The 288,358-nt window shown below is 38.4% G+C and overlaps 1 protein-coding gene and 1 long non-coding RNA gene across 2 annotated transcripts; one reads left to right on the forward strand and one right to left on the reverse strand.

The window, feature by feature from the left end:
• Positions 1-105,680: 105,680 nt before the first annotated feature.
• Positions 105,681-106,425, forward strand: LOC149174923 (transcription factor MYB12-like). The gene is made up of 3 exons (XM_089422714.1): positions 105,681-105,932; positions 106,033-106,138; positions 106,232-106,425. The coding sequence occupies exons 1-3, from the start codon at positions 105,815-105,817 to the stop codon at positions 106,332-106,334; spliced, it is 327 nt and encodes a 108-aa protein (XP_089278840.1). The 5' UTR covers positions 105,681-105,814; the 3' UTR covers positions 106,335-106,425.
• Positions 106,426-241,884: 135,459 nt separating this feature from the next.
• LOC149174924 (uncharacterized) lies at positions 241,885-242,581 on the reverse strand. The gene is made up of 2 exons (XR_016258523.1): positions 242,444-242,581; positions 241,885-242,340 (listed from the first exon to the last, which is right to left on the reverse strand). It is a non-coding gene; the product is annotated as an uncharacterized LOC149174924 (long non-coding RNA).
• Between the last annotated feature and the right edge of the window lie 45,777 nt (positions 242,582-288,358).

Raw genomic sequence — 288,358 nt, forward strand, 5'->3', positions numbered from 1 at the left:
AAATGGCTGTTGCAGATAGGTGGACCATTTCTGATGATGATCGTTCTGCAACTTCCCTTGTGTATGTATGAACTGTAGAGGCCAGTGGTCTATGTGGATGACCATTTCCTTCCTCAGAATGTAATGCTTCCATTGATGATAGGCTTGCACAATGGAATACAATTCTTTTTCGTAGGTGGGGTACTTTCGAACTGTGTCTGAAAGTGTCTTGTTGGCCGGATAAATCGATCTTGCGGACAAGGCCGATCTCCCTAGTATCAGAAGATAGTCTAGCAACAAATAGACAAACAAACCTATCTTTCTCTAGACATACGCGATTTATAAATAAATACTACAAAGGTGTTAAGATCCTACCTTAGATCCAATGCTTGTTCATAGTAGTCATCCTCCAATCGTTCGAAAGAGTTACCCTCCAATCGTTCGAAAGAGTTACCTTTAAAGATCTGCAATCATAAACAAGAAAACATTAAATAGCACCTGTATAGCAAATATTATAAATCATGTCTATTATGGTGATCAAGGAATCCATAAAATAAACCATGAATTAACAACAGCTTATTGAGAAAAACAAATTTATTTGTATTTACTTTGAATAGTAGAGGAACCTTACAACCTCTTCAGCCTTGATGTTGAACAAGCTCTTCCCGGGGTCCGAAACAGGAGTTTCCTTTACTTTGACAAGTCTTGCACTCTTCCAAATGAGATCTTAGAGGTATGTAATCTCTCCTCATAAAAACTCAATTAAAGAAGACTAAGTTCCAGCAAAATTTCATGTCAAAAATATTAAGCTTCTAACTTCCAAGTAACCAGCCCAATTTCTCTTTTTATAGTGTAGAGGAGGAGGTTACAGGTCCACCTATGAAGGGATAGAATCCTCCTTCAAAGGAATTAGCTCCTCACATCAAGGGGTTAGCTCCTTAAGGTATGAGATACATGAACCTTAAAAGAGCGAACTTGCCACCTCAAGATTCCTTCCAGAAGCTTCTAGAAATGACTGAAAGTGAGTTTTTCAGAGTATACTTGCGCCTTTTTAACTTTTATAGGGGTCCGCACCTTTAACACAGAGACAGTGCAGTCAGGTGCATAGGAGACATGACCATTAGGTGCGGGACCGCAGGTAAGACAAAGAGAAAGTGCAGAACCAGAGTTTTAAAGACTTTGAGAGCTTTTCTCTTATTTTTAAGACTTGATATGAGGAACTGATGTTTTAGACTTGCAGAGGAGGAAAGTATGAGTGGTAATGAACTCACACAGATAGCAGAATGTCAAGGTGACAATTTTTAGTGCAACATGTCTCACAGTGGTAAGCCATTGGATGCCCATGTTGAGTAAGAACTACACCAATATCATAGTCAGAGGCATTTGTCTCAATCTCAAATGGTTGTTGCAGGTCTGGTAATGTGAGCACTGGTGCAGAACATAGGCGATTCTTCAACTCTGAGAACGTCTGCCGCTGGGTTTCCAACCAAAAGAAATTGGCTTTCGCTTCACCCTTGGTGACTTGAATTAAAGGCCAAGCGATTTGAAAGATCCAAGACCTGCTGCTGTAACAGCTGCAATTGTTCGTCCTTTTTCTTCATGGCTTCCTTATGTCTCCATGCTTCCCATTCTCTCTCCCATTCTTCCTTTAACCACTTTTCCCCGAGGGAATCCATCATCCTTTTGTTTGCCTTGAGCGAGATCACCCCCTCTTGTAGAGAGAGCATCTGCTGCTTCCATTTCTGTAGCTCTGGTAACAACAACATCTTTTCAGAACACCATCCTTCATCAGGACCTGGTGTTCTCCCACATGCACTAACAATCAAGGGCGTAACAACCTCCCGAGGGTGAAACTGCTCCATTTAAGCTGCTGGTTCTTATGTAATAGCAACATCATCAATGGATATTTTGTGTAGAAATTTCCTTCTCTCCCTGATCAGCTTCCATTCCCATAGCTGGTTCTTGTGTAAAAACAGTGTCATCCACAGGTTTTTGTGTATCATTTTTCCCTTGGTAGGCTTCTGTCTCCACTGCTGGTTCTTGTGTAATAGCAGTGTCAATCATAGGCTCATGGATATCAGCTTCTTCTTCCTTTCCTTGGTTGGCTTCTGTCTCCACTATTGGTTCTTGTGTAACAGCAGTGTCAACCAAGGGCTCCTGCGTATCCACTACCAAATTACTTTCTGTGGACTACGTTGTCTTAGTTGCTAGTTCTTGTGTAACAACAGTGTCAACCAAGGGCTCCTGTGTATCCACTACCAAATTAATTTATGTGGACTACGCCGTCTCAATTGCTGATTCTTGTGTAAAAACAATGTCTTCAATAGGTTTTTGTGTGTCAGCCTCTCAGGATTCGGTTTGTGTTTCCCTTGAGATGGTGTCCGTTGCACAGACTCTAAACCCCGCTATCACTAGCTTCTCATCGTAGGCCGTGCATACAGTACTCGAGACATCTCCCTTCCTGGCCTTGTCTATGGCCTCGACCAAAGTGTCTAACCCCAGGGCTCTTGCCTCTACCTTCCCCTCTGCTAGTTTTTCCTTTAGCTCTCTATTCTCTTTTTCTAAATTTTTCAATTTTTAACAACAAGGATTGAATTTCGCTCTTACCAGGTGAGGAAGGTTCCTCCGGCTGATCCTGCTCCTCATCCTTCTGCTATACTGACTCCTCGTTCTTCTTGGACATGGATGGGGACTTTGGGTGCCCACTAACCCTTATTCTATGCTTTATCCGCCTATCACCAATTGGATTATCGACTGGCCTCTTACCAACGTTTACTTTCGAAGGCTGGGGCTGCTCCTTTGTCACTGTTGGAGCTTCCTCAGACATCCCAGTTTTTTTCCTGTGGGTAGTTCTGGCCTTCTTCCTCATGAATTCCTCCCAACTCCTGCCCATATGCGAAACTATTCTTACGGCCGTGACCATATGCTTGATTTTTCCCAACAAGAAGTAGGGAAGATTTATCAGGTTTCGATGTGAAGGTGGTTTAGAAACAGAAAGTGGTAATTGAACACGATTCTTGCCCTTCCTTCACAGGTGATGTACTTGATGAGGTAAAGGGCAACATCGACCCATGGATGGGGGAGTTACAACCTGTCAATCCCCCTCCCTTTCTTAACTAGTTGTTCCTCCTCTTCGAGGAAATCCTCCTTCAAGGAGGGGTCATTAACTTTCCTGTTAAACCACCTTTTTCCTTCCACTAGTAATCCCCTAACCTCCCACTGATTTATCTCTAAATTCTTCGCGAATTCCATGAAAAATCCCCCGTCTAATCCCTCCAGCCTCTGGAAGAAGTCAAACCAACTTGCATCCTTAAAAATATGACATGCTTAGGGGCAATTCTCCAAAGCCTCTATTGACCCTGACTCATGCTGACTTGCTGCTCCACCCATCGCTACACAAATTCAATGTTGTTCTCCTTCCTTTTTCTCTCCTTTAGAAGTTCCAAAGCAGTCGACACATTACTTAGCTGTTTCAGCTTACAATTGTTCTTTTTCACTTCTTTGAGCACTCTGAATGGGGATGCAATGCTCCTGCAAGGGTAAATGGTAGGGTGGCGCAGGTGAGAATTTCAAATTAATATTTTCAATCATGGTTCGTATTGTGCAGTAATGTTACCTTATTAATGCTAGGTTATGGGAGGTTTGGTATGATCAGTCGTTAAGTGACAATGATTACCAGATCAACATGGTTTAATTGTGATCTTTTAAATATTCATAGGTCATGCAAAGGTCATGTCGCAATATAATTTGCCCACCTCGGCTTAAATGTGACAACCGACCTCAGCGGTCAAAAGGGATATCGTGTTAAATTGCTATATTACTGAATAAAAGCAGATAACGATATTACCTTTGTATGACATACTTGGGTTACGTGGGGAGAATTCATTGGTGGCAACGTGTGTGAACTTAACTCCGATGGTCACAACAACTATTTTCTGAACCACGATGATGCCTGTTGTCTGTTGCAAAAAATAACTTACTTGAATTATCTCTAGAAGTCGTCGGCTCTTACAGATGTAACAACCAAGACGACTATTATGTATTATTAATTTTTACAAAAGATAAAAACAAAGAAAAAGGCAATGTAATGACATTATTGTAAAGTATGCTTGAAATAACAAATGTTGTTACAGAGTGTGTAATAGCCACCACAAAGTGGTTTTCAAATGCTACAAAATTGTCTGTCTGTTCCTGAAAAAAAGTTTTCACAGCCATATTTTTTTATTTATTTTTATAATTTTGAAGGTGTAACAACTGCCAACAGTGGTTGATTTTCAATTGTTACACTTATTGAAAATTAGAATTATGGTAGCACAGGGGGGCTTTCCCCTATTCTTGTAATCTGAAGATGCGAATTTGTGTCAATGTTGATGAATGAATCCCTTGAAGCAGGTTTGTGATATAACCGAAGACAGTGCCCATTTGCAAGCAATGGTGTCCTCGCACTGTCAATGATAACCAAATTTACAGTCCCATTGTCAAAGACTGCATCTACCTCATAGGGACCTAGCCATTTGGTGCAAAGCTTACCCTTGAAGTCTTTGAATCTTGAGTCATATAAGAGAGCCCAATCTCCTTTCTGGAACTTCTTCTTCTTGATGAATATTTCATGCCACTTAGCTCTCTGCTGTTGGATAATAGCTAGCCATTTCTCCTCCAATTCATTAAGCTGGTTCAATCTCTACTTTTGTGTTGTAGACATATCCAAATTTACCTGCAATGTTGTTCTAAATGTCTTGATTTCGAACTCAATAGGGAATAAGGGAATTTTACCATACACAAGTTCATATGGTGAGAATCTCGAGGTATTCCTCCATGTAGTCCTGTATGCCCACAACACTTCTGGAAGTTTTTCGGTCCAATTTCTTTAGTTATTGGCCATGGTATTGGTAAGGATCCCCTCAATGACTTTATTAGTGCTTTCCCCTTGGCCATTTTCTTGTGGATGATAAGGTGATGTGATGATATGATGGCTTTTATATTTTTCAACCAACTTCTGGATCATATGGGATGTAAACTGGGGCCCTCCATCTGTGACTATCTCCCTGGGTATACCAAATCGGACAAAGATGTCTTCAAACATAAAGTCTAAAACAACCTGCTTCGTGGCTTTGGTTAGTGCCTTTGCCTCAACCCATTTTGTGACATAGTCAGTGCAGACCAAAATGTAAGATTTATGTCTAGATGAAGGATTAATTGGTCCCACAAAATCTAGGGCCCATTTCTCAAAAGGTTCTAAGATGATTTGGGGTTGTAATGAAATCTCATCTAATTGCAGTGGTTGGCCCATCCTTTGGCAACTATCACATCCTTTCATAAACTTCTTGGCATCCTAAAATATTGTTGACCAATAATACCCTATCGAAAGGACTTTGTACCCTATCTGCTTGTCTGTGAAGTGCCCTCCACAAGGTTCCTCATGACAGGCCTTAAGGATGTCAAAGATCTCATCTTCTCTAACACAACGTCTGATTTGGAAATCTGGTCCAATGTGATAGAGATTCCCATCTATCCAGGTATAGGTAGCACTTTGTTGTATGATCTTTCTTTTCTCCTTAGAGAACAAATACTGTGGAAACTCCCTTGCAACAAGATAATTGGCTATATCTACATACCAAGGTGAGTAAGTAGAAATAGCAAAGAGATATTCATCAGGGAAAGAATCCTCAGTAGGAATGAAATTGTCATCAATAGTTAACCTAGAAAGGAAATCAACTACTACATTATCTTTTCCAGGTTTATCGACGACTGTGATATCAAATTCTTGTAACAACAATAACTAGCGTGTAATTCTACCATTGGTAATTAGCTTATTCATTAAGAAACTAATGATAGAGTGGTCAGTGTGTACAAATAATTGATACCTAGTGATATAAAGTCATAATTTATTGATGGCGTGCACAACTGCTAAGAATTCCTTCTCGGTCACTGTGTAGTTGAGCTCAGTCGGAGTTAGATTTTTGCTTATGTAGTAAATAGCATAAGGTATCCAATCCTCCAGTTGGACCAAAACAACATCTATAACAATATCAAATGCATCTGTAGCTATGTGAAAGGGCAGTTCCCAATTAGGTCCTCATAAAACCGGAGTTGCTGATAAACAACATTTCATCTTAAAAAAGGCCTGCTCACACTTTCCTGTCCACAAAAAGTCGACATCCTTCACAAGCAAAGAAAATAATGGCGATGCAATTTTTGAATTTTTTTATATAAATCTCCTATAATACCCTGTATGCCCCAAGAAACTACGTACCTCTTTTTGCATCTTGGGAGTTGGAATTTTCAGAATTACCTCTATTTTTGCAGGGTCTACCTTGATCCCATCAGCAGAAATGTAGTGTCCTTGCACAATCCCTTCAGTTATCACCATGTGACATTTTTCAGTGCTCAAAGAAACATTAGTCTATACTCAACGTTCCAACACTTTTTCCATATTAGCTAATGCTGTTTCAAAAGCGTCTCCATAAGGTGTAAAATCGTCCATGAAGATTTCAAGGCAGTCATTCAACAAATCAGAAAAAATTCCCAGTATTTCCCTCTTAAAGGTTGCTGGTGCATTGCAGAGTCCAAAAGGGAGTACTCTATATGTGAAAGTTCCCCAAGGGAAACTAAAGGTCGTTTTATCTTGATACTTCGGGGCAATGTGTATCTATTTGTAGCCACTAAAATCGTCTAGAAATGAAAATAATTTTTTTCCAGAAAGGGTGTCAAGAACCTTATCTATAAATGGTAAAGGAAAATGGTCCTTTTGAGTGGCCTTATTGAGTTCCCTGTAATCCACACAAACTCTCCACTTGCCATTCTTCTTAGGAATGATGACAAGTGGAGACACCCACTGATTTTTATATATTAGATAAATAAAATTAGCACTCAGGATTTTTTGTAATTCTTCCTTCACGACCTCCTTCAGTGTAGGGTTCATGCAGTGCTGCGGTTTCCTGACTAGTTTGTAGCCATCCTTCAAATAAATACGATGAGTGTTGTGGTGAAGTAAGATTATAAGTGCATACACAAACAAATTCCTCTAGCCCGATAATGGGTCTAGCCACAACAAATAAATTCTATGGAAGATTTCCTTAGGTTAGAACCAATTAAGAGGGCCTACCTCTTAGTACACTTATCCCGTTTGATGATGTCCTTACTTTCTCACTCCAGCTATCTCTCACTTCCTTCTTCAAGCACCTGAAACAAGTAAACAACAACAGACAACAAACGTGATAATAAACAAATTGTAATTCAGCCTACTTAACAAGTCAAGAAACATTAAGCCATGAATATGTAAGATGACAAATCATGTAGGAAATCAATCGTTAGCTGCATATATTAATATCAAAGAGATATTACAACCATTGTCTTGACGTTGCAGTTCTCCTGTAACAAGACCAGGTTCCCACACACTTCTACTAGCATTCCATGATGGCCTCAATCCACAATAGTTTTAAGGCTCTTCCCTTTGGGCTTCACTCCAAACCAAATCACACTTCTCACTCACACAACTAGATAGCTACAACTATGAATAGCTTGCTATTTACTCCAAACCAAAATAGCACTAGCACACTAACATTAACACTAACTTGTGCTTGGGAAGAAGGGAGGTTTATATAGGATGAATGGATGGAAGATGGATCCTCTTCTCATGGGAGAAGGTCTTATCCCTTGAGGTAGTTCCATCATTATAGGGGAAAGGAGCCCAAACTGACATCATGAAACCCATCCGACCAAAACCATTTACCAGAATTTCATTACGAAGCTTCTACAACTGGAAGCTTCGGATCCTAATTTAAAAAAAATTCCATAACAGGACTGACGCGACTGGAACACAAATCAGTCACTCCAGTCGGCGCTAGGGATATTCCTAATCTCTGCACATCAGCGCGGGGGAGATAAAGGTCATTAGCGTCGGTCTTGTAAACTGGAAAAATTGAAGTTTCAGGGGAAATGGTGCAAAAGGGAATTGATCTGCTCATGGAGAGGGACACAATGGGGGTTTCTTCATGAAGGGAAAGCATATGTGGGTTTCATTGTAGAGGGAGTACAAGGACAATGACAAAATTCTATGTAATAGTGCACAGGTTAGGGTGGATCCCTTTCATATCCGTATAGTCCCATGCAAATGCATTTTTGTATTTTTGTAACAGTTGTAGCAACAATTGGCTTTGCTCAGTATTCAGGTTAGGGTTAATGTTCATAAAATTTCTTGGTTCTATTTCAATTGGATTACTGTCAGTATTCAGAATAGTTCTCATTTGTTCAAAATCTATATCTTCTACCTCCTCTTCCTCATTCGAATTTTTAATGGAAGCAACAAAAAGTATGTTACTAATGAAACCATTAATGATGTCATCCTTTGTCTCATCCTTGAAGTACCGGGCTTTCCTCAGAGTGAGAAGCGGTAGGGAAAGATCTGATTCGGGCTCAAACTCATCCCACAAAGGGTTATATAAATCCACATTTGTTTTTGGGGGGTAAAGATTAAGGTTCTTTGTAGCTTGGCCATCCGAGATCACCATATATCTAGACCTACAACCTATAAATGCATCTGAAGTGGCCAGCCAAGTTCTCCCTAAGATCAAAGGATGTCCCCCCAAGTTGGATTTGGGCTGTAAGATAAGAAAGCTAGCTAGATATCTCCAGGAAGCTATTGTAATTATTATGTCCTCTAACACCCCCTTGGGTTTAACATAGGATCTGTCTGCTAATTCAAGTACAATAGGAGTATCTCTAAGCCCCTGTAGGCCTAGGGTGGTAAAGAGGTCCTTTTTCATCACATTAATGGCAGCCCCAAGATCGATCAATGTGTTAGTAATGGGCTAATCATTAATGTAGACAGTAACTGTAGGGTTTCCTGGATCATTATACTTAGTTAGAAGAGGCTGAGTAGACATTAATTCGGATAATTTCCCCATCACATGTATGGTAGCAGGGTCTTTAGGCTTCCTCCTAGGTTTCTTGATGCACAAGTCTCGTACTATTTTAGCATAAATAGGTACTTCTTTAAGGGCTTGCAGCAGAGGAATTCATACATGCAAATTTTGCAACTCCCTAAGAAAATCAGATTCGGGCTATGAGGTCATTCCAGGCTCAGTCAATCTCTGAGGATACAGAGGATTTTGAGTTATAGTAGTCAAGTCAGTTGTTATAGGTGTATCAACCTTTCCCGAGTTGGCTGTTACAGGAGTAATAGTCCTTCGTGGGTTGGTTGTTATAGACGTAACAATTTTCTCTATATCGACTGTTATATGTGCAACAACTGCCTTAAAGCCTACGATATCTCCTCTTGAAGGTTCACATTCCTCCTCAGTAATGATAGGGGAGTGATTTGGTTTAATTACCTTACTCGATCGCAATTGAATTTCATTAAGCCACATGAGGGTAATAAGGTAGGTCTGGAAGGTAGTCGGAGCCTCTATGCCCTGAGCTGTGTTATTGTTCGGGTTTGGGTTAGGTTACACAGGCAGTGTAGAAGTAGGAGTTTGGAAAGGAGGTAATTGTAGCTATTTCTGCATTGGTAATCTAGGTAAAGTTGTATTTTGGTCATTTCCTCTCCAGTTTTGGTTCCAAGGGTATGGTTGAGATGGAGGATATTGGATAGAGGGAGATGGAGACCACTGGTTCTAGGGTGAAGGAAACTGTGCTAAAGAAGGAGCAAGATATTGCCATGGATATTCCTGAGTATTATATGCATTGTTCCACAAATTGAAAGAGGAAAAATATTGACACATACCTAGAGGTCGTGGCTGACATGGCCTTCGTGGTGCGATGAAATAAGAGGATTGCACCTCCTTGCTTGACTCTCCAAGTACTACCTTCAGTCTAGGAAGCTCTAGACATTGACTTGTCGAATGTTCCATCTCATAAATATTGCACAAGCTGATGCTGTTCAATTCGCATTCCCTCAAGGTATGTTTCTTCCAATAATTCAGATAGAACACAACCAGAGGTGTATCAGCTTCTGCTTGTTTCTTCTTGATCTGTGATGTCGTTATCTGGGCAGAAAGAGTACTGAGGATATCGATCTTGAAAATTTTGAACAAATTATCGATCTCTGCTCTAGTTACTCCTCTTCCTGTAGATTTTTGTATTCGGCCAGAGGCATCTCGAATTGTGCTTCTCCCTTTAGATGATCCTCTAGAACATCTTAGACAGAGCTTTACAATTTCAACGAATGGTTCTTACGATATATCCCCTTTCCCTAGTAGGTTCAAGGTGTCAAGGAAATCGTCCCTCATTCCTCTGATAAATATGGTCTTCAAGATCTCTTGGTCTAAATTGTTGTGTTTAGACCTCTACAAAATATAGTGGAGCCGCTCTATATAGTCTTCCAGGCTCTCATCCTCCTTCTGTGTCATTCTGAATACTTCCTCCCTTAAGTCCCTGGTTCTGCAATAGTCTTGGTACTTTGATAAGAATGTCTCCTTCATATCGATCTATGTTTGAATAGAAGCAGAGCCCAATCCCATGAACCATCTCAAGGCTACACATTTCAAAGTAGTAGGAAATAATTTCAGTTTCTGAGCATCTGAGATATAGTCATAACTCATGCATAAGACATCAAATTCAAATAAGAAGGTGTTTGGGTATTCCACAGTCATCCCTTGGAAGGATGGTAAGGATGATAGAGGAATATTTTTCATAGGAGCTTTGTCTATGATATCACTGATTGGGAACCCAAAGGTGGTAACAGTAGCATATTTTTAGCGTTGTTGTCATTGTTGTCCCCCATGGCTAATCCTTATAACCCTTGTTGTAACAGACGTTCTTCAAACTGCTCTTGTGATGGTCTTGTAGGTGTAATTGATGGCTCAGGTAACTCCAGGGCTGGTTGTTTCACTGCACTACCTAAATCTGGATATTGATAAACCAATAGGTGCTCTCCCGTCTCAGGTGTTTGATGTCCCCCCTCAGTTTCCCCCTGCCCCTCGGTTCTAAAGTTCTGGCTACTAGCTTCCCCTGTTGTTCCTACATTGGATGCTTAATCTTGGGAGTGTGGCTGCTAGCTTTAGAATGATATGGCCCCAAGATAGAGAAATGAGAGGTTTCTTCCCTTGTTATGGGAGTGACAACCTCTTGTGGCCCTGTTTTCCTTGCATCCCTTTGAGAGCTTGATTGTTCTTTTTCTGCCTTAGAGATTAATTCCTAGATAAATGTTTTCCTTCCCAAATCTACATTCTTCCTTTCCTTTTTACAACCATTTTTCCTATGACTAATCAGAGTGGGGGTAGTTTTGGTATTTCTATAGTTCCTACAGTTGCACACATGGACCCTATGTGTATTGATTCACACTCTAAGTGTCTCAGTCTTCGACAGTGGTGAGCCCGCTTAGGTATGTTAGAGCAATGCGCAGGTTCTTACCTCTCGTCTTACCACCTAGCAACTGAAGAGTTGAAGACACACTAAACAAAACACCAAAATTCCACACCCTAAGTGCCCTAGTGATCACAATGGTGAGCCCGCCGAGGTATGTTAGAGCGATGTGCAGGTTCTTACCTCTCGTCTTACCGCCCAACGATTGTGGACTAGGAACACTGTACTATGAAAGAAACAACTTGGCTGACTGTATCATCAACTGCGATCCCTAGCAATGACACCAAAATGTAGTGTTGTTTTAATCGATCCTAATTGACCAAGACTACAATATTTAATTGTTAACCCACGGTAGATCTTGATGTTTCAATGGAGTTCGACTATTTGTGCCAATACACTACATCTAAGAATGAAAAATAGAAAGAACAATAAAGATGTTGCTGAATCAATTGCAAAAATCAAATTATTCATGTAGAAATTAAAACACTCTATAGAGTTGAAATCACACTTCACAATTACCAGAGTAAAGGCATGCCACACAGTAAACTAATGACTACACCAACTGGTCACTATCATTCTATTTAATCAAACCAGTGTAACAACATAATATAATCTGGAACAAAAGAGGATGCATTTCACAATTTTTACAACAACAATAGAAAACCATATGACAATAAAAGAAACAATAATGTACACTACTTCTACTGTTGCAGTCCCTGCTAAAGAGGAGGGCCCTTCCTCCCTAGCAGGGGCGCAGGAATAACACAATATTAGTTAACGAATCAAATGAAGAGCAGTAACAACATCACCGTAGTGATTTTAATATTAAAAATAATTTAGAGTTACAAGAGCAGAGTAACAATGCTTTTCTATATGTCATCCTTGTACATAGGAAATCAAGTTTCTTTTATAATTATTACATTCTCGAAATTAGGAATAGATCAGTCATGAGAATCTCATAATTCTCATGCTAATAAAAAATAAAAGTAGTTACAACCTATTTCTAAATACAAATACTTCTTAGATACATTGGTTAATATTGCAACCACTTGGGTCTGTTGCTTCTAAAATAAACAATTCCTAACACCCGACAACTGTTATGTGGAATAGTACCCACAACTTGCCAACTCCAGTGCAACAACATCCTGTGAGTGAATAGCGGTTCGGGATGTAACGACAATCACTGGCGACAACACCCTTGGTGTAACAACGATCCTTTGTATCATCACGTAGTGTAACAGTAGCTTGTAACAACATTCAATGTGTAACAACAACCTGTAACAACATGTAGGGTGTAACAACGAACTGCTCTACCCTGCTCTGAAATCGATTAGCGCTGCCTGTTTACTCCATAACCTTGTTCCAACGAGAAACACTTGAAAAAGGGAAGAGCTTCCAAAATACTCCTCCAATGCTCAACCCAGTTAGCCACAAAAAGGAATATAGTATCGTATTGTTGAGAAAAACATGGCAAAATAACATGACAGTGGAACAGGTTATATAAATGAGAAAAAGGGTGATTAACCATGTAAAGCTTCATGGGCCTGGAGGATAAGAGGATCAAAACTGGGGAAAGAAGGTGCAGAAAACAGGTAAAAAGTCACACCCAACACACTTGATGGCAGAACAACATAGATAATCTAGGACACATGAACAACATACTTCCCTTAGTGCGACAACTTTCAGATGATTATGACAAGTGCGACACTAAAGATACACTTTGCGACGACCATGACGACAGTTGTGCAACAATGCTTAAAACTTTGGGAATGAGTGTAATGGATGTTTACATGGTAAGATCAACTCATTTTCACAAATATAACCCCTTGAAACCACAAAAACAATCTTATATACATTGTGCGACACTTAACATGTGAAAAGATGACATTTTGCTTTTCTCGCAAAAGGGACCAAAACACTTAGAGAAAACACATGGAATGGATTTCCATGTTTGCGATGACAATATGCAAGTCCAAGATAAGCTCCAAAATTTGGTGTAGGCCAAAATTTTGGAGGGTGTTGTAGCAATGACAACACTTACTCAAGTTAGTCAAAGATGTCCTTCATGATATATAAAAAAAGACTCGATATATCTCCCCAAAATAGCAACAACAACAACAAAAGGAGTGATAAATTGATAGAGAGAGAAAACATGTTTATAAAAATAGAAGTATTAGTTGAATGAGAATGATTGATAGTAGTGCTAGATAAAGCATGACAAAGAGCATGAAAGATCAACTAGCAAAGAAGGATACCTGACCATGTAGCACATAAATTGAGAATTTTCCAATAGCATTGATAAAACATCCAAGATGAGTAACATAAACTATTTGAAAAAAATACTTTTAGTAGAGAAATAAATCAAGAACGAGAGATCAAATGTGATGAAAACATACACAAAGAGATGAATGGACAAGATGAAAAAATAAAATATTGCATTGATTGAGCCCCCTAGTATGAGAATAAAAAATGATTACTTGGGTTATGACAATGGAAAATAGTAGGTTGGTTGATGTCGCAAACCCTTACTGATATTATCTATAATGAAACCCCAAACATCTATTTTTCATTGATGTTTTCCACTCAAAAGTTGTAGTCCTCGGATATATATTTTTAACAAGGTATTGGGTCGTCAAACGTAGATCGTATGCCAAATTTATGACCCCAGGCAGTTGATGTACCAATTTACCCAAATGGGGCCCATAGTTCTGGCACTTCATCTCCTAGGGTTAGGTTTTTGGATGTTTAGGGTTTTTCATTGTTTCTCAATAATAAATAGGCCTTATAGCCTCATTGTAACACAGTTCAGAGGCATGTAGCCACCACATCTCTTCTCAAATATAAGCTACCATTGCCCAAGCTAGTTTTTTTTTCCATTTTGTTTGTAGGCATATTTTAGTATTTGATATTAATGAAATGAAGTGTTATTTCTACTGCATCTCTATATTTATGGTTATATCTGTGATTTGTTGCATTCCTATTTAAGTTTGGATTAGTGGTATCAGAGGGGTCTGTTCTTTCTCTATTTTTCTTTGCATGTCCCCAACAAGGTCGGGATATAAGGAGTTAGGGCTTAAATTGGTCGAACCTTTGCAAGACCAACCTCTCAAATCTCGACGACCTCCCATGGCAGAAGAGAAGAAAGATGAGGGGGTAGGAGATCCTTCAAAATCTTGCTTGAAGAAACCCTCGAGCGACAGAGGAACGCGATGATGGGTAACTTTGCCTAGATCCTTTAGTGGCTACCCAAAGGCGACACATCTTCTTCCAACAACTACTCTAGACGCGCCATGCCCTTTAAGGTACAAGTTAACTTTGAAATCCCCATATTTGAAGGTTAGATAGATGCATACATCGTAAATAAATGGTTAAATATGCTAGAAGGATATTTTTCTAGCTGGGAAAAAATTACTTTTTCACTTCTCAACGCTGCCCCCCATGTCAAGGATTAGTGGGAAACCTATTGTGAGAAGAATGATGAATGTACACCCTCACTATTTTCAGCCACACCCACTTGGAATTTGTTCCATGATGCCATCAAGGAGTAGTACTACCATATTGGGAGCTATGAGGATAAATAAATGAAGTGGAATGCACTGCGGCAGAGAAGGGACCAAGATGTCCCATAGTTTACCAATGTTTTTCATACCCTTTGCACGAAGTTGGGTATCAAGGATTCTGAGCAAAATTTGGTACTCAAGTATCGTGACTGTCCACAAAGGTACATCTAGGATGAGATGGAATTCTTGGACATCTCCTCGCTTGGCACAACGTACCGATACGCTGTCAATATTGAGCATAAGTTTAAACAGAAGAAGTGAGACTTTGGATCTGCGAATCTAAAGCAAGGGAAAGGCGCCCCCAAACCATAGAGAAAAGGACAAAGCTAAGGTGGGGAAATCAGGACAACCCACCGAAGCTACAAGCAAATAACAACACCCTGAAGAAAAAGAAGGACACGAGTAAATGGTGTGATTTACATAAGAGCTCCACTCACAACACAAGTGAGAGTCAGGCCAAGCAGTCACTAGTGGCTGAGCTGAAGGCTTTCGAGTCAGATGCATGTTTTGACTCTGAGTCAAAACTTGACAAGGGGAATGAAAAAGGGAAGCAAATCATTGGCGCATAGCCTAGCGCTATCATGGCCACCACCAAGATCCAGAAGAATGAGCATGAAGATCCAGAGGAGGGAGAATGCCTTTTCCACTCACAAATGTGGGTGAAGGGTTCTCCGTTGCAATTCATTGTCGACAACGAGAGCCAAAAGAACCTCATTTCAACAGAGGTCATGAAGCGGTTGAGTCTACCAACTACAACACATCTGCAATCATACACCATCAGGTGGCTTCACCAAGGACGAGATCTCCGCATCAGCCAATAGTGCCACCTTCCCTACAACATCAAGGCCTTCACGAATGAGGTACTGTGTGATGTTGCTCCTCTTGAAGTTTGTGATGTATTATGAGGACAACCATACTTGTGGAAGTGACATGTTGTATATGAGTCTAGACCTCGCTCTGTGATTATTAGTTTAGGCAATAAGTTGTACAAGATACCAGAGGTAGCCTCGCTTACGACCATCTCTTTGATCTCTGCAAAGAAATGCAGTAAGATCATTTCAAAAACCATGATTTTTTTTTTCTTTATGCTTTGCCCTTAGGGAAAGAATAAGATTGTGGCCATGAATTCCAAACAGGGTTCCTCCACACAACACCAACAAATGGATATGGTCGTGGAGGAGTACAGGCACATTTTCACCTCACCTGCGGGGGTACCTCTGCACTATCAGGTCAAGCACTCCATTGATCTAATCTTGGGCGTGCCACCACCCAATGGAATAATCTATCGACACTTTGTCCTAGAGGATGATGAGATAAAGAGGCAGATTCAGGAGCTATTGCAGAAAGGGCACATCAGGACAATCTCATCACCCTGTGGGATTCCGATTGTATTGGTATAGAAGAAGGATGGGATCTGGAGACTCTATATTGACTATCGGGCACTAAAAAAGATCATTATTCAGAATAGGTACCCAATACCATGGATTGATGACCTTCTGGAACAACTCAAGGGTGCCAAATATCTCAGCAAGATTGACTTGAAGGCCGATTATCACTAGGTGCCTATTGAACCCTCCAATGTGTGGAAGATTGCCTTCAAATCTAAGGAGGCTTTTTCAAATGGTTGGTCATGCCTTTTAGGTTGATGAATGCCCTCGTAACCTTCATGAGATTGATGGATGACATCTTACGACCCTTCACTAATGCATTCATGGTGGTTTATTTAGATGACATATTGATCTTCATCCAGAAATGGGAAGAGCACCTCCACCATATTCGACAGGTCCTCCAAACCCTGCAACAACACAAGTTGTGTGCCAATATGGAGAAATGCAGTTTTGGCATGACCCAGGTTTAATATCTTGGGTACATCTTTGATGAGTAGGGTGTGCATGTGGACCCAACCAAGATACAAGTCATTCGGGATTGGCAAGCCCCAACCACTCTAACAGAGCTCTGTATCTTTTTGGGCCTTGCAATTTCTACCGCAGGTTCGTGTTGGGGTTCTCTCATATCACTTGGCCTTTAAGTTGAGTCACTAAGGGTGGAGAAAAAGCAAAGTTCTTTTGGTACGAAATCCAACAAAAGGAATTTTCCAAGTTGAAGCAACGCCTCTGCTCCACACCAGTGCTCACATTACCATACTTGCAACAACCATTTGAGATTGATACAAATGCCTCTGACTAATCTATTGGTACAGTTATTACTCAACAAGGACATCCAATGGCTTACCATAGTGAGACACTTTTAGACATAGTCCATAAGTATCCCACTTATGACAAAGAAATTTATTCCATTGTGCATGTCCATTGTCAATGGAAGCATTACATTTTGGGGAAGGAAATGGTCATCCACATAGATCACCGACCCCTACAGTTCATATAGACGTAAGGGAAGTTGGAGAATGATCTCCATCAGAAATGGTCCACATACCTGCAACAATTCCATTTGAATATTAAGTACAAGAAGAGAAACACCAATAATGTTGCAGATTGCCTCAGCGGACCACCAGTCATGGCGCTGATCATTATGCTCGACTTATGTGGGCATGAGACTTTAGTGTGGTCACATCTTTATGAGAGTGATCCAGAATTCAACAACACATACCAGGCACTCCTCGAAGGTAAGCAAGTTCCAAATTTTCACCTCCAGGATGCACTATTATTCCACTTGGGACACATCTGTGTTCCTTCAAGCAAGTATGCCAATATGATTTGGGAGGTGCACTACAGTCGACTCGTTGAACATTTCGGAGTAGAGAAAATAGTGGCAGTACTACAGAAATATTTTTATTGGTTGAAACTTCGTCAGGATGTGGGAGGTATATCAAATCCTACACTGCATGTGCAATTGGCAAACCAACCAACAAGAAGCAAGGCCTATATACTCCTCTACTTACTCCTAGTCGACCTTGGGAATCCATCTCCGTGGATTACATGTCAGGCCTTCCTTCTACTAAGCATGACAATGACTGCGTTTTCACGGTCGTCGAAACATTCTCTAAGATGGCAATTATGGCGACCTGCAACAAGAGTATCACAACAAAGGCCACTACTAAGTTCTTCTTTGAGCGAGTGTGGGTACACTTTGAGATCCCATAGTCTTAGATCGGGACAACATATTCTTAACTTCATTTTGGTCAAGTCTTTGGTCAATGCTGGATACCAAACTCACTAAGTCCATAACTTTCCATCCCCAAACTGATGACCAAACACAGGTTGTCAATAGGATGATCGTACACAGTCTGCGCATGTACAACTCGAAGCATCCATACACATGGGATGAAATCCTCCCCTATGTCCAATACAACCACAACAGAGCTATCCACAACTCAAAGAGCCACAACCCATTTTAGGTAGGGCTAGGATTTCAACCATTATGTCCCATTGATGTAGCCATACCATTTGCAACTACTCAGGAAGATTAGGCTCATGTCTAGTCTGAATCCGACATAGCTAACAACTTCATTGGGCACATTCAACACATTTGCCAACAAGTCCATGATATATTGGATAGAGCCAATTCTAAGTACAAGCAACACCATGATCAACATCAAGTGTCGTACAAGTTCCAGGTGGGCGACAAATTTTGGCTACGTTTGCAGAAGGAGTGCCTATCTAGACCCCACCGCAAGCTTTGCTCGTTTCGATATGGGTTGTACACAATCACCAAGGCTGTAGGGGACAATTCCTTCGAAATCAGCATTCCACTGTTCCTTGGTTTGCACCTAGTGTTCAATGTAGATCGCCTACGACCATACTTTCCACCTTTGCTGGACACATCCGACATTGCAGAACAACTCACACCAATAGAGCTAAACGCAGACTGCATGGAACAAGTCACAACTTATCAGATCATGGACACATAGATTAAGAACACTCTCCAACAAAATATCCAACTATATCGGGTTGTCAAAGCTAGCCAACTCCTCCACGGTCCAAGGCAAGTGGCTCACTAAGGAGCAAGTTTAGCAAAAGTTTCCCCATATCATGGAGGCACTCAACACAATGGGGAATTGTTGACGGTGCTGGACCCACCAACATTCAAGGGATCACCCCGGTATGAAGTACCAACTAGACCTCACACCATTTGGTGTAGGAGTCCCATCTGGTATGATGACCCAGTTGCCATTGTCTTAAGGATCTGCCTCAACTCTTGCTTGTCAGCATATGAGAGTGGTTCACTTTGTTTTTGAGAAGTGAGGTTTGCGTGCTTGGTGAGTTCCAGGTTGAAAGGGATCAGTCCGAACTTGGCTAGGAACACATAACACAAAGGACATACACACCTTCTAATGGAGCAGTCCACTTGGATGCGGCAGTCACAACATACAAGGTAAGATAACATGTATAGTACTCATGGATCAGTGCGAGACGAGAAACGGTTGTTACAGCAAGGTTCATGTGAAAGGCTTTTCTGATATCCGACAGAGCAGCCGACACAGATGGGACAACATTAACAACATATACAACACATTTCCATTAATAGATTATACATTACAACAAATGAATTAGTTCAGATGTGAACACATGGTTAAAGAAACATGCCTTACAAGTGTTAAAGATCAGTCTTACAACAAATACAATACATGTGTGAAACGTCTTGGCTTGTTGATAGGCTTCTAAATTAAGTGAAAGTTCCAAGACACATCGTTACACCATACATCACTAACCCTATCAGCGATGTGTTGGAGCCACTACTTACTCCTCAAAGAAAATATTACAGACTCTCTTGGCTATGTGGGAGGAGCTAAGGTGAAAAGTCCTCTCATGTAAAAATGAGGGGGGTATTTATAGCCAAGGGTGAAACTAACCCTTGTGGCTGTTCGACTACCCTCATGACCGTTCGACTTCCATGACTTTCCAACTTACATGACTCTATGTTCAACAAGTGGGTCTCTTGGACTTCCAAATTACATCACATTGATTGAAAACAAGCCCATAGTAGAGATGTGGGCAACATGACTCATGACTTGAATCGACATGACTTGACATGACAATGCTAGTACATTCGAGCTTCTGTTGGAGTGCATGTTGAGCTAGAGTGTTGCTGAGTGATGGATGTCTTCATGGTGTATCATAGCTTCACCTCCACATGGAGAAGTGCGCGGAGTCTTCGATGGTCCTTGGTTCGCTTGATGAAGCTTTAGCATGTTGTTCCTTGCTTTCATGCTGGAAGGCTTGACAGGATCACTTGTTTGCGAAGGTGCATGTTCGTCACGTTCGTCCGCTTTGCATGCTTCGTTCATTCGTTTGTTGGTGAACCTGTCCATCTACATGTGCTCCCTTTGTTCATCCCGTTTGTCATCTTGACATGTTTGTTGGTGTACCTGTACCTGCAGTCACTCATGACGAGACGACATCAAATCAAAAACCTCCTAGTTATCATGACACATGATCATTCACATGCGGGTGACCAGGAGAGGCAGCAAGGCTGTGATGCGGGATGATGGCTCCAGGCAACTATTGATGAAAACTACGCAAGAGTCATTGAAGGGTGGAGACAGACAATCTGAGTCGACAGTGATTGTCTGCAAGGTCTAGCATCGGATGGGAGGAAAAATTGCGCAAATTTTTGGAGGGATAGTCTGGGTTGTAGGAGGGTAGGGCATGCATACTCTACGCATTTTTTGGAATGAACAGTCAGCCAAGGCTGGACAGCCAAATTTGCGCAATTTTCTAGAGGAATGGGTCAGGCTACGTGGAGGGTCAACAGGAAGGGATTGCGCAATTTTTATGGGGAACTGCCTAGGAGACTGGTAACCAAAACTGTTTAATTCCCAGAGGGAACTACTAGTTGGCTGCTGGGGTCAATGGTAGCCAGAACTGTGCAATTCCTAGAGGGAACTGCTAGTTGGCTGCTGGGGTCACTAGTAGCCAGAACTGCGCAATTCCCAGAGGGAACTGCCAGTTGGTTGTTGGGGTCACTAGCAGCCAGAACTGCGCAATTCCCAGAGGGAACTGCAAGTTGGCTGCTAGGGTCATTGGCAGCCAAAATTACGCAATTCCCAGAGGGAATTTCCAGTTGGCTGCTCAGTCACTGGCAGTAGAAACTGGGCAATTCTTGGCGAAAACAGGCAGTCTGCTGTTGGGAGCTGCTGTGTGGAAAAACTGCACTAAGGCTGGGAGGCCGGCCTGCTGATCATCTATGGAAATTTCTGAGCTGAGATGACTGATGGGCATCGGGAGACCTACTCATGAGCACTACACAATTTATGAGATGAACAACCGATTGACTGTTTGGGTGGTCAGCATGAGTGTTGTTTGAGTTGCTTGTGGGCAGCGCAGCTTGAAAGAACTAGCTTGGTGCTTCTGCGTTGTTCTGGTTGACAACCGATCAAGTCAAAAGCAGGGTGATGATCTAGTTGTTAGTGAGGAGTTTGGTCGTTAGAACTTCAAAAAAATGACTAAGTGTGTGAACAGTCAAAAGATGCATAGGTGATCATATGAACACACACTTGTATGACTTGACAACGAAACGACCAAACCATCCAGACACACATGTTCAACATGACTAACCGACGGTGCAAGTGACAAGCGCAACACTCGTGATTGATCATTCATGATCGAGACGATGCTTGCGCAACAACAAATGTGACTCCATGTGTGAGTGCGACATATGCCTTCATGGCGAACACAACAAACACATACGAAGCAAAGGCTTTGAGCATAACCAGAACACGGTCACAAGCAATACTTAGATATCAACATGTAGAGACTTGAGTGCAATAAACAAGCAAGGAGAATATCGTAGTGAACCCAGGTGTGTGCAGTGATCAAGTGAAACTCTTCAAGGGAGGCTCCGAAATTGATGCAGGCCAAAATTTTGTAGGGTGGTTGTAGCTGCTACAACACTTGGTGACACATTGGTAGGACTCCAGCTTCTCTATTTTGGTTCATTGCTAGCACAGGGCCTTAGTCTTTTGGGGAGTATTGAATCGCTATGCAAGTTACTTCAGTTTCCCCACTTACCCCATGGACATACATGGTCCATCCTTTGCCAACTCAGTAAAACACAATCAAAAGTTCAGCTTAGATCTCAGTGTTTCGAATCCGAGAAGGGTAGTTTAGTTCACGAGTTGAATATTTTCAGAGTACAAATTTTCATCTATGGTGTTGTTTCGCTGCCAGCAGACCTGGAAAGTGCCTCGACAAAGTCACGTAGGAACACACACATTGCTCCATTATCAGCCAACCTGGTTAGTACCCCAGTGGAGTTGCATTCTTCACCTCTCTGTGTAGGAAGCCTTTCTCTTCTTTCGCCTTCGTATTTTTAAAGAGAACTGTGCATAGGCACTTATTTATTTTTAGGGCGGAAGAGGGATCCTGAGTTATTGAGAGCATAAGAGGTTGTTCCTTCAGAGAAGCATGTAAGACCAGTGACATGGGTTTTCTAGTTTAGATTTTTCACCTTCTCCATACTAATTAGAGTAGCTTCAACACATAGAGCAGAAGGCTGAGTATAGGCATGGGGTTTCCTAGTGTGGACACAAGTTCACGGTTGGACCAAAGGTTCCATTACAGATGGTTCGTATTTTCCTTTAAGACTTTGTCGGCTGAAGATTGTAACCAAGCACAGAGAAAATGGACACAAGACTGGCCAAGTGCTATAGTGTCACAAGTCTCTTCAAATTTCAGCCACATACTCTATTCAAAATCTAGAACGTAGTAGTTGGAAACACTTATTTCCGGAAACAAAAATAGTAATATATCAAACAAACAAAATGAACGTTAACAAAAATAGTAAGCAAAATAAAACAAAGCAAAAGCAAAGATAATAAGCAGACTATGTACAAGGCATAAGCGCGACCCGAACTACTAAACTAATGTTTGAGGACTTGGCCATTTGACAAAAAATATTATTGATCCTTCTGTCAAGTGATTGCAAATGATATGTGTGTAAGCCAAGTTTTTCATGGACCAGTGTCGGTCCACCAGGCTCCGCTACCGGAACCTGGTGGCATTCTAGAAAATCTTCAAGTGAAAACAACACTACTGTCTTAGGAACTGTGCGCAACATGGGCTCGAATGATGGCACAGGGTAGTTGTTTTTATTCCGGGAAGGGTTTAAGTTTCTGAAATCAATGCGTAAGCGGATCTTCCTAGATTTCTTATGTGCAGGATTTAAATCAGAACACCAAGTATGATGACGAACTTTGCAAGCAATCCAACCACTTAAAATATTAGTCAATCTATTCGGTGAAAGGAGTGCAAACAACATATATGTGTTACCTGTTCTTTACTATAATGGCTTGTCTTCTCCTTTACTTGAAACCTCATGTTGGATTGTTTGCATGTAGTGGGTACTCAGGTCATCATCTACTCGTGTAAGCCCATCTTGGTACTGTTTGATCAAGCGGTCAATGATTGGTCACTGCTGCAATGTGAAACTTGTACCGAGATTAGCCATCTTCGGATCATGGTGGATTCCCAAGTTGCTCTATTCATTCATAGTGTTGGTTCTCTATGTTTTCAACATGAGTGCTTGAACATCATTGTTTGTGACTCCAAACTTCAAACAACTTGAAATCATGCATTGTTCATTGTTTTGGATGATTGAGATGCACTCGGTCCTTGAGTCATCATGTGTTCCTGATTTATCAAGACTCATGGTCCACAACTTGTCTGTACATGGACCGTTTGGCGTGCTGGTACTGCTGATATCACTGTTGTTTCTACTATTTCTATTATCATAAAAACAAACTGTACAAGTTTCATTATCATCAGTTGGGCGAGGAAGGAGTCCCAACTACTTCTCTGATGATGTTGAAGTAGGTCGTACAGGATAACACTCCAATGTTATTTCCAGGAGGCAGATGCCAAACATGAGTTTTGCGAAGGCCAATGGTTCATTGTCACCGTCAAGGGGAGTGACATTATGTTTCATGTACCTCTCGGATAACACCCAGATTTGGTTGCACCTGCCCTTGCACGGAAGCCATAGGTGAGACCTATCTGTAGAAAAGTATCCATCTAGCTTGCTGGACCAGTCTCTACTAAGCAGCAGACCATATGCTTCCGGTATGTCCATGAAAACTATGTTGATGCATTGCTGGACTCAACTGTCATGAGAAAGTTGGATGATTACGTCTCGTAGTTCACCAATGGCTGGTACTGATGTTCTATCAAGTTGGATGATTCTCGCAAATGTTTCTCTCCATCGTGCATTGATCTTTTAGAAAAGGAGAGCGACATGACATTGGCTGCCGCGCTAGAATCAACCAAACAGTTGTGGACATCGTAGTTGAAAATTTTGAATGAAAGCAGGAATGGGCGGTAACCTGAGTTTGCTTCTTCCATCTAGAGTGTATTGAGCATAGTGGATAGTGATTCGGGAGGTGTGCATGCTCCCTTGCTAGTAGAGGTCACGTTATCTGTTTTTGTTGTCCCAATGCGCGTAGTAAGATATCTCGCCAGCTCTGGAGTTTGGCTAACTCAAACAAACTGATGTTCGCTCGAGTTTTCTTCATGTCATCGACTATGTCATAATCTATAGGTGGTAGACTCACCGAGGTGTCCGAGGTGGAACAGATGCTCGTGTTGTCTAGCAGATTGTTCTACAACTTGCTGCTCACGGATGAGTTCTTATATACCTCTGTCTTCCTAGACTTGCTTTGTGTTTGTTACTTTGAGGTAGCTGGTGGATTGACCTTCTTTATTAGCCGTCTCACTTTCTCTTACATCTCCTCAAGTGTCAGGGGAGCCCCTTTACTCCTAAGATTGTAATGATCATTTTTCTTTTAGGGCTACTTCTCGGTGTTCATCTTCGAGACTACTTGTGAGCACTGATATGCGTTCACCACATGCCCAGAACTTGGTCCTTCATCAGGTGTAACCTCTTCATTGTCATCAGTGTCTTTCAGCTGCTCTTGTATGTTGCCATCTGCATCGAGTGTATGAGTACAGACAGAGGCAACAACTCACCTCCAATTTGAACAAGAGTTCTTGGGGTGAAATTATTCATGGAAGGAATAGTACTTAGGATTACCACATTGATCGAGTTGGAACATAGGCTTCTGTGCAAATTTGGAACCGAACCGGCTGTTGCTTGATGAGACGTTGATGAACTGATTGCTTATCTCTGTCTTGATGGATGACTATTCGTGAATGTGTTCGTCTTCCGTTGCTTGAGTCCGGAAATTTTGGTGGTCAAGTTCTTGACAAGGCAAGTGAGGGTCTCAATGTCAGTTGCTTCCTTGTCTCTGCCTTTGCTCGTCATTGCTTGGGGCTTTCTACTCGCATCCTTGGAGTCTTTTGTTGATTCGTCATCCTTGATGACTCCAATCGCACGCACGTCTTTCTCAACAGCAATGGCCTCTTCACAACTTTCTAACAGTGTTGGCTTCGCAACTCGTTTGACGAACTGCGCAATGGTGGTTGGTAGTGCAGACATGTAATAGTCGACAGTGATGGAGTCATGAGGTTTGGTGTCTACTGAAATTTTTTTCAAAATATGCATAAACCTCTGATTGAAATCTTTCACTTTCTCTTTTCCCTCCATCCCGAGGCTTCCCAATTCTTTGAGTAGCATGGCTGGGGTCTTATCATCATAAATTTTTCAAGGAACATATGTTTAAAGGAACCCCCATTCTATATGGAGTTGGGTGGAAGGCTGTGATACCAAGAAATTGCTTGCCATCCAAGGTACATGGAAACAATCTGCATGCCATGTCATCATAACGTACCTCAAGGGTCTGCAGCTGTAGGTAGAATTTGTCTAAATTGTCTTCCTCCTTCACCACGTTGTCAGGGTTAAACTTGATGTTCATTCTCTTTGCTAGCTTCGACATCTTGTGCAGAACATTCGGGAGAGACAATGGTCCTTGAGTCATCCATTCAATATTTGGGTCATCCATCTCTTTGTCCTCTTCGTCTTCTTCCTCTCCTTCAGAATGTGATGGTTTTGGATCTGATTCTGTCGGTTCGTCTCCACCTCCACTTCCTCCACTGCCTTCCCCTTCACCTCCTATACCGAAGTTTGATCCCAATACCACAAGAGTGCCTTGTTCATATTCAAAGAAGATTGGAGGTTCCTCTCCGTCTTCAATAGCTTCTTCCAAACCTTCAAGAGTAGCAAGGATTGCTTCTTCCACCGATGATAGAAAAACCCTGTGGGGGTAGCTTTTGGCTTCTTCAATGCGTGTGGAAGATACTGTACACCTAGGATTAGTCCGACCGCTTTCGTGAACTGGCAAGTGATGGGACGTATGGAGTGAAGGTGTTGATATGAAATCTCATGCTCAATTCTGGGAGGTGAGGAGTAACCAACTGCTGAGTCATGAGAGAGGGAGTGCAAGTTACTGCCTTGACCAGATGGTTGATGAGTTAGTGTGAGGGCAATTTCAGCCATGTATAACTGGATTCCCTTCTTCTAGAGCCAAAAATGTTGATGGTGTTGGACCCGCTAACATTCATGGGATCACCCCGGTATGAAGTCCCAACTAGACCACACATCGTTTGGTGTGGGGGTTGTTATCACTCAGGTTGTTCCCTGCCTCCTGAAGGGAATACGGCCGAGGTAACCACTAACCAATCTTGTAGCTGCAGATTCTAGCCAATCTGCAACCAGAGAGGGTTCTCTCTTTGTAATTTAGCTTTGTTTTGGAGTATTTTAGGCTAGTTATGATGCACAGAGTTTGGTTTTAAGTTTGTTGGATGGTGATATCAAATAGAGCTAGGATGCAAGTCAAAAACAGTTTATACCATTGGGCAATGGGATCAATGATGGTGTACTGCTGAAGGTGTTTCTTTGGTAAAGGGAAATGCTACAGAGCAAGATAATCAGTCTTGAAACAATTCTGAAATCTGGAGATTAATGGGATGTAAGCTAGTGGATGAAGGGCAGTCAAGAATCCTTGATCATGCTGGCAGACGGAAGGTGCTTGAATATTATCCAGGAGCAATCAAGAATTCCTAAATAGTACTCAAAATGAAAGAATTAGTGCAAACATGAGCAGCTAAGAATTCATATTTATGACTAATTCTGAAGAAAACATAATTAATAGCAGAGATTGAACACAGGGTGCATTTAAACAAATCCTGGGCTATTCTTTTCTCTGTTACTAAGACTATGAAACATATATGATATTTGCAAACACAGAAGACATAAACACAGGTTAGAGCAACTTATTGATCCATAGAAAGACACAAGAATTCTGTAGCGGTTCCCAGAACATTAAATCCACATTCAGACGGTGCAGCAACAGTGAACTTGAATGGCCATTTGTATTAGACAGTCTCAAAATTTACAGCGCAGTCCAGAGAGAAAATCACCAACCCCAAATACATATTATGGGGAGGTATTTATACAAACAGGGAGATACAAAATATCATGAAGATAAGTTCTAAAGCCATAACTTCGTTTACCAACTCTTTAGAAGAAGTAAATGAGGGAAATAAATGCTGCAATAAATGTGAATGTGCTGGCTGTCTAATTTGTCAGAGATATTTGACTTTCTGGACAGAGTGAGTCGGCTGGTAGCTGCGTCTTTACTCTACGTCTGCTGCCTTGATGTTGCTATGTTGCTGTGTCGCTGTCCTGGCCTTGTCATCAGTGCTTGATTTTTTTCATTTAATGAGTTGCAGTCACAATTTGGCTTCTTCTTTTTGCTGTTTTCACTTTTGGACAGGTGGCCGTATTTGCTGACCTGTAGCTGACCAAAAGGAAGAAACAAAATCACTTGAGTAAAATCTCCAGCATTCCTTGCCACCAGTCCTCTGTAGGCAACTGATGTCTTTGTATTTTTATCAGTGTTTCATCAGCTTCAGTGTATCTATAAAAGTTGGGTTGGACTTCAAAAAGATGGTTTATCTCATATTCAATGTAGAACAAATTTTCTAATTTGTCATAAAGACTCTATCCAAAGGGAGGCCTTGTTTCTTCTGAGGTGCTTGAGGATGCTGTAATTTGATTGGAGGCATAATTATTTACCCTGTTGGCATACTGCTCATGTGATAGCAGTCTTCCAGCGCTGGTTAATAAACTGGGTAGCCCTTTGCTCTGTAATGTTGCAAACTTTATTTTGAAGTCATTTATTTCTGCCTGCATTTCTTGGCATTTTCTTTCCAGAGTCTGCACAAAATTCCTTAGGGTCAGCACCTTTTTCACTAGCAAGATGGTATCTGTCCTGTTCCTGATACCTAGTGCTGCCAACTGCTCTTTGGTATGAGTGTTCAAAAATTGAATCATTCTATTGGCTTGCTCAGGCATATTTCCCAATGATGCTCTAGCCTTTTGAGTCTCGAATTGAGCTAAGCCTATCAATTCCATTTGCTCATGTATGGTTTGAATTGATTGCCATTGGTCAGTAATGGATTGGCCAATTTTGGCCCACAAAATTTTCTTGATTTCAGCTAGAGTTTTACCTAAAGTAAGGTCCTTTTCCAACTCCTTTATTCTTTTCTCCAATGTTTTTACTTCCCTTATCTTCTCAACTACATCCATATTTGATTTGTCATATCTTACCTCAATTTTGGCCAGCTTTTCTTTGGCCTCTTTTAATTCTGCCATTTGCAGCTCCAGAGCCTTTATTTCTTTCATCATCTCCTCCATACTTAGGCTGGCCTCTTGCTCTGCTGCTACTGTAGTTGTTGCTGAAACTGTTGCTGAAGTTGAGGCTGGAGTTGAGGTACCTGCTGTTGATGCTGGATCAGTAGGAGGGACTGTTGTGGTGACTGTAGGAGGAGCAGTCTCAAGAGTTAGAGCTGTTTGAGCTAGCTGAGAGGCCAACTCTCCCTGTCTTCCTTGCAGTGATGCCTCCAAGGCACTCTCTATTTCTATCAGTCTTTTATGCATCCTCATAAGCAAACTTACTACATCCTCCTCTTCTTTTTGTTGTGCTACTTCTATGGTTTGAGGATGAATCGTAGGTGGCAGCATGAGTTGTTTTCTGAGGGCCGCGATATCTTCTTCTTTCTTCTTAATTAAAGCCCGCACACCCTTGGGATCATTGGGGTCATGTCCCAGCTCCATAATAATCTCCTCCAACGATTTGATTCTATTGTCCTTGGCTTGTGATGAAGCTTTCTCCAATTCCAATTGGGCAGAAGTGTTGTGAAGTGAATTCTGCAGTCTGTGGGCCAATATTGCCTTATCTTCCAGGGTGGAGTACACCATTTCTCCAGTTTGTTTGTGTAACTCAATCTGGTCCATTGGGTGGATGTCTTTAGCAAGGACTTCCAGATTGGTTCTGATATAATCAGCAGCTGACTGGGGCTGCTGTACTGTAGGCCTGAAATGACTGAGGGTCATTTTCCCTTCTTGGATATCATAGGCTGCCATTAGCCTCTGCTGATTAGTGGGAGCCATTCTTAGTAACTGGTTGTAGAGCTGGAATCTTACCGGCTCATTTCTGGCCTTGATTTCTGTGAATGCCTTCTTTATGTCAGAGCCTTGCTTGCTCTGCTGCTTGGTGGAGGTTGAGGTAACCTCCACACCTTGTTGTCTCTCTTGCTCCTGCTGAAAGGAGCTAGCTGATGTTTCCATGCTTGGAGGAATCCGCTGTTCGGTTGTTTCCTCACCCCTTTGATTGCCTGCTGTCTCCTCTGTAAATTCTTCCTCAGAATAGGGGTTTAGCCTCTGCCTTTTCTCTCCTTGCTGTTCTGTGGATGCCCCTGTAGGTGTCTCTTCCTGCCTGTCCCTTTTCCTGGATCTTTCCTCATTGAGAGGAGTTTGTAAGACAGGGACTTCAGGTGAATTTTCTTGTGTTGAAGGGGCTTGCCCTTGACTTTGTTCTTTTGCTGCATCTGGTCGGTCTACCATTGTCTCCTGCTGCTCTGAATGTTGCACCTCTTTTCCTTTAGATGTCCCTGCAGGTGGATCACTTCCTTGTGCAGGCTGTTGTGAGGTTGTGGCAGATGATGTGCCTGCTCCAAGGTGTCGAGGAGATGTGAAAAACACCTGTCCAACAGAGTCTAGGTCAAGTGTCTTTTCAAACTCTTTCATTTCTTTTTCTAATCTTTCTTCTTCATTAAGTTCCTCAACTAGTGTGCCTTCTATCCATTCCTGTTGATTAGCATATTGTTCAATTTGAGGGATACTATAGTGCACATATCCTGTAAGCTTATGTTTGACTCTCCTAAAGCTTATGAAATGTTCAGGGTCATATGGTAACCAAAGAAAACTTTGTTTCAGCTTGAGTTTGTCTCTCAGAATAGTGTCAGCCTCTTTCCATGCTTCTTCCCTTTTATTAAAAATAAAAGGGCCCAGTTGGTGCCTTATCTTGAGCTGTGCCTTTTTCCTAGCACCATAGAAATGGGTCAAATATGAACTACTGAATTGCCGGTAGTATTCCAGGGCAAAGAGTCTCATGGGGACATACTTTGGCAGCTTGTAGGGAGCCATTTGACAGCCATAGATCCTGATCACTGTATGGTTTTGGTAAAAATACCAATCACCAATGCTATATTCCTTTGAGAGGTGTAATATTTTCTGCATTTCAGCAGAGAGCCTGACAAGAGGAGTTATTGTTAATAAACAGGTGCTTGGATATATGAAGAGGTCAATAAACTCACAATATGTATATGGGGAGCTACTAACATGATGGAACACTGAGGACCAGAATATTACAGACCTTTGCTCCCCCTTAGCATCCAATTTTTTAAGGGGAACTGGGAAACTATCAGGCTGGTAGTATAGCATCAAATGGTATATATATGCAGTGTATTTGAATACTCTCTCTCTTTCTAAATTCATGAACTGCTCATGAATTTTGTTGGCTATGTAGGTGGCATAGTCATACTTGACAGCAGGGGGCTGTCCTGGGGCAAATATGGACATCAAAGCAAATACAGTTTCATCCACAATCTCACTTGTTCTGAATCCCAGGATGTAGGAAATCATGTCTATGAGCATTTTTCCAGCCTCATTAAACCAGGCATGGTGATAGGGAATTTTGTATCTGGAGTGGCAATTTGGTGGCATAAACAACTTGGCAATTCGGTCAACTTCTGCAGAGGACAACTTGGAGGCTTGGTCCAACAAATTTTTCATAGTGAGAGGGACCAAAGGCTGAGCTGGCTGGAAGTGCAGCATCTCATTTATAGACTGAGGGGTAATATAAAAGAGGACATTTCTAGCAGGGTCCATTACTGCCCTTTGAGAAGGCTCATAATTAGCACAACATTGATGGATGAGGTCAGGGAAGACATTGACTGAAGGGAGGTAGTATATAGGCATATTAGACTCCCAGATTCCAAGTAGGTCAGTTTTGTTCCTGTGGCTATTCCTTATTTCACAGAAAGCTTGCAGGTGAGGCTTTTCACCCTCCATGTCATCAATCTGAAAATCCCTATCAGCTAGAGGTAACCACTCCAACTGCCTATGAGGTGCATTCAAGGGTGCAATGTTTAGGGCCACTGGAGCATCCATGATTCACTGTGCTTATAATTGGATTTGAGTCTGTGTCTCAAATAGGAAATAGACTAGTGACAGTGGGTTTTTAGCATGAATTCTTGCAACTTGAGTTTTATATGAAAATGGGCTTACTGAGTTAAACTCAAAAGGAATACAGAGTCTGCAGGGTTCTTTAACGAGGAAGCTTAAAAACAGTGGAAAGAGCACGGATTTTGCAGGTGTTTCAATGTTTTGCAGGCGGACAGGAGCTCGACTTTGAGTTTTAATGGACAATTTATCAGAGGCTCACGGTATTAGCAGGTTTTGACCAAAAATACGGTTACACTGTGAGGTAGAGCGCAGGAGCTTGCGGGCAATAGTGTCTTTGAGTTGAATTTAGCTGTCTTGGTAATCTTTCACAGAGAAATTATGTAAAAACAGGGTTTATGGGTGATTGACGGGTAAATACCTGTTTTACGAGACTTTGCTGCGGAATGCAGTTGCAGAGTGAGCTGGGGGAGTCAGGTTTGCAATATCAACGCGCCTGGGTGGCCAGCTGGGACATTAATGGTGAATTCAATGTAGTTCTCATGCAGGGTCTCCACTATTGGTCGCATAAAACAAAAACAAAAAACATCACTTTCGTGACTTTTAACGAAAATTTGGGTTTTTTCGGACTTTTTGGCGCTTTTTGTGCTTACGTCAGCATGACGTAGATTTTGTCGCGTAGCGGGTACAGAGGGTGATGTGGCAGCTGATGTGGATGGGTGACGGGGTAGACATGGTGGACGGAATAGTGGTGGGGGCGCTGACGCAGATGTAGACGTGGGGATGACGTGTGCGGCGGGGAGAATAGGCATTAAATGGTTTGCATCAGACCGCTTTTGGTACGGGGGCGGTTTCTGTCAGAGCGGGCCCGATGCAATAGGAATGGGACACGCATCCCTGTGTACGATGACAAAACCACTTTCCATCGGGAGCTAACGTGCGTACACCGGGGCAGCTCCGATATCAATGCACGCCATTGGATCTGGCGGGCGCGATCCAACGGTTGACGGGAAGTGCAGGTGCTGGTACGATACGGCGCGGGGACCCACCCACATATTTAATCTTTTATAATGTTTGTGTGGGGGGTTATGAACTTTGGGTTTGAAGTTTATGCGGAAGCCACGGTTATTTGTTTAACCAACTGTTTAAACAAATCCCAAATACATAGTGCGTGAAGGGTTATGATGTATGGTTTATGTGGGGTTTTTAATACGGTTATTTATTTAACCTGGAGTTAAATAAATCCCGATGGATTACGAACGCGGAAGGGTTAATACTAAGGTCCCGAATGGACTTAATATTTCCCCAAAACTGTATTGTATGGCTAAAATTGCCAAGGGTAGGGATATTTATATTTTTTGGGTTTTTTTATATAGTTTTTGTAAAATAGGGGTGGGGAAATAATTAAAGGAGCTATACAATAAGTTAGGATGTCAATATGAATGTATGGAATGAAACTGCATGAATAAATGCTAAGTTTATAGAGGGAAAACTTAGGCATAGGGAAATGAAAGAAGTATGGAATGATCATTTTTACAAAAGAAATGTGGCTTCTTTTCACTAAGTAAACTTAGAGTTCAACTTAGCATTTCTCATAAAATGAAGTGAAGTAGGACTATTGGGTAGATCCCAAGGTCCTTGAGGGGATGTTAGCAAATGATTTCAGGGGGAATGATAGGGGAAATTAGTCATGCTTCCACTGTCCTGTAGTTACTTTGCCATGGTATTTGTGTCAGTGATGATAAGAATCTTTCTTGATAAGACAAAAATGATCACCAACTTGCTTCTGCAACCTCAAACTACCTACCCAGCCTAATACACCTAGCATTTTTTTCTTCCTTTTGATTGTGTGCACTTGAACCTGCAAACCCTGATTTAACTCTTTTCTTTTGACTGCCCTCCTATCTAGGTCTACCCTTATTTCCTCCAAGGGCTCAGAGTAAGCAGTTGAGACCCTTTGCTTCTCTATTTAGCTAATGATCTGCCAAGCTTGAACTGTTTGGACAGACCTTCATTCTCTATTCTATAGCAGGAAATTTAAACATGGAATGGCCCAGATTGAACTGTTGGTCCATCCATTAAATGTGATGAATCACTGCTTGCACTTTTTGAACTTACTTTGCACAAATAAGATAGTAGTGGCATTTTGACTGGCCACTTTGCTGGTCTTTCTTTGGGGTTCATTTTCTTTTTCTTTTATTGACCAATTCATTCTTCTTGCCCTTTGATTTTTCTTTTAGGGCATACCCTCTTTACATTTTTTAATTTTCTTTGTCTGTATACAAAATATGGAACCCTTGCAGCATGGAAAGGATGACCATTTTTGGCACTTCCATAGTCAATCATGAAAAATGAAACCTATTGGTATAGGAACCTAACAGTGGCTCCACTTGGGGATGGCTTTTCCTGGTGAAAAGCCAAGAACAGCAGGTCAGATGGCCTTATTCTTAGTTGGTTGCTGTAATCTGAAACTTCCTTCTCCTGGAAACCAATAATCTGAACCTTTGTAGCATGTGTGCACTTGTCATGAGCTGATCTGTACAAAATTACTACTCTGTTCTTGCTGGTTTGTCTGAGTATTTATCATCATCTTTATAATTCCCAAGTTTTCTTCTTGATCTCTTCTGGTAAATTCAAAATATACACAAAAGGTGGTGTAATTCCTTGACTTTTTCCTCAAAATCTGCTGCATCTTGTTCCTTATCTAATTGCTGTAAATGAAAACTGCTGGAAAGACAACTATTTATGTACAATATACAGTTGTGTTATGTTGATCAAAGAGAATCAAAATAATGCTTGAGCATTCGCCCATTGACTGGGCCCTCCTCAGCATCTGTGCCATCCAAACTCTTCAAAAAGTAGGTGTTGTTACCTTGTACAGCCTGAATAATATAAGGTCCCTTCCACAGGAAATCAAATTTTCCATGCTTTCCTTTGTCTTCCCTCCTAGAGTCCCACCTCAGCACTTTGTTTCCTATGAAGAAATCTTCAGCTTTTGTTCTTTTGTCAAAGATCTTCTTGAGTTTATCTTGTAGAACCTGGGTTCTCTGATATACTTCCTCTCTTGTCTGCTGCAAGTGAATAGTTTGATTGATCCTTCTCTGAATATCATTAGGCTCTGCTTGTATTTCTTGCAGTAACTTGATCACAGGGATTCCTAAGGAGGAGGGGAACACAGCCTCCAGGCCATATACCAACTCATATGGGCTGGTACCAATAGATCTTTTGGTGGTCAATCTATCTGCCCATAGTGCATTTACAAGCTTCTTATGCCAATTCTTTTTATTCTCCTCCAAGACCTTTTTGATGATGTTGATGAGGCTCTTGTTGGATGACTCAGCTAGGCCATTACCTTGAGGGTAATAGGCTGTGGAGTGGCCCAAGGTAATATGGTACTTGTGGCAAAAGTTGATCATTCTTTTGGATTTGAAAGCAGCAGCATTGTCTGTAATAATCTTTTCCGGACAGCCAAATCTAGACAAGATGTTGGTTTCTAAGAATTGCATGATGATTGAGTCATTGGCTTGCCTACAAGGGATGGCTTCTATCCATTTGGTAAAATAGTCTGTGGCAGTCAAAATCCACTTGTGTTGGCCAGAAGAGGAAGGATGAATTTCTCCAATGAAGTCTAAACCCCATTGTTGAAATGGTCTTTCAGTTGAAATGGGCCTGAGGGGTAAAGGCAACAGCTTTCTCTTGCCTTCAAAGATCTGGCATTTATGGCATGAAACTACAAATTTTTTCACATCAGCAAACAGGGAGGGCCAATAGAAACCAGCTCTTAGAATCTTATCAGCCGTTGACTTCCAATACAAGTGTCCTCCACAGTCTCCTGCATGAAATTCCTTGAGTATTTTGTCAGTTTCATCCTGAACTAGGCAATTTAGCAAAATACCTTCATGATTTTTCCAAAATAAAGCATTGTCTAGAATACAAAACTTTGATGCCTTCATTTTCAAGAATCTCTTTTTAGTCCTGGATAACCCTGGAGGAGCTTGCAGGTTTAACAATGTAAAACATATATCAGCATACCAAGGTGATTGTAAAAAGGCTTGATTGATCTGTGGAGTCGCCATCTCCTGTTCGTTATCCAGTTCATTGATGTCAAGGGCTTGGAAATTGGTCTCAGTCATTAATTTAGCTAACCCTTGTCCTTTTATGAGTTTTGTAGGCTTGATTTCAATGTCATACTCTAGAATGTTAGCTATCCATTTACCCCTTTTACCTTCAATTCCCTCTTGAGTTAGAATGTCCTTAACCACAACATTAGGGACATAGGCTACCACATGTGAGTACAAGATATAAACTCTGAAATCCTTGATGGCTTTTACAAGGGCATAAGCTTGCTTTTCCATGATCCGATATTTTAGGGGAGCATCTCTAAGGGCTTTGCTGAAGAAAGCAATGGGCTTCTCACACCCTTGATCATCTTTTTGCAATAAGACAGCAACAATAGTATGCTCAGATGCAAAAGAAAAGATCATGAAATCTCTATCAAACTTGGGGCTGGTGAGGACTGGTGTTTTTGTTAGGGCTGTTTTGATGTCCTCAAAGGCTTGTTTAGCTTCCATTGTCCATTTGACCTTAGAATCTTTCTTCAGCATATTATTCAACAGTCTTATTAGCTCGGCCAAATTGGGAATGAACCGCCTTAGGAAATTGATCTTCCCTAAAAAAGCTTGCAGTTCCTTGATGTTTCTTGGATGAGGCACTTGGAGAATAGCTTGAATTCTATCCTGGTCAATTCTAATGCCATCTTTTGAAATTATATGACCTAAGAGTTTGCCTTCTTCCAGGCCAAACAATGATTTCTTTGGGTTCAATGATATGCCATATTTTCTGCAAATCAGGAATACTTGCCTCAAATGTTCTAAATGTTCTTGGTCTGATTTTGAAAAAGCAGTGAGATCATCAAGGTATATGACTAAGAAATCATGGATCTCTTTGGCAAAGGCTATGTCCATTGCTCTTTGAAAAGTGGCCCCAACATTTTTGAGTCCAAAAGGCATTTTCACATATTTGAAGGTTCCCCAAGGCGTTGTGAAGGCAGTTTTGTCTTGATCATCCGGGTGGACTAAAATCTGATTGAATCCTGAAAATCCATCTAGCAGTGATATCCTAGTGGCTCCTACTACCCTTTGTAGGATATGATCCATTTTTGGTAAGGGGTAATGGTCTTTGAGAGAGACTTTGTTCAAATTTCTCAAGTCAACACATAGTCTTATCTCTCCAGTTTTCTTCCTAGTAGGCACTAGATTTGAAATCCATTCTGAGAATCTAATAGGTGCAATGATTCCAGCTTCATACATTCGTTTAACTTCCTTTTCAATCAGGGGTAGGAGGACAGGATTCACCCTTCTAAGCTTTTGTTTAAAAGGTTTTTGATTCTCTTTCAAAGGTATAGTGTGTTGGATGACAGAAGTATCATAGGACTTGAGGTCCTCATAACTCCAGGCAAAGACATCTTGGAACTCCTTAAACAACTCAATGTATTTTAGCTTTTGATCAGCAGGCAATGTTTTGGATAGTTTTATCATTTTGGGATTTTCTGTGGTTCCAATGTTGCAGTCCTCAATTTCTGCATTGAGAGGTTGCATCTTTGGCTTTCTAGGAATGTCATTTGAATCAAATATGTCCTCCAAAGGAGTTAAGCCCGTGGGCAGAAAATTATCCTTTAGTTCAATTACTTCAGATTCTACCTCAGCTATTTCATCAAGGTCTGTTTGCTTCAGTTCTTGTAAATTCTTGTCATCAAAAGTTGTTGGGTGCAAAATCAGATTTGCTGTTTCCACTGATATTCTTTGCTCAATTTTGTCTGTTTGTTGTTGATCATCCATGGTGCTTGTGTCAATGTTTATACTTGAGAATTCCTCTTTCAAAGTGAGGAAATTATTTATCTGTGTATCATTTTCAAAGACCTGCCAATTTTTGACATTATCTGGGACAGCAGGTCTGTGTTTGATTTCAGCAGTGAAGTGGTGGTTGGGCTCAAATGGTAGCTTGCAAGTGCTGGCAAAAGTTGCCAAGCTATGTGCATGTAAATTGTGCTTTCTAGGAATTTTGGTGAGTTGAGATTCTGAGAAGGTGTTAAGTATTTCAATGGTTGCCCCTCTGTAAGCCCTCAACCTAAGATCATTTGTAACAAAGTTTCCCTTCATCTGCTGTATAATCAAATCTGAATCCCCTAGAATTGAAATCCTAGCTGCCCCAAGACTTTTGATGAGTTTGAGACCCAGTAGAAGGGCCTCATATTCGGCCATATTGTTTGTACATCTGAAATTTAACCTATATGCATGACCTTCAGCATGGTCATTTTGCATGTTGTGTGTCCAAACCCCTGCCCCTACTAATTTGTTTACCGAGCCATCGAACTCCAAGTACCATAAGATTTCTTGGTTATGACTAGCCTTAAGAGTTTTGGAAGCTTGTTCAGTGGGCAGATTTGGCTCTTGTAACTCATATGATATGTCATTTTCCTTTATTGCATCAATCACATCAACAATTTTTTGATCTTGGGCACTAGATTGTTCATTCATGCTTTCTGTTTGTGCTGTTTCTAGGAGTTTGACATCAGTTTTGGGACACATCCCAGCATTATATAAAATGAATGAATCCATATCGGAATGCATATAATAGATGGGGAAGTTTGGGGTTTTTTCTTGACTGCTAACCACATATTTCATTAGTGTTTCCCGGTATAATCTCTTTGGCTATCCAAAGATTGAAATAGCGGCACAGGACATGTCTAGCTGCAAAGATCCTTGGAGTTTTGCACCCCAAGATCTGGACAAAAGCATACCATACTTAGGTGGAATATCAGCTACCACCACATCCATCAAGATTGTTTTCGCTGGATATTGGACCAAAGATACACAAAGATCTTTAATTAGGCCTAGACACCTGACCTGACTGGAATCAAATGAGAACAAGTCTTTGTATGGCCTTGTGATATCTAGGTCTAGTCTTTCCATCACAGATTTAGGCATTAGGTTATGGGAAGCTCCTGAATCAAACATTGCATTATGTAGCACTTTGTCATGAATGTTTAAGCTCACATAGAATGGAGGAACCCCTCCATCTACTGTTTTACCATTGACTTCAGGACCGAAAATCAATTCTGGTTGATCATCTAGAACATTGACTGCATCCCTATTCTCTGGTATTTGTAGTGACCTATTGATTTGTTGTCTGTAAACTTCATGTTTAGCCAATTCAGACAGAGGAATAGCTATTTTCAGCTTGCCAATTTCTGTTTCTAAGTTAAAAGGTTTTTCCACTTGTATTCTTGTGTTGTAACCAGCAAAGTTTTCCTTCTTTGCTGTATTTTCAGTGCCCTTCTCTTCATTGTGAATGTTGTTTTGAGGTAAATCTGTTTTGAAATTATTTTTAGGAGGACAGTTTAGATATTCTTTAGGGGGGGGATGTAGATGACTGGTTTTTTGAAGGCTGTAAGTTTGATATGTCTTCCACAGTGACTTCCTTTGAGTCTGAGTCTGTTTTAGTAGAGGGTTCTATCAAGACAACTTTATCCTTTGTTTTCTTTGGCTGCTTGGTATCCTTCAGCTTGGCAAGTTCAGGAACATCTTGGTTCTGTGTCTTAATTTGTACTGTTTATGAACCTCATAGACCACTGCATCATAGCCTTCCCTAAAATCAAATGACTCTCCAGATTTGGTTTGAAATTGATTGATATTATGAGCTTCTTGGTCATCTTGTGTTAGGAAAATTTGTTGCTCACTGTTTAACCCCATTAGATTGATTTGGGTGTCCTCGGTTGGTTCACTAGATGTTGAGGCTTCGGCATAGTTCTCTTGAAATGGAGGTCTGATGTTCTGGTCAGGGGCAGCCCTTCCAACATTTGGATTTTGATTTTTTCTAAAGTTTGGGTTTCTTGCAGTATTACTTGGTTGACCTTCCCAAGATGATTTCCTTTCGATAGTTTCCACTCTATCTCCAAGTCTATCCATACCTTTGATGATTGCATCCAGTTTTTGTTCAAATGTTGAGGGCTCTTCTTTGAAAGTTGTTCTTCTTTCAGCTCTTGCCCTATTACGTTTAGCAATCAGGTTTGCCTCCACACTAACATCTATATTTTGCATGTCTTCTAAGCTTGGAGGGGCTCTTTCCCTCAGCTGATATGCCATATCAGAATCAAATCCATCTGGAAATTTGATCAAGGCCAAATCAAGTGGAGGTCTAGGGTTTTGAGGAATAGCATTATAGACATTTTTGAATCTAGCACAATAGTCTTGGACGGTTTCTTGTGGACCTCTTTTCAAGTTGTCATATCCTGTTAAGATGTGTAAAGGGTCTTTCTTCTTTTCCCATCTATTTAAGAAGGATTGATAAAGAGCTTCTGAATCAGCTATAGAGTTTGCAGCAAGTGCTCTAAACCAAATCCTTACATCACCAGTTAGACTTTGGACAAAGATCTTCATTCTCACATCATCGTCATCAATTTCATAATTCTCAAAATAATCTTGCATTTTCTTAGTGTGTTGTTGGGTTGTATAGGAGCCAGTACCATCAAAATATGTGATTTTACTCTGATAATCCTGAGGCATAGCCCTTGGATTTCCAGGTAACTGTAGAGGAGCATAACGGTTTGCCATATTTACAGGGATAAATGGGACAACTGGAAGAAATAAAACAGTTGGAACAGCAGGGACAGGAGTGGAAATATGTGCAGTGGATGGGGGAGTGGAGAGTATGCTTTGAGGTGTGGATGAGGAACTAAGAGAGGCTATAGGAAGGACTGCTGCTCTCCCAGGGGTGAGCTCAGATTTTGTAGGGTTTTGCTGAAGTATGTCAAGGTCTAAATCAACAGATTTTTCTAGTTTTTCTTGTTTTCTAAGGGTCTTAGAGATCAAGTTGGGATTTTCAAAAATAGTTGGAGGATCCGGGTCAGGGTTTGACCTGGTGTAACGAATTTTCTTCTTTGGAGCCATCTTCTAAATTTGTTTTTTGGTATTTTCTGGGAATGTTTTAAGATCACAGTTTTTTACAATATTCTATAGGAAATTCTTTGAAATATAGGAGGGCTTGGGCTTTCCTTTGAATATGTTGAAACAGGAAAACTGATCAAATATTTGGGACAACTGTTTAAAGCCTAAAGCTAGATTGGAGATTGACTGAAGCAGCTTTTACTTACTCCTGTAAATGCACAACAAGAACAGTTTCAGAGGTTACCTGGCTAACTTCAGGCTCCAACTGTAGCTTTAGAAAATAGACAGCAGTTACAAAAGTCTTTCAGGTCCTCAGTGGAGTTGCCAATGATGTTATCACTCAGGTTGTTCCCTGCCTCCTGAAGGGAATACGGCCGAGGTAACCACTAACCAATCTTGTAGCTGCAGATTCTAGCCAATCTACAACCATAGAGGGCTCTCTCTTTGTAATTTAGCTTTGTTTTGGAGTATTTTAGGCTAGTTATGATGCACAGAGTTTGGTTTTAAATTTGTTGGATGGTGATGTCAAATAGAGCTAGGATGCAAGTCAAAAACAGTTTATACCATTGGGCAATGGGGTCAATGATGGTGTACTGCTGAAGGTGTTTCTTTGGTAAAGGGAAATGCTACAGAGCAAGATAATCAGTCTTGAAACAATTCTGAAATCTGGAGATTAATGGAATGTAAGCCAGTGGATGAAGGGCAGTCAAGAATCCTTGATCATGCTGGCAGAGGGAAGGTGCTTGAATATTATCCAGGAGCAATTAAGAATTCCTAAATAGTATTCAAAATGAAAGAATTAGTGCAAACATGAGCAACTAAGAATTCATATTTATGACTAATTCTGAAGAAAACATAATTAATAGCAGAGATTGAACACAGAGTGCATTTAAACAAATCCTGGGCTATTCTTTTTCTCTGTTACTAAGACTATGAAACATATATGATATTTGCAAACACATAAGACATAAACACAGGTTAGAGCAACTTATTGATCCATAGAAAGACACAGGAATTCTGTAGCGGTTCCCAGAACATTAAATCCACATTCAGACGGTGCAGCAACAATGAACTTGAACGGCCTTTGTATTAGATAGTCTCAAAATTTACAGCGCAGTCCAGAGAGAAAATCACCAACCCCAAATACATATTATGGGGAGGTATTTATATAAACAGGGAGATACAAAATATCATGAAGATAAGTTCTGAAGCCATAACTTCCTTTACCAACTCTTTAGAAGAAGTAAATGAGGGAAATAAATGCTGCAGTAAATGTGAATGTGCTGGCTGTCCAATTTGTCAGAGATATTTGACTTTCTGGACTGAGTGAGTCGGCTGGTAGCTGCGTCTTTACTCTGCGTTTGCTGCCTTGATGTTGCTATGTTGCTGTGTTGCTGTCCTGGCCTTGTCATCAGTGCTTGATTTTTTTCATTTAATGAGCTACAGTCACAATTTGGCTTCTTCTTTCTGCTGTTTTCACTTTTGGACAGGTGGCCGTATTTGTTGACCTGTAGCTGACCAAAAGGAAGAAACAAAATTACCTGAGTAAAATCTCCAACATTCCTTGCCACCAGTCCTCTGTAGGCAACTGATGTCTTTGTATTTTTATCAGGGTTTCATCAGCTTCAGTGTATCTATAAAAGTTGGGTTGGACTTCAAAAAGATGGTTTATCTCATGTTCAATGTAGAACAGACTTTCTAATTTGTCATAAAGACTCTATCCAGAGGGAGGCCCTGTTTCTTCTGAGGTGCTTGAGGATGCTGTAATTTGATTGGAGGCATAATTATTTACCCTGTTGGCATACTGCTCATGTGATAGCAATCTTCCAGCGCTAGTTAATAAACTAGGTAGCCCTTTGCTCTGTAATGTTGCAAACTTTATTTTGAAGTCATTTATTTCTGCTTGCATTTCTTGGCATTTTCTTTCCAGATTCTGCAAAAAATTCCTTAGGGTCAGCACCTTTTTCACTAGCAAGATGGTATCTGTCCTATTCCTGATACCTAGTGCTGCCAACTGCTCTTTGGTATGAGTGTTCAAAAATTGAATCATTCTATTGGCTTGCTCAGGCATATTTCCAAATGATGCTCTAGCCTTTTGAGTCTCGAATTGAGCTAAGCCTATCAATTCCATTTGCTCATGTATGGTTTGAATTGATTGCCATTGGTCAATAATGGATTGGCCAATTTTGGCCCAAATTTTTTTCTTGATTTCAGCTAGAGTTTTACCTAAAGTAAGGTCCTTTTCCAGTTCCTTTATTCTTTTCTCCAAGGATTTTACTTCCCTTATCTTCTCAGCTACATCCATCTTTGATTTGTCATATCTTACCTCAATTTTGGCCAACTTTTCTTTGGCCTCTTTTAATTCTGCCATTTGCAGCTCCAGAGCCTTTATTTTTTTCATCATCTCCTCCACACTTAGGCTGGCCTCTTGCTCTGCTGCTACTGTAGTTGTTGCTGAAACTATTGCGGAAGTTGAGGCTGGAATTGAGGTACCTGTTGTTGATGCTGGATCAGTAGGAGGGACTATTGTGGTGACTGCAGGAGGAGCAGTCTCAAGAGTTAGAGCTGTTTGAGCTGGCTGAGAGGCCAACTCTCCCTGTCTTCCTTGCAGTGATGCCTCCAAGGCACTCTCTGTTTCTATCAGTCTTTCATGCATCCTCATAAGCAAACTTACTACATCCTCCTCTTCTTTTTGTTGTGCTACTTCTATGGTTTGAGGATGAATCGTAGGTGGCAGCCTGAGTTGTTTTCTGAGGGCTGCTATATCTTCTTCTTTCTTCTTAATTAAAGCCTGCACACCCTTGGGATCGTTGGGGTCATGTCCCAACTCCATAATGATCTCCTCCAACGATTTGATTCTATTGTCCTTGGCTTGTGATGAAGCTTTCTCCAATTCTAATTGGGCAGAAGTGTTGTGAAGTGAATTCTGCAGTCTGTGGGCCAATATTGCCTTATCTGCCAGGGTGGAGTACACCATTTCTCCAGTTTGTTTGTGTAACTCAATTTGGTCCATTGGGTGGATGTCTTTAGCAAGGACTTCCAGATTGGTTCTGATATAGTCAGCAGCTGACTGGGGTTGTTGTACTGTAGGCCTGAAATGACTGAGGGTCATTTTCCCTTCTTGGATATCATAGGCTGCCATTAGCCTCTGCTGATTAGTGGGAGCCATCCTTAGTAACTGGTTGTAGAGCTGGAATCTTACCGGCTCATTTCTGGCCTTGATTTCTGTGAATGCCTTCTTTATGTCAGAGCCTTGCTTGCTCTGCTGCTTGGTGGAGGTTGAGGTAACCTCCACACCTTGTTGTCTCTCTTGCTCCTACTGAAAGGAGCTAGCTGATGTTTCCATGCTTGGAGGAATCCGCTATTCAGTTGTTTCCTCACCCCTTTGATTGCCTACTGTCTCCTCTGTAAATTCTTCCTCAGAATAGGGGTTTAGCCTCTGCCTTTTCTCTCCTTTCTATTCTGTGGATGCCCCTGTAGGTGTCTCTTCCTGCCTGTCCCTTTTCCTGGATCTTTCTTCATTGCGAGGAGTTTGTAAGACAGGGACTTCAGGTGCATTTGCTTGTGTTGAAGGGGCTTGCCCTTGACTTTGTTCTTTTGCTGCATCTGGTCGGTCTGCCATTGTCTCCTGCTACTCTGAATGCTGCACCTTTTTTCCTTTGGATGTCCCTGCAGGTGGATCACTTCCTTGTGCAGGTTGTTGTGAGGTTGTGGCAGATGATGTGCCTGCTCCAAGGTGTCGAAGAGATGTGAAAAACACCTGTCCAACAGAGTCTAGGTCAAGTGTCTTTTCAAACTCTTTCATTTCTTTTTCTAATCTTTATTCTTCAGTAAGTTCCTCAACTAGTGTGCCTTCTATCCACTCTTGTTGATTAGCATATTGTTCAATTTGAGGGATACTATAGTTCACATATCCTGTAAGCTTGTGTTTGACTCTTCTGAAACTTATGAAATGTTCAGGGTCGTATGGTGACCAAAGGAAACTTTGTTTCAGCTTGAGTTTGTCTCTCAGGATAGTGTCAGCCTCTTTCCATGCTTCTTCCCTTTTATTAAAAATAAAAGGGCCCAGTTGGTGCCTTATCTTGAGCTGTGCCTTTTTCCTAGCACCATAGAAATGGGTCAAATCTGAACTACTGAATTGCCGGTAGTATTCTAGGGCAAAGAGTCTCATGGGGACATGCTTTGGCAGCTTGTAGGGAGCCATTTGAGCCATAAATCCTGATCACTATATGGTTTTGGTAAAAATACCAATCACCAATGCTATATTCCTTTGAGAGGTGTAATATTTTCTGCATTTCAGCAGAGAGCCTGGCAGGAGGAGTTATTGATAATAAACAGGTGGCTGGATATATGAAGAGGTCAATAAACTCACAATATGTATATGGGGAGCTACTAACATGATGGAACACTGAGGACCAAAATATTACAGACCTTCGCTCCCCCTTAGCATCCAATTTTTTAATGGGAACTGGAAAACTATCAGGCTGGTAGTATAGCATCAAATGGTATATATATGCAATGTATTTGAATACTCTCTCTTTCTAAATTCATGAACTGCTCATGAATTTTGTTGGCTATGTAGGTGGCATAGTCATACTTGACAGCAGGGGGCTGTCCTAGAGCAAATATGGAGATCAAAGCAAATACAGTTTCATCCACAATCTCACTTGTTCTGAATCCGAGGATGTAGGAAATCATGTCTATGAGCATTTTTCCAGCCTCATTAAACCAGGCATGGTGATAGGGAATTTTGTATCTGGAGTGGCAATTTGGTGGCATAAACAACTTGGCAATTCAGTCAACTTCTGTAGAGGACAACTTGGAGGCTTGGTCCATCAAATTTTTCATAGTGAGAGGGACCAAAGGTTGAGCTGGCTGGAACTGCAGCATCTCATTTATAGACCGAGGGGTGATATTAAAGAGGACATTTCCAGTAGGGTCCATTACTGCCCTTTGAGAAGGCTCATAATTAGCACAGATGGATGAGGTCAGGGAAGACTTTGACTGAAGGGAGGTAGTATATAGGCATATTAGACTCCCAGATTCCAAGTAGGTCAGTTTTGTTCCTATGGCTATTCCTTATTTCACAGAAAGCTTGCAGGTGAGGCTTTTCACCCTCCATGTCATCAATTTGAAAATCCCTATCAGCTAGAGGTAACCACTCCAACTGCCTATGAGGTGCATTCAAGGGTGCAATGTTTAGGGCCACTGGAGCATCCATGATTCACTGTGCTTATAATTGGATTTGAGTTTGTGTCTCAAATAGGAAATAGAGTAGTGACAGTGGGTTTTTAGCAGGAATTCTTGCAACTTGAGTTTTATATGAAAATGGGCTTACTGAGTAAAACTCAAAGGGAATACAGAGTCTGCAGGGTTCTTTAACGAGGAAGCTTAAAAACAGTGGAAAGAGCGCGGATTTTGCAGGTGTTTCAATGGTTTTGTAGGTGGACGGGAGCTCAACTTTGAGTTTTAATGGACAATTTATCAGAGGGTCACGGTATTAGCAGGTTTTGCCTGAAAATATGGTTACACAGTGAGGCAAAGCATAGGAGCTTGCGGGCAATAGTGTCTTTGAGTTGAATTTAGCTGTCTTGGTAATCCTTCATAGAGAAATTATGTAAGAAACAGGGTTTATGGGTGTTTGACGGGTAAATACCTGTTTTACGAGACTTTGATGCGGAATGCAGTTGCAGAGTGAGCTGGGGGAGTCAGGTTTGCAGTATCAACGCGCCTAGGTGGCCGGCTGGGACGTTAGTGGTGAATTCAACGTAGTTCTCATGCAGGGTCTCCACTATTGGTCGCATAAAACAAAAACAAAAAACATCACTTTCATGACTTTTAATGAAAATTTGGGTTTTTTCGGACTTTTTGGCGCTTTTTGTGCTTATGTCAGCATGACGTAGATTTTGTCGCGTAGCGGGTACGAAGGGTGATGTGGCAGCTGATGTGGATGGGTGACGGGGCAGACACGATGGACGGAATAGTGGTGGGGGCGCTGATGCAGACGCAGACGTGGGGATGACGTGCGCGGTAGGGAGAACAGGCGGTAAATGGTTTGCATCGGACCGCTTTTGGTACGGGGGCGGTTTCTGTCAGAGCGGGCCCGATGCAATAGGAATGGGACACGCGTCCCTGTGTACGATGACAAAACCACTTTCCATCGGGAGCTAACGTGCGTACACCGGGGCGGCTCCGATATCAATGCAGGCCGTTGGATCTGGCGGGCGCGATCCAATGGTTGACGGGAAGCGCAGGTGCTGGTACGATACAGCGCGGGGACCCGCCCACATATTTAATCTTTTATAATGTTTGTGCGGGGGGTTATGAACTTTGGGTTTGAAGTTTATGCGGGCGCCACGGTTATTTGTTTAACCAACTGTTTAAACAAATCCCAAATACATAGTGCGCGAAGGGTTATGATGTATGGTTTATGTGGGGTTTTTAATACGGTTATTTATTTAACCTGGAGTTAAATAAATCCCAATGGATTACGAATGCGGAAGGGTTGATACTAAGGTCCCGAATGGACTTAATATTTCCCCAAAACTGTATTGTATGGCTAGAATTGCCAAGGGTAGGGATATTTATATTTTTTGGGTTTTTTATATAGTTTTTGTAAAATAGGGGTGGGGAAATAATTAAAGGAGCTATACAATAAGTTAGGATGTCAATATGAATGTATGGAATGAAACTGCATGAATAAATGCTAAGTTTATAGAGGGAAAACTTAGGCATAGGGAAATGAAAGGAGTATGGAATGATCATTTTTACACAAGAAATGTGGCTTCTTTTCACTAAGTAAACTCAGAGTTCAACTTAGCATTTCTCATAAAATGAAGTGAAGTAGGACTATTGGGCAGATCCCAAGGTCCTTGAGGGGATGTTAGCAAATGATTTCAGGGGGAATGATAGGGGAAATTAGTCATGCTTCCACTATCCTGTAGTTACTTTTCCATGGTATTTGTGTCAGTGATGATAAGAATCTTTCTTGATAAGACAAAAATGATCACCAACTTGCTTCTGCAACCTCAAACTACCTACCCAGCCTAATACACCTAGCATTTTTTCTTCCTTTTGATTGGGTACACTTGAACCTGCAAACCCTGATTTAACTCTTTTCTTTTGACTGCCCTCCTATCTAGGTCTACCCTTATTTCCTCCAAGAGCTCAGATTAAGAAGTTGAGACCCTTTGCTTCTCTATTTAGCTAATGATCTGCCAAGCTTGAACTGTTTGGACAGACCTTCATTCTCTATTCTATAGCAGGAAATTTAAACATGGAATGGCCCAGATTGAACTGTTGGGCCATCCATTAAATGTGATGAAACACTGCTTGCACTTTTTGAACTTACTTTGCACAAATAAGATAGTAGTGGCATTTTGACTGGCCACTTTGCTGGTCTTTCTTTGGGGTTCATTTTCTTTTTCTTTTATTGACCAATTCATTCTTCTTGCCCTTTGATTTTTCTTTTAGGGCATACCCTCTTTACATTTTTTAATTTTTTTCGTCTGAAATACAAAATATGGAACCCTTGCAGCATGGAAAGGATGACCATATTTGGCACTTCCATAGTCAATCATGAAAAATGAAACCTATTGGTATAGGAACCTAACAGGGGTCCCATTCGGTATGATGGCCCAGTTGCCATTGTCTTAAAGATTTGCCTCAACTCTTGCTTGTCAACACAAGAGAGTGGTTTTATTTATCTTCGAGAAGTGAGGTTTGCATGCCTGGTGAGTGTAAGTTTACTTGTGTCAATAGTTCTTTCACTATGAGGGGAAAAAGGTGAAGGTGAGTTCCAGGTTGAAAGGGATCAGTCCCACTCGGCTACGAACACACAACACAAAGGACATACACAACTTCCAATGGAGCAGTCCACTCGAATGCGATAGTCACAACATACAAGGTAAGATAACACGTACAACAATCATGAATCAGTCCGAGATGAGTGCAAAGATTGTTACAACAAGGTTCATGTGAAAGGTTTGTCTGATGTCCAGCAGAGTAGTCGACACGAACGGGAAAACATTAACAACATATACAACACATTTCCATTAATAGATTATGCATTACAACAAATGAATCAATTCAGATTTAGAACACATGGTTAAAGCAACATGCATTACAGTGTTAAAGATCAGTCTTACAACAAATACAATACATGTGTGAAATGTGTTGGCCTGTTGAAAGGATTCTGAATTAAGTGAAAATTCCAAGACACATTGTTACACCATACATCACTAACCCCATCAATGAGGCATTGGAGCCACCACTTACTCCTCAAAGAAAAGATTACAGACTCTCTTGGCTATGTGGGAGGAGCTGAGGTGAAAAGTCCTCTCATGTACAAATGGGGGGGGGGGGGGGTATTTATAGCCAAGGGTGAAATTGACCCTTGTGGCTGTTCGACTACCCTCATGACCATTTGACTTCCGTGACTTTCTGACTTACATGACTCTATGTTCAACAAGTGGTTTTCTTGGACTTCCACGTTACATCACATTGATTGACAACAAGCCCATAGTACAGATGTGGGCAACATGACTCATGACTTGACTCGACATGACTTGACATGACAATGTTGGTACGTTTGAGCTGCTGCTGGAGTGCATGTCGAGCTAGAGTGCTGCTGAGTGATGGATGTCTTCATGGTGTATCATAGCTTCACCTCCGCATGGCGAAGTGCGCAGAGTCTTCGATGGTCCTTGGTCCACTTGATGAAGCTTTAAAATGTTGTTCCTTGCTTTCATGCTAGAAGGATTGATAGGATCACTTGTTCGCGAAGGTGCATGTTCATCACGCTCATCCACTTTTCATGCTTCATTCGTTCATCCCTTGGTGAACCTGTCCATCTACATGTGCTCCCTTTGTTCATCTTGTTTGTCATCTTGACATGTTTGTTGGTGTGCGTGTACTTGCAGTCACTCATGACGAGACAACATCAAATCCAAAACCTCCTAGTATACCATGACACATGATCATAAAGATGCAGGTGATAGGGAGAGGGAGCAGGGCTGTGATGCGGGATGATGGCTCCGGGAAACTGCTGATGAAAACTATGCAAGAGTCACTAAGGGGTGGAGACAGACAATCTGAGTCGACAATGACTGTCTCCAAGGTCTAGCATTGGCTGGGAGGAAAAATTACGCAAATTTTGGGAGGGATAGTTCGGGCTGCACGAGGGCAGGGCAAGCATGCTCTGCACATTTTCTGGAACGAACAGTCAGTTGGGGCTGGACAACCAAATTTGCGCAGTTTTCCAGAGGAACGAGCCTGACTGCATGAAGGGTCAGCAGGCAGGGATTGCATAATTTTTTTGGGGAACTGCTCGGGAGACTGGCAGCCAGAACTGCGCAATTCCTAGAGGGAATTTCTAGTTGGTTGTTGGGGTCACTGGCAGCCAGAACTGAGCAATTCCTAGAGGGAACTACTAGTTGGCTGCTGGGGCACTAGCAGCCAGAACTGCGGAATTCCCAGAGGGAACTGCAAGTTGGCTGTTGGGGTCACCGGCAGCCAGAATTACGCAATTCCTAGAGGGATCTGCCAATTAGCTGCTCAGTCATTGGTAGTAGAAACTTCACAATTCCTGGAGGGAACAAGCAATCTGCTGTTGGGAATTACTGGCTGGGAAAAATGCACTAAGGCTGGGAGGCTGGGAGGCTAGCCTGCTGATCATCTCTACGCAATTTATGAGTTGAGCTGACTGATGGGCATTGGGAGACCTACTCATGAACACTACACAATTTATGAGATGAACAACTGGTTGACTGTCTGGGTGGTCAGCATGAATGTTGTTTGAGTTGCTTGTGGGCAGCGTAGCTTGAAAGAACTAGCTTGGTGCTTCTACGCTATTCTAGTTGACAATCGATCAAGTCAAAAGCAGGGTGATGGTCTGGCTATTAGTGAGGAGTCTGGTCGTTAGAACTTCAACAAAAATGACTAAGTGTGTGAACAGTCAAAAGATGCATAGGTGATCATACGAACACACACTTGCATGACTTGATGACGAAATGACCAAACCATCCAGACACACATGTTCAACATGACTAACCGACGGTGCAAGTGACAAGCACAACACTCGTGATTGATCATTCATGATCAAGACGATGCTTGAACAACAACGAATGTGACTCCATGTGTGAATGCGACATATGCCTTCATGGTGAACACAACAAACACATACGAAGCGAAGGCTTTGAGCATAACCAGAACACGGTCACAAGCAAGACTTAGATATCAACATGTAGAGACTTGAGTGCAATAAACAAGAAAGGCGAATTTAAATACTCACATGGGCTCATGGAGTGAACCCAGGTGTGTGCAGTCATCAAGTGAAACTCTTCGAGGGAGGCTCTGATATTAATGCAGGCCAAAATTTTGGAGGGTGGTTGTAGCTGCTACAACAGGAACATTGATTCCTAAGGGGGGAGGAATGATCCAAGTGGATGTTGGTGGCCACCCGCCTATTCCACTTGGACCCCCACATCTGTCTCTTTCATTTTTTTCAGTTTCCTTAATTGTAGCACAATTTACTATTTTTGGTAGTTTTTTGGGTCCTGAAATTCTGGAGCTGTTTTGAGGCCCATAAACAATGTTTTTTTTGGGTAAAATGGTGCAAACATGTGTATTTAATCGATTTTTTCCACTCAAAAGTTGTAGTCCTCGGATAGATATTTCTAGTGATGTATTTTTCACGTCAAACAGAGATCGTATGCCAAAGTTACGACCCCGAGAAGTTGATATACCAATTTACCCAAATGGGGCCCATAGTTTTGGAGATTCATCTCCTAGGGCTAGGTTTTTGGATGTTTAGGGGTTTACATTGTTTCTCAATAATAAATAGGCCTTCGAGCCTCATTGTAACACAATTCAGAGGCATGCAACCACCACATCTCTTCTCAGAGAGAAGCTACCATCGCCCGAGCTAGTTTATTTCCATTTTGTTTTTAAGCATATTTAAGTATTTGATATTAATGAAATAAGTTTTATTTCTGCTACATATCTATATTTATGGTTATACCTATGATTTTTTGCGTTCCTGTTTAAGTTCAGATCAGTATAAATGCATATAAAGTTTGAATACAAAGACAAATGGAGCTTGTTCCCAATACTTCTCTTCACATGTATGTGTGTGTTCCTTTGTAACACAATGTCGCGTGTTCCCAAATTCTTGTTGGACTTCTAAGAGTGACTAAATTCATGCATATAATCTCATATAATCTTCAATTCAAATCTTCATATAATGTTCAATTCCAATTCCTAGGAATAAGGGGATTTCTGAAATTCATATGTAAATAAACATATAGGATATCTCTGTGATATGAAGTCCCAATTAGACCTCACACCATTTGGTATAGGAGTCCCATCCGGAAGTATGGCCTGACTGCCATTTACTTAAATATTTTCCTTGGCTGCAGTCATTAGCACAAGAGAGCAATGTACATGTAATTTTGAATGAGCAAGAAAGTATGCCTTGTGAAATGTTCAATTGTAATATGTATCAAGGTTGTTTGAGTGGAAGGGAACAAAAGTGAGCCTTATTTAGTGAATTTAGTGTCCTATATTTCTTGCATAAATTATCAACAGAGGTTTGTAAGCTGATGAAGTGTGGTGCACTATATGTGCTTAGTTAACCTTTTTCTTACTTCTTTGTTTTGTATTTTATTTTGTTTTTGGGGGATTTCTGTTCTTTGATGTCTAAGAATGTACAACCTGAAACTATCAGAAAATTTAAGTGAATCTAGTGAATTTTAAAGGAAAGGAAATGTTCGTAAGTTAATCTAATTTCCTAAAAATGGACCAAGAACTATTGGCTAGTTAGAACCTAAATAAAAAAAACAGAGCATCTATCTTATCTTATCATTAGTCCTAATCCATGGATCTAATTCTTAAAACCAAGAATGAAATTGATGCAGAAGGTAACTCAGTAATTGCATTCATTAAACATTCAACCATTCAATTTTGGAATATGATTAAATCGATCTCCTTGAAATGATTATTGGGAATATTAGTGATGCAACTAAGTGAGGATCTGAAAGCAAAAAGGTAAAAGCATGTAAAACTAACTGTAAACAACTAATGTATTTTTGAATTTTTCCAACATTCAAATGTGAAGCATTACCCTCTTGAAGTGCTATGAAAGAAATCAATTATACCTTAGTTCCTAAGTTCCTAGGAAAATAACAATGTACTGAGTTAATTAAATCACTATATGAATTAAACATTTAAATATTTGTTGGAAATAATACTGAGAGGGGGGGTGAATCAGTATTATCAAATTTATACTTTGAATTATTCTTCAGATATTGTATGTCAGTACCATAAAATAATGAGCATGAACAAGAAAAACAGATAGTCACACCAAAGAGCACCAGATATAAGGTGGAAACCCAATGTGGGTGAAAACCACCTGCTGCAATATGTCTCTATCTTCTTTCAATTAGAAACTCCTTTTACAATGATTTTGTACTGGTGCAGTCCTTTACCAGTACGCAGGCTGCAACCTGCAGAGAACTACAACTCTCTCTCGTTTTCCAGTCTCTCCTGGAAGGGAGCTACAACCCCCTACTTCTTTTCTTTCAAGGACCACTATTCATTAATTTTCAGACTGGATCCAAGAACATCAAATAAACATCAAGTACATGTGAATCAACCAATCTCCTTATACAATCAATCCAATGAGCCACCCAAGCTTCTCAGAATGCTGTAAACAGAAAACCAACACCAGTAACCTAAACCCAAAACACAGCAGCAAATAGAAAACAGGTAGCCAACAAATATTTCAAAACAGGTCTGCAACTTCACCAATATAATCCTGCGGATACCCACACTTCACCTTCAGCTGCGATGCGTATACCCACACTTCGTCTTCTTCTGTACTGCGTACCCCACACTGTGCCTTCAGCTATGCTGTGTATACCCACACTGCGCCTTCTTCTGTACTGTGTACCACGCATTGTGCCTTCAGCTGCGCTGCGTATACCCGCACTGCGCCTTCTTCTGTACTGCGTACCCCCGCACTCACACTGTAGATCGCCTGCGAACCTCTGATTAGGGCCAAATTAACAGTCCTCCAATGTACCACAGACAGTCAGATCCACAGATCTGATCATGCGCCCGAGAGATCACAACTTAGCAATAGATTCGCCTTTAAATTTTACCTTGATTTAGATCTAGCTTTTAAAACTGATAACCCAAAATTCAGATCTTAAGATATTCAAATTTCAAAGATGTCTCAGCCAAGTGATCTCCTTCCCTATTTATAGTCAAGCCCTTATTCACACCATGGGACAAAACCATCGATAACCAATACAAGGGATCCAAACCGGGGCTAAATTAGATCCTATACCACGGGCCAAAACCATAGGATCATGAACGACGGGCTAAATACCACGGGCCAAACATAAGAAACCCCACGTGAGCGCACTTCTCTGCCTTGAAGTGAGTGAACTGGGGGACCGCACTTTCTGAACGGGTAACCTGCGGGTATGACCGCACTTCATGAACGACGAGCCTGCGGGTCCGCACCTTTTGAACCATTCACCTGCGAACCTCTTAATTTCCATCATTTTGAGAGCCTGAACAGAGTTTTGCCACTTGAGTGAGTTGCCATCAAGTACAACACCTATATCATAGAGCCATACCAGAATCATAATGCCAACAATATTTAGTTTAGGATCATCATCATCTTGAATTGACTTTTGAAAACATCCATTAACACAGCTAATTGACAATTTTGTTCTAAGAAAATGAATGACAAAACAGTAAGAAAACTAAGCAATTGTGTATTCTTATTACTTCAATCTTAATTCAGTTTGGAAACAGAGTCGTTTTTCTCCACGAAATATCTTAGAAGAACAAGGCTGCACAGTTGTGATTTATCATTATGCTATTGATTAAAAACTGATATGAAATATCATCCTAATTTAGAAAATAGATTTGTTGAAAACAGAGTAATGTAAATTGAACTAAAAACAACAAATGAAAAACCCCCTTTAGTGTAGGGGCCCTCTGCAACTGACGTGGCTGGAATGCTAGCTAGTTAAGCATGCACTTTAAACGATCATTGGCAACACAAAATTTGTATTATGAAGAAAACAAAGTCTAAATACAGAGTATCAACAAAAAGCCTAAACTTAGCATGTAATTCCTTCAAAGTTCTAACTTTCTCTCTCGGTTCCATGCAACTGATATTTAAAGGAAAATAACATAATTGTTTATGGGATAAGCTTGCTACAGGTGGCTAATTCAAATTAAATTTAACATGACTTTTTATGAGATAAACTTGCTACAGGTGGCTAATTCGAATTGCAATAGGACTATTTAATCTTTTGATTAGCTACAGGTGGCTAATTCGAATTAGATTTGCAACAGAACTATTAGACTCTTTATTAGTTATGAAAGAGAAAATAAAGAGTCCTACTACTTTCGGATATCGTACTTTTACTCCATCATTGACCATGACCTTAGGCTTGCTTTTCCGTCGATTTAGATCGAGTTAATAGGATAGAATCCATGTGGAGATGATTCTAGAAATGCCCATGTGGCCCAATTATTCATTTGACACCTGGAACCTGCCAAACCATGACAGTAGCTACGGAATCCACAGTTAGCTGCAGAATAGGCTGTGTTCTGTAGCTAATTTGAAAAAATCTATTCAAATAGCAAGAACATAAAAATATAATATGGCGATCATTTTAATGATTTCCTTAAGACAAAACTTAGAATTTATCATTGATTGGGTCTGTAATCTTATGAGAAAGTGAGGGAAAAGGGTGAGAAAAAATGTCAAGGAGAGGGTAATTCTGAGGTTCAACAAGCCTTTTGAAGAGAATTATTAATACTAATCTAATAAAGATACACACTCACACACACATTATAAGGAAGGATCGTTAGTCATCAAGCAAAATAGTTCACCTAAGATGCAATGATCATTAAAACAAATACAACACATATTCAATTAGATAAGCACCAAAGCCACCGAAATAGTTCAATGTCTTTAGCACATGTGAATACAAACATATACCAAAAACATCCAAAGAATTGACTCAAAAAATTCACGATATATGCATGAAAATGTGTTCCCTCAAAATATCTTCAAATATTAGGCAAACGTTCCAAGATACATTAATACAATGAACACCACTAGCTCCAATAGTGGAGCGCTAAGCCACTTCTTGCTCTCCAAAATAACTATCTTCTTCTCTAATGCTTGGATGGAGAAGCCAAGGTTAAAAGTCCTCTCTTAGAGTAATGAGGCCTCTTTTATAACAAAAGGAATGGCCTTTCATGTCCTCATGACTTTTGAACTTCCTCATGACTCTTAGACTTCTAATATGACCTTTGGACTTCTATATGACTTTTGAACTTCTAGGTGATCTTTGGACTTCTATGAGACTTTTGGACTTCTCCATGTGGTTTTTTTGTCCATATATGACTCTTAGACTTCCATATATTTACATTTACAATAATGATCAAAATTACATCATGATTTCCACATCATCATGTGATGACAATATGACAAGTCAACAATATTGATGACTTGGACTCATGGTGACTTGTACACAAAGTTCTTTGATCAGTGATGACACTGCTACTATGTCTTCAATACTTGTAACATATCTTGCATTTTTGTAGACATCTACCCTCCAAAGGGTTTTGAAAGATATTGGAGTTTTCACGAGTCACTATGGTCATCGGGATCTATTGTTCTTTTAATTGCCGCAACATGGTTCCTTTGCCTTCAAGACGATTCCTCGGGAAAAAATTCCTAGCATATCTTCTTGTATATCTTTTCCATGCTTCATTAACACTTGCATATGTATATCACTCATGGAAAGAAAACATTAGCCCAAAAAATATCCTATCCTATTATGCTTCATACAAATTTTATGTCTGTGGATAGTGCACCAAGGGGAGAGAGAGAAGCTTTCTAGGCCTAGGGTGTACTTGCAAGAGGCAAGGAGGTGCTTCACTGATCATTGATGATGCATTGTGTCCTCAACTAGAGGAGGAGAAGGCCTGATGGAGGGCATAAGGTGCAACAATAAGAGACAAGGTGCATGGTTTTTCATTAAGACTTTGTTGTGTCCTTGGAAGGGAAGGTAGGGACACAAGGAGGGAATAGGGTGTAGAAACAAGGCACAAGGAAGGCTTTACTACCCACTGATATTTCACAGTGTGCTCAACTGGGAGGCATAGGCCAAGGCTAGGCGCAGGGCACAAGAACAAGCAACAAGAAACAAGGGATGTTGACTGAGTGTGTTGTGCACTGGAGAAAAGATTTCTAGGCACTAGGTGCAGTCGCACTGACAAGAGGGCTCCACTAAGCCTTGAGAGTGCACAATGCACTCTCTTATCCTAGAGGGCAGGATTGTAAAGTCAAAAAATTGTCTAAGTCTGAGAGGGTGCAACCTTGAAAAACACATTGAGTTAGGAGAAAAATCAAGTGTGACACATATCAACTCATCAATATAACTTAGAAAAGACCCAAAACCAAGAAATATACATCAAAACACAAGTTCACAAACACTCACCAAGTATAACAAAGTGAGTATATATAGTTATGACCAAAAAGTGTCATTTTGTGACCATAAAGTGTACTATGACCCTAAAGTTCATTATTATTATTCTTGATGATGTGACGACACTTAGAAAGGAACATGGACACTTATCATATGTGAAGAAACATAAAACAACACTTGAAGACCAAAAGCGACACTTCACATGACAAATGATAGGCTCCAAAATTTGAATACAACAAAATTTTGGAGGGTGTTGTAGCAACGACAAGAAGTTAGAATAAAGCCACATAACTTTTCTTTGGGTGCTTCATCTGCTACCTTAGACATCCATGGCTGAGTCTATGATCGAGGGTTTTTAATCATGGACAAGAGAAAGTAGACTTGTTATGGAGAGTTGGGAACTACAAGCGTGAATTCTTTCTTATCTGTTAGTGAGGGGTTCCTTCATACACTCGAGTAAGAATGTCGTGACTCAAGGATTAAAATTCGGGTTGCAAGGTTTATTGTTGAAAAAAATTGAACTTGAAATATTCTTCAAACCCTAGTTTCAATGGAGTTGTAATCTTCTTTTATACCAATTTATCTAGATGGTAAGAGGAATAAAGCTCAATATCATCATGGTATATAAAAGAAGAAATAATAATAAGGAAAAAACACTGTTGTTTTTTAAATGGCAAGAAGATGGAGAATAAAATATAGAGAAATAAAACTCTTTATTAAATGGATAGGGAAAATACTTTTACATCTACATCCTAAAGGAAGAATCTCTCCTTTAGAAAGGTGAAGGCCTAATATTTCTAATATTTATGGCACCTCCTTATTTTGAGTCACATCCTTTTATTAAATATCGTGGGTGAATAACATGGGTGGATAACATGGATAAACATGATGATTAATGCCATGGGGAATTTGCAGGGTGAATACCATGAATAGTAAAGATCTAAGATTAAATAGATCACTTTCCACTCGGATCACCTCCCCTCTTAGTGCTTACTCTCTAACCTAGTCATCATCAAATTTGTATCCCCATTCTCCCCAATTCAAGTTTGTGTCTTCCTGTCTCGAATTAACAATCAAATTTAGGAGTCAATATGCCAAACCACTAAATAATGGTCCCAATTTTGATTCAGCACCATTTGGGCATGAATTTTGGGATGCCCTAGGAATTTATGTTTGCTCAAAATTTCCCACAAAAATTCCACTCACTAATCTATTCATTTTTTACATGTAGGTGCTCTTTGCTCTATGGAAACTCTTATTTTGCACTTCCAAAACCTTCAACACCCTCACTACACTTAGTGAAATTTCCCACTCAACCCCACATACATTCCCCCTACTCCAACCAAGGAAGAGATGTGGTTTTTGGCCTTTAACAAAGGATTTTATGGAGCAGATTATAGAACTCAAGATGGGTAATTCTTGTTCCCTTATCTGACCATTTTTCACTACCCACTCCATTTCCATTACCACAAAAGTGTGAGTGGTTTACTACCCAACTACCCAACTCCATTCAATAACCAATTTTGGGGAAGTGGGAAAGAAGGAAAATGATTTTTCAAATTCAAATTTAGCATTTTAGCAATATGGGTTTTTGGCTATGGCTCTTATCTTAACATATTAGGCAATTTATGAACCCCCTCACTAATTTTTACTTTGATATCATGGTTAGTACTAATGCTCCATGCTTTAGTCAGCTGGTTGCCAATTTTTCATTAATTAATGAAATATCTATACATAATTTAAAATTGGTCCATCATACTGCAAAAATCACCAAACTGCATATGCCATGATTTCATAGTGACATTGTTGATAATTGTAGCAAGAAAGGCTCAATTTGAGTTTGCCTTGGTCAAATTGACAAAATTTGAATTTCCACATCAATAGACAACTTGGAGGTAGTTAACTGAGGTGGAATGGCTCTTGTCACTCAGTTAACTCATTAAATTCGAGTTAGAGGGCTTGGAGTTCAGTTAAGCATGTGTGATTGCTAAATTTTAGTAATCTAGTTCAGTTTTTCCCGTTGTATTTAGTTAAAAATAGTTCCAAATGTTTATAGAACTAGTGGAAAGTCACTTGTGCAGTGGGACAACAATCTAACTCAGTGATAATCCAATTAATTGATCAATCAACTCAAATAGCTAGTGCATGCAAGAAATTCGAGTTCCTCAACTATGGTGGAGATTCCAAGGCAATGCAATTAGTAGATGTAAACTAGTTTGAGTGTACAAGTTTTGAATGCAGTAAGATGATCAATCCTTGGGAATTGCACAATAAATTGGAGGAAAATTCCTGAAAAAATAGGGGCTAATAACTGAGGATTTGCGCAAGGAAATAGGGGCTCAAGTAGAGGAAGAAATTGACTAAGTCTGGGTCAGAGCCTCTCATTGAGTAGAGAGATAGGTTATTCACATGCAAGTTGTGCTTAGAGTGGGAAAGATATTGTAATACATTCTCTATTCATATGATTAATGCAAAGAGGCTTGAGGGGTTTTTCCCATTTGGGTTCCCCTAGAAAGATACTATGCATGTGTGGTTTTTATTATTACATGTTTGCAAATGTTGTTCTAAATTGTGAATTAAATTTCGCAGATCAGTAGAATAGAATTGTGTCTCTTGGTTTTAGATTAAATTTCTTGAGTAGTTGCAATTATATCACCATATTTCTACATGGTATCAAGGAAGGAATCCCATTAGAACAAGAATTTTGAAGTTGTTCCTCAGGAGGTTTGAATTTGCAGCTTTAGTGTAGCATGATTTCTTTAGAGTTGGGAGAATGACCTTCAACGGGCTTAGATTAGAGTATGCCTTGGAAGGAAACTCAAATTTCATTGCATGGAAGGATCACATGGAGGGAATTCTTAATGACAAAAAATTGCTAGAATATGTCGACACAAACATTCCAAAACCAGTATCATCTTATGCACAAAACCTAGCCCAATGGAAGAAATATGTAATCAAGGCGAGGAGAATAATTTTTGAGGGAGTGCAAGATCACATTGTCTCAAATATCCATGGGAAAGAAACTCCTTTCGCAATGTGGAAGGCATTGATGGAGCTATTCAAGAATAACAATGACCATAGAAAATTGACGCTCAAAAACAAACTTCAAAACATTAAGATGTAGAAGAATGACACTATTCTGCATTATCTCACCAAATCTACACAAGTTAGAGACAAGATTGGAGGGGTTGGTATGAATGTTGTAAAAGATGACTTGGTGAGCCTAGCTCTTTTAGGCCTTCCCAAAAGTTGGCATAGCTACCAGGACTCGATGAATGAGAGGGAGAAATTACCAAATTGGGAATGCTTATGGTATGATTTGGTACAAGAAGAGATCAGGTGAAATACTAGAGATGGAACCTCATCCAAGGGAGAGGATGAAGAAATTTTTGCATTGGTTGGAAAGGGAAAGAAGGGAAAAGGGAAGAAATCTCAATCCAAATTAGAATCCAACCAAAGGGGAAATAAGAAATACTTTGTCCAAAATAAAATACTTCAATTTTCATGAATTTGGTAACTATGCTATAAAGTATCCAGACAAAAAGTCTAGCAAGAAGAACCCAGAAGGAGCAACAGGTGAAGCATTGGCTTCATAATTTGAGCTAGAATTCACCCTTATCGCATGTGTGGCCAATGCTGTGATGGGGAGTGTGTGGTACTTGGACTCAGGTGCCTCGTTCCACATGACAATATGTAGAGAGTTTTTTAGTGACTTGGAGGAGAAATATCTCAAGATGCATATTGAGCTTGGGGACGATAGAAGTTACAATGATACCAGGATTGGTATAGTAGATGGAGTCGGGATCCCCTCTTTGCCTCAAATATGTCATGTTTGTGCCAAGCCTAAAGAAGAATATCATCTCTGTAGCAGTTTTGGAAGACTGTGGTTATGATGTGATCTTCATTAAATGTAAATCCTTTCTGAGGCACATAGCTACCGAGGCACATAACTATTGGGTAGGTGAAGTAGATCAGGGTTTGTGTGAAGAAACTATATAAAGTTGATGTGGAAGATTGTGTTGCATTAAGCAGTATGAAAGAGAAAGTGTAGAGTCGCGATGTCGGTGAACTTTGACATAGGATATTGGGCCATTTTCATCATGGCTCCCAGAAAATTATGCAACAAATAACCACTAGCGTCCCTAAAGGAGCATTTGAGCAACATGACGCTTTCAAGGGTTGTACCTTGGGGAAGTATGTAGAAGACACATTCCTTGATTGAGATAGAAAAGAAAATATAATCCTGGAGAGAGTCCACTCTAATGTTTGTGGACCCTTCTCGACATCCTCGACTACCAGAAATAAATACTTTGTTATTTTTATTGATGATTTCTGAAGAAAGTGTTGGGTATTCTTCATGCAGAAGAAGGATGAGATATTCTAAAAGTTTGTAGAATTCAAGGCACTAGTTGAGAAAGAAACCAACAACAAGGTGAAGGCTCTCAGGAGCGACAATGGAGGTGAGTATGCTTCGAATGACTTCAAATATTTCTATGCAAAAGAAGGCATTCGAAAAGAGATGACAACACCCCACAACCTGCAACAAACTGGGGTAGCTAAGAGAAAGAACTAGGGAATTTTTAGAGCTACTAGAACTATGCTACATGAACAAGGCTTACCACTGCATTTTTGGGTAGAGGAATGTAACACATCAGCCTACTTGCAAAAACAAAGACCTCATCCGATTCTTGGTATGATTACACCAGAGGAGGTTTTCTCGGGGATAAAGAAGGATGTTTCTCATTTCATAATTTCTGGAGCCTTTGTTTACTTCCATGTATCTAAATATTTGAGGAAGAAACTTGAGCCGACAAAAGAATTGGGAGTTTTTATGGGTTACACCAAAACTCCACACAATTACCGGGTTGTTGTAGCGGCTACAACCACCCTCCAATTTTGCCTTAGCTTTGTTTTGGAGCCTCCCTACCAACCTTTCAACACCTTGTCTTACTTCGTCAAGTACACAAGCTTCAATGTTTTTCTTGCACAAAGATAGCCTGTCGATCAAAGGTTCATGCGGTCCCCTCACAGGTTGTTCATCTGGACTTGGTCCAACTGCAGGCTGAGCAACTTCCCCAAGAAATTGTGCAATTTTGCAGGGCAACTAGCCTTCCCTCCAGAAATTGCGGAATTCTGTCTGGCAGCCTGATGGGCCCCATAATTGCGCAATCCTGCCAGTCAGACTTCACCCATAAAACTGCGTAATCCTTCCTAGTAGGGCTGCTTAGCCCAGGAATTTCACAATCTTGGGAAACAGTTAGCTGCTCTACCTAGAAATTACACAAATTTCCTGGGCAGCCGACCCAAATCCCATCCAGAAATGAGCATTTTCTCCCAGCAGTTGAGCAGCCTCATGCATGAGCAATTGGGTTGACTAGTTCCACCCAAGACCAAGGAAACATGACTTGCATGCATGGCTTGATTTTTCCCAAAATAACAAAAGGAAACATGCAAAAAGCATCCCTTGATTCAGGGAGATATTTTTCATAGCTAGAGGTTATATACAAAGTTTGTTTTAGAAACTTTCCTCCAAGTGTCACTTTTTCCTAGATTTGTGGCATGCACGTCATTAGCTCAAACTTATTTATTTGACGCAACAGATCTCATCCTTTCACATCGATCTTGGAGCTCTGACATCCCATAACACATCCATGACTCTTTGACACATCCGGCTCAGCTATTCATGGGTAAGTGGTCTCAACTTGTCTTTTTCAGCATTTCTGTCACTTTTTTGTGTTTTTGCTTGTGTGAGTGTTGTTTGCTTGATTTATTTGAATAGTTGTTGTCGTTTACATGCATACTAGCTTTTACTAGCACTGTTTCAGTTTTTGTTGCTATCTCACTACTATCGCATGCATGAAACAGTTTTGCATGAACGGTCATCGATTCAGCAACTTGCTTCACCACATGCATGTTGATCTATTTGCCGAATCTTTCATTCAATGTTTGCATGCATGATCAATCACTTATGCTTTCACTTAGTGTCGCCATGCATTCACTTTCACATTTGCTGTTAGTTTCCTGTCGATGAGTCTAACCAGGCTTGGCCCAGACTATGCCTCACTGAGACAACATCGCATAATCCGGGGAGGGAAGGCTCTATCTTCCTCTCCAAAAATATGCATTTCTGCCTAGGAACTATCCTCTAGGACTGCTTTGCGCATTTCTGAGGGACAGTGACTGTTAGCCCAGAAAATTGTGCAATGCAGTCCCTGAGCCTGCAGTCATTACCAGTTGGAATTGCGCATTGCATAATCCCAGCAGTCAGCATTCAACCTAGATTGCACATTGCACAAATCCAGTAGCCAGTCAGCCTCCCCAGATTACTTTTTGTGCAGCTCTAGTAGCCAGTCACCTAGCCTCCCAGAGGAAACTGCGCAATCTTTTCCTATCATTCCCCAGGTATAGGTTATGTCATTCCCCGAATTTGCTCTGGTTTTCACTGACAGATTTCTTGCCATGAATGTTTCTTTGTCTCCAAATATTTCACGTGTTCATCTGCCTCTTAGCAGTATAGGATCAATGGCCTCCAACAGAGCAGGATCAAAGGACACTGACGAAAGTGAAATTGGAGCAGCAGTTGAACAGATGTCTGCATGTCTACTGATCTATGAAGATACCAAGATGTTTCTCGACAAGGAAATCAAGCTAAAATGGCAAGCGGTCAATGAAGCATTTGTAGGGACTTTTAGGGAAGACCTCGAAGGCCGCCAAGTATATGTGAACATTCACAAGTCCAAGTTGTACTGGATTGCATGAAGATAACCTGCGTTCCCATGCGCGGACATGATACACTGGATGTCTCAGACACTGATCCCGAGATGATGACTTTGAGCAGTGTTAGCGGGACGAAGATTGCAACCTTCTGGGTAAAGGATTATGATGAGATGTATCAGATGTCAGAGCTTGTGACTATCATGGAGACTTCTTTCAGCTTACCCAGTAGCAGTGCGAACTCTAGAGACATTCTAAAGAACTGGGTAAAGGAGCCAGCTAGATTCAAGATGACACCCAACCAAATCTACAAGACGAAGATACTGCAGAAGGCATATCAATACCTTGTCATATTTGCATGTCGACTATATGGCCAAGAAAGCACGAAAACCTTCCCACAGAGTTGGGTGATCGTGTTGGACCAACTGGCCAGAGATGGAAAACCATGTAACTGGTCCAGCATGTTGGCTCATCAGCTAAAGGAACATGTATCAAAAGCTTGAAAGTCACCCAGAGTTATGCAAGCAGAGATCTACATGTCCGCCTACATCTTAGATGCAATCTATGCTCGACAGGAGTTCTAAGGCTTGGAGTGGGCATGGTCACCGGTGGAGACTGCTGTGAACACATATTGTAAGTTGTTTTCCAAATGCGGCTTCATAGGAGTTATCAAATAGTTGTTCGATCATTTTGTCACCCCAGTTTACAAGATGATATTCGAACAAGATCCACCCTGCATGTCGAGGGCAGCAATGGAGGCACTGATAGACATTGTTGATTGGTATGCCTCACCGTCTGGCACCTTCATATGAATGTTACAACGTGGAGAAGCCTCTGCATGTTCTACCGAATTTTTCCTTGGACATACTCATCATGCAAGAAGTAGCATATCACATCTCGGCAGGATTGACAACTAGACTGCAACGGAAGAAGAAGGAACCTTGGCCCTCTCTTCCGCTGCGGACTGGGTTATACGAGATTCAGAGTTTCAAGCAAGCAGATGTCGAAGCATAATAGATAAATAAGTATCCATTCAACCTTCGAAGTTACAATCTGTATGACCCACATTGTATTGTGAAAGATCACTACACGAGAGTACAATTCAATTGGATCCACGGGGCATTTCATTGGGCCAAGGAGGACCCATGGAGATATTGCTATAGTTTCTCCAGACCCAATGAATAGGTCGGCTTCGCTGTGGAGTGGTTAGTGAAGCAACATGAAGCAACATCCCAGAGAGCACCAACAGTAGAGGCAAGAATACCAGTGTGCGACAAGGGCAAGAGAAAGATTGTCGATTGCATGGAGGAAGAGAAAAGTTGCAAGTTCTGAGCAGATCCATTGGTAGAGAAAGCAACTATGGCTATAGAGGTGAAGAGGCAATAACGCGAGAAGCAAATCACACAAAGGTAGAGGGAGAAGATAAGAATGGAGGAAACAGAGAAGGAGTTGCATGAGCTGAAGGAGCAACTCCAGAAGGAACTGGAGATGTGCAAACAAGAGAGGGGAAGTGTGACAACGTCCATACATGTAGTGGATTCATCAGAACAACTTGCATCAGGCAGACATGGTGAACCATCATAGGAAAAGGACTTCGCTCATGAGATAGAGAAAGCACTTCAACAGTTGGATACGAATATGGAGCAATAGGAATTGGAACAAGACATCGACCTTATGCCTCACCACCAAGAGGTCAACTTACCTGCTTCACTGCATCCAGATGATGAGTAAGTCTCAAGTGACTGAGGAGGCACTGATATCCTTGGAGATCAGTTGGAAGGAGAGATGCACAACATCTCATTTGACGAGTCTCAACATAGAGTTGTGCAGTCTCGTACAGTTTCGACTCCGGGTGATCATACATCTCCTGCGCAAGTTGAGGAATGAGTGATCATGTCTGACGTGCAAAAATATCCTGTCGGCATTATGATACAGGTGTTGTCCTTGATGGCAACTCACTTAGATGACAGATCATAGTGCAGCAGGTCAAGAGCAAAGAATTAATGATCAGAGAGAGGTATACGCAGGTTCACCTTGTCAAAGCAGCGTATACACGCAGGTTAACAGACCAAAGAAGTGTATAACGTACACATGCAGTTTCACAAGAGAAAAGGCACGTACATGTTGGAAAACTAAGTTTTGGTTCGTGGGATTTGGTCCATGGTATTTTGATCCATGGTATTGGTCCATGGTATTTGGTCCGAGGTATTGACCCCAGGTATTGGGTCCAAGGTATTGGTCCTACGTGGTTTTGGACCATGGTATTGAGAGAGGCCTAAACCTATATAAGGAGGAGAAGATCATTAGGCCAAGGTGTGCAAGTGTGCAAGTGATGAAAATTTGATGAAGTGTGAGATCTAGTATGTTGGTTATGGGTTTGTGATGCTTTGCTTGATCTGAACCAAGGATGCACCTATGCAGTTGATGATGGATGATGGATCGGGATCATAAGGCTTGGAATGTGGTTTGATCATGGATAGACTAGATCTGAATTATTGACACATGTTTTATTGTATAAATGTTATGATCTGGGTATGGCTGATGTCTGGAATAGCTGCAAAGTTATGAGTAAATATTTGCAGATCTATACGCGGGTTCCCTTTGGTAAAAGCGCATATACATGTTGGTTTGGCTCATCAGAGTAGCGTATACAATATGAAGTATGATATTTGAAGCTGCAGTTGGATCTGGTTGTTGTTGCAGAATTCTGTGGTCTGCTCTGTGTTCTAGTGGCTGTGTTTTGTTGACAAGGTTTCAGTGTTTCAGTGTTGGGTGATTCAGAGATTGATGATGCAGGTGTAGTTGATGGGTGTATTGTAGTGGTGATTAATTTTACGCTTCAATGTTGTTGATGGGTCCAGTATGAAAATTGTATGAAACATGACCTTCAGATTATGGTGTTGTGCTTCAGGAGTATCCAGTCTAAAAATTTATGAAACGTGGTCCCTGGAGGAAGAGAGAAGGTAGTAGCCTTTTGTAGGCCGGTGCCTACGTACTAGTAAACATATCGGCCAGTACAAGAGCCAGGGGGTTGGAGCTCCCTTCCAGTAGCAGCTGGAAAACGAGTGAAGGTTGGAGCCTTCAGTAGTTCGGCGTCTACGTACTAGTAAACATATCGGCTAGTACAAGAGCTAGGTGGTTGTAGCTCCCTTCCAGTAGTAGCTGGAGAACGAGAGAAGGTTGTAGCCTTCCGCAGGTGGGTGCTTGCGTACTGGTATGAATCTACTCCAGTAAAAGATTGTAAACAGGTTTTTCTTATATTAAAGGAAGACGATGGTAGGTGGTTTTTGTCCTGCATTGGGTTTCCACCTTATATCATGGTGTTCATGTGTGTTTCTTATGTGTGATGATCTGTTCTGTTTTATTGCACCTGTTTACTTTTTATATTGTTAATGAAGTTCTGATGCATTTATTAAAGATCAACATATAATGGATTAACTTTATCATAAGTTTACTAGATATACACTAGTTGCACAATATGGAAATGAAAAAGTTAGTGATTTGCTAATATATATTCACCCCCCCCTCTTAGTATTATTTCCAACAATTGGTATCAGAGCAGGTCCTTTGGTAGAATCTTGATCGCTTGAAGGAGATCCGTAGAACAATGGGAAAGAAAGCGCGTCAGAAGAGGAAGACAACTCAAAGGAACAATGACAACTTGCTGTTAGGTGGAAGCAAGTATTCAAATTCTGAATCACCTCAGATTGAAGATGAACCAGCAAATGAAGCATCAGATAAAATCATAGATCAACAAGATCTATTTAACAAAAGAGAGAGTGCCCTCAAAGAAGAAGTTATCAGTTTAAAAGCTCAGCTGGAGTGTGCCTTCAGAGTACGTCAAATGCTGCAGGAGCAGAATGAAGAACAAGAAAATGAGATTCTCAAACTAAGGCAACAAGTGGAAGAAGGAAGAAAGTCTGAAGAAATCTTGAAGAAGCAATATCTGGAAAAGGAAGAACAACATCAGGTTGAGGTAAATATCTTGAAAGGTAAATTAGAAGAAAAGGATAAACTATTATGATTTCAAGACAGTACTAAGATTTTGGATGATATTATTAGTAGTCAAAGGTCGCCTGCTATCAAAACTGGTCTTGGTTTCTATGAATCTGTTGAAGGTGAATTTAGCCCACAAGGTGAGGCAAGGAACTCTAATGCAAAATCTGAAATGTTCAATAAGGAGATGAGAGGTCAACCCCATCAACACAAGGAAAGAAAATCTTTTGCTCCTAACTGTGGAAGTGATAGACGGTTATTTCCTCTGATAAATAATGTTGAATGTTATGTATGTCATAATCTTGGACATGTTGCAGCAAGATGTAGAAGTAGAATGGTTCAAGACTGTCACACAGAAAGAGCATCACATTCCAGGTACTTTAAGGGGTATTGTTTTTCTTGCAATATGTTTGGTCACAAAGCTGTTGACTGCTATAGAAGGAATATGAAATATGTAAGATGTTGTGCATGTAAAAATCTTGGACATATAGCAAAGGAATGCATGAGAAGATTTTTGGCACCATACCAAAAGTAGAAAACATCATCACAGTTGAAGATATGGAAGAAAAAGGAAGTACAATCCAAAAGATGTGGCATAACAGAGTATACAGACATGACAGACTCAGAGGGAGCTGAAAGTGTGGAACCTCAGTGTTCTAAATCTCATACGCAAGTTTCATAAAGATAAGCTGCATGTATACGCGAGTTCGAAGCTGCACAGTTGTGTATATGTTGGTTTGAGGAAAAGCAGTGGGTCAGACTCAGGAAAAAGGGTCTGATATGGTTCAATCAATTATTTGCTCTGTTTGATTATGGTTACAATCTGCTGATGATGAGTATGTGACGTTATTTAGAAGTGCTTGATGTATATCTGATTGATGATGATGCCTTGATACTTCTTGCTGATATATGCATGATCAAATCTGACAGTGAACAGATAGAACAGGTTCAGGGGAGCATATGCTTCGAATAATGCATTGTTTGCATTAGGGTTAGAAGTATTTGGTAATGATGCTTATGTGGCTAAATGATACATCTTGCTACTTATTGTTGGTTGGTCAATAAGATGGTATTGCAAGTCTGGATGATGTTGACAGATGCTTATGGTGCAGATCATATATGGTGTATGATAGTTGCTGATGACTATCATGGTCTTGTTTAGATTGTTGGTCTTTGTTATAAAAGTCATGTATATCATTTGATGTAAAGGTCATGCAAAGACCTAATTTGTACCCTCACTATGCATGGGAGGATGATGTAATAATGTCTATTTTAGTCATGTATAAACATTTGGTATATCCCCACTTGGTTGGGTGGATGAGTCAAAAATGGTGTATCCCCACATGGTTGGGAGATTGATGTATGTATGAGTCATTGGTGATAGGAAGGTCATACTCACTTAGTTGAGTTGTAGAGTCATGTTATTCTTTTGAAAAATATTTTTGCAGACTCTGCATGTGCTCAGGGGGAGCATGGATGGATTGGTACATCTTGGCATGTACAAAGGGGGAGTTCGATCAGAGAATTCTACATGTGCTCATGGGGAGCATGGACAGATTGGTACATCTTGGCATGTACAAAGGGGGAGTTCGATCAAGAAAATTCTACATGTGCTCAGGGGGAGCATGGACGGATTGGTACATCTCAGCATGTACAAAGGGAGAGCTCAATCAGAGATTTCAGCATGTACTCAGGGGGAGTATGGATAACATAATTAATATAAAAGGGAGAGAATATCGTGGTTCACCCTTTTTCCCTTGATGTCAAAGGGGGAGAGTGACTTGGTGTGGTTGTTGCTATCAAGTCCAAAGGGGGAGATTGTTGGCATTATGATACAAGTATGATACAGGTGTTGTCCTTGATGGCAACTCACTCAGATGATAGATCATAGTGCAGCAGGTCAAGAGCAAAGAATTAATGATCAAAGAGAGGTATACGCAGGTTCACCTTGTCAAAGCAGCATATACATGTAGGTTAATAGACCAAAAAAAGCGTATAACGTACACACGCAATTTCACAAAACAAAAGGTGTGTACATGTTGGAAAACTAAGTTTTTGTCCATGGTATTTGGTCCATGGTATTTGGTCCGAGGTATTGACACTAGGTATTCGGTCCAAGGTATTGGTCCTACATGGTTTTGGACCATGGTATTGAGAGAGGCCTAAACCTATATAAGGAGCAGAAGATCATTAGGCCAAGGTGTGCAAGTGTGCAAGTGATGAAGATCTAATGAAGTGTGAGATCTAGTATGCTGGTTATGGGTTTGTGATGCTTTGCTTGATCTGAACCAAGTATGCACCTATGCAGTTGATGATGGATGATGGATCGAGATTATAAGGCTTGGAATGTATTATAATTATGTGGTTTGATCATGGATAGACTAGATCTGAATTATTGACGCATGTTTTATTGTATAAATGTTATGATCTGCGTATGATTGATGTATGGAATAGATGCAAAGTTATGAGTAAATATTTGCAGATCTGTACGTGGGTTCCCTTTGGTAAAAGCACATATACACACTGGTTCGGCTCATCAGAGTAGTGTATACAGTATGAAGTATGATATTTGAAGTTGCAGTTGGATCTGGTTGTTGTTGCAGAATTCTGTGGTCTGCTCTGTGTTCTAGTGACTGTGTTTTGTTGACAGGGTTTCAGTGTTTCAGTGTTGGGTGATTCAGAGATTGATGATGTAGGTGTAGTTGATGGGTGTATTGCAGTGGTGATTAATTTTGTGCTTCAATGTTGTTGATGGGTCCAGTATGAAAATTGGATGAAACGTGGCCTTCAGATTATGGTGTTGTGCTTCAGGAGTATCCAGTATGAAAATTTATGAAACGTGGTCCCTGGAGGAAGAGAGAAGGTCGTAGCCTTCTGTAGGCCGGCACCTACATACTAGTAAACATATCGGCCAGTACAAGAGCCAGGGGGTTGGAGCTCCCTTCTAGTAGCAGCTGGAAAATGAGTGAAGGTTGGAGCCTTCAGTAGGCTAGCGCCTACGTACTAGTAAACATATTAGCTAGTACAAGAGCCAGGGGGTTGTAGCTCCCTTCCAGTAGTAGCTGGAGAACGAGAGAAGGTTGTAGCCTTCTGCAAGTGGGTGCCTACATACTGGTATGATTTTGTGCCAGTACAAGATTGTAAACATGTTTTTATTATATTAAAGGAAGACAACAGCAGGTGGTTTTTGTCCCGCATTGGGTTTCCACCTTATATCATGGTGTTCATGTGTGTTTCTTATGTGTGATGATCTGTTATGTTTTACTACACATGTTTACTGTTTATATGGTTAATGAAGTTCTGATGCACTGATTAATGATCAACATATAATGGATTAACTGAATCATAAGTTTACTGGATATACGCTAGTTGCACAGTATGGAAATGAAAAAGTTAGTGATTTGCTAATACTGATTCACCCCCCCCTCTCAGTATTATTTCCAACACATCCAACAGCCTTGGCCGATGCAACCAGAGTGTATGCTGAAGCCACTAGCTCAAGTGTTCGCTTTCTAATAGCTGAGAATGAGCGAATGACTAAGGAACTATAGATGGCCAAGCAAGGAGGAGAGTTGGTGGCAGTGTCCGCCCGAGCTGAACTAAAGAAGGGAATACTAAATGAAGTATTGTCCCTTGACACAGTTATGTGATCAATATACTCCAAGTTTGGCACCATGCATAAGGCAGTTGTCCATCTCAACGGATGGTAGCAGTGATGTGCTAGAAGAGCACGTACCATGACGAACTTACATGATGTTGTTGATTACATGCTGACATGGAAGATGAGATACAAGGGAGCCCCACTTCACTTTCCTAAGATGATGAAGGCCAATGCGGTCAATTTGAAGGCACGTTTCCGGAGTCAGATCTGGAACTATGAAGAGCTCCCACAACTCATCACTAGTATACAAGATTCCCATGCACGTGTATTCAAGAGTATGGATGTTGTGGTGCGCACACATGCAATCCCATCTATTGGGACTCTCACCCAGGCGAAGACAAAGGCACAGGTTTGACTAGAGCTTGACTCGTACTTCAACGAGTTGATGTGCATTTCCACCAGCCCAGACTTTCCCATCAGTGCAGACATCATGCACAAGTATGTTGCTGGTCCAGCCGCATTGAAGATAATGATGCACATGCTTACAGACGAGTTGGAAAGAGGAGCCCGAGCAGTGTACCTGGATGCTATGGAGGCAAGAGTCAGGTTCCAGAAATATGTCACCTTAGAGCACACAAACACCATTGCGGACTACCTATCTTGGCATCAGTATGTTACTGTATATCAGTGCGAGGATGTTGAGGAGTTGGACTTCCATGGTTGTCTAAGTCATAATGATGTCTAGCATGGCTTGCTCAAGCCATTTCTCTCACATGGGTACATGTGCATTGTAATGTAATGTCTTGTCAAGTGTAAGTCAAGTGTAGATAGTTGGATGTAACAATCATAGAGTAGATGAAGAGTCATGAGGGTAGTTAAACTGTCACAAAGGGGAATGTAAAGGGCCACCCCACCCTTTGCTATAAATAGTCCCTCATAACTCATTGTATAGGCTTTTTGTCAGCTAAGCTTCCAATAAGACTATTTTGGAGAGAGCTTGGACAATATTGTAACATGCCTTGGCTTCTCCACTATGCAAAGCTAGTACATCTCTTTGTAGGAGCAGGTGGTTGTGGCTGTAACGTTCTACTATCAGAACTAGTGGTTGGACATGGATGTATTGTATGACTGGAACTTACACTTCTTAATATAATAAGATCCAGCACATTTCATGCATATGTTGTATTGCATTCTCTGCTAGCTAGTTTACTCTAAATGATATATGTATATGTTTACTTACGCATGCATGTATAGCTATCTGTGTATGTATGTATGAATATTTCTGAAATGTGTTGTTGGTTTAACCATCACTTTGGATTTCTAGCTAACTTTCCTTCCATGTTGTGATGTATCTTTGCTTGTGTGTTCCCTTCTTAACTGCGTGCTATCACAGGTTTCCAAGGGACGCACTCATCTCAACCGCCATGTGTTAGAACCTCTCATGCACCTTCCTTGACTCACCGCAATTGTCACAACCTTGCTACCAACAGAGTTATCTTACTTTCCTCTATGAGAAATCATGTTCAAGGCATTACTATACGACCCACTACTGGGACTCCTACACCAAACAATCTGAGGTCTAATTGGGACTTCTTACTGGGGAGATCCCCTAACATGTTGGTAGGTCCAGCATCGTCAACATTTTTGGCACTAGAAGGAGGGTCAAATGACAAGTTGTGTCCTCTCATCCTGTTTTGAACCTTTGCATATCTATCATGGATTCGTGCACTCTTCTCCCTCCGCGATGTTTTTCAAATCATGAAGATGTCACCATCACGAGGGAGTTTTTCGATCACTTGTCCACTTACACATATGATGGTGAAGGAAAAGTGGCCTGGCCTGAGTTCTTACATGACTTTATTTCCATGCTTTATGAGGAATATGGATGTTCTGACGAACAAGCCAGTTTGCTGCTTGCATACATACTTCGTGAATCCCCACATCAGTGGTTGTGCAGCCTACCTACTGACGGTGTGCACTCACTTGAGCACTTTTGTGATCTCATTGAAGACACTTTCTATCATTTTGATCCAGACCATCTTGACCAAAAACTGTTACAACAACGGAAGGCTCCGCATGAATCAACTATGGATTTTTGGCAGCACTTCTGTGACTTGCAGTTTCAAGTTCCGAAGAGCCAGGTAAAGTTTTTCTATCTTTGGGACCGATTCGAGTATTCTGTTAAGAAATCTGCTTGTCCCAAGAAGAATTTTGAAATCAAGCCTCACTCAGTATTCTTCAGTGATGGAGCTGCGCAATCACAGGCAGATGCGGTCACTATCACAAGTGACTGTCCGCCATCCCCTCATGAAACAACTCCACCACTGCAAAGTGATGTTGAGGATCATGCTCACACACCAGTTCAACTATCATGTCCTCCCAACATCACTTCGCTTAATTCTCGCACAGATTTGGTTGTGATTCCATCTAGTTGTCATATGCATTTTGTTTCACAACCTCTATCTTGGCACTCGGTTGTCCCTCCGGATGATACTGTCTTGTGTTCTTCCATTCCAGACTCTACACTTGTTGTGAATGAGGAACAAGACACTTACAGAGTTGGTGTTGCACAACCAACATGCGCTGTCATTCATGAAGAGTATGAGTGGGATCTTGAGCATCAACACTTGGCGAAGGATGACTCCCTTTTGTCTGAGCCTCCTCAGTTCTTTCCTGACATCTTTGGTGAACCTTCCATCCATGATTTCACCTATGTATCTTCATCCACAAATGCACCCATTTTTGATCACTTGCCGAACACACCGAATGTTAGTCCATCATTTGACGATGGAGAGGATAAGTTATTCATTGAAAATCCACTTGATCTTTCATCTGCCCCTCTGTTTGATTCATTTGATCATGAGGATGCCGATGAAATCATTGATTTTTCTGATCATGCCAGTCATGATCCATTTACTCCTATATTCGATCACGATCATGATCTTATCGCAGTTAATTTTTCGAAGCCATCAGTCTATGATGATATATTTGACAATGAAGTTGAAACACCCAAGAATGTAGAGCCACTTCAGCCTAAGCTGGTGGTTATGTCAGGCCCTCGCTCTCTTGGGGTTAGTCTCACCTCCGATCAGGAAACTGTTCAATCACCCAAGGCTCCTCGTTACTCATCTCTATGCATTGAAGATCAATCTCACACACAGATCATGCTTCCTCCACTTGAACGACACGATCTTATCGCTCATGCATTGGAGGAATCTTACATTGCAAGCACATGTGTAGGACGCAAGTTATCTTTCTTTCTTTCGTTTGCTTTCATGTCACAGGAAAGGGTGTGCATATGCTTTAAAGCTGCACGCAGTGTCGCACAACACCATGATAAGTCCATGGACTACTTGTCATGCACTTCCACTTACTTATGTCCTGCTGGCACTTTGAAACACGAAGTGTGGTTGTATTAATTCTTATATCTTTCTTGCTTGCTAGTTCGCACAACCGGATTGCTCGCGGACCAAGCCTTCACCAACATGGGTCAACCAATGCACGGTGGCTGCATTGGAAATATCACTTCATGTGACCAGGCCCATGCACCATTAGTTTAGGAGTAGGAGTAGTGTTTGCTTTCAGTGAGTTTGCTTGCATGCTTGTTTGCTTACTTTGTTTGTTTGTTTGTTTGTTTGCTCGCTTGTTTGCTTACTTAATTTGCTCTCGATTTTGCTTCTGCTTCTGCTTTGATTTGTTGTTTGTTAGTTTGCTTGTTTTGTTCGTAGGTTAGTTTCACATGAAATGATGTATGACTCTTGAAACAAGCTGGGTAAAGTACAGGAGGCCTTGTGTAGCTATCACTACTTGGTTATCTGTCATCTTGCCTCTGTATGAAGAACTTGTTACTTTTAGTCCATGATATGTCAAAGGAAAATACATACTGTTCAATGTGAACCTTGGTGAAAACACAACGCTTGCGCGCTATCTAATGTCACCTACTCTAGTCGTTTGTTTTTGGGTTAACCCTTGTCAGCTCAGTCAAGTAGAATAAGGTGAGGGGGGAACCTTAACATGCATGTCAGAGATATAATAAACTACTTCTCTGCTGGAACAACCTCTTCTGCTCTCAATAAGTTGGGATCCCTCTTCCGCCTTTAAAATGAATAAGTGATATGCACAATTATGAAAAAAAATGAAAGTAAAAAAAATTAGAAATGAAAAATGAATAAGGCGAAAGAAGAGAAAGGCTTCCTGCGCAAAGAGGTGATGCAAGTAACTCCGCCAGGGTACTGACTAGGTTCGCTGGTAGTGGATCCATGCTTGTGTTTCTATGTGACTCCACTGGGGTACTGTCTAGGCCTGCTGGCAGCAAAGCAACACCAGAGATGAAACTAAGACTGACGACTATACTGCTTGCGCACCAATATACCCCTCAACCCAAATCGAAACAACTATGTTGCCTTGGATTGGAATGTGTGTCAATCGACCAATATCCTGGCAGATGCTACATCTTACAATCAAGCTAGTGTGAAACCAAGATGAGCTGAGAATTGAACAATAATTCTGGAGGTGTTAGACTTTCTTTTCACGAACAAGGTCCATTCAAAGAGTTAGAGTTCTACCAGTGTGTCGCCAAGTGTTGTAGCAGCTACAACCACCCTCCAAATTTTTCCTTAGCTTCATTTTGGAGCCTCCCTACCAACCTTTCACAACACCTTGTCTTGCTTCGTCAAGTACACAAGCTTCTGTGTTTTTCTTGCACAAAGACAGCTTGTCAATCAAAGATTGATGTAGTCCCCTCACAGGATATTCATCCAAACTTGGTCCAGCTACAGGCTATGAAGCTCCCCCAAGAAATTGCGAAATTCTGGAGGGAAACCATCCTTCCCTCAAGAAATTGCGCAATTCTGTCTGGCAGCCTACTGGGCCCCAAAATTGCACAATCCTGCTAGTCAAGCTTCACCCAGAAAACTATGCAATCCTTCCCAGTAGGGTTGCTCAGCCCATGAATTGCACAATCCTGGGCATAAGTTAGCTTCTCTACCCAGAAATTACGCAAATCTCCTGGGCAACTAGCCCAACTCCCATCAAGAAATGCACATTTTCTCCTAGCAGTTGAGTAGCCTCATGCATGAGAAGTTTGGTTGACCAGTTCCACCCGGGACCAAGGAAACTTGACTTGCATGAATGACTTGCTTTTTCCAAGAATAGAAAAAGGAAACATGCAAAAAGCATCCCTTCATTCAGGGAGCTATTTTTAGTAGCTGGAGGTTACATGAAAAGTTTGTTTTAGAAATTTTCCTCCAAGTGTCGTTTTTTCCTAGATTTGTGGCATGCACGTCATGAGCTCAAACTTATTTATTCGACGCATAAGAGCTCATTCTTTCACATCGATCTTAGATCTCTGACATCCCATGACACATCCAAGACTCTTTGATACATCCGGCTCAGCTATTCACGGGTAAGTGGTCTCAACTTGTCTTTTTCAACATTTCTGTCGTTTTTTATGTTTTTGATTGTGTGAGTGTTGTTGCTTGATTTCTTTGAACGCTTGTTGTCGTTTACATGCATACTAGCTTGTACTAGCACCGTATCAGTTTTCATTTCCATCTCACTACTGTCACATGCATGAAACTATTTTGCATGAACGGTCACCAATTCGACGATTCCCTTCACCACATGCATGTTGATCTGTTTGCCGAATATTTCATTCAATGTTTGCATGCATGATCAATTAATTTTGCTTTCACTTAGTGTCGCCATGCATTTACTTTCACATTTGCTGTCAGTTTCCCGTCGGTGAGTTTGGCCAGCCTTTTCCCGGACTCTGCCTCACCGAGACAACATTGCGCAATCCGGGGAAGGAAGGCTCTGTCTTCCTCTCCAGAAATGCGCATTTTTGCCCAGGAACTGTCCTCCAAGATTGCTTTGCACATTTTTGAGGGACAGTGACTGCTAGCCTAGAAAATTATGCAATGCAGTCCCTAAACCTATAGTCATTGCCAACTGGAATTGCGCATTATGCAATCCCAACAGTCAACAATCAGCTTTCCCAACAGTTAACAGTCAGCCTGGATTGCACATTGTTCAAATCCAGCAGCTAGTCAGCCTCCCCAGACTGTCCATACTGCTTTTTGCGCAGTTTTGGCTGCCAGTCACCTAGCCTCCTAGAAGAAATTGCGCAATCTTTGCCTATCATTCCCCAGGTATGGGTTATGTCATTCCCCAAATTTTCTTTGGTTTTCGCTGACATATTTCTTGCCATGCATGTTGCTTTGTCTCCAGATATTTCAGGTGTTCATTTGCCTCTTAGTAGTACGGGATCAATGGCCTCCAAGAGAGTAGGATCAAAGGAAACTTACGGAAGTGCAATTAGAGCAGTAGTTGAAAGGATGTCCGCATGTCTACTTATCTATGAAGATACCAAGATCTTTTTAGACAAGGACATCAAGCTGAAATGGAAAGAGGTCAATGAAGCATTTGCAGGCACTTTTAGGGAAGACCTCGAAGATCGGCAGGTGTGTGAACATTCACAAGTCCGGTTTGTACCAGATTGCATGAAGATACCCCGTGTTCCCATGCACGGACATGATACACTGGATCATCTCGCACACTGATCCCGAGACTATGACTTTGAGCAGTGTCAGTGGGATGAATATTGCAACCTTCTAGGCACAGGATTATGATGAGATGTATCAGATGTCGAAGCCCATGGCTATCATGGAGACTCCTTTCAGCTTACCCATCAGTATTGCTACTCTAAAGACATTCTTAAGAATTGGGTAAAGGAGCCAACTAGATTCAGGATGACACCCAACCAGATCTACAAGACGAAGATACTGCGGAAGGCGTATCAATACTTGGTCATATTTGCATGTCGTCTGTATGTCCAAGAAAACACAGAAACCTTCCCACAGAGTTGGGTGATCGTGCTGGACCAACTAGCCAAAGAAGGAAAACCATGTAATTGGTCCAACATGTTGGCTCATCAACTGAAGGAACAGGTAGCAAAGGCTCGAAAGTCACCCAGAGGTATGCAAGCAGAGATCTACATGTCCACCTACATCTTAGATGCAATCTGTGCCCAACAGGAGTTCCTGGGCTTGGAGTCGGCATGGTCACCGGCAGAGACTGCTATGAACACATATTGTAAGTAGTTGTCCGAATGAAGCTTCGTAGAAGTTATCACATGGCTGTCTGATCATTTTTTCACCCTAGTTTACAAGATGATATTCGAACATGATCCACCTTGCATGTCAAGGGCAACAATGGAGGCACTGATAGACATTGCGATTGGTATGCCTCATCATCCGACACCTTCATATGAATGTTCAGTGCGGAGAAGCTTCTACATGTTCTATCAAAGTTTGCCTTGGACATAATCGTCATGCAAGAAGTAGCATATTACATCTCAATAGGATTGACAGCTAGACTGCACCGGAAGTTTCATGAGATTCAAAGTTTCAAGCAAGTAGATGTCAAAGCAGAACAGATGAAGAAGTATCCATTCAACCTCTGAAGTTACAATCTGTACGACCCACATTGTATTGTGAAAGATCACTACACTAGAGTGTAGTTCAGTTGGATCCACGGGGCATTTCATTGGGTCGAGTAGGACCCATGGAGATATTGCTACAGTTTCTCCAGACCCAATGAACAGGTTGACTTTGATATGGAGTGGTTAGCGAAGCAACATGAAGCAACATCTCGGAGAGCACCAACACCAACAGTAGTAGCAGCAGAGGTAAGCATACCTGTGTGCGACAAGGGCAAGAGGAAGATTATTGATCACATGGAGGAAGAGAAAAGCTGCAAGTTCTGAGCATATTCATTGGTAGAGAAAGCAATAATGGCTATAGAGGCGAAGAGGCAACAACGCAACAAGCGAATCACGCAAAGGCAGAGGGAGAAGAGAAGAATGGAGGAAACAGAGAAGAAGTTGCATGAGCTGAAGGAGAAACTTCGGAAGGAACAAGAGCTGCACAAAAAAGAGAGGGAAGTGCAACAACAATAGGTACAACAAGGGGGCGTAACATGTGCAAACAGATGAAACAATGCCCGTACAGGTAGTGGATTCATTAGAACAATTGGCATCAGGTAGACAGGGCGAACCATCGTAGGAGCAAGACTTCACTTGTGAGATAGAGCAAGCACTTCAACAATTGGATATGGATATGGAGCTACGGGAATTGGAACAGGACATCGACCTTATGCCTCACCACCAAGAGGTCGACTTAACTGCTTCACCGCATCTAGATGATGAGCAACTCTCAAGTGATCGAGGAGGCACTGATATCCTTTGAGATTAGCCAGAAGAAGAGATGCACAACATCTCATTCGATGAGTCTCAACATAGAGTTATGCAGTCTTGTAGAGTGTCGATTCCGGATGATCATACATCTCCCGTGCAAGTTGAAGAAGAAGTGATTGTTTCTGACGTGTGCAAACATCCGGCAGCCTTGGCCGATGATCGCTGAGAATGAGCAAATGGCTAAGGAACTACATGTTAGATGATCCAAAAATAAAATATTATCATAGGTTATAAAGTTGGAATAAAATATCATTAATTTAAGATATTAAATTAATAATTATTATTCTAGAATGTTTAAATATTTAATGAAGACATTTAGGATTAGTATATTGTTGTAACAAGATATGACTCTCCAAATGTGTCGTATCTTAGGCTCTATTTTAGGAGATTAGTTAGCTAGTTGTTTTGAATAGAATTTATTGTAAATGGACACTTGTTATTTAATAAGCAATCCATAATTAGAGGTAGTTAGGACATTGAGCTTATAAATAGCTCATTGCAAGAGTGTTTGGTTGTTCGGGTGTAAACTCTTGCAAAATCAAATATGTAATTGTTTTTTCTGATTAATAAAATTATGTGTTTGAGGACACTTCTGCCATTATTGTGGTATCAGAGCTTCAGTAATGTTGCAGTTGATGTGAGGAGGAGATTCTAGCTCTACAAGTTTTTGGAAAACACCGTTGAATTGTTCAGCGAATGATTGGTGGAAAAGTGAATCAATCGCTTGATGTTTTCTAAGCCGTAGCGAACCACTGGAAGAGCATCTATGAAATTGTTGTATATGGTATTAAGAGGTCGTGTGTTGTAGTCTGCAGGTGTACAAATGGCAGCTAGATAGATTGTTAGATCTGCCTGTTACACGGTTTCGCCAGAGGTGTTTCAACCTGTTCTACGCTAATGCCTGCGCTTGGCATTTCTACATGGAGGATTTTGATAGTGCTGCAAAGAAATCCCACCAAGCTAATCATAATTGCCTCACTTTTGAAAAACCTGTATAGATATACAATTAAATGCGGAAATGTATTCCCTCAATATAGACCGAATTATTGGACCATTGGGGGCATTTGCTTAAATGAATGAAATTTGCGGAGTCATACAATTGTGGATCTTTGTATGGATACACGGCTTGCCATCCATTTTTTGAGTGGCAAATACATTTTATTTCATTTTTTTATACATGTTTTCGCTACATATATTTGTGTTTCACTGCAAGCATTCTGCTGAGTATATCTTCAAAATTATAAATTGGAATATTGTAGTGTTTTTTTTGTTTGCTATCAAATAGTCAAAATAGATGGAATATGGGAAAATTTGTGATTCTTGACTTTGATGCCTTGGAATGTGATAAAGAAAATTTCTCCTTATTTTCATAATTAGCAGATGCTGATAAGAAAATTTCGTGAATTTTCAAGCCATACTCCATTCGAAGGTCTCGTGCAGAGGTTACATGGAAGATAATTTTCCTAGCCAACTACAGTTCTGTTGGGGAATCAGGACTGTAACAGGGGTTTCATTTACATAGTACATGGATTTTTCCATTTAAATTTGTGGAAATAGGAATTTTGGGATACAAGGTATATATTTTTATGTAATATTTTATTATTGGAGTAATAAGGATTTTGTAATATTTGTGGAGTAATAAGGTCATTTGTAAATCTTTGGAGTAATAAGGAGATTTTAATTGTAATTTTTATTTGGAGGGATAAGTGTGACATTGTAACTCAAAGTAATTTTACTTTGGGGGGGGTAATTTTTTTTTTTTTTTTTTTAACCAAGTTTTGCAAGACAATCGTCGTAAAAATCAAAATTTGAAAGTTACCTTGTAATTTTTGAGAAATTGACTAGATCCAAGTGCAAAGCTCAGTCATTTTTCTCCTGCTTCAACGACTATACGAAGGTCAAGGCCAAGCCCTGATAGATCGTTTTTTATTGTGTGGTGTGTTGCATGTTGTTTTGCCCATCTTGACATTTTTGTTCTGATTCTTGGTGCGAAGCTTCAACACTACAATGTCCAAGTTAATTAATTTGTTCTCTGATTCTGACAAACTTGAAGGTACAAAATCCTATAAAACATGGCACCTCCTCATTGAAAGCACTCTCATTTATAATGAATTATGGCAGGGTATATGTGATGGTGATATTAAGCTGAATAAACCCACAGATGCAGCTGCACTAGCCAAATGGGAAGTTAAGAATGCCAAAGACTTTGCTATCATTAAATCTTCTCTCAATGATAAAATGTATGTCCATATAGAAAATGCTACAGATGCCTGGTTTGCTTTGAAGACTTTTGAAGACCTCTTTGGTACTCAACGTGAATCAAAGAAAGTTGATCTACAATTAAAATTATTGCAACAAAAATTGACTAAAGGAGGTGATGTTCTTGAATATATCTCAAGACTTAAGAATATTAGGCAGGAAATCATTAATGTTGGTTTTCCAGCAATAGATGATAGCTTTATGGTCACAATTGTAATTGATGGACTTCCTTCTTCCTAAATGCATTTTTTAGAGGCTCTAAAATTAACTGGGAAATTAGAGAAACTAAAGTTTGATGAGCTCTGTGAAATGTTGACCCAACATGATAAAACCTTTGGGAAGAAGAAGAAAGTTGGTGAAGATGTTTTTTTCACAGAGGCTAGCACTAGTAAATCATCAGCTGACAGTTCTCGAGGTAGAGGAAGAGGGAATTTCAATCAGAGTCAAGTAGCACATAATATACAAAGTCGAGGTCGAAGCCAAAGCAGAGGAAACAACTTTAATAGAGGCAACAGTTCAGGAAGGAGTAATTTTCAAGGTAGAGGAAACAACCAAGGTAGAGGCAATTTTCAAGGACAAGGAAATAATAATCAAGGTAGAGGACAATCTCAAAATACAAGTCAAAACAGAGGCAGAGGACAATCTTCAGGAAGAGGAAGAGACTTAAGTCAAATTGTGTGTCGAAGATGTAACAAAGTTGGACATTATGATGAAGATTGTCGCAGTTCTCTTAATAAAATTCCCAAGTTTCATCAGCACTCAGCACAATTTGCAAATGATCAAGATGATGATAACTCAGAATATGTTTTTACTTCCTTGCCGGCATTACAACTTTCATCCCATCTTAGAAGTGATTATGAAGATGCCTGGATCTTGGATTCAGGGGCAACTCAGCACATGACTTGTCGACGTGATTTTTTTTGGAATTTTCAAGATTGCCAACTTAATTCCATTTTTCTTGTAGATGATACAAAACATACTCCTTAGGGAAAAGGAGTAGTTAAAGTTTTTCTCCCTGGCATTGGAGAAAAAATGATTTCAAATGTATGGTATGTACCAACTTTTAAGAAAAATTTGCTCTCTTTAGTCACGATTCGACAAGCAGGACATTAGGTGATTATGGAAGATGGTTTAGTCAAGATTATTTTAGTCAAACAGAGCTTGAAAACTGTCGTTACAAGTTATGAAGATGGAAAACTGTTAAGGATGAAAGGGATAGTTATTCCAAGGCATTCTGATTTTGCAGGGGCAGTGACTACAGGTATTTCACCTATAAGACTATGGCATGTAAGATATGGACATTTAAATTTTGAGAGTCTTTCTCAATTGCAGAAATAAGGGATGGTTAAGGGACTGCCAACTTTCAAAAAGGAAAATGAAAAATGTGAAGCTTGCATTTATGGCAAACAAAGTCGAGAAAGTTTTCCAACAAGTTCATGGCGTGCAAACAGGCAGCTACAACTAGTTCACAGTGATGTTTGTGGACCATTACAAACTTCATTTGGTGGTTGCAAATATTTCTTACTATTCATTGACGATTTCAGTAGAATGACTTGGGTTTACTTCTTGAAGAACAAATCAGAAGCATTTGAGAAGTTTAAATTTTTTTGCCAACTTGTTGAAAATGAAGTCAAAGAAAAGATAGGTACTCTCAGGATAGATAATGGGGGAGAATTCACTTCAAATGAATTCAAAACTTATTGCATTGAAAATGGCATAAAATGACATCTTATAAATGTTTACACTCCACAGCAAAATGGAGTAGCTGAAAGAATGAATTGCACCTTGTTAGGAATGGCGAGATCCATGTTACCTTTCAAGAAGTTAAGTCCAACATATTGGGCAGAAGCAATACATACAGCTGTCTACTTAAGAAACAGATCTCCAACTACTTCTTTAGACAGAATCACACCTTATGAAGCTTGGTTTGGTTTCAAACCTCGAGTTAAACATCTACGAGTTTTTGGATCAGTATGTTATGCCTTAGTTCTGAAAGAAAAACGAACTAAGCTTGACTCAAGAAGTTTAAAATGTACAATTATTGGCTATTTTGATGAGAATAAAAGGTACTGTCTTTTGACCAATGGAAAATTTATTGTGAGCAGGGATGTAATCTTTGATGAAACAGAAAGTAAGAGTGCTGAAGAAATGGAAAGTCTTCTTCAAAAGTTAGAAACTAAGGGAAGTAAAAGAAAAGGAAAAATGCGAAGTCAACCAACTTCACCAAATTGGTATGAACTTGATTTTCCTTCCTCTGAAGATGAGTAATCCAGTCCATCTACTTCAACAACATCATCTGGGTCTTCTAGCAGTTCATCCGCATCTCCAAGCAGCAACAGTTCTTCTGACAATGATTCTCCAAACTCTTCACCTGAACAAAGAACATCAGTTTATATTAATCCTCTTTACAATGATGGAGACTTTTCAGAATCGCAAACAAGTGAGCACCAACTACCGAAATGGGCAGTTCAACTTTTGAAAGATGTAAAGCCTGATGAGCAGAATAAAACAGGCACCAAAAGGGCACATAGAAGTGAAGGCAATTTTGCCTTGATAGCAAATGATTTTACTGAACCTTCCACATACAAAGAAGCAGTAAAACATAAAGAATGACAACAAGCTATGGTTGAAGAATATCAAGCAGTAATTGATAACAACACTTGGAAACTTGTTGATTGTCCATCAAATGTTAAACCCATAGGATGCAAATGGGTTTATAGAATTAAGTATAATCAGAAGGGAGAACTTGAAAAGTATAAAGCACGACTTGTCGCAAAAGGTTTTTTGCAGCAGGAAGGCATTGATTATGAGGAAACTTTTGCTCCTACAACTAAATGGAACACCATCTGATTAACACTTGCATTGGCCGCTCAGAAAGGATGGAAAGTTCATCAAATGGATGTGAAAAGTGCTTTTCTCAATGGGGATTTACAGGAAGAAGTGTATATGACACAACCACCAGGTTTTGAAATTGAAGGGCAAGAACATAAACTCTGCAAATTGATCAAGGCTTTATATGGGTTAAAACAAGCTCCTCGAGCTTGGTATGCAAAGATGGATGAATACCTTAAGAAAGTTGGTTTTCAACGAAGTGAATCTAATGATACTTTGTATGTGCGACAACAGGGAAAGAATCTGGTAATTCTTGTTATGTATGTAGATGATTTGATCATTACTGGCAACCATGATGATCATATTGCACAGGTGAAAAAGGAGTTACATGCAGGTTTTAAGATGACAGATTTGGGATTACTTCACTACTATCTTGGAGTTGAAGTCTTCCAACGTCCACATCATATTTTCATTTCTCAAAGTAAGTATGCAGCAGAGGTTCTTCAATGATTTGGCATGCAGGATTGCAAGCCCGTTCTTATCCCCATGGAGAAAAACTTGAAAATTTTAAAATTTGAAGGGGGGGAAGGTGGACAGTACAACTTACAGACAATTGATTGGTAGCTTGATTTATTTGACAAATACTCGCCCTGATCTATCTTATGCAGTCAATATTCTTTCACATTTTATGCAGGAACCACGAGACAGCCACTGGAATGCAGCCAAAAGAGTTATTCGATATATCCAAGGAACAAAATATTTTGGTCTTCTTTACACAAAGACTAAAAAATTTGTACTTGGTGGATATTCCGATGCTGACTTTGTTGGAAGTATTGATGATCGAGCATCAACATTAGGTTATTTAATGAACATGGGGTCAACAGCAGTATCTTGGAGTTGTAAGAAACAAGCTACAATGGTCACTTCTTCAGTAGAAGCAGAGTACATTTCAACATGGGAAGAAGCATGTGAAATTGTTTAGTTGCGCAAAATTTTGCAGGACTTGGGCATTTCTCAGGCAAAAGCTACATCATTATTCATTGACAGCCAGTCAACCATCAAACTTGCCATGAACCTAGTTTTTCATTCAAAGACAAATCATGTGGACACCAAGTATCATCATATCAGATCTCTCATTGCCATAGATGTCCTCAAGCCAGTTTATTGTCCTTCTGAAGATCAGATCTCCGACATTTTCACGAAACCACCTGGCAGAATAAAATTTACTAAGTTCAGGGATGAACTTGGTATCTGTTGTAATGTATCTTTGAATCATAGTGGGGAATGTTAGATGATCCAAAAATAAAATATTATCATAGGTTATAAAGTTGGAATAAAATAATTATTAATTTAAGATATTAAATTAATAATTATTATTCTAGAATTTTTAAATATTTAATGGAGACATTTAGGATTAGTATATTGTTGTAACAAGATATGACTCTCCAAATGTGTCGTATCTTAGGCTCTATTTTAGGAGATTAGCTAGCTAGTTGTTTTTAATAGCATTTATTGTAAATGGACACTTGTTATTTAATAAATGATCCATAATTAGAGGTAGTTAGGACATTGAGCTTATAAATAGCTCATCGCAAGAGTGTTTGGTTGTTCGGGTGTAAACTCTTGCAAAATCAAATATGTAATTGTTTTTTTTTATTAATAAAATTATGTGTTTGAGGACGCTTCTCCCATTACTACAGACGACCAAGAAAGGAGGAGAGTTGGTGACAGTGTCCACTCGAGATGAACTGAAGAAGGCAATACTAGATGAAGTATTGTCCCTTGACACAGTTATGTGAGAGTTGTACTCCAAGTTTGGCACCCTGCATAAGGCAGTGGTCCATCTCAATGGATGGCAGCAACGATGTGTTAGAAGAGCACGTATCTTGACGAACTTACATGCTGTTGTTGATTACATGAAAACATGGACGATAAGATACAAGGGAGCCCCACTTCACTTGCCTAAGATGATGAAGGCCAATATGGTCGAGTTGAAAGCGCATATCCGGAGTCAGATCTAGAACTGTGAAGAGCTCCCGCACCTCATCACTAGTATACAGGCTTCCCATGCAAGTGTATTCAAGAGTATGGATGTTGTGGTGTGTGCACATGTGATCCCGTCTATTGGGACTCTCACCCAGGCGAAGACAAAGGCACAGGTCTGACTAGAGCTTGACTCATACTTCGACAAGTTGATGCGCATTGCCAACATGACAGACTTTCCCATCATTGCAGACATACGCACAAGTATGTTGTTGGTCCAGCCGCATTGAATACAATGATGCGCATGCTTACAAATGAGTTGGACAGAGGAGCCCGAGTAGTGTACCCGGATGATATGGAGGCAAGAGTCAGGTTCCAGAAAGATGTCACCTTAGAGCCCATGGACACCATCGTGAACTACCGATCTTGGTATCAGTATGTTACTGTTGATCAACGTGAGAATGTTGAGGAGTTGGACTTCCATGGTTGTCTAAGTCATAGTGATGTCTAGCATGGCTTGCTCAAGCTATTTCTATCACATGGGTACATGTGCATTGTAATGTAATGTCTTGTCAAGTGTAAGTCAAGTGTCGATAGTTGGATGTAACAGTCATAGAGTAGTCATGAGGGTAGTCGAATTATCACAAAGGGGAATGTCAAGGGCCACCCCACCCTTTGCTATAAATAGTCCCTCATAATTCATTGTATAGGATTTTGGTCAGCCAAGCTTCTGATAAGACTATCTTGGAGAGAGCTTGGATAGTATTGTAACGAGCCTTAGCTTCTCCACTGTGCAGAGCTAGTACATCTCTTTGGAGGAGTAGGCGGTTGTGGCTATAACATTCCGCTATCGGAACTAGTGGTTGGACATGGATGTATTGTATGACTGGAACTTACACTTCTTAATATAATAAGAGCCAAAACGTGTCATGCATTTGTTATATTGTATTCTATGCTACCTAGTTTATTCTAAATGATATATGTATCTATTTACTTATGCATGCATGTATAGCTATTTGTGTATGTATGTATGAATATTTCTGAAATGTGCTGTTGGTTTAACCATCACTTTGGATTGCTAGCTAACTTGCCTTCCATGTTGTGATGTATCCCTGCTTGTGTGTTCCCTTCTTAACTGCATGCTATCACATGTTTCCAAGTGGTGCACTCATCTCAACCCCCTTGTGTTAGAATCTCTCATGCGCCTTCCTTGAATGACCGCAACTGTCACACCCTTTCTACCAACAGAGTTATCTTACTTGCCTCTGTGTGAAATCGCGGTCAAGGCATTACCGTACGACCCACTGCTGGGAGTCCTACACCAAACGATCTGAGGTATAATTGGGACTTCTTACCGAGGAGATCCCCTGACATGTTAGCGGGTCCAACACCATCAACTCGGGTGTACTTACCTTCTCTCAAAATGACAGTTGTGCGAAAGGATGTAAAGTTTGATGAGGAGAAAGTGATGTAATGCTCTCTTGAGAGGGAGCTTTAGATCCCACTAGAAGAGGAGCTTTTAGCTCCAAAGGAGGAGCCTGAGGAAGTTGTGGAGCAACCAAAAATGGAGGATCAAGGAGGAGGTAGACTGGAGACATCCACTCAAGCAGGACCATCCAGAGAATGGAGAAAAACCATGGACGAAGCATTGGATGGTTGTAAAGGGAATTTTCAAGTATTTCCACGGCACTATTTATTATGCAATTCTCTACCAAGGAAGACCTAGACTAGATAGAGTGTTAGATGTACATGACTTTGATGATGCTAAATAGGTTAGAGAATTGGATCGTAGAATATCTACAAGTGGTTATGTCATTAACCTATTTGGAGGAGCAATCAATTAGATGAGCAAGAGGTAGTCTGTAGTTGCACTCTCAACTACAAGAGTTGAATACATGGAAACCACTCATGCAAGAAAAGATGTTGTATGGTTACAAATATTGTGTTAAGCTATTGGATTTGTACAACAAGTTGTAAGGTTAGATTTGACGGTTAGAGCACAATATTTCTGGCAAAGAACCTAGCTTATCAATCTAAGATGCAATATAATGATGTCTAATATGGTTGCAGACAAGAAGGTGTTTCTAATGAAGGTTAACACTTGAAGAATGTTGCAAACTCATTTATAAAGTTTGTTAGTACTAAGAAGTTTTATTGGTGTAGAGAAGCAAAGAAATAACGAGTGACAAGATGTTGGGTATGTGCTATAGTCTTTACATGGTGTTGGGGGGGGAGGGGGGCTCCCAAGAGAGTCAGGGGAGGAGACATCAAGTTTTTTTTTTGGAGGGTTGTTTTTGGTCTACTTTAAACTTATTTTTTGGTGTTTTTAACCAATGGTATTTCATTCCGTTATAATCTAATTTTAGTTAAGGAATGTAATCTAGGTAAATGAACAAGGGTCTTAATTCCACAAGATCATATATATTGCATTACAAATGGTTGAGTTAATAAAATGACAGTAAGAGATGCAACTCTAAATATTTGTTGGTTTTCTCAGTTAAGGGCTTTCGAGATAAATATCTAAGTAATATGTGTGAATGTTGTTGCTTAGGTTTCTACTTTATAAAGAATATATACTTGCATTTCTCTACTTTAAGTGGTTTAAAACTTAAAAATATCACACATTTGGGTTGAATAAGGGTTGGGAGCATAAGAGTGAAATAGGGAATAAATCAAGCAGATGGGAAACACGAAGGATTCTAAGTTGATCATTTGATTGGTTGGTTGGGTAGAAAAATATAGTTGAATAGAAAATGTGGTACTCACACTAGAACATGATTGGGTTTTATTTGTAATTGAGAGAGAATATAGGATTTTCTGTTGGGTGTGTTATATTATTTCCACGACTAGCCCCACGCGCAATGCCAGGGGGTTAGAGGGGGGAAGCCAGCTCCCCCTTCGTTGCTCTGGGTGCAGTAGGAGGATCACGGTTTGAGGGGGGTAGTAGTACCCCTCTATGGGGTCCAGGCAATGCCTCGAGATTTTTTGTTAGGACCCTATATTGGGTGGGCGGACCTACTTATGGTTTTGTGCATGGGTTTCACACATGGTTTTGGGCATGATGGTTTTCTACCAATGGTATCTTTTAGATTCGGTCAAGAGAACTACAATTATGTTCTAATCCAGGGTTAATGGATTGGGGTTTATGAATGATTCGACATGTATATATATATATGTATTGTAACATTGAAAAATGAAAAATCAATCTGGCAGTCCCGAATTTGGGATCCAAAGGAAAATATCTATGTATTTGTTTTGTGTTTCTCGCCATTATATATTTTCTGTGTTTTAAGAATTCATTTGTAGGTAATTTTTGTATAGGGTTAAAACCTATATTTGGTATCAGAGCTGTTTCAACTTCAAGGGGGCGCCTTTGCTGCTGAGGGGTTTTGCTCGGGCCTGTGGAAGACCCTGTTTAGTGGGAGATCTGCAGGATCGATTCTTGTGGTGAAAGAAGATGGGAGCAGTGGAAAGATAGAGATTAAGAAATTTAATGGTCAGAGTTTTGAGTTTTGGAAACTCAAGATGGAGGATCTGCTGGTGGATAAAGATCAGTGGATCACGGTAGATCTGGGTACTAAACCAACGACAACGTCAGATGAAGACTGGGCGAAGTCGGATCAGAAATGAAAGAGAACAATACGGTTGCGTATCTCAGATTCAATATTATTGAATGTATCAGGGGAAGCTACAACAAAGGCTTTGTGGGACAAGTTAGGGACTTTATACCAATCTAAGTCTCTGGTGAAAAAACTGTTCCTACAGAAAAATCTATATAACTCGAGGATGAAGGATGGAGACTAGGTGATAGAGCATCTAAATGCCTTTAATACTGTGCTAAGCCAGTTGTTATATGTTGATATTAAACTTTCAGATGAAGATAAGTGCATCAGTGTGCTGTGTTCTCTACCAGATCTGTGGGATAGTCTGGTTGTTGTAATAGGTAGCAATACAACTACCTTGAACTTTGATGAAATCCTCTCATCCTTGCTGTCAGAGGAGATGAGATGGAAAAATATGGAGGGACAAAATAGAGATGCCTTATCTGTACAAGGATGGTACCAGAACAAAAATAAAAAAAAATCCTCGAGTGGGAGATCTAAATCTCCAAGAAAACCTGTAAAGGTGTGCTAGAAATGCAGAAAGGAAGGACTCTTCAAAAAGGACTGTAGATCTAAAGATCCTGAGAAAGGAAAGGGATATAATTGTGCTCCTTCTGCAGAGGAAAAAACCATCTCAGATGAAGGAGGAGTTGTGTACTTGGTTTCTTTTTCAAGTACACATGTAGATCATGAGGCATGGTTGATTGACTTAGGTGCAACCTTTCACTTCACTCCCCATAGGGATTGGTTCCGTGAATATGAGAAATATGATGGTGGTGATGTCTTCTTAGGGGATGACAGGAAGGATAAAATCATCAATCGCAGAAAATCCAAATTGAAGTTTCAAGGTGGAAGGATTAGAACACTTCCGGGTGTTATGCATATTCCTACATTGGCTAGAAATCTGATTTCTGTAAGCAAGATGGATGATGCAAGTGTAAAAACAATGTTCAAGAAATATACCTGCAAGATGGTTCAAGGAGCACTGGTATTGATGTGGGGAATTCAAATTGGAACTCTGTACAAGCTTCTCGGTAACACTGTTATTCATGGGTGCAACAGTTTTGTGGTTCCTGAAAGTGGGGTAGAAAACCTTGTGGTCTTTGGAGAAAAGCCCATGTTATGGCATCAAAGGCTTGGACATATTGGAGAGAAGGGCCTTCGAATACTTCATGGTAATGGTATGGTAGAAGGTATGTCTATTTTCTCTCTGGATTTTGATTTATGTGAACATTGTATATATGGGAAGAAAAACCGGGTAAGTTTCCCCTTTGGTGCTAAGAAGGCGAAAGGGATATTAGAGCTTATGCACAGTGATGTGTTTGGACCTGTGTCAATTACATCATTGGGTAAGTCTGTGTACTATATGTATCATTTATAGATGACTTCTCAAGGAATACATGGATATATTTCTTTAGAAATAAATCTGAAGTCTTTGACAGGTTTAAAGAATTTAAGGCTTTGGTGGAAAACTAGACAGAGAAGAAGATAAAGGTGCTGAGGACGAATAACTGTGGAGAGTTATGTAAGAAGGAATGTGAAGAGTTCTATAAGAAGTGTGGTATATCACAAAAAAAGAACACTCCATACACACCTCAACAAAACAAAGTTGCAGAAAGAATGAACAAGACGTTGATGTAAAAGGCAAGAAGCATGCTCAGTGGTGCTAGGTTAGGACAAGAATTCTGTGAATAGGTGGTGGAGATTGCATGTTACCTAGTTAATAGATCACCTTCATTAGCATTGGAGGACAAGTCTCCACAAGAGGTATGGACTAGTAAGAAACCCTCTCTTTCACATCAGAGGGTATTTAGCTGTGATGCATATGTACATGTTACAAAGGAGAAAAAAACCAAGCTGGAGAGTAAATATGGAAGGTGCATCTTTATTGGGTATAAGGATGGTTTAAAATGTTATAAGATTTGGAACCCAAAAACAAGGAAGGTTGTGTATATTCGAGATGTGGTGTTTAGAGAGGTGAAATATGTTATTAAACATGAACTCTTGCCAAAGGAACCTGAGAAGATAGAGTTTGAGCTAATGGAGGAAGAATCATAATCTACAACAGAGGAGGAATCAGAAGATGAAGAGCCACAAACTCTAGCTGTGAGAAGGTCAGTTCAAGAAAGAAGGTAGCCAAAAAGGTATAGTCCATCTGTTTTTTGTTCAAAATTTTCTTTATCTATTACTGATGATGATCGCATAATTGTCAGGGAGGCAATAGATTTAGAGGATGGTAAACTCTGGAAGGAGGCTATGTTTGATGAAATGACATATTTGAAAAAAAATGAGGCTTGGGATCTGGTGGAGTTTCTGGCTGGAAGGAAACCCATTGGAAGCAAATGGGTGTTTAAGAAGAAGATGAATGGATAAGGCAAGGTGGAGAAATACAAAGCTCGGTTGGTAGCAAAAGGTTATTCCCAAGTGTTGGGAATTGCTTTTGGTGATATTTTTTCTTGCTAAGGTAGATTCTATTAGATTACTTTTATCTGTTGATGTTACTTTTGATTTTGAGGTAGAACAGATGGATGTGAAGACAACATTTCTTCACGGGGATCTGGAAGAAGAGATCTACATGAAACAACCTGAAGGCTTTGCGGTGAAGGGTAAGAAAGAACTGGTATGCAGGTTAGAAAAGCCTTTGTATGGGTTAAAACAATCACCAGGGATGTGGTATCAGAAATTTGATACATATATATGGGGACTTGGTTTCACCAGAAGCAAAGAAGATCACTAAATTGAAGACCCTATTGTCCTCCAAATTCAACATGAAAGATATTGGTGCTGCAAACTATATTTTGGGCATGGAAATTAAACAAGATCAGGAAAAGAGGAAGCTATGGTTAAACCAGAGGAAGTATGTTGAGACAATACTGCAGAGGTTTAATATGTAGGATAATAAACTAGTGAAGGTTCCTATTCCTGTAGGTGTAAAATTATTTGCTGAATAATGCCCCAAGACATAAGAAGAGGAAGCAGACATGTCTCGTGTTCCATACGTAAGAGCAGTTGGTAGCTTGATGTATGCAATGGTCTGTACTAGAAGAGACATTGCACATGCAATGGGAGTATTGAGCAGGTTTATGTCAAAACTAGGGAAGGAGCATTGGACAATAGTGAAGCAAGTTTTCATGTATTTGTGTGGCACTAGTGATTATGGTCCGTGCTACCAAGGAAGACCAAGATTGGATAGAGTTTTGGAAATCTGTGGCTTTGTTGATGCAGGATGGGCTGGAGATCTAGATCAGAGAAGATCTACAAGTGGGTATGTGTTTAATCTATTTTGAGGTGCTAATAGTTGCATGAGTAAGAGACAGTCTGTAGTGATACTTTCAACTACAGAGGCAGAATACATGGAAGTCACTCATGCAAGCAAGGAAGCAGTTTGGTTGCAGATATTGTGTTCAAGTATAAGGTTAGTACATCGAGCTATAAGGATAGACTGTGACAACCAAAGTGCAATTTTCTTGGAAAAGAACCCTGTTATCATTCAAATACAAAGCACATTGATGTTCAGTATCACTTTGTGATGGATATGGTTGAGGGAAAAAAGGTGTTGCTTGTAAAGGTGGAAACTTTGAAGAATGTTATAGATGAATTGACAAAGTCTGTGAGCACTGAAAAGTTTTCTTGGTGTAGAGAAACGAGGGGCATTGCAGGACTGGACCAATGACTAAGCTCTCCTGTGACCCCCTGTGTGGAAAGAAAAAAACAAGTGGAAGAATGTTGGGTGTGCGTTATATTCTTTCCACGACTAGCCCCACGTACGATGCTAGGGGGTTATATGGGGGTGGTATCCCCCCTCTACAGGGTCTGGGGTAGTGCCCCGAGATATTTTTTTTGGACCCTATATTGGGTGGGCGGACCTACCTATGGTTTTGTGCATGGGTTTCGCACATGGTTTTGGGCATGATAGTTTTCTACCCATGGTATCTTGTAGATCTAGTCAAGGGAACTCCGATTATGTTCTAATCCAGGGTTAATGGATTGGGTTTTATGAATGCTTCGACATGTATATATATGTATTGTAACATTGAAAAGAATATAATGAAAAATCAATCTGGTAGTCCCGGTTTTGGGATCCAGGGGAAAATCTCTATGTATTTGTTTTGTGTTTCTCGCCATTGTATATTTTCTATGTTTTAAGAATTCATTTGCAGGTAATTTCTGTACAGGGTTAAAACCTACAGTTTCAACCAGTAAAAGTGAAGAAATCCCACCTTCTTTTTAAAATGCCTTTATCTTATTGAGTTCAGTGTTAGAAAATTATATATTACGGAGCAATGGAACACATAAAATATTGAAGAAATATAAACACAGAAAACACATAAAACAAGAGAGACACAGATATACGTGGTTCACCCAGTTTGGGCTATGTCCACGGAGAAATAACCAGTCCTTCCTTTTATATTATCCAGCAAACTGAAGAGATACAACCTATAGCAGATCCGCTGTAACACCCTCTTCACTCTCAATCTCCTCTCTCTTCCTCACCCAGAATCCAAATATGCATAGACACAATACAATTCCCTCATATATAGTGAGGGGTTGCCTTCTAGGGAAAAAAACCCTAAATTAAACATAACTTTTACCGTCAGATCATCTGCCTAATGAACGACCTAGATTGACTAGAAATTACTAGACTTTTACAAGGAAATTTTACATCTATTTTTAGCTTCGAGGGCGCTGCCCCCGAACCCCCTAGCCGGGGGGGATTTACCCCCCTAGACCCCTGCAAGGGGGACAAGTCCCCCTTGCAGCCCCCCGTGTGGAAGGGTGTACAGTGTTCCTAGGGTATACATCCGGCTGAAACCTTTGAATACATAAGATAATCAGGCTCCACACCCAACATTCAGTAACTACGTGGAAAGGGAGAAATGGTGGAAGATTCTTTGATAGATAATGGGTGAACTTGAAAAGCAAAAAGAAACCAATTTTGTACAAGGTGTGTATGGTGCTTACCTTAATGGTAACAAATGGTAGTTTAAGGGAGGATGTTCACGTGATTCATGAACTCCTTCAAGGTTGATGTGCTCAAAGAGAAAGTAACATGCTAAATAAAATGACCCAATGTGCTTTTATAAAACAAGTTTGATATTTTTGACACCTTTTTGGTCTTTTAGAAGGGTCAAAATTACCTTTGCTTTGTGCTCAAAGAGTTTATTTTAGCACGATTTATAGTTATTGTTGTGCTTAGAAAAGTTAACATATTTGTGGTATGTCATGCCTTGGGAAAGTTTCTCTTCATGTGACAAAGGACTTTCATCACACCATTGGAGCTTTCCCTCAAGTGCAATAAAGTAAGGCATTGCGAAAATTTAAAGTTTGATTCTTTTAAGGCTTGATAATGCCTTTGAAGAGTGTTAAGAACATATTTAAACCAAGGCAGGATGGTATGACTTATGTGGATTGTGGTTTCCTTAGCAATATTCAAGTTCTTTAGGAACTCCTTTGAGGTTGATGCACTCAAGGAGAAACTAAAGATTCAAATGAAAATGAGTCAATGTGATTTTTTAATAAAAGTTTTACCTTTGTTGACCTTTTAAAAGGGTCAAAATAACCTTTTGTCATACAATCATAAAGTTTATTCTGATGCTATACAAGGTTACTGGCACACTTATAAAAATTAATTATTCCGTAGTATGTTATACTTGGGAAAGTTCCTCTTTGTGTGAAAAAGGATTTTCATCACATCATTGGAAGTTTATCTCTAGTGCGATCATGGAAAATGTGGCAAAAATTCAAAGTTTGATGCTTTGTGATGTATTGCAAGAGAAAGTGTATCAAGTTGCATTGTATCACATATGTAGAAAGTTCTAGAGGTATGATATGGCATGATGCAAATCACTTTCTTTATGATGTATTGTGACTTTGGAAAATTTTCAATGATGCGATGCATTGCATTAGTGGAAAACTTTGAAGTCCATGATACTCTAGAAGAGGTGAAAGGTTTTTGAGCTACACAATGACAATTTTTTTGAAACTCATCAAATCTTTTTATGTCACAAGAAAGCAAGTTTTCATGCCTTGCACCAAAATAAGCTTTCTAGATTCTTGATAAAGCACGATTTCACAAGTTTTTTTGATGCTATAACTAGATGAATTTTCTCAAAGGGGTGGAATAAATAATCCAAAGAAATTTTAAGGTTGGGTAAAATCTTTGAAGAGTGTCAAGAACTTATTCAACTTTAAAAATTATTTTGAGTCATTTACCTAGCTCAAGGGTAAGTTATTGAGGTTTAAAATCCTAAAAATGGAAGGAGGGGCTCTAATCCTTTTTCCTCCTTTTAATGACAAAGACAAAAGGATATGCGGAAGTAGTTGCTTGCTCAACTATTGGTGACACACTATATGAAACCATGAATTTTTGTAACTAAGCTTTTAGATAGTCAAAAGCTTTATTAATATAATAATTACTTTTGGTAGAGCACCTATGCTTTAGCTTAATGGATGTCGACTATACCATGCACTTTAGCTTAGTTGAATGAGTATTCACTTCTAATCTAAGCAACGTATTGGCCATATTTGTAAGGCTAAAGGAGTTCTTTCCTAACTCTAGTAAGGAGTAAGGCTTGTGTAATGCTACAAGATTATTACAGACAAGGAATGTCAAAGATCTAGGACGAGGAAAATTTTAGGGGATAATATTCATAGGTGGGATAATTTTCCATGGTTTTATCAAATTTATATTATAAAATTATTTTTACCTTAAAATAACCAAAATTTTATAGAAACTATATAAAATAATTAGAATTTTGAATATTATAACAAAAATATTACCTAATCTTTTATAGTTTATATATTAAGGACTAGTAAGGTTCACCAAGGTTTCTAAACTATAAGTTAAATTTGGATCCTTAATTTTTTTCCTGATCTAGGATGATTTATTCATGTTCTATTAGAGTCACTCCACTACCAGTGAGCATCCGTAGCCTCTACACCACCCCAACATCACAGGCCTTGCTCCCCTTCAAGTGAACATCCATTCCCCTAGAGGAGATATTTGCATGTCCCATGTGATCTTAAATGCCTTTCCCATGTCTTTACCTTTTTATTCCATTTCTAGAGAGATATGGATGGGGGATCTTAGTTTCCATTTAAGTGCATGTGGAATGATACTTGTTATATGATAACTATTTCAGGCATACCTATCTTAATGATAAGCACCTTCCTTATATGTAAAACTTTGGGGCATTCATAGCTTTCAAGTAAAACATCTGTCACTATTATGTATGGGTGGAGTCTTGGAGGTAACCAATAATCCATCTAGAGCTAGCCTTGAGGTGCTCATAGTTATCCACTATTTAAGTAGTGTCCCACCATAGAACACACATCTTAGATACTAGACTGAGGTAATGATCAAAGAAATTGTGAACTGGTTTCTTGTACATTGGACCTAGAGTGTCTTTCCATAATTATAATTAGTTTCACTCAAGGATTGTAAAGAAATTAGAACATTTGCAATGTACAACCAATCCATTTTTGGGAGAGGATTGAAAAGGAAAAAGTATTTTAAAATAGAAAAGCTAAGTAAAGTAATGATCAAAGCAAAGAAATAAATGAGCAGTTTAAATCAAACAGAGAAAGTTAGTAAAATTCAAATGCAAACAAAATAAATCGACTTATTTCCAAGCTAACTTCCGCTAAAGAGGTCTACTTCTCCTTCTAGGTTTTGCAATCTATATGTTTATAGGACAAGTTTTTCAACCACTAAGGACCAAGTTGCAATTGTTGGAATTTAGTATGTTTACCCTTCTCTTCATGTGGCTTGTCCCACTTAAAATCAAGGTCTTCCACCTAAAACTCATTTTCTCTTGCAATTTTTTCGCCAAACCATCCATTAATTATTTATTGATGTACAACAAATTTCTTGTTTTCCTTTTCCCTTTCTTCTTCCAATTTGAGTAGGGTGTTGACCCTTTTCTAGATGATAGGGCAACTCCACCTGCGTGAAGGCCTATGATAATTAAAGAGATGGAAATAATATGTTTAGGGGAAGGATGGCTTCTTTTCTATAGACCATAAAATTGTGAGGTTCACTCTATTATACCACAGATTTCTTGGGAAATCCTTATGCCAATTTCTCTAGTGGTTGACTATGGTACATTTTAGAATTAGTTGATTCAACTGCGCTATTGCCTTAGGCATGATAGTTAATTTAACATCATAAAATAATTCCCTTATCTAAAGCATACTCCGTTAACTTCAAAGAAGACAAAAAAATGTGGAAATATAATAAACAAGATTATTTGGCATGCCAAATTTTGTAACTAGATGATGCTTTAGAAATTGAATCATGACCTTTTCATTTACCTTAGTTAATCATATAACCTTGGTCCATCACGTAAAATATTTTTTGTGGTTAGGATATATTTATGTTGTTAGTAGGAATTTGGATTGATATCACTAATGACAACCAAACTCCACTACTCAAAAGGATCTTCAATTGTGACAAGATGTAAAGAAATTGCTAGTTTCTTCTCCCTACGAACACACCTTTTTCATGTTTTGCATTTTTAACATATACCTAAGCATATTTGAACATTATCGGCTAGTAATATCCATCTCTAAAAATATTTTGAGATGTTGTCTCTCTAACAAAATCTCCTCCAGTAGATCCATCATGTAACTTTGTAAGGACTTTATCAACATCTTGTTTCTCAAGAAACTTGAGAAATATACCATGATAGTTTTGTATGAATAAGAAAACATTGAGGAAAATTTTAAGAACCCCCCCCAAATTTACATGTATAATAAATGGGCGAATCTCCATGGTATATAGGAAAAATGGAAGGCGATTTTATCAATAATATGATATGTATATATAATTTTTTGGCGAATCTCTCACCAGGCATGGCGAATATTTTACTCAATTATAAAATCTTGTGTTTATTGAATACACAAATGAAATCATTGCATTTCTTTAAAATATCTTTTGAAATCAAAATTACCGAACTTACGTATCGATAACCTAGTGGGTGTAGCATAAAATTCACCCATGCCATTCACAGAAAGCATGAGAAAAAACCTAATACTATATATAAAACCAAGAAAAAATCAAATTCATCACTTCTAGGGACCTTGTAACCACCCTGCCAATACACAAGTATGTCCCTGTTTGCAATTAGAAAAATTACCCAAATTACAATCTGTTTACTCCAGCATATGTTAGAAAGTTATAGAAGGATGACTAGTGCAATCAATCATTTCCTTTTAGCCCTGGATTTGTTTCAGTTTAAAACAGAAGTATACAAATATACTTGTCCAATGTCTATGCTTTAACCATTCACCTTAAGATGTTTTTACAATATAATTTCCTAAGTCTATTTAATATCTTCATTATCATAAAAACCAACCTATATCCATCTTAACTCCACATCTACCACTCTTAGGGGGATGAAATCTATTTATCCCTCTGAGCACTTGGTAGACCCAGAATTAAGATGGATCTAAGATGATAGAATTTCCCCTTTAAATAGTCTATGCTCACATGAATACCATGGTATTACCATGGGTAAATACCATGGATTATCATAAACCTGGAGCTTAAAAATTACTATTAGTAATTTATAAAAATTAATAAAATTAATAGTTGATTTTTATTTTATTTTTTACTTTAACTAAGCTAAAATGTTTAACATACATGAAATTACGACATCCATTTTTACTCTTGATCGGATCAAATATTTTTTCACTCTATGCTAGTTTGCATATCACAATATTTGATACCTCTCGGGGGTTAGTAGATCCAGAGTAAAGATGGATCTATGCTGGTTTAATTCCCCCATTTAAATAGGCTACATTCCAGGTGAATACCATGGGTCAATACCATGTGCCATTTTGGTGAATACCATGGGTCAATCCATGTGCCATTTTTATTTTTATTAATACTAATATTAGGGTTAATAATGTTTTTTTGCATGGTATTAATAACAATCTAGTCCATGGTATTTGTCCCATAGTATTTTGCCCATAGGTTTCACCTAAATATAAGGCATTTTTTGAGTGTTCGTAAATATAAGGTGACTTATGGAGTAAATATAAAAAAAATGTTTTATTTGTTTACCATATCTCTCGTTTATTTATATTTTTGTTAATTTACCATACCTCTTTTACAAATATGGTATTTGGCCCATAGGATTCACTTAAATAAAACCTCTTTCTTGAGCCTTCACAAATAGAACGAGGGTTATGGACTAAATATAAAAAGAGGTTTTATATATTTACCATGCGTCTAGTTTATTTATATTTTTATTTATTTACCATACCTTTTGAGTAAGTATAAAAAGACATTTTATTTATTTACCATACCTCTACTTTACTTATATTTTTATTTGTTTACACCCTTGTGACTTATGGAGTAAATATAAAAAATGTTTTATTTATTTACCATACCTCTCATTTATTTATATTTTTATTAATTTACCATACCTCTTTTATAAATATGGTATTTGGGCCTTTGGCCCATAGGATTCACTTAAATAAAACCTATTCTTGAAAATAGGCGAATGGATTCACTTAAATAGAACCTATTCTTGAAAATGGGCAAATGGAAGGTTGTAACTCCTAATTTCAAGGGCTAAATTTACCTTTTTTACCCTCTCCCTTAAAATAAGGTGGGCTATTTGAGGTGATTTGTAAAAATGTACTATGATACAAAATATTCGCCCACTAAAAATTTAAAACCCCTAAATTTCCCCAAAGGGCGAACATTCGCCCCTAAAATTTTATATGATAAGTTGGTAATGAGATGATCGAGGCCTTAATATTCTTCTTTATTTGGCTTTCAAACGAGTGGGAGGAGTGTCATGTTGCATATATTGCTTCAATTCATTATACTAAGAATTATTGGAGCAATAACATGTAGAACTTCATATGTGTAGAGTGATATTTCATTTTTTTAGATTTCTACTAATGAACTAGTTAGGTCTAGAGCTTTTGATACTCATCTACACATAAGATGACCTCTAACTATGCTTGTCGGTTAGAACTCTATATCATACTCTTGGATGGTTGTCATCTAGTTTCCTCTTCTGTCACTGAGATGTTTCTATACATGAAGAGTGACCTCATGACTAGGAGGGGCATTATCACCTTAGTGTGGTTTTATAAAATGTATGGTTTGAACTATTTAACTACTTTATAAAACATGAAGGCTTGTTGATTGATTTCTAGGTAATTCAATTTATGTATCTTGGTGCTCATAAAACAAAATTGGGCACTCATGCCCTTGTTGATCCTCTTATGTGAGATTGTTGCAAGAGAATGATCAAAAGCGAATGTGTATAGTGAAAAGTCTTTATGACAATCTAGACTATGTAATGTTTCTATTGTGGCTATGGTAGCATTGACTTTGTCAAAAACCTCTTTTTTAATAGAAGTCCATTTGAATTATGTGTCCTTTTTCCTCATTTGCTAAAGAGGTTTGACAATTTTGGTGAAATTGGCTACAAAATTACATACAAAATTTATCTTTTCAAAGAAATACTAAAAAGACTTCTTGTTTTTAGGCATGTGAATTTGAATTATGGATTTGGTTCACTCTAGATCTTAAAAAATCCTATCCTTGGAGATAATGTGCCAAAGAAGTTTTCCTTTTAAAACATTGGAGATGCTTTTTTTGGGATATAGAGATATACCATACTTCTATTATATTTTGAGAATTCACCATAGTGACGAAGGTGATTTTACCTCCTCTTGGAAGAGATGGTAACATTGTCAAAGTAGACCATGCCATTTTGACCAATTAATCCTTTGAAAGCTATATCCATGACATATTGGAACGTCATACCTGTGTTCATTGATCCATAAGTCATCCTTTAGTATCCATACATCCCCACTTTGTGTGGAAGGTGGTTTTGAGCCTATCTAATTCACTTCCTATAACTTGATTTTAGCTAGAAAACCCATCTAATAATGAGAACATGTAAAAACTAGAAACATGATATAAGATTTGTTCCACTGAAGGAACATGGTAGTTATCCTTGTCAAATGCTTGATTAAAGTTGTGAAAGTCCACAAAGTTTGATCTCCCCAATTTTTTTTAGAAGGTACTAGATTTTCCACCTAGGCTAAGTGGTGAACCTTAAAGGTGAGTTTAACATCCAATAATTTCTTTAGCTTCTTTTGTATTAGTGGCTCCAAAGTTAGATGGACATTTTTTGTAACTTGTGTTGAAATTGTTTTGCATATTCTTTGTGAGAAATTATATGATGTATGAATTTTGTGTCATACATCTTCAAATCCTTACGTGTCAATGTGAAGACGTCTTTGTATTTTATGAATCACTGGATATAGGCTCACTTCTTGACATCTCAGCAACATGTTTCCAAATTGATGCATCTAGGTTTATCCTGGGTACCAAAGTTGATTGATTCATGACCAATGGAGGAATTTTTCATCCTCACAATAACTATTGATTGAAACCTTGTTTGTAGATCAAACCATTTTTCTAGAGTCAAAACCCCTTTGGGTATTAAGTTACTTTTGAAATTATTCAAGTTTTCTTTGCAAATCTGTATAGACCTTTTGTGTTCCTTATTATCCATGTCATCATCCTTAAAGGTGTATGAAATGGCAAGGAATTCAGATATCTATTCATCATTGTTGTATACCTTGCAACCAATAATATTGTCTAATTTAAAGGCCTAAAAATTAGTTGAATAAAGAAACCACTAGTCAAAGAAGCAAATCTCGAAGTTGCATTAGCTAAAGTATTGGCAGTGACATTCTTTGAATAAGGAATATGATTGACATTAAATGCATTAAAATCATCAATGAACTTCCGAAACATCTTTTTAATAACCTTCTAAGTGAGGGGACATCTAATGTATGGAATTGTTACGTGTTTGGTAATGATTTCTAAGTCATCAAAAACCTTTAAACATTTTACCTTGAGGCCAATAGCCTTTCTCAGACCTTGAATCAAAGCCTCATACTCAATTGTATTGTTGGTGCACTCAAATTCTAATAAACAAATAGGCAAATTCCTTTATTTGTGTGTCAATGAGAATGTAAACCATCGTAGCTCCTTCTTTGGATCTAGAGCCATAAAAGAACAAAATACAAATGTTGGTATTTATATCTAAGTCAAATGAAATAGTACTAGCTAAATCTACTACTATACAATCATTTATGTCATTATAAGTGAAATGACAATGTGTTTCATGCGAGATTCCTTGTCTACCCTAATTTGATTTGTATTCATTTTATATGGAAACTACATGCGAGACTAGTTGTAGCAAAATAGTTGTGTAACTTACATGACCAATATCTACTTACCAATAAGCCATAAGCTTTGGGAATGTCAACAAGAAAATTCCAAATAAATTGGAAAACTCGAGGATTTGACATGTTTAAGTCCACCCATAACTTTTATGTCAAACCTATCTAACTGAATAATTCACCTAGACTGAACAATGCTTATCCTTTGACATATAGAATATGACATTACATTAGATGTCACTCTTGAATTTACTAGATAGTAATGACCATTAAAATTGTAGCTTTCAAAAGTCAATAAAAAAAAGGAAGTTTGTGATTTTGAATGCGTGCTTTTGCTCAGTTGTATTCACGGTATCTATCTATATTGTTTCATTCTCTTATCTAGTTTGAATTTTTAGTTTGCTTTCAATGGGTATGTGATGAATTTCATAGGTGGTAGTGGTTTTCTACCTTGAGCTGGTGAGAGATAGAAGGGTATTCAAAATAAAATTCCTCTACTAAGGTAGGCTACAAATGTCATACATAAAAAAATTGGCTTTGGTTTTCCCCATATCCTCAATGACACTATGCTCCATAGGTTGCATGATTGGATCATCCACTTTGGTCTTGCTGGTTTGGGCATCATTGATAAAAGTCTTAGGTTGAAAGAGAGAAGTGTTACCTTGAGTTTGAGTAGAGAGTATGGTTTTCCTTAATGTTAAGGTTGGTCTAACGAGAAGAGTAACAATAGACATATGCCTTTTACTCCTTAAATTATAATTCTTTGGTGTAGTTTGGGTACCTTGTAGTTCCACCTATCAATAATTCTCCTACTACAATGTTATCAAAATCTAGAGCTCAATCCCAAAGGAACATGGTTGCTTCTCCTATGGTTCCCCTTGCTATATAATTTCCTTAGCTTCTTGAGCTATTTTATTAGAAAGTGGCTACTACTCAATAAGATGGTTTATAACTAGGATCATGGAGTTAATCCACCGAGGGTTGGTCTTCTTGGAATGATTGGCATGGTGGTAGGTACACAAGTTATCCATCCCCACCTCCTTTAGATTTATATTTAGATTGGAATGTTCAAAGGGATTTTGTGGATTATTAGCTCTTTTGTGGAAAGGTTTAAATGTTTTATGGTTTGATGTTCCTTCCCAAAAATTCCTTTTTAGCAGACTGCGCTCTTCCATATATTGTCCTTTCTTCCTCATTCTCTGTTACTTAAAATATCGCACAGCTAGTCTGGCTACTCTGCTCCTCCATATGTTACGCCGGAGACTCCGCTCTTCCATATATTGTCCTCCTTCATTCTCCGTTAAAATTTCCCACAGCTTGTCAGGCTACTCTGCTCCTCCATATATTGCGCCGCTTCCATCATTCTCCCCTTAGATATTTCGCAACATTATTTACGGCTTAACATTATTATTTATAATTCTGTCAACTTTATACGATCCTCGATCCGCACCCACCAGACAATCCCTATCTACCTACGTCTACGCATTACGTACTAAAATTTATGAATTAAATGAAGGCGGTGCAATTTGATATAATTTGTTTTCATGTTTGGAATTTCAAAAAATATAATATTTAAAAATTCGGAAAACTTTACCTACATTTATGTTAGGTCTACATCTTATTTGACAAGTGGAATTTTGAGATCATTTGTTCTTAAAAAATACTATATTTAAAAAGTCGAAAAACTTATAACTTTATTTATATTTAAGATAAGTCTCCATCTTACCTGACCAGTCATTAATATCTGACAAATCGTATACACAAACGTTATTTATCATATATATATAATAATGAGTTTTCTTAATTAAAAATGGGTTTAAAATAAAACCCTAATTTTTTGAAGAAAATTTTCAAAAAGATTGATTGTTAAAATGTTTGAATTGCTTTTTTTCATGGCTGAAATGGATTAAGCAGAGAATCTTTAGGCTCTCAAAAAAAATCCTAAAATTTGGCAGTTGTAATCTAGATTTCCAAAAATTTCAATGGGATTTTGACTATTCTAAATAAAAATGACTTTGCCTATTAAAGTCACAATTTCAAAGCAATTTTCTTGCAAGAAATCCAATTATTAAAATGTTAAATGGATGAATGAAGAGATTTTACTGACATCCACCAAACCAAAGGTCTAAAAGACCTAAAACTAGTACCATAAAAAATCCCAAAACACCCAAAATCCAAACTATATAAAAGACCTGAGACTCTACTATTGTAAGTAAAAAAAAAAAAAAAAACCCAAAAAAAAATCCAAAGACACCCATAATCCAAACCATCTTAAAAAAACCTAAAACTCTATTACCATCAAAAATCTTAAAAAACCGAAAATCCTGAAACTTGATCACTATAATTTAGATTTCTAAAATTTCCTACCAGTCAAAATAAAAATTCCACCTACACGTCTTTTGAAAAACTTTATAAAAAGTAAATACTAAGTACCGTCTATTCGCAGAACTCTGCGTACAGTGTGCCGCTCTGTGCGCATATACCTGCCACTGAGTCATTCACTTCAACTACTTCATGACAATCCATTCCTCGTGTAGTCGTGTCTAAGAAGCTTCCCCGCAGCACTTTCTGCTGTTGCCCAGTGATCGTTTTTCGCCTATAAGACTCCCCAATTCATTCATTTCCTTTACACAATTCCTTCTCATATTTTTTTGATTTTCAATGATCAATCTCAATCATCATATAGCTATGAATGTGGATGGCACCAAAGGCGTCTCCCTGCCAAGTGCAGAAGGAGACTGCAATGTCGCTTGGCCAGGAGAAGGAATAATATCATTATGTGTGTTGAATCTGAATCTATTCTTTATCTTCATTCTTTCATGAAATTAATTAATTATACCTAGTCTGTTGGTTGATTGTTTGAATCTGAGTTATTGCAGGTGGAAGCAATGTGGAATACTCCAAGAAAAGTGCCTGTGCTGCTCATGATATCTCTGCTGAAGAAGAAGATTTGATAAATAGGCTTTACAGGCTTCTGGGTGACAGGTATATATATATATATATATATAGGTGTTCATTTATACAACACATTTCTTCGTTGTTACTTATTGGTTGATATATTTGTATATGTTATGCCAGGTGGTCATTGATTGCTGGGCGCCTTCCATGGAGGAGAGTGGAGGAAATTGAGAATTTCTGTAAAAGGAAATACATAGACACCACCTCTTCCTCACGCTCTTGAATCAGAATACACAGTGACAGTATATGTACAGAAATGTGTGGAGGTTTATCTATTAATGGTAAATTATTTGGTTTGGTTTGTGTACTGTTTAGTTTTTCTTGGAAATTTGAATCATAGAGTGGTTGATCTGGTTTGAGTAGAGTTTAACTTTTATCGGATTTTAATTTCAAATATTATGGAGTGGTATTGTAAGAATAAAATGGTCTTAAAAGACATCCAGATTAAATTTAGTATATTCATTACAATATTTGGATTATTACAATATTTGATAACTGAGTACATCTTACTTCCATCCTATGTGTGGACACTCAACTTGAAAATATTGAAATTTTGGAAACTGATTGTAATATGTCTATTCAGGTTTTAGTCTCTTCTTGCCACTGGGAATATTAGGTTTGTCTTGCTCATGGCAATTAAAGAGCAACTTCTGTGTTTTGGTTTCTTTTCATTAGGTTTATTTTTTATGTTTTGGTATTTTTTGGTTTATATTTCATTTTTTTAATTTTGTTTTTATTTTATTTATTTTTCATAATTTTATTTTTGTTTATTTTACATACTCATTACCATTTAATGGCGAGCTTAATGATTACATGCTCATTCCAGTTTAGATTTAATTAAAAAAGGTTGATTTTTTTTTCTTTTGCTATTTAGAATTTTTTTTATTAATTTTATATTCAATTAAAAAAGGCTGATTTTTTTTATTAATTTTATGACCATGATCTTAAAATTATATTATTCATAAATTGTACCAATTCTATGATTACTATCTGGAAAATTATATTAATACTCTTATTTTTATTTTATAAATATTTATTTATAATTTATTATCCATGAAACACAACTTTTTCATATTTTATTATTTAGAAAATAATTGGTTTGAAACAAAATAAAAATTATTAAAATATTTTTCCTGTTTATTTTTATTAGAAAATTTTTAACACCTTAAATTACATTACAGATTTCTTGCCTTTTGCAATTAATTTTTTACTGATCCAGTTTTTGATGATACAACATACCTGAAAAAACATGTTTTTTTTACCAATCCAGTAGATTGATAATACAATATACTTTTTTACCAACCCAGTTTTGATAATACAATAGACTTCGTAATCTGCTTTTTTCTGTATATTTTCAATAAATGGATTATCCATTGCCATGACATAATCTCTGGGTCATTGGTAGTCATTCCATAGGTGGCCTTCAGTCTTGCACAACATGGACCAAATTTTCCTTTTGTGCTCATCTTAGCCTTTCTCTTATGATGATTCTAGGAAAGACCTTGCAGGAATGATGGCAGGAGAGAAATGGTAAAACATCATGTAAAGGAAATCAGATATGGTGTTATGCTTGTAGGTAAAGTAGGAGAGGGATGTATTGTAGGGAGAGTTGGATGGCATGAGGGCCAAGCAATAGTATTTAAAGGATATTATGAGGACAACTATTAGTAGACCACTTTTTTCCTGCAGTGTCTTTTCTTCCGAGAATGGCCACTCTACCTTAACAGTAGGCTGTTAGAATGGTTTCTTGTCCATGCAACTAGAGGACATCAGATTCATTGAGAGCTTATAGGTCTCAATACCAATTTTGGTGATGACCAAGTATCCAAATGATGGGACAACACGGATCATTAATATCCTGCCCTATAGAGCCATAAAACATGCTGAGATAGACTCAGCAGTCAAAAGTGTTACCCTGACTATGAGAGACAGAATCAGCCGGCAATTCCTATTTCCAACCCCATTGAAACATAAATGCAGCCTGACATGCAAGGGATATAGCAGTTGCTTTGTTGCTAAAATGCCAAAGTCAACCCCATTGAAACATAAATACAAGAGAACTGCTATATCCCTTGCATGTCAGGCTGCATTTATGTTTCAATGGGGTTGGAAATAGGAATTGCCCAAGCCAGGGTGAGGGCTAATCTAGGATAATATGCTTTCCAGCCTTGCCACACTCTTCAATGGTGGCAACAGAGGGAGCAATTATAAATGCAACAAACTGTAGGTCCTTGACTAGGAATGGGGTTTTGCCTGGGAGCAATTATAAATGCAACAAACTGTAGATCCTTGACTAGGAATGGGCTTTTGCCTGGGAGCAATTATAAATGCAACAAACTGTAAGTCCTTGACTAGGAATGGGCTTTTGCCTGTCAATTATTAAAGTAGTTAATAAATAAGTTCGAATATAGGATCGAGGCATTTTGGTTAGGTGTTGTCTAGCCAGGCTATAATTTTGTTTGGATAGTGAATTTTTTTTGTTGGGAAGATAACTGTGAGAATGTTTAAATAGCCTAGCAACAATTTTGTTTGAATAGTGAATTTTTTTGTTAATTGTAATTTGGCTAATTTTTTTTCAAAAAACTATGAGAATGTTTAAATTAAATATTTTTTTATTGATAATCTAAATAAATTTAATACTATTAAAAATATCTAAAACAGCTAAATTCCTGAAACTATCTTACAACTGTAATCCAAATTTTCAAAAATATTTGTAATTTTTTCAAAATCATACCGCAAAGCGAAATTGTAACCTATTTAGATTAAGCGTTTTCATTCCTTTAATTTTTTGATTATGAAAAACACTTAATTCTCGCTCTCTATTATTCCTCTCCCAATGGTCGAGCCACATCTTCACCTATCTTACCACTGTAACCCAAATTCTCAAAAATATTTGTAATTTTTTCAAAATCATACTGCAAAGCGAAATTGTAAACCTATTTAGATTAAGCGTTTTCATTCCTTTAATTTTTTGATTATGAAAAACACTTAATTCTCGCTCTCTATTATTCCTCTCCCAGTGGTCGAGCCACATCTTCACCCCACTTCACTTCATTAGGGTGAGCCATCCTTTCTCTATTATCAAAGTTTATTAAGTTGCTGGGTTACTTTACTAATTAATAATTAGAGGCCAGCGAAAACTTAGTAATTTTGGTTTTAGAAGTGTATTTTATCTATTTTAATTGGATACTATTTGTTAATATAATTAATTTCAGTAAAAATTAACATATTTTGAATATTTTGAATTCGCTAAATTGTAAAGAGATTTAAAATATTGTTTGTAATTATTTTTATTAGAAAATTCACACTATATTAAGATCTCATTTGTTTTGCAATTAACTTTTTCCCAACCAAGTTTTGATGATACAATATGATTAAAAAAATAATATGATGGAAAGTCTGTGATAACTTGTTCATTTTGGTTTTATAAGTATTTTAATGAATTCATAAATCTTAATGGGATGCCATTTATTTATAGAAATAATTTTAGGTGAAAGTTAATATAATTAATAAAATATATTTTTTAAATGGTTAATATTACGGAGTTGATATCATAATAATTTTATTAATATTTTAAAATATTTTATTATTATTAAAAAATGTTTATTATTATTTAAATAATTGTTGTTGTTATTTTAAAAAATTGAAATCTAAGTAAATTAACGACAAGAAGATTAGTGATGAGAAAATAAATTTAGATTTTTTCATTTTTTATTTTTTATTTATTTATATTTTTAAATTTATTTTATTGTATGATTGATTTGATTATGTAAACTAGATTTAATAGGCTTTTATAACACATTTAAATGAAATTACAAAAATTGATGAGATTGAGATATATTTTTTTTTCTCGGTAAAACTATTCTATTATTTACATTAACAGAGAACAATTACAACATTACTTGACAAAAAGAACCAGCTGCCTGGAGGTAATGGCAGCATGGAACAACAGAGTTCGCAGTCTGAGAGGACGAACCAAACCATTAGGCTATCCCACGCAGGGGTGCCAGAGGAGCCAAAAAACCAATCCTGCGCAGGGGAGCCAAAATAATTCCCCAACCACATAGAAAAAGTCCCAAAGCCTAAACACAGATGATTACTCAACAGCATTGACACAGAGAATTACACAACAGCTTTGACACAATTACATAGCCAAAAACATCAGAAGTGGCCAAAAGCCCTTACTATCGGGCCATAAAACCTGATAAGATGCCGCAGTGAGTTTTCAGGGGCCGCCTCCATAATCCTGCACCACCCGAAATCCGCCAAGTCCTGAGCTTGGACCTCCTCCGTAGCAGTCGGGACAGGCTCCATCTTGACATCCTCATTCTGGTTGATCAGCGTCTCCCTAGCGCTCGTGGAACCAGCAATTGGCCTTTCCGTTACATTCACGGGGTCTGCAGAGGGTGTCTCCATGGCTCTCGTGGAGCCAACAATTGGCATCGTCTCCCGTTGAGCACTGGATTTGCCCTCATCTTGGGCTGACTCAATGAAAAGCATCGAAACATGGGCACTGATTCGGGGACGGTTCAGAGAACTGTTGAAAGTGAATATTGCTGAGCCAAAGGAGGGCGAGGAAGAGGACCCAGGAGCGCTGGCATCTAGAAATTGGCTGGGCCGAAGGAAGCTTGCTCCTTCAGTGCGGGGGCAATGGCAATGGCGGTGATGGGAAGTGTCTTCGGCGATTGAAGGGCGCGAGGACCCACCTCGGGAGGTGCCTCGACGGCTGAGCATTCGCTGTCGAGGCCGGGGCATGATTGCAGGGCTGAACAGAGCGTCTTTGCCTAAAGCCGAATTGGAACTCAAAGCAGACTTGGAGCCCAGAACAGCCAAGGGGAGACCAGACACAGGTGGGGGAATAGACCAAACAGACGGGCGAGGGACTTGCAAGTAGGCAGAGAGACAAATGCTAGGAGCGACCAGCAGCGCCAGAGGCGGCAGAAAAAACCCGAACAGAGCCTGAATCAGCGTTGTGAATCCAATGCTGCAACCATATATAATGCACCCATCTTTGCCTCGAGGCGCTCCCGCCATTACTGTGGCATTCATGGGAGCCGAGGAGCCGAGCCCAGCTTCGCGTGCGGAGGTGAACGGAGCATTAATGCTCCTCTACTGCATGCCTTTATTCCAGATCCTGCGTTGCTGAGAATGTCCCTTCCTCCATGTGAATACAGCGCTTTTGCGCATGGCGAGCAGGCGGCCTTTGGTGGTCGACTGTCCCATCTCCTTGATTATAGCCTCAAGCACCCGCATCCGGGGGGGCGACATTGATTTGGACCAGACGATTGCATTCCTGTGTCTGATCATGATTCGATATGATGTCTAGAGTCCCTGTGAATAGAGTATTCTCATTTTCCACACCCAAATTGGCCATAAGGTCAGCCACTTTGTTGCCTTCCCTCTTTATGTGATTGAAGGTGATGGCCCTATTACTGAGAAGTGCTTGTTCTATGGCTTCCAGTCTTGCTTCAAGCCTCCAACTAGTGGCTATTTTCCTTGCATGAGATCCATTTAGGAGATGCTTGGCCATGTTAATTAGGATCTGGGAATCTCCTTCCACCTCCAGGGGATGGAAGTTGTGTTTCCATGAAAGAAGGAGACCTTGCCATAGACCCTCTAACTCAGTCGAGTTATTGGTGTCCCACCCAATGTTTCCATAGTAGATCAGAAGAGGCGAACCTACATGATTTCTAAAAATTCCGCCAAAGCCTGCAGTTCCAGGATTGCCCTTTGAGGCTCCATCAAAGTTAAGCTTGAAGGTGTGCTTTGGAGGGGCAGTCCAGGAGACCTTTTTTATGTTGCTGCTTTTAGGGGGGGTTTGTTGTGAGATTCCTGAGGGAGTTGCATATTCCAGTTCTCCCAGATGGCTTTCTCACTGTCTTGAGTCGGTAGGTCCTCCTTAGTCCATGAGCGGAGCATCAATGTCTCTTTGAGATTCACACAGAGTGTGCTCTAGATATTTTGTAACGGGGAACATTGATTTTTGAATATGCGCTTGTTCCTTTCTTTCCATATGCTCCATAAGAGGAGCCCGGGGATTATTTTCCATAAATGGTTGAGAATTTCACTTTTATATGGATTCTTTTGCCAATGACGCAAAGAGTTTGTGATATCGTCCGCAAGTCTGCATCTTCTTTGACATCTGAAGCTTGCCTTCTCCCACAACTGATTGGCTAAGGGGCAAGAGTCCAAGAGGTGTTAGAGTGTTTCCTCCTGGGATTTACAATTAACACAGATAGAGGGGCCATGATAGTTTCTTCGTCTAAGTTTATCCCACGTGAGGATTCTTTGATGTCCGACTAGCCAAAGGAAGAAGGAGACTTTAGGCCAAGAACCTAACCCCCAGATTTTGCTCCAAATTGGGTCAGGGGGCGTAGAGTCTGTGCACATAATTTTGTAGGCCTCGGAAGTGGTAAATGCGCCTTTAGGCTGGTAACCCCATCGAAGAATGCTCCTGCCTTTGGAGTATCTAATGATCCTTTTGTGAAGCTCCCTTTCTAGATCCTCAATGAATAGGTGTTCCTCATTTCTGATGAGCTGGTCACCTTGTTTCCATTTCCTGAAGCCTTGCTCTGTCTCCTGAGTCCAATACTGCCAAATCTTTTCCTGTTGCTGTTCCTCTCCAATGTAGTTTGGAAGCGGATTTAGAATGCAGCTAAGCTGTGGCATTTGGTTCCAGGCATCCGTCCAGAATCGTGTTGTTCTTCCATTTCTTACTTCCCAAAAACTGTGCTGCTGAATCAACTGGAAGTGTTGTTTGGCCGCATTCCATATTAGTGAGCCTTTGACATTGGGAGTAAATCTGATGAGCTCCTCCTGAGGTCTGTGATTGGCGTATTTGGCAGTCCAAATGGCAGCCCAAGGTTTTTCTGGGGTAGAGAGCCATTGCCACCAAATTTTGGCGCTCATGATAGCATTGCTGTGAATGGGATCCCTCAGGCCAATGCCCCCTTTTTCCTTGGGCATGCAGACAGTGGTCCATTTTACTAGGGCCCATTTGTGGTTTGTAGCTAAATTTCCCCAGAGGAAGCCACGCTGTAGATCTTGAATTCTTTTTAAACCCATTTAGGCACCGCTAGGATTGAGAATAAGTAAAGCGACATTGCCTGTAGTACTGCTTTTATGAGCACTACACGACTGGCAATGTTCAGTGTTCTGTGCGTCCAAAGGTTGAGGCGGGATTCAAGCTTCTCGATGAGAATGCGCCAGGAGGAGTGCTTGATGGCCGAAGCAATAAGGGGGGCTCCAAGGTATTTGGAAGGGAGAGTGGCAATGGGGAACCCCAATATTCGGGCTACAACATTCTTAACAACAGGCGGGGTGTGAAAGAAAAAGATCTGCGACTTGGTATTATTGATGCTGGTTCCTGAGGCCTCAGAGAAGTCATTGAGCAGGGCTTTGAAGCGGGAGGCTTCCTGGACTGATGGGTAGCCAAAGAGCATGTTGTCATCAACAAACTGCTGATGAGTTATAGCTGGGGAGTGGTGAATGGAGAGACCTTTAAGCTGTTGGGAGAGGAGGGCTTGTTTGATGTGACGTCCCAGGCCTTCAGCCATTAATACAAAGAGGAAGGGGGAAAGAGGGTCACCCTGCCTGATTCCTCGAGAGGGACTGAAGGGTCGAGATGGGATCCCGTTCACAAGAATGGAAAAGAAGGATGAGGAGATAAGACTCATAATCCAACGTATCCACATAGGAGAGAATCCAAAGGCAATTAACATTTTCTGAATGTAAGTCCAACTGAGCTTATCAAAGGCCTTAGAAAGATCAAGCTTTAGAATCATACCTGCCTGATTGGAATGCTTGAGGGAGTGTATAATCTCATGCGAGAGGATAATGCCGTCCATGATCTGTCTCCCTTCCACATAACCAGATTGTTCCGGTGAGATGAGCAATGGCAAGAGGGGCTTTAACCTGTTGGCGATAACTTTAGAGATCACTTTGTATATGACGTTGCAGAGAGAAATCGGTCGGAATTTGTCCGGGGTGATGGATTCCTCCTCTTTTGGTATAAGTGCAATGAAAGTTGAGTTGAGAGAAGGTAGCAGCCAATGAAGAGCTCTCGATTCCTCCACCACTTGCCAGACCTCAATTTTTATCAGCTCCCAGAAGGTGTGAAAGAAAGTTGTAGTGAAGCCATCCGGGCCAGGGGCTTTGCCCTCCTTGAGTTGGGACATGGCTGTATCCACCTCCTGAGTCAGGATAGGACGAAGGAGAAGTTTGTTGTGTTCCTCAGTGATAAGTTTTGGCACATTTTGGGTAATTCTTTCTATAGCAGGTCGCCTATCTGCATTGGGCTCTTGATGAACTTGCTTGAAGTGATTTAGGAATTCCTCCTCGATTTCTTCATGCTGTTCTACCCTTGCCCCACCTTGCTTCTGAATGAAGGGGATATTGTTGTGCATTCTTCGTTGAACAGTGGTTCGGTGAAAGAATTTAGTGTTCCGTTCGCCCTCTTTCAGCCATCTGATCCTAGACTTCTGCTTCCATAAAATCTCCTCCTGCTTTCTCCTCTCCTCCAGCTGATTGTGGATACGCTGCTCCTGCTCCAGGGTCCCCTCCGTGTGACCCCCTGTGATTACTTGTTGCTGGAGATCTGCCATTTCCTTATTTAAGTCTTGTTGCGCCTTAAAGATGTTTCCAAAGGTCTCATAGTTCCAGCGCTTTAAATGGGATTTTAAATATTTAAGTTTCTGTTGGAACTGAAACATTTTGGAGCCTTCTGGCGGAATGAAGGTTTTCCAAGTGGTTCTGATGAAGTCTTTGAATGCAGGGTGGGTGAGCCAGAACTCTTCGAAGCAGAAGGGCCTCCTGGTGGTGTTGCTCGGTCTTTGCCACTGGAGGGAGATTGGCCAATGATCTGACCCTGAATGGGGGAGGATTGCAGCAGCGATGTCTCCTCCTAAGTGAACCGAGTTATCTGATATGAGAAATCTGTCAAGTTTAGAAGCGATTTGGTGCTTCCCTGCTCTTCGATTACTCCATGTGTGTGTACCATTACAAAATTGCAGGTCGATTAGAGAAGTGTTTTGGATGAAGTCTTTAAAGTGGGTATTTTCCTGTTCCAACCTGTTTCTTCTCCCAAGCTTTTCCTCCAGCTTGGTGATCATGTTAAAATCCCCTCCAATGATCCAAAGAGGATGCAATCTGTTGTTATTCAGAGCTTCTATTGTATTGAGAAGAGCTATTTTGTTTCCTGCTTCCTGCGGGAAATAAACATTGGAGAGGTTTCCATGTATATTGGTGCCTAATATGTGGAAGGTGGCCTGAATGAGGTGGTGAGAAGCATGGAAGTCGGAGAGGGTTAGCGCTTGCGTGTTCCATGCAATGGCAAGCCCTCCTGATGCTCCTGAGGCATCCACTGCCACCGATTGACAACCTGGCCATGCTTTAGAAAGGATGCTTCCTAGTGTAGTGCTGTTACACTTGGTTTCTTGAAGAAAGCATAGTTGCGGCTTTTCCATCTTTATCATATTTTTTAATATTCTTAGTTTCCTTGGGCTATTGAGCCCCCTTAAGTTCCATGAAATGAGCTTCATGATTCACTATTGATAGAGGGTTTGTAGTACTTTGTCAATTTTGCATACCTGCCTGAGTCCACCAGGATTTTCCCTACTGCTATTGTTCGCTGGAGATCCGTTCTTCTTCCCCTCTTTTTGGAGTCTTTTGGGGGGAGGCTGCCATCCCAATGGCTTCCCGGCTGGATGCCTAGCTGTTTCTGCTGATAAGCCCTTGAGATGACCACTTCCAGTTTGTTGAGTTGAAGCTCTGGGATATTATCGTAATCCTTCTTTTTGCATGCTAGTTCTAGCTCTAAAATGTCTAGTCCTTCCAGATCTATACTTTCTGGTTCTTCATCCATCTGTTGCACCTGACTTTTTCCTGCTGTGGATATATCTAAGCTTTGGGGGTGATCTGGAGTTCCATCAACTTCCATATCATTTGCTTTCTCAGCAGGCTCCTTTTGTCTATCCTTGGGGGTAGCCTTAACACCCTTGGAGGTTTGTGACTCAGGAGGGGAGCCCGAAGGAGGAGGCTGGGATGAGGAGGAGATGGGCGTGGAGCTGGGCTTGGAGATCAGGATTTGCTCGTCGGAGGCTTGAGCTAGAATTTCAAAGCTGTTACTTGTAGCAGGGCCAGAGGCGGAATCTTGCTGGGGCTTTTTCCCGGTCGAAGGCTTTTTGTGCGCTCGTTTGTGGCTGGGTGCTTTGGCAAAGCCATCATGGGTCAGAGTGTCGGAGGGGTCAGGAGCATTGGCCTTGGCATTTAGCGGACAATCCCTGAATAAATGCCCGTGAGCATGACATTTTCGGCAGCGAAAAGGTACATGTTCGTAATCCAAGGGTTGAATCCATTCATTGTCACGATGAGAAAGACTTACCGAGTCCGGCAGGGCTTTGTCCAGGCGCATGAAGACGCAGATGCGGGCATAGGATGTGTATCTGCGCAGCTTCGTTTCTTCCGCTGCTTTAATGTATTCCCCTAGTCCATTGCCTATGTCTTTGAGTATGCCTTCATCCCAATATTCATCTGGAAGTGAATACATTCTGATCCAAACTGGAGCCCAGGTGAGGTCTTCCTTGTCCGGGTTAAATCTTGCTACCCAATCCCTTAGATACAGTCCAGCTGAGTTGAAAAAATATGGCCCTTCGTCCATGATTCTGTACTTATCTTCTAGGCAAAAGAAAATCGCAGTAAAGAACCCTTTCGGTCCTAGCTGCAGTGTGACGTGGCCTTTGGGTTTCCATTTAGCTGCAATCCATCCATATAGGGCTTTTTCTGTCGGCCAGAACCCTATAAATTTCCCAATGAGGGCATGATCCCTCATGTATTGGATTCGTTCGTCGATCTTCTGGACGGGCAGCTCTATTCTGGGCCGTTCGGCTGCTATTGGTTTGCAGGTTTTCGAAGTGATCTTAGGCCCTTCCTCTGGCTTGTCCTTTCTTCCTGGAGTATCGCCTCTCTTGTCTGCCTGATTATTTGTCGCGTTATGCTTGCTGTGCTGCGGGATCTCCTTGTTGATCGCCTCCTCATCAACAGATCCGAAAACGATAGACCCCTCAAGCCCTGGCGGCATAGTATTTGCTTTGGGGGAGGGCAATGATGCCCCCCCTGGGGGGAGTCCATGTGCCCTGCGGTTATACCTCGTACTGCTCTGTCGAAAAAAAACTGGAGGTCAGGCCCTTGATGGTTGCTTCGGCTGAGCAGTCTGCGCCGTCTCAGAGTATGGTCAGAACCCTAGCTGCAGAGCTCCGTCATCTTAAAAAGTAACCAATAAAAAGTTAGTTAGATTGAGATATTTAATAGAAATTGTGATATTTGTTTTTTTTTTTTGTTAATTAGTTTTTGTTGTTGTTTATATTGTTTAAAAAATGAAATATTTACTATATAATGGTAAGTTTTCATATTGTATTGATAAATCTTATTAAGCAATAAACAACCATTCATATTGGTCACATCACAAGGGATCATATCCTCAAACATAGAACCAAAAACAAATGATATAGTGCATCCATATTGATCACCACATTAGGAGGGATTTTATGAGCAGACTTGAAACCAAAAACAAATGACATTACATGATTGTGTGGGAGATTTGTAGAAATGAACCATTAATTCATTCTTAAGGGTATCTTATTAATCACATCTTTTTGTAAATAGTTTTATTTTCCAAGCCATTTCGTGATGTTATAATATACTAAAAAATTATATAAGATAGGAGTTAGTGATGAATAAATTGACCTATTTCGGTAGTAAAATTTATTTTGAAAACATCTTTTAGATAAGCTCCGAATTGATGATATCTAGTATTTATAAGATTAATTTTAGTGAAGAAAGTTGATCAAACAAATGATCAAAGCCAAGGAGTGTATATCATTTCTTCATTGTGATTGAATTAATATTATGAAATTAACACATATATGCTATGTTCCGTTTTTCTTAATTACAAGAAAGATTGATGATGCACGAGGAAAGAGGCTTGTATTTATGAAACTTTTACATAACAAACCTTGAATTTGCCTTTTAATTTTGTCACTTTGAATAATTAAAGTTTGATGAAATGGGGCATTAGGGAGAGAAGCTCTAGGAAAAATATCAATTTTATGGTTGATTTATTTATGCAAACCAAGTGTTGCAGGTTCATAGAACACATTTGAACAAGGCTACAAAAATTGACCAAAATTTGCGTGCTTTCTAGAAATTATATATATATATATATTTTGTTCTTTTCCCATGAGAAGTAGGCCTTTAGTGCTAGTGTTGCTACTTGACTAATAATTTTATGTCCTTGACCATAAGTTGGTACCAAATTGGTTTTTTTTGTTAGTTAAACTTGGTGATGGAGTTAAGATAGTTACGTTAATAGTTATGGTTTCAGTCAGGTACTAGTGGCTTGGGGTATTGAGCCCATGGTATTACATGTGATGAAACATTTAAAAGGCTTGGGGATTCTCCATTGTAATGTGTCAGTGTTGAGTGGTGAAGGCTCACTTGGTGAGAGCAAAGTTTTGTCTTCAAAGGGATGTCTTTGTTGTCAAGATGCCACTCATTTATGGCATCAACGATTGGGTCATATGAGTGAGAAGGGACTTCAGGGATTGATTGACTGCTAGTTTCTTCCAAATTTGAAATCTTTGAATATAACTTTTTGCAAACATTGTATATTTGGGAACACTATGCATAAGCTTTGTAACTTTGCTGAGATCATTGGACACCTTTGGTGACAGCGAGATTGGGGAGAAATATTTTGACACAAAGGATGGGGAAAATAAGGAATATTATGGACAAAGTGCTCAATTTGAGGTGAATATCAGTGACTTGGATGAGTAGATATGAAGGTGCATGTTGAAGTTGGAGACCATGATGTGTAGGTCCATAGAGAGACACAACCATGGGAACAGGTTGCATGCAAAGTATTTGATGAAATGTGTCAATGAAATGATTTGCACAATGTGGTTATACATTGTTAAGGAGAGCATCAGGGGTGCTAAGTTATGAGGATGACCATATAATGAACAAAAAACAAAAAATATTAGGATGGAGTTGAAAATTTGTTGGATGTAAATGAGCACACTGTTGTAAAATTTGGTAAAATATGTGTACCTCTAGAAAATTGCTGATAAAGTATGGTATTAGACCTAGGTGATAGGGGGCATGTCGAGTTAACATATATCTTGGGTATAAAATTTGACGGGGGTATGGGCTAGAGTGAGCGGTGCTAACTCACTTGGCTTGTTTGGTAGGATTTGGTGAAAGGAAACCTCAAGTCAAGGTTTAAGGGGGAATTGTTGGGTAAACTTGACTTGGTGAAAGCGTTAAGGTAGTTAGGTTAACAATTGTAGTTTCAGGGACTTGGTATATGTGCCTTGTGGTATTCAACCCATGGTGTTACATGTAACAGAGCCTTTAAAAGGATTGGGGATTCTTCATTGTAATGTGTCATACTTGGGCAATGAAGGCTTGTGTGTTTGGGGCCAAGATATTGGCTCGCTTGGTTGTGATTTTTCTCCCATTGGGGTTTTCTAAGGTAAGTCACGACTTATGTGTGTTGCTATTTTATGTGTGATTGTTCTCACTATTTTTTAGTTGGTTCGAAATGTCGACCAAATCCTAATGATGTGATTAATTCAAAAGACATTTATCTATATTATTTCAATTGGGTACAATTTAGTATCTTTATGTAGTGTGCATATATTTCCATATGCATCATAACAAACTTTCTTATCATATTGGTAAGTCTTACCAACCAACAAACCAAAACAATCCTTATTGGTCACATTACAAGGCATCTTATCCACAAACTTAGAACCAAAACAAATGACAAATGGGTGAGAGAGAGAGAGAGAGAGAGGTGCAAATGAACCATTATAGTTCTATCTAGGTGCATACAAAAAATGATTATCTTTCTATCCAAGTGCATATAGATGAGGATGTGGGTTCATTATCAAGTGTGCTTTGTCAATGACACTATTTTGCAAGCCATCATCAATCATACATTCTATTAAGAAATTATGCGTAAGTGATATAAATGCAAGAAAATGATACAATAGGTGTGTGAGTGAACCAATATGGTTCTATCCATGTACATATAGAGAAGAATTATCCTCCTATCCAAGTGCCTACAGTTGAGGATGTGGGTTCATTGTGAAGTGCATTTTGTCAATGATACCACTGTAAATAGCTTTTTTTGCAAGCCATTACCAATGATACATTCTATTAAAAGATTATGTGATGTCAACATGACGAATGAATAAATTGTCACACGCCCTTTGAGTTTAAGGATGATGGTGAATTAAAGTAACCTTATTGAGCTTACTTTTCAACTCCTCGTAAGGCTTATCATCATTATGATTAGTTAAGAACATTATTAGATTCCTATTTGTAAGGCAAAATCAACAAGAATTTATTCTTTAATTTAAAGTGATAGGACTTATCATGTCTTTGTTTCTTTACAATAAAATGACGCTCTTCTTACAATATTTATAGAATTTGTGATTTTTCTTTGCATCAAGAAAGAAGATAAATAAGGATAACTCACCAAAAGAGTAATAAAAAACCAAGAACTCTTTTCCCTACAATCGAATAACTCTTTTACTTGCAACCTAAAAATGACATTAGTAAAACTGAATGAAATAAAGAAAATACTAATAATCAAATAACCAATATTTTTGACTTTTGTAACCAATGCAAATAATACTTTCAACACCAAAAATATTCTCTAAATCAACACAAACCTTCCTCAAATTCCAGCAAGCATATAAATAAATGACATAAACTTGCAACCAATTGATTGATTTTAATTGACATAATCAATTACACTCTCATTTCATTAAAATTGAAGTAAAACAAGATATCATTGCACAAGGACTTGGTTTTAGATATATCAACACAAACCTTCCTCAAATTCCAGCAAGCATATAAATAGATGACATAAACATGCAACCAATTGATTTTAATTGACATAATCAATTACACTCTCATTTCATTAAAATTGAAGTAAAACAAGATATCATTGCCAAGGACTTGGTTTTAAATATATTTTGAAGTAAAATAGATGGTTGGAGAAAACATCAACACAAGCAATCAAAGATGTGTGATGAATTGCCACAATATTGTGAAAGAATAATCACTAAAATAAATATAATAGAAAATGGTAAAATGGCATGTTTCGGTTGAGAATGATTCAACAATTAAGATGTAATGAGCGAAGTGTCAAAGATCAGTAAGTCAGTAAGAAAACAAACAAAGTTAACAATGTGGTATTTTTAGCAAAAGATATAAAGGTGATGCCGCCTTTCTGGCTGCTATGGAAAATATCTAATATTACTTTATTGACCTTGACTGTTATGTGAGGAAGTCCCACAACCTTTTTGAATCCAGACTTATGGAGCGGCTTGGTTAAGTTGTGGTTGCATTGTATCACCACGCAAGATTCAACGCAACACTTCTTTTTATAACCCTTACCTCCGTGGCGTTTAACCCTATGTAGCCAAGGTGGTGACCCAGTGCTTACCCTAACAGTGCTTAACAACCTCTCGTATACATTAGATCTGGATGTTCAACACTCTAACTTCTCCTAATTTTGTCCAGCCATATTACTTTCAAATTTGTTGTATCTGAGGTTCACGGTTCAGATGCCACCTTATCCGGATACCTCTCTTTGTGGGTTCAACCCTGGATATAACTTGTGCTCACTTGATCTAGGTATCTCAAATTTATCGCAAGCCTGCATTTCTATCATTTCGGTACCCACCTCGAATTTGGAGATCTGGGTTTTACTTGGATTATCGAATTACTTGGAGGCCTCGATGTCTACCAAGCTAGATTTCTGAACAATATGGGTCCCACGTCGGATATCCGTTATTGCTTCACACTTGAGCTTCGATCCGAATGTATCTGGTATTTAGAGGTTTTTAAGGGTGTAAATTCCCCGTTTTTTTTTTTTTCCAAAAATTATGATAGTAGGATTGTTTGAACCTAGTTGTTAACGGTGGAAATGGATTAAGAATCATAAATTTTTTTTGGGGCATCCAAATTCTTGAAACTTGACAACTGTAATCCGAATTTCCCAAATTTTTTGCCGAATTTTATCAAAATCTTACCAGAAATTCCACTTTTTTTCTGAGCATATTTGAAACCTGGTTGGACTATGTAGTTTTTAAGTGTTAACCTTCTTAGGCAAGCAGTGTAAACTTGAAGATGAATTTGTTCACATTGGGTCTCTATTTATTGGTCCCAGGATGGATCACTTTCCAACCAATGTTTAATTTACCTATCCAGGTTCCTAATGAATATTGTGGGTTTACTCTTGCTCTGACCTAATGACTGGATCTCCAAAATAGAAAGGATCCAATGGAAAAACACAAAGGCATGATCATAACGTTCAGTGGGTGGAATTTTGACTCCAATGGTAATTTCACCATGAAATGACGAGCTTCTATCTTGGGATTTTCGTTAAGTCTCCTTTTACGTAGAACCCCCAAATTCATGACATTATTGTCATTGATGGCAAAAGACCAGCAAAGCAAAGGAGCAGTGAGGTAGGAGTAGGGACAATCATTGATGACAAAAGACCAACAAAAGCAAGGGAACAACAAGGTTAGGTAGGAGCAACGACAATCGTTGATGACCAAAGACTAACAAAAGCAAGGGAACAACAAGGTTTGTAGGGGTAGGAGCAAGGTATGAAGGAGCATCAATGTATGGAGTAGCTTGAGTAGCTTAGAGAAGCAAGATAAGGAGAAACAAGGCAAAGGAAAAGGAACAAAACAACAAGGGATGCAGGAGCATTGAAGGTATGCAGTAACACCAAAGTAAACGAAGAACAATAGGTGATATGGCATGGTGATATGTTGGCATGTTTGCATATGATTAATATCATGGATAAAGATATCATGGCACAGTTGGTGCAGGCAAACAGTTTGAGTTATGCTTGCATATGGTCTGTTGATAGATTTGATAAGTCATGATATCATGGCACAATTGGTGCAGGAAAACAGTTTGAGTTATGCTTGCATATGGTCTGTTGATAGCTTTGATAAGTCATGACGATTTGATGTAAGTAAATGCATAAAGGAGCTGTGATATGCTTGGATAATGTTGCAAAGATTGTTTAATGAAGAATTTGTGGTGACACTAATTTGTTGTTGAGCTGAATTGTTGTGATGCAAGGCAAGACTCCATAACAACAAAGGAAAGACTCCATGACAACAAAAGAAAAACTTTATGACAAAAAATACAAGACAAGGCTCAAGGTTATCGAGGCAATGGCATGAAGAAAGAATGGCTTTGATCATATTGATGACTTGTGAGAGTGAATGTTGCGTACATGCGCTTACATTGTTTTCATATGTTGTGTGCATATTGTTTGCATTAGAGACTGCTTGCACTATGTGCATGAATTGTAATATTATAATGTTACTTTTGGCATTATGTTGATTTTGTTGTACCTAATCATTATAGATGGCTGAAATAATATGTGGTGGATCACTTATTTATGTTATAATATTCAATATATGAAGAACTTGGAAACAAATGAGTGGACGACAAAGAGTCAACCCTGTTCACTCCATATTCTTATGATAAATACAAACAGTGAGAAAAATATCTTTATAAAATGTGATTTTGGAAAGCAATTGAGAGGTTAGAGAGTTGGAGAATGTGTGATATTTCATTGAGGTGTTATGCATTAGTTATTTGACACATATGAAGTTTATGTGAAGCAGATTTGAATGAAAAAGGAGGCAGAAATGAAAATGGAGATATGCGGAATTTATGACTAGGTAAACCAACACATTGTTGTTTCTTGTTTGTATTAGGGGATTGTAGTCTCCTTTCAATTTGTGGCTTGATAAATATCTAGTTGGAGTTGGTTGAGGTAGGAGCCTGTTGTGGTTTGTAGCCTACAGAAAACGTATGGGAGTTGGAGTTTCTTTGCATGTTGCATCTTGCAGAAAAATTGAGGTAGAAACCTCCTCTTGCAGAAAATCAGATGTAATAAGGAGTAGGAGGTTGCCTTTGTATCACAATAATAATAAAACCGTGGTTTTCTCCTTTTATGGGTTTCCACTTATATCTAATGTCAATATGTGTTGGTGTGATGTTTCGATTTGCTTATTACTTGTTGTTCACATGTTCAATCTACTAGCTATTATTTGTTAAGATGGTCATGTAATGTTTCAGTTAATGAGTTTAATGAAAATAAGTTTAATGCCCATGAATGGACTAAACTTATTCACCACCCTCTGTCCCCCCACCCTGCCTCTTAGTTTAGTCAAGTTTTTATTAATTGGTATAAGATGAGATTCCCTCTGTATAAGGCTAACAACTTGAAGGCAGGGATGGTTGAGTCATGGACTATCAAAGTGTCTATGTGTTGATTGAAACAAACTTTCATTAATGGAGAGATAAGGTAAAATGGTTCCCTCTGTATAAGGCTAACAACTTGAAGGCAGGTATGGTTGAGTCATGGACTATCAAAGTGTCCATGTGTTGAGTGCAACAAACTTTCATTAATGGAGAGATAAGGTAAAATCTAAACTGATATCTTATGGACTTGGTGTATGGAAACTTGTATGTGATGACTATTGTGAAGGATCCCCCTCTACCCAAGAACAACAATGAAACGCTAACGCAAAATGTGTTATATTTAACAATCTTCATAATACAATGATAGATTTAACATATGCAAAAGAAATCCGACACACATCACAGTGTATTCATGAAGGAGAGACTAGTAGCAGTAGTACAAAAAAAGAGAATGGTAAGACGAAGAAGAAGAAGCCACGTCAAAAATCAAATGAGCCCTGTTCTTCACATGTTTCTCATGAAGAAAAGTTAGCTAAAGAACAAACCAAGCTTGAAATAACCTTGAATGAAATGGAAAGATTGAAAAATGAGACCACAGACTATAAGAAACTGCGGTAAATATGTGATGAAAGAGAACATAAATTCAAGGAAGAAATTATTACTCATAGGAATCAATTAGAAGAAGCAAGGAGAAATGAAAAAATGGTGAGTAGACCACTGAAGGAGAAAGAAGAACAATGTAAAATGTTAAAGGCTAAGACCAATTCAGCGAGAAGTGAGTTAGAGGAAAGGAAAAGATTGTTTAAACAACTATAAGAGAATGTATCCATGAAGAACCCACACAAATCAGTGATTAAAGAGGACACAACAACCTTGAAAAGACATGTAGAAGAAGGCAAGCAACATAATCAGAATAATGATTGAAGAAAATTCATTTTGCAAAAAGGCCATTTGCTCATGTTGATAAACTAAGAAAATTTAGAATATCTCAAAGGCAATTCTTTATTCCTCTGAAAGATATCAAGTGCTTTTCTTGCCATGTAGTTGCAGAATGTAAGAGTGGTGAGCTCCAGTATTGTAGCAATAATGCTACAACTCCTGGGGCTTCCTGTCTCTCATTTTATCAACCCGGTAGTTCGTACAAACTTGGAAGCGACGGTGCTATATGCACAAGTACTAGCTCTTGTCGCAGCTGTCACTTGGTCAGCTGGCACAAGTCCGCTAGGGCTCAAGCCAACTTCTATAGGCTCTCAGAAGAAGCTTGCTAATTGATGGACGAAAGCTATTCTCAAAGGAAAACTACTCTACTTGACAAAATGGACTGAAAGCAAATCAAAGCATGTAAACCTAGGAAACCCTAATTTAACTAGTCTAACCTCTACAATGCAAAACATGTGAATGAAACTTCTACCAATGCTGCTGTTACCTCTAATAAGTGCAAATGCATGGATCTAAACTACTTGCATCATGAAAGATATGTTTTTGTATTTTTCCCTTAAGTGTGTGGAATGATTGTGATTTTGTGCTAACTAGGGTTTGATTGTGCAGATGGGATGGAGAAGGAAGGAAAGCGTGGGACAGGTTGGGGAGGCTAGGAGAGGTCCCTAGGGATCCTTAGCATCCATCCACAGAGGTCCCTCACATTCAGAAGCTCGGCAACCGAGTGAGTGGCCTCCTACAGGATGTCTGCAGGGGATCCTACAGGATACTCTGGTTTCTACAGGATGTCTACAAATGGCTACAGGATGACCTACCGTGAGTGTTTGGCGTGATGGAGGAGTGATGAAATGGTAGGGGGAGATGTGTAAGGTAGGAACGAGGCTGGTGATGGCTGTAGAAGTGGAGGAATGGGATAGGGAGTAGGTTGGAAGATAGAGGGCTAGGTCAACGAAAAGGGCTAGAGAATGGAAGTACGAGAGGAGTGAAAGACTTTGGGAGATAACAGAGCGGAGCAGGGGTCAAAGATGTGTTTGCATGCGTGATCAAGATGGAGGACGAAGTAATGGAATGAGAGAAAGCAGTGTAAGTGAAACAAATGCTTATGATTGTCACCAAACCAAAAATGCATTAACCTAAACTACCTGTGCTTGTAAATTCAATGAACAGCAATCCAAAACGCGAAGGAGAATGTGCATGAAGCTGTGATGAAGGAGTATGGTGCAAGTGTGAATCATGTGGAAGCATCTAACGTAACGTGACTGTGTTTGCAGCAATCATGAAATAAAGAAATGCGTATTTTTGGTGGCTAGTCATGGACTGCACTCCAATCCCAGATGAGACGACAGTGAGCCTTAACAACCTTTTTGTTGGAGCTCCAATCGATTATATCTATCCTCTGCTACACTAAGCAAGTGGAAACAAATTCATCATAAGCAACTCCTATCTAACTCATGAAAAAGACCAACTTAACAACCTGTAATTCGAATTGCATGTGCAAATGAAAAGCTCAAAGTGCTGAAATGAAATGGAAATAACACTACAGCAGAGGGGATCTATGGCTCTCAGGTTGGGCCCTAACCTGAGAGCTATAGTCTCCTTAAGAAAACTCAGAGCTAGATCAAAATCTGCCTTCTTTATTCATAATCTGATATCATGCCAAATTGGCTTACAAAAAGGAACAAAAACTGAGCTGTGCTCGAAAATTACAATAGCAATACGAGAGTTTCAACAACCTATCCAAGGCTAAGGCCTCTACACTTATACAAAAATGATGATCCAACAAGTGTCCTTGATTTTAGGAGCTCGGCTGTCCAACTAGAGTTTAACTGCTGATCCTGTAGGACGGTCATAACTGCTGTTCCTGTAGAGCAGTTTATAACTGCTATTCCTGTAGAACAGCTGGCTGCTTCTAAGCTCGGAGGGGAGATGGATTGGAGCTCGGAGTTCTTGGTGGGAATCATGAGGAATGTCCCCAAGACCGTGGACATCCTCTCCTAACATTGAGCAGTGCCACCTCATTGTCTCCTTGTCTCCTTTTTCGTTGTCTTTTGCTCTCTTTTAATGCCAAAACCTGGAATCACAATGCATTAGTCACGTAGATAGAGTGCCTACCCTTCTTCCTACAAACAACATGAATAAACTAAGAAATGCATGCATAAGCAGTAAAAAATGAATGAGCAAGTAGAATAGGCCAAAATGAGCCCAAATTGTACCAAAATTGGGGCTCATCAAAGAGAAAGTGAATCAAAGCCTATCAGCAGTAGATGCAACTGAGAAGAAGGCTCCCTCGAGCCTGCAAATAGAGAAGACAATCATACACCAAATACACAAATAGTTTTTATGGCTATTGCTATTTGTGCAATGAATTTGGACATAAAGCTATTGAATGCAAATTGTACATAAAGAAAATATTGAATGCAAGAAGAAACACATCATTTTCCCTATTTCGTGGTCACACAAGATGTTTTATGTGTGATAATATTGGTCACAAAGCCAATGGCTACAAACTGCCAAATACCCTAAAGAAATCTAGACAAATGATGAAAGCCAATCAAACCAGACCAAACTCTGATTATAAGGAAATGCACACAATAAAAGGCAAATCACTCAAGTATGGAGAACTAAGAAAAATGAGTAGCTTTTAACTTCAAAGACATAATGAACTCATTTTGATCTCAGGGGGAGTTGCTCAAGGAAGCAATGAAAAAGTTAATCAGTGATAAAACAACAATTATAAAATGTGAAGCATACTGATCAGTTTTCCTTGAAGACTATTGCAATAAAGGTTATTGAGTTTCAAATTGAAGTTATGAGTATGGAAATGAAATGAAACTCTCATGGGGAGCTGATGTTGTAATTAAAAGAAAAAAAAGGTAAAGAAAAAGAAAAACAAAAAGATGAAAAGAAAGAAAGATGTTCCATCTTATATCTATGATGAGAACAATTATGAAAGAAAACAAAGGAATATATGTGTGTTTTCATTAGCTACTGGCTTCTCAAAGAAGCTTAATAAAGGTCATTATGGTTCAAAAAATGACGCTTTAGATGGCAATGATAATTTGCAACCATACTTGAAAATTCAGGTTTACAAGAAAATGCCGTAATTGTTGCCTTGACATCGACAAAGTATTGTGGCACATAAACTGAAGAATCGACAGTAGAATGTGGAAAAGAAAAGAAAAATTCATTATTGTACTATATTCTTAAGATTCATGGATGTGACCACACCACTATTTTTTGCACTCTAATTGCACCATTGCGACAAATTTTTGTACCTGGTCTCTCCATGCCCAAATGCAGCAGATAGCTTATTTTTTGGTTTTAAGGAAAAAGAAAATTGTGTTCTCGTGGCAACTGATGTTGTAGCTCAGAGGATCGATTATGCCAAAGTTTCCCTGACACTTTATTTTAAAAAGGAAAAAATGAAGTGATACGCGCTGCCTATGAATGGCATGTTGAGCGTTACCTATCATCCGTTACCCATGTCTATGATGTGACCATCTATTCGTTGGACATAAAACAGACCTGAGGTAGACAGAGAGGTATAACAGATGACAGACACAGAGGTATGAAGACAATGATGACAGGGAGGAAGTAAATTCAGATGGATGCATTATTTAAAGGGGTGTTATTATTATTATTAATCATGACAAATAATTATTAAATTTGGGCCGACAGCTGACACTAAACGACAATAATCTTATACAAGCATTGATATTATATTATAAGGGCCGTTATTGCATTAATGTATTTTGGGGAAACAATTGCTGGTTGATATATCTTTGACCTTATTTAGGCATATATAATATCATGACGAGACCCAAATCTATCTGCACCATGGAATCAAAAGCCAACAGGTGTATTCGTTCAAGAAGGTGTCTATTCTAAAGTCGACAGAATATTGGTGGTATGTTTGGTAGCGTTAATTCAAGAAAATATTCATTACATTGCAGCATGAGTTACGAATTTTAGGGTTTCATGCCCTAATTTAGCCCATGTCAGAGTTTATGACAATCCATACAAGCCATTTATCGGGCCCTGATATCTATAGAGTACATTCATATTTACAGTCCGTTGAAAACTGCAGAACTTACAATTCAATGCAACTTTCATAAATTTGAGGACATGAGACCGGAGCCATTACATGGATTGGAATAGAAAATGCTTGCTTATATACAACAAAGCAACAATATATATGCATGTTGGCATTGATATTATAAAGGTGACAATATATTTTTTAGGTGACATTGGTATTACAATAGTGGCAACGTTATATAACATACGAGGAAGGCACACATGTTCAGTAGTGTCGTTATCACCGCTGATATTCAACTGAGAAATGGAGCAAACTTGAATCCTCCCAATCATGCTTGCTTTCATCACGGCCAATATCTCTCCCAGCTGAATGGTGGAAGCGTTATATGTGGCGTTGATTTTACAATGGTGGGTTAAATGCATGAAAACAAAACTTGTTTCCTTGATTTCTAATGTCCCTGAGAAAGCAGAAGTTGTGATTTGCAATTCTTAAAATGGAAGAAGGAAAACTATCTTCTTAGAGAAGAGGGAACTAGAGTCACTCATAACCGTTGATATTTCTTGCTATTGGATGTGCTTGTTATAGTATATAAATTCTCAAGGACTGAAAATGGCATGGATGATGCTACTTATTCTTTAGATATGTTTATTCAAATCGCTTGTGAGGAATTGTTATCAAATGTTGGTTGTCCAACTTTTATTTCTACTTTGTGTAGAAAATGTAGTCCTACATCCCTGGTACAATATCTAAGCTTTGTTTACCATATGCTTGTTTCATCTATTTTGTCTTCAGTTTGCTGATAAGCTGGCTATAAAATGCATCATTTCCGGAGCTTCGATATTATTTGGATTGTGTATTGGGAGACCATCCATGACGTATGGAAAGTGGAAGAATGTAAATGTACACATTAAAATGGCAATATATCACGGGTGCAATGCGACAATGACATTACAAGCACGACAATGTTATTACATTCCAACAACAATTATCACGTTCATATGAGAAATAAATCTCAATGTATACATATTACAAAGATTATGGAGAAATAAAGCTCAACCCATCATGGAGAAATAAAGCTCAAAATATTATGGAAAAATAAAGATACATTATGGAGAAATAAAGTTCAAAGTATACCTATTACGAAGCTTATATGGTGGCATTAATATGACATTAACGTTGAATGGCATTAACATATGAGATATAACATATGGGTGCTAAAATATATTAGTGTATTAATGGGAATGGTATTTAACGTAGGGATATAAATTATGGGTGCCTTAATGCTAGGTTGGAATTGATATAGTGGGTGCATTTAAAGTAACGTTGAAAATTGAACACACCATTCAGACAACAACACAGGTTCAAAGGGTTATACAACATCATTATACCGATAGTGCATAGATCATTATGCCACGATGCCACTGTTTGCCAATGCAACATTCTTCATATGTGTTTGCCAATGGTGCCACAGATTATAATACGTTGGACAACAAAGAGTGTTAATATAACACATGGAGAGCGTGGAGATTAAAACATTGGCAACGTGTTGAGATTAATACGCGGGTAGCGTTAATGCATTGGTAGCATACAATTTCCTTGTGTTCATACAATGCTCACAATTAAATTGCATTAATTTTGATTTCCTGGACAACAATGTTCAGTTTGGTATCAAAGATAGAAGAGCGTTGAGGTTTATGAGCATTGAATGTGCGTTGAGTTTGATTCCGTCTAAGAGCATGTAAGCCTGTAACAATTTTCCATGAGCAAGAGAGAAATGTAGGTTTCCACATCGAGTCGAAGACGTTGTTGGTCCATGATTGTTCAGGGCTTCCTTCAGTTGGCCTTCTCTGCAGAGTGTGATGACATTATTGTTGTAGTTCGATTCCCATGATGGATTTCACTGAAGGGTGGGTTGTAGTTACAATGGTTTCTTTTCTCGCAGGTTCTGTTTACAGTGGTTTCTTTTGTCACAGGTTCTCTTTTTATGGACCCACAAACGTTACATAAAAAAAAAATTCCAGTGTCTTTACGAATGTTGTTTGAGGATAAATTTTCTTAATCAAATCCATGTATGTTTGAATCACTCTAAAGCCATGATCAAAATCATTACACTATTGGAAAACACAAACAATTCATAGAAGCACTCTTTTAAAAAAATATAGAAATTCCAGCTCCTACTTATCAACCGCCATGAAGATGAAATCGTAGAGTTTGTCAGAAAGAATCTCGTGCTCATAGTAATTGGAGAAATGAGCGCAGGGAAGACAACACATGGCTCTCAATGCAACACTTGCACTTCATTTTTTTAAAAACTGGTGCTGGTGGTCTTGGATCTTATACTTCAAGGTGAATAAGACGTGGTCTTGTAATATTGGCTTAGAATACAAGCCTGAAAGGATTTCCACGATAAGGCCTGCGAAGCTCCATTGCATAGGAGAAACCCTTATCAATATGCATTTTTGTCAAGCAGTTCTTTCATATGGAGATTGGTTTTAGATTGTATCTTGTACCCACTACTTGGTTAAATATGTTGAGAATGGTGAATTCCATGCATGAATCCATATGTTTCTTGACCTGTCATTTAATAATTGTGAATTGAGATTTCCATTGGTATTAAATGTTTTCAGATATTGTTAGGAAGTTGATATTGTGAGCAAGGTTTAATACTATTGTTGGTATAAATGTGATTCACAAAGGTCTCCCTCAACAAGATTGATCTTAATGAATCTTTGTTTCCCTTATACCGCATATTGATGGAACCCCACACTCTAAAGATGAAGCCTTGTATGCTTTACATGAAGAAATCCTATGAACCCTGAATGAAGGGTGAGATCATGTGAGCATGAATAACAAGTGTTGGTCCTAATTGATGTATTAGAATTGAATTGCTTTCGGAGAAACTAAAGCTGGTCGAAAAATTTAGCAAAATATAGAGATGCATTCCCATGGCAAGACTTGTTATGCTTGTAATCTACATCCCTTTGCCATTGATATCAAAGGGGGAGGGACATAGAGGTTGTTGAAGTTGATAGTGTGTTTCCATCAATGCTAAAGGGGGAGATTGATGACATTATTGTCATTGATGTCAAAAGACCAACAAAAGCAAAGGAGCAACAAAGTATGAAGGAGCATCAAGGTATGAGGAGCAAGAGCAAGGTATGAAGGAGCAACTTGAGCAGCTTGGAGCAACAATATAAGGAGCAACAAGGCAAAGGAAAAGGGACAAAACAACAAGGGATGCAAGAGCTTTAAAGGTTTGCAATAGCAGCAAAGCAAATGAGCAACAATAGGTGATATGGCATGGTGATATGTTGGCATGTTAATGGCTTTGATAATTCATGATGAGTTATGTAAGTAAAAGTATAAAGGAGTTGTGATATGCTTGGATAATGTTGGAGAGATTGTTTAATGAAGGATTTATGGTGACACTAATTTGTTGTTGTGCTGAATTGTTGTGATGCAAGACAAGACTCCATAACAACAAAGGAAAGACTCCATGACAACAAAGGAAAAAAAATCCATGACAACAAATACAAGACAAGGCTCAAGGTTATTGAGGCAATGACATGAAGAAAATATGGCTTTGATCATATTGACGACTGGGGAGAGTGAATGTTGTGTACACATGCTTGCATTTCTTTCATATGTTGTGTGTATATTGTTCGCATTAGAGAGTGCTTGCACTATGTGCATGAAATTTAATCTTATAATGTTACTTTTAGCATTATGTTGATTTTGGTGTACCTAATCAGTATATATGACTAAAATAATATGTGGTGGAGCACTTATTTATGTTTTAATATTCAAAATATGAAGAACTTGGAAACAAATGAGTGGAAGGAAAAGAGTCAAGCCTGTTCACTCCATATTATTATGAGGAATACAAATAGCTAGCAAAATATCTTGATAAAATATGTGATTTTGGAAGGCAATGAGAGGTTAGAGAGTTGGAGAATGTGGGAGCGCTGATTGAGGTGTGATGCATTAGTTACCTGACACATATGAAGCTTATGTGAAGTAGCTTTTAAGGAAGAAGAGGAAGAAATGAAGATGGAGATATGCAGAATTTATGACTAGGTAAATCAACACGTTGTTGTTTCTTGTTTGTATAAGGGGATTGTAGTCTCCTTTCAATTTGTGGCATGATAAATATCTAGTTGGAGCTGGTTGAAGTAGGAGCCTCCTATGGGTTGTAGCCTACAGAAAACATATGGGAGTTAGAGCTTCCTTGCATGTTGCAACTTGCAGAAAAATTGAGGTAAGAGCCTCATGTAGGTTGGATCCTATAGAAAATCAAATGTAATAAGGAGTAGGAGCTTGCCTCTGCATCACAACAATAATAAAACCATGGTTTTCTCCCTTTATGGCTTTCCACTTATATATGGTGTAAATATGTGTTTTTATTATGTGTTGATGTGATGTTTTGATTTTCTTATTACTTGTTATTCGCATGTTCAATCTGCTAGTCATTACTTCTTAAGTTGCTCATGTAATGTTTCAGTTAATGAGTTTAATGAAAATTATTTTAATGTCCATGAATGGACTAAACTGATTCAGCCCCCCTCTAAGTTTAGTCAAGTTTTCATCACAAACTTCATTGTAATGTATCAACTTGCTCATGTTCCACAACTTCAAACTATGTCTATGAGCTCCAATTTTGTTTTAGAACTGGTAGTTCGGCCCCTTACCCAAGGTATGGCTTTGTCACATAGATCTTTGTCTTCTCACCCAAATTCAAGAACGTACATACACACAAAGACACTTTACCAACTTACACAAGCATCAATATAGGTTCAAAGGAATCAAATACATATTAGAATAACTTAACAAACTCAGATTCTATTATAACCCGTAAAATATTTATAGAGGAATGTTACAACCTTTGTTGTATTAATTGCAGAGCTCTCATGCTCCTCGTCTAATTGCTTTCTTCTCTAATCTTGAGACTCTCTTCTCTCTCTGATCTCCTTTTGCTCCTCTCGCTTTACCAAGTTACTTTTAAACTTTACATATATATTTACATCTAGCTACTCGACAAAATATCTTTTAACAAAATGACGATTATTTTGTCCACTACTTCTAAAACTACCTAATACTTCATCATGACAATTGTCATTTTTGTACAAAGGGCCATTTGGTTCATAACACCAGTGCATTAAAAGAACCTAACAACCCAACAGTCCCAAATTCTTCTAGAATTAAGACACATGTATTTAAATCAAAGCCCACTATTTCTAATTTATAGAAATTACATTTGAGAAAAATTTCTTTCCTCTTAAAAATTCCATGACCCCCTTTTAGTTTGTTCAAAAGTAAATTGAATAAGGTTAATGATCCTGCATCAAAAGGCTAAAGAGGTGCTACAAATACCACACGATCTTCCCACATGAACAAGTCAAAAGAAGTAATAAAAACACTACCATCGAGAATTCTTAATAAAAGACTAATACTAGCACAACCACATTTACTAATGTGGTTGATATACACTGATAGGCATATTTGAAACACATCTACAACCACATTTACCAATGTGGTTGATATATGCCGATAGGCCTATATGTTAATTTTAGGAAACAATTGTATGTTCTATGATTTAGAGAAATTTTAATTCAATTTATTTATTAGCACAATATCAGTATACAGTTTAGCAATCACATCAACATGATAGTAAAATGCAGATAGAACATAAACATAAACAATAGAAGACAAGCCAAGATAGGAGGACACAAGATGTAGCATCAGCCAGGGACAAACCCCAATGTGGGGAAACCCTTGATCAATTCTTCTTATAGTCTTCAATAGTTTAGCAAAGAGAGATAATGCAATTTACAAATTTTGATAATTTATAACAACAACAAAAGATCCCCAACCAGAGAAGTCAACGCTGGTCAATAAAGAAGATTTGACCCTCAAATATTTGGTCAACTTCATTTCACTTTGGCTTCCAAACAACAAGATGAAACAACCCTTAAAACAATCAAATTCAACCCAATCAAAGTCTAGTCAAATAGTCAACCTGCAATTAGCCTTAACCACAATCAACACTGGTCAAACAATCAGAGATAACCCTCACAAAACATAGTCAAACAAGTCAATGTTTGGTCAACATAGCAAAAAAAACCTTTTGGAAATTAGGTCAAACCTGGTCAACGCTGAAACAAAAAATTCCCTTCCTTTCCTTCACACGTGTGGAGAGAGGAGCTACCCAGAAATCCATACCCAATCAGATGAGAGAGAGAGAGATGTGTGAATATGAGTGTGTCCAAATGAGGATGAGGTATCATGTATTTATAGGCTAACACTGAGGATGAATAAACGTGACTTTTGGGCTTTTGAGCCTACATGAGCTTGCGGGCCGACCTTGTGAATTTTTCCGTAATCAAAATAAATTCATAACTTCATTTGTACATGTCAGAATGGGATGATCTTTAGATCAACCTTACACCTCTCAGAGAGAAAATCCAAGAATAATATCAGCTATCAAAGATATGATGACCCATGTGGAGTTTGGCCCTAGTTGTCAATTTTAACACTCCCTCTCAACTAGCAAGAACTCCACCTACTAATCCATCTGCCAATCTGTACTATCTCTGTCATCCATGCACTGCTATGCTCTACTGTGCTGAATTATGAAGAAGAAGAAGTGACCGAGAATGTATCATACCATTCTCTACTGACTCGAAGTCAGTCCCAATCAAAAGAGAGTGTGTCATACCACTCTTACTAACCTGAAGTTAGTTCCAATCAAAAGAGAGTGTCTCATACCACTCTTACGGACTGGAAGTCAGTCCCAATCAAAAGAGAGTGTCTCATACCACTCTTACTAACCTGAAGTTAGTTCCAATCAAAATAGCATGTCTCATACCACTCTTACTGACCCGAAGTCAGTTCGAATTGATTCGAGATAAATATCGGACATCCTAGCATAGGGAGTACGGTATTACATGATGCATCCATCTTTAGTACTATGGTCCATATCCTCATTTCCCTACTTATTGGCTAGATGAGAGGTACTTCCCATGAGTCCCAAACTGGATGGGTAGGATGTCTCAACAGGGAAAGGATCAACCACTCATCCTGATCACATGTCACCAAGAGGTATCATATGGGAAGGTTGAACCACTCACACTGTACATAGCAAACAATTAGGGGAAGGCTGAACCACTCACCCTATGGTTTCTCACCACTCCAAGAAGTACCCCAAGGCCCTCGAAGATCCCAAAGCTTAATGTCCATCTCATACAGGACCCTCATAAGAGGGTCTCTCCACAACTCCAAGTTGTTCTCGAAAGGCCAAGAATTTGACCTTCCCAAGGGGCTTTGTTAGAATATCGGTGACCTGTTCATCAGTTCCAATTTGATGGATCCTTATTTCTCCTCATTGTACCATATCCCAGATAAAGTGGTACATGATATCTATATGCTTGGAGCGATCATGAAACACATGATTCTCTGATAGTCAGATCCCACTCTGGTTGTCGTAGAGGGTCATGATGGTAGCTAGCACATGTCCAAACAATTAACTGAAGAGCTTCCTCAACCAGAAAACTTCACAGGAGGCCATACTAGCAGCTATGTATTCAGCCTTGGTGGTGCTCAAGGCAATCGATTTCTGCTTCCTTCTCATCTAGGATATCGAAGCAGAACCCAAGAAAAACAACATCCAGAAGTGCTCTTACGATCCACCACACTGCCAACCCAATCAACATCAGAATAACCATGCAGCCTCACATTTCCGGCAGTGTATCTCAGTCCATGAGTAATTGTGCCCGAAGATATCTTAGAAGATTCTTGGCTGCAATCTGTTATCACTCAGGTTGTCCCTTTTGACTCCTAAAGGGATACGGCAGAGGTAACCACAAACCAACTTTGGACTGCAGGCCCTAGCCTGCCTGCAGTCAGAGAGGGCTCTCTCTTTATGATTTAGCTTTGTTGAAGGGGTGATTTTAGGCTATATATGATGCACAGGGGTTTTGATTGAGTTTTGGTGGGAAAACTGACACTTTCAGGTAGAGAGGCTGAGTATAGTCTGAATGTTTCAAACCATTGGGCGTGGAGTCAAGGAGGGGAACTGCTGGTGTGTTTCCTTAATAATAGTGAGGGAACATGGAGCAAGATAACTGAGGTTGAAGCAATTTTCAGGTTTAATGGATGAACTGAAAGCTAAAGAAAGAGAGGCAGTTAAGAATCTCTCCAACAGATTAGCAGAGAAAGTAACAGGGCGCTACCTAGGGGCAGTTAAGAATCCCTAGGTAATTGGCCAGCACAGGTGAATTGGGGCAAACATGAGCCAGAAGGAATTCAATGTTCATGACCAATTCATTCAGAAGAAAACATCAAGAAACAACAGGAATTGAGCATAGAGAGTATTTAAACTAATTCTAGGCTATTCTTTCTTCCTGCTATTTGGATAATGGCAAACACATAAACAGAGATAAGAGGCACTTATTGCTTCAGGCCGCAGCGCAGGAATTCCATCTTCAACTCTTCAACACATTCATCAACAAAAGATAGTTCGCTCTCCAAGCTTTAAGCAATCTTTGATTACAGAAAAGTTCAGGTATACACAGCGAGTCTCTAGTGAAAATTATCAATTGACCAATCCTTAGAACTATACAGAGGGTGGTATATATAGGGAAAAACTCTCTGCAGAGTTCCTTTATTACATCTTGACCTAATTAGGTCATAAAAAATGACTACTTGACTTAATCCTATCCTAAAATAAATACAAAAAATATCTCGGGCCGTGCTCAGGGCCGATGAGTCAAAACTGAATAAATGATGCTGTCCTTGGTGGCTTGTTGCAGTGATTTCTGCAATAAATGAGCATGGGTATCTGCTTCCTTGCTGTCATGGTGCTTTGAATGTCTTGACGGTGATTTGAAGGCAAGGATGGGCTGATGCTTATCGATTTGACTTTCTTGGGGCTTCATCAATGTTCAGGTGCCTTGAGCCCCTAAAAAATCATGACTGATTCTCTCTGGCGTCTTTTCTTCCACTGATACTCTCTGACAAAATCTGGATTGCGGATCTGATGTGCTGCGGGTCTAATCACCAGTAAATGGCCGCTGTTCGGCCTCTGTATCATTTGGAATTGTCTTATGATCCTTTTGATATGCTCTGTGAAGAAAACGAATCATTTCTGCGCCTTTTCGGGCTTCCTGGGGCTGCATGGAGCGAAGATTCCTTAAAGATTCCCTGAAGCGCAAATCGCTCATCAAAAACTGCCTCAGAATTCGATTCCGGGGCTCCGAAGTGCGATTTTTGTGCCTCTGCGCCCAAAAAAGTGCTGATGACGTTAGCATTGTACGACGGGTGACGTTAGCATGGCGACGTGGCGGGATGATGTCAGCATGACATCATCACGTACGGTCGATGACGTGGCAGGTACGGTGGCGGGGACACGTGGCAGTGATGTGGCAGGAGGCCACGCAGGCAGGTGACTCATCGGGTGACTGGGCAGGGGGTGACATGGGCATGACTGTGCAGGGGGTGACGTGGGCTGGTGACGTCACCGGGCAGGGCGGTAAGTGGTATGTGGCGCACTGCTTTTAAGGGATGGCGGTTTCGGAGGGGGGGCTCCGCCACAGCCCGGCGCCTGACGCGTGGCGGGAGTACGGCGGCAAAACCGCCGAACTCCCGGACGTTAAAGGCCGGGCGCGTCGGGGATGAGGATGCCCGCCAGCCGTAGATCTGCGGGGCTGTGGATCGGACAGCTGGCGGCGGATGCGACAGGATAGGGGGTTAACGGGAGGGAATATTCGCAGGAATATTCCAAATTTAATATACGCGGCGGATGGGTTATAAACTTAGGAAAATGGGTTTACGGGGTTAAATAAAGGCGCGGGTTAATATTTATGCACAGGAACTTTGGGTTAGGGGCGGAATGTGGGTTTTTACAGCGGTGGGGTGAAATTTTTCACGGGGAAAGGTGAAATCATGGGTTTTTTGGGGGTCTTTGGGGTTAAGGGAGAGGTTACTAGCTGACCAGATGTCAAACCAGTTCCTCAATGACGCGGATGGGCTAAAAACAGTGCCAGATGGACTGAGATTTCCTGGACTTGGTAGAATTATGGCTATAATGCCAGGGAGGGGTATTTACATAGGGGGATTTATATACATGATTTTAATAGGGGAAGGGAAAAACTAATAGGGAGTTATATAATAAGGGTGATGAGAAAAAGAGAGATGTTAGTGAACTCCAGCCTGAGTACCTCCAATTAAAAAAAAACTGCCTCGGACCGAAAAATGAATTGCTTATCAAAATTGGAACACAACAGTGGCCCTTAGACCAACACAATCCTATGGATACTTTTTTGGCCATCTGTAGCAAATATGGAGCATTGCAGCATGCATAACACGACATATTTGGCATGAAAAAATGTCGATCATGAAAGATGATTAACCTGTTGCAGCAGGAGGCTAACAGTGGCTCCACTTGGGGATGGCTTTTCCTTGTGAAAAGCCAAGAATAGCAGGTCAGACTGCCTTGTATTCAATTGTTGTTGTGTTCTGCAAATTTCTCATGGCTGGCCGCCTTATTGATCCTACCTACCTACCTACCCTAACCAGCACTTACTTTGCTGTTAGGTGAAGTGAAATAGCCAATGCAGCCACTTAAGTAATAATAACATGAGTGGGCTTTGCTGCTTGTGCTTGCTAGTGACACCAACTGAGATTTTGCAATTTGTTATGGCTTTGTCAATCTTTGAGAAGATCAGGAAGCTACTGACCTCCTTTGCAGTGTTTAAATACTGTACAAAACTGTCCTGCAACATATATATACAATTTTTTGGCTGAATTAAAGGACTGTACAAAGGTTCAGGATCACTACCATGCCTTGGAGTCGGGAGATCATTGACAACTCGATACTGAGCCTTGCAGCCTGTTGATGGCGACGTGCATTGATCTCTTTCATCATTCTGCCTGCCAGCGGATAGGTCATTCAGAACTTGCAGAGGTGTCTGCAATTTATTACAATCTGGCTTGAATAGGACTTGACTGATCTGAGCAGGCTGCTGGTCTTCTTCTTCTTTGAATAACTCAGATGGCTGAAACCAAAGAGGCAGGGGATCCACTTGGATCATTTGGTCATATACTGCTGCTTCTGGGTCCTCCTCAATCTGATATTCAATGGCTCTTTGGGGCTGCAAAACTAGAGGCGATACCTTTGGAACAATATCTTGATTAACCTCCAGACGGTCAATAGCAGTGCGTGGTGACACTTGATCATATATAGTATGATAGTTATCCTTGATAAATTGAAAAGATTCAAAACAAAAGGGTAAAGTTCCTTCACTGCAATGAACACACTCTGCGTTTTCCTCCTTTTCTTCATAGCTGAGACGGGCACGCTGATCATTGGGTTCAGGTAGCTGAACCTGAACACTGCTTCCTGCCAAAATAGGATCTGATTCCTCTGCAAGGCTGATTTGGTTGTTAGGCTCATAATCATCATCATACAGATCGTACTTGGGCAGACAGTTGAAAGAAGAGAAGCTATTATATTCACACAGTATATCAGGACACTGCTCCATCATGTATGGCTGGATGAATATGTCATCTGTTTTGTGGCAGGTTTGTTCGTGAATGTTGATGAGCCCCAAAAATGGACAATTATTTGGGCTCATTCAACCTCCTAATTTGACTTAATCCACCATTCTCATTAGTTTATTGCATGTTTTTGATCATATTTATGTTAATAGAGTGAATTTGGTTAGTCATTATGCCAACAAGTCTAATGGGTGCTTTGTGTAGCCTTTTTGGTCAATTTGGAGACAAAATTGAAGGTCTTAATGAGCACTTGGCAGCCAAATTCGTGGGATAACAAGCTAGAGGATTTGTAGGAAGGCGTCCCCTTCATTTATGGGTCCTTACCTCGAATTCTCCACCATCAGCTCAGAGTTCAAGGGCCACCGAATCAATCAACACAAGGGCAGCCAAGCAAGTCAAGTAGGACTGCTGTTAACTCCAAGTTTTGGGCAGCCGAGTCCCTAAATTTTAGGAGGACTGTTGGGTCCTCAAATTGTATAAATAAGAAGGCTTAGGGCCTCATTTGGGTTAGCCAGTTAGTCATTTTGTTAGCCAGTGGATGTTAGCTAGTTAGCTAGTAGATAGTAGCCAGTAGCTAGTCATTTTGTATTCATTTTGTAGTCATTTTGTAATTCGATTTTTATGCAATAGATTAGCTTTGCTTTCAGCTCATTTTCAAGTCCTTCTTGTGGACAGTTTTGATGTAACTCTTCATTCTTGATTAATAAAGATGAATTCAGCTTTGCACCAGCTCTAAATCTCTCTTGGGAGGCTGTAGCTCTTGGGGTTGGGCCCATCTCAAGCGCCCAATACCTCCCCTGTTTATCTTTATGTGTGTTTGCTGCGTTCTTAAAATAAAATCTGCTCTTTAGATCTTGCTTTGTTATTTTGGTTGTTTTTGTTGGTTAAAGTAGCTTTTTATGTTTGGGAATCGATTGGTAGGAGTTTGTCATGCATTTAGATCTTTCAGAATGTTCTTGCTCACGTGATGTACATGGTTCTCTTTCCAAACGAGGCTGCTGTTTATCCATTTCATTGACAGTTAGATTAAGTTAGCTAGGACTTAGTTTGTTTGCAAGAATTCATTGATTCAGTTGCATGTGCATTGTGCAGGGCATCTCTATCACTCACTCACATGGTCAAGCTTCATCAGAGCCATCTGATTCATCCCATATCTAGGCTTCTCGCTTCACACCCATCCTCTTGCCCACGTAACCCTACCTTCTTCTCCATTGTTGTCTCAACTACCTTAAAGCCAAATCAGCCTTCCACATATCATCTCACCACTCCATCCATCAGTTCCTGGGTCACTTCAGACCCCCATCCTACCTCCATAACCATCCATGCATCTTCCATCAATCACCCATCCTCAAAAATCCCATTCCGAAACATCCTGTAGAAGAACTTCAGAACTTCCTGTAGAAACCCCTGCAGACTTCCTGTAGAAGTTCATAAACACGGTTGCATGGCATCCAGACTTTGTGAAACTCTTAGAAAGAATGTTAGGGATCTCTTAGACCCTCTCTGTACCATCCCAACCTTTCCCAAAGCATTTCATCCCTTGATCCATCCCTGCACAGTGGAAAACTAGTTAAAAGCACATGCATGATAATTCTAATAACTTAAACAAAAATACAAAAAGATGTTTTCTTCAGATAGTGATAACTTAGACACATGCATTTTACCCTCCTAGAAGTAATGGCATCTCTTTCAGTAGTTTGCATGCTCTCCTTTGCGTCAGTAGGACTAGCTGGTAGAATTAGGGTTTGCTAGGGTTTGCGTTTCTTTTTGGCTTTCAGTTTCTTTTTGCGATTAGATTAGCTTCCTTCGAGTTAGCTTTCATCCATCAATTAAAAAGCTTCTTCTAAGAGCTCATAGAAGTTGGCTTAAGCTCCTAGTGGACTTGTGCCAGCTGACCAAGTGACAGTTGCGGCAAGAGCTAGTACTTGTGCATACAGCACCGTCGCTTCCAAGTTTGTTACGAACTACCGGGTTGATAAAATTAGAGAAGGAAGCTCCAGGAGTTGTAGCATTATTGCTACATTACTGGAGCCCACCATCTTTTTGGCGCCGTTGCCGGGGAAGCGTCAGAGTATTGGTGATTGTCGCTTTTCTTCTATTTTCCACTACAATCTTCTGCTAAGTAGTTTATTTCGTTTCCATTATGCAATTTCCTTTTTGCAAAATTAGATTAGCATTTCCCGCTTTCATAGATTAGCATTTCTCGCTTTCATAGATTAGCATTTCAATTCTGCAATTTCATTTCTGCAAGTGTAGATTAGCATTTCAATTCCGCAAGCGTAGCCTAGCATTTCATTCCTGCAATTTCATTTGAGCAAAATAGACTAGTCCTTTCCTGCTTTCATTTCAATTCCGCATTTTCATTTTAGCAAGATAGTTGCAGTTCAATCTATTTCAGTTTTGCATGTAGAAGTAGAAAAAAGAAAAAATCAACCAAAAAGATTTCATTTCATGTCTTGTAGGAGTAGAGATAAGTTAAAAAAAATGATTGCACAACACCCCCACTGCTTCACACAGCCAACGTTCTCTCTTCTTCGATGGCTGTGATTAAAGAACCCCTGGGTGGACATCAAGGCATATTTAAAGAACCTCTAGGGGAGAAGAAGAAGAAACCATTCCTCTGGAGCAAATGGCTACAAGCAGAAATGTTGGGAGCAACATCTTGTCCAAAGATGAATTTGAAAATCAGATCAAAGATTTCAAAAGTGATATGAGGCAGTTTATTGCCATGCAACTCGATACCTTGCGGATCCAAAAGAAGCAAGAAGAAGCCAAGAGGGCTTTGGACATTTTTTGTCCTAGGTGCCCTAGAAAGCATCCTAGGAACGAATGTCCACTGTACTCCATGGAAGTGTGTTTTGTATGTGAAGAATACCATCCTACAGATCAGTGCCCTTCCTTACCCAGAATCAAAGCTGCATATCAGAGAGCCAAAGGAGCCACTGAATCACTCTATTATATGAACCAAAGGAGGCCACATGAACCTAGATCTTACCAACAGGAATTGCAAGGGACATCTGAGACCTGTTATGACCCCTACCAAGCCACTTTCATGCCTTCTTGGGGTCCCCCTGCTCATCCTTCCTGGTTCACACCTCCTCCTTGTTCCTTCACAGATCCATATTATGCCCAATCAACTGCTCATTCGTTTCACTCTTATGCTCAGCCACAGCCTCAGTGGAATGCACCTTATCAGGAGTGGAGGCCCTAGTACAACTCTCATCCCGCTCATTTTCCTCCACCACCTGCTCATCCACAACCATCGCCTCCTCCTCCACCAAGGCAACCCCAAATGCCTACCCAACCACAATTCCATCCATCTCCATCTCAATTTCACACCTCCACTCAACTACCTGTACCATTTCCAAAGCCATACAATGGAGTAGCTCAACCCAATTGCAAAGCTGAGGCACAACATGTGCAAATGACTCCTTTTGAGCTCAATGATGTTCACCAAAGCTCAGGAAGAGTGTTGCAAAAGAGAGAATCTATTGACAACATTGAAGGACCAAAGGAAAAAGAAGGTTCCAAAGAGGATATCAAAGAACCATGGGCTGCACTTGATGAAGAGAAGAGATCAGAATCAGAGATCGAGAGAGTTCCTTCATGGTTACCATCAAATCCTCCATGTGCTCAAGAGAAAGATCAGCAAAAAGAGGAAGATGAGAAAGTCATGATAGAAGGTGACATGAAGAATGATCCAGATCAGCAAAAGGACCAAGGATATCAAAGCTATATTGAGACATGGTTCCAGACAGTCACTAAGTGGCAGCAGTACTCTCTTCCTCAGCTATGTTTGATCCCTTCAAGGTCAGATCGTTTGGTCTCTGAGATCTGGATACCTATCCAAGCATGCATTTAGAGCCTCCACATCATTTTGTCTCTAATATCGATGTGCACATGGCTCCATTGGAAGTATTCTTATACTTGAGAACGATTTTGTTTTTCAAGTAGGGTAGGGTAGAAAAAAAGAAAAAAAAGAGAAAAAAGAAAAAGAAAAAAAATGAAAAAATAGGAAAATAGAAATCTAAGGTGAAAACCTCCTCGGAGGCGCCTTAGATTGGCTCATTGATTGAAAACCTCCATGAGGCGGTCAATGGGTTGGAAAAAAAGAGAAAAGAGAATAAGATCTCTGGGTGAAAACCTCCCTTGGAGGCGCCCAGGGCAGGCAATTAGGGTGAAAACCTCCATGAGGCGCCCTAGTTGTTTTTCAAAAAAAAAGAGAAAAAGAAAAAGAAAAATAAAACTAATTCCATTGGCTAATTGCAGGTTGCAAGAAGGACGTTTCATGACAGGAGGAGCACTCAAATCAAGGTTAAAGGAATTTTTCTTGTGCCTTCTACAGGAAGCTCTGTATTTCTACAGGAAACATCCTGTAGAACCTTTGGACGAACCAAATTCAAGTCTAAAATGGAATCTGATGGTGGGAATCTGTTGATTAGGCCTACAAGCACTTGTGTGTCCATCCCTTGCCTTTCTCCATCATTTTTTCCACCTCATTGTGCTTCTCATTGTGCTTCTACAGGAACTTCCTGTAGAAATTGTGGGAAACTAGACATGGATTTCAAAAAGTGGTTTGGCGAACATGGTAGCTTCCTCAAGGGTTCAGAAGTCCTCATGCAATCTTCCAACTCCTCCTCCATCATCTCCATACCTGCATCATAGCCCAAGCTCAGTTTTCCCTTCCATGCAAACACATGCAAAGTGCCTTGAAGCAAAAAGACATAGAACAAAATTTGTTTTTGCCATAACTTGAGAACCATGCATCCATTTGACAAACCGTTTTATGGGGAATTGTACAAGGTTGATGGAAACATTCCTGAGCAGTTCCATGCAATTCCGGTGCACGGTTTCGAAGAAATCAGCCTCTATCACCATCAGCCATTTTTGCATTTTCTCCATATCCGTGCATCCGTTTCAAAACCTGTTTCATGGGGATATGCATATGAGTGATGGTAACCTACCCAAGAAGTTTCAGCCGATTCCGATGCACGGTTTCCGAGAAATCGATCTCTGAAATCTTCAGCCATTTTCCATTTTTCTCGAAATCCGTGCATCCATTGATCACGATTTTTCTATGGGAGATGCATAATGATGATAGACACATGCTCAGCAAGTTTCAGATCGATCCGCTTTGCCGTTTGGGAGAAATGGCGAAAACAAGTTCTGGTTCTGTGACAATGCAGCAGCAGCAACTTGAACGTGCAGGTCTGAACGTGGAAATGAACTCCTGCAGCTTGGATCTATCCAGAGGACACTTGCACAAGAAAAAAACAACCATGAATCATCAATAAAGCCACCATGCAACTACATCAACACATGCATGCAGCAAATGAAGATCAACACATGCATGCAGCAAAGCAGCCACGCACGACTTGCAGGTACGTGACTAAACTTGTTCCTCTATTTGCATAGATCTAATCTAAAGCATTGTATGAATGAATGAGATGGTGAGATTCAGTTAGAAAGGTAGCAAGTCTGATTGCACTCATCCAGGGATCATCAACGCATGTGTGTAGTCAGTCACGGGGAATTAATTTTTTTTTTTTAAAATAAAATAAAAAAAAACAGACAGTGGTAACTCCAGTGCAACTGATTAACGGAAAGAGGCCATGCAGCTCATCACAGCACTGCCGTCTGCATGTGGCCACATACGCTTGGCCACTGCACTCCCTCACCATGAATCACGCCAAAATTAAATGACGCTCGGCTGACTCTCACACCCTCTGTTCAACTGCAGTTACAACTGGAGCACGCATCCACCACTTCCAGATCAGTTAACCAATGGTCATATACAAGTTTTCTTCCTGATTTCTTAGATTTCTATCGTTTTTAAAATTTTTTTCCCACCTATCACAATCTACAGGCGTTTCTACAGGAAGACGTTTTACACAGCAGAGTCTTCCAGAGCAGAGAAGCCCAAGTTTTTCTTCATCCAGTTCGAAGCTTGAAGAAAGAGCGGGATTACTGTAAGAAATTAGTCAGTGGTGGGAACAGGTCCTGGTTAAAGTGCAAATCAAGCTCAAAGGAAACTTTACCTTGGTCGTATTTCATATGACATGGCCAATGATAATATTCTAGAAGTTTTCTTCCAAATATGGAGAGATGGAAGAAGGTTCAGTTGCATATGATTAGAATACCAGCAAATCTAGGTTACAAATCTAAGATACATCAGATTTCTTTATGATGGGCAGTTTAAAATGTCTCTATTCTTAGAGATTTATGCATGTTTTTCCGAGGCCTAGATTGTTTGGCTGTATTTGTCTTGGTTAATGTTGTATGTATTTTTCACCAACAAGGGATTTGCATTTGTGACTCTCGAGACGGTGGAGGCTACTAAGTGAGCCCGTGAGGAACCAAACAAAACCATTGATGGAAGGATTGTTACTGTGAAACTTGCAGTTGAGGGACAGAGAAGACTGTGTATATATATTGCAGAAATAACAAGGGTTACATCTCGGCTCTATATTCAGATCTGTCTAGACATATCACAACGAATATATGTGATACTCAGCATACCTATGATTAAAGGAAATATCTATGGATGTATAAACCTAGGAATATGTATAAACATCATCTTGTCAACCTGCAAGTGTTTTCATCAAAGAGATGAAGTTGAAGGATCTGTCCTATGATCAAGGATCTCAGCATGCAATTTATATTAGCCTGCATACCTCAGTGTGAACTGTAATTTGATATCTCTCAATGGGTATTTGAAATAAAATTCCACAGTTGCAATCACAGTTTAGACACACATGGAGATCTAACCTTCAGGTAGACTTCATGGATATGATAAAGAAGCAACAGTGAGGGTCTCAATGATGATGTAATAATGGTGCAATAATGAGGACAACCTCAGTCTCAGCGCTGGAAGTCTTGGCATAATTACATTCATAGCAAGATCAAGATCTCAATGAAGCAATTTCAGATTGAAGGGAAATGCTGATTCATAGCAGTGATATGTGAGCAAGTCATATTTTCTCTGCCCTTGATCTATCTTATGTTCTGTTCTGCTTCTGTTATCAATTTTTAGCAAAGTTCAAATCCAAGATTAAGAATGCCATTTGATTCAGTTAAAGGCCTGGAAACACTTTTTCCCATCCAGCTTTGGCATGCAATATCTATTCTCGGGCAGTTCATTGTACTTGTGTGCTTTTATAATACATTAGACTTGCCATTTGTGTTGGATTCATCAGCTTTTAGGCAGCAGCACAGTTCAAGGAGAAGGCACCCCCAGCCAAGCAAGCAAAGTCAGAGAAAATTGGTTCTACAGGAAGTTAGCAGACTGTTTCTACAGGAAGCCAGCGAACTGTTTCTACAGGAAGTTTGAAAAGAGGGAAGCCAAAGGAGGAATCAGCCGATATGTTAGCCAAAGAAGCCACCAGGGCCATCAAAGATGAGGAGAGAGATTGGTTGCTCAGAGGATGAGCAACACTTTCAGTAGGGGGGTGATGATGAGCCCCAAAAATGGACAATTATTTGGGCTCATTCAACCTCCTAATTTGACTTAATCCACCATTCTCATTAGTTTATTGCATGTTTTTGATCATATTTATGTTAATAGAGTGAATTTGGTTAGTCATTATGCCAACAAGTCTAATGGGTGCTTTGTGTAGCCTTTTTGGTCAATTTGGAGACAAAATTGAAGGTCTTAATGAGCACTTGGCAGCCAAATTCGTGGGAGAACAAGCTAGAGGATTTGTAGGAAGGCGTCCCCTTCATTTATGGGCCCTTACCTCGAATTCTCCACCATCAGTTCGGAGTTCAAGGGCCACCGAATCAATCAACACAAGGGCAGCCAAGCAAGTCAAGTAGGACTGCTGTTAACTCCAAGTTTTGGGCAGCCGAGTCCCTAAATTTTAGGAGGACTGTTGGGTCCTCAAATTGTATAAATAAGAAGGCTTAGGGCCTCATTTGGGTTAGCCAGTGGATGTTAGCTAGTTAGCTAGTAGATAGTAGCCAGTAGCTAGTCATTTTGTATTCATTTTGTAGTCATTTTGTAATTCGATTTTTATGCAATAGATTAGCTTTGCTTTCAGCTCATTTTCAAGTCCTTCTTGTGGACAGTTTTGATGTAACTCTTCATTCTTGATTAATAAAGATGAATTCAGCTTTGCACCAGCTCTAAATCTCTCTTAGGAGGCTGTAGCTCTTGGGGTTGGGCCCATCTCAAGCGCCCAGTACCTCCCCTGTTTATCTTTATGTGTGTTTGCTGCGTTCTTAAAATAAAATCTGCTCTTTAGATCTTGCTTTGTTATTTTGGTTGTTTTTGTTGGTTAAAGTAGCTTTTTATGTTTGGGAATCGATTGGTAGGAGTTTGTCATGCATTTAGATCTTTCGGAATGTTCTTGCTCATGTGATGTACATGGTTCTATTTCCAAACGAGGCTGCTGTTTATCCATTTCATTGACAGTTAGATTAAGTTAGCTAGGACTTAGTTTGTTTGCAAGAATTCATTGATTCGGTTGCATGTGCATTGTGCAGGGCATCTCTATCACTCACTCACATGGTCAAGCTTCATCAGAGCCATCTGATTCATCCCATATCTAGGCTTCTCACTTCACACCCATCCTCTTGCCCACGTAACCCTACCTTCTTCTCCATTGTTGTCTCAACTACCTTAAAGCCAAATCAGCCTTCCACATATCATCTCACCACTCCATCCATCAGTTCCTGGGTCACTTCAGACCCCCATCCTACCTCCATAACCATCCATGCATCTTCCATCAATCACCCATCCTCAAAAATTCCATTCCGAAACATCCTGTAGAAGAACTTCAGAACTTCCTGTAGAAACCTCTGCAGACTTCCTGTAGAAGTTCATAAACACGGTTGCATGGCATCCAGACTTTGTGAAACTCTCAGAAAGAATGTTAGGGATCCCTTATACCCTCTCTGTACCATCCCAACCTTTCCCAAAGCATTTCATCCCTTGATCCATCCCTGCACAGTGGAAAACTAGTTAAAAGCACATGCACGATAATTCTAATAACTTAAACAAAAATACAAAAAGATGTTTTCTTCAGATAGTGATAACTTAGACACATGCATTTTACCCTCCTAGAAGTAATGGCATCTCTTTCAGTAGTTTGCATTCTCTCCTTTGCGTCAGTAGGACTAGCTGGTAGAATTAGGGTTTGCTAGGGTTTGCGTTTCTTTTTGGCTTTCAGTTTATTTTTGCGATTAGATTAGCTTCCTTCGAGTTAGCTTTCATCCATCAATTAAAAAGATTCTTCTAAGAGCTCATAGAAGTTGGCTTAAGCTCCTAGTGGACTTGTGCCAGCTGACCAAGTGACAGCTGTGGCAAGAGCTAGTACTTGTGCATACAGCATCGTCGCTTCCAAGTTTGTTACGAACTACCGGGTTGATAAAATTAGAGAAGGAAGCTCCAGGAGTTGTAGCATTATTGCTACAATACTAGAGCCCACCAAATGTCACTACTTTCCTGTTGTGAAACAGATCTGTTCTGGTGCTCTGAACTTTCCACTTTCATTGTGATCAGCTGCATCATTTCCTCTGTCTTTTGTAACACGCTATGAAATCTTTCTTCTTGCTCTGCTTTGCGTTGTTCTTCCCTCCTTTTTAGATTTGCCTCTACGTCCACAGCTATGTCCTGCATCTGTTTCAAAGTGGACGGGCATCTTTCTCTCAGACAGAATTCCATTTCTGTGTCAAATGCTCTAGGATATTGCAATAGAGCTAAATCAAGGGGAGGTCTTATATTTAGAGGCATGGCTTGATAAACTTGATTGAATCTGTCTGAAAACTGCTGAACAGATTCATCTGGATGCCTTTCTAAATGATTGTATTCTTCGATGAGCAAGAAGAGATTACCTCTGATCCTCCATCTATCAAGGAAAATCTTGGCACACTGCCGAAACTTAGAGATGCTCGCCTCAGGCAACGCTTTAAACCAAGTCTTAGCTTCGCTTTGCAAAGAAAGGGTAAATAGTCTAAGACTGACATCTTCATTTTCCACTTCAAATGTATTAAGATAATCTTCAAAAGCCTGGATATGTTTCTGGGCAGTAGTGCCATTCTCTCCATCGAATCTAGGGAGATATTCAGGATGATTTGCCGGCAGAGGACCAAGCACAGGAGGCAAAATGAGCGGCTTATATCTTTCAGGAACTTTACGAGGCACGGGAGTATGTACAGGAACTAGAAGACTGGACTCTATTTTTGGTTCCTCCTTGGCTGTATGATGATCTTCCATAGCATTTGAAAGCTGCTGCTCTGAGGTGCAAGGAGGCTTTTCAACAACCTTTTCCAAAGGAAAAACATAAAAATCTGACATAAAATCGCTTTTAAAGTACAATATGCACAGCAAAATCTGGTGCAAGAGAAAGAACATGATTTCTTGGATGATAGTCCAAGTCGAGAGCCTGATATGCTTATATAATTCCTTCGGGTTCATTTCTCCAGCGGAGTCTTTATTATGAGGATGATGTGGAGTCGCCAGGTGGATGATGTAACCTTGAAGTGCCTGATCTCTGTCCACCGTCACAGATCAGAGCTGAACATGAAAAACCCTGAAGAAAAGGAACACTTTCTCCAGAAAACGAGGCGAACTGGTCAAAATTGAGGATTTACACTAATAAACGCATGATTCATCTCCCCAGCGGAGTCGCCATTATGTTATCACTCAGGTTGTCCCTTTTGACTCCTAAAGGGATACGGCCGAGGTAACCACAAACCAACTTTGGACTGCAGGCCGTAGCCTGCCTGCAGTCAGAGAGGGCTCTCTCTTTATGATTTAGCGTTGTTGAAGGGGTCATTTTAGGCTAGATATGATGCACAGGGGTTTTGATTGAGTTTTGGTGGGAAAACTGACACTTTCAGGTAGAGAGGCTGAGTATAGTCTGAATGTTTCAAACCATTGGGCGTGGAGTCGAGGAGGGGAACTGCTGCTGTGTTTCCTTAATAATAGTGAGGGAACATGGAGCAAGATAACTGAGGTTGAAGCAATTTTCAGGTTTAATGGATGAACTGAAAGCTAAAGAAAGAGAGGCAGTTAAGAATCTCTCCAACAGATTAGTAGAGAAAGTAACAGGGCGCTACCTAGGGGCAGTTAAGAATCCCTAGGTAATTGGCCAGCACAGGTGAACTAGGGCAAACATGAGCCAAAAGGAATTCAATGTTCATGACCAATTCATTCAGAAGAAAACATCAAGAAACAACAGGAATTGAGCATAGAGAGTATTTAAACTAATTCTAGGCTATTCTTTCTTCCTGTTATTTGGATAATGGCAAACACATAAACAGAGATAAAAGGCACTTATTGCTTCAGGTCGCAGCGCAGGAATTCCATCTTCAACTCTTCAACACATTCATCAACAAAAGACAGTTCTCTCTCCAAGCTTTAAGCAATCTTTGATTACAGAAAAGTTCAGGTATACACAACGAGTCTCTAGTGAAAATTATCATTTGACCAACCCTTAGAACTATACAGAGGGTGGTATATATAGGGCAAAACTCTCTGCAGAGTTCCTTTATTACATCTTGACCTAATTAGGTCATAAAAAATGACTACTTGACCTAATCCTATCCTAAAATAAATACAAAAAATATCTCGGGCCGTGCTCAGGGCCGATGTATCAAAACTGAATAAATGATGCTGTCCTTGGTGGCTTGCTGCAGTGATTTCTGCAATAAATGAGCATGGGTCTCTGCTTCCTTGCTGTCCTGGTGCTTTGAATGCCTTGACGGTGATTTGAAGGCAAGGATGGGCTGATGCTTATCGATTTGACTTTCTGGGGGCTTCATCAATGTTCAGGTGCCTTGAGCCCCTAAAAAATCATGACTGATTCTCTCTGGCGTCTTTTCTTCCACTGATACTCTCTGACAAAATCTGGACTGCGGATCTGATGTGCTGCGGGTCTAATCACCAGTAAATGGCAGCTGTTCGGCCTCTGTATCATCTGGAATTGTCTTCTGATCCTTTTGATATGCTCTGTGAAGAAAACGAATCATTTCTGCGCCTTTTCGGGCTTCCAGGGGCTGCATGGAGTAAAGATTCCTTAAAGATTCCCTGAAGATTCTCCATTTCGGCCTAAAAAATCCTGCGATGAGCGATTCAGAATTCGATTTCGGGGCTCCGAAGTGCGATTTTTGCGCCTCTGCACCCAAAAAAGTGCTGATGACGTTAGCATGACGTCAGCATTGTACGGCGGGTGACGTCAGCATGATGTCAGCATGGTGACATGGCGGGATGACATCAGCATGACGTCATCATTGTACGGTGGGTGACGTCAGCATGGCGACATGGCGGGATGATGTCAGCATGACGTCATCACGTACGGTCGATGACATGGCAGGTACGGTGGCGGGGACACGTGGCAGTGACGTGGCAGGAGGCCACGCAGGCAGGTGACTCATCGGGTGACTGGGCAGGGGGTGACGTGGGCTGGTGACGTCACCGGGCGGGGCGGTAAGCGGTATGTGGCGCACCGCTTTTAAGGGATGGCGGTTTCAGAGGGGGGGGCTCCGCCACAGCCCGGCGCCTGACGCGTGGCGGGAGTACGGCGGCAAAACCGCCGAACTCCTGGACGTTAAAGGCCGGGCGCGTCGGGGATGAGGATGCCCGCCAGCCGTAGATCTGCGGGGCTGTGGATCGGACGGCTGGCGGCGGACGCGACGGGATAGGGGGTTAACGGGCGGGAATATTCGCAGGAATATTTCGAATTTAATATGCGCGGCGGATGGGTTATAAACTTAGGAAAATGGGTTTACGGGGTTAAATAAAGGCGCGGGTTAATATTTATGCACAGGAACTTTGGGTTAGGGGCGGAATGTGGGTTTTTACAGCGGTGGGGTGAAATTTTTCACGGGGAAAGGTGAAATCATGGGTTTTTTGGGGTCTTTGGGGTTAAGGGAGAGGTTACTAGCTGACCAGATGTCAAACCAGTTCCTCAATGACGCAGATGGGCTAAAAACAGTCCCAGATGGACTGAGATTTCTTGGACTTGGTAGAATTATGGCTATAATGCTAGGGAGGGGTATTTACATAGGGGGATTTATATACATGATTTTAATAGGGGAAGGGAAAAACTAATAGGGAGTTATATAATAAGGGTGATAAGAAAAAGAGAGATGTTAGCGAACTCCAACCTGAGTACCTCCAACTAAAAAAAAACTGTCTCGGACCGAAAAATGAATTGCTTATCAAAATTGGAACACAGCAGTGGCCCTTAGACTAGCACAATCCTATGGATACTTTTTTGGCCATCTGTAGCAAATATGGAGCATTGCAGCATGCATAGCACGACATATTTGGCATGAAAAAATGTCGATCATGAAAGATGATTAACCTGCTGCAGCAGGAGGCTAACAGTGGCTCCACTTGGGGATGGCTTTTCCTTGTGAAAAGCCAAGAACAGCAGGTCAGACTGCCTTGTATTCAATTGTTGCTGTGTTCTGCAAATTTCTCTTGGCTGGCTGCCTTATTGATCCTACCTACCTACCTACCCTAACTAGCACTTACTTTGCTGTTAGGTGAAGTGAAATAGCCAATGCAGCCACTTAAGTAATAATAACATGAGTGGGCTTTGCTGCTTGTGCTTGCTAGTGACACCAACTGAGATTTTGCAATTTTTTATGGCTTTGTCAATCTTTGAGAAGATCAGGAAGCTACTGACCTCCTTTGCAGTGTTTAAATACTGTACAAAACTGTCCTGCAACATATATATACAATTTTTTGGCTGAATTAAACAACTGTACAAAGGTTCAGGATCACTACCATGCCTTGGAGTCGGGAGATCATTGATAATTCGATACTGAGTCTTGCAGCCTGTTGATGGCGACGTGCATTGATCTCTTTCATCATTCTGCTTGCCAGTGGATAGGTCATTCGGAACTTGCAGAGGTGTTTGCAATTTATTACAATCTGGCTTGAATAGGACTTGACTGATCTGAGCAGGCTGCTGGTCTTCTTCTTCTTTGAATAACTCAGATGGCTGAAAACAAAGAGGCAGGGGATCCACTTGGATCATTTGGTCATATACTGCTGCTTCTGGGTCCTCCTCAATCTGATATTCAATGGCTCTTTGGGGCTGCAAAACTAGAGGCGATACCTTTGGAACAATATCTTGATTAACCTCCAGACGGTCAATAGCAGCGCGTGGTGACACTTGATCATATATAGCATGATAGTTATCCTTGATAAATTGAAAAGATTCAAAACAAAAGGGTAAAGTTCCTTCACTGCAATGAACACACTCTGCGTTTTCCTCCTTTTCTTCATAGCTGAGACGGGCACGCTGATCATTGGGTTCAGGTAGCTGAACCTGAACACTGCTTCCTGCCAAAATAGGATCTGATTCCTCTGCAAGGCTGATTTGGTTGTTAGGCTCATAATCATCATCATACAGATCGTACTTGGGCAGACAGTTGAAAGAAGAGAAGCTATTATATTCACACAGTATATCAGGAGACTGCTCCATCATGTATGGCTGGATGAATATGTCATCTGTTTTGTGGCAGGTTTGTTCGTGAATGTCACTACTTTCCTGTTGTGAAACAGATCTGTTCTGGTGCTCTGAACTTTCCACTTTCATTGTGATCAGCTGCATCATTTCCTCTGTCTTTTGTAACACGCTATGAAATCTTTCTTCTTGCTCTGCTTTGCGCTGTTCTTCCCTCCTTTTTAGATTTGCCTCTACGTCCACAGCTATGTCCTGCATCTGTTTCAAAGTGGACGGGCGTCTTTCTCTCAGACAGAATTCCATTTCTATGTCAAATTCTCTAGGATATTGCAATAGAGCTAAATCAAGGGGAGGTCTTATATTTAGAGGCATGGCTTGATAAACTTGATTGAATCTGATTGAAAACTGCTGAACAGATTCATTTGGATGCCTTTCTAAATGATTGTATTCATCGATGAGCAAGAAGAGATTACCTCTGATCCTCCATCTATCAAGGAAAAGCTTGGCACACTGCCGAAACTTAGAGATGCTCGCCTCAGGCAACGCTTTAAACCAAGTCCTAGCTTCGCTTTGCAAAGAAAGGGCAAATAGTCTAAGACTGACATCTTCATTTTCCACTTCAAATGTATTAAGATAATCTTCAAAAGCCTGGATATGTTTCTGGGCAATAGTGCCATTCTCTCCATCGAATCTAGGGGGATATTCAGGATGATTTTCCGGCAGAGGACCAAGCACAGGAGGCAAAATGAGCGGCTTATATCTTTCAGGAACTTTACGAGGCGCAGGAGTATGTACAGGAACTAGAAGACTGGACTCTATTTTTGGTTCCTCCTTGGCTGTATGATGATCTTCCACAGCATTTGAAAGTTGCTGCTCTGAGGTGCAAGGAGGCTTTTCAACAACCTTTTCCAAAGGAAAAATATAAAAATCTGACATAAAATCGCTTTTAAAGTACAATATGCACAACAAAATCTGGTGCGAGAGAAAGAACATGATTTCTTGGATGATAGTCCAAGTCGAGAGCCTGATCTGCTTATATAATTCCTTCGGGTTCATTTCTCCAGTGGAGTCTTTATTATGAGGATGATGTGGAGTCGCCAGGTGGATGATGTAACCTTGAAGTGCCTGATCTCTGTCCACCGTCACAGATCAGAGCTGAACATGAAAAACCCTGAAGAAAAGGAACACTTTCTCCAGAAAATGAGGCGAACTGGTCAAAATTGAGGATTTACACTAATAAACGCATGATTCATCTCCCCAGCAGAGTCTCCATTATGTTATCACTCAGGTTGTCCCTTTTGACTCCTAAAGGGATACGGCCGAGGTAACCACAAACCAACTTTGGACTGCAGGCCGTAGCCTGCCTACAGTTAGAGAGGGCTCTCTCTTTATGATTTAGCTTTGTTGAAGGGGTGATTTTAGGCTAGATATGATGCACAGGGGTTTTGATTGAGTTTTGGTGGGAAAACTGACACTTTCAGGTAGAGAGGCTGAGTATAGTCTGAATGTTTCAAACCATTGGGCGTGGAGTCGAGGAGGGGAACTGCTGGTGTCTTATGATCCTTTTAATATGCTCTGTGAAGAAAACGAATCATTTCTGCGCCTTTTCGGGCTTCCTGGGGCTGCATGGAGCGAAGATTCCTTAAAGATTCCCTGAAGATTCTCCATTTCGGCCTAAAAAATCCTGCGAGGCGCAAATCGCTCATCAAAAACTGCCTCAGAATTCGATTTCGGGGCTCCGAAGTGCGATTTTTGCACCTCTGCACCCAAAAAAGTGCTGATGACGTCAGCATTGTACGGCGGGTGACGTCAGCATGGCGACATGGCGGGATGACGTCATCACGTACGATCGATGATGTGGCAGGTACGGTGGCGGGGACACGTGGCAGTGACTTGGCAGGGGGCCACGCAGGCAGGTGACTCATCGGGTGACTGGGCAGGGGGGTGACGTGGGCATGACTGTGCAGGGGGTGACGTGGGCTGGTGACGTCACCGGGCGGGGCGGTAAGCGGTATGTGGCGCACCGCTTTTAAGGGATGGCGGTTTCGGAGGGGGGGGCTCCGCCACAGCCCGACGCCTGACGCGTGGCGGGAGTACGGCGGCAAAACCGCCGAACTCCCGAACGTTAAAGGCCGGGCGCGTCGGGGATGAGGATGCCCGCCAGCCGTAGATCTGCGGGGCTGTGGATCGGACGGCTGGCGGCGGACGCGACGGGATAGGGGGTTAACGGGTGGGAATATTCATAGGAATATTCCGAATTTAATATGCGCGGCGGATGGGTTATAAACTTAGGAAAATGGGTTTACGGGGTTAAATAAAGGCGCGGGTTAATATTTATGCGCAGGAACTTTGGGTTAGGGGCGGAATGTGGGTTTTTACAGCGGTGGGGTGAAATTTTTCACGGGGAAAGGTGAAATCATGGGTTTTTTGGGGGTCTTTGGGGTTAAGGGAGAGGTTACTAGCTGACCAGATGTCAAACCAGTTCCTCAATGACGCGGATGGGCTAAAAACAGTCCCAGATGGACTGAGATTTCCCGGACTTGGTAGAATTATGGCTATAATGCCAGGGAGGGGTATTTACATAGGGGGATTTATATACATGATTTTAATAGGGGAAGGGAAAAACTAATAGGGAGTTATATAATAAGGGTGATGAGAAAAAGAGAGATGTTAGTGAACTCCAGCCTGAGTACCTCCAACTAAAAAAAAACTGCCTTGGACCGAAAAATGAATTGCTTATCAAAATTGGAACACAGCAGTGGCCCTTAGACCAGCACAATCCTATGGATACTTTTTTGGCCATTTGTAGCAAATATGGAGCATTGCAGCATGCATAGCACGACATATTTGGCATGAAAAAATGTCGATCATGAAAGATGATTAACCTACTGCAGCAGGAGGCTAACACAATCCAATGTATATGATGAGTCTCAACCATGTATTGGATCAATGTGTTAACTCCAAAGCATATTTTCGGACGAGAGTTCACCAAGAACATCAGTGCTCCTATGAGTTGACAACACTCATAAGCATTTCCAATTCAAGTCCAACATCACTACCGCATAAATTCTTAAAGTTAAGTTCCATTGGAGTAGTCACACGCTTGTAGTCCGCCATCCCAAATATTTCCAATATCTTCACAACATATTTTCCTTGAGAGAGGAAAATTTCACCTAGCTTTTGTCAGACCTCCAACCCTAGGAAATAGTGCATCGATCCTAGGTCCTTCATCTCAAATTTAGAAGCCAACTTCCTCTTACATTTGTGAATGAGAGGGCCTACATCTATCCAAAAGAGGTCGTCCACATAAAGTACCAGAATGAGAGGTTTATCATTTTCAACCTTATAGTAAAGGTTTGGATCAACTTCACTTATAGTGAATCCCAACTTCATTAGATAGCTATCGATTCTCTCATACCAAGCCCGAGGTGCTTGCTTCAATTCACAAAGAGCTTTATTCAGCCTGCATACATGAGATTCTCGATCATGAAATTCAAACCCCTCGAGTTGTTCCACATAGACTTCCTGTTTGATTGAACGATGCAAGAAGGCAGTCTTGACATCCTTCTAATGTAGGTTCCATCCTTGCGAGGCAACAAGGGCTATGATCGAGCATATGGTGGTGTATTGGGAAACAAGTGCAAATATCTCATCGTAATCTACACCTTCCTTTTGAGAGAATCCTCGAGCAACAGAGCGAGACTTGAACTTTTCTACACTTCCACAGCTCCATGCTTGATTTTGTAGAGCCACTTAGAATTACCAACCGATTTGTCCTGGGGTCTAGGGACCACATCCTAGACATCATTCTTCGTAATTGACTCGTATTCTTCATTCATAGCTTCCTTCCATACTTGTTGCTTCACGACTTCTTCAAATGATGAAGGATCATTTTGAATGATAGTGCTCATGGCGGTCAAATATCTTGATACCTGTTTGGCTTCTTTCTTTCATAGAAAGTCTCCCTTGTTGCAATGTGCCTCTCAGCATCTTCAAGAGTCTCCCTAAGCCATGTGGGTCTCCTCTTGGAGGAGGAAGGTTCATGAGGGAGTGGATCAATAGGATCCATAGGTTCATCAACATCAGGCATCGTTTCGTCCTCTTTTTCACCCTAATTCCCATGTTAGCTTCTTTGTCCTTCCTTTGGATGGGAAGGTTATTGATCTTCTTGAGGGCCATAGCCTCATTGAAGGTGACATCATGACTTATATCAACTTCCTTTTGACCATCCACATAAATTCTATATCCCTTAGAATTTTCACTATAGCCCACAAAGATTCCTTTCTTCCTAGATGTACCCAATTTGCTTCTTTTCTCTTTCGGCACATGAAAATATACGAGGCTTCCAAAAATTCTAAAATGAGAGAAATCAGGTTTCTTACCAATGAACATTTATTCAGGAGTCTTGGAGTCCAATGCTTGATGAGGGCATCTGTTTTGAACGTACACGGTGGTATTTGCAGCTTCAACCCATAGAAACGTTAGAAGGCCTTAATCATGAAGCGTGGCACAAACAACTTCTACAATAGAGCGATTCTTCCTTTCAACCACAACATTATGCTAGGGAGTGTATGGCGTTATAGTATCCCTCTTAATTCCAACTTCTCTGCAATAATCTTGGAATTCATTGGATTCGTACTTGGTCCCATTATCAGTCCTCAATATCTTGATTTTCTTCTCGAATTGGTTTTCGATCAAGGCTTTGAAATGTCGGAACAATGTGAACACTTCATCCTTCTTCGTCAAGAAGTAGATCCAGGTCTTGCAAGAATAATCATCCACAAAGGTGAGATAATATAATTATCCTCCCAAGGAGTTTACAAACATCATACCAGAGATGTCGGAGTGGATCAATTGCAATATTTCTATGGTCTTGCTATTACTTGAGGGGAATGGTCCCCTTGTAATTTTTCCTTCGGCACATCCTGAACATACACCTTAATGCTCTACTTTGAACTCGGGCATGCCTATCACTATTTGTCTCACATTGGGAAGGGCTTTATAATGAAGATGGGAGAACCTCCGGTGCCATAGTTCAAATTGTAGAGATGTGTCACAAGACATGGCTCCCAATGGACTTCCTCCAACTTGATACAACCCTGAACCCAAGAGTAAACACATATTTAAAATTTCTTTTCCAAACATGTACCTTTCCATCGATAAAAGCTACCTTGAATCCTTTATCTTCCATTGCTGAAATGGACACCAGGTTCTTCTTGAGATCGGGTACATATAATACTTCTTGCAAATGAATAGTGTTATCTTGATTCAATTGAAGGGTAACATTCCCTACTCCTTTCATGGGATTGGTGGCATCGTCTCTAAGGATGATCTCCAAGTTTGTCTCCTTTTTTATCAGATTAGAGAGGGATTCCTTGTGTCTGGTGAAGTTCCATGAGGCACCACTATCAATCAACCAATTTCCTAAAGTGTTAGGAGGAGAGGAAGTGGAGAGGGACGATATAAGATAGTACTCTTTTTGCTTGTTGTTAACTACATTGGATTCTTCATACCTGGAGTTCCTTGATTTCTTGGAGGGTCGACCATTTCCTTGATGTCTCACATTCCTTTTTCCTTTTCCATTGGACTTCCCATTCCTTTGATTGTTGTTGTTGAAGTTTCCCCTGGAGCTGTTATGATAGTCATCATCTCGAGGTGTATCCCTTCTATTAGGACACTCCCTTGCATAGTGGCCAAACTTATTGCAAAAAAAGCATCTTCCCTTCCTTCCATTTTTGAATCCTGGTCTTCCTTGACTTTGCTTCTTTGAACTCGCATTGTTCTTCCTCTTGGCATGAGCGGAGAATGCAATGGGGTTGCTTCTATTAGAAGTCATTTATTGCTCCACCATTCTTGTTTCTTCTTGAATGCATCTCGACATCAATTCTTCAAACCCTTGAATTTGATCATTGTTTAATATAGTGGTTCTAAATACATACCACTTAGGTGGGAGTCCTCCAAGGGTGGTGAGAGTAAGTTCCCTATCAGGAATGAATTCTCCAATAAAGAGTAGATCATTCTTGATCTCAGTAATCCTCAAGAAATAGGATTGAATGTCCTCTTCCTTGCCCTTCTTAATATCCTTCAACTTATTCTTGAGAAATAGAATTTGATTAGCATTACTAACCTTGAACATGTCGACCAACCTATCATATATCTCCTTAGAGGTCTTCAATTAAGAGATATAGGCCACTAGATGCTTGTCAGTGGAATCCCTAATAATATTCTTCGCTTTGAATTCAACCTTATTGTACTTGGTCTTCGCATCAGCCGGTGCATTTGAAGGAGTTTCAGGGATTTTACCCTGCACATAATCCATCACTTCTTTTTCTTCCAAGGTCAAATCAAGAGACATCTTACATCCATGCTAGTCAGATTTATCATGGAGCTTGTCTTCAGTCGGGAAGTAGGACGAGGAACCCGTTGAGCCTCTTTGTCCTTGTCCAATTGTATTTGGTGATTTATCTTTCACTCTTGCTTGAGCTTTGTCTTCACCTCAACTCTGATTCCATGTTAATTTTAGGCAACAATGGTATGTTCTATGCTTTAGAGCAATTTTACTTCAATTCCTTTACTAGCCCAATATCAATATCTAGTTTAGAAAGCACATCAACATGATAGTAAAATGCAGATAGAACATGCACATAAATAGTAGAAGACAAGCCAAGACAAGAGGACACAAGATGTGGCACCAGCCAGGGACAAACTCCAATGTGGTGAAACCCTTGATCAATTCTTCTTATAGTCTTCAATAGTTCAACAGATAGAGATAGTACAATCTACAAATTCTGATAATTTATAATAGCGGCAAAAGAGCCCTAACTAGAAAAGTCAACAGGGTGGTTTTGACCCTAAAAAATTCGGTCAACTTCAACCTCCAAACAACAAGATGAAACAATCCTCAAAACTATCAAATTCAACACAGTCAAAGTCTGGTCAAACAATCAACTTGTGGTCAGCCCTAAACAAAATCAATGCTGGTCAAACAGTCAATGGATTGCCTCGATTTCTGTGCCCAGAAATGCGGCTTGCCTAATCATAGATAAGCCTGAGAAAAACACAGTCAAATAGGTCAACGCTTGGTCAACACAACCCAAAACAACCTTCTAGAAATTTGGTCAAACTTGTGCAACACTAAAACAGAAAATGCCCTTCCTTTCCTTTGCACGTGTGGAAAGAGGAGCTGCCCATAAATCCTTACCCAATCAGATGAGAGAGAGAGAGAGATGTGTGAAGATGAGTGTGTCCAAATGAGGATGAGGCATCATGTATTTATAGGCTAACATTGAGTATGCATAGACGTGACTGTTGGGCTTTTGAGCCTACATGAGTTTGCTGAACGACCTTGTCAATTTGTCCATAATCAAAATAAATTCATAACTTCATTTGCACGTGTCAGAATGGGATGATCTTTAGATCAATCCTACACCTCTCGGAGAGAGGAATCCAAGAAAAATAACAGTTGTCATAAATATGAAGACCCATGTGTAGTTTGGCCCTAATTGCCAATTTTCACAATATATCTACCACCCACCACATTAATAATTGTTAGGTGTATTTTGTTAAAGGCTAACTATTTCTCAATATTAATAACTCTATAAATAATAATAACCATATTATTTTTTATTTATACAATTATCCTAATATGTTAATAGTTATATTTAAAACTATAATATAATTCACATATAATATAATAATAACATTTAGTTACTGTATTTATTTCTCACCATTATGCTATCGACAATAATTATTATATATTCACTAATATAATTGTCAATATATTTTATATATTTACTTGGAGTATATTAATAAAATTAAATATATATAGACTATATTAAACTAAAATATTATACTATTACTTGGAAATAAAATATATAATATATATAAAAATTTAATATAATAATAAAGGGAAGAGATTAAATTATAAATCCAAGGAATTGTTAATATTATAAACCCAATGGATTATTAATATTATAAACTCAAGCGACCAATAAACCCAAGGGTTTAATATTATTAACTCAATGAACTAGTAAACTCAAGGGATAATCCAATGAATCTATATTAAAAACACATGCGATTAATGAGCTCTAACAATTAACATTTCAAACCCAAGGGATTAATAAACCCATGAGATTATTAATATTATAAACCCAACGAATTAGTAAACCCAAGGGATAAATATTAAAAACCCAAGGGATACATATTAAAAACCCAAGGAATTAATAAAACCTAGGAATTAATTTTTTAAACTCAAGGAATTAATAAACCCTTGGGTTTATTAATATTATAAACCTAAGGGATTAAATTATAAACCTAAGGATTTATTAGTATTATAAACCGAAGGGACTAATAAACATAAGGGTTTAAGATTATAAAACCAAGGGGTAAATATTATAAACCTAAGCGATAAAAAAACCCAAGGAATTATTAATATTATATATCCAAGGGACTAACAAATCCAATGGTTTAATATTATAAATCCAAGGAATTAGTAAACCCAAGGTATTAATATTATAAATCTAAGTGATTAACAAACCAATGAATTATTAATATTATAAACCCAAGTGACTAATAAACCCTAGGGTTTAATATTATAAACCCAAAATATTAGTAAACCCAAGGGATAAATATTATAAACCTAAGTGATCAACAAGCTCAATGAATTATTAATATTATAAACCTAAGGTACTAATAAACCCAAGTGTTTAATACGAGAAATTGCACCAAGAGATGCAAAGGAATGCCTACAGGCAGAGCAGAGGAATGTGGACGATAATAATCAAGCCAAATATACGGACAATGAAATACAAGCAAAATTTGAGTTTTTATATATCATTCTAAAAAATGTAAGAGGAGGTTAAATGTAAGAAGAAAGTTATAGTAACATAAATGTCCCATAATAATGGCAATCCTTGCAAGCACATGGTACATAGCATAGGAGTTCAATTTCTTTGGGTTTTTTTAAAATGGCATGAAATAAATTCTTGAAAGGAGGGGAAGAGGAAATTAATTTGAGAAATTAATAAGGGGGAGGGTTTGCAGTTAAAGATTAAAGATTAAGCATTTGAATGAGAGACTTCCAAGAATGGCTTAACTTGTATCCATCTTTATGATTAAAGTTATCCAGATTTTGAGGGCTTAGTGGATGATCTGGGTGGAATGGAAGGGAGCAGGGACAAGGGTTTTAGCTTGGCCAAAGAATATGAGGTGGTTGGATTTATAAGCATGTTCAACAAACACTGATTTTCAAAATGATATGTATTGGTTGTGTTTTTTTGGGCCGGGCTTAAATGAATCTACCGATTTTGCCAATATAAAAATATCCACAAAATCATGGAATTTAATAAACCCCAAGGCCCACCAATGAATCCAAATGATCATTGGGAAATATGTGTTTTTCTAGCTTAACGAATCTACCAATTTGACCAATATAAAAATATCCACAACAACATGGAATTTTATAAATCCCAGGGCCCACCAATGAATCTAAATGATCATTGGGAAATTTGAATAATTGTTTTAAGGTTTTGTAGAGTTTGAAATGAACTTGTATGTTTTTTATGTTTTTCTTGGCTAAAATTTAGAAATATGATCCTTGTTTTATTAAATAAATTAAAAACCAAATAATTATATAATTATCTAATGACATAGATTAACTTAAATTTTAAAAAATAAAAAACATAATAGAAATTTATTAAAATGGAATTAACTAATAAACATAAAATTCACCATATATTAAAAATCTATTAATATCAAATTAACTAATAAACATAAGCCTTCAACATGCACCATAATTACAAAGAATTTTATATATTAAAAATCTATTAATACCAAATTAACTAATAAACATAAGCCTTCAACATGCACCATGATTACAAAAAATTTGATCGAAAGCAATGAAAATGTAAACAAAAACTGCTCTATATTTATTAAACATATTAAACGGGGCTAATTTATCATTAAAAAAAATTAAGTATGTCTTGCTGATCATAGTCACTTTTATATATTTTATAATATCTTTTTAGCATAGATCCATCTTAAGTACAAAGCTAATATGAGCCGAGAGGGATCAAATTCCTTCATATACAAACTTCTTCAGAGTTATTTTAACTAACTACATATATATATATATATATATATGAAGTAGACATAATTAGTTAACATAGATCTTCGAAGAGTTTATTTAAATCTATTGTTAAAATATTTTTGAAAATTATAAGATGTAAACATTTTACTCCTACATTTTTTTACTTCTACTTTATAGCATATTCATTTTTTTTTTATTGTAGTGGACATTATTTTTACGCATAACTTTTATTTTTATTTTTAATGCGCAGGAACCAGACAAAATTACACACCCCTCATACTGGGTTGCAGAATGAGCCTATCTGCTCAATCAACGATTCTTATAAATATCTATTATCAAGTTAAAGCACTCATAAAATGAGAATATTTTAAAATATTATTTTATTATATTTAAAAAAAATAATTAAATAAGATTAATCAAATTTATATTAATTCTTTCTATTCATAAGAATAATCTTTAACTGTCTCACCCTCCTTCAGATAAAACACGAATTTAACTCAAAATAATTTAAAAGTTTTAAAACTAAACACTGAAAATGAGGATTAAAAAAATTATAATTTCATAATTATTTTGCTTCAAGCTTTTCAAAAATCTGAAATCTAAAATTTCTCTGTTTTGCATGTTACCTAGGTATTTGCATCAGAAGAGAGAATTGAATCGAAATAAAGTTTGGGAATCACCTGCATCTGCTTAATCAGGTTTGGAATACACAGTTTATCTTTTTTCAATTTGGGGTTACTTAACTTACCTTGGCAAGAAAATTGGACCAACAAGATTTCAACCCATTAATCCCTTCTTCTCTGATGTCAGGTTAGAGGGTCTGATCCAATTAGTCCCATCTTGCCTAGACTAGACTGAGCATGCGTATATAGTTATTAATTCCAAAATAAACCCATCAAGAGAAACCTTGCTGCTCCTTAATAACAACCGCTGACATTATATCTGCTCAATGTGCAAGTGCTGCAACAAAGGCATATAGAATTAAAAGGTGACGTATTGGAAATTATATTGAAATATGCTTAACTTACAAAGAATAGACAGATTTGTGAGTATATGGCACATGACATGCCCAACATACCACAGCGTTCATACAACTTGGTACAAACAGGAAATATAAACTCAGTACAAACAAGAAATATGACAGATATCATTTATTAGATTCCTATCACGCAGACCCTTTTCAATTTATTGAACCAGCTTAGATCCAACTCATCTATCATGTATCATGCACCGAGAGGGATCAAATTCATGGAAGTGCAAATCTTTATTCAAGTTTTACATTTCTGAAAAAGGTTACATTTTCTTATTGACTAAATCTTATTTATTTTTATTTTTAAAAAACACATGTCAACACCATATTGAGTATGGACAAAATCACACATCACTCTCATACTGGATTGTAGAATGAGTCTCTCCTCCCAATAAATTGGAATTAAACTCTCAAAATGAAATTAAAGTTTGACCTAGTTTCATACAAGTTTAGTGATAGCATTCCACCACTGAGCTGATGATTCTTCCATTCAATATTGGGCTTAGTCTTGATTTTTTTTTTAAATAAATATTATTTTTGCATTTAATGATACATTACAAAAGCCATACATAAAATCCACTTGTTGGGCCAGATGTTCATATAATCGCTAACATCTACACGACCATTCTAGCATTGTTGTTGTCTTTTGTAATGAATAATAGAGTTTTCTCCAAAAATCTAAATGAATAGAGAGGAAACAATTGATGTTGGTCAACTTTCTGATCTGCTCATGACCGACTATCTATAATACTCTTTCTTGACTGGGACAATTTGAGACAATCAAGTAATGCAGTCCTTGCACTCAAAACAGACTCGAAGAAATCACTAAGCAGTATGATGAGAGGATCTACCCCTCAGGCAAGAAATTTTACACTCTAACAATTGATGTTGGTCAAATTTCTAATCTGCTCATGGCCGACAATCTATAATACTATTTTTTGACTTGGACAATCTGAGACAATCAAGTAATGCAGTCCTTGCACTCAAAACAAACTCGAAGAAGTCACTAAGCAGTATGATGAGAGGATCTACCCCTCAGGCAAGAAATTTTACTCTTTTGTCACTCTTTTGTAGATATTTTAATATGTTCCACTTTCTTTGCTGTCTCCAGGATGTCGAGAATGAGGAGCACTTCATTTCTCAATGTGCAGGGAAGATGCCAATGTTTGTATAGAGACTTGCGAGCCTCCCTATCCGCCTTCTGCTATCCTAATCAAAAAGATTCTTTGCCTTCTTCCTGTGAGAGACTGTCACATTCAAAATTAAAGTTTTGCAGGCCCTCTCAGATGGGCACTCTCCGATGGCTATTATAAAATCCCGTGTTGGTCCTTTTAGAGTGGTATCTCCCTCTCTTTCTGCTTACGATCACTATTAAAAGGATGCCATAGTGTCTATCTCTTGTTGTTGGGTTGTGTTATATTTTTTCCACGACTAACCTACGTAGTGAACCGGGGGGTTAGAGGGGGGCGGGTAGCCCCCCTCTACGGGGTTCGGGGCAGTGCCCTAGTAATTTTTTTTTTGGACCCTATATTAGGTTGGGCGAACCTACCTATGGTTTTCGGTCCATGGTATTGGATGCTTCGGCATGTATAAATATGTATTGTAACTTTGAGAGGAACATAATGAAAAATCAAGCTGGTAGTCCCGGTTTTGGGATCGAGGGGAAAATCTCTGTGTATATGTGTTTTATGTGTTATGCTCTCGCATTGTTTATTTTATGTGTTTTAGAATTCGTATGCAGGTAATTTCTGTACAGGGTTAAAAACTACACTTGTCTCGATTTCCACTTTTGGTATTCATCTTTCCTGGAAGGTAAAATTTGTACATTTACTTGTATATTGCAGCGTAGATTTACCCAGATTTGGGCTTATTCCCTCTGGCTATCTTTATAATGCACTTTTTTTAGTGTGTATCTTTTCTATTTTGTTGAATGCAACTGAAAGTCCCATTTACCTACCTTGGTCTTCCATGGATTTCATTCTTTTTGTCCCATCAGATTCCATGGATTTCATTCTTTCTATCCCATCAGATAGTATCCACTATAGAATACACATTTTCATTGGTTGTATCCAACATTTCTAACGCTTTCACAACTCAAACGTAGCCATTGACAAAACATCTCTTGATTTCACCTTTAATCCCCTGCTGCAAACATGTGAATACAATTGATGGCGCCCAGCCCAAAAGCCCCTTGCAATTATATGATAGGTAATATGTTTTGGTGGTTTGACAAATATGTATGGAAATGATTTATGCAATCGTTATATGGGTGATTAAAACAATCAATTGAATGGACACGCGTATGAAATGCATGGGTTATACTTTGCGTTTGGTATGACAATTAATGAAAACTTTAATACAGTCCTTGCCTGGGTAAATGTAATTCCCGCTCGTCTCTAGACTCTTCTCCCGGTTTGTCTGCTCGTTGGGTCATTCTTCATTGTTGGCTGTGAATTTGTTGCTGAGCTACAAGTTGGGATGTTGTGGTCATGCGTTAAGCTGTGGTTCTATTTGTATGTCTCGGCGTGCATGCAGTTACTCGTTCCTCGGTCTGTGGCTTGTTTTATTCCACCAAGAAGTGGTCTGGTGGGTTCTCTGTCGGATGTTGGTTCCTCTCTGTTACAACATCTTCAGGTGGTGCATGTGAATTTCGACAGTGGAATTCTTACTCTAGTTGGCTTCTCCAACGATGGCTTGTCCTCAGGTTGGTGCTATGGTTCCCTTCGACCTTCCAGCTCAGTCTTCAGGTAAATTATCCGGTCCCTGTTTCAATTTCCAACGCCTTCTTCTTCAGTTTTTAACCCGACTTGCCCCTTGTTCGTTACAGTCGATGGTTGCTATTCTGGGATTGTTTTTCCTCGCTGCTCCTGCGAGCTCTCAAGTATGGTCACGTCCCTGGCTCATCCTCTGTATTTGTTTTCCTTCCAGTCGATGTTTATTTTAACTTTGGGTGTATGCTGTCCCTGCAGGTATTATGGGCTTCAACAGGAGGGCTCGTCCAAGACTCTTTCCAGCCCTATCCAGTAGGCTCTGTCACTATGTATCTGTGGCTCCTTGTATGACTCTGTCAACTATTTCCTTAGTCTGTGTCAGTTAGGCCTTCAAACCCTCGCCCAGGGTTTCACCGTTCTTGCTCAGTGCTTGCCTTGTTGTATTGGTTAGTCAAACTTGGAACCCTCCTCCAGGGTTTGCAAACTATGGCCTTGCGCTTATACATCGTTCGGTACCTTGTTCGGCTGTAACTCTTTTTTGTGATTTTGGAAAGGTTGGTCGAAATTGAAAACCCACTTCTAGGGTTTGAAATCTATGGTCTTATGCTTGTATGGACTTCGGTATCGACTGTAACTCTTTTTGTGATTCTGGAAATGAAAAATGACATTTACGACGTAACGTTACATAAATATGATTACCTGAGTTTTCTGTGACTCGTATTCACCATTCCGTCGCTGTAGCTGTTATTGGATATCATTGGCTTGTTTAATTAAGTTGTTTGGACTCATTCTCCTGAACGCTATTGACGTGTTACCAATAGAATGATACTCTGGCTTGTTTTCTTAGCCGGTAATGGCTCTGCTCGTATCTGTGGTTTCTGTCTCGTAGCCGCGACCTCTTTTTGTTTGGGATTGTTCTTAACGCAATTAAACAAAATGTTTGTTTCTCCTGGTTAACACAATCGAAAAGATTTGATTTACAGAACCTGTAGCTAATGGTTATTCATGCACAGATTATCCTCAGTCAGATTTCTTAACAAATAGAAATAACATATAGATGGACAACTGCTTGGATTTCTTCTGTTAATATTTTTTTTTTTATTAGAGTGTGAGTGGTCTTCAACTGAACCCCTCTTTTGTCTTACTCCGTTACATTTATAGCTACTCAGTTCCAGTTAATGAAACTGTATGCTTGTTCTTTCAGTTGAGTTTTTACAGTTATATGGTTATTAATCAGTTGCTCTATACTATGGAAAGATTTGTTTTTTAGTACATATGTCTTTTCTTTTCCTGCTAAAACAAAAAGACAACCTTGATTTGCTAACACCAGATCCTAACTATGTAATCGTTTTTAACTAAATGAGAGTAAATAAAAGTAACAATCCTACCTAATTTCCTGTTGACCATCATAAAAAAAACTAGTAAAAGTAAATTCACTGTCCTTCGACCTGGCTGAGACTTCACCTGGTCATGGTGAACTAGATGCTCCTGCATCAGGCTCCCGGAGCAAAAAGAAATCATGGCTCTGGTCCATGAGCTTCTCAACAGAAGTACCCGTCTGTTCGATCTGCCTGGCATCAAGCCATGAACTGTCCTCAATTGGAAGGTTCCTCCACTTGACCAGGTACTGTAAGTACTCCTTCCGCCGAGTTCGTTTCGCCACCTGAGTGTCGAGAATGCTCTCGATCTCGGGAGGTGGAACGTAAGGCATCTGTCTCTTCCAAGCTCCTCCTTCGTCCTGAGTGCCTTGTGTGGGTCGCGTGGTTCCTTCATCTTCCTTCTCTTCTAGGTTGGTCATATAGGGAAACAAGTCTGCTACATTAAAAATAGGCGAAATGCCTATTCCTGGTGGCAATTGGATCTCATAGGAATTTGCTGAAAACTTCCGAAGAATTTTGCAGGCTCCTATTTTCTTGTACTTCAACTTATTGTACGTACCTTTAGGAAAACGTTCCTTGAGCAAATGTGCAAGGACTTCGTCTCCTACTTTGTACTATACCTCCTTTCTCCGCAAGTCTGCTTGCTATTTGTACTTTAAACTGCTATCCTGCAACTTAAGTTTCACCTGTTCGTGCAAATCCCTCATCGCGTTAGCGAAATCTTCTCCGTCCGTGCTTCGCCGTTCTTGCAGTCCAAGATCCCGCAATTCATGCACCCCGCGAGGATGCATGCCGTACAGGATTTGGAAAGGGCTCAAGCCTGTGCTGCGGTTAGGTGAATCGTTGTAAGCGAATTCTGCCTGCGCCAGCACTCGATCCCACATCCGCGAGTTCTCTCCCACTAGACTTCGCAGCAGATTCCCTAAGCTCCTGTTTACAACTTCTGTCTGTCCGTCCGTCTGAGGATGGTAAGCAGAACTGTAACTCAGCTGAGCATTCATCTTTTTCCACAGGGTACGCCAAAAATGTCCCGTGAATTTCACGTCCCTGTCTGACAGGATGGATTTGGGTAATCCGTGTAACCTGACAATCTCGTCAAAAAACAAGTGGGCCACGTGAGTGGCATCACTAGTTTTCCTGCAAGGAATAAAATGTGCCATTTTCGAAAATCTATCCACCACTACCATTACCGAGTCATACCCTCGCTGTGTCTTAGGTAGGCCTAAGACGAAGTCCAAGCTGACGGAGTCCCATGGTCTGCCTGGAACAGGTAACGGTGTATACAGTCCTGCGTTCTGACTGTGCCCCTTTGCTAATTGGCACACTTTGCATCTGGCTATGAATTGCCGCACATCTCTCTGCATCCTTGGCCAAAAATAAAAGTGTTTGAGCTACTCGAGTGTTTTATCCACGCCGAAATGTCCGGCCAAGCCTCCGCTATGCTTTTCTCGAACAATGTTCTCCCTCATCGAGCAGTCTGGTATGCACAGTTGTCTGCCCTTGAACAACAATTTCTCCTGTAAACTGTAGTCTAACGAAGGGCTATTATTCCTCACCAAGGGGTTCTGGCATGCCTCATAGGCCTCCTTAAAGTCTGCATCTACCTGGTACAAATCCCGTAAGTGCTCAAACCCTAGCACCTGCACAGTGCTTTCCTGCAGAAGTAGAGCTTTCCTACTCAGTGCATCTGCTACTTTATTAGCTTGCCCGCTAATGTGTTTCAATACGAAATTAAAGCTTTGTAGGTACTCCACCCATTTGGCGTGCTTGTGGTTCAGTTTGTGCTGCTGCATTATGTACTGTAATGCAGAGTTATCTAAAAACATCACGAACTCATTTCCTAACAAGTAGTTCCTCCAGTGTTTTAGTGCCTATACGACCGCATAAAACTCCTTATCATATGATGAGTATTTTTGTCCACTCTCATTCAACTTTTCGCTGAAAAATGCTACAGGATTATGCTCTTGACTGAGAACAGCTCCAATTTTTGTCCCGCTGGCATCACAGCGAACCTGAAATAACTTATGGAAATCTGGTAACCTCAGGGTCGGCCTTTCAGTAATATTTTTCTTTAACAACTAGAAGCTCCTCTCCGCTGCTTCTGTCCACTGAAAAGGTTGGCTGGCCTTCTTAATAGTATCCAGCATTGGCACACAAATCTCGCTGAAATTTCGTATGAACTTCCTATAAAAACTTGCTAATCCATGGAAGCTACGTACCTCAAACAAGTTTTTCGGAGATGGCCAATTCACTATCGCCGCCACCTTCTCCGGATTCATCTTCAATTCATTCTACGCTATTACAAACCCCAGGTAAATCAATTCCTTCTGCAGAAAGGTACATTTCTTTAAGTTTATCAGCAGTTTATTCTGCTGTAATTTCTCCAGCACCTTACGCACATGTTGAAGGTGTTCTGCTCTTGTCCTGCTAAAGATAAGTATGTCATCCAAATAAACTATCACAAACTTCCCAATATACTCCTTCAGCATCTCATTCATTAGTCTCATGAATGTACTCGACGCATTGCTCAGCGCAAATGGCATGACCAGCCATTCGTACAGCCCCTCATTCGTCTTAAAGGCTGTCTTCCATTCGTCCCCCTTGCGTATTCGTATTTGATGATACCCACTCTTCAAATCTATCTTGGAGAAATACGTAACCCCGCTTAAACAATCCATCATATCATCCATTCGGGGTAGTGCAAACCTGTACCGAATGGTGATCTTGTTGATGGTCCTTGAGTTGGTGCACATCCGCCACGCTCCTCCCTTCTTGGGGGCGAGGACTGTCGGAACAGCGCAAGGGCTTAAGATCTCTCTTATCAATCCCTTGTCCAACAGTTCTTGCACCTGCGTCCTGATTTCTTCATTGTCCTTGGGGCTCATTCGGTATGCCGCTTTGTTTTGCAAACTGGCTCCAGGTATGAAGTCAATGTGATGACTAATGCTCCTTCTGGGGGGTAACTTGTCTGGCAAGTCATCTAAAACTATGTCCGTAAACTCCTCCAACATTTGCTGGATCTCCATAGGTAAATCTGTTATCTCTGTATGCAATAACACTGTCCTGGCGTTCTTCATCACTGCGTAACCTATCTCGCTGTCCTCAACCTATTTTAGGAACTGTTTTCCACTCACCAGCAATGCTTTGGTTTCACCTGTCTCAGCTGCCCCTTCTTCTTCTTTGATAGGTACAAGCGTATGCTTGATTCCATCCTTCACGAATTTATAACAGTTCGTCACTCCATCGTGTGTCACTTTCCGATCGTATTGCTAAGGTCTGCCCAACAGGATGTGACAGACATCCATTGGCATGATGTCACAGACAACTTTGTCCTTGTATCTACCTATTTGAAATTCCACTTCGCTCTGTTCATCCACCAGTAACTGATGGCCTTTTTGCAACCACGAAACCCTGTATGGATTGGGATGCTTCAAATGTTTCAATTCCAGCTTTTCTACCATCTCTATAGATACTAAATTGTCGGTACTACCGATGTCTATAATTAATTTACAACACTTACCTCGCGATTTACAAATTGTTCTGAATAAAGACTTCCGCTATGTCTGGTCGGTGACCTCTTTAACTGGTTTTAACAACACTTTATGTAGTACTAAAGCTTCCCCTGTCTTTGAAACATTCTCCGCTTCTTGGGGAGGCGCTGCCGCTTCTTCTGGCTGTGCCATGTATGCACCCTGCTGTCCAGCTTGCTCTGCTTCCGGACACTCAAACGATCTATGTCCCCATTTATGACTGATAACATTGGTAACCAGCCCCTCTTCCTTGGCCGTTACCTCTGCCCCGCTGGGATGACCTTCCACCCCTCATATTATAGCCTTTGTATGCTGAACCAGAAGCTCTGGAACTGCTGCCTTCTTCATTACTGCTAGCACTCCATCCTCTTCCATAGGACTGGCCTTTCCCTCTGTTGGCCCCTCGTCCTCTCCGGGCGTTCTGTCTTCTGGTGATTTTCTCCTCAGCCTTCATTGCACTCTGATACGCTTCCTCAGTGTTATTCGGTGACAAAATGCTGATTTCATCCAAAATATCCAACCTTAATCCATTAACATACCTAGCTGTCATTTCTGCTGTATATTCTGTATATCCGGCCCGCAAATTCACCCGATAGAACTCCTCGGTATATTCCCTTACCGTCAACCCTTTCTGCCTCATATTCTGCACCTGCTTGTGTAGCGCAATCTGATAGTCCCTTGGCAAAAATCTTCCTTTTAACTTGGCCACCATCCTTGAACAGGTCTTAATCGACAATTTGTTCATTCTTTTCCTCTCGTTCTGGACATTGTCCCACCATAGGGCTGCGTGTCCTTTCAATTTCGTCGCAACGAACCGAACCCTGCAGTCATCGCTGACTTCCTCACACTCGAAATACTTGTCCATCTCACTAATCCAATCCAGTAAGACTTCAATAGACAGGCTTCCATCATATGTCGGAAGTTCTGATTTGGGCTTACTACTCGCCACTAGAACAGACTTCAACAATTTCACTTCTGCCGACTCACCATCCTGTCCATCTGCTGTTGCTTCAGGTTCTTCCTCACTCTCATTGCCCATCTTAGGGTCTCGTCGTCTACTTGCTTCTACTGCCTCCAAACGGGCAGCAAGAATTCGAATCTCCTCTCTCAATCCGTCTTCTACTAATCTGCGAGCACCTCTACCACCTCTGCCACCTCGGCCACGACCTTGTCGCCTCACTTCCATATCTTCAATCAACTTTACCTGCTCTGATACCACTTTGATGGTGCCTAGCCCAAACGCCCCTTGCAATTATCTAATAGGTAATATGTTTTGGTGGTTTGACAAATATGTATGGAAATGATTTATGCAATCGTTATATGGTTGATTAAAGCAATCAATTGAATGGACATGCGTATGAAATGCACAGGTTATACTTTGTGTTTGGTATGACAATTAATGAAAAATTTAATACAATCCTTTCCTGGGTAAATGTAATTCCCACTCGTCTCTAGACTCTTTCCCAGTTTGTTTGCTCGTTGGGTCATTCTTCATTGTTGGCCGTGAATTTGTTGCCGAGCTCTGCAAGTCGGGATGTTGTGGTCATGCATTAAGCTGTGGTTTTGTTTGTCTGTCTCGGCATGCATGCGGTTACTCGTTCCTTGGTCCGTGGCTTGTTTTATTCCACCAAGCAGTGCTCTGGTGGGTTCTCTGTCGGATGTTGGTTCCTCTCTGTTACAACATCTTCAGGTGGTGCATGTGAATTTTGACAGTGGCATTCTTACTCCAGTTGGCTTCTCCAACGATGGCTTGTCCTCAGGTTGGCACTATGGTTCCCTTCAACCTTCCAGCTCAGTCTTCAGGTAAATTATCCAGTCCCTGTTTCAATTTCCAACGCCTTCTTCTTCAGTTTTTAACCCGGCTCGCCCCTTGTTCGTTACAGTCCATGGTTGTTGTTCTGGGATTGTTTTTCCTCGCTGCTCCTGCGAGCTCTCAGGTATGGTCACGTCCTTGGATTGTCCTCTGTATTTGTTTTCCTTCCAATCGATGTTTATTTTAACTTTGGGTGTATGCTGTCCCTGCAGGTGTTGTGGGCTTCAACAGGAGGGCTCATCCAAGACTTTTTCCGGCCCTATCCGGTAGGCTCTGTCACTATGTGTCTGTTGGCTCCTTGTATGACTCTGTCAACTATTTCCTTAGTCTGTGTCAGTTAGGCCTTCAAACCCTCGCCTATGGTTTCACTGTTCTTGCTCGGTGCTGGCCTTGTTGTATTGGTTAGTCGAACTTGGAACCCTCCTCCAGGGTTTACAAACTATGGCCTTGCGCTTATACAGCCTTCGGTACCTTGTTCGACTGTAACTCTTTTTTGAGATTCTGGAAAGGTTGGTCGAAATCGAAAACCCACTTCCAAGGTTTGCAAACTATGGTCTTATGCTTGTATGGCCTTTGGTATGTTGTTCGGTTGTAACTCTTTTTGTGATTCTGGGAATGAAAAATGACATTTACGATGTGACGTTACATAAATATGATTACTTGAGTTTTCTGTGACTCGTATTCACCATTCCGTCGCTGTAGCTGTTATTGGATATCATTGGCTTGTTTAATTAAGTTGTTTGGACTCGTTCTCCTGAACGCTGTTGACGTGTTATCAATAGAATGATACTCAGGCTTGTTTTCTTAGCCGGTAATGGATCTACTCGTATCTGTGGTTTCTGTCTCATAGCCGCAACCTCTTTTCGTTTGGGACTGTTCTTAACGCAATTAAAAAAAATGTTTGTTTCTCCTGGTTAACACAATCGAAAAGATTTGATTTACAAAACCTGTAGCTAATGGTTATTCATGCACAGATTATCCTCAGTCAAATTTCTTAACAAATAGAAATAACATACAGATGGACAACTGCTTCGATTTTTTCTGTTAATATTTTTTTTTATTAGAGTGTGAGTGGTCTTCAACTGAACCCCTCTTTTGTCTTGCTGGGTTACATTTATAGCTACTCAGTTCCAGTTAATGAAACTGTATGCCTGTTCTTTCAGTTGAGTTTTTACAGTTATATGGTTATTAATCAGTGCTCTATACTACGGCAAGATTTGTTTTTCAGTACATATGTCTTTTCTTTTCCTGCTAAAACAAAAAAACAACCCTGATTTGCTAACAACAGAGAACACCAGATCCTAACTTTGTAACCTTTTTTAACTAAATGAGAGTAAATAAAAGTAACAATCCTACCTAATTTCCTGTTGACCATCATAAAAAAAACTAGTAAAAGTAAATTCACTGTCCTTCGACTTGGCTGAGACTTCACCCGGTCATGGTGAGCTAGATGCTCCTGCATCAACAATGCAGTGTGGACCATGATAACTGAGCAGGAACGTATAGTTCAATCAATAGGCCAAGGTACCCAGTAATGACAGAAGTCATCACACTACATAGAAATATAATTGTTACCTTCACTGTATACATAGCTCTGAAGAAACCCAAACCCTTAGCCAATTATTTTACCTTCCTAAACTGAAGGCTTGCAATTTTCAATCTTGCTATTCCTTGAGGATTTTATACCATTTCCCTCTTGAGATCCATTTTTCCCATCAATTCTTTGAAAATATTTTTGGAATGGAAAAGATTATCATAAACCAGATGCCATCTGAAAAGTACAACAAATGTCAAACATAATGAACAAAACATCTTTGGCACGGAAAAGATGGTCATAAACAAAATGTCAGCTGAAAAGTCCAGCAAATGTCAATACAGTTTCCACAGTTTTACGCTCTGTTTTCTTATTGGTCCGCCGAGGGTTTTGTCCAAAGGCTCCATGGCACACAGGTTGCATTGGATGTGTTGAGGTGTTATTCCAATACCCTACCAAACACGCACTGACGTATGGGATTTGTTAAGATATTTCTGAGCTAGAAAATTTGATTGATTCTCTTAGACTCAATGAAATATTATATACCTACATCCAAATACAAGTAAGCTGGGTTAAGTAAAATTACAGCCCATTCAGAAAACGAGATGAGAAATAATTCCAGGGATGACAAGATCAAAGGATGTTTTCAAAAGACGCAAAAGCCTACATGCATACGATCCACGAGTCTCTATACTAAACATCATCGAGGAATGAAAATGACAATATTCACTGATTTATTTTCCAGAAAAATGCTAACTACCTCAACGCAAGGAAACACAAAAAAATCCGCATCATTCAAAACCAACAAAGGATAAAACAACTAGAGCACTCAACCTCCGTGAAGGAGAATTTTTTTAAAGCTGTTAGGAAGGGCAAGACGCGAATTCATGCTCTTAACCAAAAGTTTAAGCGGGTTAAACATCAAAATGTAAGAAACAATTTGGCCATTTAAATTTCAAAGGCTACGATATTTTCAAAGACATATTTTTCACAACATAACTAAATCCTTCGAGATTTCAAAATCGTAACTGTAGGCGATTGTGAATATATTAATGGAAGCTCATTCTTTCATGACAGGATTTAAAACAATTTAGTGAAGCTTATGAATTATTGCAAGTGAAGCATCACTATATCCTTGGCTTTAATCAAACAAAACTGTAAAAGACAATCAAGAATTTCATGGAAAGCTCTCTTTAGCAAGATGATTTAAAACAACTTTATTCCGCTTAAGAATGATAGCAAGCAAGACATCACGACCTACCAGAGACAATTCAATACTTGGCAATTCAGAACATGAGCAAAGCTGTCGAAATTTAATGCTAAAAGATATTTCCCAGGGAGCAACCCTAGAAACCCTAAAAGAATGCATAGTGACCAGGGCACGGTCCCAACATCGGCCATCCCGTGCAAAAGACATTCAAATTCACTTTCTTCAAGCGTGAATCAGGCCCACGGTATTGAAAGCTTCAAAATGTTTGGAATGGATTATCTTGTGTGAACACTGGTCGTCCATCAGATCTTCTTCCCCACAGTCTAGGACATTCTAGGAGCGTGAAAGCGTTTATGAATGGAATACCTACTTAGCTATTTCTGCCAACACTACCACGGGAATCATCATCGCCATCAGCCCGGTCACATCCTGCATATGACCAGTGACTAATCTTCTGTAACACGCAATGTCTGCTCTTTTCGTGTTTTCTTTAAAAATCCTCTCAGGCGTCCAGGTCTGAATCCGGGGGAGAAATCCAGGACGATGAGTTCATAAATGTGCATCAGGACGATGGATTCATTGATGAAGGATGGAAACTCGCTGCAAAACTTGCCCGAACCTGTCAAAATATTATTGGCGAACTTGTCAAAATATAATTGGGGTGAAGGGCGAAATTAAAGTTGTCTGATTGGGTGGGCAACAGTGTTTGCCACCCAACCTCACAAAGGAAACACCTTTCAGTCTAATTATAAACCCAAGAAATTAGTAAAATGATTATTAATATTACAAACTCAAAGGATATTTTAAACTCAACCACATTAGTAAAGGTGATTGAAAAAGTCCAGAACATTAATTGTATAAATTTAATATTAGTCATACAATTAATATTATATTAATATTTATATTGATAAATATATAATAATAAAATTAATGATAATATTAAAAAAATATTATAATAAAAATATTTGTTGTTGTTGTTGTTGGTGGTAATGGTGGTAATAATCATTAAAATATTTTAATTATTATTATTGTTATTGTTGTTTTGTTTTGTTTTGTTTTTTTTTTTTTTTTTTCTCTGAATAAATCTACTCCTATATTGATACAAAATATTTTTACAGCGAGGCAACAACTTCAAGAGGTCTAGCCTTGAAGATGGCTTATGCACATTACAAATCTGAAAATTGACCCAAAAAAACTAGCAGAAGACTGACTAGAACTCGGACTATGACCGGTACATTGAAACAGGAACCACATTGTCAAAAATGGAGACTAACCGGAGTGCCGAAACTGCTTGACTGAGTTGATACATTTAACCTGAATTGTAAACATAGACAAAAACAACTGAACATTTCCCCTTGAACAGACACGGAGACTGCAAAAGAGAACGACAACCTGATTATGCATCTTGAGCGGTGGAAGGCACTTCTTCCACAATCCGACAACTGAAGCTGGAGGATTCATCATCGTCTAAGGGATGGCCCTCTTCTTTTGGCAGACCAACTTCACTCGGAACATTCGAACACGCTAGAGCTTGCTTATCCTGGGAAGCAGAACTCCTTGAGACATCACCCTGCTGTCTTGTATTTTGAGAGGTGCCTGGTAATTCTTTCGCCCTCGGCATCGAAGTCGCATTTGGAATTGCCGGAACCAAGCCAACTGCACCTTCACTCAGCTAAATCGTAAGAGAAGCAATGAAAGAGTGATTGCTGAGAATGCAGGGGATTTGAAAGCGGGCTGAATGCGCATGAGTATGGTGTGGGTTCGACATTGCAGCTTGGTTCCCCCGGCCACGACCACGACCTCGCCTGGTAGCAGGATGGCTTTCAGTGCCGCCTCCTGAAGAGCCAGAGAAGGTATCCGAGGAAGAGGAAGAAGCCTGGCGAATGGGACGACCACGGGCGCCACCCCTTCGGCAGCCCATTCTTTGGCGCAGGATAGGCATGCTGCTCAGAGCAAAAAGAGCAGGACAAGTAGCAAGTCTTTGCAGACCAGGGGAGACTCGAAGGGGGAGAGTTATCCCACTTGCCAGTGATCTGAGAAAGCTGGAGGACAAACGACAGAAGAAAATGCTGAAGGGACTTTGGAGAACCAGGAGATCCAACAGAGAAACTACTCCGCGTGCTTGAGCGCCATGGATTCCTGGATTATCCCAAGAGCAGAGCACTACAACTGCGAGGAGGCCAGACATTCGCAAAAGAGGAACAGAACAGAATTGGAGGAGCGCCATGGGATTAGAGCGAGGGAGCCTGTGTAGAATGTCGTGCCGCATTAACGCAGCCATGAATGAGCTTGCCAGGAGATTGAAGTCTGGCAGCAAGTGAGGCCAGGTGTCGTTGAAAGTGCTCCACGCGCCTGCCCCTCCCGCCGACTTCGTACCTCTACCTGTACCGTTCACCCGCATCCTGAAATAATTAATTATAATGTTAATAATTATTATTATAATCATTTTAAAATAATTATTGTTATTACTAATTATAATTAATTATTGTTATTATTATTAGTGGATATTGCAATGGGTTTTTGGGATTTGACAAAAAAAAATTGCAAAAATTCTATAGTATAACATTACATATTGAAATATATGATTTTTTAAAAATAGTTTAATTTATTTATATTTAATTTGATTGGCTATCAAATTGAACATGTTATTACCCTTTGCCTCTATTAATGTGCCCATTACCTTTATTAATCAGAAGTACATAGATTACATCAAGGTGTAGGATAGGCATTTATGATACAATTTGTTTTGGGAAGGTGATACAATTATTGCTAATGAGTATCATTATTTTATATCCCTATTTATAAAAATGGCCAATGATTAATATAATCTAATAAAAAATATATTATTTAAAATTACATATATAATTTAAAACGATTATTTAAAATCACATGTCATTTTCTTTTTAATGTATGTATATGTTTTTATTTTACATTATACTTTTAAGGGATAGAGGTCACTTAGGTTTTTGTGCGAACTTAACCACGTATGATAGATTTTATACTATTAATGAATGAATGATATTCAAAATAATAAGATAATTGTAATATGAATAAATACAAAATTTTTCATATTCACAAACTAAGGTATAATAGAAATTTATGATAGGACCTCTATACCTGGGTCTAATAATAAGATTTTTATAAGACCATATCCACAAACTATAAAAAGCCAAATGTAGACTATTAATATTATTTTTATGTTGCAATACAAATAATTTTAATTTACAAAATTTAATAATGCATTAGTTTACAATTTAAAATTAACCTAATTATAACATTTTAAAATTTTATATTTAAACTAAGCGACAGGGACTAGCTACTATGTAGGCTTTGTTTATTTTATTATTTTTATTATTAATATTAATTAGTAATGAACCATAATTAACTTATTACTACTAATATTTATTAAAAAATACATTATTTTTAAAATTTGTATTAATTATTGTTAATTAATTAAATCCAAGGGAATAATATTACACCCAAGGGATTAATATTATAAACCCAAGATATATAAACCCTAGGATAAATATTGCAAACACTATAATTATCATGGTTGACCATGGTTTATTTTCATATTGAGGCAATCTTTGTCACAAAGCGACGTTGCACCATGGTTGACCATAACTAATTTTCATATGCAGACAATCTTCGTCACAATGCAACGTTGGACCTTGGTTAATTTTCATATTGAGAAAATCCATGTCACAATGTGCCCTTGGACTATGGGTGAACATGATTATAAACTAAGGGGATTTATATTAGACCCAAGGATTAATATTATAAATTATATGAATAATATTAAGCTTTATTAATAAGAACCCTTGGATTAATAAACCCAAGAGATTGATATTATAAACCAAAGGGATTAGTACTAAAAAACCATGGAATTATAAACCCAAGGGAATAATATTAAACCTAAGGGATAAATACTATAAAACCAAGGCATATAAACCCTAAGATAAATATTATAACCCTAAAATAAACATGGTTGACCATGGTTTACCATGCTTGATTTCCTTATTGAGACAATCTTTGTCACAATGTGATGTTGGACCATGGTTGACCATGATAGGTCGTGTTTGATTTTTCATATTGAGACAATTTTTTTCACAATGTGACATTGGACCATGGTTGATCAAACAAGATATAAAAACCCAAATATAAATATTATAAACCCTAAAATAAACATGGTTGACCATGGTTTACCATGCTTGATTTTCATATTGAGACAATCTTTGTCACAATGCGATGTTGGACCATGGTTGACTATGATAGACCATGGTCGATTTTCATATTGAGACAATCTTTGTCACATTGTGACATTGGACCATGGTTGATCATCGTTGATCATGACTATAAATGCAAGGGATTTATACTAAACACTAGGATTAATATTATAAACCCTATGAATAATATTATACCTTAGGAATACAAACCCTTAGATTAAAAAACCCAAGGGATTAATTCTAAAACCCCAACATTTTTTAAACCTAAGGGAATAATATTAAATCCATGGTATTAATATTATAAACCTAAGGTATATAAACCTTAAAATAAAAATGGTTTACTATGGTTGACTATAATGTCCCTTAGGGTTTAAATCCCCATGGGATTATGAACCCAAGGCAATAATATTAAAATCAAGGGATGAATATTATAAACCCAATTTAATTAATTAAATCCAAGGTATTTATATTAAACCAAAGGATTAATATTATAAACCTTATGAATAATATTACACCCTAGGAATATGAACTCTTAGATTAATAAACCCAAATGATTGATATTATAAACCCACAAGAATAATAAACCCAAGGGATTATAAACCTAAGGGAACAATATTACACTCTAGGGATTAATATTATAAACCTCAGCTATATAAACCTTAAGATAAATATTGTATACCCTAGAATTATCATGGTTGATTTTAATATTGAAAAAATATTTTTCATAATGCGACATTGCACAATGGTTGACCATGATTGATTTTCATATGCAGACAATCTTTGTCACAATGCAACATTGGACAATTGTTGATTTTCATATTGACAAGATCTTTGTCACAATGTGAATTTGGACCATGGTCGACCATGATTATAAATCAAGGGGATTTATATTAGACCCAAGGATTAATATTATAAACCCTATGAATAATATTAATCCTAGGAATAAGAAAGGGAATAATAAACCTAAGGGAATAAATCTAAAACCCCAACATTTTATTAAACCCAAGGGATTAATATTATAAACATAAGGTATATAAATTAAAATAAATATTATAAAACCTAAAATAAACATGGTTGACTATGGTTGTGTTAGGTCCCTATAATACTAGTGATTACCCCATTACTATTGTAGTTGTATCCCTTATTAATATTGTTGAGCCCCTATTGTCCCCATATTTTTATTACTGTGCCCCATAGAATCCCTCTATTATTATTTTTGTGGCTTTATATTATTATTGTTAGGTCGGCTGGGTTATATTGTGACTCCATAGACTCCTATATATAGAAAGGAGGTTTTGTCATTTGAATCATCCAAGAATTGTTCATTTGTGTAATGTAAAGGAGGTTGCCCCCTCGAAGAGGCTGAATTCTAAGGTGTTGATCTCTCTTTTCTATCTTTTTGTGAGCTGTTTTCATAACATTTGGTATCAGAGCTTTGGATTCTAGGGTTTTCCTGCTCCAAGTAGGTCATCGTGGCATTTTCGCTATAATTTTTTTTTTTTTTTGCAACGTTTCAGAAGTGAAAAAAAACCCATTTGAGATGAAATCTCATTGAACCTCGGGTCCGAATTTAAGAGCTTTTCATGCTATATTTGCGGAGATATGATTTGAGGAATTTGGTCTTTTTGCATACTCCTAAATTACATTCCAAACAGGTGACCTGGGGAAAATTGTCATAACTTTCTCTTTGAGCATTGGATTGAAATTTTGTAAGAAGGTACAGAAAGAGGACACACTGTAGTTTCTTGTATATATTTTTCAGTGCCATAGGTTGAAACAGTGACACGTGGCACTTCATACAATTTCGCTCTTTTGAAAAGGTCTATAATCAGGTCATCTTGGGAGATTGTGCATAACTCTTTCTTGCAGAATCCAATTTGGATCAGACTAGTGGCATTGGAAAGAGGACGCAGAGGGCTACTACAGGTCGCAATTTCAGAACTGGATGATTTGAAATTACAAAGATACATCAGATTCAATATCAAGCTCCTACAAAGTGAAAAAGGTGTGTAGTTTTTTTTAAATTTTTGCTTAAGCTTGGTTTGAAAAATTAGTTTGAAGGAATTCAAAGTGCATAGTAAAGCATTATTATTGGTAATTGATGCCCCGAGGAAAGAAAATGCAAACACCTAGTAAGCAACCTGAAAGCTCTAGCATGACTCATGAAGAAGAGGAAGAAATGCAACATGATATATCAAAATTACAAGACCAAGTGCAACAAGTGTCACTTGCACAAAAAGTAACAGAATCTAAGATGAAAGATGTAGAAGCTAAGATGGATGGCATGGAAGCTAAGATGAATGGCATGGACGCTAAAATGGATGGCATGGATGATAAGATGGAAGAATTGAAGATAAATATGAATAAGTTGCTACAAGAAATGGTCACTAATGGTGAAAGGGTAGTAAAGGAAACTCATGATGAGAACAAAAAAAATGTTAATCATGATTCCATAGACTTTAATGTTGGATTGAAGACCCACCATATTCCAAAAATCGATATGAGGAAGTTTGATGGCAAGGATCCCGCAACATGGATATTACAGATGGAGCAATTTTTCGATCTCAATAATGTGCAAAACACACAAAAGGTACGTATTGCAACTTTATATTTGGAACCAAATCAGTTTGTATGGTATCAATGGCTTTTCTCTCATAAACAAATTATCACTTGGGCAATTTTTACGGAAGAATTGACAGCACATTATGAGGATACAAAAAGCAACACTTTTTTTAGCCAATTGATAAGTCTCAAACAAAAGGGTTCAATAATGGAGCATATTGAGGAGTTCCAAAAATTGAACATAAGGGTAAAAAATATTCCAGAGGAGCATAGGATTGATGTGTTCATAGGGACTTTAAAGGATAATATCCAACATGATGTTCGCCTTTGGGAACCTGATTCATTAGAGAAGGCATTCAGGTTAGCAAGAAAAATGGAAAGCAAAATTATGGCAACCAGGAAGCATACCAGTCACAACTATAAAGATGGAAGTGTTGTTACCCCTAGCCTTCCACAACCTATAAGGTTGACACCACAACAATTGGAAGAAAAAAGAGCAAAAGGGCTTTGTTACAGTTGTGATAGCAAATACACTAAAGGTCATAAGTGTGTTGAGAAGAAATTATTCTACATAGATTGTGAAGAGGAAGAAGAAAAGGAGCAAGAAAGGTCAAAGGAAGAGGATATACTCCAGGAACAAAGCCTAGATAAAGAGAAATGAATCCGACCATATCTTGTAATGCATTGGCTGGAATTACCACTCCTCAAACCATCAAGATAGAAGGACAAATCAAGAAGAAAAAGGTAATAGTGTTGATTGATTCAGGAAGTACCCACAATTTTATTCATTGTAAGGTAGCAAAAGAATTGAATTGCTTCCTATATCCAGCACCAGAGTGTCAAGTGATGATTGCAAATGGAGGAACAATAAATTGCTCTGGAAAGTGCCATAATATCAAGCTATCCATGGGAGAATATGTATTGACTAGCCCAATGCTTTCCATTCCAATGGGAGGTGCTGATGTTGTACTAGGAGTCCAATGGCTACAATCCTTGGGTACAATAGCTTTTAATTTTCAAGAACTTTTCATGAAATTTTCTGCGAAGGAAAGGAAGTTGAATTAAGGGGTATTGCAGGGAAACCAGGAAAGATAATCAGCTCTAACGGTATGACAAAGCTTCTAAAAAAGGAACAAAGAGGTGTAATTGCTCAATTATGTTCGCTAGATGTTTCCACATCAAAATCATCTATTTCTCCATATCTCCAAAAAGTCTTGGACAATCATTCCAAGGTATTTGAGACTCCCAAAGGTCTCCCACCTATTCGTGATCATGATCATGCTATTCATCTGATTCCAGGAAGTGTTCCTCCAAACATCAGGCCGTACAGATATCCCTATGCCCAAAAGAGTGAAATTGAACGTATGGTTGCAGAAATGCTAGAGGCTGGTATAATTCAACCTAGTCAAAGTTCTTTCTCTGCTCCAGTAGTATTGGTGCACAAGAAGGATGGATCATGGCGCATGTGTCCAGATTATAGGGAGCTCAACAAGCTCACTATTAAAGATAAGTTTCCCATTCCTATCATTGATGAATTACTGGATGAATTGCATGGATCAATTTACTTCACCAAGTTGGATCTTCGTTCAGGATATCATCAAATCAGAATGAAGACTGAAGACATTCCGAAAACAACATTTAGAACTCATGAGGGTCATTATGAATTTTTGGTCATGCCTTTTGGCCTTACCAATGCACCTTCTACATTTCAAGGTTTGATGAATTCCATTTTCAAACCCTTCCTTAGAAAATTTGTGTTAGTATTTTTTGATGATATACTAATCTACAACAAGTCTTGGAAGGATCATGTTGAACATGTTGACTGGGTGCTACAACTATTGGAGGAGAAACAATTATATGCAAAAAGATCCAAATGTTTCTTTGGAGTACAAGAGGTGGAATATCTGGGTCATATTGTATCTCATGAAGGAGTTAAGGTTGACCCTAGCAAAATTAAATCCATTAAGGAATGGAAAATCCCCACATCCATAAAGCATCTGCAGGATTTCTTGGGTTGACAGGGTATTATCGCAAGTTTGTTAAGAATTATGGGAGAATAGTAGCACCTCTAACAACATTATTGAAGAAAGATGCATTTTCATGGACTCTAGAAGCAACAAAGGCCTTCGAACATCTTAAAGAGGCAATGTGCCAAGCACCGGTCTTAGCTACACCGGACTTCACAAAAACCTTTATTGTGGAATGTGATGCTTCAGGAAATGGAATTGGTGTTGTTTTAATGCAAGATGAAAGACCCATTGCTTTTGAAAGTCGTCCAATCAAGGGAAAGTTTTTACACAAAGCTATTTATGAGAAGGAAATGTTGGCAATACTACATGCACTTAAGAAATGGCGATCCTACCTAATGGGAAGACACTTCAAGGTAAAAACGGATCATGATAGCCTTAAATACTTTTTAGAACAAAGATTATCCTCTGAAGAGCAACAAAAGTGGGTCACAAAGATGTTGGGTTATGACTTTGAAATCATCTACAAAAAAGGGAAGCAAAATGTGGTGGCAGATGCACTCTCAAGAAAGGATGAGGATGTGGAAGCATTGTTGTGTGCCATTTCTATTATCCAACCAGATTGGATAAACGAAGCAAGGGAGGAATGGAAGAATGATGAAGAAGTGTGGGCACTTATTCAAAAGTTACAACAAGATTCCAGTACATCTGATACATTTAGCTGGCAAAATGATTCGTTATGGTACAAAGATCTCTTATACCTTTGTAAGAATTCCCAACTCAAACAAAAAATTCTTATGGAATTGCACACTTCTCCCTTAGGAGGGCACTCAGGATTTTTATAAACTTACCACAGGGTTAAGAAGGAATTTTTTTGGGATGGCCTTAAATCGGATATTCAAAAGTTTGTGGCGAAATGTTTGGTTTGCCAACAAAATAAAGTTGAAACAATTAAGACCCCGGTCTATTGCAACCTTTATCCATTCCAAGCCAACGTTGGGAGGAGGTTTCAATGGATTTTATCACAGGTTTACCCAAGTCTGAGGGAAAGAGTGTCATCATGGTGGTAGTTGACAGACTTACCAAGTATGCACACTTTTGTGCATTATCACATCCATTTAAAGCCAGTACAGTTTCTACTGCATTTATGGAAACAATTCAAAAGCTACATGGAAACCCAAAGATTATTGTAAGTGACAGAGATCCCATTTTCACTGGAAATTTTTGGACAAAATTATTTTCTTGTCTTGGTACTCAGTTAGCTCATAGCTCATCTTATCATCCTCAATCTGATGGGCAAACTGAGATAGTAAACAAATGTTTGGAAGGATATCTTCGTTGCTTTGTATCTGATAAACAGACACAATGGGTTAAATGGTTGCCTCTGGCCGAATGGTGGTATAACACTTCCTTCCATACAACAACAAAAATGACCCCATTTATGGCACTTTATGGATATCAGCCACCATCCATCACATCATATTTAAGATAAAATTCTAAGGTTCAAGCAGTGGAACATCACATCGAACATCAACAACAAGTCCTCCAACTCTTAAAGGATAACCTCGTGTTGGCACATAATAGAATGAAACAACAGGCAGATCAACATCACAACGAAAGAAGTTTTGATGTAGGTGATTGGGTATTCCTACGGCTACAACCATATAAACAAATGTCCCTCAAGCAAGCTAAGAAGGATAATAAATTATCACCAAAGTATTATGGTCCGTACAAGGTGTTGCAAAAGATTGGTACTATGGCATACAAATTGGAGCTTCCTGCAGCTTCTCGAGTGCACCCAGTTTTCCATGTTTCATGTTTAAAGAAGGTTATAGGTGACAAGCTCCCAGTTCAAACAATATTGCCAGAACTTGACGAGGAAGGAAAAATTATATTGGAACCAGAAGCAGTCACAGAAACAAGAACTCGACAGCTACGAAATCGATCAATTTCGGAGTATCTCATCAAGTGGAAGAACTTATCCACTGAAGATTCCACATGGGAGGATGAGAATTTTATACAGAAGCATCCGAAACTACTCAAGCGTTGAGGACAACACTTTTTTGAAGGAGAGGGGCATGTTAGGTCCCTATAATACTAGTGATTACCCCATTACTATTGTAGTTGTATCCCTTATTAATATTGTTGAGCCCCTATTGTCCCCATATTTTTATTACTGTGCCCCATAGAATCCCTCTATTATTATTTTTGTGGCTTTATATTATTATTGTTAGGTCGGCTGGGTTATATTGTGACTCCATAGACTCCTATATATAGAAAAAAGGTTTTGTCATTTGAATCATCCAAGAATTGTTCATTTGTGTAATGTAAAGGAGGTTGCCTCCTCGAAGAGGCTGAATTCTAAGGCGTTGATATCTCTTTTCTATCTTTTTGCGAGCTGGTTTCATAACATGTTGACTATAAAGTCTTTTGGGGTTTTAAACCCTAAGGAACTATGAACCCAAGACAATAATATTAAACCTAAGGGATGAATATTATAAACCCAAGTTAATTAATTAAATCGAGGGGATTTATATTAAACCCATGGATTAATATTATAAACCATGTTAGTGTTTATGAGTCACTGGTGATCAAATGTACTGTTTCAATGCCAGTTGATAGGATCCTAGGTCAAATTGTTATAGTTTCAAATAAAATTTGATCATTGGTCAGTTCCAGGTCATTACTACTCCCTCCATACTCAAGGTCATAAAATGATGTCATGTTCTTGTCATCACTCCTTGTGATAAATCACCAAAAGAGTGTCTTGGTCATCATATCATTGTCATGCATACTACAACGTTTCAAAGGTCTTTAATCATGGTCCTAGATATCCATTTTGTGTCATCATTAGGTCATATCATCAATGAGTCATATAGGATCCATGTCATCATCATGGGAGTAGTAATTAGGTAAAAAGTGTTCAAAGAGTTTTCTAAGGTACATTTCTCACCTCGTGAAGATGTAACCTTGCATAATAAAGTTAAAAATCTGCATTACACTATTACAATTCATCATTCCTCAAAAAAGCATATGTGATGTCATACCATACCTAAGCAAAAATCAACTTTCCAAGCTATAAAAGACCATCCAAAGATTGATTTACTAATTCATCTCTCTAAGAAGCTCTTCATCACCATTATACTTCATCTCATCCATTAGAGCCTTCATTTCCCTCAGCAAATCACTTTGACTCCTAGAACATTGTGCATCTGCCGTGCTTTTGGCCAGGGCCGCGTTTTTGGATTTCAGAGGGAAAATTAAGGCATATCAGGGTTTTCTTATTCAATACATGGTTTCAACATTCTAAAACATGTAAGTGAAGTTTTCCATAGTCCTCTCATGCAAGATTTCTTCATCAAATGCTCAGAATCATCTCCTAGGGTTTCTACGATACCCTTTTGCTGCGCTTTTGGAAATTTATGGTTTTTCCTTGTGTTTAAGGGAAATATCCTAATTGTTCTGCACATAAACCCTTGAAAATACTAAATACACCCTCCCGAACCTTTTCCTTCCTCAATTGCTTCATTTTCCCATTTTTCCTAAAGAAACTAAGCTAGCACTGCCTTCTGCTGTACTTTTGCCTTTTTCTTGGGTTTTACATTTCCTACCCCCTTCCCATTGCCCATCCAAGAAAATTTCACTACCATATCACTCCTAACACCCATCCCTATCTCCTGAATATTTTCCACAAATTTCCCTAACCCCTATCCCCTCTATTTCCTTCCCCAAATTACCCCTTCTTTTTCCCCTGTTTTCCTTCCTCACTTCCTATCAAAATTAGGGTTTCCAAGTAATGAAAAACCATACCATGGACACTGAAAATAAGAAGTACCACAAGGGGGGAAAAGTCTCTAGATATGAGCCAACTCACATGCAGGAGATAAATGCTTCATAGTTCATCAAGAGTTGTTTTGAAAGAGTAGGCTGTTTAGGTTTTGTGAAAGAATTCAAGAAGTGGGTTTCCATGCCAAATTGACCAGCCTCTTTGCTACAAATTTCAAGGGAGAAAAAGCCACAATAGTAGAGTTAGACTTCATCATATTAGCATATGCCATAGCCTCAGCCACAAGTATCCCTAACTAAGGAGAGATTTGGTTTAAAGGAATGGATTTAGACATTGAAAACTACAAAACATTCTTGAAACCACATTACAAAGATGCTCCCTCTCACATCTTTCCTTTTAAGAAATTGTTGGATAGGTATGCTCCTTTGATGAAGGTGATCAGGAAGTATTTTACTTGTGAAGGGAGGTTTTCTAGACTGTATCAATATCACATGAGGTTGTTGATGCACTTTACTTTTATCAAACTGCTGAACTTGCCCCATTACCTATTCAGAAGCTTAGTCAAGATGACTAAGAAGGTACAAAGCAAAGGGAAAGATCACCAGGCAACTCTATTTCATCATGGTTTGGTCAAAATCATTATTCTTTATCAACTTTCACAGGTTAATGTATCATGGTAAACATTCAACCAATCAGCTCCATTTATACCTGCCATTAGTCAACCTAGTAGTCAAAGCACTCCATTGGCACCATATAGGCCTGAAGAGGTTGGCTCATCAAGTAGGCCATCAGTGACAAAGACTTACAACCAAGGAAAAAGACTAGCGTTTTCTCCTGAGAGAGCTAACATTCCTATACCTAGAACTAAGGCTCAAACTAAACTGCAAACTAGGATGATGATCAGTGATAAAAGAGTCCAACCCAACACTATGATACCAGAGATGTCAGGTGGAGGAAATGATGCACCATAACATAATGAAGAGCAGGGACCTATTGAGTTTGACATGGCTAACCTAGCCCAACATGAGGAAAACAAATCAACTGAAGAGATAATCAGAGAGAAAGAGGAAGAAATCAGAGAACTTAGAGATGACTTTGCCAAAGAAAACTTCATGGTGTCATTTTTACACTAGCAGAATAGGTAGCTCAAGTTAAATTGTTTGTTACAAAGTAAGCCTAAAGGAGATCATGCTTCATCTAGCAAAGCAGGTTTGGTGGCAGAGAAGGATAAAGGCAAGGCAGTCATAGACGTAGAAGAGCTAGAGGATAAATAAGTCCAGGAGGAACCAAGGACACCAAAAACAAGATAAACAACTAGACAAAAGGATCATTCACCTCCTCCTCAAATCCACCAAGATCTAGATGACATGATATCAGTAGAGTTGGAGAAGGAGAAGGAGCCATTTCCCTCATCAGTACAAAAAGACCTTGTTGACCATAAGGCTGCAAGCATTGGTAAGTATAGGGAATATTTTCTTGAGAAGGTCAATGAGAACTTGGATAAGTTCCAAAGGCAGGGAAATAGAGCCAAAAACCTTCAAAGACACATGGCTAGACATTACTATACCAGGAATTGGATTTCCAAAATTAGGGTCAGAAGCATGAAAATGAGACTTGAGAAAACCCTAATCAAGCTAAAGAAGAGGGACAACTTATATTTGTTGTCCGATGCATCTCTAGTTGTCTAGGGCATCACTAAGAGATGATAAATATGAAGTTTCAATAAATCTTGAAATATATTGGTCAATTTTGAATTTTGGGTCAATTCTAGCAAATTCAATTGTATAGAAGCGTAGTGACCTAGCGTTGTGATTTTCCTCAGAGCCTCCAAATGACAAGTGGATTACATGGTTGGATGCATATTGATGCCTACAACATAGATATGTGCTTGGTTTTCCACGATAGGTCCTAATTTTGTCAGAAAGGTTCAAAAACATGTTGTTTTACACACTTTTGCCACTATTTTCAAGAAAGCGTTGCGCTTCTGGGAGTACTTTTGGGAGATTGCATTTTAAGGTGGTTTGGAGGGAAACATTTTCTTGTTTAAAGGTTCTAAGGTCTAGAGGACATCCATGGCTATCACCACCAAGTTTCAGTTCAGCTTAAATATAAAGAAAAGTCATCCAAAATGGCTCTACAACAAGGATGTTGTGCTTCTGATAACAGGCACTGCATTTCTAATAAGGGTGCTACGCTTTTGTGAAGGGGACCAATTTTTTATTTCTTCTAAGTCAAAGTCAATTCCACTTCATGTAATTTGTCTTCCAAAGAGTTTAAATGATGTAACTAAGTTTCATAGTGATGGTTAAAGTTATCTCATGTAAATTTTATGGTTATTAATGCTTGTAAATTCAACTAAGTTAGTTTTAGGCTAAACAGGGAGTTGGTTTCTAACCTCCCTAGTTTTAGGTATGGTTAGAGATTTTGATGTAAACAGTTCCTATGATGATGGATTCGACCCCTGAGAGGGGGAATGTAGTTTTTCATCTATATGTAGCCTGATCTAAGTCAAATCAAGGGTTGGACATTTGAGAGTGAGAAGCTTGGAGCTAGTGTACACTTTGCAAGAATAATATAGGCAGTTGCAACTATTATCTTGGGATTATTGTGGTATTATTTTGTGACATTTTCCTATGTTTTATCATCAAATTTAATATATATTTCTCCTTACTACCATATCTATGTTTTCTTATGATCATCTCATAGGTGTTTAACAAAATTCATAAGTCTTATGCTATGTTTTGATGATATTTTCATGTTATGTGTTCTTTCTTCTGATAAATGAATTCATAAGTTTATGATCATTTTGATCCTTCCCTATTTCAACCCTATACCACAATGAAAACTCCAATATGTCACTGATCATACCTACCTTGCCCTATTGTATCTCTGCAACTGATCTTTAGAAACCCTAACCTAGTTCCTAGACCTATGACCTTGGTTGAGCAAACCCTAAAATAAAACCCTATTAAGTCGAATATCTAGCCTAAGATATATTTTCCCTCCCAGCCATTTTATTGGTTGCGAGATTGCAAAGAGAGACCTCTTTGATTTTGTAGGGCTAGCTACCAAATCCAAAGTTGGTTTGTGGTTATCTTCGTCGGTGTCCTTTCTCAGTCTTGGGACACTGAGGAGTGCTAAAAAACCCTAAGAAATAATATTACACCCTAAGAATATGAACCCTTAGATTAATAAACCCAAGGGGTTGATATTATAAACTCATGGGAATAATAAACCCAAGGGATTTCTATTATAAACTCATGGAAATGATAAACCAAAGGGATTAATACTAAAAACCCAAGGAATTATAAACTCAAGAGAATAATATTGCACCCAAGGGATTAATATTATAAACCCAAAGTATATAAACGCAAAGATAAATATTGTAAACCCTAGAATTATCATGGATGACCATGGTTAATTTTCATATTGAGACAATAGTTGTCACAATGCAACGTTGCAACATGGTAGACCATGATTGACTATGATTGATTTTCATACGCACACAATATTTATCACAATGCAACGTTTGACCATGGTTGATTTTCATATTGAGAAAATATTTGTCAAAATGTGACGTTAGACCATGGTTGACCATGATTATATACCAATGGGATTTATATTAGACCCAAGGATTAATATAATAAACCCTATGAATAATATTAAACTCTAGGAATAAGAATCCTTACATTAATAAACCCAACGGATTGATATTATACACCAAATGGATTAATACTAAAAACCCAAGAGATTATAAACCCAATAGAATAATATTAAACCCAAGGGATAAATATTATAAACCCAAGGTATATAAACCCTATGATAAATATTATAAACCCTAAAATAAACATGGTTGACCATGGTTTACCATGCTTGATATTCATATTAAGACAATATTTGTCATAATGCAACATTGGATCATGGTTGACCATGGTAGACCATTGTTGATTTTCATATTGAGACAATCTTTGTCACAAGGTGAAATTATAACATGGTTGACCATCATTAACCATGATTATAAACCAAAGGGATTTATATTAAACCCAAGGATTTATATTATAAACCCTATGAATACTATTACACCCTATGAATATGAACCCTTAGATTAGTAAACCGAAGGGATTATAAACCCAAGGGAATTATACTACACCCAAGGGTTTAATATTATTAACCCAAGGTATATAAACCCCAAGATAAATATTATAAACCCTAGAATTATCATGGTTGAATTTAATATTGAGACAATATTTGTCACGTTGCACCATGGTTGACCATGATTGATTTTCATATGCAGACAATATTTGTCACAATGCAACATTCGACCATGGTTGATTTTCATATTGAGAAAATATTTGTCACAATGTTACGTTGGACCATGATTGAGCATGATCATAAACAAAGAGGATTTATATTAGACCCAAGGATTATTATTATAAACCCTATGAATAATATTAAACCCTGGGAATAATAACCCTTAGATTAATATACCCGTGGAATCGATATTATAAACCCAAGGGGTTAATACTAAAAACCCAAGGGAATAATATTAAACTCAAGGGATAAATATTATAAACCCAAGGTATATAAACCCTAAAATAAACATGGTTGACCATGGTTCACCATGCTTGATATTCATATTAAAACAATCTTTGTCATAATGCGACATTGGATCATGGTAGACCATGGTTGATTTTCATATTGAGACAATCTTTGTCACAAGGTGAAATTATACCATGGTTGACCATCACTAACCATGATTATAAACCAAAGGGATTTATATTAAACCCAAGGATTTATATTATAAACCCTATGAATAATATTACACCCTAGGAATATGAACCCTTAGACTAATAAACCCAAGGGAATTATATTACACCCAAGGGTTTAATATTATTAACCCAAGGTATATAAACCCCAAGATAAATATTATAAACCCTAGAATTATCATGGTTGAATTTAATATTGAGACAATATTTTTCACAATGCGACGTTGCACCATGGTTGACCATGATTGATTTTCATATGCAGACAATATTTGTCACAATGCAACATTTGACCATGGTTGATTTTCATATTGAGAAAATATTTGTCACGACTCACAATGTTACGTTAGACCATGATTGACCATGATCATAAACAAAGAGGATTTATATTAGACCCAAGGATTATTATTATAAACCCTATGAATAATATTAAACCCTGGGAATAATAACCCTTAGATTAGTATACATGTGGAATCGATATTATAAACCCAAGGGATTAATACTAAGAACCCAAGGGAATAATATTAAACTCAAGGGATAAATATTATAAACCAAAGGTATATAAACCATAAGATAAATACTATAAACCCTAAAATAAACATCGTTGACCATGGTTTACCTGCTTGATTTTCATATTGAGACAATCTTTGGCACAATTTGATGGTGGACAATGGTTGATTTTCATATTGACACGATCTTTGTCATAATGTGACATTGTAACATAGTTGACCATCATTGACCATGATTATAAACCCAAGAGATTTATATTAAACCATAGGATTAATATTATAAACCCTATGAATAATATTATACCCTAGGAATATGAACCCTTAGATTAATAAACCCAAGAGATTGATATTATAAACCCAAGGGAATAATAATCCCAAGGGATAAATTCTAAAACCCCAATGTTTTATAAATCCAAGGGAATAATATTAAACCCAATGGATTAATATTATAAACCTAAGGTATATAAACCCTAAAATAAATATTATAAACCCTAAAATAAACATGGTTTACTAAAATAAATATCGTTGACTATGGGTTGAGCAAGATTTTAAAACATTGATTATGGTGACTATGGTTAACCAAATATGACTATGGTTGACTTAGGTTGCCTACGGTTGAACATGATTGACCATGGTTGACATAGGTTAACCATGCTAAATACATTCAACTATGGTTGAAAATGGTTGAGCATGGTAATAATTGATAACTATGGTCAATCATAGTAAACCATAGTGATCACCATGATTAGACTATGGTTAACAATGTGTGACTATTGTCAAACATCGCTAACTATTTTTTTATCTATGGTTAATGATTGTTTGACTACAATTGAACATGGTTGACTATGGTTGTTCATGTTGACTGTAACATAGCTCATCAATTTTTTTTTTCTTCCCTTGACCACCTCCCTTCTCCTTTTCAGTTAACATCCTAAAGGGGTGATTACTTGCACTCATACCTTTCCCTTCTACACCTCTAGTTCCTCAATCATCTTACCTTTACTAGCTCCTTGCTAACAACCTAGGCATCACCACACTTAGCACTTTTACCCTTACTTTGCTATCAACCTAGGAATTACCATTATATGTCGTAATAATATCATGAATGACATCAATAAACTTTATTATGTGTATAATCAAGTGTTCATTAATAAACCCTAGTTTTTAAATGCGGTATTTATACTTATTCCACCATTAACTCAAATCGAACTTGGGATTTAAGCTTAAATGCATGTCACTCCTCCCTTGCTGATGCGTTGTCTTGGGAGTTCCCCCATGCTGCTGAGTCCCTTCCATGTATACACAATCACATGGCTCCCCTAGATGCGGTTAGTTTCAATGGCAAGGGACGATCGAGATTCGTCGAGGCTCTTCAACGATCCAGATCACTGTGGTTCTACCTATGTTGCGACCTAACCCTAGATGGAATTCATTCTACTCTTTGGCTCTAGTGGATTCTCCGCTTGGCGGCATGAGAGCTCTTCCTCTAGTTTTGCTTCAGCACCTGGACCGTTGGATACACTATGGTGAAAATAACCACTGTGTCATTTAGGTATACTTAGCCCCCTTTGAACCAGTCTCAAAATGATTTATTTTGATGAGTTTTGTCTCTGTCATATGTCTTGACATGATTTGTTTCCCTTTGCAAGTATTCTATAGGGCGATGGAGAGGAAAACCATCTTTCACCAAGATTTGGATGTGTTCACAACGCTTATTGCATCTACTGCAACCGCCAGGTCAAGGACCTCTTCCCTTGTTTTATTCTCAACATATCATTTGTTGTTTGTCATGCAAAATAGACATTCCAGATCTGTAATGACTGTAATCTGTTCCCTTAACTTGTTGTTATCACAAGAATGTGGGGATGAGTGGGTTATCACCATGGGAAGATGGGTAAAATTTCCATGGCCATCACTCTGTCTCATAGGTATTCCCCTCTTAGCTCAATGCCGCCTAAGATAATCTCAAATGTTTTCCTAATTCATTATTTAGTAACGACGTTTTTGGGAATGTACTCATAGTGATTCCAAAATTTTTCCATTGAACATTTTTTTTTTGCTGTGTATCCCTTAGTTTGTTTGAAGGGTAGAATTGGGGTTGGAGGTTGGAATGTCGACCTTTGTGCTCCCTTATACCGACCCTATCACTCGAGCTTCCTGTCGCTGTTGGGTCCCTATAATACTAGTAATTACCCCATTACTATTGTAGTTGCATCCCTTATTAATATTGTTGTGCCCCTATTATCCCCATATTGTTATTACTGTGCCCCATAGAATCCCTCTATTGTTATTTTTGTGGCTTTATATTATTATTGTTAGGTTGGCTGGGTTATATTGTGACTCCTTATACTCCTATATATAGAAGGGAGGTTTTGTCATTTGAATCATCCAAGAATTATTCATTTATGTAATGTAAAGGAGGTTGCCCCCTCGAAGAGGCTAAATTTTAAGGCATTGATCTATCTTTTCTTGAGCTGGTTTCATAACATTTGGTATCAGAGCTTTGGATTCTAGGGTTTCGCTGCTCCAAACAGGTCATCGTGGAATTTTCACTATAACATTGTTTCTGTGACGTTTCAGAAGTTTCAAAAACAACCCATTTGAGAAGAAATCGTGCTGATCCTTGGGTCAAAATTTCAGAGCCTTTCGTGCTATATTTGCGGAGATATGATCTGAGGAAGTTGGTCTTTTTACAGACTCCTGAATTACATTCCAAACAGGTGACTTGGGGAAAATCGTCATAACTTTCTCTCTAGGGATCGGATTGAAATTTCATAAGAAGGTACAAAAAGAGGACGGACTGTAGTTTCTTGTATGCATTTTTCAGATCCAAAGGTTGAAACAGTGAATCGTGGCATGTCATACAAGTTCGCTCTACGGAACTAGTCTATAATCAAGTCACTGTGGGAGATTTCGTATAACTATTTCTTGGAGAACCCAATTTGGGTCAGACTTGTGGCATTGGAAAGAGGACACAAAGGACTATTGTAGGTCACAAATTCAGAACTAGATGATCGGAAAGTACAGAGATACATCAGAGGCAATAATGAGCTCCTACAAAGTGAAAAAAGGTGTAGATTTTCTTAAATTTTTGCTTAAGCTTGGTTTGAAAATTTATTTTGAAAGAATTAAAAGGGCATAGTAGAGCATTATTATCGGTAAGTGATGTCCCGAGGAAAGAAAATGCAAACACCTAGTAAGGAACTTGAAAGCTCTAGCATGACTCATGAAGAAGAGGAAGAACTGCTACATGATATATCAAAATTACAAGAACAAGTGCAACAAATGTCACTATCATAAAAGCTAATAGAAGCTAAGATAAATGGTGTGGAAGCTAAGATGAATGGAATGGAAGCTAAGATGGACAACTTGAAGATAGATTTGAACACAAATTTGAAGACATGCATGGCAGATTTGAAGACAGATTTGACAAATTTTCTACAAGAAATACTTACCAATGGTGAAAAGGTAGTAAAGGAAACTCATGATGCGAACAAAAGAAATGTTAATCATGATTTCTTAGACTCTAATGTGGGATCGAAAACCCACCATATTCCAAAAATCGATATGAGGAAGTTTGATGGCAAGGATCCCGCAACATGGATATTACAAATGGAGCAATTTTTCGATCTCAATAATGTGCAAAACACACAAAAGGTACGTATTGCAACTTTATATTTGGAACCAAATCAGTTTGTATGGTATCAATGGCTTTTCTCTCATAAACAAATTATCACTTGGGCAATTTTTACGGAAGAATTGATAGCACATTATGAGGATACAAAAAGCAACATTTTTTTTAGCCAATTGATAAGTCTCAAACAAAAGGGTTCAATAATGGAGCACATTGAGGAGTTCCAAAAATTGAACATAAGGGTAAAAGATATTCCAGAGGAGCATAGGATTGATGTGTTCATAGGGACTTTAAAGGATAATATCCAACATGATGTTCGCCTTTGGGAACCTGATTCATTAGAGAAGGCATTCAGGTTAGCAAGAAAAATGGAAAGCAAAATTATGGCAACCAGGAAGCATACTACTCACACCTATAAAGATGGAAGTGTGGTATCTCCTAGTCTTCCACAACCTATAAGGTTGACACCACAACAATTGGAAGAAAAAAGAGCAAAAGGGCTTTGTTACAATGGTGATAGCAAATACACTAAAGGTCATAAGTGTGCTAAGAAGAAATTATTCTACATAGATTGTGAAGAGGAAGAAGAAAAGGAGCAAGAAAGGTAAAAAGAAGAGGATATACTCCAGGAACAAAGCCTATATAAAGAAGAAATTAATCCGAACATATATTGTAATGCATTGGCGGGAATTACCACTCCTCAAACCATCAAGATAGAAGGACAAATCAAGAAGAAAAAGGTACTAGTGTTGATTGATTCAGGAAGTACCCATAATTATATTCATTGTAAGGTAGCAAAAGAATTGAATTGCTTCTTATACCCAACACCAAAGTGTCAAGTGATGGTTGCAAATGGAGGAACAATAAATTGCTCTGGGAAGTGCCATAATATCAAGCTATCGATAGGAGAATATATATTGACTAGCCCAACGCTTTCCATTCCAATGGGAGGTGCTGATGTTGTACTAGGAGTACAATGGCTACAATTCTTGGGTACAATAACTTTCAATTTTCAAGAACTTTTCATGAAATTTTCCGTGGAAGGAAAGGAAGTTGAATTAAGGGGTATTGCAGGGAAATCGGGAAAGATAATTAGCTCTAATGGCATGACAAAGCTTCTAAAAAAGGAACAAAGGGGTGTAATTGCACAATTATGTTTGCTAGATGTTTCCACATTGCAATCATCTATTTCTCCAGATCTCCAAAAAGTCTTGGACAATCATTCCAAGGTATTTGAGACTCCTAAAGGTCTCCCACCTATTCGTGATCATGATCATGCTATTCATTTGATTCCAGGAAGTGTTCCTCCAAACATCAGGCCGTACAGATATCCCTATGCCCAAAAGAATGAAATTGAACGTATGGTTGCAGAAATGCTAGAGGCTGGTATAATTCAACCGAGTCAAAGTTCTTTCTCTACTCCAGTAGTATTAGTGCATAAGAAGGATGGATCATGGCGCATGTGTCCGGATTATAGGGAGCTCAAAAAGCTCACTATTAAAGATAAGTTTCCCATTCCCGTCATTGATGAATTACTAGATGAATTGCATCGATCAATTTACTTCACCAAGTTGGATCTTCGTTCAGGATATCATCAAATCAGAATGAAGACTGAAGACATTCCGAAAACAACATTTAGAACTCATGAGGGTCATTATGAATTTTTGGTCATGCCTTTTGGCCTTACCAATGCACCTTCAACATTTCAAGGTTTGATGAATTCCATTTTAAAACCATTCCTTAGAAAATTTGTGTTAGTATTTTTTGATGATATACTAATCTACAGCAAGTCTTGGAAGGATCATGTTGAACATGTTGACAGGGTGCTACAACTATTGGAGGAGAAACAATTATATGCAAAAAGATCCAAATGTTTCTTTGGAGTACAAGAGGTGGAATATCTGGGTCATATTGTATCTCATGAAGGAGTTAAGGTAGACCCTAGCAAAATTAAAGCCATTAAGGAATGGAAAATACCCACATCCATAAAGCATCTGCAAGGATTTCTCGGGTTGACAGGGTATTATCGCAAGTTTGTTAAGAATTAGGGGAGAATAGCAGCACCTCTAACAACAATATTGAAGAAAGATGCATTTTCATGGACTCTAGAAGAAACAAAGGCCTTCGAACATCTTAAAGAGGCAATGTGCCAAGCACCGGTCTTAGCTACACCAGACTTCACAAAAACCTTTATTGTGGAATGTGATGCTTCAGGAAATGGAATTGGTGCTGTTTTAATGCAAGATGAAAGACCCATTGCTTTTGAAAGTCGTCCAATCAAGGGAAAGTTTTTACACAAAGCTATTTATGAGAAGGAAATGTTGGCAATACTCCATGCACTTAAGAAATGGTGACCCTACCTAATGGGAAGACACTTCAAGGTAAAAACGGATCATGATAGCCTTAAATACTTTTTAGAACAAAGATTATCCTCTGAAGAGCAACAAAAGTGGGTCACAAAGATGTTGGGTTATGACTTTGAAATCATCTACAAAAAAGGGAAGCAAAATGTGGTGGCAGATGCACTCTCAAGAAAGGATGAGGATGTGGAAGCATTGTTGTGTGCCATTTCTATTATCCAACCAGATTGGATAAACGAAGCAAGGGAGGAATGGAAGAATGACGAAGAAGTATGGGCACTTATTCGAAAGTTACAACAAGATTCCAGTACGTCTGATACATTTAGCTGGCAAAATGATTCTTTATGGTACAAAGATCGCTTATACCTCTGTAAGAATTCCCAAATAAAACAAAAGATTCTTATGGAATTGCACACTTCTCCCTTAGGAGGGCACTCAGGATTTTTAAAATCTTACCACAGGGTTAAGAAGGAATTTTTTTGGGATGGCCTTAAATCGGATATTCAAAAATTTGTGGTGGAATGTTTGGTTTGCCAACAAAATAAAGTTGAAACAATTAAGACACTGGGTCTATTACAATCTTTATCCATTCCAAGCCAACGTTGGGAGGAGGTTTCAATGGATTTTATCACAGGTTTACCCAAGTCCAAGGGAAAGAGTGTCATCATGGTGGTAGTTGACAGACTTACCAAGTATGCACACTTTTGTGCATTATCACATCCATTTAAAGCCAGTACAGTTTCTACTGCATTTATGGAAACAATTCAAAAGCTACATGGAAACCCAAAGATTATTGTAAGTGACAGAGATCCCATTTTCAATGGAAATTTTTGGACGGAATTATTTTCTTGTCTTGGTACTCAATTAGCTCATAGCTCATCTTATCATCCTCAATCTGATGGGAAAACTGAGATAGTAAACAAATGTTTGGAAGGATATCTTCATTGCTTTGTATCTGATAAATAGACACAATGGATCAAATGGTTGCCTCTGGTTGAATGGTGGTATAACACTTCCTTCCATACAGCAACAAAAATGACCCCATTTATGGCACTTTATGGATATCAGCCACCATCCATCACATCATATTTAAGAGAAAATTCTAAGGTTCAAGCAGTGGAAAATCACATCAAACATCAACAACAAGTCCTCCAACTCTTAAAGGATAACCTCGTGTTGGCACAAAATAGAATGAAACAACAGGAAAATCAACATCGCAACGAAAGAAGTTTTGATGTAGGTGATTGGGTATTCCTACGGCTACAACCATATAAGAAAATGTCCCTCAAGCAAGCTAAGAAGGATAATAAATTATCACCAAAGTATTATGGTCTGTACAAGGTGTTGCAAAAGATTGCTACTATGGCATACAAATTGGAGCTTCCTGCAGCTTCTCGATTGCACCCAGTTTTCAATGTTTCATGTTTAAAGAAGGTTATAGGCGACAAGCTCCTAGTTCAAACAATATTTCCAGAACTTGACGAGGAAGGAAAAATTATATTGGAACCGGAAGCAGTCATAGAAACAAGAACTCGATAGCTACAAAATCGATCAATTTCATAGTATCTTATCAAGTGGAAGAACTTATCCGCTAAAGATTCCACATGGGAGGATGAGAATTTTATACAGAAGCATCCAGAACTACTCAAGTGTTGAGGACAACACTTTTTTTGAAGGAGAGGGGCATGTTGGGTCCCTATAATACTAGTAATTACCCCATTACTATTGTAGTTGCATCCCTTATTAATATTGTTGTGCCCCTATTATCCCCATCTTGTTATTACTGTGCCCCATAGAATCCCTCTATTGTTATTTTTGTGGTTTTATATTATTATTGTTAGGTCGGCTGGGTTATATTGTGACTCCTTAGACTCCTATATATAGAAAGGAGGTTTTGTCATTTGAATCATCCAATAATTGTTCATTTATGTAATGTAAAGGAGGTTGCCCCCTCGAAGAGGCTAAATTCTAAGGCGTTGATCTATCTTTTCTATCTTTTCTTGAGCTGGTTTCATAATAGTGGCATTAGGATGTTGGGAAGGATTTCTACTTTTCCTTATTTACTTTTATGTAACATGTTTTCTGAGTTTTATTTTATTTTTCGTTTTACTGTGCTTGTGGCTCTGCCACTGGCTTCACCACCCAAATTTCGGGTTTCCACTTTATGTAGTATTATTGCTACTATATCTTCAAGTCAGTGCAAATAGGGCTAGTACTTCCCTCCTTATGGGGATATGAAGGCTATTCGGTTGTAGGACTGATTTCTTAATGCTGACATAACCATTTGTATAGATGGGTTTCTCGCCAGGCTAATCACAACAATTTCTCTTTAACTACTTCCTGAGGATATATATATATATATATATATATATATATATATATATATATATATATATATATATATATATATATATATATATATCTATATATATATATATATATATATACATGGAGAGTACTTGCTATGATCACTAGCAACTTTTCTGTTCTTGTTGTAATTCCTCTGGAATTGTTATTTTTCTTAATGTTTTGCATGCATTACTTGTATTATCTACAACACTGAGTTTGCACTATCTCTCCGCCCCCTCTCCTTATTGAGGGTTTTTCATGGCCTTACAGGTTTTGTCAAGGGGTTCAACTCATTTGATTGAACTGATTTCTTAATGCTGACATAACCATTTGTATAGATGGGTTTCTCGCCAGGCTAATCACAACAATTTCTCTTTAACTACTTCCTGAGGATATATATATATATATGGAGAGTACTTGCTATGATCACTAGCAACTTTTCTGTTCTTGTTGTAATTCCTCTGGAATTGTTATTTTTCTTAATGTTTTTCATGCATTACTTGTATTATCTACAACGCCGAGTTTGCACTATCTCTCTGCCCCCTCTCCTTATTGAGGGTTTTTCATGGCCTTACAGGTTTTGTCAAGGGGTTCAACTCATTTGATTGAAGCCTTTCTCCAACCAGATTTGTTTTAGTAACTAGCTATAGGGGTTTCACAATTTTGATGTTGGTTTATCCAGTTGTTCTGCATTATGAAGCTCTACTCCTATAATACCGGTTATGATTTAAGGAGATTTTTTATTTTTTGATATTTTTTATGATTTGACATAATGTTTGGGAAGAGGAACAATACCTTGGATTGAAGCTGCGCTGACTATGCTCCTTCAAATTATTTAATAATTGACATGTAATCTTAGTTTGATACCGGTGATTGGTTTATGTTTTGTTTACATTAAGTCTGAGGCTCCAAGACCTCGAATCATGACACGTTCCTCCTGTTGAGCGTTGTATTATGTATTTAAGTGGAGAAAGTGTGTGTGTGTGTGTGTGTGTGTATATATATATATATATATATATATATATATATATATATATATATATATATATATATATATATATATATATATATATATATATATATATATTTATTGTGGAAAATGATTTTTCCTTTAATGAACCATAGCAATAAGAGAATCCGGTGTAATTTCTGAGGTTCATTCCGTAATTGATTTCTAATTATTATGTTAATAGCATAGCAAGCATGCGATTCACATTGCATGAAATCTGAGTACTTCAAGTTTGTCTTACTTTTTCTATGCAGCTCCATTTATGATTTTTATTTTATATGGTTTTCGTTTGTAATAGTTCACATGCATGTAGACCTAGGACTTAAAATTACTACATCGTGTTTACAACTCGTGCAGAAACATGTCTACTTTGAGGCACGTATACATCTGTAGTTATTTGATATACTATACTAAATTTATTTCATCTACGCCCAATTGTTCCTCTAAAATAAGTAATTTAATATCTCGTACTATAACTTATACAACTCACAGTTCTCATGCAAAGGTGATCTTGACATAATTATTTATCCAAGGGAAAAGGTCCCATCTGTATGGCTACTACCTTAGTGAGAAAAAGACCGTAGGTCACCCTTGATTTCCTACCTATAAGCCTTGCGCACAGTCGCTAGTCACTTGTGATCTCACAACAACTTACTCTATTCTTCTGTTTTAACTATTCCGACTGTTATTACTTTAGAACTTGTGGTTTACACCTCTTCTGGGCTTATGGGTGTTCCTTTCCTCATCATACTAGGTAATGATTCATTTACCCTCACATTTCCAAAATTAACTAATAATACTCCAGATCAGTCGCAACCCATAATATAATTTCCTGATAGCATTTGTAATTATGACATTATTATAATTTTAACAGGGAATAGATACAAGAAATATGCTCCTGACTAGAAATTCAACAAGAATCCATACTTCTTACCTTCCCGTCAAAGAACATTAAATTGCCCAACAGTCTGTCTAGAGTTAACATAATTCTATATTATCACATTAACATAAAAGAACTAATCACATTCATTAACAACAATGGATTACTACATTCGATAACAACAAAAGTAATAATAATACTCATTAAAAGAAAATGATTAACCACATTCTATGAGAGTAACAAATTAACCACATTCATTAGCATACATAGATTTAACCAAAATTCTTGTTTTCCTGTGCATCGAGAAACCTGCCCCAGAGTAAAACACTGCCCACCCAACCACGAGCTGCCTCCAGTTCCCCCCAAGCTTAGATTATTTTCTAGAGAATCAACAACCTCATTGATTCTCCCTTTGGGTAATTATTACCCTTCTTCATGATACTGTTTCCATTTCAGCGGGGTCTCGCCTTTCTAAGCTTTATTGCTTTCTTGCCTAGGAATTTTCTTTTAAAGCCCACCTTTCTCTCCCGCAGTGCTTTAAAGGCAACCAACTTAGCATATTTCTTCAGCTAATCTTTACAAAGGGATTTTCTCTCCCTCCCTTAATATTATCTAGAATATTCCAGAATTCTAATAATGAAAAATTTATTAATCTCATTCTCGAGTGCCTTCTCTGAGTGCATAGTTTCCCTTAATATATATTTCCCTTTTTTTATTAATAAGAAAAATAATTACTTACAATAATTATTCAAAGTATCATTATGGATCCACTGCCATTTAATACACACACAAAATTAAAACCACATAATCTAGTAGGGGATATTACATTGACCTTTGAAAGGTTGATTATGTTTCACTATGTCGTGAAGTTGAATATTGCTAAATATATCCAACATAAGGTTGACCAAGTTTGATCACAGTTAATTATTTAAACATTGTCTATCAAGGTTTGACTACGTTTATCTAATGTGGTTGACTCTCTTCAACTATTAATATTAATCAATAATAATATGCAATTATATTTGACCAAAGTTGAAAAGTGTTAGCTGTCAAACATAGTCAGACATGGTTTGGCAATGGTTGAACATGGTTTGATAACGATTGACTATTAATATTAATATTAATATTAAAATAATCATGAAAAACCTAAACCTAACAATTATAACCTAAAAACTTAAACTTAATAACAAAACTAAATCTAAATTTATTAGTAAAAGATATTCTATTATATTAAAACCAAACCTAAAAACTTTATAAAACCTACCAACTTACATATTAAAACATTAAAATCCTAGAAAATATCATGAAATTAAAACAATCTAATATAGTAGACATTTTACTAAATACAAAACCATTATGGTTTACCATGATTTACATTATTGTACAATATCATATTACACTAAAAAATTAAAACCTTCATTGTCATAATATTATAAAATCATTTCATATGTATAATATATAATGATTATTATAAAACAATTATATATGTATAATATACACAACCTACCATATTATATTACATTAAAACCTGTAATTTTATGTAACGTACCCCCTGAGCCCACCCGGGGATTTCACCACTAGGCTCTCATTCTTATAAGTTTGCTTCACTTACAGTAAGGATTAACCGTCATCATAGGTCATCTCTTTTAATATTACATGAGAAAATATTAGACAACACCAATTAAGGAGCCATGGTAGAGTATACTCCTTCTATGTTTTATTGGTTCCCTGATAGGGACCCTTAGATTCATTTATTTTTCCACTGTATGTGATCAACCACTAAAAACTAATCATGGCACGCATCCTACAAAATACCTTGGTTAATCCAGACAAACTTTAATGGACATTAATTTAAGTTTACTTTAGCTATCAAGGTCGTGCATCATGATCATAGTCCTGTACACATAATCAATATGTTACTAACCTACCCTTCATTCACATGTATAACTAGCTAGACTAGCCTAAGTAGAGACAGTCTCACTACATGCAAGCATATATAATCTGAACCATTTCCCATACAATGAGAAGCATTACTACCACAACTGTTCCACATGCATAAGCATTTAGCAATTTATCACCTAACATTCTAGGCATATTATATTCCTTTATTAAATTTAAGATGATCAAGGGTAGATTCCATAGCTATCTCTCATATTCATATATGATCTCCTTATAAACAAAGTTAGTATTTACAATTATATATTATGCTTCTGTAAAAGGAGTCACAAGTATAAACTACAACCATTCTGATACATGTAAATCTCCTTATGTATAATTCGCACTTGCAACTTCTATCATGAATCATATAACTCATGAGTGCAAGTACTATCACCCACTTAATATGCTCCTACTTCTATCCTCACACTGGAACGCAACAAGGTCACATGCATAGAAAATCCATCATTCCCATAAGATAACTCTATCTTCCATGCATCTGAGCTGAATGATTTAACAACATAAAAGGATTGAGTAACCATATAGTAAATTTACTCATGTATACTTATCCTATGCAATTCATTAAGTCATTCCCGTGGCAAGGAAAACTCAGGAAAATCCTCTCATATACTAAGTGAAATTATAACTATAACAGAGAGAGTAAGAAGCCAACATACAGAACATCCATGCAAGAGTATCCAACTAGAATAGAAGAAGAACATCACTTGGAGAGTGGAGCACCACCACCCAACCATGAATCATCTTTGATCCCCCCTGAGCCGAGGTTATTGCCATGGATCAACTACCCCCCAATTGATCTATGCAATGGGTATTTAATACCCTCTTTCATGATATAGTTTCCATTAGCGGCATCCCACTTTTATGGATTTTTCCATTTTCCTAGGTCTTTTTTCCAAAAAAGCTCGCCTTTATCTCCCATGAGGCTTTTCCTCATAAAATCTTGCCTTTATCTCCCGCAAAGCTTTTATGTTTTTCCCTTGATGGATATTTATCTCCAATCCATCCAAGCTTATCTAGAATCACATCTAGAAGCTTTATCATGAAAGATTTATCCCTATCCCATTCCTCAATGGGATTGGGCAAGAATCTCATCTCTTGGTGTCTTGTTTTTTCCAAGTGATTTATTTATTAATTTATTTAATAATATTTTTTCTTTCCATATTACATATCACACCTAGCTTTCCTTAGCTTAGGTTTACAATAGTTTAACACACAAGGGAGGGGTGTTACATACTCCCCCCCTTAAATTTTACACCATCCTCGGTGTATTACTGCATCATGTCGTCGTTCATAGGTGGTTGGCTTCTGAATCCACAACTCTCATGGCCTTGGCATCTGATGCAAGTCTATCGAAATATGTCGGTTACAAGGAGTGTTCCCAACACATCTCCTTCCATAGCTACCTGTAACATTGTTTTCAAACAATTTGTAAGAAATTTTAGATGCATAAATTTAACTAGGTTTATCATAATTTGTTACTCAATACTACTAAAGCAGCTATGGCTTATATTTCCCATTATTCATTTTATTTGAAGAATGCATGTTCTCCCCCTGCATTCTTCCAAGCCTTTGTGTTCTTGCCGAACACTTTCTTCTTGCAGTTTCTCTACATACAACAAGTCAGTTAGCATGTTTGCCACATCAATATGCATAAAACATCATAACAGGTTAGCTCACATATAACCATCATAACCATATATACTCATCATAATCATATGTATGCCAAACTACAAATAAACCATTGTTACTTATCCTTGAACCACTTCTTAATTTCCTTCTTTTGTGCAACCTCCAGGTCAGTTGCCCTACCAGACACCTACCCAGTGTCTTCATGCATACCTGCACACAAGGTGTATTACACACATAGATATACATATCATGTTTTAATCATGTAATACATGTAGTCATACTGGTACCATATGTACTTCTTGTACATAGTACAATCTGTACCACTACCCATCATACCATGCTCATAGCATCACCTGCATGACATAAACTTTATCCACATGTTTCCCACCATGTTAGTATCATGCCAAACATTCCTTCATCTATTTCTGGTAAGTAGAACAACTGTGCTCAGTTTATAAGGAATTTTCATGAACATGGTTCATTTCTGCAACCAATGAAAGTTTTTATATCATACTGTTCAAGTGCCATTATTTAGAAATTATTTTCCTATGTCATGTGGTTGCAACAATATTAACATAATAGTATCATAACAATCATCCTGCCCACTATCACTCAATCATACCCATAACTCTTAGTTTTGGGATTTAATCTGTCACCTGTACCAGGTTTTAACAAAAATGAAATACATCATAAAGCAGACTATGATACTCAGTCTATCATAGATACTTGAAGTCTCATGCCCATCAAAACAAATTTGGTTAGTTCTTAATAATCATTCCATACTTAAATAATCATGTCATAGAATTTCCTTCTTCCAACACCTTGTTGGTTCATGTAGGTCTAAACATTATGGTTAAACAGTATGCACCTGCATACAACTCCCATGCAGGAGTTATAAGTGAAAACTTATACTATTCTCCACTTCACATCCTTAAGACCAAGGAATTGGTTATCCTCTCTTATCTTACTTGATGCATGTGTTATGTTAACATTAGATTTTTAGATCATTATGAGCGGTAATTCGGCAAAATATTTTTTCCTTCCCCATTTTCTGCTTACTATCTCAGAGGCATTCTCAGAAGTAGCATCAAAACTTGCTTTTAGATTTCCATTATGTATGTACACTGGATGTGCTTTTGAGGTCAGTCCATTGACCTCCTTATCATATCATTAAGTATGTATACAATAGGTTGTATCATTTTTTCACACCCACCTGACAATCTCATTTCTGATTTAGGTTAGATTAACATGTACTTTATGACTCTTGCTTTACTCAACTGAAATCCCATAGATTGCATGTTAAATTAACTATGCATAATTTTCTGATAAGGTTTTATTTCCTTCATTAAGGTGATCATTTTCTTATTAAGATGATTCATTTATTGGCAACCCATATCCAAGGCTAATTACATTAGGATTTGCATGTGCACTGATTAATACAGTCACATTAAATTTGAAAGACAATTTTTAAAGTATTTAGTCTCATGTTAAAACAAGCCTTGTCCTTTACATCTCCCATCCCTTCTTAGGATATTTTTAGCATAACTTCATTTGCTTAAGTTATGTTCTTTCTTAGTCATCATACAACTCATAATTTGATTTCAGATATGAATAAGATAAGATGATTTATCACTATATTACATTCATGAGTTGATATTTTATTTAGGCTTTGCCCTTATATGGCAACCATACAATCTTAAAATTTTAAATATGTTAGGTTGGTCATGTCATCAAATCTATCAACCACTTATTGCTTACTGAACTAATTGGTTTTGATTTTGTTTCAATAAAGTTTTTCAGGGAGTCTCTCTTCCCCATACTATAACTATCCAACAACTTGTATGTTTATCATTTGTGTAATGATTAGTTTCCATTTTTCTCATATATTCATTTAATGATTGTTAAGACATCATAGTTTAATCTTGGATTTCTTATCCAAAACCAATTACACCTAGGTTCTCCCACATACAGGGTAACTTCTTCTTTGATTTTTATCATAGTTTAGCTGTGAGAATTTGTGATTCCTTCACATATTATGGCACATCCATGAAACTGATTGTATTTTCTAATGATTCCTTCTTGTAAGTCACATAGGCAATGTACTCTTATGTATCACATTATTCTTCTATATGCATTACTTGTTTAACAAGATTAATATTGTATTAATCTGATGACTATGTTTTGTTCATGACTGTCAATTATTTAATTATCCTGTTATAAGCCTCTCCTTCCAATCATGTCATTGTATCCACATAAGAATGTTTATCCATAGTTTAAATTTTGTAAACTTTTAATATTACTAACCATGTTATTTTCCCACTTTAGCACTGCTTTAGGTAACACATCTAAGTAATTTCTGGTATCCATATACCAGATATGCTCCCTAGAGCATCATCTTACCATCAATATAAAATCACACCCAATTTTTGGATTGTTCTATATGATGGCAACATTAGGTTAACAATACCTAAGTTTATCATGACTTCACCACATATCATCGTCATTCTCAATATCAAAGCAACAATACTATTTAGCTAATCTCGGTCACATTCTAATAGCCATATGCAGCATAGCATAGCATCAATTTTTCATGCCATATGTGTATATTATAACCATACTTAAACAAAATCTAACATCATCAATTTTAAGCCACTTGTTCATTATGGCACATAGCATGCAATAACAACTTAGTTATAACATTTTTCACATGACAGTAAGGATATTTTTCACATGAAAGTAAGGATTAATATCCTTTAGTTTCCTTATCCAGCCCCGACTCTATCTTTTTCAAAATAACTTAATTCTATTGTTTTAAACATAAACATACTCATAAGTTGTTCATACATACTTTGCTTGCTTATCATTAGCACATAATGAGTCGTACATATACGCATGCAGAGGGTAAGCTACAATCCTCAGGCAACTCGAGAATACTCATTTTCTTGTCGGGAATTTCTGGTTATTCCAAACAAAATACAGTGGAAAAATCCTCTGTTTCCACTGGTGAGATTTTTCTGATAAATTCCGAAACAACAAAAATATGAACAGAGAGTAATACTCTTTTTTCTGATAATTCAAAAACACAAGAACAGAGCATAAAATAATACTCTACTTTGCCTCAGGATAAAAAACTGATCAAAATAATACTCTGTTTTTGACACAGAAAAATACTCTGTTTTTAACTCAGAAAAACAGAAAAATTCGTTCTCTGGAAACGGTGTTGCAGCAACACAATTTTTTTTTTTTTAGTTGCTGTAACTTGTGTTGCAGCAACGCTATTCGTGGTGTTGCAGCAACGTAAATTTTTGACGTCAAGTATTTTTTGAGTTACGGTGTAACAGCAACGGGGATTTTTGACGTGAAGTATTTTTCGACTTACGGTGTAACAGCAACAGGCAAAAAGAAACTTCTATTTATAAAAATAAACTAAGTGCTAAAACTAAGTCTTCCTCACATAGAGGGATTTCCACAACAGATTATGCTTAAGAGCATCTTACTCTTGACAGAGGGATTACAACAATCTATGCTAAAGAGCATCTTCCTCTTGACAGAGGGATTCACCAAGGAACGCTTCAGTTCCACACAAATAGCATCCTCCTTCTAACAGAGGGATTCTCCAACATGCCTTCTTCAGAGGCACTTCAAACTGTGTCTTACATTCATTTAGCACATACGCGCTGCAACGTATTGCCTTTTGTTTTCTCAACAGAACAACTGCAAATATTTCATGCTGCTGTGTCTTTTACCCTCTCACAACAAACAATTACAAAACAAATTACATTCAAATCTGCACTGCTGTACGTTTCACTATCTGGCAAGTATTATCTTCACGCTGCTGCGTGCTCTCCTCTGCTCCCTATCTCTCTGTTTTCTACGCTGCTGTGTCTACATATATATAGTGCAGGAAGCGGTCATAACTTATCCATCAAACGTCTCAACTCTCTGACATAGTCTCTGCTGCACATAATGAACAAATCTAATCTTTTGCTGTATTTATTGAGTCGGTTGTGCTGAAACCCAAGACTGATAAATGCTGCGGCTGGCTCGAGGCTGGTACTCTCCTTCTCGGCCATGCTTCTTCTTTAATGCTGTTGGTGAGCAGTTATGGCGCAGAGCCCGAATCTGATCTTCCTCCTCCTTTGGGAATACAAACAGGTAAAGGGCGAAAAGACACTTATGGTGGTGGCGTGAATAAGCCAAAACAAATAATACCCGTTGGAATAAAGACAGATGGACTACTGGGATTGTTTGCAGGTGAAAGTGTGATTTCTTTTCAACTGTTGCTGCAGTTGAAATTACATTCCAACACTCCCCTTTAATTTCAACTTCTGGGTTATCAGTCATACCCAGACACTTCATCAAAAATTCGAAATTTTTCTGATCCAATGGTTTGGTCAGAATATCAGTGACCTTCTCCTTTTCTGCTCTTATGACAGATTTAATTCCATATATCTGCCATATAGGAAGATTCATATGATAGAGTTCTTCCAGGGTCATCATCAAATCTTCAATCTCTTCCTCTGTCATATTGACAAGGGTTTTGGCAGTGAAGCCCATCTCAGCCATCTTGGCAAGAGTTACATATCGAACTCCATATTCTTTAAATAGATCTTCAAGGAACTTCAATTCCTTTCTCCCATTCATGGGTTCTGTCCATTTCCTATCTTGAACTCCATCTTCTAAATAAACAGGGTCATCAACATGACTAGATAAAGCAAACAAAGAATTTGTACCTTCATTTGTTGCTTCTTGTGGTGTGCTTGGAGAAGCACATTCATTTCTCCTCAAGGGTGCGACTTGCTGCCCTTGTGTTGGCACCGCTATTTGGGGATGTACTTCAGCCATCTCCTCATCACCTTCACCACGAGACAAACAATTTTTATCATTCACTGTTTTCTCTAAGCTTTTATCACAGGCTTCCTCCTCAATGAACTGAGGTTTTACTGTCTTCACTTTCTCCATGCCTTGATAGGCTGTCTTGAGAGTTTGCCATGCTTCTCTGGATGTCTTGGCTGCTGCTATCCGTGGAAAAACACTTTCATTCACTGCTCGATACAAGAAGTAGAGGGCCAAAGCATCTTTCTTCTTATAGTTCTTCAAAAACTCTTTCTCTGCCTGAGTTAAACTAATAAACTCTTCTTCATTTGATGGTTCTTCAAATCCATATTCAACAAGTTCCCATAAATCTTGTGAGGCAAACACGGCTCTCATGGTTATTGCCCAGTAGTCATAATTTTTCCCATTGAACTGTGGGAGCTGGGTATTAAACATACCCACGCTGGTGCTGGCCATTCTTACAATACTTAACTATAAAAAAAAACCACTTAATTGTCTTCAGCAGCTACACAAAAAACTAATCTGAAAAATACCTTGACAGCGTTTTCGCTCTGCTGGATAATTTGCTGCAGCAACAAATCTTCTTTCAGCTTCTTTGATGTTTTCAAAGAGCCTGGACAAGCTCTGATACCATGTCGGGAATTTCTGGTTATTCCAAACAAAATACAGTGGAAAAATCCTCTGTTTCCACTGTTGAGAATTTTCTGATAAATTCCGAAACAACAAAAATATGAACAGAGAGTAATACTCTGTTTTCTGATAATTCAAAAACACAAGAAAAGAGCATAAAATAATACTCTACTTTGCCTCAGGATAAAAAACTGATCAAAATAATACTCTGTTTTTGACACAGAAAAATACTCTGTTTTTAACTTAGAAAAACAGAAAAATTCGTTCTCTGGAAACGGTGTTGCAGCAACATAATTTTTTTTCAGTTGCTGTAACTTGTGTTGCAGCAACGCTGTTCGTGGTGTTGCAGCAATGTAAATTTTTGACGTCAAGTATTTTTTGAGTTACGGTGTAACATCAACGGAGATTTTTGATGTCAAGTATTTTTCGACTTACGGTGTAACAGCAACAGGCAAAAATAAACTTCTATTTATAAAAATAAACTAAGTGCTAAAACTAAGTCTTCCTCACATAGAGGGATTTCCACAACAGATTATGCTTAAGAGCATCTTACTCTTGACAGAGGGATTACAACAATCTATGCTAAAGAGCATCTTCCTCTTGACAGAGGGATTCACCAAGGAACGCTTCAGTTCCACACAAATAGCATCCTCCTTCTAACAGAGGGATTCTCCAACATGCCTTCTTCAGAGGCACTTCAAACTGTCTTACATTCATTTAGCACATACGCGCTGCAACGTATTGCCTTTTGTTTTCTCAACAGAACAACTGCAAATATTTCATGCTGCTGTGTCTTTTACCCTCTCACAGCAAACAATTACAAAACAAATTACATTCAAATCTGCACTGCTGTACGTTTCACTATCTGGCAAGTATTATCTTCACGCTGCTGCGTGCTCTCCTCTGCTCTCTATCTCTCTGTTTTCTACACTGCTGTGTCTACACATATATAGTGCAGGAAGCGGTCATAACTTATCCATCAACCGCCTCAACTCTCTGACATAGTCTCTGCTGCACATAATGAACAAATCTAATCTTTTGATGTATTTCTTGAGTCGGTTGTGCTGAAACCCAAGACTGATAAATGCTGCGGCTGGCTCGAGGCTGGTACTCTCCTTCTCGGCCATGCTTCTTCTTTAATGCTGTTGGTGAGCAGTTATGGCGCAGAGCCCGAATCTGATCTTCCTCCTCCTTTGGGAATACAAATAGGTAAAGGGCGAAAAGACACTTATGGCGGTGGTGTGAATAAGCCAAAATAAATAATACCCATTGGAATAAAGACAGATGGACGGTTGGGATTGTTTGCAGGTGAAAGTGTGATTTCTTTTCAACGTTGAAATTACTTTCCAACATTTCTTATGGAAGCATATTTCTACTTATGTTTTGGGCACACTATCTTAAATCATAGACACACTTATTTCAATTTTTGATGACTTCTTATTTATATGTCACGAGTATTCTTATTTTCTGCTTAATAGACTTAAACAATATCCGTGTCCTTGCGAAGATGGTTAACATGTTCTGAGCATAGGCCATTTCTAATTGACATATGATTTCATTATTATCGACATTAGTCGCTGGGAAACAACTAGGGTGACTAAGGGGTCAAACATAAATTTTGATTTCATAGATTTTGCTCTACTAGTAGCAACATGTCGTCTTGCCAAAGGAAGCTTACATTACGCTGTATATGAGAATTTTTTAGAGCAGTGTGTTCTTGTATTTCTCAAGATCTTGGTATTCCTGAATGTTCTTTGGTTACATAGTCTCAAATCTATTCTTTAGTTTCATAGTCTCGAATCAAGGTTATTAAGTACATGGTCATTCTATGGTGATTTCTACCAGTTACCATATAAGAAATCATCCGTTATTTTCAATTTTCTTTTATCACAGATTATTACAAAGTCACGGATGATTTTGCTGACTAAAACCTTCGAATTTCATAAATTAAATATAGAAAAACTTTTATGGGTAACACAAAACCCATTTTTCATTAGAGATATGCGATCTTATGGGCATTTATCTCTCTTCAAAACAACAATGTTCACACGTAATACCATCAATAGAAAAGAGGGAATATATATTCATCTAGGTTAGATTCTAATAAAAACACTAGAAAAACACCAGAATGAAACGAATAACCACCCATACACTCTACGTATTTGTAACGGCCATTATAAAAAATGATCCATGGGACATGGATATCGACACATCGATTCCCTTATCACCGACATTCATTTGCTGCAAGGATGATCCGTATGATTGAGAGGTCCAATTTTAAATTCTATGTTCCAGATTGTTCTAGCACCGTTGTAATAACTCAGCCGAAGCCGAGAGCTTTGGGTAGGGTTAAAAAATAAACCCTCACGATAAACACTACCCTCGACGATCAAAATCCAACAAGGAAAATTTGTATAAATCGTTATGCCTCTCATGACAATAGTAGGCATGGTGGTTGTTGCAACAATGATAACCAAAAAACATCACTACACCCCTTGCCATCATTACTCAAGTACCATACCCATCCTTCCTTTCCCTTTGATTAAAAGGATATGAATGTAGACTATGATAACTATGCAAAGGTCAACGGAAGCAGGTACATATTCGAGCTCGCAGGGTTTTGGTTTTATAGCCACTGTGTTGCTTTTACAACGTTTTCTCAACTCCATTTCCGACTTTACTAGAAAAGCCTATAGCTTGGCCATATTTTGTTTTTTTCCAAATTCAGAATAGAAGCCAACGCGTTGCTTATACATTATTGATAAGTATTATCTCAACCATTTAATCTTTAAGATCATTCATATCTTTTTTTAGAAACAACATGGTGTTGCATGACTGCTTTTACCAGCACGTCATGCGTAACCCTCTGCATGTTTTGAGGTAATTTTATCTACCCGCAACCATCTGAAGTGCAGTGACGTTGAGGATTTTTTTTAATTACTTACTTTTGTGCTTTAAAGGTGTTGTTGCTCTGAGGATAGCTATTATCCATTCATTGTGTTTGTGGCCTATTCGATCAGTGATCGACAAATTGAAAGGCAACAAAAACAAGAAACAATGGTCACCCCCGTGACTTTCTCCACCCTCTAACTTTGAAAGGCGTTGTTGCTTTACCCATTAGTGTACTTTCCATTCTAACAAAAAAATTCTGACTTAATTAAGGACTTCCAAGCACGGGGAATAAAATCTGCACCCGAGGATATCGACCCACGATTTCAACGTCATATGGGAGGATCAATAATATGACCAAGATCTTGTCTTCCTACAATTGTATAAATACATAATAAATTTAATTTATCGATTTTTTTTAAAAACAAAATACGAGCTATCATCAGGCAGTCTGTATGCGCAGAAGTCTCATCCCCATGCCTCGATGTGTAGCTCCAATCGCTGATCCTCTCGCGATATGATTCCTGTACTCACAGTGTGGTTTCACACTAAGGAATGGTGAGATTTGCATACATTATGAGAATATAATCGGTCTAGTTAAGCTTTTTATTAGTGCACATAAGCCGCATGCATGTAGCTATATTATCTTTGGCCAACATTCTAATCCCATTTCGATTTCAGGTTCAGCATACATAGGAAAATTTTACCGGGGCATCGAACAGATGGGGTACTTAACGGACAATTTCCAACTGAATGCAACTTCTAGTGCTTGTATTGATTTAATCAATTCCTGCATAAAAATTATTTTAGTATTTAAACGTGATATGTGATTCACATATGCTGTAGTTGGAACCCGAAGAGTGCCCATGAGGAAGAGAAATCATAACAATGTAAAGCCCGGGAACCATACATTAATACGTTACACTAATAGTTTAATGTAATACATTAATACGTTAATGTAATATGTAAGGCCGTTAGTCTAATATGTCACTGAGGCCTTTACATATGTTCCATAATTAGTCTATTAGGTTCCAACACTAATATCGTTAATCTGCTGGCACATACACTAATTTAATTAACTGTTAATGAATGATATATCCCTTTGAAGGATTTTCACTATGAAAAAAAATAGCTCAAGAGTGAACATAGATAATTCCTTTACCTGATGCATGCATAGATAACTGTGCCTATGACCCATTCATTGCATAGACTCCACCGATTTCATGACAATCAGCCTTAACGATTTAATATAATAATCTTTTATGTGGAGTGGAATAACATATACTTATGTTATTACTTCTGCAATCTGATCCATGTGATAGGCTATTCTTCCTGTTATGTATTCAGTTAATTTAAGCTTGAGTAAGACACCCATTATTTAGGGATCCGAGTTTTAACAATCCCGTCGTACTATTAGTTATGTGGCAGATAACCAACCATTTAGGAGTTCTCACTCCTCTTTAAATAAATATATTACTATTTCTATTAGTTCTCTTACAGATAACCAGCCATTTAGGAGCTATCATTCCTCTTTAAATATATTACTATTGATAACTTTAGCTTAGAATTTCCCTTAGTTGTGAGAATTAATTTAACATGTACATGGCTTCCAATATAGAGGTGGATTGGTTGATAGGCCGTTGTTATGAAACCAACTCACAAAAATATAGAAAAGATAGATCAACGCCTTATAATTTAGCCTCTTCGAGGGGGAAACCTCCTTTACATTACACAAATGAATGATTCTTTGATGATTCAAATGACCAAACCTCCTTTCTATATATATGAGTCTAAGGAGTCACAATATTACCCAGCCGACCTAACAATAATAATATAAAGGAACACAAATAACAATAGAGGGATTCTATGGGGCACAATAATAACAATATGGGGACAATAGGGGCACAACAATATTAATAAGGGATACATCTACAATAGTAATGGGGTAATCACTAATATTATAGGGACCTAACATGCCCCTCTCCTTCAAAAAAGTGTTGTCCTCAACGCTTGAGTAGTTCTGGATGCTTTTGTATAAAATTCTCATTATCCCATGTGGAATCTTCAACGGATAAGTTCTTCCACTTGATGAGATACTCTGAAATTGATCGATTTCATAGCTGTCGAGTTCTTGTTTCTGTGAATGCTTCCGGTTCCAATATAATTTTTCCTTCCTCGTTAAGTTCTGGGAATATTGTTTGAACTGGGAGCTTGTCTCCTATAACCTTCTTTAAACATGAAACATGGAAAACTGGGTGCACTCGAGAAGCTATAGCAAGCTCCATTTTGTATGCCATAGTACCAATATTTTGCAACACCTTGTACGGACCATAATACTTTGGTGATAATTTATTATCCTTCTTAGCTTGCTTGAGGGACATTTGTTTATATGGTTGTAGCCGTAGGAATACCCAGTCACCTACATCAAAACTTCTTTCACTGTGATGTTGATCTGCTTGTTGTTTCATTCTATTCTGCGCCAACACGAGGTTATCCTTTAAGAGTTGGAGGACTTGTTGTTGATGCTCGATGTGATATTCCACTACTTGAACCTTAGAATTTTCTCTTAAATATGATGTGGTGGATGGTGGCTTGTTATAGACAATTTTGTGCCTTACAGCTCTAAGCATGAAATGTCCATAATCCAAGCGATCCAAAGTCCCTAAACATGTTGTTCCTACCCCTAGAGGAACAAGGCCAACAAACCACAACAATTCACAGAGGTTCTCCACCAGAAACTGCTCAAAAACAAGTCAAATCAGGATCATTTCAGTGGCTACACTGGCCACCTGCGTTGCAAAGCACCCCAGTACACTAGCTAGGTCCGTTGCAACGCACCCAACTGCACTACCAGGGTGCGTTGAGCGGGAAATGACAAATGGCAGGGTCCTTTGTGCGAGGTGTAAAGACTGTGGAAGCTTCCAGAATCTTCCTCCATGACACTTGCCTTACTGAGTTCGACTAAGTGATGAGTAAGAGACTCTTAGTCTCCAAGTGGAAGCAAGAACTGACAGAGAGAGAGGACACTAGTCAGATCTCAAGCTGACTCATCCTCTCTCCAAACATCTATATATAGATCTCTCCTCCATGAGATCTAGAGGCTGGAATTTGGATATTGCAAAGAATTGCTGTTGGTTTGAGATTGGAATCATTGGGTGCTTTATGCTTTGAAGGGAGGTGAAGAAAGGATTTCATTCGCTGGGAGGTAGATGCTGGATTAGAACTCTCTTGGTTGTATCTCCTCCTGAACCTTGTTATTTCATCAATAAAGCTATCTTGGTTTCTCCTATATGCTGATGTGCCTTTGATGTATGATTGCATTAGTATGTTTGGTTTATTTCTAATCCTGAACTAGTTATGAATATGAATCTATGTCTTTGTGTAGTGTTCCCTTCTTGTGATCTTGCAGGAACCTGTTGAAGCTGGGTGAGCGAGAAGGCAAGTAGCTGGAAGCTCTCAAAGAGAAGAGAAACCGGATCAAGGGACAAACGGAAGACACCGGTTAGTCCATCCATCTCTCTTCATTCTTAATTCATAAAGGAAGAATACTAGAATAGCTGTTTCTGTTTGTTGCTAAGGCACTATAACACCTTAGGTGGATAGGATCGTCCTGCATAGGCATTTTTCCCCACAACAAATTGGCGACTCCGCTGGGGACATCTGTTTAGTCATTTTATTTGTGTTTCTATCATTTTTTGTTTCATAGACTCAAGAGTAGCAATCGAACTGCATCTGCTATTTTCAGATGCAAAGTAGACAGCCGCTGCTTTGATCCAATCACTGGATTTGTCTATGATCTGGACAATGGACTCACAAATGATTTGATGATCCTTTGTGATAGATCTTAGCCCTCCTTCAAATCATCCCTTTGATTGTACCTTGCTTGTTGCTTTTATTTGGCCTGAAACTATAGATTAAATTGCAAACCATGACCCAGAACCCGAAGAGAACTCTCGTTTCTGCTCCAGCGCAGGCTCTGTGAAGAGACTCTGCATTTCAACGCAGGTCCCGAGAGGGCTACCTGCGCTGCAATTCAGTTTCTCTGTTATACAGGTGCGCTGATCCAGCTTATGCCTTGTGCAGCTGGGGTTCTTTGCTCTGTTTTGCCTTGTTTTGATCTCTGGTTTTTGCAGCCTGTAACCAGCATAGGTACCTGTCTGATAACCCCTTTTCTCTGCCTTAATTCCGCCTCCTTTTGTACAAAAATACTGTGAGTGTTTTTATGTGTTTGTGGCGTCATTTACAATTTTCCATTGCAAGAGTGAAATAGTCATACTGTAGCCCTTGATTCAGATTTGTTGATTGTGGTCTTAGGAGAGAGTTCATTGGCTGTTTACAGTTGGTTATACATTTACTTTTGCTTTTGGTTTGAGTTTGTCTCTTTCAAGTGTCGAAACAAGTGTTCATTTCGAAAATCGTAAAGTGTTGTAATCTCTTCTACCCTTTTTGATTTCGAAAAAGTAAACTTGTTTGTAGTTGTCATTTAAAAGCAAATTCAAAGTTGTGCAAAAAAATTTCTTTTTAGGCATCAATATTAAGAAAGCGAAAAACAAACACTTGCATTGTGCATTTGCATGTTGATAGTTTGTATGCTTGATTTAGGAAAAGTGCATTTAGAGTGTGCTGATTTCTCTTTGAGAAAAGATGGTGTCTTTCTTTTCCCTTTGTAGCTAGGATTTTCATTGTTGAAAAAGAGATAAAGATTTGCTTATCATCTTTTAGATTGCATTTAGGAGTTGTATCTACATCTCGTGGTGAACCTCAAAAGGCAAACTTCTAAGAAAGATCAACATAAAATAAACTGAATGAACTTAATAACGCTTTGTAACATAACGCACAACATAGAGGTCTAGGCTAGAGATGTGTTCCGGCGTCGTAAAACCTGGTATTTGTTGGCCTCGCTGATGGTTGGGTGATTCCTCCTGAGGGACCAAAAGTGCCAATACGGATTGTGCTCCCATGTACTGTCGCGTATATATTGGGAGACCCCTATAGGCTTAAAACCTTTATCCTTAGGAAGCCGTGTCGACCGCCCTACTGATCGCAATGCACCGAACACAGCATTCGGGAAGATTGACTGTCGTACCGTAAAACGTATTCTGCAGTTTTGTGATTGGTTTGGCACACCCTCTACCTAGATCTCCAGAGCAGTTCCTTTTGGCCTTTTTCAGACTCTATAACGGAAAAAGTCCATCCGAGCATTTGTCACTTCGGGCTCGTTAAAACATCGAAGGCGACTAGAGTCATCTTTTGTTTTTTCTCGACTCTTTAAAACTGAAAAAACAAGTTGTGTCTAAAGCGTCGTAAAATTTATTTTAAACGGAATAATCATCACCTTTCCCTCGTTGATCTTCGAAGTTAGTCTCCCTTCATCACAATTTCTTGTAGAATCGCTAAGAAATCTTTTGGATAGACTAGATATGTCTGAACAACCGTCGACATCTAGGACTGTGTCATCCGACACAGCAGCGACATAACCTCCTGCTGCTACTCCAACAATGTACGACGGTATACCATCTGTCCCGGCAAGGCAACAATCCGGAGTCCAATCAGGGACAACGACGTGGTTAGTTCCTATTTCTTCATCCGGATTATCATCTGGTATTTCTTATGTTGAAACTCAACAAATTGATCCAATGTGCCTTCAAAGGCCAATTTACCCTTTAAGTAATGGATTTCCACCATATGGAGGGCAGTATGCTTTTTCATTGTTCCCTCCTAGAGAACAACCATATGGGAGTTTACAACAAAGTTCAGGTCAAACTGGAATTACATCCAGCGGTTGGGTACCAATACTGCCTCAACAATCAGGGGTTGTATATTCAATGCAACCAGTACACCCTGTATTGAATATTCCCACCACACCTGCTATGGTGAATGCGTCGCAAGTACAAGCGCTACCTGTTGTATGTCGACCCCAAGTTTCTCATGTTGCAATACAACAGCCCCTTGTCTCAACGACTCAATCACAACCTCAGGTTAGTGCCTCCTTATTTGGAGCGACTCAGGCTCAAACAAGTACTATGACTCCTCATCTTGGTCAATCATCCAGTATTGGACAACAGCAAATGGTCCAACAACCAGAGCTGGTTCAATCTCAACAACCGCCATTGCAGTAATCATATCAAGGACCTGAGCAACAAGTCTTTGTAAGTAATGGGCAACCATACTATAATGGTTATGCCCATCAACCTTGTCAAAGTTGTCAACATCAAATACATTATGCTGGTATGCAAAGACCCATTGCTCAGGCGATTCCATCTTATCCTGGGTATGCTTCGCCTAACCTGAATCAACAGTTGCCCTTTGTAGCAACTCTAGAATTACCAGATCTAAACCGGCTGACGAATGATCCAATTGCTTATGCCCCTTGGTGGCCAGCGATACCGCATAAACTTCTGTCAGATATTCCTAAATTTAATGGAAATCCGGGTGAAGATCCGTCGAATCATGTGATGACATTCCATCTATGGTGTTCATTAAACGCCCTGAATGATGATTCGATAAGACTTCACCTCTTTCAGAGGATGTTAACGGGTCCAGCGGAAAAATGGTACATTGAATTGCCTAGAGCTTCGTTCGACAACTTCAGTACCTTAGCCACAACCTTTTTAACCCATTTTCAATTACCGATAAGGTATGAAATGGGAACAGAACTCCTTACCAACTTCAAACAGACGACGGCCACCCACATATCTGGTCATATACATGAGTGGCGACGTCGTCGTAGGATGGTAAAAACGTACGTCCCCGATCAGCTATTAGCTGAATGGTTTATCAAGTCATTACTTCCTACCATCACGGAAGATGTGGCAAAGGGGGGAGTCGTATGGAAGAGCAAGTTATCGCTCGTGCGCAATATCTAGACTTGGTCTATACTCAGTCTGGCACGCTCTACGACAAAATACCTGACGCCCCTAGACCGGAATTCTCAATTCCTCCTCCTCCTAAATCAAACAATGACTCTCATGCCGGCGATGGCGTGATTGGCACAACAAACATGAAATCGACAAAGGCTACATCTAAAAAGGCCCGTAAGATTTCTAGTCAAAATGCAAATGAGGAACTTCTAGCCCCAGAAGTAAATGCCGCGTCGATCGACAAGGGCAAACAACTGAAGCAACCAGGGGGAAAGAAGAAAAAGAAAGGGAGAAAAAGGAAACCCCATGCGGGGTGTCATATATGTGATGAGGATCATTGGACGAGAGATTGTCCACATATACCTGAAGTTAAGAAACTCTTTAAGAGTTCAAAAACCTCAGCAGTATTGACTGATCCGTTTCCAAACCCAGGAACCAAACTGGTTGCTAGTCAAAATTCTTCCCGATCCCAAGTGCTTATGTTGTCTATCTCAAAGCAGTAAAATGATGCTTTGACAAGGAATAAAGATTATGGGAATCCACAGCTGTCGAATAACAAGGCTAATGAACAACCTAGTAGTTCGACGACAACTTTGACCAAAGTTGTGCCACCCATCATTCCTGAACAAATGATAAAGTCGCCAAAGGGAGTAGTACACAAATCGACACTTAATCCTCGTGCAAAAATAGCACAGAATTATAATATAATAGAGGACCTGGCTCAATCGTCGCCCGCTATGTCGACACTTGAGGTACCGCAAAATTGCCCCTCCCAAGAGCAAGATTTATTATCAGCAATAGGTGGGATTGGCCCAATGGATTCCAATCTTGTGGCCTTTGATCATAAAGGATATGACCCTCAGTTACCAGCTCAACTAGCTTTCCTTATTCAAGTGAAAGCACTCAACAAAACTGTTCATCGAACAATTATTGATGAGGGGGCATCTACGTGTATTATGTCGATGAGTTGCTGGAAAAATTTAGGCTCACCACCCTTGTCGAGATCATCAACGACGTTAAAAGCATTTGATGGACGATCATACACTCCATATGGGATTTTAAGTAACTTGCAAGTTGAACTAGGGGGCAAAACAGTAGGAATTGATGTTGAAGTAATTGATGGAAACCTCGATTACAACATCCTACTGGGAAGGCCTTAGATATCTGCCATGGCCGCAGTTGTGTCGACCTACTTCAGGAAGATTGCATTTCCCTTTCAAGGAGAAATTACAATCGTCGACCAACAAACTTTCATACCCGACAGTTCACAAGTTACGGGAAGCATTCCAATGATCCATGGAAGCAATCATTCGCTTCAAAATATTGGAGTAGGTCTCCTAAAAGACCCTGCCTTAATGGGTACTTTTGCCCTACCGCCTCCGAGTAATCTGGCGGAAGTGGCCATAGTGGAAACCTACAATATGAAATCTTCTATATTTAATGGATTCCAAAGATTCCTCAACATTTTGTCAGCATGGATCATCGCCATTTTAGAAATATTGTAGCAATCAATTTTCTTGGCCTGGGGGGCAACCCCAAATCAACGCTCATCAAGCGTTCGGATAGATAGATCTAAAGAATGTGGTACCCCTTCAGATCCTTGGTCGCAAGTGCATGTCACCGACGAAGGAATTGTCCAATCAATGGTAATTGATGGGGCACCATGGAATGATGCCCACCATCGTTCCCTTCTCCCAGATTGTGGGGAAGATACTCAAGATGACCTTTATCATCCTTCAGTTTTCGATTTTCTATCAAATACTGTAAATACAGTGGGCTCCGAGGATGGTTCTTATCTCGTGTCAACCTCGTTAAAAAAATGAAACGAGGAGGCATAAGGATAGTTCTTTTACTGTGTCAACCTCATTAAAAAATGAAACAAATCCCCTTTCCAAGTCTCAAAAGTAAACCTTCATTCCAACCACTGAGTTGAATGCAATGAAGCTTGGGGGGCATGCACCTCGATTTGCGTTATTATGCTGGGGGCATGCAAACTTATCACCGAGCAGTTTTAGCACATAGTTCATGCTCGTTAAAAAATAAACATAAGACCGAGCAAGTGTTTCAACCCGCGTTTAAGCTCATTAAAAAATGAACTATCCTCCGGTAAATAACCACCGTGAATGTACCATTATCAGCCATTAAAGCCTTGGTCGTGTTTGCCCGTCACCTCCACTTTTCTATTGGCCGATCATTCACCTCCATTTGATTGTTTACCCATTTTGGGGAACAACTGCGAAGAGTGATTTCACTAGCCATCCTTGTGACACTGCCGTGATTTGGAAATTCCAAGCCTTACCTGGAATCAGCTGCTACCCATTTTATCACTCGTTCCTCAAAAGACGAGTCTTCTTTAAGCTCTTTTCATCTGACTCGTAAAATATGAAAAGATTGCCGAGTTTTGGCCTTCCATCTCGTTAAAGCGACTGGAAGTGCTATCCCTCATCTAGATTTTAATCTTTTTGGACCTGAGGGATTATTGCACAAAAAGATCAAGCGCTTGTTTTATTCGGCTCGTTAAAATTATCGAAAATTCATCCCTTCTGTATTGTTTTATACTTTTTCGGACTTAAGGGATTAGATGACGAAAAAGGACTTTCGGAGTTAACTTTATGTACCTTTTCAGACTCTCTAAAAATGAAAAGGACCGAGTTATCTTTGTCGTTAGACTCGTTAAAAGCATTAAATAGCGACAAACTTGTCTTTAGACGAGAATGAGTTTCACTATCGCTAGGCTCGTTAAAACATAGCGATGGGTTTGCCCGAAGGGAAAATTATAGAACAAGCATATGTTATCCTCCTCAAGCTTGACAAAAATAAAGAGGTACTGGTCAACAATGACTGGGGAAAATTGGGAAAAACTCAAAGAAATTTTGATGGTAGCAAGTCGCTCTTGAACATGACACTTCTCCTCCGTACCACAATCGGGTTGGGTTGTTTCATTCACCGGTCACATCACCATGGTCTCGCCATACCATCCATATTTGGGGTAAATGCTACCAATCCATCGCATAAGTGTCGCCATATGTTCAAGAGAAGTCGCTAAGAGAAGTCACCTGTGTCCCATCCACTACCATACATTATACTCTTTCATGACCACCACCCTGAATCATATATCATCAGATAGTTTTCACCTCCATCAAAATCATTAGCTCCGTTCCGTGTCATTGATGTGGGATTCATTAAGGCCCTCCTTTGACGGATCGCTTCTTGTCGACATCAGCTCATTATCCAAGAAGTTGATTTAGGAACACCCCCTTCAGTACTTTGAAGCTTGCATGCCTCAATGGCAAGTTTCTCACTTCTGACGACAGGTATACATCAATGACCTCCGACCGAAATATTTTGCGTGGTGTTCGACGCCAAGTCCTCTATTCACACCACGTAAATTGTACTGTAGTACCTTGAGGGTCATCATCATTATTGGTGATTCCTCTCGCGCTTGTTAACAGTTTACATCATTGACTGGTAATCAAGCGATGTCTTTCCATGTTCGACTTCAGAGCAATTCTCACATGGATCGACTTGTACTTAGAGTGAAGATCGGACGAGATTGAAGACCCCGGATCTAGTTTCATCCATCCAGGCTGCGATATATATTCAGAAAATAAAGACATGGAAATGTACAGCTTTGCAGCACAGATAATCATCCTACCAAAAGGATGATGGCTCTATCAGAATCATCAGTCTATCATCAGACGATTGTCTGTTATATGTGCATGAAAATGAATTTATAAAGCTGAGCATGGGAATGCCCGCCTCAGCTAGATCATGAAAAAAGTATGAAAATAATGTATTGTATTGTATTGTATTACAGGTATCCTCCCAGCATTGAAAGAACTTCGGATCCTCCTAATAAAGCATTTCACCCGATAAACGGCCTCATACTTTAGGGGGAAACTGTTATAGAAATTTTTGTGCCTTACATCTCTAAGCATGAAATGTCCATAATCCAAGAGATCCAAAGTCCCTAAACATGTTGTTACTACCCCTAGAGGAACAAGGCCAGCAAACCACAGCAATTCACAGAGGTTCTCCACCTGAAACTGCTCAAAAACAAGTCAAATCAGGATCATTTCAGTGGCTACACTGGCCACCTGCGTTGCAAAGCACCCCAGTACACTAGCTAGGTGCGTTGCAACGCACCCAACTGCACTACCAGGGTGCGTTGAGCAGGAAATGACAAATGGCAGGGTCCTTTGTGCGAGGTGTAAAGACTGTGGAAGCTTCCAGAATCTTCCTCCATGACACTTGCCTTGCTGAGTTCGACTAAGTGATGAGTAAGAGACTCTTAGTCTCCAAGTGGAAGTAAGAACTGACAGAGAGAGAGGACACTAGTCAGATCTCAAGCTGACTCATCCTCTCTCCAAACATCTATATATAGATCTCTCCTCCATGAGATCTAGAGGCTGGAATTTGGATATTGCAAAGAATTGCTATTGGTTTGAGATTGGAATCATTGGGTGCTTTATGCTTTGAAGGGAGGTGAAGAAAGGATTTCATTCGTTGGGAGGTAGATGCTGGATTGGAACTCTTGGTTGTATCTCCTCCTGAACCTTGTTATTTCATCAATAAAGCTATCTTGGTTTCTCCTATATGCTGATGTGTCTTTGATGTATGATTGCATTAGTATGTTTGGTTTATTTCTAATCCTGAACTAGTTATGAATATGAATCTATGTCTTTGTGTAGTGTTCCCTTCTTGTGATCTTGCAGGAACCTGTTGAAGCTGCGCGAGCGAGAAGGCAAGTAGCTGGAAGCTCTCAAAGAGAAGAGAAACTGGATCGAGGGACAAACGGAAGACACCGGTTAGTCGATCCATCTCTCTTCATTCTTAATTCATAAAGGAAGAATACTAGAATAGCTGTTTCTGTTTGTTGCTAAGGCACTGTCACACCTTAGGTGGATAGGATCGTCATGCATAGGAATTTTTCCCCACAACATGGCTGATATCCATAAAGTGCCATAAATTTGGTCATTTTTGTTGCTGTATGGAAGGAAGTGTTATACCACCTTTCAGCTAGAGGCAACCATTTGACCCATTGTGTTTATTTATCAGATACAAAGCAACAAAGATATCCTTCCAAGCATTTGTTTACTATCTCAGTTTGTCCATCATATTGAGGATGATAAGATGAGCTATGAGCTAACTGAGTACCGAGACAAGAAAATAATTCTATCCAAAAATTTCCAATGAAAATGGGATCTCTGTCACTTACAATAGTCTTTGGGTTTCCATGTAGCTTTTGAATTGTTTCCATAAATGCGGTAGAAACTATACTAGCTTTAAATGGATGTGATAATGCAAAAAAGTGTGCTTACTTGGTAAGTCTGTCAACTACCACCATGATGACACTCTTTCCCTCAGACTTGGGTAAACCTATGATAAAATCCATTGAAACCTCCTCCCAACGTTGTCTTGGAATGGATAAAGGTTGTAATAGACCCGGGGTCTTAATTGTTTCAACTTTATTTTGTTGGAAAACCAAACATTCCGCCACAAACTTTTGAATATCCGATTTAAGGCCATCCCAAAAAAATTCCTTCTTAACCCAGTGGTAAGTTTTTAAAAATCTTGAGTGCCCTCCTAAGGGAGAAGTGTGCAATTCCATAAGAATCTTTTATTTGAGTTGGGAATTCTTACAGAGTTATAAGCGATCTTTGTACCATAACGAATCATTTTTCCAGCTAAATGTATCTGATGTACTGGAATCTTATTGTAACTTTTGAATAAGTGCCCACACTTCTTCATCATTCTTCCATTCTTCCCTTGCTTTGTTTATCCAATCTGGTTGAATAATAGAAGTGGCGCACAACAATGCTTCCACATCCTCATCCTTTCTTGAGAGAGCATCTGCCACCACATTTTGCTTCCCTTTTTTGTAGATGATTTCAAAGTCATAATCCAACATCTTTGTGACCCACTTTTGTTGCTCTTCAGAGGATAATCTTTGTTCTAAAAAGTATTTAAGGCTATCATGATCTGTTTTTACCTTGAAGTGTCTTCCCATTAGGTAGGGTCACCATTTCTTAAGTGCATGTAGTATTGCCAACATTTCCTTCTCATAAATAGCTTTGTGTAAAAAATTTCCCTTGATTGGACGACTTTCAAAAGCAATGGGTCTTTCATCTTGCATTAAAACAACACCAATTCCATTTCCTGAAGCATCACATTCCACAATAAAGGTTTTTGTGAAGTCGGTGTAGCTAAGACCGGTGCTTGGCACATTGTCGCTTTAAGATGTTCGAAGGCCTTTGTTGCTTCTGGAGTCCATGAAAATGCATCTTTCTTCAATAATGTTGTTATAGCTGCTGCTATTCTCCCATAATTCTTAACAAACTTGCGATAATACCTTGTCAACCCGAGAAATCCTCGCAGATGCTTTATGGATGTGGGGATTTTTCTTTCCTTAATGGATTTAATTTTGCTAGGGTCTACCTTAACTCCTTCATGAGATACAATATGACCCAGATATTCCACCTCTTGTACTCCAAAGAAACATTTGGATCTTTTTTCATATAATCGTTTCTTCTCCAATAGTTGTAGCACCTTTTCAACATGTTCAACATGATCCTTCCAAGACTTGTTGTAGATTAGTATATCATCAAAAAATACTAACACCAATTTTCTAAGGAAGGGTTTGAAAATGGAATTCATCAAACCTTGAAATGTAGAAGGTGCATTGGTAAGGCCAAAAGGCATGACCAAAAATTCATAATGACCCTCATGAGTTCTAAATGCTGTTTTCGGAATGTCTTCAGTCTTCATTTTGATTTGATGATATCCTGAACGAAGATCCAACTTGGTGAAGTAAATTGATCCATGCAATTCATCCAGTAATTCATCAATGACAGGAATGGGAAACTTATCTTTAATAGTGAGATTATTGAGCTCCCTATAATCCGGACACATGCGCCATGATCCATCCTTCTTGCGCACCAATACTACTGAAGCAGAGAAAGAACTTTGACTAGGTTGAATTATACCAGCCTCTAGCATTTCTGCAACCATAGTTCAATTTCACTCTTTTGGGCATAGAGATATCTGTACGGCCTGATGTTTGGAGGAACACTTCCTGGAATTAGATGAATAGCATGATCATGATCACGAATAGGTGGGAGACCTTTGGGAGTCTCAAATACCTTGGAATGATTGTCCAATACTTTTTGGAGATCTAGAGAAATAGATGATTTTGATGTGGAAACATCTAGCGAACATAATTGTACAATTACACCTCTTTGTTCCTTTTTTAGAAGCTTTGTCATACCGTTAGAGCTGATTATCTTTCCCGATTTCCCTGCAATACCCCTTAATTCAACTTCCTTTCCTTCCGAAGAAAATTTCATGAAAAGTTATTGAAAATTAAAAGCTATTGTACCCAAGGATTGTAGCCATTGGACTCCTAGTACAACATCAGCACCTCCCATTGGAATGGAAAGCATTGGGCTAGTCAATACATATTCTCCCATGGATAGCTTGATATTATGGCACTTTCTAGAGCAATTTATTATTCCTCCATTTGCAACCATCACTTTACACTCTGGTGCTGGATATAGCAAGAAATTCAATTCTTTTGCTACCTTACAATGAATAAAATTGTGGGTACTTCATGAATCAATCAACACTATTACCTTTTTCTTCTTGATTTGTCCTTCTATCTTGATGGTTTGAGGAGTGGTAATTCCAGCCAATGCATTACAAGATATGGTAGGATTCATTTCTTCTTTATCTAGGATTTGTTCCTAGAGTATATCCTCTTCTTTTGACCTTTCTTGCTCCTTTTCTTCTTCCTCTTCACAATCTATGTAGAATAATTTCTTCTCAGCACACTTACGAACTTTAGTGTATTTGCTATCACAACTGTAACAAAGCCCTTTTGCTCTTTTTTCTTCCAATTTTTGTGGTGTCAACCTTATAGGTTGTGGAATACTAGGGGCAACAACACTTCCATCTTTATAGTTGTGAGTGTTATGCTTCTTGGTTGCCATAATTTTGCTTTCCATTTTACTTGCTAACCTGAATGCCTTATCTAATGAATCAGGTTCCCAAAGGCGAACATCATGTTGGATATTATCCTTTAAAGTCCCTATGAACACATCAATCCTATGCTCCTCTAGAATGTTTTTTACCCTTATGTTCAATTTTTGGAACTCCTCAATGTGCTCCATTGTTGAATCCTTTTGTTTGAGACTTATCAATTGGCTAAAAAAAGTGTTGCTTTTTGTATCCTCATAATGTGCTATCAATTCTTCTGTAAAATTTGCCAAAGCCATTGATACCATACAAACTGATTTGGTTCCAAATATAAAGTTGCAATACGTACCTTTTGTGTGTTTTGCACATTATTGAGATCAAAAAATTGCTCCATCTGTAATATCCATGTTGCGGGATCCTTGCCATTAAACTTCCTCATATCTATTTTTGGAATATGGTGGGTCTTCGATCCAACATTAGAGTCTATGAAATCATGATTAACATTTCTTTTGTTCGCATCATGAGTTTCCTTCACTACCCTTTCACCGTTAGTAAGTATTTCTTGTAGAAAATTTGTCAAATCTGTCTTCAAATTTGCCATGCCTGTCTTCAAATCTGTCTTCAAATCTATCTTCAAATCGTCCATCTTAGCTTCCATGTCATTCATCTTAGCTTCCACACCCTTTATCTTAGATTACACGCCATTTATCTTAGCTTCAGTTAGCTTTTGTGAGAGTGACATTTGTTGCACTTGGTCTTGTAATTTTGATATATCATGTAGCATTTCTTCCTCTTCTTCATGAGTCATGCTAGAGCTTTCAGGTTGCTTACTAGGTGTTTGCATTTTATTTCCTCGGGGCATCAGTTACCGATAATAATGCTCTACTATGCCCTTTGAATTCCTTAAAAATAATTTTTCAAACCAAGCTTAAGCAAAAATTTAAAAAAATCTACACACCTTTTTTCACTTTGTAGGAGCTCGATATTGCCTCTGATGTATCTCTGTAATTTCGGATCATCCAGTTATGAAATTGCGACCTGCAGTAGCCCTTTGTGTCCTCTTTCCAATGCCACCAGTCTGATCCAAATTGGATTCTCCAAGGAAGAGTTATGCCAAATCTCCCACAGTGACCTAATTATAGACTAGTTCAGTAGAGCGAACTTGTACGACATGCCACGTGGCCCTGTTTTGACTTGTTTGGAGTAGCGAAACCCTAGAATCCAAAGCTCTGATACCAAATGTTATGAAACCAGCTCACAAAAAAATATAAAAAATAGATCAATGCCTTATAATTTAGCCTCTTTGAGGGGGAAACCTCCTTTACATTACACAAATGAATGATTCTTTGATGATTCAAATGACCAAACCTCCTTTCTATATATAGGAGTCTAAGGAGTCACAATATAACCCAGCCGACCTAAAAATAATAATATAAAGGCACACAAATAACAATAGAGGGATTCTATGGGGCACAGTAATAACAATATGGGGACAATAGGGGCACAAAATATTAATAAGGGATACAACTACAATAGTAATGGGGTAATCACTAGTATTATAGGAACCTAACAGCCGTTTTGTTTGAACCTATGGCTCTGATACCATTTGTAACGTACCTCCTGAGCCCACCCTAGGATTTCACCACTAGGCACTCATTTTTATAAGTTTGTTTCGCTTACAGTAAGGATTAACAACCATCATCACAGGTCATCTCTTCTAATATTACATGAGAAAATATTAGACAGCATCAATTAAGGAGCCATGGTACGATATACTCCTTCTATGTTTTATTGGTTCCCTGATAGGGACCCTTAGATTCATTTTTATGTCTATTGTATGTGATCAACCACTAAAAGCTAATCATGGCATGCATCCTATAAAATCTCTTGGTTAATCCAGACAAAATTTAATGGACATTAATTTAAGTTTACTGTATCTATCAAGGCCATGCATCATGATCATAGTCCTATACACATAGTCAATATGTTACTAACCAACCCTTCATTCACATGCATAACCAGCTAGACTAGCTTAAGTGGAGGTAGTTTCAAGACATGCAAGCACAGATAATCTGAACCATTGACCATACATTGAGAAGCATTATTTCCACAACTATTCTGCATGCATAAGCATTTACCAATTTATCACCTAACATTCTAGGCATAGTATATTCCTTTATTAAATGTAAGATGATCAAGTGTAGATTCCATAGCTATCTCTCATATTCATATATGATCTCTTTATAAACAAAGTTAGTATTTACAATTATATATTATGCTTCTGTAAAAGGAGTCACAAGTATAAACTGCAATCATTCTCATACATGTAAATCTACTTATGTATAATTCACACATGCAACTTCTATCATGAATCAGATAACTCATGAGTACAAGTAATGTCACTCACTTAATATGCTCCTACCGTTATCCTCACACTGGAATGCAACAAGGTCACATGCATAGAAAATCCATCATTCCCATAAAATAACTCTATCGTCCATGCATCTGACATGAATAATTTAACAACATAAAAGGATGGAGTAACAATACAGTAAATTTACTCATGTATACTTATCCTATGCAATTCATTCAGTCATTTCCATGGCGAGGAAAAATCAGGCAAATCCTCTTATATACTAACTGGAATTATAACTATAATAGAGAGAGAGAGTAAGAAGCCAACATGTGGAACATCCATGCAAGAGTATCCAACTAGAATAGAAGAAGAACATCACTTGGAGAGCAGAGCACCACCACCCAACCATGAACCACCTCTGATTCCCCCCTAGCCGAGGTTCTTGCCATGGATAACCTGCCCCCCAATTGATCTATGCAATGGGTATTTAATACCCTCTTTCATGATATAGTTTCCATTAGCGGCGTCACACTTTTATGGATTTTTCCATTTGTCTATGTCCTTTTTCGGAAAAGCTCGCCTTGATCTCCCACGAGGCTTTTCCTCATAAAGGCTTGCCTTTATCTCCCGCAAAGCTTTTATGTTTCCTCCTTAATGGATATTATCTCCAATCCATCCCAACTTATTTATAATCACATATAGAAGCTTTATCATGAAAGATTTATCCCTATCCCATTCCTCAATGAGATTTGGAAAGAATCTCATCTCTTGGTGTCTCATTTTTTCCAAGTGATTTATTTATTACTTTATGTAATAATATTTTTGCTTTTCATACTACATATCACACCTAGCTTTCCTCAGCTTAGGTTTACAATAATTTAACACAGGTGTTACATTTTATATTTAAAAGTTAAAACTTGTCATTTAAAACATGTCATCAAATGAAAAGTTAAGCGTTACAGTTATGCCTCCAAAGCTCCAACAATCATTTTAGAATATATCTACAATATATGTACATCATAACCATTTTAGAGTGGGTTACAACTATGATTGCAAAAGTTCACAATATATATAACAGGGTTTATTAGATCACATTAAAACTATGTCATATTATATTAACACTAAAATTTAAACCTAAATAGTTTTTGGGGTATGTTATAGTTATGGCCTCTTCAACAACCAAAATTCGCAGGCATGGTGTGAAGGGTAAGGCACATATTTTAATGGCCATGGCTATTTAAATTGTAACACATATTTTAGAGTAAATACACACATTAATATCAATGTTAATACTAATATTAATATTAATATATGTTATACCAATATTAATATATTAACAATAACATTAATATATATTATATTGATTAATATAACAAATATGTTCTTATTTATATTATTTTTAATAAAGCTTTAACATAATAATAATAATAATAATAAATAATGAATAACATTGATACTCATAAATTATGCTTTCATATAATAGTTAATAATCAAGCTTTTAATATTTCATGTGGCTTAATATATTAATAAATGATTAATTATAGCTTACTACAATTATGATTGATAATAATCAATTATAGTTAATTAAAATTATTCATTAATAATTATGTTAATCACATTAACCATTTTAGAATTGGTTAACCAAATATATTAAAATATCATACTTAATAATGTTATTACATAAATAATTATTATTTAAAATTATTAATAATATATTAACCATATTATTAATAACATTAATGTTAATATTTGTATTGTAAATAATATCAATTTTAACATTTCTTGATCAAGTACAATATTGGTAACCATTTGATAGGAATTTTGGTTAATGGTAATTTTGTATTCTCAATATATTTTGAAGAAAGTAGTTGCCTATTTTTATGTACAAAATGACTAAATTTTAAATGGTACTTTTAAGAAGTTAATTGCTTATTTTTCTATACAAAATGACCAAATTTTAAATTGTGTATAAAAATATTATTTATTTAAATTTAAATTTATTTATTAGAATTTAAAGTTTTTTTATTTTTTTACACATTTTTACGTGAATTTACTAATAATTTTTCAAAATACTAAATCACTTTATATATAATTAAAAAATATATTTAGAAAAAATAAACAAATTCTATCCTAAAACTCTACAACTTATAACTTATGATAATTTAAAACTCTAAAACTTATAATAATTTAACATAATATTAATTAAAGATTAACATCTGAAACCACAACAACACGTGATGGACTCCGGCCACACAATGGAGTCTCGGAACAATAATCCTATAGTCGTTGAGTTGTGCGTTTGGCTTTACTATGTATGAAGTTAGAAGAACATGAAACAAACTAAACTTGTGAAGGGATAATTCCATTGCGACCATGTTGAGCTTACCCTTTATTAAACGGATTTTGCCACCATTTGTGCATATACCTTGCCCTCCACACAATAAATGGTTAGTTCTTTATTATTATTATTATTTATATAAATTTAATATTGAATGTTAAATATTAATTTTTTTTTTTTATTAATTTAAATATATACCTATTTATCAAAATCAAGATGTTTAATAATAATATTTTTAATTGTACAACGAAATCCAAATCTACAGGTTTGTTTGAACTATAACACAGATAAAATAGTGTAAAAATAAAAAATAAAAACCAATATTAATAAAAGAAAAGATTTAAAAACTTATTTTATCTGTTATATAGAAATTATTCAAAATCGAAATGAGCTTGGATCTGATAATTTTTAATTTATCAGATTCTTAAAAATAAAAGTGTTTTTAAATGAAAAGGCTGGTTTAAATTTTACAATTTTAAAATTATTAGGTTTAGATTTATAAAATTTAAAATTAAAAAATGAATTTAAAATTATATAAAATTGTAAAAAAATTGTTACGTATTTCTGCAAGTTATAAACACTATAAATTGGGAAAAGGACAAAGTCAAAGAAGTGCAAAAAAGTTAGTAGTTATCCATTGGCGGAGAATATTTTTATACATAATTCGAATCAGCTCCATAGTTTTTATTCAGTTGCTAGTATTCAATGTGATGCTGCCAAGCTTTCTGAAAAGGACAAATTCAACGAAGTGCAAAAAATTTAGTAGTTATCCATTGGTGGAGAATATTTTTATACATAATTAGAATAAGCTCCATAATTTTTTTATTCAGTGGTTAGTATTCAATGTGATGCTGCCAAGCTTTCTGTAGAGAGAGAATCGGGTCTAATATCGACAGTACTATGGTGTACCATTTCAAATCAAGATATTTATATGTTCCTTGTGCTGGAAGGGTCAAACCATTGGAACGATCTAGGAGGAGGGGAAAGAGAAATGGTAACTATCAATTTTTATGAGAAAGGCAGGCAAACAAACAAAATGACTCCAACTCAAACTAGTATCTATTGCTACATAGTCCAATGAAATTTGTCAAAAAAAATCAGTGAATTACTAGGGCTTTGCCTCCAACAACAAGATAGATTAGATCCATACAATTTGGTGGGTTGAACTAAACAAATTACTAGGGCTTCGCCTCCAACAACAAGATAGATTAGATCCATACAATTTGGTGGGTTGAACTAAAACAAGATTGACAGGTCTTGATCAAATACAATGTTGGTAACGATCTGATGCTATAGTTTAAGTTTTACCCATAAAATTAATAAATCACACTTTTTTCACCACATTTTGGAGGGATCCTCCATTAAAAGCTTAATGTGATAGAATGGTTAAAACTTTACTAATACAAATAATCAAGAACACATTTTCACCATATTTTCCAAGTAACTTCCATTACAGTTACACCTAAGAAACTAGAAATCAACATTGAGTTGTAATGACTGATTTGTTTAATGTCCAAAACCATGAATGTCTCATGGGTTGAGATGATTTTTTTTCAAGAAATACTAAATAGCCATTAATGGCAAAGGGTATCACAATCAATAACCATTAATGCATACTTCTATGATCCCACCAACACTAACGTTATATGATCCACTACATAATTGAAGGTTCTTCTATCTGCTATGTTCCATATGTTTACACTGCATAATTATTTTAATGTGAGATTTAACTTGACTACTCTTGAAAAGCATTGACAAGCCCTCCTAACTACTTTCAAATCGTTGGAGATCATAAATTTTGATCACAAGTTCCCACCATTGTTTAATGAATCCTTTTTAGCTTCTCTCATGAGTTTTTATAGACTTGATAACAACAATAAAATCATTATGTAAAAAAAAATGAATCCTTTGGAGCTTCTTTCATGAGCTTTTATAAACTTGATAACAACAATAAAATCATTATGTAAAGAAAAAAATTGATAGTTGTCCAAAACAAATAATTCATGAGATTAAGTGGAAGGTAAGACAATAGAGCTGAACCTAGAGGAATTGAACAAATTGACATGTGAAAGAGGAATTCAGTACTTAGATAAAAAGACAAGAATGGAATAAAATGTTCTTTGGATTCTTTTATACCAAGAGTGGAGAATTAGAAATTTTATAGTCTAATCACCACATTAATAACCACAACAACTAACCTCTTTTATACCAAGAGTGGAGAATTAGAAATTTTATAGTCTAATCACCACATTAATAACCACAACAACCAACCTGTTAATCATGATACTGGTAAACAAAGAGTTTCATTATATCTCACAATTTGAAATGTAAAGCACCTATGTTTCAATGCACTTCATTTTTTATTTAATTTAATTTAATATATGTTTCATAATGTAATTCATAGGGAAACATTTCATTTCCTTTCCCACTAATAGAATTGTTAGAACCCGTATTTTTCCACTTGTAGTTAACCTTGATAGCTAATTGGCACAGTAAAATTTTAATCAAGTTTTATAAATTTTAATTGAAGTATGGTTTAATCATATAATTTAGATATGTAAAGAAGTTGGTAATATAGATTTGATGCATTGATATAGTAGCCAATTCCAATAAAGGGAAGCCTATCTACCTAAATATAATGTATTAATCAAAATTAAAAAATGCAATAAAATTTATAATGAAATTAATATGAATTTCTCTAAAAAAACAATTTAAAAATTACATATATAAAATTATAAAAAAATATAAAATTTATAAAAAAAATAATATGATAAAATTCTCAAAAAGTGACATATATATATATAGAGTTGTATATATATAAAATTATAGAAAAAATATATGTTTGATGATGAAAGCAAATGGGGTAAAGCAATTTATTTTCAACTTTATAGGATTCTAAGCCGTGTCAAATTTCTCATAAAATAATTTTTAATTTCCACAAACGAACAATATTACTCTAGTTCAAAAAGCACACATTATAGATTTTAATTCTCATAGCACGATTAATTAGGTTATAAATAGAGTATAGTTTTAAAAATTTAATAAATTAATTTAATATTTTTTATTTTATAATTAAATTTAATAAGTTATTTTAAATTTATATAGGGCTTGGAGTATGCCTTAAAACTGTTTTTACTTGGGGAAGAGCTCGCTTTCCTCGGACAGTTGCACGAGTGAAAGCTTGCTCCGAGTGAAAGCCTGCTCCTTTACGAACTACCAACGGGTTATTCCAGGTGACGTGGTTTTCCTTGATAACAGTGATGCATCAACCAACTTTAGTGGATGGCAACCAGAGATGGTTGTCGTTTGACAACTGAGTTTGATAAGTTTTTCCACTTTTAAAAAAATAAAAAATAAAATAAGATAAAATAATATATATATATATTTTCAATTTTATATGATTTAGAACAGTGTGAAGTTTCTCGTCAAATAAAATTTAATAAGTTTTAATTTCCACAAACGACAGTATGTTCGCACGTTATAAATACATTTTAAATCTTTTCATAGAACTCTTAACTTTGAGGTTTAGGTTAGATTATCCAGTAGAGCAGGTAAAAATGGAACGAAGTTCATCTGCCTCATACTATATTATTAATAATTAAAATTCAGAAGAAGAAAAACATTCAGACGCGATGACAGAATATGTTAGCATTGTTTATAATACGAACTTTATGGATACAACAATACTGTGGAAGTGCAGAAGAAGTAACAGAGCAACATGGCGAAGATCGGATTGGAAAAAAACAAAAATCAGACGGTGTTCTGTAGTTGCCTTACTGGCGAGTGTGACAAGAGATGAGTGAATTACATATTCAATAACTAACACAAACATCACTTAATACAATAAGCCTCCAAAATCTTTCTGCTACTTATAGAATGGCGTACGTGAAGATATGAAGAGTCTAAGAGCGTGAAGAAGAGGTAGTGGCTGTGTATCTCATTTTACAGTAATTCTCAATCTCCTCTTTTCTTCTCCATGGATGGCGCCGGGCAATCAAATCCCACCTGCGCCCATAAATTCCTCAAATGAATTCAACGAATGAGTAATAATGATGTAAAAAATTTGGTACACGAACCTGTCACCCAGAAGGTTGTAAAGCCTATTGATCAATTCTTCTTCTTCACTAGATAGCTCACAACAATATTCCACGTTGCTCCCCGCTGCAATATTAACTCCAATTCAATCAACCAGTGAACGCATTAAATAAACCCAAGGTGTTATTAATTAATTCAATGAGAGAATGAAGATTCAGATTCGGCAAACCTATAGATATTTCTACTCCGGCTCCTGGCCGAGAAGCGTTGCAGTCTTCCTCTTCCTCTGATTTTGGGAGGGTGAAGTGTTGCCTGCTATCCATATCCACAGCTATCAATACCTAGGAATGAAATGAGATGAGATGATATGGATGAATGATTATGAAGAATGAACGAATGAAATGGGTATTTATTTTTATAGAAGAAACGCGGTCGTTTGGCGATAGTAGAAGAGGCGGACGCGGCGGTGGGTGCGATTCAGGAAATGTTATTTTAATTGAATGAATGAGTGGCACCAGCTTTCGTAGAGAGGTGAGGTCCAAGGGCACTCGATTGGTCGCACCAGCTTTCGTAGAGAGGTGAGGTGAGGGACAAGGGTACCAGATTGTAAGTCGACTTTTTGAACGGACGGTTCAACTTGGTGAGTGGCTCGGCACTAGGTTAGTGCAGCCGGTAAGGATTGTCGTTTGAAGTTTCTTGTACGGAAGGATTTGACACAACTCTGCCTGTCACTGAAAATTCATTTTCATTCATTTGCTTAAAAGTGGGGTATGTTTTTCCTTTTATGTTTTTTGTATGAATTTTTTAAATTTGTCCTCTTTTATTGGTTGGAAATGAGTGATGGGCACCCAGCAAAACAAATTGGAATTTCATGTTTTTTCCCAACATTTTATTATCAATTCGTTTGCACTATCCACCTTTTTTTTCCTCAGTACGAAAAAAGCATATAAAATACATAAAACTTGTTCCATCCGAACAAGTGACAATCAAGATTATGCTGTACAAGATTATGATTATAATTAGGTGTATTTCGTGATGTGAGTTTATAAATGTTACTTTATTTTTTTTATTGGAAATGAGAGATTTTCGGAGCAGAAAATAAATTTGGGATTTCATTATCAATTTACTTTGACTCTATCATTTTATTATAATTATATACTTACTATTAATAAGTTATAATTTTATTCTAAAAATTAATATAAATTATAAAATAATCCTTTACTAGTTTAATTTTATACTAACTAATATATATTAAAGAACAGACCATTTCAATCTTTAAAAAAGTATTTGCTAACTAATCATATGTTAATCTAAGAAAGATCAACCCTCAATCTACTTATCTTAAAGAGCAAAGCTCAATCTATTTATCTTAAAGACTCAAATCACATTACTTTGATCTTTAAAAAACATAAAAGAAGGAAGTGTGGAAATCTCAATCTTTATTAAAGATAATAGTTATCAAAATTGATTTGATAATTTTAGGAAATAAATTTATTAGGTTTTTTTGGATAATTTTAAATGAGTTTTAAAATATAATAAAAAATAATTTAAAATTTGAAGTCTAGGTTTATAAAAGATTACGTCTACATAGTTCAATTGGCAATGATCTTGGAAATGAAGTCTCACCGAACCGGAAGTCTTGGGTTCAAATCTTGTTCTATCCCCCAATCAAGGTGAAAAGTTGGACATGATGAAGATGTAGTCCTGCCAAGCTTACAGGCAAAAAAAATAAATAAATAAATAAAAAATAAAAATAAAATAAAAATTCAAACCTTAGCCACTTTATAAATCAAAATTTGAAACATGGTCATTCTACAAAACAAAATCTTTAAAATCCAATAGCACTAACAAATTTTGATAAAAATAAAAAAATATTAACATGTAATGAAATAGACACAATATATAAACATAAAAATACCAATCATAGATCTTTCGTAACCTTTGTTGCAAAAATTAAATTATAGATCTTACAAATATTTAATCACCCTTGTAGTACCTTTCGAATGTGCCTTTGATATTATCTACCTAAACCTTGCCAACTATCGTCAATTATTAACTCCCCACTGACTAAGGAACAATGTGAGTGATTATTATTATGACACCTCCCCTTAATCATGACCTATACTTTAACTTGCCTGCTGGTCTGAGTCACATCTAGGCTTACAAACATGACTCAAATATTTCATTTTGACTTTCTTTGCTACAATATAATGATGGCATTTTTTCTTGAACTTGTTGCTCCAAACTTCTTTCTTCTTCTTCTTACTCCAGATCATGAACACTAGATATTAGTCCTTGTTACAACTAGGATGATGTCAATTCATTTCAACTCCTTTTTCAACCTGCTCACTTCCATCATTGAGAGTTTTTAAGTATAATTCAATTACAACTAAGTTATACTCTTCTTTTTCTGTTGCTTCTTCTTGGAAGCTACGAATACCTACACACTCATAAATATTCATGAGATTCACTACATCATCATAATTTGAGTTCTTTCCATCATCATATTTTATTGTTGTTGCAAATTCCTCTTTATCAACAACAACCATTGGTGATACCACCTCTACTTCAAAGAGGCTATTCACTTTCTTCAATTCATCAGTTGTTATTGAGTCCTCAACTTTTCTCTCTGCAATCTCTGCATTTTTCTGTAGATCTTCACCATCGTCATCTTTCTCACTCCACTTCATGTTGTACTAATTTCAAGAATATCCCAAAACATTTTTGCATCACATATTTCACCAAATTCATACAAAAAACTAGACAAAGTGTTTTCATCTAGAGCTTAAATAATGAGAAGCAATGTTACTGCACCTCTAATATTATCATGGGCATTTATCAATTTTTTTTAACAAATTGCCATAAAACTACTAAACCAAGCATCCCCTCCATTTTTATTTCCCAAAGTTTAAAATTTTTACCTGAGAAAGATGACAAAACTGGCATTAATCGTTTCAATATTGCACCAATGTCTTCAAATTCTTCTGGCTAATCCAAATCTATATTTGGATTCATGTCTTCATTGAACATGAATTCTATAGCTGGAAACATTCCATATTCTTCTGCGACTTATGTCCATTGATTCTTTCTCTTCAACTGTTTCAATCTTCTTTGCTGGCCCATCACGACTTTGCATACTCCTTTTATATTTTACAATTTCTTTGACCATGATGATCTTACATGATGAAATTTAGTTGAGATCTACCATAGTTTACAAACTATGCCCGCACTCCAACTCCCCATGTAGACTCCTCTGACGCAAATCTGCCACGCCAGATCTTAACAGGAGTCACACTACTCCATGACCTTTCAACTTTCCTTCCCCACATGCTGCACTACATCGTACTCTTCAACAACACTTTCGTACAAATCAACACATATCTATACAAGCCCAAATAAACTCCACAATGAAAGAACACAATGAAAGAGCATCATATTAATGATAAAATTACTTATTTATACATGTGCAATCTAGGTATGAGACAATTGTGTCTCGGTAACTTATTAACCGTAAAAACAGAATGTAAAACTAATTACATATTATACAATAACAATCTTGAAGGATTAGTTAACATTCCCCCCTTAATCCGAAGGGACATCTGACATGCCAAGTAACATTCTGAACTTTTCAAACTTTTCACGTCCTAGTGGCTTTGTAAATATGTCTGCGATCTACTCTGAAGTAGGACAATGTGTTAGATGAATAACTTTGGCCTCTACATAATGTCGAATCAAGTGATATTTGGTGTTAATATGCTTGCTTCGATCATGAAACTTGGGATTCTTGGCCAACTGAATTGCATAAGAGTTGTTAATGAGTAGTGGAGTTGAATCCTTATGTTTCTCCTGCAAGTCTTCAAGTATTTTGCGAAGCCAAATAATTTCTTTTTGTAGCTTGAGCTGATTCAACATATTCGCCTTCGTTGTAGAATCAACAAGAACAGATTGCTTGTGTGATCTCCAACTGATGGCTGCTGATCCAAAAATCATCAAATAACCAGAAGTAGGTACTCCATTCTCCTTATCTCCATCAAAATCTAAATATGAATAGCCGATGAGATGGAAATATGCAACTTGGAATACTTGACGCCATATGTTCGAGTGCCTTTCAAATACTTGAACACTCGCTTTGCTGCATTCCAATGATATTTACATGGCTTATGCATGAACCTGGAAAGTATCCCTATAACAAAAGCTATGTCAGGTTGAATAGTAGTTAGAAATTTCAAACTTCCAACAAAGTGTCTGTACTTTGTTGGATCCTCAAACATATTTACTTCAGTGGAAGTAAGCTTCAAATTCTGCTCCATAGGAGTAGCGACAGGATTACAATCCTGCGTCCCAAATCTTTCCAATAGATCTCCAATATAATTTTATTCTGAGAAATGAAAATATATTTGGGTTTCTAATCAACTTCAATCCCTAAATAATAATGTAATAAACCCAAATTTGTCATGTCAAAAATTTTCAATAATTATCTTTTAACGGATACTACATAGTCATCATTGTTTCTTGTGACCATCAAATTGTCTACGTACACAACCAAATATACAACCGACTTTCTAATTTTCTTAACAAAAAGAGTTGCATTATCCATATCAAATAACTTATAATTCAACTTGAGAAAGTGTTCAGTTAATTTTTCATACCATGCACAATATGCTTGTTTTAGTCCATACAAAGCCTTCACTAAATTACATACTTTTTTCTCTTTGCATTTGACAACAAAACCTTCTGGCTGAAACATATAAACATCCTCCTTCAAATCACCATTCAAAAAAGTTGTTTTAACATCCATATGGTGTATCTTCCATCTATTTTGAGCTACAAGAGAAAACAAATTTCTAATTGTGCCCCATTTTGCTATAGGAGCAAATGTCTTTGTGTAGTCAACACCTTCCTTCTGAGCGTAGCTTTTTGCTACAAGCCTTGCCTTATATTTATCAAGCGAACCATCTGCTTTGTATTTGATCTTATACACCCATTTGCAACCAATGGGTTTGACACCTGCAGGAGGATCCACTAACCTCCAAGTTCCATTTTTAATAAGTGCATCATATTCCTTTTGTAAGGCATCCTTCCATTCATCACAATTAGCAACTTCTTCAAAACAACTAGGTTTGCTAATTGTACAATGATTTAACTCATAGTCATGAGAAACATTACCTGAATCACCTTTAGAAGACATTCATATTTCAAAATCATCATACTTGCTTGGAACTTTTCGAGCACGTGTAGATCTTCGTAAAGGTTGCTGAAGTGGTTGTGATGGTTGTTCATCCTGAAGTACAAGTTCTTCAGGAACACTTTTTGACCCTACAGAAACAACATTATCCTCCAAGTTTTCTTCAGCAAAAACATCCTCATGAGTCAAAGATGGAAAAACCACAGACTGATCTAGAATGGGAACCCCCCCTCAATATGTGGAACATCATTATCAGATTCAAAATAGAAATTTTTAGACGAAAATTTCTCCAAATGAGCCAGTTTCCTATCGATAGTGGAATTATCCTTATCTGATTCAAGGAAAATAACAGCTCTGGAAATAATGAATATTTTATTTTCTTCATCATATAACATGTATTCTTTGGAAATAGAAAAATATCCCAAGAAAATATATTTGCGACTCCTAGCACCCAACTTGTTGCGCTGATGTTTAGGAATTAATGTATCGCATAAAGAACCAAAGACCTAAATTTTGAACAACAAGAAGAAGATTATACCAAATTTCATAAGGAGATTTATTATTAATGACAAAAGAAGGACAACGATTGTAAATATAAGCTGCACAAAGCACCGCTCCTCCCCAAAACATTAACTTAACATTCTTAAAGTACATCATAGATCTAATTATATTAAGCAAAGTTCTATTCATACGTTTTGCAATGCCATTTTTTTTGGGATTATAAGGTATGGTAGTTTGATGTTTGATTCCATTGTCCTTCAAATATTGTTCAAAAACATGAGAAGTATACTTGCCACCATTATCAGTTCTAAGAATGCCTATATTATGTTGAGTTGCATTTTTAATAATCAAATGAAAAGTTTTAAAAACTTCAAACACTTGTGACTTATTCTTCAACAAATACACCCAACACATTCTCGAGTAATCATCAATAAATGTCAGGGCATATTTATTTCCATTGGCAATTGCAACAGGCATAGGTCCACATAAATCTGAATGTATAAGACCTAATTTGCGTGAAGCTCTAAAAGAAGAACTATGAAAAGGTTGTTTACAATATTTTCCCAAAATACAAACATCACAGGGTGTAATATTTCTTGGAACTGTCAGAAGACCTTTAATACCTTTCTTTTTCATATTTTTGATGCTGCCATAATTGATGTGACCAAATCGAGCATGCCATAACAAGCTAGGAGACAAGATGTCAATTTGTTGCACCAAAAAAGCAAAACTTTCACGAGAATTAGTAGATGAAATACCATTTAACTTTAAAAGCATACCTTCTTCCACACTTGTCATAATAACTTCATGATCAGATGCTCTTCTTATCTCGATAATGCCATTGAATATATGAATAGAATGCCCCTGCTGCCAAATATGGATAAGAGACATCAAATTTCACTGAAACTGTGGAATATAAAGTACATCTTGTAGAACATAATCTACAAGATTCAGTATCTTCAACCGAATAGACCCAATGCCAGATGGTTTAATTTGAGACTTGTCAGCAAAGTAAATAACACCATCAATATCGTCACTGAAAGTTTCAAAAAAATCTCACCTAAATGTCATATGACAAGTGCCTCATGAATCCAAAATCCAACTATCTCGCCATGAATAAAAGGCAGTGTTGAAAACATCATTAATATTAAAATTACAGTGAGCAACAATGTAATGTGCAGAGTCTTATGATTTTCCCTTATCTCGTGGTGGCTGATCTTTTTTTACATTCAATTTTCCTCTCCTTTCACTGACTTTCTCCCAAGGGATTTTACAGTTAGTAGCAGTATGACCAATTTTACCACATCTAAAACATTTGATAGTTGGTCTATCATTAAAATTCCTTTGTTGTCTATCATTTTTTTGTTTGTCTCCCTGATTATTTTTGCCCCCCTACCTCTATAATTTCTCCTACCATGACCTCTACTACTTTTATCACCTCTAGAAGTTTCTGCATGAGACTTCTAATCCTTTTGTGCGAGGCACAAAGTTTCTACACTAGAGTTAGGTGGAGCCTCTTTCTTCCCAAAGGATTTTTCTCTCTTAGCTATTTTGCATACTAGTTTATCAAATGTAATGTCTTTTAACTACACACTAGCTTGGAGAGATTTCAAATAGTGTGAATAGACAACGAGAAGGAATTTTATAAAAACTGTAAGTTGTAAATCTACTTTAATTCAAATGGCTTCTATATAATGAAAAATGGATTTTATTTCAGAGGCACTCTTCAAAGGATCATTATCCTTTATCTCTAAATTAAACAACTTTAACAATAGTTGAATAATTATGAGTTTTGGGAGTGAATAATACAATTCTTTCAACTTCTTTAATGCTTCGAATGCAGTACCACAAGAAAAGATATATCAACTTACCTCTTCTATCACAGATGCATTTATTAATGCATATGCCTTGTTGTATTTTGTCTCCCAAATTGCACGTTGCTTCTCATTATTAGGCGGCTCCGGTGCAATTTATTTTCCATTACTATCCTTCTTTCCTTGACAAACTTCCCACAAATTGTTAAAAACAAGGGCACTGTAGGTTTTAACCCTGTACAAAAATTACCTGCATACGAATTATAAAATAGTAAATAAACAATCGTGAGAGCATAAAACATATATACACATATATTTTCCCTTGGATCCTAAAACCGGGACTAGCAGATTGATTTTTCATTATGTTCCTTTCAATGTTACAATACATATATATACATGTCGAAGCATCCATAAACACAAATCCATTAACCCTCGATTAAAACATAACTGTAGTTCCCTTGACCGGATCTACAAAATACCATAGACAGTAAACTATCATGCCCAAAACCATGTGCAAAATCCATGCACAAAACCATAGGTAGATCCACCCACCTAATATAGGGTCCAAAATGTTTTTCCTGGGGCGTTGTCCCAGACCCCGTGCAGTGGGGCTATCGCCCCCCTGCATACCCCCCAACATCACCTAACGCAATGTACAGGGGGGTCTACCACCCCCCCGTGATCCCCCTGCTCGTGGGGTAGTCTTGGAAAGAATGTAACACAACCCAATATTCTCCCACTTGTTGTTTTCTTTCCACAAGGGGCCACAAGAGAGCTTAGTAATTGATCCAGTCCTGCAAAGCCCATTGTTTCTCTACACTAAGAGAACTTTTTCAGTGCTCATAGACTTTGTCAATGCATTTGCAATATTCTTCAAAGTGTCCACCGTTACCAGCAACACCTTTTTGTACTCAATCATATCTCTCACAAAGTAATACTGAACATCAATGTGCTTTGTCTTTGAATGGTAAGTAGAGTTTTTTGCCAAGAAAATTGCACTTTGGCTATCACAGTCTATCCTTATAGTTCGATGTACTAACCCCATACTTGAACACAATCTATGCAACCAAACTGCTTCCTTGCTTGCATGAGTGGCTTCCATGTATTCTGCCTTTGTAGTTGAAAGTGCTACTATAGACTGTCTCTTACTCATCCAACTTATTGCACCTCCAAATAGGTTAAACGCATACCCACTTGTAGATCTTCTTTGATCCAGATCTCTAGCCCAGTATGCATCAACAAAGCCATGGATGTCCAAAAATCTGTCCAATCCTTGCCTTCCTTGGTAGCACAAACCATAATTACTAGTGCCGCAAAATACCTGAAAACCCGCTTCACTGTTGTCCAATGCTCCTTCCCTAGTTTTGACATAGACCTACTCAATACTCTCACTGCATGTGCAATGTTTGGTCTAATACAGACCATTGCATACATCGGGCTATCGAATGCACTTGCATATGGAATATGGGACATGTCCTCTTCCTCTTCTTGTGTCTTGGGACACTATTCAACATATAAATGTACACCTATAGGAATAGGAAACTTCACCGGTTTACTATCCTACATATTAAACCTCAGCAATATTGTCTCGACATACTTCATCTGGTTTAACCAGAGCTTCCTCTTTGCCCGATCTCGTTTAATTTCCATGCCCAAAATATAGTTTGCATCACCAAGATCTTTCATGTCAAATTTGGAGGACAATTGGGTCTTTAGATCCTGGGTAATTTTTTTGTCATTTCCAACTAGCAATATATCATCCACATACAAGACCAGATAAATAACACGGTCACCACTTAATTTAAAATACACACAGTGATATGCTTTGCTTCTGGTGAAGCCAAGTCCCCATATAAATGTGTCAAATTTCTCATACCACATCCTTGGTGACTGTTTTAACCCATACACATAATTTTTTAACTTGCATGCCATTTCTTTCTTACCCTTCACTGTAAAGCCTTCAAGTTGCTTCATGTAGATCTCTTCTTCCAGATCCCCGTGAAGAAATGTTGTCTTCATTTCCATCTACTCTACCTAAAAAAAATCAACAACAATAGATAAAAGTAACTAATAGAAGCTAACTTGAACAATGTAAACTTTGAAACGGGAACTATAAACTCAAAACGGGAACTCTGGCCAAAAAACCTCGAAAAAACATAAAAAACAGTGTTAAAAATGAAAAGTGTGACGTTGGAATAACACCTTTTTTTTTCTTGGGTAAATTTTCAACATGTTTTAAAAATGGCGGTGAAAACCAAATTTTTGCGCAAAAATTGTCCAAAAAACACCCTCAAAATGAAAAGTGTTAATGTTGGGAAAACATTTTTTTTTTTTTTTTTTCAAAAGTAAAATTTCAACATTTCGAAATAATGGCGTAAAGAATTTTATCATGACCTCGAAAAACATTAAAATTTAAAAGAAATAATGAAAACATAAATAAAATTAAAAAAAAAATGAAAACAATGAAAAAGAAAGAAAGAAAGAAAGAAGTAACAAAACATAAATTAAAATATATATTAAAAAAAATCAATCATAAAAATGTGAAAAAAAAACAAACAAAATTAATGGGAAAAAAGAAGAAGAAGAAGAAAAAGAAAAAAAAGAAAGAAAAAAAGAAAAAGTAAAAGACATTATAAACAAATAAATAGTAAAAAAAATATTTTAAAAAAAATGGAAAAAATAAAATAAAATCTTCTAAACCATAAAAATAAATTGGCAAAAACAAAAAAACAAAAATATGGAAAAGAAAAAATAACATTTAAAATAAACTAAAAATTAAGTAGGTAAAAAAAAAAGAAAAACGAAAAAGTTTTAAAATTTTAAAATAAAAATTAAAAACAAACTAGATTTAAAAAAACAAATAGAAAATTAACCAAAAAATTAAGATTAAAATGTTGATTACTTAAAAAAGAACTATAAAAATATATATAAAAAAAGAGAAAATTTAAAAATTTAAAAAAAATTATGTCATAAACCATAAAAGAATTTGGAAAAATAATAATAATAATAATAATAATAAAAATATAAATATAGAATTAAGTAAAAAATAGAGAAATTGAAAAAAAACATTAGCAAAAAGTAGGTAACATATATATATATATATATATAAAACAAGCTAGTTTAAAAAAAAAATAACGAAAAAAATTAAAAAATTAATATTAAAAAAACCAAGATTAACTCAAATTATAAAAAAAAAAAAAACCCAAAAAAATATGAATATTATTTTAAAAAAAACAAAAAAATTAAAATATAAAAACAACCAAAAAAAAATTTAACATAAATTTTTTTTTTTTTTAATTAAAAAAAATTATTATTGTTAACTTTATTTTTAAAACAAATTCTTTTTCTTATTTAAAAAAAAAACCAAAAAGTCATTAAAATTTTTTTAATTTTTTTTAAATGAATTAAAATTTTAAAATTTTAAAAAAATATTTAAAAAAAGTTAAAATTATTATTATTATTATTATTTTTTTGGGGTGTTTTTAAAAACTATATATATATATATATAAATTAAATTTTTGTTTTAAATCATTTCATTTTTAATTATAAATTTTAAAATACATAATTATTATTTAAAAAATAATTTATACGTTTAACATTTTTTAATTTAAAATCTTAAAATATATTATTATTATTTAAAAAGAATTTAAACATATGAAATTTTTTAATTTTCAATTTTAAAATTTATATTTATTATTTAAAAAAAAATAAAAATAAAAAATTGTGTTTTGCCCGCCCCCATCCGCCCGTGGTGGCGCGGCGGTGGGCGGAGGGCCTGCGCACAGGACCCCTCCACCCACCGCCGAGCCACCACGGGCGGCCGGGGGGCTTTATGAGCTGGTTTATAAGCATGGTCTCGTTCTTTTAGATTCAGAAGAAAAATTTCAAATTGGTAAAGTCAGGATAGATTATTTGGGACTACATATAGAACAAGGACATGTAAATCTGCAACCTCATGTTCTAACCCATTTGTTGAAATTTCCTGATGTTATTCCAGATATTAAAACATTGCAGAGATTTCTTGGTTGCTTGAATTATATAAGACAGTTTTATGAGAAACAAGCAGATGATACAAAAATCCTTCAGAAAAGATTAAAGAAGCAAGCAGCAGGATGGACAAAAGAGATGACCAATGCAGTCAGAAGCATTAAAAGCAAAATCACAGATTTGCCAAAGCTTAAGCTGCCAGATACTAATCTTCCATTTATTCTTGAGACAGATGCTTCAGATCATACTTGGGCTGCAGTATTGTTGCAGAAGCATGGAAGAAAAGAACTGGTATGTGCCTATTCCTTAGGTACATTTGATGATACTGAAAGAAAGTATCCTTCTTCACATAAAGAGATACTAGCTGTTAAAAGAGGAATTAAATGGTTTCATTTGTTCCTAAAATGTGTCAGATTCTTAGTCAGAATAGATTTGAAACATATGAAGAGCATTTTGGCAAACAAAAGACTGCTCGAACAAGGAAGTACCAGGCTATTGAGATGGGCATTATGGCTTGATGGTTTTGATTTTGATATAGTATATAAATCCGGTGCTGAAAATTATCTTGCTGATATGCTCACAAGAGAAGGTTCACAAGAAATTATCAAAATGTTCAGGCCATTGCGATAGGATGAAGCATCAAGTTCAGTCCAGTCTAGAAGAGTCAGTCAAGTAATAGTTTGTAGTCAATGTCATTACCATTTCTGTTGGGATTGTTTTGTAAAAAAGTTTAAGTCTTTGCCGTTAAGTCTTAGGGAACTAGTTCTGCAAAAATGGTTTGAGTATGAAGATAGCATGTGGTCATATGCTAGAGAGCTACCATATAGAGAGAGACCTTGGAGAGTTTATTATACTTTGTCTAGAGAAGTAGAGCCTTCATATCTTGCATTCGTCAAGAACACTGACTGGACATGGCATGATTACTTTACCATTCATGAAAAAGCCAGGATACATGGGTCTGTCAAAGTCATTTTCTTTGCTATCAATATAGATAGTGTTGTCAATTGGTGGAGTCCTTGGTTCAAAATCTTTTTGGTCAAGTATATGCCGAGAGTCAATTAGATGTTAGAGCATGATACTAAGTGTACTCTCCGTACTCTAATGTGGGAGTTGCATATAGCTGCACAGAATGATCATGTCATAGAATTCACATTAGTTCATCAGGATTCATTGATAGTTGCAAATGAAGGGGACCAATCTTTTAGTCTCTTTGTAAGTTTCCAAGGTAGGATTTCTGTCGATGAACAATATAGACCCCAAAATCTATATTCATTCCCATTTTATTGTTGTTTCAGAGAACATGATCCCCCATGGCTATATATTCCTAATGAAGTTTTCGCTCCTGAGTTAAATGGCTTAGCAGATTATTATCAAGAAAGGGATCCTCATCATCAACATGATCATGAAGAAAGAGCAAACAGTGACTGATTGCGGAAGATCACTCCAATGAAATCTTTGCACATCACCTCAATTGATATGGAATAATAGCTTTTGGTTTCCGTGGGATTTGGTCCAGTTAAAAAAAATCTCAACTGTGTAAATACGTTTGTAAAAGAGCCGATGTCCTAGATTCTGGCCATTCTGATAAGATTTGTTTTTCGTATGTCAAGATTCGGTCCCCATATGGGTTAGCCTCTAAGGGACGAGATAACAAGTGGTTGTCCCCACTTGCCCGAATCTTTGCTTTTAGTACATTTCTTTGGTCAGTTCTTGGTTCATGTACACTTCATTATTGTAATCCTACATTCGGACTAAGATATCTTGCATGATAATCTAGTCGAAAGCATATTTTTATGGCTTCCAGTTTTCGGTAAAAGTTATGACCGGATTACCGGTTCAAAGGCTATATATTGTTGAGCCTTGCATTGTAAAGATCATTCGAAAATTAATGAAGAATTGCTCTAGCTGAGTGTTATGTGTTGTTATCTGAGTTTCATTCTTATTTTCTGGTTTTGGTATTGAGTTCTATAGCTCCCTGCTCTGCATCTGCGAGATTTATTCTTGATCTGCTTGCATCACGGAGTCATTGACTCAATACTTAGAAATGGTATCAGAGCCATCTGGTTCTTTGTCCAAGCTATTTGATATTGTCTGGTTTTCCCTATGAGTTGTATTTGTCTGAGCTACTGTCCACGAGTCTAAGTTGGCGGTAAGGCACTGGTAGAGAGCTGTGAAGGCAAAGGACTGTCGTGTTTTGCTTTCTTGGTGCACAAAGACTTTGTCTCTCCTCTGTTCAGGTGCTTACTTATACTTAATTTCAATGGCTGGTTATACGAATGAGTTTGCTCTTCAGAAACCCGATGACAGAAAAATAGCTCATAGGAATAGATGGTCTTTCCTCAATAAATTCTTGAATAGATCTCATAATGATGATATCCTTTATGATGAAAAAGTATTGGTACAAGAATTTGAACCTCAGCCTAATTGGACACTGCCAGAGATAGAAGTTGATAAGCTTTATAAGATTCCTGTTTTTCAATTTCGCGCTGCTCAGCTTTTCAGATTTACTTCTGTAAATATTCCTATTTCTACTGGTCAGTCAGTTTACCAGATTCCTTTGATCAAGAGAGGTGACATAGAATGGGGGTTGGAGAATGGTTATAAATATGTTCATATAGGAATGATTCAGTTCGGCATCAATCCTCTAGTCCGACCTGGTTTGAATACTTCGTGTTTGACTTGTGTATTAGATACCAGGATGAATAACTTTCACGATGCTTTGTTAGGAGGATTCCAGAGCCCTCTCAATAATGGCCCTGTTTGGTCTTCTGTTATTCCTCGCTATCAAGTTTCATTAACTGACCCATATATCAATGAATTCCTTAATGCTTATATACAATTTTATGGTTTTGATGTTGCTCCCCAATCTCAAATTGCTCAGCTGCATGCATCTATTTGCCTACGGTTTGTCTCTACCTCTATGCCTGCACTCAATCCTAAGTTGAAAGATAGAGCTTTGAAAGAAGGAGTAATTGTTGGCCCTGGAAATACTGCTCCACTACAGATTGGCTTCTGTGAATGTACTTTTCCTGATGAGTGGAATAATACTTATGTTCCATTATCACAGAAATACCCTCAGCTTAATACTCCAAAGACACCTCAACAATTGTCTTTGATCCAACATCCTGATGGTACATCTGGATTAAAGCTTAGTTCTCCCACACTTACTCACTCCATGTCTACTGTCAATGCATATCCACTCTTAAGAGGTAGGGATCTTACATCCTCTTCCTACCTCTCTGTGCCCAGACACATGCCAACTATCCCAAGAAGGATGACCCAAAGGTCCCAATCTCATAAATCTGTTGATTTCCGGTTTTGTGTCCCATCTACTTCCTTTCAGACTGAAGAATCTCATTCCCCTAAAAATGATTCTCAAGTCTTCATTCCTGATATTAAAAGCTTTTCTCTTCCAATAGCTCAATCTGAGATATCTGCAAAAATAAGTGAGAGACATTTAGAACCTGGAAATACTAGAAGGACATTCAACAATGGAACAAAGAAAGTAGATTTACAATGGTTATCTATGAAAGATATGTTTTATCCAGATCAGACAAAATCAACAAAGCTACACAATTATACAAACTATCAAATTGTTTGTATGTTGCAAAATATTGATGTATTAGCCAGAGATGTTTTATAAGTCAAAGAGCATATTAAGAAATTGCATTCCGGCTACAATGAAATTTTGGGCACACAGAATGAACATACCCAACAATTGAATGATATCAATTCTAATATGGGTATTATTTCCAAATCTCTTGGTCATTTACAAGATGCTCTTCCGATCCCTACTTCTCCTCCACATTACAGAGAAGTAGACATGTCAAGTTCCAAATTAACATTCACTTCTTCTGAACCTGAGTCCTCCCATAAAAGTATTCTTTTTAAGGGGGTAGAGAATATTGGTAAACTTCAGATTGAAAGAATTCAGAAAGGAATAGATTTAGCCAAGGAGAAAACAGAATTAATGAGAGATCTGATAGACATATTTCCTTCTCTTGATAGTCCGAGATTACCAAAACAGTATGTTAGTCTCAAAATTTTGATTGAAAATGGTCAACATCTGCTCCAAAAGAAATATTAGCCATGTCTGGAGTAACTTCTAACCAAGGTGAGTCAAGTTTTAAGAGAGATAGACATGAGCCTTATTTCTTCTCACACAAAGGAAGGAAAGACCAAGAGGACACTACTGCTCATGAAGCCTCTGCTTCTAGTCCTTTTGGTAGATATTCAGAAAGATTACAAACCACCTCCACAAACCTAGATAATCCCTCAGGAAAGGGATATGGTAATACTCTGCTAGTGAATATTGATTGCTTAAGTAATGAAGAAGTGATTAATGTCCTACATAATATTCATGCTTGGGCATTAAAAAGGAAAGCAGAAACTAAGGCAAGTTGGTCCCATATTGTTACCTAGATTGTTTGGTCTTTTACTGGTATTGCAAAAATGTGGTGGTATAAATTGTCTGATATAGATATGACACAGATTGTTGAAAATGAAAATGATCCCTTGAAAGCCTTATTTGATGCTTTAAAACATGAGTTTGTGGGATGTGTGCCAGAAAACTCAGCTCATCATGCTCAGTTATTCTTGTCTTAGAAATTATGTGATATTGATTATCTACAAGAATATTTCTGCACTATGCAAAAATTTCTTTATCAAGCTCCTGACTCTCATAATGTTGCATATCTGAGATATTATATAGCCTCTATGCCAGGAAAAATCCTAGATCTGATAAACCAGTACATAGAGACTAATAAGGTCAATATTGAAAATTGGTCTTTTGCAGCCGTCCATCAGATGATAGTCTCTACACTTCAAAAATAATGTGCTGCAGAAAAGGCTAAAAATAATTTCAAGAAGCAGATGCATTTTAGCACCAAGTTACACAATACTTTTCTTGAAACATATAATTTTGTTTGCTAGTCAAAATCCAAGAGCAAAGCATTGAAGAAATCTAAAACTACTTGTTCATGTAAGCCTGAGAGGTATTTTCCTAAGAAAAAGAAATATTATCCTTCCAGAAAAACTTTCAGCAAAAGAAGAGTAGTATTTAGAAAGAGATCAAAACCTTCAAAGAAAGTTACTTGCTTTATTTGTGGGAAAGAAGGTCACTATACAAATAAATGTGGAGAGAAGAAAGATAAGAAACAAATGAAAATTATGGATATTTTCTCTACGATTCATGATCCGAAAGAATGGGATCTTATATCTCATTCTGAAGGTGAATATTTTGAGGTTTCTAGTTCCTCTTCATCTGATACTAAAGAATATATTCCTGATATAAGAAGAATAGATTTGGATGACAGTTCCCCTGATTTAGAAGAAACTTTTATTCCTGACATAAAAATGTTTTACAGTTCTTCTGAAAATTTACAGATGAAGATTGCAACAGTTAAAGCTAAATTGGCTCAGCTTGATCCAGTCTAGTTCACTGCAAGAATGAGATTGGCAGAAAAACTTGAAAGTCTAGAAAAACAGCTACCTTTTGGGAAGAGGAATAAAGAAAAATTCACAGATGAAGAGTTCATAAAAAGAGAATTTGATTCCCTATTCAAACCACTCCAGATAAAAGAAAGTCCATCATCAGATTTAGGTATGGATAAAATTAGTTCTTTAAAGAACAAGATAGAACAATTAGAATCCTCAATTCATCATACTAGATTAGAGATGATTCAGTTATCATCCAAACCCCAGATTCTTATCTCGGATTATGATCATTGTAATTCCAAATTATCCAGTTTGTTGCTTAAGAATGTGTCAGAAGAATTCCCTCAGAAAGATACCAGCATAGAAGTAGTCAAAGTAATGGGAATAGGAGATAGAGTGGTAATACCCATAAAATTCAAATTGCCAAAAATAAAAGATTACACTTTATATGCCCAAATTGATTCTGGGGCCATGAGTAGTTGCTACAAGTATGGCGCAATTCCTTCCTATTATTGGCAGCCGACTAAATTGCAGTTTAAAGCTATTACAAAAGATGTGATGCAAATCAATCACATAGCTCCAGGTTTTCCAATTTATCTGAATGATGTCCAGGTGAAAGTTACATTGTACAGTTTTGATACAGGTTCTGACTTTCTTCTAGGACAAGATTTTTTGAATGATCTATTGCCTGTCACTTTTGGTAGAGGCACAATCACCTTCACCACTTCTGAAGGACCAGTCAACTTGTCCTCGTCTAGTGATTATCAAATAAGAGTACAACTGACAGACCAAGATTTAGTCTACCACAGTCTCCAAGATCTAACCAAGATTAACAGGATTGTCAAGAATGCAGAACTTCATGGTCCTAAAACTTTGGAGAAAATATGAGACAAGCTTCGGAAAGATTGTACTGCCTCTAGGCTTGATGCATTCTGGACCCGCGAAAAGTATTTTGTGGCCCTGCCTTATAAAGAAAATTATGTTCCAAAGCCACAAAAAGCCAGTGCTAATCATATGAGCCCCTCAGAGCAAGATTTATGCCAACAAGAGATATCACAATTATTAGAATAGGAATTGATAGAGCCCTGTAAAAGTCCTTGGGCTTGTCCTGCTTTTTATGTGAATAAACACAGTGAGCAGAAAAGAGGTAAGAAGCGGCTCGTCATCAACTATAAAGCTTTGAATGATGCCTTGTTGCCAATCCGCTATCCTTTTCCCAACAAAGGGCTCTTACTTGCCAAAATTGCTAATGCCAATGTTTTCAGCAAATTTGAGTTAAAAAGTGGTTTCTGGCAGATAGGCATTCTTCCTGATGACAGATACAAGACTGCTTTTACAGTCCCTCATGGCCAACATCAATGGACTGTAATGCCTTTCGGTTTGAAAAATGCTCCATCAGAATTTCAAAAAAGGAAGGAAGACATTTTTGGTGGGGAGGAGTACATAATAGTCTACATAGATGATTTGCTTGTTTTTAGCAGAGATGTAAATAGCCACAAGATGTATTTAGAAAAGTTTTATGAAATGGTTTATAAGCATGGTCTTGTTCTTTCAGATTCAGAAGAAAAATTTCAGATTGGTAAAGTCAGGATAGATTATTTGGGACTACATATAGAACAAGGACATGTAAATCTGCAACCTAATGTTCTAACCCATTTGTTGAAATTTCCTGATGTTATTCCAGATATTAAAACATTGCAGAGATTTCTTGGTTGCTTGAATTATATAAGACAGTTTTATGAGAAACAAGCAGATGATAAAAAAATCCTTCAGAAAAGATTAAAGACGCAAGCAATAGGATGGACATAAGAGATGACCAATGCAGTCGGAAGCATTAAAAGCAAAATCACAGATTTTCCAAAGCTTAAGCTGCCAGATACTAATCTTCCATTTATTCTTGAGACAGATGCTTCGGATCATACTTGGGCTGCAGTATTGTTGCAGAAGCATGGAAGAAAAGAACTGGTATGTGCCTATTCCTCAGGTACATTTGATGATACTGAAAGAAAGTATCATTCTTCACATAAAGAGATACTAGTGTTAAAAGAGGAATAAAACGGTTTCATTTGTTCCTAAAATGTGATAGATTCTTAGTCAGAATAGGTTTGAAACGTATGAAGAGCATTTTGGCAAACAAAAGACTGCTCGAACAAGGAAGTACCAGGCTATTTAGATGGGCATTATGGCTTGATTGTTTTGATTTTGATATAGTCTATAAATCCAGTGCTGAAAATTATCTTGCTGATATGCTCACAAGAGAAGGTTCACAAGAAATTAAAGAAATCAAAATGTTCAGGCCATTGCGACAGGATGAAGCATCAAGTTTAGTCCAGTCTAGAAGACTCAGTCAAGTAATAGTTTGTAGTCAATGTCATTACCATTTCTGTTGGGATTGTTTTGTAAAAAAATTTGAGTCTTTGCCGTTAAGTCTTAAGGAACTAGTTCTGCAAAAATGGTTTGAGTCTGAAGATAGCATGTGGTCATATGCTAAAGAGCTACCATATAGAGAGAGACCTTGGAGAGTTTATTATACTTTGTCTAGAGAAGTAGAGCCTTCATATCTTGCATTCGTCCAGAACACTGACTGGACATGGCATGATTACTTTACCATTCATCAAAAAGCCAGGATACATGGGTCTGTCAAAGTCATTTTCTTTGCTATCAATATATATAGTGTTGTCAATTGGTGGAGTCCTTGGTTCAAAATCTTTTTGGTCAAGTATATGCCGAGAGTCAATTAGATGATAGAGCATGATACTAAGTGTACTCTCAGAACTCTAATGTGGGATTTGCATATAGCTGCACAGAATGATCATGTCATAGAATTCACATTAGTTCATCAGGATTCATTGATAGTTGCAAATGAAGGGGACCAATTTTTTAGTCTCTTTGTAAGTTTCCAAGGTAGGATTTCTGTCAATGAACAATACAAACCCAAAAATCTGTATTCATTCCCATTTTATTGTTGTTTTAGAGAACATGATCCCCCATGGCTATATATCCCTAATGAAGCTTTCGCTCCTGAGTTAAATGGCTTAGCGGATTATTATCAAGAAAGGGATCCTCATCATCAACATGATCATGAAGAAAGAGCAAACAGTGACTGATTGCAGAAGATCACTCCAATGAAATCTTTGCACATCACCTCAATTGATATGGAATACTTGCTTTTGGTTTCTGTGGGATTTGGTCCAGTTAAAAAAAATCTCCACTGTGTAAATACTTTTGTAAAAGAGCCGATGTCCTAGATTCCAGCCATTCTGATAAGATTTGTTTTCCGTATGTCAAGATTCGGTCCCCATATGGCTTAGCCTCTAAGGGACGAAATAACAAGTGGTTGTCCCCACTTGCCCGAATCTTTGCTTTTAGTACATTTCTTTGGTCAGTTCTTGGTTCATGTACACTTCATTATTGTACTCATACATTCAGACTATGATATCTTGCATGATAATCTAGCCGAAAGCATATTTTTCTGGCTTCCAGTTTCCGGTAAAAGTTATGACCGGATTACCGGTTCAAAGGCTATATATTGATGAGCCTTGCATTGTAAAGATCATTTGGGAATTAATGAAGAATTGCTCTGGCTGAGTGTTATGTGTTGTTATTTGAGTTTCATTCTTATGTTCTGGTTTTGGTATTGAGTTCTATAGCTCCCTGCTCTGCATCTGCGAGATTTATTCTTGATCTGCGTGCATCACAGAGTCATTGACGGAATCGGACGCCCGCCCCCCGGCCGCCCATGGTGGCTCGGCGGTGGGCGGAGGGGTCCTGCGCGCAGGCCCTCCGCCCACTGCCGCGCCACCACGGGCTGCCGGGGGCGACCAAAACACATTTTTTTTAATTTTTTTTTTAATAATAAATATAAATTTTAAAATTAAAAATTAAAAAATTTCATAAGTTTAATTTTTTTAAAATAATAATTACATATTTTAAGATTTTAAATTCAAAATTTATAAATGTATAAACTTTTTTTTAAATAATAATTATATACTTTAAAATTTATGGTTAAAAATAAAATGTTTAAAAAAACCTAATTTTTGCTAATGTTTTTTTAATTTCTCTATTTTTTACTTAATTATATATATATATATATATATATATATATATTTTTTTTTTTTTTTCCCAAATTCTTTTATGGTTTATGAGATAAATTTTTTTTAACATTTTTTATTTTTTATTTTTGTCTTTTTTATATATATTTTTAGAAACAATTATTTCATGTGGATTGAAAATTTAATTAACAATATATAAATATGTAGAATATCAAAAATGCAAAATATCAACCTTTTATAAATATGCAAAACAATAAAAACCTCACTACAAAAAAAATAAAAATAGAAATAAAAATAAAAATTAGAAAATATGAAGAAGAAGACCACTTCCAAAGTTATTAAATTTACAAAATAATTATTTACATTTCATGGATTATAAAATTAAAAGTAAAAAAACAAGCCTCTTAAAAAAAGGGCATGGTTTAGAATTACCACTTTTTAAAATTAGCATCAAAATCACTACCATTCTAAAACGCAATGTACATAAAAAAATTTATAGTGCCAAAAACTATGCTCTAAAAAAAGCATGTGTGCTCTGCATCACCCTTGTTCAAAATCGAGTCACTTTTTTGCTAGCTCTACAAAACGGGTAACAGTATCAGTTCCCGTTTCAAAGTTTACATTGTTCTTGGCAACAGGAGAAAAAATATCACCAAAATCAATCCCGACACCTAAGAATAACCTTTTGCTACCAACCGAGCTTTGTGTTTGTCCACCTTTCCTTCTACATTCATCTTCTTCTTGAACACCCGTTTGCTGCCAATGAGTTTCCTTCCAATCGACAACTCCACTAGATCCAAAGCCTTGTTTTTGTGCAAAGAATCCATTTCATCAACCATGGCCTCTTTCTAGAGTTTGACATCCTCTGAATCTACTGCTCCCCTCACAGTTCTGGGATCATCATCAGTAATAGATAAAGAAAAATTTGAATAGAAAGCAGATGGACTATACCTTTCTAGTTGTCTTATTTCTCGAACTGATCTTCTCACAGCTGGATTTTGTGTCTCTTCATCTTCTGATTCCTCTTTTGCTATAGAATCTGATTCTTCCTTTTCTAACTCAAACTCTATCTTCTCAGGTTCCTTTGGTAGGAATTCATGTTTAATAACATTTTTCTCCTCTCTAAACACCACATTTCGGTTGTACACAACCTTCCTTGTTTTTGGGTTTCAAAGCTTATAACCTTTTAAACCATCCTTATACCCAATAGAGGTGCACTTTTTACATTTACTATCCAGCTTTGTTCTTTTCTCCTTTGGAACATGTACATATGCATCACATCCAAATACCCTCACATGTGAAAGAGAAGGTTTCTTACCAGTCCATACCTCTTGTGGAGTCTTATCTTCCAACGCTGATGAAGGTGATCTGTTGACTAGGTAACATGCAGTCTCCACCGCCTCTGCTCGGAATTCCTATCCTATCTTGACACCACTGAGCATGCTTCTTTCCCTTTCCATCAATGTTTTGTTCATTCTTTCTGCAACTCCATTTTTCTCAGGTGTGTATGGAGTAGTCTCTTTCCATGCTATACCACACTTCTTACAGAACTCTTCAAATTCCTTCTTGCAAAACTCTCCACCGTTATCTGTCCTCAATGCTTTTATCTTCTTCTTTATCTGGTTTTCCACTAGAGCCTTAAATTCCTTAAACTTGTCAAAGACTTCAAATTTCTTCTTGAGGAAATATATCCATGTATTCTTTGAGAAGTCATCCATAAATGATACATAGTACACAAACTTACCCAGTTATGAAACCGAAACAGGTCCAAACACATCACTGTGCACAAGCTGTAATATTTGTTTCGCCCTCTTACCACCAGAGGGGAAACTCACCCGATTCTTCTTCCCATATACATAATTTTCACAGAAATCAAAATTCATAGAGAAATTAGACATACCTTATACCATACCATTACGATGAATTATTTGAAGGTCGTTCTCTCCAATATGTCCAAGCCTTTGATGACATAGCATGATCTTTTATCCAGACACCACTAGATTTTATGCTCCACTTTCAGGAACCACAGAACTGTTGCACCCATCAATAAAAGTGATACCTTGAAGCTTGTACAAAGTTCCAATCTAAACTCCTCGCATCAATACCAGTGCTCCCTGAACCATCTTGTAGACCTATCTTTCTTGAACACTATTTTTACACCTACATCATCCAGTTTGCTTACAAAAATTAGATTAATGGCAAATGCAGGAATATGCAGAACGTCGGAAGTGTTCTAATCCTTCCACCTTGCAACTTCAACTTGACTTTTCTGCGACCAATGATTCTAGCCTTCCTGTCATCCCCTAAGAAGACATCACCACCATCATATTTCTCATACTCGTAGAACCACTCTCTATGGAGAGTGAAGTGAAAGGATGCACCTGAGTCAATCAACCATGCCTCATGATCTACATGTTTACTTGAATAAGAAGCCAAGTACACATCCCCACCTCCATCTGAGGTGGTTTCCGCCTCTGCAGAAGGAGCATCATCAGATCCCTTTCCTTTCTTAGGAGCTTTAGTTTTATAGTCCCTTTTGAAGTGCCCTTCCTTTTCACATTTCCAGTACACCTTTACAGGTTTTCTTGGAGATTTAGATCTCCCTCTAGATTTGGATCTCTGTTGTAGATCTCACCCAAAAATATATGAAAATAGATAATAACCCAAGAATAACAAGATAGAAATAGATAGAAATGCTTCTTTATTATCAAAACCCTTAAGGTAGGGCAACACCATACATTCACTCCTTAAGGAAGGAGAACACTCCACAAGCCATATGCCTGTACATACAATAATCCTTCACTGTCTCTCCATGTGGAGTCTCTAGCCTCTATATAGGCCTCATACATACAATACCATGGATCATTACCATGGTTCCCTCATACCATCGACTAATACCATGGGCCCATTACATTATTATTAACTACTTGTGGTCCCTTACATGACATGGGTTAACCACTTTATTTATTACTATGGCCCATCCCATTATTACAGTATTACCTTGGGTACCTCCCTTGGTACCCCATATTATCCCCCCTAGGTATATAACATTCCACCCCTCTAAGCATGTTTCGTCCCCGAAACATGGGAAGAACACAAATAATAAGATCTACTCAAAAGAGTAGTCCACTGATACCATGCACGTGCATCTAGCCATCCAAGAGAAAGGTGAACCCTCGATCTTGTTGGTGCTTCGCTCGCTTGAGATGGAAGTTGACCGTGACAGCTCTTCTGTGTTGATGTGTAGTAGGTGGATCTTCTCTCCTCACTATCCGTCATGTGACTACTTGGTTTCCATCTTGATGGTTGTCTTGCTGGGTGATGTGGGTGATGATATGTTGAAGTTGTAACCCACGATGGCTTTTTCTTTACTTCACCCCGCTGTGGTGCCTGTTGTGGTGTCTTCTTTTTCAATATGACTTCAACCACTGAGCCCTCCTCTGATGTATCATCACCTGTAACCTTTTCTTCTTCAGCCTCTGTTTGTGTTTGATTGTCGACCATCAACTGCTCATCATTTGATATGTCAGTCCTTGTAACATCTTCTGCTTCAACCTCCTTGGACTCTACGTGCTTATTAATGGAAATATCCTGTAATGTAATTTTCATCTTTTTATACCAGAGCTTCAGGAATTTCTTCTGCACATTAATATTTATAGTATCCACTAATTCCATCCAAGGGTATCCCAAAACAACATCCATGTTATCCATATCTAAAGCATAAAAATCACCATGAAACACATACTTATCCATAGAAAGTTTCAAATCCTTATAAATTTGAACATCCTTATCATCAACCTGTGTATTTTCAATATGTTTCGCTGGGACTTGCAATTTTTTTGCCAAATTAATATTGATAAAATTATGTTTACCACTAGGATTGATAGAAACAATGATCTTCTCTTTCTGAATCAATCCATGAACCTGCAATAAGGAGACACCCGTAGCAATTAACCCCTTATGTGTCTCATTCTCCTTTTTTCTAGCCCGAGACCATTTGTCCAAAAAGACTTTTTCAAATTCTGCATCTGGAAGTTTGATCAACTGCTGGTAGTCAAGTGAATAATACCATTGTATAGCCTCATCTCTCATATTAAGCACCATTGGAAGCTTCCAATATGTCCCCTGTGTGGACTTGTATCTTTGTATGAATTCTTCAATAGTAGGACCATCATCTTTTCCTGTAAAATATAGAACCTTGCTAGAAGCCATGAAGAGAGTTTTGAAAAAATTCACTTAGTTGGCGAAAATTTGAAATTGTCACAGTTTCGTCAATATTGCTCAGAATCTCTATGATAACCTGTTTTTAGAAATGGAACAATCATTCTGCATCTTCCCATGTGGTAGAAATCTTGATCCAGACACTTGAAATTTCAGATCTGTGCTACTACTCTCCCGCTGTCACCAAAATTTCTGCAAAAAGAGCTGATTTTAAATCAGCGATATCTCCCTCATTCGGACTCCGATTCGACTGATTTCTTTTTTGAAATTGGGTATCTTTTCCCAAAGAATCCAGATCTGCAATTATATTTTGTAGATCTTGTACCAAGACATCTAGATCTGCGCCGCAAAATCGCTGCCCTGAAAATTGTCTGCAACCCCACTGATTTTTAGATCAGTGATATCTCCTTCATCCGGACTCCGATTCAACTGATTTTTTTTTTGAATTCGACTATTTTTGCACAAAGAATCCAGATCTGTAATTATATTTTATAGATCTTGCACCAAAATGTACAGATCTGATCTGCAAACTCGCCGCCCCCGAAATCCTGCAAAAAAAATTAAAAAATTCTCCCCTTGTGCCCAAGAAAGTGCTCTGATACCACTTGTTGTAGATCTCACTCAAAAATATATGAAAATAGAGAATAACCCAAGAATACCAAGATAGAAATAGATAGAAATGCTTCTTTATTATCAAAACCCTTAAGGTAGGGCAACACCATACATTCACTCCTTAAGGAAGGAGAACACTCCACAAGCCATATGTCTGTACATACAATAATCCTTCACTGTCTCTCCATGTGGAGTCTCTAGCCTCTATATAGGCCTCATACATACAATACCATGGATCATTACCATGGTTCCCTCATACCATCGACCAATACCATGGGCCCATTACATTATTATTAACTACTTGTGGTCCCTTACATGACATGGGTTAACCACCTTATTTATTACAATGGCCCATCCCATTATTACATTATTACCTTGGGTACCTCCCTTGGTACCCCATATTATCCCTTGGTAGCAATTGTTGTAGCTCTGATACCACTTGTTATAGCTCTGATACCAATTGTTGTAGATCTGATCCAAGAATATAAGATAATGAAAATATACCCAGAAACAATAAGAGAGAAATAGATAGAAATGATTCACTTTATTGATATCAAACCCTTAAGGTAGGGCAACACCATACATTCACTCCTTAAGGAAGGAGAACACTCCACAAGCCATATGCCTGTTCATACAATAATCCTTCACTGTCTCTCCATGTGGAGTCTCTAGCTTCTATATAGGCCTCATACATACAATACCATGGATCATTACCATGGTTCCCTCATACCATCGACTAATACCATGGGCCCATTACATTATTATTAACTACTTGTGGTCCCTTACATGACATGGGTTAACCACCTTATTTATTACTATGGCCCATCCCATTATTACATTATTACCTTGGGTACCTCCCTTGGTACCCCATATTATCCCCCCTAGGTATATAACAATCTCCCACTCAAGGACTTATTTTTGTTTCTGTTCTAGGACCGTCCTCGTACAGACAAGGCATCACCATTCTAGCCCTCCATGTTTTTCCGTCTCATCTCGTCCAACAACAAGGATGAGATTATTTCATCAAACTGCAAGGCAGTTGCAATGCTACCTATTGCAACAACCACACTATCCCACGAATCTGGTAGAGAACACAATAAACTGATGCACTTATCTTCATTTGAGATTTTAATATCAATAGATAATAACTGACTCAGCACAGTATTAAATGCATTAAGATGCTCTATCACCAAGTCTCCATCTTTCATCCTCAGGTTATACAACTTTTTCTGTAGGAATAGTTTATTCACTAAAGACTTAGATTGGTAAAATTTCCCTAAGTTTTCCCACAAAGCCTTCGTCGAAGCTTCTCCTTATACATTCAACAATACTGAATTTGAGACACATAGTCTTATTGTGCTCTTTACCTTCCGATCCAACTTCTCCTAGTATTTATCTGACATTGTTGTTGGTTTAGTACCCAGATCTACTGTGATCCACTTATCTTTATCCACTAGCAGATCCTCCATCTTGAGTTTCCACAACTCAAAAATCTGACCATTAAATTTCTCGATCTCTATCTTTCCTTTGCTCGTCATCTTCTTTCATCAGAATAATCGATCCCGCAGATATCTCACTGAATAGGGTCTACCACAGGCCTGAGAAAAAAACCCCTCAGTAGCAAAGGCGTCCCCTTGAAGCTAAAACAACTCTGATACCAAATGTAGGTTTTGACCCTGTACCGAAATTACCTGCATACGAATTCTAAAAAACAGAAAATAAACAATGGTGAGAGCATAAAACAGAAAACATATATACACAAAGATTTTCCCTTGGATCCCAAAACCAGAACCACCAGATTGATTTTTCATTATGTTCCTTTCAATGTTACAATACATATATATACATGTCGAAACATCCATAAACCCCAATCCATTATCCTTAGATTAGAACATGACCATAGTTCCCTTGGCCGGATCTACAAAATACCATGGACAATAAACTATTATGCCCAAAACCATGTGCGAAATCTATGCACAAAACCTTAGGTAGGTCCACCCACATAATATAGGGTCCAAAAAAGTTTTCCTGGGGTGCTGCCTCAAACCCCATGCAGGGGGGGTAGCCACCCCCCTTGTGACCCTCCCTGATGCAACATAGAGAGGGATAATTCCCCCCCTGTGACCCCCCTGCTCGTGGGGTAGTCGTGGAAATAATATAACTCGACCCAACATGTGCTTTTAATCTTTCTAAACCACTATTGATAATTTTCCTTTCCATTAAGAACAACTCCAACTACGGAAACTATTGAAGTCATAATCGTTATGGAGTCAAATATTCTTCAAATTCTTTCAAATTCAAAATATATGCAATACTTTTGAAAATATATAATTCGTTTCTCCTCTTGTTTCAAACAACGCTGGCTTTGTGGTTTAAGGGTAAGTTTCAAAAATAGCCTAACAAAGAGTTAGGTTCAAATCTTATTAGCCTCCAAAATTTTATTTTACCAGTGGCCTCTTAAAAAAATACATATTTCAAATCACCAGAAAAATTGACCATGCTTCAATTGAAAATTTTCAGTAAAAACTTCGGTTTGCAGTAAATGTAAATATTATCTTTCAATCACTGTGATTAAACTTTAGTTTACTGTAGTAAATACAAATGCCATCCTTTAGAAATTTTTATTGAGAACAACAAGCACTCAAAACTCCAACATGTATTCTAAAACTTCGGTTTGCAGTAAATGTAAATATTATCTTTCAATCACTGTGATTAAACTTTAGTTTACTGTAGTAAATACAAATGCCATCCTTTAGAAATTTTTATTGAGAACAACAAGCACTCAAAACTCCAACATGTATTCTAACTTCCAAGGATATATTAAAAAAATATTTATACCACTGATTTCTCCAATCGTATTTCATTACGATGGAAAGTTATAAAACTTACAAAGAGTCAATAGTTTGGGTGTCCCACTGGGCTAACCTTCTGTTGCATTCAGTTATCCTCACAACCTTCATGCTCCGCGTCTCCTTTACACCATAGACTTCAAATACATGGAGTTTAGAAACAACTCAATCGGACCTCTAATACCACTGTACAAGCCCAAATAAACTCCACAATGAAAGAGCATCGTATTAATGATAAAATTACTTATTTATACATGTGAAATATAGGTTACAGTTGCGTCTCGGTAACTTATTAACCATAAAAATGGAATGTAAAACTAATTGCATATTATACAATAACAATCCCGAAAGACTAGTTAACAATATCCACGTTCAACTGTTTGCTACGCACACACATCAATTTCTGGTTGCAAGATTTTGAGTACCAAATCTCACATTAGCACTCCAAAGCTATGCTAGGCTTGTCCACAACAACCACGACAAGGTTTACTCGTTATGCATATGCGTACGGGTCCACGACAGAGGCTACTTCTTAGACGTATGCATATGGGTCCACGATTACAATGCAAGTCACAACTTCCTTGCTACGTAAAGCAGTCCAATGATTGTTGTTCTCCACGCTTCCTCCAAGTTTGAATATTGTCCACACACCTTTACACGCTGATGGCTAGTCCACACATTTTCTAGAGGAGATTGGCCAGGTAGTTCGACTAGTCGGCTCAGCGCTCGCCTTTTTCTTCAATCTTCAACAACGCTCAATGTCTTGGTTACCCACATTTCAACTTGCACAGTGGAATGATGGAAATGGTTGGACAAAATACCAAAACGCGACCAACACAGTCCACTGGTAGTGCACTCTGCAACACTCCTAGTTCATGGCACTAATCCGAGATCGCGAACACGACAAATTTTCCAAACAACCTTCGTTTACACCACCACGCCGTTCAGAACGCCTGTAGTCCATGCTCTAATTTGCTGGTCTACCCCTTACGTTTATATATTCGACCAGGAGGGACTGAACATTTGACCAGGTTGGACCAAGATGCACACCATGCAAATAAAGGTCTATGCCTCCTCCACATGGGTTCTTCGAATTGATTTCAATCCGCCCGATCTAATAATATTTATAAATGTTGTGTGATCCAACAATGCTCCACAATTCTCCCAATAACACCAAATGCACGATATACTCAACATTCACATGCCCAAAGTCGAAAAGGAAAAACGGTTGGTCAAGTCTTCAATACGCCACAAGAGCTTCATGTCTAAGAGTGGGGTATATATTCAAAACACAACAGATCAAACTAACACAACATACAACAGATCTCTCCTCCACACTCACTTCTTCACACAAGGCGGCTCCTTAATAATAAATTATGTAAAAGATATTTATTACAATTTAAACAAAATATTTACAACTACCCAATAAATTATATAAAACGACGCACATTTTATATATGGGTGAATGTTGCAAAGCAATTTATTTTAGACATTGTATGATTTAGAAGAGCGTGAGTTTCTCATAAAATAATAATTACTTTAATGTAAAAACCACATGTTATAGATTTTAATTGTGTGGGCACAATTAATTAGGTTATAAATAATACATTTAAAATCTCTTCGTACAAGTTTTATTCAAACAATAAAAGTAACTTTTATAGAAGAAACGCGGGACGGTTCAACTACGTTAGTGGGGCCAGCAAGGATTGTCGTTTCTGGTAGGTGGGGAAATACTTTGAATTTTGACGCAACCTCCGCCTTTCACTTGAAAAGTTATTTTCATTGATTTGCTTAAAAGCGGTGTATGTTTTTCCCTTTGAGTTTTTTATGTGATTTTTTAAAATGTGCTGCTTTTGTTGGAAATGAATGATGGGGACCAAACAAAACAAATTGGAATTTCATTTCATTTAAGTTTTGCCCACCATTTTATCATTAATTTGATTGGACTATTTATCATTTTATTACTATTATAATTAATTGTATTTATGATTATAATTAAATGTATTTCTCAATGTGAATTTTTAAATAATTTTTTAATAGAAATGAGGGATTCTCATAGGATGAAATAAAATTGGAATTTCATTTATGTTACACCCCATTTTATTATCATTTTATTATAATTATTTAATTACTATTACTATTAATAAATTTTAATTTTATTCGATAATTAATATAAATGATGAAAAATTTCAATTTATATTAATTTATATATATTAAAGACAAGGTAATTTTAATCCTTAAAAAGCTATTTGTTAATTAATTATATGTTAAGTGGTGATGTGTGTAGTCGAATTGACTCTTGTTTCTCTTTCAATTTGGAAATGTTTATACGAATCTTACTCCCTTCGAATTTGGGAATGCCTATAGGAATCTTATATGAGATTGGAGGCGAAAGTAAATTATGATTGATGGGATCATTGGTCAACTTGTGTAGTTATGGTACATCAAGAGTCTCCGTTTTCCCTTCGAACTTGGGAATGTCTATAGGAATCTTATGCGAGATTGGAGGCCAAAGTAAATTATGATTGATGGCATCATTGGTTAACTTGTGTAGCTATGGTATCCAGGAACGTCAATGGAGTAGTCGCCACCTAATGAAACCATGGAAGAGTTGGGTGACTAGAGGGACTAGGAGTTCCTCCCATCAGTGGGTTTCTAGCAAGGTATGTAGGTTGTGAATGATAGTAAGGTCCTTGAGGTGGTGGTAGAGTCTAACATAATTATGGGTCATAAGGCATGCCCCCAACCTAAGGATGGCTACCAGTGAACTAGTTTCCCCCAAGATCAAAGTTGACCCAAGTAGGTAATGATGGCTAAGTTGGGAGGCCCCAGGGAGATCCAATAAGTCCAAGCAATGGAACACCACTAGCCACATAAGATGGACTTGGTAAAGGACCACCACCAATGGCATAACCACCAATGGGAAATGAATTAATCAAAGGACATGGTTGTACCAAAGGTCGCATGGGGGTAGGAGTGTCCCTAATAGGTAGATGGATGTTAGAAACATTCCCCCCACTCTGTAATGGAGGGGGAGCTAATCTAAGCAATGGATTTAAACCAAAAGGGGTGTTGAAGGTTTTCAATTTGATAACACCAGATGGGATGGGGGTTGAGGGACCAGGAGCTAACATGAAAAGAGTTGAAGCGGTGGAAACAATGAATTGTTGAGCACCACCCAAAGTGGATGTTGTTGGGGTTCATGGAGTAACGATAGGTTGTATAATAGGATAACCAACAACATGTGTGGAACTTGGTGCATGTGAGTCTAGTGAGTAACTATGCAGAGGTGGAGAAAAGTTGTCCACAAAGGACCATGATTCACTAGTAATCATAGCAGCATTTAAATGGGAAATTGGGGAAGACACAAAAGAAAGAGGAGCGAATTGAATCAAGAAGGGCCCAAAAGGTTTAGTGATGGGAGAATTATAGGGAGGTACAAATCGTTCAGTAAATGGATCCTCTGGTAGAAGAGACTTTGCGTCAGTAAGGTTCAATTGAGGGTCTAAAACTAGAGACAGACTCTGCTGAGCAAAGGGGCATTCAAGGTGACTTGTATGTTCCTCCATAGTGAGTGACGAGAGGTCTTGCAAGCGTATAGACCAATGAGGTTATGTAGTACCCACGGTGAAAGATATATGTTTCATAGACTTATTAAATGGTTATGTATAGTCTCAATGACAAACAACACACTCCTAAAATGAAAAAAGACCCAAGAGATCAGGAATTAATCAAGACTTTTCCCAAATATTTAAAATAGATGTCGATGAAACCCAGTACCAAAAAACTATGGGAAAAGCAACATAGTTGGGATGGAGATAGTTACGATTATTCCTAAGCATTGCCCGAACCTCAATGAGAAAGGTGCAACCACTCTCATGGAAACGAGTTCCCTCACAACTGACCAAAGATGGAGTATGTTCATCTGCATTTAGATATAAAGGAATCCTACAATAAGCACCTTGTGTATGTTCCTTAAGAGTTTTAGCCACTACATTTTACCTACAAATCACTATCACACCATGGGGGTACACTTGTGGGAAACACATCGTGTGGGAAGTGTACCTGAGTCCTCGACTCAACCCCAAAATTCCTGATGGATTCCATGGTACAAAAAATTTTGACCAAAATGTACTCAAGGTGGGATACCTTCTTATACACCTGATGTCTTTTGACTCACGTGAGAGGAGTTGTCTAGGTAAATGAGGACGTAGTAGGATTTTCACACTCTAATGACTCTAGTCTAGTTTGTAGCCTTGGGGAGTTGAATTTACAGCTGACCGCAAAGCCCTAACTTATATTATTGTGTGTTTTCCCTACCAAAAGAGTTGCTAATCAATTTTAGTTAACATGATTACTTTTAGGGTTTTGTTTAGAAGTTTTTGATAAGGGTGTGTACTTATGAAATTTGTGATGAATTTGACTCAAACCTTACAAATAATTCTCTTAAAAGTTTCTTTCGATGAAGAATGGGCCTAGTAGAAGAGAGCAACAAAATTATAAGTAAAACAACCATTTCCCAAAGTAAAACAACCATAATGCAAATTCTAGCACGCTTAAGAAATGAAAATAATCACACTAAAATCTCAATGCACACTACTATGAAATGAACAATCAAGAAAATAAGAAAATAAATGATTTTCTTTTTCTCTTAAGAAAAAATAAATGCAACAAAAGTAATCTAAGTTTAGGACAACAAAGAATCAAGGATATAACCAGGTAAAACACAGATAAGGACTTCCATAGTAGGGGAGAAAAATAACCACAGGCTCAAGATAGTAATATGGGTGACTTGATAGAGATAGTGCGTTATACCCAAGGTAACGCATTGGACATAAGCATGTTATAACACATTGATTTCCAATCACACGGTGTGTTACAAAAAAATTTCCTAGAAAAAAATAGTCTAGGTCAAAATCAAGAACGTAATCAACTACACTAGTATGCATGCAGACAACATGAACTCAAACAGTGACAAGATCATAGATATGGGATCTAGGAAAGAAAACAAATTTGGAAGCAAGATTCTCTCCAATGGAGTCACCAATTTTTTTATAGGAATTATTGCTCGGATGGATAAATAAACACCCTCTTAGGTTTTCCTAGAAATTCGAGACAGATAGGATAATCAATCAATTGTTCTAAGACACGACTCATTCAACAATTCAAGAAATAAACCAAAGATTCGAAAGATAACACGAAAGAGGAACTTTTTTTTCCTCATGTGCAACTTCGTTGGAGTTGTCATTATAACTAGGAGTGATCCCAGTGAGCTTTAAAAGCATGTCTTGCACATAACAATCAATAAGAAGCTAAACATTACTGAATGAATCGTTATACTTAGCTTCCAAGTATTTCTTGGTTAAACATAGTAGAAATTACCAATGTACAATGATTTGGAAGGAACAATAATCGATCTATATATTATTAAGAAGAAGGATGCTTACAATTAGATGTTGAAATTATAGTTGAACCTCCTCCAGCTCCTAGCTCCAATACTCTCTCTCAGTAATGATATCAACAACATAACAATTCTCTAAATTACGATCCTTTTCTCGATGGCAAAGCTGTTAATTTATAGATAAATGGAGGCTATGGGGATTGTCAGTTTCTCTCCAGTACAAATTGAGAAAATTATTTGGTTCGGATGAAGTTTCCTCATGGAAATTATTTTAATCACTTTTAGGTGCTTTGTTTGTATAGGCAAAAGCTAAAGATGAGGCCGAGGTGATCACATTTCACCATGTGAGAGTTTCCAATTGATCTCATGACTGGGTGATTCTTGGTAAAGTGAGCTAGCTAAAAGAGACAGTGTGTTACATTTCAGGGTAACATGGTTTGCAAAGTAAGTGACCCGCATTATAGCGTGTGTTATTGAGAACAAACGACATGTTACAATCATGAGGAGGACAAAGAAAATGGATGAAATTTGACCAAAGGAACAAGGATCACCTATGGGCTTATGAGAAGGTATTTTCAGTGATAACACTACCACATCCACCTCTGCGTCATCACACTCGCACTAAATAGAGTCACAGTTGTTGGTGTCTAGATTTGCATACTTTTACTCACCCTTTTACCCTATTCTTTTTATCCATTTCAAGCCAATAATGGTTAATCGATATCTTAAAATGAACAAGTATACCTCTCGTCATGTCTTTATGGATTCTTGGTTAACGAAGCATAGTCGTAGGGGATTATTACCTAAGTGGCTTACTAATTAAGTTATTTTTGTAGATTTAAAGGGAGAATGACTGTTAGGATTCCAAGAAACTCTCCTAGGTTGTAGCTCGGAGATGCCTGGTAACATATAAATTCAACTATTATTGTAGGTTTAATGGAAGGAATGATGGTTTGGTTCAAGCCGGATAACCACTTCTAGTTTGTTTCACTCTAGACATGCGTGAACAACCCCAGACTACAAGGCTTTAGACCACCAATGCTCATAGTTTTAGATATTAGGTGAATATGGAGAATACTAACCACACCAGTAGATGCACAAGACCATGTGATGGCCAGCTGCAACTAGTAAAGAAAACTGTAAATCTAATCTACTAATGCCGAGACAAGATGACAACTCTCTTGCATTAGATAGAAAGAAACCTGGGTAACCTATTCAATGATGCATACAAGATTCTAACACAGAGATAAGATGATAGTTATCTAGTGCTAAACATCGAGAGATCAAGAACACAACATATCAGGTACAAGATTAGACCAGAGGGAAATGGAAAGTGAGCAATTAACAGCAAAAGAAGCTTGTATTAGCTGAAAATGAAGACGAGATACTGCAAGTGAAAAGAATATCTACAGTCTCCAAAAGTTGAACCTTACATCAAATGCCGACCCTGATTACATCTTTTTTCTGAGTATTTATAGATTTACATTACAAGGGCACTTGGCCATTTAGGTATGGAGGGGTTATAATTGACCACCAGCCGCATTTAACTGCCTAATGGAGTCTCTGACTGTTTTTGCTTGCTTCAGTGAGTGAATCCGATCTGTTCAGGTGTTGCGCTGTCCTTTTAGGTGGTTAGAGTGCTCGCACCTATGGAGTCCATAACTGATAAATTCAGTTACAGAGTCATGCTTGTCCTTTTCTCCTTTCATCCATTCTTTCTGTTAAATATGGTGGTTGGGGGCCGACAGTGACTGATACTGGCCTAGCTGGTCATCTCCTTCTTCGGGAAAACAGAGTGGCCAAGGATGTGGGATGCATGGGCAAACGGACAGTCTGGATAAGAGGGAAGGATGACTGTCGAATCGGGGAAATGGATGGTGGAGATGACTCGACAGAGGCTATCGGCCGAGGTGAGAGTGGGATGAGTTAGGGCCATTGGATCTTCAACGGACAGATCGGACAACCATCAGGAAGAGGAGTTGCGTGGGCATTTAACAAGCGGGACGGTTTGGCCAGGCGGTAAAGGTATTCATCACACTGATTTCGGGCATAAAGTGGTAAATGTCCAGGGTCGCACGATTCCATTCAGCGATCGACACGTAGCCGCGGATGGGAGAGAAAAAATGCTCTCATTGCGTGCTATCGTTCGATCAGATTGCTGGCGCGATGAGAGCGAAGACCGTCTGATCTTGGCGGAGATGATCTGACGGTGGGGAATGGTAGACAGGTTGCCTTTATCGGATGTGATGGGAGCCGTTGGATCGGCAGAGTGATCAATGGTTGGGATGAGGTACGATGAGTTACGAATTCACGAAGACATATGGTAGGCTGTTATGATAGGTTCAAGGTTTTGCGCTTGGGGCTAAATTCAAAAGGGGCTATTTTTCTGGGTTTAGGAGGCAAAATGGGGGAAACGGAGACGAAGGAGAATAAGCGGGGTAGAGTAAGAAAGGAGAAAGTGACCAATGTGAGCTTCCCTTTGAACGTAACTAATAGGACCATGATCCTTTCTGACCTTAGAAAATCAGCGTTGCATAGCAAAGCTAACACTGGCTCCTTCTGGGGATGAAATCCTCCCTGTGAGGTTTCAAGAACCATAGACCACTGCCTTTCATACAAAACAAGATCAACAATAATTCCTAGTGTTCCATTGGGCATGGAGTCTAATTAAGCCTACACTAAAACTTGTAAAATGAAACATATTTACAATGCTGAGGCCTAAAGGCCTTAAACAACATAAATCTTCAAAAACCACCCATTGATTAGGCCATCAAAAACTATTTCTCCTTCCATACTTTGCAGCATGAAAGTGTTGTTCCCTTGGATTTGAGCAATGACAAAAGGTCCAGTCCAAAGAGCATCGAACTTTCCATCATTGCCTTTCTTTTCCTTCAGTGCATCCCATTTAAGCACCACATCTCCAACTTGAAAATTGTCCATCTTTGCCTTTTTGTCAAAGGCTTCCTTGATTCTCTTTTGATGTGCTGCAGACTTTTCAATCAGTTGATCTCTGATTTGATGTACTTCGGCCAGGTCATTGATCCTCTTTGCCATGTCACTTTCCTCATTCTGCTCTTCCTACAAGAACTTGGCTACAGGGAGGGTCAATTGGATTGGGAATACGACCTCAGTGCCATATACCAACTTGAATGGAGAATTCCCTGTGGATTTCTTGGTGGCCACCCTATCAGCCCACAATGCAAACTTCATTTGGAATCCCAGTTCCTTTTGTTGTCTTCCAGTAGCTTTTTGATTATCCTTATCAGGCTCTTGTTGGATGATTCTGCCAGACCGTTACCTTGAGGGTAATATGGGTTGGAATGAACTAACTTAATGCCCACTAAGTTGCACATGTCCACCAACTCTTTTGCCCTAAAGGCTGCTGCATTGTTTGTAACTAGTTTATGTGGACAACCAAACCCAGTGAAAATGTTTTCTGCCAAGAACTTCATGACCACATGGTGATCAACTTTCCTAGTAGGGAAGGCCTCAATCAATTTAGTGAAGTAATCGGTGGCTACTAATATCCATCTGTGCTGACTACTGGAATGTGGGTTAATTTCTCGTATGAAATCCAAGCCCCATTGCTGGAAAGGGCCACTGGCATGTATTGGCTTCAAGGGTAAGGACTTCAACTGCTATTTTCCTTCAAACCTCTGGCATTTTTCACAAGATCTTACAAATGAAAAGACATCAGAAAACAAAGTGGGCCAGTAATACCCAGCTCTAAGGATCTTATGGGCTGTGGTTTTCCAATAGTGATGTCCTCCACAGATGCTGGAATGGAACTGATGCATGACCTCCATAGATTGTTCTTTGTCCAGGCATCTTAAAAGGATTCCAGATGGATCCCTCCAATATAGCAAGTTTTCATGAATGCAATAATTGGTAGCTCTGAGCTTAATAGTCCTGGCTCAACCTGAACTTAAGCCTGGAGGAACTTCAAGCTTTAGCAAAAATTGAGCTACTGCAGAATACCACTCACAGGAAGCTAGATTTTCAGCCAATGACTGGTCATGTCCTACTGTTGGTTCTTTTGTCTGTCCATCCTTTGAAATTGTGCTTATCCAATTCATGTCCAGCATCCTGCAATTTTCTTTAGCCATCAGCTTGGCAAGGCCCTAACCTCTGACAAGCTTGGTGGGCTTCAATTCTATGTTGAATTCAATAAGCTTTGCAATCCATTTGGCCCTTCTTCCATCAACATCTGGCTACGTTAGGACATCCTTTACTGAAGCAGAGGGCACATATGCAATTACCTTGGAGTGCAGAATGTATATTCAGAAAGCTTTCAAAGATTTGATAAGAGCATAAGCTTGTTTTTCGATGATATCATACCTTAGTTCAACATCCCTTAATGTTTTGCTGAAGAATGCCACTGGATGCTCTGAACCCTCATCATCTTTCTGCAATAAGACTGCTGCAAGGGTGTCACCGGAAGCAAAGGAGAAGATATGGAACTCCTTGCTATAATCTGGGCTGATCAAAGTGGGAGCTTCCATAATAGCTCTTTTGATGGCTTCAAAAGATCTTCTTGCTGCATCAGTCCACTTGATCTCTGATCCCCTTTTTAGCATGGAGGTGATGTGTTTTATCAATTCTGCAAAATTAGGAATAAACCTCCTTACAAAATTTATTTTGCCCAGAAAGGATTGGATGTCCTTTTTTGATCTTGGGACAGACAAGGTCTGTATTTCTTTTACTCTCTCTGGGTCAATTTTGACACCTGCAGTAGAAACAATGTGTCCTAGAAGCTTGCCCTCTTCTAAAGAAAACTGTGACTTCTTGGGATTCATTGATATCCCAAACCTCCTGCACTTCAGAAACACTTTCTTCAAATGCTGCAAATGGTCTTGATGGCTGCTGGAGTATACTGTTATATCATCTAGGTAGACAAGGACGAACTTACCCTTCTCTCCTACAAATGCTATATCAATAGCTCTCTGAAAGGTTGCTTCAGCATTCATCAGCCCAAAAGGCATCTTGGAGTACATATAAGTGCCCCAAGGAGTGGTGAATGTAGTCTTTTCTTGGTCATCTATATGTACATCAACCTAGTTATACCCTGAAAATCAATCCAAGAAAGACATGACTTTGGCTCCTGAGACTTTCTATAGCAAATGCTCCATCTTGGGCAGGAGATAGTTGTCTTTCTTAGAGCATTTGTTTAGGTTCCTAAAATCAACGCAAAACCTGATTTCTCCACTTTTCTTCCTCACCACTACCAAGTTGGCTACCCACTTTGAATATCTCAGAGGGACTATGATTTTGGCAGCCAACAATTTCTTGATTTCTTTTTCAATCAGAGGGAGGAGCAAAGGGTTAATGGTCTTAGCTTCTGTTTGAAAGGAATGGTGTCATTTTCCAATGGGATCTTATGCTGGATAATCTTTTTGTCATAAGTTTTGAGGTCACTGTATTCCCAGGCAAAGACATCAGCAAATTGCTTCATTAAGGTGCAGTACTTAGAACTTTGGGCATCAAACAAATGGATGGACAAATTTATATACTTTAGATGATCTGGACTCCCTATGTTATGCCTATGGACCGCAGATTGGACTTCTTTTTGGGAAACCTTATGAGGCACATCATTATGGTCAAACAACTTCTCTAGAGGCACTAACCCTTTAGGCATGTGATTGCTAGGCAGTTGTACAATACTGTCTTGAGAAAATCTGTTCTTTAGCTGGGGCTAGGGACATTCTTCCAGGGTTTCATTCTCTTGATCAATTTTCATTTCAGAGAATTCATCAATGACTTGCAGAAACCTATTTACTTCATCATCATCCTCAAAAACTTTCCAGTACTAGATATTATCAGGCAAGGATGGTCTATATTTTATCTGGACTTCATAAACCAATTTAAGGGGCATGGGAGGGATGAACATGCTAGCAGACATAGCAAGGGAATTAGCGAGCGGATTTTTTACTCTAGGAATATATGAGATACAAAAACCGTCAAAAGATTCTCTGAGTCTCCATACCTCATCTCTGTATGCTTTCAGCCTTGGGTGCCTTGCTTGGAATGTTTTGTTCACTTGCTGAATGATGAGATCAACATCTCCAAACACCTTTATGTCTTTGATCCCTCTGACTTTGGCAACGTTTAAGCCCAATATCAGAGCTTCATATTCTGCTATGTTGTTGGTGACCTGGAAAGTCAGTTTGAAAGACAGATGTGTGCTTTCTTGCTTTGGAGACTGTTATGAAACCAACTCAAGAAAAGATAGAAAACATAGATCAACACCTTAGAATTTAGCCTCTTCGAGGGGGCAACCTCCTTTACATTACATAAATGAACAATTCTTTGATGATTCAAATGACAAAACCTCCTTTCTATATATAGGAGTCTAAGGAGTCACAATATAACCCAGCCGACCTAACAATAATAATATAAAGCCACAAAAATAACAATAGAGGGATTCTATGGGGCACAGTAATAATAATATGGGGATAATAGGGGCACAACAATATTAATAAGGGATGCAACTACAATAGTAATGGGGTAATCACTAGTATTATAGGGACCCAACAGAGACACCAGCACCACTCCTGCTCCTGCAGTCTCTTTTGAACAGGCTCCATCAAAGAACATATTCCAAACTTGTGTCCCTTCCTCTTCATTGACTTGGCATACTGGTTTCTTGAGTTGCACCGAGGCCCTACGAGATTCTTCAATTTGGAGAATACATGCCCCAAAGTCAGTGTCCATAGCGTAAATAGGATTATTGGTGGGATTCTTCTCATCACTGATGATATAGGCCAGCTGGGCTTCCCTATATAGTCTTCTACTTTCTCCTCCAAAAACTAGGACAATGGCATAAGATAGGTCATTTTGTAGTGTCCCACCCAACGTCCTAATCCACCCTCTGGAAAGTAGCATACCAAACTTAGGGGGAACATCTGCTACCACAATATCCATCATCATGCTTTTCATGGGCAGTTGAGTTAGGGTGATAGCTAAATCTTTGATTAACCCCAGACATTTCACCTTCCTTGAATCAAAGGAGAACAAGTCATGATAAGGTCTGGTAATGTCAAGGCCTAGCTCTTCCATGACAGCTTTGGGCATCAGATTATGGCTGGCACCTGTGTCCAGCAGACAGTTGTGGAGGATTTTGTCATGAATATTCAAGGAGACATAAAATGATGGGGAATTGTCATCAGCAGGTTCAATCATTGGACTAAGCACAATTGCAGGTTTATCATCTTGTAAATTCACATAGTCATTGGATGCTTGTGTGGCCTTCAACTCAAGGGCATCAAGGATGGGCTTCCTAAAGGCCTCACTCTTTACAAGTTCTATCAAGGGTATAGATATTTTCAACTTCCGGACTTCTGATTCAAAACTGAAAGGGGAAGAGGACTTGTCAAGGCCTCTTACCTCTTGAGCTGGTGCTTTCAGGATGATGGGATCAACTGCCGGTCTTTTCTGTTTGCTGACCTGCTGCTCGATGGGGACAACAGCTCTTTGAGCAAGATTCTCTTTGATATTACTCGTCCTTGACCTCAAGTTGTATCTTTGCTGGTCTTCAGTCTGTAGAATAGCTTCTCTATCCCACTCTTGACTAGTCTAGTCCCTGAGTAATGACTCTTCATAGGCAGCTAATGTCAAAAAGGCAGCACTGCCCTTGTCTTCCATGCAGTGAATCTCATCCTCTTCATCAAACTGTTCCTCCTCCATGACTACGTTCTGGAAAGGAGCCTTAACCCTTTGTTCTTCACTGGCCTCTTTGCCCCTCTGAATGGTCTGCAATTGTTCATTTTCTCTTCTGAATGGATTTGGATTTCTAGGAGCAAATGTATTAGGTAGCCTTGCTTTCCCAGAACTCTGCTCAACCTTCAGTTTGGATATTTCAGTAGCCAATGACTCTATCATCTTAGTCATTTTGTCTATTTTAGGTTCTGAAGATGAAGAAGAAGAGGAAGCCTCACCTCTCTGCCTCCTTCTATCAGCATGTCCTTTGAGTTTCTCTGCAGCCATGATATTGGATTCCACCTCCAAGGCTGCATCTTGCATTTCAGCTAGAGTGGCACATCTTCTTTCTCTTAATAGCAGGCAGAAATCAGAATCAAAGGCATTGGCATAGGTGATTTTTGTGGAGGTGGGGCTAGACTTCACTTTAGCTAGTATCTTGCTATACATACGATTGAATCTTTTATTAAAATCAGACATTGATTCCCCATTTTCCCTTTTCAGGTTGCCAAACTCAGTATGGTAATATAGCAGATCTTTCTTATCTCCCCAATGCTTCAAAAACACATCATCTAATGCTTCAATGTCTACTATAGACCTAGGGGTCAGTTCTCTAAACCACTTTCTAGCCTCTCCATCAAGGCTTTGGATAAATACTCTCATCCACACGTCATGTTCACTGATATCTAGGTTATCAGCATAGCTATAAAAAGACTCAAGATTTTATTCAGCTGTTACTCCCTCTGTACCAGTGAAATTAGGCATGTATTTCTGATATTCTCCTGCAGGCATGGCATTCAAAGGAATAGGTAGGACCAGGGGTCCATACCTAGCAGCTATGATTCTTTCCATTTTAGTAGGTGCTTGTGGGCTTGCCATGACTGGGGTAGATGGAAGGGTACTGGAAGTTTGGAAGGTAGAGAGTTGAGAAATGATTGACAGGACTAAAGGGATATGATGGACTATAGGGGAGGTTTTCTTTGGACTGAGATCCAAAGGGGGACTTATTGGACAAGGAGCTTTATGAATCTCTGAGAGTAGTTCTTCACTAATAGTGCTAGGCTCTATATTTTCAACATGTACATGCTCAGTTACAAGCCCTTCTTGCAGAGGTACATAAGATTGTTTAAGCTTACCTAATCCTGATGCTACTTTTCGTGAGATCTTGCTCTGCTTGACAATATTCTCAGGGTCAGGCACTGGGTCAGTTGGTGATTTCTGAGGATTTATCCAACTGTGTCTCACAAACTGAGCCAGAACTGTAATGTGGAGTCACCAAAAGGTTCGGCCTCTAGTAGAGTCGCCAGATACATGATTACAACAAAAAATGTGTCCAGACTTTGTCTATCATCAAATCTGGATCTGTGTCATTCTCCCAGGGAAGCTGAGCTTCAATCTCCTCTCCCCGGCAGCAGTGCCAATTATGTTAGGATTCCAAGAAACTCTCCTAGGTTGTAGCTCGAAGATGCCTGGTAACATATAAATTCAACTATTGTTGTAAGTTTAATGGAAGGAATGATGGTTTGGTTCAAGATGGATAACCACTTCTACTTTGTTTCACTCCAGACATGTGTGAACACCCCCAGACTACAAGGCTTTAGACCACCAATGCTCACAGTTTTAGATATTGGGTGAATATGGAGAATACTAACCACACCAATAGATGGGCAAGACCATGTGATGGCCTGCTGCAACTAGTAAAGAAACCTGTAAATCTAATCTACTAATGCCAAGACAGGATGACAACTCTCTTGCATTAGATAAAAAGAAACCTGGGTAACCTATTCAATGATGCATACAAGATTCTAACACAGAGATAATATGACAGTTATCTAGTGGTAAACATCAAGAGATCAAGAACACAACATATCAAGTACAAGCTTAGACTAGAGGGAAATGGAAAGTGAGCAGTTAACAACAAAAGAAGCTTGTATTAGCTGAAAATGAAGACGAGACGCTGCAAGTGAAAATAATATCTACAATTTCCAGAAGTTGAACCTTACATCAAATGCCAACCATGATTACATCTTGTTTCTAAGTATTTATAGATTTACATTAGAAGGGCACTTGGCCATTTAGGTATGGAGGGGTTATAATTGACCACCAACTGCATTAAACTACCTGATGGAGTCTCTGACTATGTTTGCTTGCTTTAGTGAGTGAATCCGATCTGTTCAGGTGCTGCGCTATCCTTTTAGGCGGTTGGAGTGCTTGCACTTGTGGAGTCCATAACTGATAAATTCAGTTACAGAGTCGTGCTTGTCCTTTTCTCCTTTCGGCCATTATTTTTGTTAAATATGGTGGTTGGGGGCTGACAGTGACTGATATTGGCCTAGCTGGTCATCTCCTTCTTCAGGCAAACAGAGTGGTCAAGGACGTGGGATGCATGGGAAAACGGACAGTCGGGATGAGAGGGAAGGATGACCGTCGGATCAGGGAAATGGACGATGGAGATGACTCGACGGAGGCTATTGGCTGAGGTGAGAGCGGGATGAGTTAGGGCTATTGGATCTTCAGCAGACAGATCAGATGACCATCGGGAAGCGGAGTTGCGCGGGCGTTTAACAAGCGGGGCGGTTTGGCCAAGCGGTAAAGGTATTCATCGCACCGCTTTCGGGAATAAAGTGGTAAATGTCTGGGGTCACACGATTCCATTCAATGATCGACACGTAGTGGCGGATGAGAGAGAAAAACCGCTCTCATCATGCGCTATCGTTCGATCAGATTGCTGGCGCGATGAGAGCGAAGACCGTCCAATGTTAGCGGAGATGATCTGAAGATGGGGAATGGTAGACAGGTCGCCTTTATCGGATGCGACGGGATCCGTTGGATCGGTGGAGTGATCAATGGTGGGGGTGAGGCGCGATGCGTTATGAATGTGCGAAGACATATGGTAGGGTCTTATGGTAGGTTTAGGGTTTTGTGCTCAGGGATAAAGTCAAAAGGGGCTATTTTGTTGGGTTTAGGAGGCAAAATAGGGGAAACAGAGATGGAGGAGAATAAGCGGGGTAGAGGAAGAAAGGAGAAAGTGACCAATGTGAGCTTCCCTTTGAACGTAACCAATCGGACCATGATCCTTTCTGACCTTAGAAAATCAGCGTTGCATAGCAGAGCTAACAATGACCAAGACAGTGATTCACTGAACGATGTTATCAAAGCTGGTAGCACTATCCTTGAATATTGGCTGCAACTGTGAATCATCTTTCGATTGACACACTGCTATCTTTTAACATTTTGTTTCGCTCTGAAAACCACCATGTAATTAAAGGCAGACAAATTCTGTAATTCTAGGAGTTGTATTATTGACAAATTGTATAAAGTAGAGTTGTGGGCTGTGAAAGCTATTGCTGTTAAGAGCCGTTAAGGTTATAAGAGAAATAATCTAACTTTGTGTCTGTAACATCATACTTGTAATATTTCTTTTATTAATGACAAGTTTATCTTCTGAGCATATCGTGATTCATTGATCTAGCCATGGCTCGGATCAAGGAGTTGGTCCCACTCTCCTGACCAGGGGCTGTTGGATTAGCTGTGTGTTAGGTTTATTTCTGTGAGTTTATTATTGCTATGAATGTTTATCAGTGTGTTGCTGTTAGTCCTTATTGTTGTTACTCTTATTTCTGTTACAGTTATTACTTATTGTTACTCTCATTTGCTGTTACAGTATTGCTTGTTGTTACACATTGATGAATTTATAGGTAATGTTCAATGTTGGGTAGGGAAACTGTGGCCTGCACATACAATGTGCAATAGCGTTGAAACAACTGGTAGAACCACAAGTTGATAATTAAATGTGGATTGGGTGAATTGCATGATTCATACTTGGACACCAACATTTTGGCATCGTTGTCGGGGAGGCTATCAAAGGCACGAAAGTATAACCAACATTGACCATAGGACTGATCTCTCGTCCTGGGGAAGGAAGCTTACACCTTGCTCCAAGTCTTGAGTATTAGATCATTTGGTTGTTTGGTTCCTTGCTTTTCTTGTTTTTGTAGGATTATTCTCTTGTCCTGGGGAAGGAAGTTTTTATCACCTTGCTCCAGGTTTGGAGATTTAGATTGCTTTGTTTTTCTTTCATAAGTATTTCTCTCTCGTCCTGGGAAGGGAAGCTTTATTTTTTGCCCTGTTTCAGGTCATGAGCTTGATTTTTGTGATTTGCTTATTTTATTTCTTTTGTTTTCTTTAGGGGCCACTCTCTCGTCTTGGGGAAGGTAGCTCTTATCCTCCTCCAGGTCTTGAGCTTTTAATTTGTTTGAATGTTTACCTTTTATTTCCTGGTTGTATGAACAAAGACATCAATAAAAGGGGTAGAGGGAGACCCCTAAAAATAAAAGGGGTTGATTTGGGCAGAAAAAATTACATCCAAGAGATCATCTCAAGGGCTGAGT

This window comes from Pinus tabuliformis, chromosome 4_1 (genome assembly GCF_031772625.1).
Source record: "Pinus tabuliformis cultivar Carrire ecotype Pingquan chromosome 4_1, CPIR1, whole genome shotgun sequence".
Taxonomy (NCBI): domain Eukaryota; kingdom Viridiplantae; phylum Streptophyta; class Pinopsida; order Pinales; family Pinaceae; genus Pinus; species Pinus tabuliformis.

Bases quoted from the DNA above. Each gene is read 5' to 3' on its own strand.
- LOC149174923 (XM_089422714.1), top strand. From the start codon at position 105,815: ATGATCAATCTCAATCATCATATAGCTATGAATGTGGATGGCACCAAA. The intron at 105,933-106,032 runs GTGTGTTGAATC...GAGTTATTGCAG, and splicing joins AGAAGGAATAATATCATTAT to GTGGAAGCAATGTGGAATAC. The intron at 106,139-106,231 runs GTATATATATAT...ATGTTATGCCAG, and splicing joins TACAGGCTTCTGGGTGACAG to GTGGTCATTGATTGCTGGGC.